Raw genomic sequence first — 264,117 nt, forward strand, 5'->3', positions numbered from 1 at the left:
TAAGATACTCGACTTAGATTTTATGAACCAGTATTTCAGAAACATTTTGGATATGTTTGAGTATCAGGGGTGGAGATCCTTTATCTCCTACCAGCCTGGGGGACATTACCCGACCTTTGTTAGGATGTTCTATGCCAACCTGGGCAATGACAAAAACGGGTACTTCTCCCGTGTTTTGAGGACAGATGTGCTTTTTGACGAACAATATATCTCTGACATCCTCGACATTGGCCGTGGTGACTTTGAGTGCCCCGATGTGGTTAACTCTTGGATTTTTGAGTAAGAATTTACTGTAGCCACATTCGCCAACCTGACCTTGGCTGACCTTGGGACTGCTGGCCAGAACCACCCGCCACATTATAGGCAGTTCACCCTAGAGGCTAAGATAGTGCACCATTTGATCACTTACAATGTCATGCCTAAGGTGGAATTTAGGGTGCACATATCATTTTTAGACTGCTTCATTATGTGGTGCCTTTTTGTTCGGAAGAAGTTGGACCTGCCTAGTTTGATTATCCGTTAGATGATGGCCAAGACGATTGGCCACCGAGTGATAATGCCATATGGGGGCATCCTGAACAAGTTGTTTAGGAACATTGGAGTCACGAGAATGAATGTGGCTTCACTAAAGAGGAGACGACCGGTAGAATCCTTCTCTGGTGTGACCCTACGACTGATGGGGTACGAGCTTTTGGGAACATTTGGGCGCCCTCTAGAGCAGCAGCAGCACAAGTAGAGGCCCCACAGGAGCTACCATAGCCTCCACAGCCATTGAACGTGGATCTCATGGCTGCTATCGCCAGCTTGTCTAACATGTTCACACAGTTTCACAAATCAGTCCAGTCAAACTTGCAGGACTTGGCATCGTCATCTACTGCACTTTGGGAGGAGTTCCAATAGCACTCCATCTCTACTACCAGCCGCCTTATAGACTTGGAGCAGTCTATGACAACTGGCTTCAGTGAGCTGAGTGACCACATTCAAGAGATCCAGGATGAGAGAGATCGGATGACTATGGACTTCGATTTTGATGCCGCCGACAGTGGTGATGGAGGAGATGACGGAGGAGATGATGGAAGGGAGTTCTAGACTCCGGAGTTGTCTGCAGATTAGATAGCGTGGCTTTGATTCTTTTTGTTTTATCTTATATCATCTGGTCTGCACTAAATAAAAACAACTCTTTCCTTTTATTTTGTACTCTCATGATACTTCGACATACTGCTTTGTCTATTTATGATATATATATATATCTGTAGTTTCTTGACTTGCATGTTCTAGCGGTTAAATGTGTATTGTATTGAAATGCTTGAGTAGTATAGAATGCCTACTGCATGGCGGATGCAGTTGTTGAGAATTGCCTGCTGGTAGATGATAGGTTCTCGCATGCCTTACTTCTATGATACTGTCTATTTGAGAACGGTTTTTGTGCAGGTAAAATTTGGGAAATGTCCTGTTTACAGCCGGCATGCTGCCGAATTTTCTGTAGACATTTTCCTAAACAATTGAAACATTACTTGTGCATGCCAAATGTATATATACATGTAAAGTAATTGTTTCATAATTTGCATACATTTAGGGGGAGCATCTAAAAATAAATGTCTATCTTGTCTTGCTCACAAAATATGCTTGGATTAGATCTGCTATTAAATCAAGTGTGACTTGTGCTTAAATGGAATGCTTTAATCATAAATTTGAAATATGCTCTTGTTGCCACAGTTACTTGATTTGCCATATGATCTTGCATGTGAATCTTAAATTCTTTTTGGGATCATTATGGTTTTGATTTTTCTAGTTATAATTTAGTATGTGCATAATTGACAATCCAGAAAAATGTTGCTTAATTGTCTTAAAATTAAAGTTCTCTTTTTCATCAAGCAACTCCCCCAGTACCTTCTACACATATCAAAAGGGAATATATATATTTATTATATACATATGTATATCGATATCTGTATACTTATATATATATATATATATATATATATATATATATATATATATCTTTTTATGAAAGCAAGAACTAAACTCATATAGAATATATTGTATGTCTTGCTAGTGTGCTTACATGCCTTCATGACTTGTGCTTTCCTTGTATTAAAATTTTATGTCATGAAATCTCTTAAGGGTGTTGCATTACATAACTGGTTCATTGATAATATGTGAAAATGCATGTGAACTAGTTAGACTATATGTATGCTCAAACCTTCTTTTTAGTATCATATGACGTGTGTCCTTAACTTAAATCTTCCATGGGTCTTATGATATGTTTCAACTTCAAATGGTTTGTGTATATTTTTTATCTAATCATGTTTGATATGTCATTTGAACCTCGTAATAACCAGTTATATCATTTTTGTGCTTAATTGTTGAGGTTATCTTTGTCAGTCTTTGTGCATAAGTATGACTATTATATTTTTGAATGATTGATAGATTATACCTCTAATCTATGCGTTCACCATATTGAACTGTTTGAGTAGTCGTGGATAAATTGTTAGGAAATATAAACTCAAACATGTTACATATTATACAAGATTTATTTTTGGAAAGTTCAATTTACAAACGGCACTCTGCCGAAATTTTTTTAAATCTTTCCAAAACTTCTCTTGTATAACTGTACTATTTACCCATGGCCTAGGATTTTATTTCAAATGACCCTTTTTACTGTGGCCAAAAAGGGGAGATGGAAAGGGGGGGAAATAATAATGGGTTTATTTAAAAATACATTGGATACATATTGTGAGGGGGAACCTTCTTAGGCTTAACCCTACATTTTGCCAATCGTATTTGTCATCATCAAAAAGGGGGAGATTGTTGACCTTATTGGTCACGCCCAGTTTTGATTATGACAAATACTCAATTGTATCTAATGAGTGTTTGAGGTTTTGTGCAAGAACTAAGAGTGTTAAGATCAAGATGTGCACAAAACAAGCAAAGCTTGAAGACCAACTTATAATTCAGCATTATATTTAATTGGTCTGTAATAGTAAGTAGGTATTTGGTTTGTAACAAGCTTACACACATCACATGTATGATTTACTACATAAACTCAAACAAATCATGAATGAGAAAGGACCTTAGAAAGACCTTAGGGTGTACCCTTCGGTCGACCGAAACTGGACTTTTTCGGTGTCTTCAAATTGGACCTCAAGTGACCGTAGGACACACACATTTACACATATATTTGTTAGGCACTTCATTAGGGTTTGTATGCTTCAAGATTTGACCGAAATGCACACATGGTGCACTTTCGGTCGACCAGCACAGTCAGTTCATTTTGGCTTGGTCGACCGAAACCAGGCCCGAGTCAATAGTTGACCAAGGTCTTGGTTGAGCGAACCAGGTAGTTCAAAAGGCCTTGGTTGATCGAAACCCTCTGGGGTCAAAAATTTGACCACCTGGTCGATCGAGCACTTTTGTTCTCCAACTACCTGGTCGACTGGAGGGTCCTTGGAAGAATTCCCAGCGATCTGGTCGACCAAACCAACCAGTTCAAAATGGTCTGGTCAACCGAAACTCAAAAAATTAGGAAATCGCCCTCTCCTAGTCGACCGTGTCCTTAGTTCAAAATTCCCCTGGTCAACCGAACCATATGAGACTTGGTCGACCGAAACTTTTTTGGTCAACTGGACCTCTCAAGTTTCCTTGATTTTTACCGCAGTTAAATATTTTTTAAACAGGGTTAAAATGCTTTAAACATTATTAAACTTTCTTAATAATACCCAATAGGTCCCCAACAGCCATATTTTCTCCCATGCCTATATATATGAGATCATTTGAGAAAATTAGCATGGATTAACAACTTTGATTAGGGCAGAATTCTCCGAAAACCTAAAATCCTATACTACTCATTTTCTTACTCAAATCACTCATACTTGCCTTCTATTATTGCCTACCTCATTTGTAAGTTGATTGAGTGTTTTGCTTAAGTAGGTTTGCTCTCCTTGCGCTACTTGTTTGACACGATTTTCTTGAGAGCCAAACCTAAGGATTCTTAGGGGGCTTTTGCTAATAAGCCTATCCTAAGAAGACTTTGTTTGATCTTCTAAGCTTGCACCTTTATTGCAAGATCTTGAGAAGATTGTACTTATTTTTGGTTGCAAAAACTTTTCAAACACTTCCAAATATCTATTGCATTTTTATCTTGTAAAATATTTGAAGAGATATTTGTTTGTGTGATAGTGATCTTTGTTGCAATATTCTTTCACTCATATATTATTTGCTGAATACAAAGATTACACATCTTTTACAAATCAAGCATATATATCATTTAATACTTACATGCTTGAGATATCTTGTCGATTGAAATACTGGAGACTTGGCATCTTTGTATGAACTTATTTGCTGAATATCTTGTGATACAAAGATTGCTTATTTGTCACTCTCACGTACACATTACACAAATAGAAAATACCTTTGAGAGTTAAACCATCTAGACCACATTGAGCTTACATATTGAATCATATTGTGGTGTATGTTACTGCGCGCATTTGGGTACATATCTACTTTACATGAAAACACAATCACTGTACCATCTGATTATATACACATTTGTTATATATCCAGGCACGAGCCTGAAGAGGGAGACTAGCCCTGGAATAGTCCCAGATTGGCTTAGACTCGGTTAGGAAAGTTAGGTGCGTCGTCCTGTTAAGGCGTGTAGGTCGAGGTCAGCCTTGCTAATTGACCTGGTTAAGGTTGAGGTCATCCCTGTGTTAATTTGACCTAGTTGTAAACAGTACCGCTTCACCCTTAAGTGAGCTATTAGTGGAATCCTCCGGCTTGCGAGTTAGAGGCGGGGACGTAGGCACAGTTGGCCGAACCCCGATAACATATCGTGTGTTTGTTTCTATTTCTGCAGTTTATTTTTACCGCACGTGTATGTTGTTATGTGAATGATGCGCTTAATTTAGATTTCCGCATATCATATTAATCAGCGCATTTGGAAATTGTATAGACGGACCCTAGGTTGTGTATATACTGTTGTTGGATAAAATAACCTAGGCGAAAAAGTTTTAAATTCCAATTCACCCCCCCTCTTGGGAATACACCAATTCTAACAAATTCCAAAAGAAATTTAGAAAAGAAAAATTTACTGAACACAATTTAGATTCAAGTCCTGAGATTTTTGGGATTTTTGCAATGAAACTTAAAATAACATAAATCCTAACTGAAAGTTTATCATGCATAAAAATAAGTAAATAATTGTCAGATTCAATGCCAGAATACTAAAAGAAACAAACCCTGCAATCATTCTATTAAATAAAAATACTAACTTTAAACATAAACCCAAACAAAAATAATCTCTATCTAAATAAAAACACTAACTTTAATAGTAAAAATACCCAAAGAAAATATTTAAATGCTAACAAAGACTCCAAATAAGAAAAACAAACTGAATAATGGCCTAAACAAATATTAAAAATTCAACGCAAGACTTACAAAAAAAAAACAATCTAAACTAAATAATTTAAATTGCAATAAAATTCCAACCACAACTTTTTATTAAGCAAATAAATTAAAGAAAGGGAGTAGAAGAGAGAGAAAGATTCAATTTAAAAACTAATTAACAATATTTAAATAACAAGAAAATCAAACTAACTTTCAATAATAAAAAATAGATCCACCAATTGTTTAAGATTCAAATAAAAAATAAGAAGAGAGAGAGAGAGAGAGAGAGAGAGAGAGAGAGAGAGAGAGAGAGAGAGAGAGAGAATGGAGAAGAGGAGACTAGGAACAAAAACAAAGACATAAAAATTATCCCTAAACCCTAGCCTACTCTCCAAAGAAATAATAAACTAAAGAGCCCCCTTTGTTGACTTTTCAAAAGCCATCAAAAGCTCTTTTTTTTTATTCTTGAAATTTCTGCTGCCCCAAGGAGCTCCAGCTCATGGATTTTGCATGGGCTTCAAGCCCACTCATGTGGTCACATCAAAGTAGGCCTTTATTCAATTTTTTTTTTTCCTTTTGTTAAACATGGTCAGTTATGCACTTTCAAGCTCAATGTTGACCTAGTATATGTATGTATCTCTCAAAGTTCAAAACGTGAAAGTTGTAGAATTCTTTCTCAGATTTTCTTAAAATTTTGAATCATCTCAATCAGAGTTCTAATGAGAAAGTTACACCCAAATTACAAAGTAATGTCGAAATAGTCCAAAAAACAGCGTATGGTAACTTCACGTCTGATTTTGACCTTGATGCAGCCAGTATTTCTCAAAAAGAAAAACATGAAAATTGTAAAGTGTTTTCTTATCTTTCTACAGTATCCTAAATCATCTGAATTGGAGGTCGAATGAGAGAGTTATGCACAAATTACGAAGTACCATCGATTTTTAGCTTCCAATGGTCACACTGCGATAAAAAATATTAAAAATTCATAAATTACTTAATAAAATCCAAATACTATAAATAGAACACAATGTTAAAGTATTGAGAGTAATTAGACATTTAATTAAAAATATAATTCGTAATGCATGAATTAAAGCACCTAATTGCGTAATTTAAGCACGTAATCATGCATATTTTGGACTATAATTGTTGTACACATCTGCTTGTATTGGAAGCATTTATTTGTACATAAATTTTCATATTTTTTGTATTCTCGACGTATGATCGGAATAGGGAGACTAGCCTTATGAATAGTCCCGAATTGGCTTTGATCTGGTTAGGATAGTTAGGTACACCATCTTGTAAGATGTTGTATTAGGTGCCGCTCCACCCGCTAAGCGAGCCATAGTGGAATCCTCTTGCTTGTGACTGAACCCTGATAGCATTTCTTGTGTGTGATCTTAATTTTTGTAGTTTGAATTCCAGCACTTGAATGATTATATTTTATTGTGTATGATCGTGAATTACTCAGCCTGCTATACATGTTTTGAATTTTTTGTAGTTATTTGTTTGGTGAATTGAGTCTTCTTTTAGAATGACCTCAGGTTGAAAAATACTGCCAATGTTTGGTTTAACCTAGGAAAAAGTTTTAAAATTCCAATTCACCCCCTTACTAGGAATACACCAATTCCAACAATATGTCTATTTTTTTGTTCAGTAACCCCATTTTGTTGAGGGGTGTCCACACAAGAACTCTAATGAACAATCCCATTTTATTGAAGATAAGTTCCAAGAATATCATTAAAATATTTCGTACCATTATCAGTACTTAAAATTTGAATATGAGTCTGGAATTGTGTTTGAATCATGGAATGAAAATTTACAAAAATGGAACGGACTTCAGTTTTGTCTTTCAACAAGTAAACCCAACAAAGACGAGTATAGTTATCAATAAAAGTAACAAACCATTTCGTATAGGTGTGATTGAGGTATCTTGAGGGTCCCCACAAATCACTGTGAATCATAGTAAATGGACGGGATGGTTTGCATATGGATGTTAGGAAAGAAGCACGCCAGTGTTTTGCAAGCTCACACATTTCACATTGAAACTCATAAGACATTTTATTTGAACAGAGAGATGGAAACAAACATTTTAAATATTGAAAATTTGAGTGACCCGTCCTAGAATTCCATAACAAAAGTTCACTATCTCTAGAAATAGATGCAGAATCACAAATTGTAGTATTGCATTGTTCACTCAAGCTTGCCTCCTCAAAGTAGTAGAGCTCCTCATACGCCTTAGCAGTGCCAATTGTCTTCCCTGATGATAAGTCCTAAAAAACACAATGAGATGAAATAAATTTAGCAAAGCAATTGAAGTCTTTTGCTAATTGGCTGATGGATAACAAGTTGCAAGATAACTTGGGAATATGAAGGACAAATTTTAAAGTTACAGAGTCAGATATGCAAATACTTCCTTTACCAGCAACTGGTGAGAGAGAACCATCTGCAATTTTGACTCTCAGATTTCCAGAATATCGCCCAAGTCAATTATCTATGGTGATTTGTAACAGGATATAGTATTTAAGGTTGATAAATAATTATCTCGGTGAGCTAGAGAACCAGTGGAAGACTAGCCCGATGATTGAATTGAGGTAATCATTTTATATAGCTGATCCAATTGCTTATGGCTAAATGCACTACTTGGAGTGGGATTATTGGTTTTTTTTCCTTGTGATTTTTTAGTTGAACTGTCAGTGGTTGCTTGATACCCATGATTTTTTTTTATATTGTCTCGGTTTCCAATCTGTAGGCTTTCCATGAATCTCCCAGCAGGTATCTTTTGAATGGCTTGGATTTCAATAGTGCTGACACCATAATTTATCTTTTTTTTTTCTTTTTTAATCTCTCATAAGGCTTTTTGAAGTTAGGGCCAAGACGTTAGGCCCATTCGGATTTAGGGCTAGTATTTCAGGCCCAAAACAATTTGCCTGTGGCCTTAGAATCACGTGTCGTTAGCTCTCCTCCCTCCTTACTTCAGCGAACACCTCTCAGGTTGATGGCAAAGGTCGTCGGCCAAGAATTCTTCCCTGTATGTCGTCCAGATCTCTGTTGATGCCGGCTAAGAACTCAAAGACCCGTTCATTTTTTAGTCGTTTTTTGTATCGTGCACTATCACCAGAGCACTTCGATTCTTCTTCGATGCTTAGATCGAACTCTTGAAAGAGATGAGTCAACTCCATGAAATACTTAGTAACGCCTCTCTCACCTCGCCTCATCTGCCACAATCGAGTCTCGATCTTAAAGATCTGTAAGTAACTCTCGACGTCGGAATATGTCTCACGAACGGCATCCTAAACGTCCTTCACCATTGGCAAGAAGAAGTAGATTTTCCCGATTGACGAAGTCAAGTGGTGACCATGGAGTTTTTGGACCTCCATTTTTGCAAGGCTACAATGTTGGTAGAATCTGGTTTCATCCGTTTGCTAGTAAGATAACCTAGCCTGCTTTTTTCTTCAATTACCAATTTTATGGATTGAGCCCACTTACAGAAATTTTTTCCGTTTAATTTCTCCATTGAGAGTGGAAAGGTTGTGTTGTCTAGCCCATTTGAACCCCCAACGGATGTGGCCTCTAAGTCGCCATCGATATTTTCAGAAGAGGTCGACCCTCTGCTGTTGACGGTGTCGTTGGCCATAGTTAGCTAAGGTTTTGAAACCCTAGCTTTGATACCATATGAGCGAAATTCAATTCAATATTTCTTGTTATTATGTACATCCCAATCTTACATTATATAATACAATCAACTATTCTAGACAAGGAAATATACCCCCTACAGAATAATATAAAATTTTATATATTTACCCACTTTCCTAATTTACTCATTATTCACAAAGATTGTTGACCTTATTGGTCACGCCCGGTTTTGATTATGACAAATACTCATTGTATCTAATGAGTAGTTGAGTTTTTGTGTAGGAATCAAGAATGATAAAATCAAGATGTGCACAAAGCAAGAAAGGCTTGAAGACAATTTCATAAACTCTTAATTATAATATTTTCCAGTGAAATTGTCTGTAATAGTAATTAGGGTTTTTCGGTTTGTAATAAGCTCACACACATCACATGAATGATTTACTTTGTAAGCTCAAACCGAACCATAGAAAGACCTTAGAATGTACCTTTGGGCGACCGAAGGTCGACCGACACCGGACTTTTTCGGTGTCTTCAAAATTGGACCCCAAGTGGCCTTAGGACACACACATATGCACATATGTTTATTAGGCACTTAAAATTGATTGAGTTGGGTCAATTCGGGACCGAAATGCACACTTGGTGCACTTTCGGTCGACCGAGCCAAACAGTTCAAATTGGCCCGGTCGACCGAAACCGGTCTGGGTCAACTATTTGACCCGGTCCCGGTCGACCGACCCCTTACAGGTCATTTGACCTCGGTCGACCGAACCACCTGGGAGTCAACTATTTGACTCCCCGGTCGACCGACCACTTTTGTTCGTCAACAACTTGGTCGACCGAAGGGCCTCGGGAAAATTTCCAGCGGTCCGGTCGACCGAGCCATGTAGTTCAAAAAGTGTCCGGTCGACCGAACCTCGGAATATTGAAAAATCGCCCTACCCGGTCGACCGATCCCTTAGTTCAAAATTCCCCCGGTCGACCGAGCTACTTGAGTCCCGGTCGACCGAGCTACTTTTGGTCGACCGGACCTCTCGGGTTGTTCCCATTTTTACCGTGGTTAATATTTTTCTAAACAGGGTTAAAATGCATTAAACTCCATTAAACTTTTCTAACAATACCCTATAGGTCCCCAACGGTCATATTTTCTCCCTTGCCTATATATATGCCTTCATTTGCAAAGATTAAAAAGGATTAGCCACTTTGATCAGGGAAAATTCTTTGAAAATCCAAAACCCTATAATACTCATTCTTAAGCCTCCTACACTCATACTTACCTTCTCATACAAATTAAACCCTTTGTAAGTTGATTGAGTGCTAGTCTAAGTAGGTTTGCTCTCCCATTCATATTTGATTGTTTTATTATCCTTGAGAGCTAAACCTTGAGTATTCTTAGGGGACTTTATTAATAAGTCTATCCTAAGAAAACTTTGATAGATCTTCTAAGATTTGCACCTCCATTGCAACATCTTAAGAAGATAGTATTTGTATTGTGGTTGCAAAACATTTTCAAATATCTACTGTGTTATTAATCTTGAAAATATTTGATGAGATATTTGATAGTGTGATAAAATCTTTGTTGCAATACTCGTTAACTCATATATCTTTTGCTGAATACAAAGATTGAATATCCTTTTGCAAACCAAACTTATACGTTGCTAGATCTTCATATACATATGTGTATTGAGAAAACTTGTTGATTGAAATATATGAAGTCTGAATGATATCTTTGTTTGAGCACTTAGATTAAATATCTTGTGATACAAAGATCATTTAGGTTTGCACTCTCACGCACTCATTACAACGATAGTAAATCTATTTGAGAGTTGACATCTTAGACCACACTGAGCTTACAAATTATTTCATATTTGTGGTGTATATTATTGCGCGAATTTGGGTACATATCTGCTTTACTTGAAAGCATAATCACTGTACCATCTCATTGTAATACACTTTGGTTGTATTTCCAGGCACGGGCCTGAAGAGGGAGACTAGCCCTGGAATAGTCCCGGATTGGCTTAGACCCGGTTAGGAAAGCTAGGTGCGTCGTCCTGTTAAGGCGTGTAGGTTGAGGTCAGCCCCGCTAATTGACCTGGTTAAGGTTGAGGTCAGCCCTGTGTTAATTTGACCTGGTTGTAAACGGTGCCGCTCCACCCTTAAGTGAGCTATTAGTGGAATCCTCTAGCTTGCGAGCTTGAGGCGGGGACGTAGGCACGGTTGGCCGAACCCCGATAACATATCGTGTGTTCATTTTTATTTCCGCACTTTATATTTACCGCACATGTATGTTATGGGTGAATGATGCGTATGACTTAATTTTCACATTATATTTATCTACGCATTTGGAAATTGAATAGGCATACCCTAGGTTGTGTATATATTGCTATTTATCCAGTTCAACCTAGGTGATAAATTTTAAAATTCCAATTCACCCCCCCTCTTGGGAATACACCAATTCTAACAAAGATACTTGGGATTTTAACAGGTGAAATTGAAGGTTCTTACTATGGGAAACTCTAACACTGCAGAGTTTGATAGAACTGAGGTACTGGAGTCTAAAATATTTGGGGGTCACTATGATACCAAAAAGCTAAAAAATTGCATATTTGATATGGAGCAGTACTTTTGCACCATAAGGGTGAACTCATAACAAGTGAAAGTGAATACTGCAACTGTATACTTGGTTGGTGATGCTAAACTCTGGTGATATACCAAGCATGATGAGAATTCACGACAAAAAAATTGGTTTTTAGTGATAAAAGTATTAGAGACAATTTTAATTTCGTCACTAAAAGTGCCTTATTAGTAATGAAATTAAAATCGTCACTAAAACCCAATTTTACCGCTCAAACCATGTAGAAACTATCCTAAGAAAATATTAGCGACATTTTTTGGGGTATTAATTTAGGAAGGACACTGCGTCATTGATTGTTAGGCAGCCTCAAAGAGAGAACTCAAGGCCCAATTATTTCATAAACATGTTGAATATAATGCAAAAGGAAAGTCGAGACCTTAAGAACAATGAGTTAATCATGGAACACGTGAAATAGTTTTTTACTTTGATGCTAGATATTTGGGACAAGTCTAAGAAGGAATATTTGTTCTATTTCATAGAGGGGTTGAAACTGTAGGCAAGAAATGAGCTTCACAGACAAAAAGTTCAATACTTCACTACAAAAAACAAGGTTATTAGTGACGGTTTCAAACCGCCACTAATAATAAAAAACATCACTAATATTTATTAGTGACAATTCGATTAGTATTAGTGATGGTTTGAAATTAGTCGCTAGATTTACGATGACTAATACTTATTAGTGACGAATCCATCAACCATCACTAAAAGTGCAGTCTTAGTGATGGTTTTATGCTATCACTAAAAGTGTAAGACCGTCACTATAAAATCTACATGTTCTCGACTCAAAATCTTCACTAAAGCTCAAGTATTAGTGACGATTTAATAACCATCACTAATAGGCCACTATTAGTGACACTCATTAAACCGCCACCAATACTCTCATTTAGTGATGGCATAAAATTGTCACTAATACTTGCTCTTGCTATTATTAGTAACAATTTTTTAAACCATCACTAATACTTTGAAACTAGCCGTTATGTAGCCGTTGGGAATGAATCTCAAAAGAAGCTAACCATTTTCTAGCCGTTGGTGTTCAGGTCCCAATACGAATCGTCGACGAGTGCCATTGATTCGTCAACGAGTGACCCTGAGTTGTCGATGAGTTGCCCCTTTTTGTCGATGAGTCACCTAGGCTGAAAACTCGTTTTGGCTATTGGAAAAATTCGTCGACAAGTCAATACTCAATCGTTGATGAGTCATGCCCATTCATCGATGAGTCTATGCCATTCGTCGACGAGTGGCCAAGGCAGAAACTCAATTTAGGCTATTGGTTTTATTAGTCGATGAATGCACTGCATTAGTTGACGATTGCTCTGTTTTCCATGCCAATCTAACTTTTTATGACTTAGAACATTCTTGGACAAAAGTATATGAAAGGTATTAAGTTTAATGAAGATTAATACTTGTCCAAATGAGTTTCCCCTTGAATAAAAAACATATTGCTTAGTATGTCCTTTTATAAAAATATACTTAACTTTCTTGAGGTTTTAGGACATAAAACATCTTTTGTTAAAATCGGGACCAAGTATATAATAGTCTATAATACTAAGATGTTAAACACGTCCCTTATGAAAACATATTTTGAGTTTAGGATTCTTTTGACAAACTCTTTGATTTAACTTTGAAAACTATGAAAGTTGAGTTTGTGACTTAGGTGAAATTGTAATGACCCAAAGAATAATGATATTTAAATAATAAGAGAGAAGAAAATGGAAACAGTAACAGAAGGAGGTAGCCGACTTCGCGTTCATCAACGACGTTGCACTTTGGGGTGTAATCCAAGAAATTTTTCCAAGCCTCGTTGACGAACATAGGGGTTTCATCGACAAGGGTTCTTCAAGATTTCGTCGACGAGAAGATACTGAGAGAGAATTTTTGGAAAGTCTGAAATTCATCGACGAGGGTGCAAGTTCATTGACGAACTTTCTACTGGACTCATCGACGAGGTGACGTGGCTCATCGATGAATCCCGTAGTATAAATAGCCTAAAACTTAGTTTATACGCACAAAAATTAAAAAAATCGCACTCTCTCTCTCTCCCTACGATTTCTCTCTCCTCTCTCTTCGATTTCGACTTCGTCGTTCGTCGGATCGACGATTTGAGACCACCACAATGCTCTTGGGGAAGTTTTCTCCAAATCTATCAGAACGGATCGTTGGTGGAAGCGAGTTGAAATTCATCCTTGAGTTGAGGTAAGGCATTTTATTTAGAATTTGGGTTTTCCATAGTTATAGGAAATGTTATTCATTAGAAAATACTGAAGTTTAGTTTTGCGAGTTATCGTTTTCAAGGTATTGAACAAGGAACCCTGCGGGTGCAGGACGAACGTTTTTAGGGAGGGCTTTCTCAGTGTCAGGTAAGGGAATAAATTAAAGCAATTATTTTCCATGCAATTTATTATTATTTATCAGCAAATTAATTTTCAAGAAAACATGTATTATACTGGTGTATTATGGTAAAAATGCATATTTGGGAAATACTGTTATTATATAGAAAATGGGATTTTAGAATGAAATGAACAAATTTACTCAGCTTTGTGTGGCATGAATATTATTTTCATGAAAAGTATTATGATATAGCAATTTTATGAATAAGCATGTTTTCAGGAATTATGAAATAATGTAGTATATGATAATTTTGATGTACATGATAAATGATTTATTTACTCAGAATGATATGTATATGATTTTCGGTGCAAGGCCGTGTATGTTATATGTTTTCAACGCAAGGTCGTGTTTATGAAATGTTTGACGCAAGATCGTATTTATGAGATGTTCGGCGCAAGACCGTATTTACGAAATATTTGGCGTGAGGCCATATTTATGAAAGTATAGAAATGCTATCAATCCATTTATGTTAAATGCTATAATATGATGTACTATATGTTATCAAAACCCGGATGTTAGTTTAGTTCAGTTTAGGAGCACACTACTATAGCTATATAGATAAGATATCTATGTTTAGATGGGTGCTAACCACCCCATGAGGGGACGGGAGATGGATAGTTGAAGTGACTTTTAGTGTAGGGTTGTGGACGTCCACCTAACAATCTGGACCAGGGTGTGGCAGGCCCATCGTACTTACAAACATTTTTGACTCGGTAGTGGTCAGCCAGCCATTGTCGGGTCCTGCCTTCAAGCTGCACAACCCGTCATGGGGGGTAATACATGACACAAGCTAACTATTCATCCTGGGTATGTTTTCAGTATTATCAGCTATAACATACATTTCATGATCAGTATGAATTATTAGAAAATATTAAAGTATATGATAATTCACTACGTTATGATGTATGTTTTCAGGTACATGAAATGTGCTAAATATGTATAACTGCATTAAATATTTATGTTACCACACAACCGTATTTAGTTTATTTTCCCTTACTGAGAAGTGTCTCACCCCTGAACATTAAATGATTTTCAGGAAATCCAGAGAGACCGGCAGGTCAGGGCTGCCGCTGAGTGAGTTGAGCTTTCCTGCTAGAAGGGTAAGTTTTGATTTAGGATCAGGAGATTTTTTTGTAAGATCCTAGGTTTATTTTAATGTTTTGGAGATTGTATATAAACATAATATTTTGGAGATGTAGTAGACTCTGGTACTATGTAATTTATGGTTGATGAATGTGGTTTATATTTACTATTGCCTAGGTTCCACTGTGTATGATAGATGTCCCTACTATCCACGGGTTTGGGTTGACTGTTTTATTTATTTTGCTTTTATTATATGAGTAGAGGAGTAGGTCATTCCAGAAATCCTATAAACTCATGTTTCCTAATATGCATGTGCAAATTGCTCAACTCTTGCTAAAAAATCATGCATGAAACGAAACTACAATAGTTACAAAATATACTACCTCAAATACGTCCCATTACATATAATTATAAAATAATCTTCCTTTGGTTGTGCTTGGGTCCTTTCCGAGTGAGTGTCCATCTGATTTTTTCCTACTTGACATCTACTCGGTAAAATCATTGTCTTTCGATCCAGTACTTCAAGTATTCATCCCTTGAACCTGTACTAAACATGATCTATAAAGATGGAATGCACTAAGAACAACAAATAGGTTAATATCATCAAAACACATTAAATATGATAGTGTGGCCACCTAAGCTAACAAATTTCATGAAAACCTTTTCAAATAGGGAAAGGGATGCAAGAGTTCAAAGTTATACAAAAATGAAAGGAAAAAAATTCAACACAGGCCAATCGATGGCCCTCTAAATACAATCGATTGCCTTATGGTTCAAGTTCAATTTTGGGCTATTTTTGCCTTTTTCTCTAAGAATCTTTTTTTTTTTTTAGGGAATAAACGCACACACATAGGGCAAGTTTTGCAACAATTATTAAAATGGGTGTTTTGAGATATTAAGACTTCCAAATCTCAAATTAAAGAGATTTGAAAACATACCTTTCCTATTTGCAATGGTACGCCCGAACTGAACTTTGGAAAGAATTTTTTTTTTATTTATTTAAATCTTTTTCAAAAAATAAAATAAAGTGATGACTCCATATCTAATAAAATGAGTAAGATAGCTAAGACGAGTTATTTTACATTGATTTTGTACTAGTCATCAATTATTGGCAACCCAAAATGGTTCTCCAAAACTAGATGTTAATAGCTTCTAGGAGAATAAACTTCAAAAAAAAATTGGAAAGAACTAGCTTAGACACCCCCCCCCCCCCCGGGCGGCGGCCGCGCTTTTATTTTTTATTTTTTTATACAAAGTTTGTAGCTTTTAAGGACTTGAAAATAAAACAAATTTGAAAAATGCATGATCAACTTTGCTATATATGCCCTGAGCAAAATAGAATGTATACAATCCCTATAATACAAATCTTAATACTAGTGGTTCAATTCAGAATTATTTGTCCCTGTACAAAATTTATTCCATCTTATTTTATTCTATTTTTAGGAATAAATAGTTCATAAACAAAACCTTATGCTCTCTTTGAAACTTCAAAATTATTAGAGAAAGGAAATAAAACATGGAGGGAGTTTGCATTCTATATTTCGCCCTGAAAAAAAAAATTGATATATATATATATATATATATATGTATATTAATTTAATTTTATTCATGAATATTCATTCCAAAACAATATCTTTATCTTCTAATTAGACAAAGGGGGGACATAGGTACACTGATTTTTGAAATTGGGTTCCTAAACTATTTAAGGAGCCAAATGCTATCTTATAAAAATTTTGATTAAAAATTAAAAAAAATTAAAAAATGATAGGTACCAATAATTAACTTAAAAATTGCTTCCAAAAAAGTTAACTCTAAAATTAAATATTTTTATTAAATTACTTTAAATCATAGTTTGTAAACATTAATGATATATTTGAAATTTGAAAAAAAAAAAAAGGAAAAAGAAAGAAAAACATAAAGAAATCAGCTTTTTCATAATTCGTTATCAAGTAAAGTGAAAGGACTATGAAAGATATGGTAAATTATTGAATAAAATTTTTAAAAAAAAAACCAATAAAAAAGAGAACTCTAGGGATTTCATGTACATCCACACACGGCACCATAATATATGGTGTAATTTTACACACTCATGAGTAAATATATATTAAAAAAAAATAAATTATTAAGAATAACTAAGGAAGCAAAAGTTGTGTGCACACCCATGAGTAAATATATTAGAAAAAAACAAATTAAGTACATGCCTAAAACAACTCATCTCATTATGTAAATTATTTATCCCGACCCATTGTAAAACTAATATTACATTCGGGAGTATAGATTTCAAATTTTGAATTTAGATTTGAATGGATTTAAATAAATTTAAATATAATTTTATATTATATTTTATTCAAATCTAACATCTCTCCAAATATAGGATAAATAAATATGTAAATAAATAATTAAAATAATGGACAGCAATGTGAAGATGTCAGAGAGCCCCAACTCTAGGACACCTCTGTCCATAGCCTTTAATGGCCCACCAAAAGTATCCGTTGGAAACTTGACCGTTAAGCCTCCCGTTGGGAGCCATTTTAAAACCAAAGCCTCTTCGCCTCAGAATCCCAAAATCTCTCCTTCCTCTCCATCGATCTCTCTGCCGGCGTGCATTTTTTTCTGAAGAGAAGAGCAGAGAAGAGAAAAGAAAATAAATTTACATAGATGGGTTTGGTCGTGGTGATCTCTCTGCCTCTGATTCTGTTCTGCCTCATGCTTGGCTTCGGCTGCTACTTTCTGGGCAAGGCCAGAGGAAGGCAAGATCTGCGCACCAATGCTCAGGTCTACGGCATGCCGACACCACCAGCCGGCTGCCCTGCGGCTGCTGCTGCTGCGCCCGCAGCATACCCTTTCAAACCAGACTACTCTGTCAATGTTTGATTTTCAGGGTAGCTTTTATTTACTTAACAAATTCATTGATTCTTTCTGCCATATGTATAATCAAATCAGTGTCTTGTGTGTCGAGGGGTTGTTAGAATATTAGTGGAGGATGTATATTTTTGGGTTTGTAATGTGTGATGAATTGATGATAAGGTTGATGATGATATATAATTGGATTTTTAATTGATCTATTTGGGCAGTTTGTAATTTCCTTCCGTTTTCTACTTTATTTTCTGCTGTTTCATCAAAGCATAAGCTGCGTGTGCACTTAGAAGACATGGTGGGAACTCTACCCCGCCTCAAGACAAAGAAATGGCTTTAAAACTACTACGGGTCCTAGTAATGGGAATCAAAACAATTGAACAAAGAGAAAAAGTAATAAAGGATTATAATATTTCTGAATCTCTTCTCTCACTATAGATCTGCCGAATTGAGTGCAGCTGGCCTTCAACGCGGCAGATCTTGTAATTTTTGGTTTAGGTCCCTTCCCCACAAATCAAGCAGAAAATAAACCAGAAGATGCAGTATATTTAACAGCTCCCCGGCACCAGCTAAAACAAATCATCATCTACCCATCTCCAGCTTTCCGGCCTTAATTTACTTCTGCTCGCGAAGAGATACCAATACATTGTGAGTACGTGATTAATTCTAGCAATCTTTTTTAGCTATACTGTTGAGTTCTGTCCATGTTATATATTCTAATTTCCAGTTCTATAATTTTAGCAATCTTCTTCTTTTTCTAGGCTCTATATTGTTCGATATTCTAATTTCAATTTTTTGGTCTAAATTTACTGTTTGCGCACATTGATTATTTGCAATTTATTAGTCCCATGTTAATTATTTAGGAGGGCACAGGCTTGCTGCGTGCATGGGGATGATGATTCTAGTTATCATATGTTTCACAGTCTTACTGGACTGATTTATTTAAGTAGTTGGAATATTCAATTCAACTCTTTTAACTTCTTTTTTTTTTTTTTTCCTCACCCATGCTGCTTGCTTGGTTTCCGCCATTGTTGTAGAGACCTCCAAGCATTTTCTTCCCCTAAAGATCTGACACCAGTGTTTCAAGCCTGAACTTTTCTGGACTCAAAAGGGTTCCTAAAAACTTTTAGATTAGCAATGTCGACAGCCATCTGTTGAGAGATCTGAAAAGAGAGAAATGGGAGAATTTTCAAGGATAAGTGCTCTACCTCATCAACGGTGTCATATATTGCATGTCTAATTTGTTCCAATGGAACCGGATCTATAAAAATTTGTGTTCATTAGACTAGGAGGAGTTCTTGATTATTCTTTAGGATTTTGGGGTTGATTACTGTAATTTTCTTATTTCTAGTTGTTGAATTTTGTAGGTATGGAGTCGCAGACAGCCGCAACAACCAGCCACCATCTTTGATACTGGAGATGGATGGCCACCTGCTCTTCAGGCTTTGTTGAATTTGCTAGCCACCATATTTGATTTTTACTCCCTCTCATGTATATATATATATGGGCTGTGTAAAGAGTTGTGCGTAGGGGTGTTGAGTTGTGTGTGCAGCAGTATAGCTGTGTGTGAGTAAATGTAAGCAGAGTGTGTGAATTTTGTGAGCTGCATGAAGAGAGGTGTGCAGTGTACTGAGATTGCAGAGAGCAGAGAGGTGTGAGAGAGAGAGAGAGAGTTGAGAAGTGGCTCCTCCGTGTATTATTTCTCCCAGATTATAGTGCAGTGGTGTGCTCCCGTGGACGTAGGTCAGTTTGGACCGAACCACGTAAATCCGGTGTTCCTTGTGGATGTGTATGATTTTTTCTTTGTGCGTGATTATTACTCCAGGTCGGTTTATTCCCCAACAATTGGTATCAGAGCTTTGGTCGGAGTAAAATCGCCAGATCGAGAAAAATTCCGGATTTTGAGCCTCTGTCCAGTAGCTCAAAATTTAATTTTGAGGCTACCATCGAACTTCTCTCGCCGAGACGAAGCCAACGGCAGTAACCAGAGCTCAAACGAAGTCGCACGCGCCGCCAACGTCCAAAGGACGTTCCCACGCGCCCTCACGTGCCCCCACGCGCCGGCAGCACGCCGGGAGTGGTCCTCACGCTCCCCCACGCGCCGGCGAACGTCCGGCGACCAGCGTAAGGTTGAAGACGCTGACGTCAGCGTCCACGTCAGCTCCGCGTCAGCCAAGTACCGTCCACGTCAGCGCCTTGACAGCCGTCCACGTCAGCGCCACGTGGCGCCAAGCGAGCTGCCACGTTAGCGTCCATGTCATCGCCACGTCCCACACCACGTCAGCAATGGGCCCACAGTGCCACGTCAGCAGTGGGTCCTACGTGCCACGTCAGCAGGGTTGACCAGTTTTGACCAGGTTTGACCGAAAGTTTGACCGGGTTTTTTGAAGCCATTTCGGGTCTGTTTTTCGAGCAGTTTAAGTCATTTCTAGGGTTTTCGACCGTTTCGGATCCAACCGTGCTGTCCGATTGAGCTAATTCCATCTCTAGATTAGCGAATCGAGATGTCGAACCAGAAGAGCTCTCACATCGAGATGTTTGACGGCACGAACTTCGGTTTCTGGAAAATGCAGATCGAGGATTTCTTATTTGGTGAGGAGTTGCACTTACCACTGATGGAGAAGCCAGATTCCATGAAGGAGAGCGAGTGGGAGTTGCTTGACCGAAAAGCCCTCGGAGTTGTGAGGATGACGTTGGCAAAGTCTGTTGCCTTCAACATCAAGCACTTGACGACCACCAAGTCCCTTATGGATGCGCTATCAAACATGTATGAGCAGCCATTAGCCGCAAACAAGGTACATCTCATGAAACGACTGTTTACAATGAGCATGTCTGCAGGTGAGAATTTCAGCAGGCATCTGAATAATTTCAACGAGTTGTCGGATCAACTCGCCTCGGTCGGGATTACCTTTGACAGTGAGATCCGTGCTCTATTAATTCTCAGCCAGCTGCCTGAGAGTTGGAAAGGTATTGTAACTGCGATCAGTAGCTCTGCAGGAAAATCGAAGCTAAAATACGACGAGGTTATCAGCATGATTTTGACAGAGGAAATCAAAATGCAATCGAACAATGCCTCCACTTCAAGTTCAGCTTTGAATGTGGAAAGCCGAGGAAAGGGAAGCGGGCATGGACGATCTAACAATCGTGGCAGATCCAGGACTAGGAGGTCCAAATCCAGAGATCCCAGAGGCACTCAGGACACAGGTTCCCAGAGCACCAAAGTTATTGAGTGCTGGAACTGTAGAAAGATCGGACATTTCAGAAACCAGTGTAAAGGTTCGAGAAAGGAATCTAAGGCGAAGACAGAAGCAAATATTGCTTCCGAGAATGATGACATGTTGATCTGCTCTTTGGAGAGCAAACAGGAGTCTTGGGTCTTAGACTCCGTAGCCTCATATCATGCCACATGCTGCAGAGATTGCCTAGAGGAGTACACACCAGATGATTTCGGTAAAGTGTACCTTGGCAACGATCAACCTTGCGACGTAATCGGCAAGGGAGTTGTGAAGATCAAAATGAACGGGTCAGTATGGAAGCTGAAGGATGTCGGACATATTCCAGACCTGAGGAAGAATTTGATCTCAGTTGGTCAGCTAGCAGATGAGGGATACACAACGAAATTCATTGGCGATGAATGGAAAGTCTCAAAGGGTGTACTAACGATTGCACGAGGTAAGAAAAGCGGGACACTTTTTCTAACCTCAAATGCCTCCATGTCTATTTCAGTTGCTGCAGGAAATGACGACAGCAACATTTGCACCAACGACTGGGTCACATGAGTGAGAAGGAACTCAAGGTGATGCACTCAAAGGGAAAATTGAGTGGTCTACAGTCAGTGCAGATTGACATGTGTGAGGATTACATAGTCAGGAAACAGAGGAGAGTCAGTTTCCAGATAAACACCCGTGCCCCAAAGAAGTGTGTCGGGACACAACAGCAGAATACCGAGAATCCTCAGGCGGAGGAACTAGTGGAGCAGATCGTCGCACCACCATCTCCTACTCCAGTACCAGAGCTTAGGAGATCTACTCGGCCTTATGTACCAGACGAGAGGTATATAGATTGCTTACTTCCTACAGATGGAGGAGAGCCTGAATGCTGTCAGGCAGAAGATGCAAGCAAGTGGGAGCTTGCAATGAAGGACGAGATGAAGTCTCTCACCTCCAACAGAACGTGGAAGTTGCCCAAAGGCCTTCACAACAAGTGGGTGTATAGAATCAAAGAGGAGCATGACGGCTCCAGAAAGTACAAGCCTCAGTTGGTAGTCAAAGGCTTTGAGCAGAAGAAAGGGATTGACTACACCAGCATTTTTACACCACTTGTGAAGATGCCAGCCATCAGATTAGTCCGCAGAAATCTAGCAGACAGGAAGGTGGCAACGAGAGAGAAACTGAAGTTATGCTCAACTTCAGTTGGTCTTCATGATTGAAGACATACATGAGCACAACATTTGCATATACACTGGTTGAGATGCTGTCTCCGCCTCCAAGTGGGAGATTGTTGAATTCTGTAGGTATGGAGCCGCAGACAACCGCAACAACCAGCCACCATCTTTGACACTGGAGATGGATGGCCACCTGCTCTTCAAGCTTTGTTGAATTTGCTAGCCACCATATTTGATTTTTACTCCCTCTCATGTATATATATATATGGGCTGTGTAAAGAGTTGTGCGTAGGGGTGTTGAGTTGTGTGTGCAGCAGTATAGCTGTGTGTGAGTAAATGTAAGCAGAGTGTGTGAATTTTGTGAGCTGCGTGAAGAGAGGTGTGCAGTGTACTGAGATTGCAGAGAGCAGAGAGGTGTGTGAGAGAGAGAGAGAGTTGAGCAGTGGCTCCTCCGTGTATTATTTCTCCCAGATTATAGTGCAGTGGTGTGCTCCCGTGGACGTAGGTCAGTTTAGACCGAACCACGTAAATTCGGTGTTCCTTGTGGATGTGTATGATTTTTTCTTTGTGCGTGATTATTACTCCAGGTCGGTTTATTCCCCAACACTAGTCAGTTCGTAGGCTAGCTTCTTACTTCATCTTCTTAAAAGTTTCAAACTTAAATAGAAAAACTCTATTAACTCATAAATTAGTCTGAATATTTTAGTCTAAAGAAAATTCCTAGGGTAAAAGGTTAGGCTCCAGGCCCAAGACCAGGACCAGATTCACTCTTTCTTCTTCTTTAGAATACTTATTTAGAAACCAAAAGTTGCGGGTCAACTGAAAAAGATGACAGCCCTCTCCTTTTATAATAATGTTATGTTATTTATTAGTTTTTTTTTTTAATCATGCATGTTTCATTTATAGAATTAAATATGCATGTTTCATTTGATTCTAATGTATCAAACATATAATTAGGATGCTTATAACAAGATATGTAAAAGAAAAACTAGAAACTAAACATATGTGTAAAACTGAAGCTTGTGTTGCGACATCCCGAAGCGGAACGAGGCGAATGAAAAATGTAAGGTTTAATTTTTGGAAAAATGGTATAATGAAATCACTACTAACCTTTTGGATTGTGGTTAGAAAACTTGATTACAATCGAAAATTAAGGGTAGAATTGGTTTGCGTTGCCAAGGTCGGGATCAGGAGTACGATTACACGAGAAGAAGGTATTAGTATACCCCCTACACGTCCGTTCTTATGAACGGTACCTAACTAACCAAAAATTATCCCAAAATAGATTTCACCTTGTTTTGCTCCTTCCATGAATCTCTTGGCTTTGCTACACTATCAAGTTCTAATTTATATAAGGACTAACTATTCACAATTTTCTTCCATCATATGCAAAATCATTGTGGATGTCTTTTGAATAGGCTCGTCATTTTATAGTTTTAGAAAACCTTAACGTGCAACATTTGAAAATTTTCCATAATCGATCTTGTTGAAAGTACTTATTTTTTTTACTTGCATTTGCATTCATCAATTAAGTATCTCAATTTGGAAGCCAACGGTAGCTCGATTATTGACTTAATATTTTTAAGAGATAGAAGAGAATTATATTCAAGCGGCAAGCCATCCAAGCTAGAAGCTTGAAAGTACCGAGAGAAAACTAGAATATAGAATTACAGACAAAACTAGATATCTAAAGGCAAAACAGGTAACAAAACAAATGTCTGAAACTGAAGCTTGGACATTAATGGCCCACAGAAAACATCTTTGAAGAAATTCCTCCCAATTTGCAAGGAAATCTAGATGCCATCTGCTCCACATAAAAATGTTGCTTAGCACCTTCCAAAACTTTGCTTTAAAAAATTTTGGTGTTCTTCTCCTTCCAAACTATAAAAGCAGACAAAATCAAAACGAAAAATTAATCGGTTAATCATTTTTTTTTTGGGTTCAGTTTTAGTTAAGATTTTTTATTTTTTAAATTATCAATTTGATTTTGGTTCAGTAGGTTCAATAACCATAATTAATCAAACCAAGCCAAACTGATATACATATTGAATTAAATATTTTATATAATGTTTATAAATTTTTTTATTATTTAAATATTTTTTAAAAAGTTTTATTGATCTAAAATTCATGCTTAAATTTTTACTTTGAGTATTCTAAGTATACATGTTTATTATTAAGAAAAAATTAGTATTTGTAGTGACTTTGAAATTTTAAATTATATTTAATAGTTAACGGTTTCGGGATATTATCATACCCACCACTTCCTGTGAATAGGTGGTAAGGATCTAATATAGGTACATGATTAGGCATGGAAGCCTAATAAGGGATATTTGTATACTTCACAATGACAAAAATGATTGATGGTACTGTAACTAGAAATCCCAATTGGGATGTAAGTCCTTTTAAAAGAATATATTTTTTTTAGAAATTTTGGTAAAATTTTGAAAATATTTTGTCATATATGTCATGAATCATCTCCTATCATTAAAAGAAATTATTATTGTATCATTAAATCTCATATACGACGATTTTAAAGAAAACATGTATGCACATTGTAGTACTTGAGGATTGACTCTAGGATTAGGGGTGTATTCTCAATTTTCAACTAGGACAGCTCTAAATTATATTACCCTAAACTACTTCCAAGGTGGTGTACAATGGAGAAATAAGTACCAATTAGTATTTGTGCAAGCAAATAATTATATCATTGATCCAAGCAAGGAATAAGAATATTTTTAAAATAATGAAAAAATTAGTTTGAAAATTATTTCATCTTTCCTAACAAATAGTAGAAATAGCTATATAATTTTAAATAAGCTCTAATAATTATTTATGAAAAAAAAAAAACCAATAAAAAAAGAGCTCTAAGGATTTCATGTGTATCCACATACGACACCATAATATATGGGGTAATTTTACGCACTCATGAGCAAGTATATTAGAAAAAAACAGATTATTAAGAAGTGACACTAACAAAAAGTAATTCTATAGTTCTTCAATTAAGACAACTAAAGAAGCAAAAGTTGTGTGCAGTCATATTTCATGCCATCAAGCACATGGCCTGCACTTAGAAAGCTGCAATCTAAAGATAAAGAGATGATTTTAAAGCTACTATGGGTCCTAGTAATAATCAATGCAATCCAGTCCATGTAGAGTTCATTGGACAAAGAATCAAAACGATCAAACAAAGGGAAAAATTAAGAAGGGGTTAAAATATTTTTGAATCTCTCATCTCACATTGGATCTACCAGCTGCATGATTTGTGGGGAAGCTATCCGCCAGCTGCATGTGTCCACTGTCACCTTTGTTATCACCACGACAACAATAATGGAGGAATAAGAAGGTCGTTCAATGTTACCATCTCTTTTATATCAAATGATCCACGACTCTCATTTTTCTCTATTAATCGTGTTTTCCCTTTATTATGACCAAAAATGGGATTGTGCTTCCAAACCTGCAATTTCCCAGACCAATAAACGATCTCCATTCGGTCGAGGTACCCAGAACGTGCAAGACCTTCTCAAACCAACCCCAAGCGACTGATCATTTACTTCCGGAAACAACTCTATAACTTTCGCTTAAAAGCAAACCAAATCACCAGCAGAAATGTACGAGTTAGAGTACCCCATCCAGCACGGTTTCTCCAGCAACCTTAATGAGCCCAGAACGTGCAAGACCTTCTCAAACCAACCCCAAGCGACTGATCATTTACTTCCGGAAACAACTCAATAACTTTCGCTTAAAAGCAAACCAAATCACCAGCAGAAATGTACGAGTTACTTACTTCCCCATCCAGTACGGTTTCTCCAGCAACCTTTTACTTCCGGAAACAACTCAATAACTTTCGCTCAAAAGCAAACCAAATCACCAGCAAAAATGTACGAGTTACTTAATAAGACTCAGGTCTCCAAGCAAAAGCCCAAATTTGAATAATATTTTGAGCAAGTAAAAAGAGGACAACATAGCATTACAATACAAATCTTAGTTGCAAGAGTGATAAATTTGAACATACTTAAATTTGGACATTAGACTCATTAACAGGGCCAAAAACAAAAATTAATAATAAAACAGAAACAAACCAAAACAAAAGGAAAGCAATAAATAGTCCTCGCTAAAGGGATTCCCCCGCCTTACCATTCACAGCTAACCAATGGAAGACAAAACCTGTTTAAAGGAGATCAGCAACATTAGAGGGCAGCTCTGATACCATATAGAAATTGTTTATGAACCTTCATTGACACGAAAATGTCTTATATATAAGAACTGTATAGAGTATTGCCATTATAAATTCAAAAATATTCAAATAACGTAACAAGAAAATCCTGTGCCGGATATCAAAAATATTCAAATAACGTTACAAGAAGATCCTGTGCCAGATATCAAAAATATTCAAATAACTAAAACCGCACCAAACGAAACCATCAAAGGTTTCCTTCTAAATTAGCTTATATCTGAAACCGTAGATATAATCGTCGAGGGTTTTTAAATAATATGATCAAGAAAATCAAGATGGTTACAATTACATGATTTCCTTTATAGTTCTTGCGTAATGATTGTCCTAGGTCTCACAAGTACCGGTTCATCTTCGGCTCTTCGATGCCATTTGGCTGATTTCTGATTTTCGAAGATACAAAAAGATTGTACAAACAATTGGTAGAAAGGAAATGTGACCCATGAAAAGTATGTGAATATTTTTTTTTCTTTTTTAAGTATTTATTATTTAGATTGATTAGGTGGGATGCATGTGCAGCTACTGTCTCCGAAGTAAATGTTGAGTCGATATATATATACATATATATATATATATATATATATATGTACATACACACACACATACATAGCAGGGGGACATGCAGCTGGCGGACAACAACAGCTGCTCGTTCAATGTTACCAGAAATGGGATTGTGCTTCCAAACCTACAATTTCCCCATTCCCATGCCATCCAGCTTGCTTCCCTCTGCTTGAAATTTACCTCTCCATCCTCCAATCCTAGTACCTTCAACAAGAGTTTGGCCAGCCACAACTGCAGTGCAGGTTACTTCTTACTACTACTACAATATTGTTATCCCTATAAATAGTGCAAGTGCTTGTTTCTATTAGATTCTCTGGTTTTAGTTTCAAATTAATATTATCATTGTTGTTTGAAGCTGGAATTTATATTTGCTAACTCAAAGTTGTATAGCCGACACTAACATGCCTATATATATGTGAAACTTTTGTAAAGCAGATCATGAGCACTATTGCCTGTTCAACATATTCATTGACAAGCAGCTAATTAAAAAGGAAATTCATTGAATGGAAGAGGAAAGGATCATGGATAGTGCTGATGATGCTGGACCACGATTAATAGAGAAAAATGAGAGTCGTGGGTCATTTGATATAAAAGAGATGGTATCAAAAGAATTGCCTCCCTTGCCAGCTAACTCTTGTATTTACAGAGTCCCCAAAAGGCTTCGTCGTGTGAATGAAGAAGCTTACACACCTCAAATGGTCTCCATCGGCCCTCTTCACCACGGAAAAGAAAATTTTTTGGCTATGGAGGAGGTCAAATTGAGGTATTTGAACAAGCTTCTTTCTCGTACCAATATGATTTTAGATGATTGTATTGAAAAAATAAAGAAGTTGGAAGCAGATGCCCGCGACTGTTATGCAGAAAACATCAAGCTTACTAGTGATGAATTCGTTAAAATGTTGCTTGTTGATGGCAGTTTCATCATTGAGGCCATGCTTGTTTTAACTAGAACTTGCGCATCGGAAGATACAAAAAATCACACATATTTTAAGAGATGGACGGTGTTTGACATGCGGTCTGACATGATACTACTTGAAAACCAACTTCCATTTTTTATTCTCCAAACAATATTCGATCTGGCCTTCCCTACAGGCAATTGCTCGAATCACTCCTTGCTTGAGATTTCCCTTTCATTTTTTGGTGACATATTGATGGCAAAGAATTGCCCAAAGATAACCTTAACATTAGAAGTAAAACATTTTCTTGATTTGCTAAGACTTTGCCATCTACCATTATCCCTAAGACGATCTCCATATGATTTTGACAAATTCTATGTTTCAATACCAAAAGCAGTAGATCTCTGTGAGGCAGGTGTAGTATTCATGAAGGGTTCATTGGAACCCTTGTTGGACATACACTATACTTCAGGAGTACTCAAAATTCCACAACTAGTGATTCAACAACGCTCGGAAATTTTACTCAGAAATCTCATGGCCCTAGAGCAGTGTCACTATCAATATGATAGTTACATTACTGATTACATCTACTTGATGGATAATCTTATAGACACTAACAAAGATGTTGAGTTGCTTGTTCAAAATGGGATTATTATGACCTTTTATGGAGACAACTCTAGACTTGCAAATCTATTCAATAATCTTGTAATAGAAACTACATTAGCAGGTGGCAACTATTATTATTATGGTTGTGCGAAAGAAATCAAAGAATTTTGTGAAGTTCCATGGCACAAATGGAAGGCTACCTTCAAACGAGATTATCTCAGCACTCCTTGGAAAGTTTCTTCTACCATTGCTGCTATAGTTCTCATACTTCTCACCTTCATTCAGACCATATGTTCTGTCATTGGAAGGTAGGAAATACCACCAAGGGTTTCAAGAACAAGACATTGAATGTTTTAAGTTCAAATATTGAGATGTGATGGAAAGAACATGAAATGAACAAAGGATGCTTTATGTTCCTCGAAAGAATGTTTCATAAATTAGTTGATTGGTTTGGTTGTATATTATTAATTTAAATGAACTTGTGCTACTTTCATAACCATAGTAGTGCTTTTATGATTTTTTCATTATATATATATATATATATATAGAAGTTGATTATGGCTATAGGCAATGCAAGTTCTTAAAAGAATTACGATTTAATAGTCAACTTTATCCAACTAGGCAAGAACATATATTAAATATAATTAACTTTGTTGAAATGAGCTTTAGAACTTGGAATCAGATTTTTACAAGCAATGGGTTCAATGGTAATCAAAGAAATAATAGGATGACAAAGTATATACACAAATAATGAAAAGTTCAAAATTAAAGTAACAAACTTTATTTGAACGAGGTAAAAAAGACAAAAGAAGTATACAATATTTGCATGCAAGTGTCTTGTTTAAGACTTGGAAAATATTTTTAATATATATATATATGTCTTCCAAAATCTCAAATATCAACTGTCAAGAAAGCAACACAAAGAATAAGGACCCATCCAGCATTCTCCCAATGCATCAAAATGTCAGTTAAAACTAATAAAGATGATATGTCGAAACTAATCGATAAAAAAACATGTGAAAATGCGAACATTTAGGATTTAACAAAGGTTTTTGCTTCCTTGACAAATGTCTTGGTTATCAATAATTTATTTTTCTAATTTTTTATAATGATACCAAACGACCCCTAACAAATTCAAATTAAGAAAAGCCCTCTTTAAGCCCTCCTCTTTCGAGTTAACTGGTTTCCCGTTGATCTCATTCAATCAAATTTCATCCCTCATGAATATACTGATGTAAACTTGGCTGTGAATAATGAGCATAGATTGGATCTTATGTACTCTTGTGGGTGCAGTTTTTAGTTGTTCCACATAGAAAAGTGAACTGGAATATCAACCCACCACCTAAGAATTAAAGGATTTGTTTGATATAAGTTTTGTTTTCCGTTTTTTTATTTTTGTGTGTTTATTTTCATGCAGTGAAAAAAAAAAAAAAAGCACGTTTATTTTTGTTTTATATCTATTTTGACGTTTTCAAAAAAATGAAAATTTGATTTCCAAAATTTTCGAAATACTTTAATATTTAATTTAATTATTATAAATTATATTATTCTCCTCAAAAAAATATAATTAAATTTAAATAAAATGACCATGTAAATTTAAAATATAATTAAAATAAAAATATTTATAAATTTTTTAAAGGATAATAAAATACATTGAAAAACATATTTATCTTATTTTCAATTATAATGTACAAAAAGATTGTACTTGCAAAGTAAATTATGAAAAGTAATAATTAAATAAGATAGTGAATACATTTTTTATTATAATTATTAGTTTTGGTGTATTCCCAAGAGGGAGGTGAATTGGGTATTTAAAAATTAATCCCCTAGGTTCAACCAATTTAGCAAGTAGTATTTCACAAACTTAGTGTCTTTCTATGTATTCACAATCTCAATCAAATATTTAAATGATAAATGTAAACATATAGGTACAGTGGTACAATGCCTACATCCCCGCGTTTAACTCGCAAGTCCGAAAATTCCACTAATGCTCACTTAACGAGTGGAGCAACACCTAATACCATCAGGTCAATTAGCACAGGGCTGACCTCAACCTTTACAAATTCTACTTGCGGGGCGGAGAATGTCCTAGATCAAATTCATAGGGCTAACCCCAACCTGATCCTTCTGGACTAGATCAAACCCTCTTAGGCCACACCTGGAAATACAACAGTATTCTTCACAAAATAACCAATACAATGATTATACTTTCATATAAAGCAAATATGTACCCAATACGCACTATCACATACACATCAACAATGTAGGTAAATGTAAGCTCAATGATGTGTATTTTTGTGCAAGCCACACTCAACAAGTTATAATCGCTAATATGCCCAAGAGTGTTCTAAACAAGTTGTATCTTTCAAACAAGTTAAATGAAATCTCAATAGCAAATCAGGGTTTCAAAGATATAAATCAAGTATTCAAACTAGTTCAAAAAATTTTCCTTCAATGTAGTGAGCACAAGATTAGTTTGAAAATATTTTAACTTGTAGAAAAATATTTTGCACACCAAAATCAAAGCTATGGGACACTTGCAATGACAATGCAAATATCCTAAGCTTGTTAATTTATCCCAACACAAGATTTATAATATTGAAATATGTAGAATAAAATTAAGTCAAACTCCCCAAAAAAATAATCACAATCAACCAATCAAATGGGAGTATTAGCACTATCTAATAAATACAAGACCACTCAATAAACTCTCACAATATCAAAATATATCGAGGGAATAAATATTTGATAGTATTTTGGGTGAAATGGGATTTTGAGATAAAGAGGATTCTTACTAAATATTTTGGCTAATCTCACACTAATCCTCACAAATGAACTCATATTTATAGATAGGATAAAATATATAACCGTTTGGGACCTATTGTGTATTATTATAAAAGTTTCAAATTGTTTAAACATAATTAACCCAAAATAACCCGATTTTACCATAGTTAAAATAATTTTAACCCGGCGAGGTTTGGGTAGCTAAACCATAATTTGATCGCCCAAATAGACACAGAAATAAAGGTTATTTAAATCAATTCGATCACCCGAATTTAAGGTCGATGGCCCAAATCAAAGTCAATAGCATTGCTTCGTAACTTTGGGTGTCCGGTCATATGTTCGGTGGCCCGAACTCCTGTGTTCGGTCGTCTAGGGTCCAATTTATATTAAATAGTTCGGTCGCCCGAGTTGGTGGAATGTCCCTTTTGAAGGGTTCGGATGCCCAAGGACAGTGTGCACAATATGATTCGGTCGCCCGAGAGCCTAAGTCAACTGTTAACTTCTCAGCAGTTCGTGCGCCCGAGGAGTTTTGAACACCAGGTTTAGTCACCCGAGCGCTCTCAAACTCCCTAATAATATTCAATTAAATGCATTTTTAATACTTCTGTATTTTATATGATGTGTGCATAAGTGTTGGGACCTAGAGTCATACTATGGTCTTATTGAGGCCATATTTATACGTGTTCAATATATATTAGGGTGGGTTGGGTATGTTTCAATATGTGAATCAATATCGACAGTTTAGACTTCCAAAAGTTCCCTTGGAAGATACAACACTAGTAAAAAACAAATCAAAAATTTTTTCACCTGCACTTTTAAGATTGACATCCCAGCAACCCTTCTAATTGTAACCTCAGTGTTAAGTTCAGTACTGTCATAAAAGCTTGCCTTTGAAGCTATCATATGTGGTAAATGACAGAAAATAAGGACCACAAATTTCATCAATTGAGATTACTTCTGAGTGTGACAAGTCATCTACAGATTTCATCAATTGGGCTATTTTCTAGTGTGGCAAGTCGTCGTCCTTATTATTATTATTATTATAAATGAAAAAAAAAAAAGGAGAACACAAAAAACTGAAACAACTCATGTTACAAATTGTAGTTAGAAAGACAAGAGGAAATGGAATACTTAGGGTTTCTTAATTAATAAAAAAATTGAATACACAGTAAATATTGTTGTTTGGTTTAGCGAGATTTAAACAAATCTCGTTGGATTAAGCAGTGAGATTTAAATTGTAACCAATCGATTAAGTGACTCGTAACATGTTAGAGATGGAGACAGAAGACAGTCAGGAGACAGCTGGAGACATGTTGCTGAGTCAGAAAACGCGTGGTGCTTTTATTCTCCATTAATCTCTCAGTTTTAACTTCCAATTTGATTGATTTGTATTGATTATGATGTAAATTCCAAGCCTATAAAAGGAGGGCTGTGGAAGAAGTAATGCACAGCACAGAGAGAGTGCAGAAGCGTGAGAAGCTCAGAGAGAGCTGAGAGGAAGAAGAGAGAGAGAGAGAGAGAAATAGAATTGTAATATTTTCCGATGAGATAGTGAATTCTTGGTGTGTGCTCCGTGGACGTAGGTTGTTATTGACCGAACCACGTTAAATCTTTGGTGTCACCTTGATCTGGATGTTCACAAGTTCCTAACAAGTGGTATCAGAGCTCGGTTGGAGCAGAAAAGCCAGATTAGAAGTGATCCCGAAATTCAAAGCTCTGTCCAGTAGAACAAAACTGTATTTTGAGGCCACCATCGCACTCAGCTCGTCGAGACGAAGAGAAGGGTGCAATCCGGAGCTCGAACAAAGTTCTGTAGAAGCCACACGCGCCCTAATACGCCTTGCCGGAGCAAGACGCCTCTCCACGTGCCATCAATGCACCAACAAATAGTCCCTCACGCGCTGCATGCATCTTCTTCTATCGATCTGCCTCGACCCAACTCGGTCCTCTACTCGACCCGAACCGGCAAGACACTCAGACTCGGGTGAACCCGAGATCTGATCCCCGACCCGAATCCTACCCACTGCTCATAACCGGCCATGTCAGCTGGCTGCCACATCATTAGACTGCCACGTCGCCAATGGGCCACACACGGCCACATCACCAATGGGCCCACCTTTGCCACATTAGCGACACGTTAGCTGCCATGTCATCGTGCCATGTCAGTACTGCCACTTCAGCGCCACGTCAGCAGGGGGCACATGTTAGCACGCCACATCAGCCTGCCACGTCAGTAAGTTTGATCAGGTTTGACTAAAACTTTGACTGAACTTTTTAGAGTCGTTTTGGGTTCGTTTTTGGAGCAACGTGAACCATTTCTAGGATTTTCGATCATTCCGGATCCAATCGAGCTATCCATTTGAGTTAATTCCATCTCTAGATTAGTGAATCGAGATGTCGAATAAAAAGAGTTCAAAAATCGAAATGTTCAATGGAAACAATTTCGGTTTCTGGAAGATGCAGATAGAATATTATTTGTTTGGGAAGGAATTACACTTACCGTTGAAGGGTAAGCCAACATCCATGAATGAGGACAAGTGGGAGTTTCTTGATCAAAAAGCCCTCGGAGCCATCAGAATGACGTTGTTGAAATCTGTGGCATTCAATATCAAGCATATAACATCTACCAAGTCTCTGATGGATGTGCTCTTTAATATGTACGAGCAGCCTTCAATCGCAAACAAAGTACATCTCATGAAAAGACTATTTACGATGAACATGTCTGCAGGTGAGTGTTTCAGCAAGAATTTGAATAACTTCAATGAGTTGTATGATCAACTCGCCTCAGTCGGGATAACGTTTGATAATGAGATTTGGGCCCTACTTGTTCTCAGTCATTTGCCTGAAAATTGGAATGGTGTCGTTACTGCCATTAGTAGCTCCACAAGTAAATCGAAGCTTGTATACGATGAAGTCGTCAGCATGATTTTGACGGAGGAAATAAGAATGCAGCCGAACCATAGCTCCCATTCGAGTTTAGACTTAAACATGGAGAGTCGAGCCAGAGGAAACAGGCATGGACGATCAAACAACCGCGGCAGATCTAGGCCCAGATGGTCTAAATTCGGAAATCCCAGAGGTACTCAGGACACAGGTTCTCAGAGCACTAAAGTTATTAAGTACTGGAACTTGGAAAGACTGGTCATTACAAGAACCAGTGCAGGAGTTAGAAGAAAGAATTCGAGACGAGGGCAAAGACAGAAGGAAATATTGCTTCCAAGAATGATGAGATGTTGATCTGCTCTTTGGAGAGCAAGCAGGAGTCTTAGGTCTTAGACTCCGGAGCCTCATTTCATGCCACATGCTGCAGAGATTGCTTAGAGGAGTACACACCAGGTAATTTTGGTAAGGTGTACCTTGGCATCGATCAACCTTGCGACGTAACCAGCAAGGGAGTTGTAAAGATCAATATAAATGAGTCAGTATAGACGCTGAAGGATGTCAGGTATATTCCAGACCTGAGAAAGAATTTGATCTCAGTTGGTCAGCTGGTAGATGAGGGATATACGACGAAATTCATTGGTGATGAATGAAAAGTTTCAAAGGGTGTACTAGCAATTACACGAGGTAAGAAAAGTGGAACACTTTTTTGAACCTCTAATGCCTCCATGTCTATTTCAGTTGCTGCAGGAAATGACGACAGCAACATTTGGCACCAACGACTTGGTCACATGAGCGAGAATGGACTCAGGGTGATACACTCAAAGGAAAAATTGAGTGGCCTATAGTCAGTGCAGGTTGACATGTGTGAGGATTGTATAGTCAGGAAACAGAAGAGGGTTAGTTTCCAAATAAACACCCATGCCTCAAAGAAGAAGGGACTAGAACTGGTCCACTCAAAATGTGTTGAGACACATTAGCAGAATACCGAGAATCCTTAAGCGGAGGAACCAGTGGAGCAGATCGACGCACGATCATCTCCTACTCCAGCTCTGGAGCTTAGGAGTTCTCCTCGGTCTCATATACCAGACAGAAGGTATATTGATTACTTACTTCCTACAGATGGAGGAGAGCTCGAATGCTATGATGAAGCATGTCAGGTCGTAGATACGAGTAAGTGGGAGCTTGCGATGAAGGATGAGATGAAGTCCCTCACCTCTAACAAAAAGTGGAAGTTGCCCAAAGGTCTTTATAACAAGTGGGTGTACAGAATTGAAGAGGAGCATGACGGCTCCAGAAGGTACAAGTCTCAGTTGGTAGTCAAATGCTTTAAGCAGAAGGAAGGGATTGACTACATTGACATTTTTACACCAGTTGTAAAAATGACAACCATGAGATTAGTTTGCAGGAATCAAGCAGACAGGAAGATGGTGACTACGGAAAAGTTGAAGTTGTGTTCAATTTCAGTTGATCTTCATATCTGGAGACATATTTTGAGCACATCATTTATTCATGATATTGGTTGAGGAGGTGTCTTTGTCTCCAAGTGGGAGATTGTTAGAGATGGAGATAGAAGACAGCTAGGAGACAGCTGGAGACGCGTTGTTGAGTTAGAAAACGCGTGGTGCTTTCATTCTCCATTAATCTCTCAGTTTTAATTTCCAATTTGATTGATTTGTATTGATTATGATGTAAATTCCAAGCCTATAAAAGGAGGGCTGTGGAAAATGTAATGTACAGCACACAGAGAGTGCAGAAGCTTGAGAAGCTCAGAGAGAGCTGAGAGGAAGAAGAGAGAAAGAGAGAGAATTGTAATATTTTCCGATGAGATAGTGAATTCTTGGTGTGTCCTCCGTGAACGTAGGTCGTTATTGACCGAACCACGTTAAATCTTTGGTGCCACCTTGATCTAGATGCTCACAGGTTCCTAACATAACAAGTAAATCTCTCTTGATGGTCTAGCAATATTTGTCTGAGAGTCGCTAAATCAAGTAACGAGATTACGTGAGCATCAAACTAAAAATTTTTTTCTAAAGAAAATATTATTTTATATTTTATTATAAAATAATAACAAAATGGAAAAAAAAAAACTCCCTGCCCCTTAATTGTCATCATCCAAGATGACCTCACAAGCCAGTGCCAATAGTGCTGCTTGGCCCTCCACCACACATAAATGTTTTCCAAACTCGCCAGGGTTATGCATGCGGACCAGGCAGTGGGTTTCACTCATTTTAGTTTATTTTGTTATAATTTATAGCCATACCATTCAATAGATATATTATTAGTTTATTTTGCCCTGTGCGGACCATATTGATTGCTGCTACATCTACGAAATACACTTCTTTTATTTACATATGGCATCCCATAAGTCTTGGAAATTTCGTTTGGGGGTGCAGTTCTTAGCGAACTGGAATATCAACCCACCACCTAAGAGTTTAAGGATTTGTTTGATATAAGTTTTATTTTTCGTTTTTTATTTTTTATTTTTTGTGTGTTTATTTTCACACAGTGAGAAAAGAAAAGCACGTTTGTTTATATAGTCATATTTTTGTTTTATATCTATTGTCTATTTTTTGACGTTTTCAAAAAACTGAAATTTTTATGTCCAAAATTTTCAGAATACTTTAATATTTAAATTAATTATTATAATTTATATTATTCTTCTTAAAAAAATATTTTTAATTAAATTTAAATAAAATGACCATGTAAATTTAAAATATAATTATTTTAAAATTATCTATAAAATTTTTTGAAGGATAATAAAATCTATTAAAAAACATATTTATCTTATTTTCAATTGTAAAGTACAAAAAGATTGTACTTGTAAAGCAAATTATAAAACATATTAATTAAGATTTAAAAGATTTAATTAGGAAAAGGGCTAAAGGTAAATCCTTATGGGTGTATTTCATAGGTTGGGATTTATATATCGTTTGATATATTAATAGAGGTTAAAATGATAGAAATACCTTAAAACTTCATCAATCCTCCAATCATCCATGTTCTAGCAATGAACTCTTGTCTTAGTCTTTGTCCATAAACTCTTAGTTGGTAACAACTATGATGTAAATATGCTTATTTATTTTATTCTGTACCTCCGTATATCATACATGGAGTACATTAGTGTCGACCAACCCAAGCTTAGTCAACCTACTTTTGGCTTGACTTTATGGTAAGAGAAAAACTAGGTGTTCCAACTATACATGTTTCCACCTAATAAAATAGTAAGCTTGTTTAGAATAGATGTCCTGTTCTTTGGTAAAGAAAAATGATGCAAATCATTTGTGTGGTACAATAAAACCTTTAGAATTGCAAGTAGTAGACATAAATATTTCTCTATAGAAACTTATTTGAAAATGGTACTATGAAAGAGACAACAAAGGGAAAGAAAATGAATTTTTGATTTGATATTTGATGTTAATAGTGCCATTAACCTATGAAATACGCCAATAGGGATTTACCTTTAGCCCTTTTCCAAAAAGTAAAAGTATACTCCTTAAACTTTAGATGAACAAAATAGACACTTCATTTATTAGCTATTGCTAAATGTTCTATAAATTTAAAGAAATAAGGGGCTCATAAGAAAAGAAAAGAAAATCTATCTGATCTCAAAGTCCTCATAGAGCACTTCTTTGAATCCCGAATGGGGGATCACTTGTAACTCCACTTATTATGATGTGGATGACTCACATACCTATATTTCTTGACTTCAATAAGAAATTTTGAATGTTAATAATTTGTCTTTTTAAAAACAAAATGATATAAAATTAGTTAGGCAACATATGAAAGAGTTTGAAATAACACAAGCCTTAAAAAAAAAAAAAAACAACCAAATTATGTAAAAGTGAATCAAGCAAACTCACTATATCTTCTACTTGCTGTGTTAGAATTGAGTCAAACTCAAGTTAATCAAGTAAAATATTACTCAAAATTCAAGCTTTTGTTATTAGTGTAAATCAAATCTAATCAAGTTGAACTTAGAATGGAAAAAGCTTATGCAAAGGGGATATGCAAGAGGCCATGTGGACAATCAACTGAATCAGTACACAAATCTTTGGATTTTTTTCTGTTTTATTATTAAAAATAAATAAAATTGTAACCTCCGTGTTAAATTCAGTATTGTCATAAAAGCTTGCCTTTTAAGCTATCATTCATCAATTGAAATTACTTTCTAGTGTGACAAGTCATCTGCAAATTCCATTAATTGGGCTATTTTCTAATGTGACAAGTCGTCCTCCGTATTATTATTATTATAAATGAAAAAAAAAAAGGAGAACACAAAAAATTGAAACAACTCATGTTATAAATTGCAATTAGAAAGATAAGAGGAAATGGAATACTTAGGGTTTCTTAATTAATAAAAAAATTAAATACACAGTAAATATTGTTGTTTTGTTTAGCGAGATTTAAACAAATCTCGTTGGATTAAGGAGCGAAATTTAAATTGTAACCCAATCGATTGAGTGACGCGTAACAAGTAAATCTCGCTGGATGGTCTAACAATATTTGCTTGAGAGTCGTTGAATCAAGTAACGAGATTACGTGAGCATCAAACTGAAAAAAATTTTCCTAACAGAATATTATTTTATATTTAATTATAAAATAATAACAAATTGAAAAAAAAAAAAAAAAACTCCATGGGCCCCAAGCCATTGCCTGCTTGGCCCTCCGCCACACATAAATGTTTTCCAAACGCGCCAGGGTTATGCATGTGGGCCCTGCAGTGGCGTTCACTCATTTTAGTTTATTTTGTTTTAAATTTATAAGATTAAAAAAGAGAGCCACACCTTTCAATAGATATATTATTGGTATCCTGCAAAAGTGTACTCTTGTCATCTGCCCGTCCGTGCAGACCATATTGATTGCTGTACATCTACCTAATACACTTCTTTTATTTGCATATGGCACCCATAAGTCTTGGAAATTTCGTTATCTATAAAATTTTTTGAAGGATAATAAAATCTATTGAAAAGCATATTTATCTTATTTTCAGTTGCAATGTACAAAAAGATTGTACTTGTAAAGCAAATTATGAAACATATTAATTAAGATAGTTAATATGTTTTTTATTATAATACTTTTAATTTGCAATCTTTTGTATTTTTATTATTTTAGTCATATTTTTAATAGTTATTTGACTCAAAAGCAAGAATGATTATTTGTTTAATCAAGTTTTTAACTTGTTCTAGTTTTTGAAATATTAACAAAATTGGATAGATTTTTTATTTTTAATTTTCATTTTCTAGTTTTTGTTGTCATAATTTTTTATAGTGTACGAAATGACCCCTAAAGCTTTTGGGTCAAACTAATACTTATATACGTATCAAGTTCATGTGAAGAATGCACGATGCTACTAAGAAAATCATAATTTTTAGGCATCACACTCTAATTTTTTATTTTTTTAGAAGATTACACATACAAAAATCATTAAAAAAAAAAAAGACATAGGGACTGGAAGAATTATTGGCAGCACTACAAGTTCATGCACAAAGTGAGTTAACCTATAAGGCGAGAAGAATGAGTTTCAACGACAACTAGAATCATTTTTAAAAAATCAAAGATTTATCAATGGAGGAAGGAAAATTACATATCAGTCTCTAGAAGATAATACAATGACAATTGTCGCAACGTCTTGGAGAAGGGTCTCGAGATGGCGAGTGATAATAATATTAAAATTTTATGGAGTTGTCGCTAACCTTATTTACCGAATTATGGTTAGAACACATAATTACTATTCATTTGATTGGTCACTAGACTAAGCCTAAGCTAAGGAATCAGTAGTCTTAGTTTGTTTTTATCAAAATTGGGATGAGGAATTCAGTTATGCGAGGAGAAAGTATTCACACCTCTTACACACCTGTTCGACGAACGGTACCTAATTAATTATTAATTATCCTTAAATTAAATTTAATAAGTTTTAATTAACTCTTTTTAAAATCAACAAACAAATAAATATATAAAAAACTGAACAATATTAACAGAAAATTAAAAACCTTAATGTGATTGGGAATGTGTAATAAGCCCTCGAAACGAGAGAAACTTGTTAGATAAACCCCCCCTTAGAGCCAAGACATGTGAAGTTTAAAAGACCTCATTGCACTTTATAAAATCATAGAGACACATAAAGGCAAAACAGGGAAAAATATCAAATTACAAGAACCATTAAAAACACCCCAGATTTTTTTCAAAATTTTTGTAGAAAATTTTTGAAAATTTTCAACATTTTTTAAATATTTTATGGGATTTGTAAAGAATTTTTCTCATGTTTCGGCTTGAAACAACCCAAAAAAATAAATTTTTTTCTATTTTTCTAACCTTCAACATTTTTTTCGTAAATTTTCCACAAATTTTCTTGATTTTTCCAAAAATTTTCCTATTTTTTAGAATTTTTAGAAAACAAATTAAAATTTTAATTCATAAAATAAAATAAAGAATTAAATAAATAAAACGGTTTGTATGAAACAGACCAATTCAGCATACGACTCAACCTACTGCTAATAAAACTTTCTGACGAACAAGCTTCACATAAATGGCGAGTGACTCAATTGAGAACTTGGACTTTAAATAAGGAATCCAACCTTACTCTGATACCAAGAAGAAAGTAAAAGAGAGAGAATTATATAAAAGGAAGTAAATATCACTTGGTATACTTAACTTACAACTTTGAGATGTATACCTATACAAGTGAGTGAGGTTATCCAAATATTTTGATCTGAGACTAAAAACTATACACTATGTTCAATATACATATATGTTCAATATACATATATATATATATATATATATACACACACACATTTGGGAGCATAGAATTCAGATATTGGATTTGGATTCTTCTAAATTTGGATAAAATATAGTATAAAGTTGTGCTAAATTTTTTATTTTTTATTTTCAAATCCACACATTCAAATTCAAAATCTGAAACCCATACTCTAAAACATTATCTCAATATACCCTTATCCTATCCCATTTTTTTAATACGACACTCATTTCAAAACAATAAAGTAACTTATTGAGATCCTACTATGCATATGATATTAGTTCTTTGCTTACATTTTACTATTTTCTTAGTATATTATTATTAGATATAAATATAATTATTATTTTTTATCTTTTATTCTATCAAAAAATCTATTTATTAAAAATAAAGTGCTAACAAGTAATCAATTTACAAAAAAGGCATTGCCCATTTATCTTTTTCAATTATTGAATTAAGATTCACTTTGAATTAATAAAGTCTAAATATTCAAAGTTATTTGACAATTGATGTGTCTGTAGTTTAAAAAAATGAGGCAATAAAAACAATAGATAAGAATTATATTTAAAAAATGCATCTTACAAACAACATAATTGATGTGAGAATTATAGGTTTGGATTAATTAATATACAATAAAAAGCTAATTTTGGTTAAATCAAAATTGATTTAAAAATATTCTTGTAATTTTTTAAAAAATTTCTTTCTTGGTAGCTCGATGTACTAAACTTAAACTGCAAAATCTTTTAGCTCCCATTCATCGGCCCGAAAATAGGGACATTTTGAAAAGGGGCATTAGATGTCTCATTCATTCTAAGCTCATAACAAAATCACGGGCTAATACGCCCAGCTAGGCCGACTTAAGTGATAAAGGTGACTTGTGATTTTGGTGACCCCAATGTCACGAGTTTGATTCTCTTTTAAGATATTATGTCGGTGAATTACCACGGGTGCATTAATGGGTCAGCGACTTTCACTCTCGCGGGTTTGGTGTCACATCAAAATATCTAAAGTGGCATGATGGTGGCTAAAGTTTCTGGGTTATCAATATATATATATATATATATAAACTTGAACACAAAAACAACATTAAATGCAAACACATATCCAAATGGACCAAACACATGAGTTTTAAGGTAAGAGTGATTTATTCTTATATTTTGGGTGAGCATTGAATATGCTTGTATGCAATTAGTCAATTATTTAATTAAAAGTGTTTTTTTTTTTTTTTACAAAAAATAAATATACAAATAAAGTGAGATAAATAAAATTAAGGCATGCCATTCAATATCCAATAGTACCCTTCCCATGATGGATATCAACCAACCACCAGTCATAAAGCGCAGATGCAGTATATGGAGCAGCTCCCCCGGCATCCGCTAAACCAAATCATCATCTACCCGTCTCCAGCTTCCCGGCCTTAAATTTTTGGGTACGTGATTAATTCTAGCAATCTTTTTTAGCTATACTGTTGAGTTTCGTATTTGCCATATATTCTAATTTCCAGTTCTATAATTCTAGCTATCTTTTTTTTTTTTTGTTTCTTTGCTGTATATTTTTCAGTATATTTTAATTCAATTTTTTGGTCTGGGTTTACTGTTTGCTTGCACATTGCTTTTTGCAATTAATTAGTCCATGTGAAGTATTCAGGAGGGCACCAACCTCGTGCATGGAATATTGATGATTCGAGTTATCATATGTTTCACAATCTTAATTGGTTGACTTATTTAAGTAGTTGAAATAATCAATTCAACTCTTTTAACTTTTCTTTTTTCCTCTGCGATTCTGCTTGCTCAACTTCCACCATCGTTGCAGACTGCATTTTCTTCTCCTAAAGATCTGATGTCAGTGTTTCAAGTCTGAAACTTTTCCAGACTAAAAGGTTCTAAGAACTTTTAGATTAGCCGTTCTGATGGCCATTTTCTTGAGAGAATTTTTAAGGATAAGTGCTCACATAGTTGCATGTTTAATTTGTTCCATTGCAGCCAAACCGATAGAAATTTGTTTTCATTGGACTAGGAGGAGTTCTTAATTGTTAAAATCTTTTTGATTTCGGGGGTTGATTACTGTAATTTTTCTTATTTCTAGCTGGTTCTTCTTGTGTTGTTCTCTTCTTTTAAGTTTCAAGCTTTTTGTTTCCTTCTTCTTTTCTAATATATTTACCTTTTTTTCTAAAGATTGTGCTATTTTCTAAAAAAAAATTTACCTTTTCTCATTAAAAAAGAAAACTCTTTTAACTCATGAATTAATCTGAATATTTTATTCTTCTTCTTCCATAAGTCATAGGTTACAAGTTCAATTCAATTTTGTTAAAAAAATAATATATCAAATTAAAATTAGTTCTTAGAATAAAAATATATAAATTAATTTAAATTATTCAATAATTAAATATTAAGAAATATTTCACTTACCTCCTCAATAATACACTTTAATATACCCACTGCAATATGATATCATTTGTATGATACAATTAATGAAAAAAATAGGTAAATTTTTTGATGATTGATTGATGGTTGTTGTGAAGGTCATATATTAGGAGCAAGAATTATAATTTGGTTGGTCCTAAGTAAACATTACATGTATAAACCGGTACTTTAAAGATCAATATCCAATTCTCACCTTATCCTACGCTTTAAGTCCATGGGAATTCCATTCTCACATAAATCGTACTTTTGATCAAGTTTCCTTGGCCATTTTGGGTGAAGCAACGTCAACATGGGCCTCATCTGTACGGTCTCTGCTCTTGCCACTACGTCTGATGTTTGTGAGCTATAAAAAGGGAATTACTCTTCAAACTTGAATCATTATGTCCTTGCAAAATAATCATAGTCAAAGTCATTTCTTGACCATGTACACTCACATCACTACCCTAATGAGTCCTAGGCGACAAACCCAATCTCTATCATATCACATAATGTCAAATAAGACTTTTAGTTATGCCCTAGTTTAAGACTCTGCAACTAGCTACTTGAAGATTTTATTTTTTCTGTTTCTACTTATTTTTTTTATCCTTATTATCAGATAAAAAATCGTTTTTAGGTATAATGTTGGTCTTTTAGATTTTTAGTTTATCCCTCATTTTATCACCTATAGCATCTTTGGATGAAGGGGGATGACTTAATGGTAGAGTTGTCTTTTTTTGTAAGTTGAATGATGCGTGGGAAAGGTAGTTGATTTAACTTTCCTTCCTATGCCCCATCAGTTTCACTAGTGGTTCCCATTGCACTTTGTTTAGGTCATACTCATCATATAATTAACATTGACTTTTTATCACCTTGTTTTGCTCCTTCCATAAAGCTCTTGGCTTTGCTATAGTATCATGGTCTAATTTATATAAGGACTAACTATTCACAATTTTCTTCCTTCATATGCAAAATCATTGTGGATGTCTTTGGAATAGGCTCGTCATTTTATATTTTTAGAAAACCTTAACGTGCAACATTTGAAAATTTTCCATAACCGATCTTGTTGAAGGTACTTATTTATTTACTTGCATTTGCATTCATCAATTAAGTATCTCAATTTGGAAGCCAACAATAGCTTTATTATTGAATTAATTTTTTTAAGAGATAGAAGATAATTATTTATATTCAAGCGGCAAGCCATCCAAGCTAGAAGCTCGAAAGCACCGAGAGAAAACTAGAATGTAGAATTACAGACAAAGCAATAGCTTGGACACTAATGGCCTACAGAAAACATCTTTGGAGAAATTCCTCCCAATTTGCAAGGAAATTTGGATGCCATATGCTCCACATAAAAATGTTGCTTAGAACCATCAAGAAAATTGCCTTCGCTCTCGAAACTTTGCTTTAAAAAATTTTGGAGTTCCTCTCCTTCCAAACTGTAGACACCCCATTTTTACCCAGGCCCAATATTATTATTATTATTATTATTTTATTATTATTATTATTTTGCTATCATTATTATTATTATTATTATTATTATTATTATTATTATTATTATTATTTTAATATTATTATTATTTTGCTATCATTATTATTTTTATTATTATTATTAGTTTTAATTATATTTATTACTTTATTATTATTATTATTATTACTTTACCATTATCATTTTTTATTCTTATTTATTTATCTATTATTATTATTATTATTAGTATTTTTATTTTTTTATTATTATTATTATTATTCTTATTCTCATCATTATTTATTTATTTTTGTTATTACTATTATTATTATTTTGTTATCATTATTATTTTTAATATATTTTTATTATCATTATTTTATTATTATTAGCATTAGTATCTTATTTTGACTATTATTATTTTTATTATCTTTATCTTTATTAGTAATGTTATCATTATTATTATTATTATTAATTGTTAATTTTAATCTTTGTATTATTACCTTATTAGTATCGTTATTTTACTGATAATATCTTTATTATTTTTATTTTAATTATCTATTTTACTATTAGTATTATTATTATTATTATTATTTCTTTATTGATCTTTATATTATTATTATAATTATTATTATTAGTATTACTATTTTCATTATTACCATAATAGTTAAAGTAGAAAGAGAAAAAGAAAAAGAAAAAGAAAATCGAAAAAGGAAGTTTTTTTAGGGTTTCTAAAATTTTTTATATAAGGACCTCTTTCCTCTCTTCAAAGGGGGCCGGGGGGGCGCTGCACAGCGCGCACAGCCAAAGCCGAATACAAAAAAAAACCCTGCAACCGACACTATCGTCTTCTCTTCCTTCCAAACCAGCAGCCTCCCATTCTCCAGCTCCCTACTCTCCCTATTTTTCTCACTGCCAACCAACCTTCCCTGCTCCAGCCCTCACGGCTCTCCCGCACCCACGAACAGACATCACCGCCGAGCACGACCCTCTGCAACTCCCGGAGATCCTTCCGCTCCCAGCGAACCAACCCAGCTCCGGCAATAGCAGCGGCCATCCACTCCGCCTTCAGTTCCCCTACAACGGCTGTAATCTCCCACAGCTCTGGCCACTCCTTGCTCCGGCAAGCCTCTCCAGCAACAGCCGTCCGCACCAGCATCTGCCAGCAGTCACGCCGGATCACCCGCCATCGCCGCCGAGAAGTACAGCAGACAGCAAACCAGCCCACGACCCGACGGACAGCAACCCAGCCACCATCCATCCTCTGCAGCGAATCACACCATCAACTCCGGCGTTCCACCCCGCGAAGCAGCTCTCCGCCAAGACAGCAATGCCAGCGGAATTCTCGGCAATCACTCCGGCAAGACTCACCACCCCGAGCCCAATCTCTCCCGCATCCGGCCACGCACGGCAACCCAGCAGCCGCCGCCGTCGCCGTCAGTCCCACCACTCAGCTCTGCAGCCCCTCTGCATAGCTCCGGCCACGCGGAACAACCGTTAACCACCACCGACGCCGGAAGAGTTCTCTTCGTCATCGCTGCTCAGACACCGTCGCCTCTCACCACTAGCCATTACTTCGCCCATTGCCGTCGTCGTCTCCTTCTGCTGCTGCAACTCCTATGACCCATACTCAGTTCCTGCAACCCCCTGGATTTTTGTTGGGAGTTGTTTCGGTGTCTAAAGGTCGAATCTTTGTTACATTATCTTGACATATTAAATATTTTTATTGTTGTGGTTGGTATTTTATACTAATTAACTTATTATTATTGATGCAAATTCTTGTTGGGAGTTTCAGTGTTTAAAGGTCAAATCTTGGTTACATTAGATGGACATATTAAATATTTTTATTGTAAATTTATTGTTATCGATAGTATTTTAATGGTGGATCTTTATGTTTAGGTTGTTGGTTGTTATATTGTATCATCATGGAATTTATAATATTTGTTCTTAAAAATTTTAATCTCCAAGTTCATATTTTTGGTGTTAGTATTCATGTGTGTTCATAGCTTAAAACTTTCCTATCGCTTGTATATCATTATTAGTAAGATTATTATTACGCTGATTGTATATCACTATTAGTAACATTACTGTATTCATTAGATATTATTATCAATATTATTACTACATCGATTACATCAGTACTATTATCGCATCGATCTTACTAGTATGAGCAATCTGTTGCTTGTATATTATTATTAGTATTATAGGTGTTGGGTTAGCAGTAAAATTATACCCTTTTGTACATGATTATTGGTAATATTATTATATTGTTCGTGTATTAATATTAGAAACATAAGTATACTACTTGTACATTATTATTAATATTATTGTAATTATCATCATCGTTAGCATTATTATTATTTTTACTATATTCTATTTTAAAGTATACGTATATTCGATTGTGTTATTTTTAGTATTTGTATTAGCTTGTTGTTATTTTAGTATTACTATATTTTAGTTATTAAGTACTTTCGATTTTAATCCCTATGATTTTATTGCGGGAGTATGAGCCTGCGGGCATCACGTACCCTAAGCTCTGAGGGAATATATACATGTATATATTTATTTATTTTTTACATGTATTTATAAATTCATAAAAAGGAGTAATTTAAATAATTATTAGATTAACTTAGGGATAATTTCAAATTAATTAGGTACCGTTCGTAAGAATGGGCGCGTAGGGGGTGCTCGTACCTTCCCCTTGCGTAACCGAACTCCCGGCCCCAACTCTGGTAATGTAGACCGATTTTACCCCTAACGGGGTAGTAATCATGTGTTCTAACCGCACTAAAGGTTAGTGGCGACTCCGATATCCTTGTTTTTTCATGAAAATATTAAATTGAATTTTAATTCCGCCGCCCGGGGCACACGCGCCCCCGGGACGTCGCGACACAAACTATAAAAGCAGACAAAATCAAAACGAATAATTAATCGGTTAACCATTTTTTTTTAGTTCAGTTTTAGTTAAGTCTTTTTAATTTTTTAAATTATCAATTTGATTTCGGTTCAGTAGATTCAATAACCATAATTAATCAAACTGAACCAAACCAATATACATATTAAATTAAATATTATATATAATGTTTATAAAATTTTTGATTATTTAAATAATTTAAAAAAAGTTGTATTAATCTAAAATTCATGCTTAAGTTTTTATTTTGAGTATTCTAAATATACATGTTTATTATTATGAAAAAATTAGTATTTGTAGTGACTTTGAAATTTTAAATTATATTTAATAGTTCGATTCAGTTAACGGTTTCGGGATACTGGTACGGTAAACTGAATCATACCCACCCCTACCTGGGAATAAGTGGTAAGGATCTAATATAGTTACATGATTAGGCATGGGTGCCTAATAAGGGATATTTGTCATACTTCACAATGACAAAAATGATTGATGTTACTGTAACTAGAAATCCCAATTGGGAAATAAGTCCTTTAAAAAGAATAAATTTCTTTAGAAATTTAGGTAAAATTTTGAAAATATTTTTTCGTATATGTTATGAATCATCTCATATCATTAAAATAAATTATTATTGTATTTTTCCAAGCCAATTTAGGATTCAAATTTGAAAATTAAAATTTGGGCTTTGAACTTTATCCTTGTGCATAACCCCCCAAATCTCATGCATAAGGATTTTTAAGGGGAAAAAAGAACTTATGCATATTGTAGGACTCAACGTTTGACTCTAGGATTAGAGGTATATTCTCAATTTTCAACTTGGACCACCCCAAATTATATTACCCTAAAGTACTTCCAAGCGCTAATATTATTTTTAATTATTGACATAATTATGTCATTTTCATGCATAATTACCAATCGGATCCTTGTTGAGGTTTTGACGCATCCAAAATGAACTCATGCATGCTTATTAATGGAAATAATTTTGGTTAATATAGGACTTACGAACAAGTAAGAACGTACGCATAGTAAAATGGAAGAATATTTTGTGTATATGGAAAGAAGGATGAGAGAAAAGGCGTTAAGCGTGGCTCCCTTGTACTCAGATCGTTGCATATACAGAGTCCCGAAGATCCTTCGCAGAATAAATACAAAAGCCTACACACCAGACGTGGTCTCTATTGGGCCTTTTCATTATGGCTCATTTGGCTTAGAAGGAATGCAACAGCAAAAATGGAGATACTTGAAATGTTTCTTTCAGCGGGTCATCAGCTATATTAATCCAAAGATGAGCTTGAGGGAGTGTCTATGGTTTGCAAAGCAGTGCGAAGAAAAGGCCCGCCATTGTTATGCCAAACCCACTGATCATCTTAGCAGCGAAGATTTCACAGAAATGCTTGTGCTTGATGCAGTCTTCATCATTGAATTCCTCGTCTTGTTTCACAATGCTGTGTGGAGATCTGAGAACGACGACCCTATATTTAAAAGGCCATGGCTTAACGGTCACGTGGTCCGTGACTTGACATTATTGGAAAATCAGCTCCCCTTTTTCGTTATTCAAGGTTTATTCAACTTGGCTTTTGGTCCTTGTCCACTGATCGTGCCTCCTTTGATTGACCTAATATGTGAACGACTTGTCGACAGAAATCCTCTAGCCAACTATTCTGAATCACCTCTGCATATCCTAGATGTGGTGCGATGTTGCTATTTTCCTTCTGTAAGAAGGGGTGACGCACAATACCAGAATACAAAGCCGCCCAAACATGATGCGAGAAAAAAATATTCGGCTTAGTGCAACAGAGCTCGACCAGGCTTGAGTCACATTTGAGTTTCACAAAAATGCCAATGGAACCTTGCTTGACATACAGTTCGAGTACGGAGTGCTGAAAATCCCACACTGGGCATTATATGATAGCACAGAATCTACATTCAGAAATGTTATAGCATGGGAGCAATGCCACTATAGAATCAACTCTTACATGGTGGATTATGCAGTGTTCGTGTATAGGCTCATCAACACGCCCGAGGATGTCGAGCTTCTCGTCCGTAAAGGTATCATTATCAATTGTCTTGGCGACAGCGGAGCGGCAGCCACATTCTTCAACGATTTAACCAAAGAGATTCGGATAACATGTGATCAATATTATTTCTCTGCTATTTGTGAAAATCTGATTGAGCACTGCAAAACTCGTCGCAATAGGTGGAGGGCAACCTTGAGACGTGATTACTTCAGCAATCCATGGACAGTTACTTCAGTCATCGCTGCAGGGTTTCTCCTCATACTCACACTCATACAAGTCATCTGTTCTGTACTTGCTCTACGACATTAATTTGTGAATTCGTCTACTTGACTAATTTGTACAAATATTGGATATGAGCATGTATGGACGTCTCAAGTTGATTACTTTAAACCCTCTCTCTGCCCATCTCTTAATTATGTTGTATAATAAGACTCAGCCCATTCCTTCTGTAACATCCCGAAGTCGAAACTAGGGTTCACAATGTTATTTGAATTATATCTCTATTATCATCTGGTGACGCCCCGAACCCGTTTAGTGGAGCCTAAGTGCCACGTATTCATTTACCTGTACTGAGCTCTAAATCAGTTATGCAGCAGAAATAATAATAATTCTTCCATAACATTCCAGAGTTTCTACATTTATATACATCTCAAAAATATAACCCAACATCCCGTATTAACAAACATCCATAAACATCTCTAAAAACATTAAAAAAAAAAAACCCCCAAATATTATGACCAAAGTTTATACCCCCTATCTCAAAAATGCTACAATAGCCCAAACTCTCTAAGCTCGATCCCGCAGAGGTCATGAAAAGATGAAATTCAACTATCGAGTGAGACACATCTCAGTAAGGATGAAATACATTAAATCAACGTGTGACAAATATGAGGTTTAAGTTCAACATATATGTATATTCATTATTTTCAAATGAAACCATAACTAAGAAATCATTCTCTGTTCCTACTCAAGCACATGTAGGTATTTTACTAATGAGAGTTTCCAAGGATAAGGGTGCTTACCCGCCCATACAAGTGGTACCCCTCTACTCCGATACCTTAAGCAACTTACAGTCACAACTGAAGGATATTAGGACACTTACCTTACTCAGTAAGCCCACAAGTGGTTAGTTTATCTTGTACTCACGCATTCACACAAAGGTTTATTGGTAGAAGTTCTCGAAAATAGGGGAAGATTATCCACCCATACAAGTAACTTTCCTCTACCCTACACGTTATGCAGCTCACAGCTATATCTGATACCTATCAGGGCACTCGCCTTTCTCAGCAAGCCCTTGGGCGAAGAGTATACCCCACCCCAAATATATGTAATACTACTATATTTAATACTGATAATACTTTAATAAAATACTCATTATGTTGTTATCTCTATATCATTCATTACATTCACATTCATATTCTATATTCAAGTGTCACATATTCATTATCTCTTCATGTATTCATGTTTGTTTTTACATATTATGTTTTCATGTTATTTCTGTCTGCTGCTTTTATATCTGTTGCTTCCATAACTGTTATTTTTATATCCTTTGTTCTCATATTATCCATGGTTAAACTTACAATTATGCGTTTAGAACCCTTTATACCGGTGATAAATCTTAGCCATGCTTCCGCCCTGATGATGGGTTGTGCAGCCCGAAGGCTGGACTTAATCTTGGTTGGCTCTCCAAAGTAAAATCAACCACATTCTATAGTATGCAGGTACGATTGGCTATTCCCACACTGGCCTAAACTCCAGGGAGACAATACCCTTCCCTAGCACAATCAACCATCTCGTCTCCACACTCTATCTAAGACGTGTGGGTGCACTAGCACTCCATACATATCTGCAACAATACTATGCCCTTTTCCTATTCCACCAGAGTTCTTAAACCATACATTGTAATTTAACATTACCAAACACATGCAAAATAATTCATATCACCTTTTAATTCTCAATAAATTTCCATTATTTCCTGCATCTCGCACATATATCATAGTTTAATACAGAAACTTCATTTTACTCATGCCACACAATTTAACAACATATATATTACGTTCACTAAAATAAGTCAACCCATAATCATCATTGATATACTGAAAATATACATTTAATTTATTACACAATTAACTAGAAAATCAGCCATTTTAACCTTCCATTTTCATAAATAATATCTAATACCACAGTCCTAGGTTCAGAAATTTACAATTCAAACGGTTGGCATTTAAGAACCAACATGAAAATCATATACATATATACATAATATTTCCATTTTCACCAGTTATTTCCAAAAAAAATCTTGATTTAATATATTTCCCTTACCTGATTTCTTGAACTACGTCAATAGGAACCCCAAAATGATGCCTGTGATGCTCACCCAAACTCTAAATTAAAAACCCTAGTTTAAGCAAACAAACCCCGAATAACCTACTATTAATTTCAACATTTTCTCAACCTATAAACCTAGAATAAACATTTAAAACCCCAAAAACTGGGAATCTTAACCCTTACCTCAACTTTAGAGCGATTCCTGAAAAGTCCAGTTTAGAAATCTATTCCACTAGATGTGAAGAGTATCTCCCCTAGAACACCGTAGAGGTTTTCGTTTGTCGATTCGGGTTGAATCTAGGTCAAAAACTTAGAAAGAAGGCAGAGGAAACCATTTTGAGAGAGAGAGAGAGAGAGAGAGATCGAAGAAGAAATGAATTTCTTCGTAGAGAAGCAACCTCAATTCATTTTATACATGTTGTTGCGACGTGGCTTCGTTAACGAGAAGACATGATTCGTCGACGAACCACAAATGGGATTTCGTCGATGAGAGGATACATTTGTCGATGAAACTTAAAATTTGAAATTCACTCACTCTGGATCTCTTCATCGATGAGGGACTGAATTTTGTCGACGATCCCTAGAAGATCACTAGTTGACGAAGACAGGAGATTCATCGACAAGGTTTGCTATTCTTTCATTCAAAATTTTCCCTTTTTTCCTTATTATTTATTTATCTATTTTATTTATTATCTTTCCTAATTTTTAAAAAATTATAATATTTCAGGTCTCTACACATTCGACCTCCCACTTCTCACATGGTTTTTGCATCTAAGTGTACGTAAGGCCATGTGTTGGAGTATAGCCTCGCATATTGACAAAATGGATTTAAAATCAAAGGAGGAAAAACTAAAAGTAGATAAGGCAGCTAAGAAGAGAAATTATAATATGTTATTTTTCAGTTTTTTTGTTATTACTTTAAGTGCATATAAATACTAGCTTACTTATTGTAAATGTTTGCCTAACATGGCTCACTAACACTACAAAAAATTAGGGTATTAGTGAAGGATCAAATCTATCACTAATACTTATAAATTCGTCACTAATAGTATCAGTGATGAATTTATAAATATTAGTGTCGGTTTAAAAATAGTTCTTATATCTACTGTTACTACTAACTATTAGTGACGAATTTAAAATTCGTCACTAATAATGGAGTATTAGTGACGGATTATAACTGTTACTAAAAATCTAATATCGTCACTATAAATTCTACATCGGCTCAGCTCAAATTCGTCACTAATAGTAGGGTATTAATAACGAATTATAAATTTATCACTAATAGTACAGTATCAGTGAATGATTCAAATTCCTTATTAATAGTATGATATTAGTGACGAATTATAAATTTGTCACTAATAGTGCAGTATCAGTGAATGATACAAATTCATCACTAATAGTACGGTATTAGTAACGAATTACAAATTCGTTACTAATAATAAAGTATTAGTGGATGATTCAAATTCGTCACTAATAATATGGTATTAGTAACGAATTTCAAAACCGTCATTAATACCATACTATTAGTGATGAATTTTAAAACCTTCACTAATACTCTACTATTAGTGACGATTTTGAATCATTCACTAATCCTATACTATTAGTGATGATTTTGAAATTTGTTACTAATGCCCTACTATTGGTGACTATTTCGAATCCTTCACTAATACCTAAAATATGGACAATTATTAGTGATGGTTTTAAAGCCGTTACTAATAATTTTAAAATTAATAATTTTTTTAATCATTATATTCTATAAAAATCTGTAATTAAATTTTCACATACATAACATTAAATCATAATTACTACAAAATTCATAAATTATTCAAAATTCTAATTCAAATATAGATATATTATACAAATTCAATTAAAATACAGAAATTTCATCTGCTCAGATAACAAAAAAATATTGAAAAAATTAAATTCAAATTCAAATACAAATACATTATACAAATTCAAATTAAAATATAGAAATTCCATTTGTTTTGATAACAAAAAAAAATTACAAAAAAATAATCAATAGTTACATTCAGCTGTAGTGCATGACATTGTGCTGATGTTATGACAGTTGCAAATCCTATAAATTAAGAATTATAAATAAAAAAAAAATTAGTATACGATTTTTTAACGTATATGTATATGTACCATAAGTATCAATGATTTGATAGTAAAATAATCGGACATTCGAACACTAATGCAAAAAAAAAAAAAAAAAACTAGGAAGAAAAATTGATAGAAGTATAAAAATTTAAGTGCAGTTATGGGAAACATACATTGGAGGAATTACTGATGAGTTCGCAAAAAGATTTAATCATTCGGTGAATTATGGATAGTAATCTGCAATGTTGTTCACATAAAGGATGAAGTTTTAATATTCGTTTAATTTTCACTCATCATTTTAAAAATATTTTAACATTCATTTTATCATAATTATCTTTGTACATGATTTTATTTTGAAAAAATTTTAACGAAATTTCGGCAGCATGCCGTCTGTAAATTAGACATTTTCTCATAAAACATGTACTTGAAACCTAATTGTTTTCAGCAAATAAATCATTTAAAACATGCAACAACCTAAATCAACTAATAGCATGCAATTCACAATATATTGCATCAGCCATGCAGTTGGCGTTCAGTACAAGTACGTATTCTAGTAATTCAATCTACAATTCATATAACATAATAACATCCATCAAAAAGATATTAAAATATTTATTTATGATATATATTATTTATATTATACATTTCTATACAATAGTTTATATTTTATAGTTGAAAATTAGTATGCACTAAATATTTTTTGGATGATTAAGTTTATATAAATAAAGTGTAAATGCTCAAACTAAATCAAAATCCAAGTAAAATATTTAATTTTTCTTTTAAAAATTATAATGATTTAAAAATTGGTTCAGATTGAATTATCAAACTAAATTGTTGGTTAATGAAACCATAGTGAACCAAAAGGTTTAAATTGATTTCGATTTACAAAAATACTGAACCTAAACTTTTGGTTCATTTCAATTTTGGAAGTTTTGATTCGGGTAACAGAATCATGAACAACCCCATTAGAGACTAGTATCATAAGGTCAACAATAAAAAATGTAAGGATGTTTTGTAGCTAGTGAAGCTAGAGGCTAAGGTTAATACCACTCATGACAAAATTTAGAATTCTTCTATACTTATCCCCAATTACTATGATACAACAAAGGAGAAAAACACAAAGCGATTAGCGGTATAGATTCACATCGTTGATGTGCACCACAATCATTATAGAGCGTAGATGACATAAGCCAATGAAGAGGACTCGCTTCAATGGCTATGAAATCTATCTACCCTTGTCAAGATACTAGGAAAATTAGACTAAGGCTCTTTTTATGTTGTGTTTCTCTAACTAAAGTCCCAAGCACTTGAGAAATTAAAATGAACCTAAACAAAACCTAATTTTTGCTTCAAATCGTTTTCCATATTAGCCTCGATGATGCTGGTCGTGCATTTTATTTCAGCATTTTTCTGAGAATAATTTGTTTTACCTCAAAATAATCAGTTTCATGCCAGGTGAGGTTAGTTTAAATGATACTCATAATGCACTTCACTTGGCAATCTTCTTGTAAGCTTACAAGAAAATCCTGAAATTAGGCTATTATGACCATTAAGTGGCACTCAATAAAATCAAGGCTATTATGACCATTTTGCACCATTTTGAGACAAAGATTTATGAATATCATTATAAAGAAAAATATACTAGCATAATGCCTATTCATGGACCTTTTTTTTTTGTGGTTAACTTTTAAAATTCTGGGCAATTTCAAAGCCTTAGTTTATGGCAACAATTTTCTTGTGTTAATTTATACATTAAATCTGTGTTTTTTTATAAAATAAAAAAAAATCAATGACAAAAATTTCCTTTTATGGTTGCATTTTAGTCATAGGCCATAATTTAAGCCATTGAGTAGGCTAGAGAATATCCCACTATGCAACTTATAAAGGCTTGCTCCAATAATTTCATTTGATCCCCAATATCTCATCTTCTCTTCAACACTATATAGACTTGTTGAACATTAAGGGAGACAGAATATAAACATAGGTGCTCCTAATCAGCTGTAATAAAACTTAGATTACCATGTCCTAGGATCCTAGCTTTAATCTTCAAATATATAGCATCTTAGCTCCCAACACACCTCTATACCGTTGACATGATAGGTCACACCCAGTTTTGATTATAACAAATGCTCTTGGTACTGATAGTTGTACTGAGAATTGTATGCAAATTCACCTTGTGCACGCTTTAGGACTAAAATTCATATCATGATGGCGTGCTGTGTTCGTATCAAAGAATGAAGATCTTTGTGTTGTATTTTGTATTCATTAGTCTAGTTCTTCATTCTGGGGTGTAAATTTTATTATGAACTGTACACTCTTATGGCTTGTAATAATTTGCATCATGTATGGAAGGTAGGTATGCTCAAATTGACCATAGTTAGACTTTAGGTACCTACACTAAGAACACAAGTCCACAACATCACTTATCATAATCAGGGAAATTCAATTAAGGATGAAATGAACTTCAATGCAAAAGTTGAGAGGGTTCGGGAGACCGAACCTTGTTAAACAACTCGGGCGACCGAACTGGTCAACATGTTGACTTAAGTGTTTGGGCACCCAAACAAAATTTGAACGTATCTTCCCCGGGCACTCGAGCTTTTGTCAAAGCACTTTTCAACTACCCGGGTGACCGAATAACTGTGTTCAAATTGGGCTCGGGCAACCAAATTGCCTAGTTCGATTAACCAAATTGTGAGCCGAGCACCTAAGCTATTGAACAAATGCTACTGACTTTGCTTCGGCTGACCGTCTCATCCCTCGGGCACCCGAACCTCTATAAGTTGAATTTTTTATTGTGTCTGTTCAGGCACCCGAACCTCTGGCTGGGCACCCGAACCTTGCGAGTTAAAATAATTTTTGCCGAATTTCTAAATGGGGTAAAATGGGTTAATATTTTTAATGGTATTTTAAATAAATTTAATTATGCCCATTGAGTCCCCAACAGTCAAAAAATCCTCCTTGCCTATATATACTTGTTCATTTGTCATAATTAGGATGGATTAGCAATTCAGATTAGGCAAAAGTTCTCTCAACATCCAAAATCCTTTATTAGCCAAATAATACTTCCAAACACTCACATACTCCTCATTCTTGGTTTCTCTAAGCATTGTGAGTATTTTCCAAGGCTATTGTGCTTAATATTTGTAGCTAGAACTCTTATTTGCATTATTGTTTGATTGATTTTATTTAAGAGTTTAGCATTAAAGTTCTTCCATCGATTTCATTTTAAAAATCTTGTGTGGGAAGTGTGACGACCTACTATTTATTCAACATTTTTTTTCTAAATATAATAAATGTCAGTTGTTTGAATACTGATAATAACATCTCATGCCCAAAGAGCGTTGAGGAAACTCTGTCTGTCATATATAACTATGCAGCAGTACATAAAATTAGGAACTTCTAAATACAATACAATATACCAGAAAACTATACTGCTCTGCAATATATTTACAATACAAAATACCCAGTGTCGTCACCAAAATTTGATAACTATCCCATAGCACAGATATCTCAAAAATACCTACCCTTCCCACAAAAGCAGCTCAAGCCAATCTCTACTCGCAAGCCTGATCTGCTCGCCTAACTGGATCTCCTGAAAAATGGTAAGTCACTAGGATGAGATAACACTCAGTAAGTGGAAATATGCTATTACTAGTGTGTGGCGGCTGAGTTAAATAATTAAAATATTGAAATAATACTGTAATATGAGAAAACTGATAAATTGTACCGAATATATCTATCTACAATGTAATCTTTAAAATAGGATTGAGTATTCGAGTTTACTATCTGAAGGTATTGCTAGTATTATAATAATACAAATTGCTGTTATGTGATATATCTGTACATAAGAACTTCTGCTATACCCTAAGATCTATATATCATGATATGTCCCCTCATGATAGGGTTGTGCGGCAAGTAGGGTGGACTAACTCTGGTCGGCTGTCCAGGTAAGTCAATCTCTATCATCCACCACTCTGTAATGATCTATGTAGATCCTGGCCCACTGCAATCACTCTGGGCTATCTCAAAGCTCTGTCATCGTCTAACCGGCTACCTCAAAACAGCATGCTGGGGAGACTGCAAATCTCTCATAGCACGGTTAGACAGAATCCACATGCTATCTGAGTCATGTGGTTGCACGTATCTGAAACTAGCAATGGTATTGTGCTCTACTGTAATTATATCTATCTATAATTTCCACGGGGATCTGATATCGTGTAATACTGTATACATATATATAATGTATACTCATCTTGTTGCTTTTAACATGATTTCAAAAACAACCATGACACTATATTTCTGAGCTATATTATCTCTATGCTCTATATATATTATCTGTGTGCTCTGTATATAATATATGTATGCTTTGTATATAATATTTGTGTGCTCTGTATATAGTATCTATATGCTTTGTAAATAATATCTGTGTGCTCTGTATATAATATCTGTATGCTCTGTATATAATATTTGTATATCTGAAATATTGTAAAATCTATATATGTAGAGTACTGTAATAACTTAAGCCACACATTTGAATAAACGTAGTCTCCTGCTCAATTTCTGTATTTTCTGCTATAAAAATAATATTCATAATTCTCTGGAAAATAATTTGATATACATGTTTGAAATACTCATTCATAATCTTTTGTATACATAATAAAAATTGCTAGCATAGCATATTTCTTTTACCTCAACTCTGAAAAGCCACTACTAAATTCTAACCCTATACCCGCAAGGTTCCTAACTCAACATCTTAAAAACAATATCCCCTAGAACAAAATATTAGTATTTCCTTACCTACAACATTTCTCATAACTACAAGGAAGACATAATCTAAATAAAATACCTTACCCTGGATTTGATATGAATTTCAAATCAACTTTCCCCACAATCTGCTCTGACAGACTTGTAGAGAACTTTGCCAAGAGCGTCGTAATGGTCTCGGATCTTCAATCTGGGGAGAAGGATCGAAGAGAGAAGGGGAGGGGGTCATGAGAGAGAGAGAGAGAGAGAGAGAGAGAGAGAGAGAGAGAGAGAGAGAGAGAGAGGATTCTGCGTTGAAATTTTGGTTAAAAATCCAAGTTTCAACTATTTATAGGACTAGATTCGTCGACGAGACACGTCACCTTGTCGATGAGTCTTGTCGAAATTTCGTCGACGAACCTGCACCCTCGTTGATGAGTTTCAGTCAGCTTAAAACTCTCTCTTGGTATCTTCTCGTCGAAGAAACTTGTGTTTGTCGACGAGGTCCCCTTATATGCTGATCGACGAATTCCCTATGTTCGTCGACGAGGCCCTATGTAAGAATCCCGGGTTATAATCCTCAAAATGCAATGTTGCATTCGTCGACGAAGCCTACTGTCTTGTTCTATTCCTGTTTCCATTTTCCTCTCTCTTTATTATTCAAATACCAATATTTTTTGAGTCATTACAGGAAGACTTTGAGGGTTGTGGTTCTTGCATTGTCATTGCAAGATACCTAAACCTAGTTTTTGGTGTGGAAAAATCCTTTTCAAAAGCTACTCTTTCAAACAACTCCATTGTGCTTTGTATATTGAAATATCCTATTGAGTTTGTTTAATTCAACTTGCTTAGCATATTTGATACCCCGATTTGATTTTGTGTTATTCACATGTTGTGTTTTGAATCTTGCTTGGATATGCACTTTAGATCTGGACTGACTATAAGACTTGATTGAGTGTTTAGCACACATTAGAGCATTGAGCATATTTACATATCATTCGTGCTTGTAATATTGACTAAATTGTATTGGTGCACACATCTGCTTGTCTAGAAGCGTATTTCTGTGTACACATTTTATACACATTGGTTGTATTCTAGGCGCGGGCCTGAAGATGGAGACTATCCTTGTGGAATAGTCCCAGATTGGCTTAGACTCAGTTAGGAAAGCTAGGTATGTCATCCTGTTAAGGCGTGTTGGTTGAGGTCAGCCTTTTGAATTGACCTGGTTTGTGTAGGTGCCGCTTCACTCATTTAAGTGAGCATAATAGTGGTAATCCTTGTGCTGGTGTGGCCAAGGCGGGGACATAGGCACTGTTGGCCAAACCCCGATAACATATCGTGCATGTTCTTTACATTTCTGCACTTTACTTTTACTGCACGTGTATGTTTATTTGTTGATTGTGTGGACTGACCTTAGGCTCTATCTCACTATTGATAAAACCAGTTAACCTAGGCGATAAATTTTTAAATACCCAATTCAGCCCTCCTCTTTGGGTTGCACCAAAGTTAACAATTGGTATCAGAGCCAGGTTACTTAGACTTAGATGTCATTTGGTAAACGATCATGATGGCTCGTGTTAGTGCATCCCCTTCATGTGAGGGAAGATTTGTCACACACCCACCTGTATTCTGTGGTGATAATTATGCTATATGGAAATTCAGAATGACTGTATATGCGAAAGCCTTAAATTGGAAATTTTGAAAAGTCATTGATCAAGGTGATTGTGTGCCTATGAAATCTATTGGGTGTACCAATGTTCCTAAATCTATGTGTGAACTGGATAATCATGATAGGGACTTAGTAGTAAATTTTGATGCCATGAATACCTTACTACATGCTTTAGATTCTAATGTTTTATGTGAGGATATGGCTTGTGGTAGTGGTAAGCATATTTGGGATGAACTTGAGAGGAGATATGGTGCATCCACGCAAAAGGAAGTCATCTCTCCATGTGACTTAAGCTCCACTGATCTTGAGGGAGGTAACCAGTGTTTTGTTCCCCTAATTGATGTCGAGTTTATCTCGGTTCCTTCTGCTTTAGTAGATAAATATGACAATGATTCATGCGCTGATTTGAATGATATGTCTGATTGTGAATCATATGATAGTAGTGATAGTGAAAGCCTGTCATCTTATGAGCAACTACAAGTTGAATACATTAGGACTCACAAGTTACTTGTAAAATCAAATGAGAAATACTTTATGTTGAAAAACAAGTATAATGCATGCATTAAAGAATGTGACTCAAAAGTTTTTGCTAAAAGAAAAAATAATTTGAAAATTAAAAGACTGGAAAGCAAGAATGAATTATTAGAAAAGGAATTGACTGTTTTGAAATCTAAAGTTTCTAATGATGATAAAAAGAACCACTTGATTGTAGATCTTGAAAGTAAAGAAAACAATATATCAAAAGAACTTGTGAAACTTTAGAATGTTTGCAAAGATTTGAAAAACTCAAAATTCAAGATCTAGAGAAGAAAATAGAAGACTAATCTAAGATCATCTACATGTTCACTAAAGGTAAGGAAAGCTTTGATAAACTGCAAGATGCACAAAAGAACACCTTAGATAAGGAAGGTATAGGTTATAATGGGATTGAAAATAGGAAGATGAAGAACCTATACATGGAGTACTTTGTAAAAGAATTGAAACATTATACTAGTACCTCCTCCAGTCCATACACCCACAACACATGCATCCTATGTAAAAAGAAGGGGCACATAAAATTTGATTGCCCATTTAAAAGAAAAGGTGTGAAACCCAAACAAATATGGAAAATCAAAGAATCACCAACTCCTAACCCATCGAGAATAAAAAAGTAGAAAAATGATATGGGTTGTTAAGAAAGACAACCCCTTGAAATTTAAGGAAGAATTTGCTCAAACAGGAATTACATGATTATAAAATTCTTCCTTAGTAGTTAGGATTAGCTATAGGGGGTAGTATCTTAAAAAAAGCTTGGGAAGTGATTTGGAGCTGAAAAATGTAAAATCTTAGTATATGATCTTATACATCAAGTACTTTGAAAAAAAACCAAGCCAATCTGCAAATGCAAGTACATGAACAATCTGGACTAAATGCACATATTCATTGGTTAAAATAGAAAATCACTGGCTGTTTGCATAAAAATCCACTTCTAAATGGACATAGCTCGTTTTCCTTATATTTAAATTTGAATTTTCTTAACTCAATCTTAAGAATATCTAAAGTTAAGCATACTATGTCCGTTACACAAGTCTGAGTTTTAGGAAATAACTAAAAATATTGAACTCATTTTGAAGTCCTATCAATGCCCTAAGTTTTGTAGATAAACCATAGGGATCCTTGGTTTGTAAAACTGGTCAAAACAGAACAAGTTGACCAAGCTTGGGAGACCGAACCATATAATACATTTGCACTTCGGGCGACCAAACTTGAAGTCTGACCAGGCCGTTGACCATACTTTAGGTAGCTGAACATTCATGTTCAAACCTGTTCGAGCTGCTAAACTTGTATCGAGTCCCATAACTTATATTCAGGCTATCGAACGCGATTTTTGGGTGACCGGTTAAAATAGTTCATTTTCAATTCAGGTAGCCGACCCTCGATTTTACAAAACGGCGCCTAAGATTTAGCCCACCAAACCAGTGCTCAGTCTACCAAAAAGACTCAGTGGGGGTTCATATTTAAAGCTGTTTGAGCGACCGAACTTAATGCCCAAGTGCCCAAACCGTGCTGATATATATGATTCTTTGCGAAAATTAGTTCATTTCTGCCCATAACCTTAAGAGCTTCCTTAGTTTTTCCCACATTTTAGCCCAGTTTTCCTTGAGATTTTTTATGGCTAGAGATCAGAGACGTGCTGCTGCGGGTATTCCACTTGAATAGTAGTTTCCCACACCCTACCGGCGTATCAAATATGAGAGGGTCTTTCACCTTAAAAATCCCATTTTAGGAAAGATCCTAGACATTGAATTCATACAAGCCCATTTCAACAATGTCCTGTTCATGTTTCACTATCAAGGGTGGTATGACTTCATCACTTTCCAGCCCAGAGGGTTGTACCCCCTGCTCATCCGACTATTCTATGCCAATCTTGCACAAGATGGCCAGGGCTACTACTCAAGGGTACTTGAGACTGATCTCCATTTTGACGATGCTTATCTAGCAGAGACATTTGAGATCCAGCATGGCGACTTCATTTGCCCTGATTCTTCCTCCACCTGGATTACCGAGCAAGATTTCAGGGTAAGCACCTTTGTCAATTTAGTTATGAAGAATCCAGTAGCTGATTTGACACATACTCCCAGCTATAGATCCTTAACCTTAGAGGCAAAGGTGGTACACCACCTTATCTCACATAACATTTTGCCTAAGTTAGGATCGAGGGACCATGTATCATACCTAGATTGTTTTGTAATATGGTGCCTATTTACTAGAAAGAAGCTAGATCTCCCCAGACTGATCCTATGGTTGATGTTTGTGAAAACCGTTGGAAAGAGGATCATTATACCATACGGTGGCATCTTGTCTAGGCTATTCGTTAGAGAATGGATTGACAAGTCACCTCTTGCCACAATCAAGAAAGTTAGACCCTCCGAAATCTTTAACTCCACCACACTAAAGTTGATGGGATACGAGCTCACAAGCAACATGTGGTTGCCCACTGCACACGAGAGAAGCCCATGAGCTCAGGAGATCTCACAGGAGCTGCCCCATCTGCCATCTAACACAAAGATCATGGCGGCCATCACCGACCTCTTTACAGCTGTCGCGGCGTCCCGGGAGCGCGTGTGCCTCGGGCGGCGAAATTAAAATCAATTTTTTTTTCAATTAAAAATAAGATTATCGGAGTCGCCACTAACCTTTAGTGCGGTTAGAACACATGATTACTACCCCGTTAGGGGTAGAATCGGTCTACATTACCAGAGTTGGGGCCGGGAGTTCGGTTACGCGAGGGGAAGGTACGAACACCCCCTACGCGCCCGTTCTTACGAACGTTACCTAATTAATTTGAAATTATCCCTAAGTTAATCTAATGATTCTTTAAATTACTCCTTTTTATGAATTTATAAATACATGTAAAAAATAAATAAATAAAATAATAAATAAATAAAGATAATATATACATATATATTCCCTCAGAGCTTAGGGTACGTGATGCCCGAAGGCTCATACCACCGCAATAAAATCATAGGGATGAAAATCAAGAAAATACTTTATAAAAATAGCTCCCAGATTTATTTTCAAAATTTAGATTTTTCATAAATAATTTAAAATACTTTCCAAAATTCTCTAGGAGATTTCAATACATGATAATAGGATAATAAATTAACATATTAAGCTAACATATAATAAGCAATAAAATACCATATGCTATACATCCTAAGATACTAAAAATACTAAAGCAAATAATATCAACTAATAATAATAATGCAGAATGTAGAATAAAATACTAAAAATAACGTAATACTGAAATATACTAATATTCTTAATATAAACGTATAATCTAAGAACACTAAATATAACAACATACTTGATATAGCAGTATACTCATATAAATCATATAACAATATAATAATATAAATAAATATGTACAATAATGGTAATAATAATTTACTTCTAATAATGATAATGATAACAAGGATATGATGTATAACATAATAATTACCTTAATATTAACATACAATTAAAGATATGCACACTACACATATAGGTAAATCGCTAACTAAGGCAGCAAATCAAACTAGGGTTAATAATATGGAAACCAATGAGAAGCCAAGGAAGTAATGAAATTATGGAAACAAGTTATTGCTAAAAATAATATATACCAATGCAGCACGGTCGCCAAACTTATTATACACCCCAAATATACAAATGTTAAACATTTAAACATATGTCATAATCACAAAAACCATAAATATATACCCTAAAAATACTGTATCCTAACCTATATTCATCATTAAATATGCATAGTCAATGCCCTAAAATAAAAAATGAAAACAAACCCGAATAAACATTATCACGGAAAGAAATAAAAAAAACAATAATAATAACGTTAGATATGTATATGTAAAACCTAAATAAAAATTCTTACACAAGGGAAGAAAATTCTAAATACAAATTGATGTCAGATATACCCAAATAAATATTATCATAAAAGAAGAAAAACCCTGCAATAAAAAGAATAAAATCAATTAGCGTTTTCCATGCATAAACAAAAATAATTAAAGTTTAAATATGAACAAAAATCCTGCAACAAGAAGAATAAAATTAATTAGTATTTACCATTTAAAAATTAAAAATAATATTTCTATATTGATTCTCTAACAAGTATAGTACTAACAAATAAAATAAAATAAACACCTAATGAGGAAACTTAAATAAGTAAAAGTATACACAGCATGTAAGAAAAACTTAAAAAAAAAAAAAATGAAAAGATGAAAAGACTTAAACTTTATCTCATAGAATGCAAACCTAAACCCATATATATATATATATACATATCCTTGTGTGTGTGTGTGTGCAAGTACAGCAGAGGGAAGCACTTACAGTGGGGACTCAACGGGGAGATCTTGGCATGTCTAGTGTGTGGCCGAAGGGAGGGGCGTGGCTCTGCTGGGTTGTTGCAGTGACAGACGCCGGTGATGACGACGGGGTGGTCTTGTGGTGGCGAGGACAACGGCGGTGGTAGACAGCGATGAGGCTCTTGTGCGACGACGACGATGTTTTCTGGAGATGATGATGGTGATGATGAGAGCTGGAGCTACTAATTCACCTTGACGGTGTGGCTTTGGCGATTCGTCGACCTGGGCTTTGCTGTTGCTGGTGCATGAAAGTGAGGAGGCGAAGTGGGATCTGTGGCTGTGTGAGTGTCGGGGTTGCCGCGTGGATGATGATGTTGCCGTGGAGAGGAGGAGCTGCTACTTGGATGATGATGCAGCCGTGAGGATGGGAGATCCTTGTCGTGGAGTCGCTTGAGATGGTGACTGGGTTGTGGGAGATTGGGTGATTGCTGCGTGTGGGTGTCGTGGTCGTGAGATGGAATGCCGGAGCTGCTGGGTTCGGCTTTGCTATGTAGGGGTTTGTGCTGCGGGAAGATGATTGTTGCAATGGCTATGGGTGCTAGAGGGTTGTGGTTGCGGCTACGAGAAGAAGATATGGAGAGAGAGCGGGTGGCGGCCGGGTGCGTGAAAGAGAGCGAGAGTGGATATGGCTTAGGGTTTCTTTTTTTTTAGAATGGCCTGTTGTGCGCTGCCTGCCACCCCCCCCCCCCCCCCTGCTGTGTGTGCAAGCCTTTTTAAAGGCTAAGGATCACCCAAAACCGTAATAGTCCAAATAATAATAATAATAATAATAATAATAATAATAATAATAATAATAATAATAATAGTAATATAAAAAGAAATAAAAATAAAAATAAAAGTAATAATAATAATAGTAATCAATAGTAATAATAATAATAATAATAATAATAATAATAATAACAAAAATAAGATAATAATAATAGCAAAATAATAATGATAATAATAATAATAATAATAATAATAATAATAATAATAATAATCATAGAAATCAATAAAATAAAGATAAAAAATGCTAATAATAATAATAATAATAATAATAATAACAATAATAATAGTAATAAAAATGATAATAATAATAATAGCAAAATAATAATAATAATAATAATAATAATAATAATAATAATAATAATAATAATAATCATATCGGGTCTGGGTAAAAATGGGGTGTCTACAGCAACATTTCAGGAGTTCAGGATCTCCATGACTGAGCAAGCATCTTTCTCTCATGCTAGGATTGATTCACTTTATAGCGAGTTCACCGGGTTCTAGTCCGAGGTACGGGCTAACTTTCATACCCTCAGTGAGCGGTTAAGAGAGATGAATGACGAGGACATTGGGGAGGATGACCAAATGGAATTGAGCGGTGAGGAGAAGGATGATGATCATGATGACGAGGAGACCTAGGAGTGCTTCGTGAGGATCCATTTCATCATACTCCAGCTTTTTATCTGATTCACTCTTGTGCTTCATTTAGATACTCTTTTATTGGTTTGTAATCTATTTAAAACAAATTTTATCCTTGATGATCACACTCACCACACACACACGAAGACACTATGATGTGGTGATTGTGCTTTTGCTTATGATTATATATATCTGATAGTATTTGGACTTGCATGTTTTTTGCACTTGGATGAATATACTGTTATAATGCATGCTTAGTGTAAAAAGCCTCCTGCATGGCGGATGCAGTTGATGAGAATTGCCTGCTGGTAGATTTAGGTTCTCGCATGCCTTAAAACTCTTGAGATACTGTTTGTTTGAGAATCATTTCTGTGTAGGTTAATTTTGGGAAATATCCTGTTTACAGATGGCATGCTGCCGAATTTTTTTTAGACATTTGCCCAAACGGTTGAAACGATTTTTTTTAATACCTTGTGTGCAAATGCAGTTTGATCTTGAATTCTAAATATTTACGCTTGGCTCATTTACTTTGAAATTTTAAATTCCAATGAGCTGGTTGTGCGTATATATCTGAAATAAAATGCTGTCGGATTTGTCTTTAATCATTGCACACAACTCTATATCATTTTCTAAATGCTAAACTTCTTAAAACTTGAGTTGTGTTTCTAAAATAATATTTGATTCTTACTCAAGTTGTGTTATAAATAAAATGCATATTCTTAGGGGGAGTCACTTAACTTTAAAATCATTAGGCCTTAAGAAACAAAAATAAAATAAAAATTGTATTGTGCCTTCATTTGTATATCTTTTGGAAAATACATTAATTAGGCGATATCAATGTGCATGTTTTGGAAAAATCTTTATTTGATATAATGCTCATCTCAAAACAACATATCATTATATAAATTAGCATTCTTATCAATTGGTATGTTAACAACTGGTAGCCTCGCTATCACGTAAGTGTAACACTTGGTATCAGGCCGACATGTTTTTATTATACTATGCCTTGTGGAAATCTAGGTTTGTTTTGGCAACCAAAGATGATTATGATAAAATGTTCATGAAAATATTTTTAAAAGGATCAGTGAAAGCCAAATGAAAATTTAATCTTCATCCTTACACAATCATTCATTGGGGGAGTATAGAACATTAAGATTATTGCTGAATACTACTTCTACTTCCTTGATGTACACTCTGTTTGGGTTCCTTAATTGAAATCTGTTATATATTGTCTATGGAAATTCAAAACAGGTCACTTAGGTACGAGGCTATGATTGGGAATGATCTATTTTCAAATGACATGCTGCCGAATTTTTTAAAAATCCTCCCAGTATAGCTTTTGTATCTAAATGACCTCCTTTGCCTTCCCGCATTATTGCTTAACCTTTTTGCTATTGCCAAAAGGGAGAAAAGAGGCAAAAGTGGGTAAAACAATGCTTAATCTATAATTACTCATTATATTAATTATTTTTATGCATAAACTTAGGGAGAATGTCTCTTAGTTGTACCCACTTTTGCATAAAGCATTTGTCATCGTCAAAAAGGGGGAGATTGTTGACCTGATAGGTCACACCCAGTTTTGATTATGACAAATACTCTTGGTAGTGATAGTTGTACTGAGAATTGCATGCAGGTTCACTTTGCGTGCGCTTTAAAACTAAAAGTCCTATCATGATGGCGTGCGGTGTTCGTACCAAAGACTGAAAATCTGTTTGTTGTATTTTGTATTCATTAGTGTAGTTCTTCATTCTGGGATGTAAATTTTGTTATGAACTATGCACTCCTATGGCTTATAATAATTTGCATCATGCATGGTAGGTAGGTATGCTCAAACTGACCATAGTTGGACTTTAGGTACCTACACTAAGAACACAAGTCCCCAACATCACTTATCATAATCAGGGAAATTCAATTAAGGATGAAATGAACTTAAATGCAAAAGTTGAGAGGGTTCGAGCGACCGAACCTATGCCGTGTAAAACGTCTCGGGTGACCAAACTAGTCAACATGTTGACTTAAGTGTTTAGGCACCCAAACCAAATTTGAACGTATCTTCCCCGAGCACTCGAGCTTTTGTCAGAGCACTTTTCAACTACCTGGGCGACTAAATAACTACATTCAAATTGGGCTCGGGCAACCAAATTGCCTAGTTCAATTAACCGATTTGTGAGTCAGAGACCTAAACTATCGAACAAATGCTACAGATTTTGTTTCAACCGACGACTGTCTCATCCTTTGGGCACCCGAACCTTTAAAAGTTGAATTTTTGACTGTGTTCGGTCACCTGAACCTATGGCCGGGCACCCGAATCTTGTAGGTTAAAATAATTTTTAGTAAATTTCTAAATGGGGTAAAATGGGTTAATATTTTTAATGGTCTTTTAAACAAATTTAATTATGCCCATTGAGTCCCAACGGTCAAAAAATCCTCATTGCCTATATATACTTGTTCATTTGTCATAATTAGGAGAGATTAGCAATTATGATTAGGCAAAAGTTCTCTCAACATCCAAAATCCTTTATTAGCCAAATAATACTTCCAAACACTTAAATACTCCTTATTCTTGATTTCTCTAAGCATTGTGAGTATTTTCCAAGGCTATTATGCTTAATCTCTGTAACTAGAACTCTCATTTGCATTATTGTTTGATTGATTTTATTTGAGAGTTTAGCATTAAAGTTCTTGCATCGATTTCATTTGATAAATCTTGTGTGGGAAGACATTGAGGGTTGTGGTTTTTGCATTATTATTGCAAGATACCTAAACCTACTTTTTGGTGTGCAAAAATCCTTTTCAAAAGCTAGTTTTTCAAACAACTCCAATGTGCTTTGCATATTGAAATATCCTATTGAGTTTGTTTGATTCAACTTGTTTAGCATATTTGATACCCCAATCTGACTTTTTGTTATTCACATATTGTGTTTTGAATCTTGCTTGGATATACACTCTAGATCTAGACTAACTATAAGACTTGATTGAGTGTTTAGCACACATTAGAGCACTCAACATATTTACATATCATTCGTGCTTGTAATATTGATTGAACTATATTGGTGCACACATCTGCTAGTTCAGAAATGTATTTCCGTGTACACATTTTATACACATTGGTTGTATTCTAGGCGTGGGCCTGAAGAGGGAGACTAGCTTTGTGAAATAGTCCTAGATTGGCTTAGATCCGGTTAGGAAAGCTAGGTGCACCATCCTGTTAAGGCGTGTTGGTTGAGGTCAGCCCCTTGAATTGACTAGGTTTGTATAGATGCTGTTTCACCCATTTAAGTGAGCATTATAGTGGTAATCCTTGTGCTGATGTGGCCAAGGCAGGGATGTAGGCACTATTGGTCGAATCCTGATAACATATCGTGCATATTCTTTACATTTTAGCACTTTACTTTTACTGCACGTGTATGTTTATCTATTGATTGTGTAGACTAACCTTAGGCTCTATCTCACTATTGATAAAACCAATTAACCTAGGCGAAAAATTTTTAAATACCCAATTCACCCCCCCCCCCTCTTGGGGTTGCACCAAAGTTAACATGTACACATAACATTTCAAAAGATTTCAGGGAATACCACAACAGACCTTAAGAAAACCTCAATGAAATGGATATTAAAGCAATATAAAAAAAAAAAAAAAAAGGAAAAGAAATGAAGAGCATATTCAATGATCATTGTTTAAGGAACTTTTTGGCATGCTGGACATGCAAACATTAATGTAATTTTAGAAAAAAAAATGAAGAGAATGGCTTTACCAGCATGCTAATACTATTCTCAAAGGGTACACCTAATTCCGTGAAGACCGAAGTCTAAATGATTTTAACGATGCCTCCTCAAAATGAAGAAAAAGAGTTTTACAAATGCATGATCTTTAAAGTGAATATGATTATTCCTCATGAAAAATAACAAATAAAAACACCATTTTCTCAAATGCTTTATAGTCATTACAAACAATTTGCAGCACAGGTGTTGACCATTGTCCTTTGTCATGCTGCCGAGCCAGGGCATATTTCCAGAGCTGCTATTTACTTGGATGATTCTTTTGCACTGCAACGTGGCATGCTTCTTGAATAGGCTTCTTTAAGAAAAAAAATGATAAAATGTACCACCACGTTAATCAAGAAGAAATAGCTATACATGTCTACACAACATTGAAGATTTTTAGAATTCTATAATGGCATCATTTTGTATGGGAAAGCAGGGCTGAAGGTTTTTCAGAAAGCATGGATATGGTAACAGCTAGTAACATGACAAACAATAGTTGAAATCCATTAGTTACCGAGATATGAAAACTAGATGAAAATTTGTAGAATACAATAATTTAAGGGAAAAAAAAATTATTAACTCTACTTTTTGTTGGGGAGAAGGAAAGAAGCTCATTAGAAGGTGCATAATTCCAAAGTAAGCCATAAAGCTACAAGATATACAAGGAAGTCGGTGTAAAAAGCAAAAATATTTCATAGGAAGGAATACATGAGGAGAGAAGATCGCAAGAGAAACAACCATGAATAGATACCCCTAGATATATAGAAGTTTATAGTCAGAGAAATGTTGAAACTCCCGAGATAAGTCTGATTTTTGCCTTAGGAATATTCTGTTGATCAATTAGAGTTGTAATTGAACTAATCAACTCTGGGGAGCATGATATGGATGTTGAAGGGAGGGAGTCTCCTAAATTTGGTAATGCTTCTTTGATTCTTCCAACTGGCCATGAAAATTCTATGCCATGCCCTTGAGCTAGAGTTTTAGTGTATCATCATTCTCTATAAAAGAAAAGAAAAAGGGAAATTTTTAAAAAGTTCAATAAAAGATCTAAAAAAAATAACAAGCTAGCACTATATAAATATAGATTGTTTGAAATATGACAAGAAAAGCAAATAGAACAAACGCTGGTGAACAGTACTCTTTCAAACTTTTACTCATAATATATGAAGTTGCAATTGCTACTTCAATATATATATGTGATGTTTTGAAAATTCTTAGTTGTACATAAAGGGCTTTGAAATTCTAGCAGAAGCTGAAATGGATCAATTGAGAGAAATTATAACTAAATCCAAATGTTAGATCTATAGTTTGGATAAGTAAAATCCATTTAAAGGACATAGAAATTGGAAAAGATTGAAATCGCAATTTAATCCAAACCCTAGGAATAATATCAGTATAATGGAAATTTTTGTACTATAATTCAAGAAATATCTGTAAAATTGCATTTGATGGATTTTGCTTCCCTTATTGGCGAAAAAGGATTCATGCAACCGACCCTCCTAGTGGGGCTTAAGGTTTGGTTTGTTTTGTTCCCCATCTTACTTTCTAACTTAGAAAGAATGTTTATGATAATGGTTTGATTGGTTCGTTTCAGATTTGATTCAATTATTTTAGGTGGGTATGTTTCTTGGATTCTTCAGGGCTCTATTAGGATTAAGGATTTTCTTTGAGAAAAAGGAAAGGAAAAAAGGAAGAAGAAGGAAATCATTTTTTGATTGTATTTTCTTCTCTATCAAATACTATTAACTATTACGAATGAAATTTTATTCAAATATAATTAAAAATTAAGAAAAAAGAGAGGCTAATGACATTTTTTTTCATTGATTAAATAAATACTTTGTTTCTTTTTCTAACTTTATTTTGTTTGTTTCTTTCATGTTTTCCTTTCCTTTCAACATTATCGAATTTCCAACATGATTTAGGTGTTTGTTGTTCATGGAAGTGGCTTTCTCCCTTCTATACTAAAATAATTTCCCTTGAGCTGAACCAGAAAGGGAAATTTTTTTAATAACTTCAAATCCTCTTTCAAAGAAAACCCAAGAAAAAATTGCTGGCAATTGAGCTACCACCATATATGAGTTAATCTCAAACATTGTAGAAAATGAAAAAATTTGGAAATGCTACTCCCCAAACATCATGTCAATGAATTAAAAGACATCCTATGTTCAATTTCAACTTGCAAAGAACCTATTCACACATTGAAATGTTGCAACAAAAAATCACTAAATCACAAAGAATTAAAATGATTTGAAGCAAACCAGAACAACCCAATTGACCATTGATAACAAAAATCAATCCTAGCAAAAGAGCCAGAGCACCAATACCAGTAAAAAATAATGTAGAAAGGGAAACGATACCCAAAAACTCACAATGGCAACTTCAAAACATTATTCCAAAAAAAAACCTACATGCAAATTCAAATTGTAGACACCAATTGAAACAAAAATGCCCCACATAACTAGTCAAATAAGAAAAAGGAGTAGATACGAATCGATTATCAGAATAATCAAATACCAGAAAAGCAATGTGAAACATAGGTGTAGAGATCTATGGCGGCTGCCACGGCAGTGAATCCATGCACGACGACGAGCTTGCCTGCGAGGATGATCTTCCTGGGAACTCTAGCTCTCACTTCCATTGTCCCTTTCTTTTTGCCGGCGAGCGCGCACGAACACACGCACACACACTCTCTCTCTCTCTCTCTCTCTCTCTATGAAACACAGAAACACACACATAAAAGTGCAGGGGATTTGAGACCTCCTCGTGCTTCCCCTGTGATGTAGACGAAGTTATACTAACTGCAGTGCAGGGGAGGGTTGTGAGGATGGAGATGGCGACGGTGGGCAGAAGGACGAAGAGTGTGGTTGTGATGCAAAGCTACCGCAACGAAGATTGGGGAAAGAAGGGAAAGGAGGAGGATAGGAGGGAAAGGAGCGAGGGAGATTGGGGGAACGTGCAAGTATGACTATTAGTGACGGTTTGGAGAACCGTCACTAATAAGGGATTAATAGTGACGAAAATTTAAATTCATCACTAATACTCTGAACTTAAAGTGTTTTATTTATTTATTTTTTTTAAAAGGAAAGTATTAGTGATGGTTCTCAAATCTGTCACTAATAAGAGACCAATAGAGACGAATTTACAAATTCGTCACTAATACTCTGAACTTAAATTTTTTTATTTTTTATTTAAAAATAAAGTATTAGTGACGGTTCTCAAATCCGTCACTAATAAGGGAGTAATAGTAACTGTTAAATTAGGTGTAATCCCAAAAGGGGGGTGAATTGAGTATTTTAAAATTCTTTGAATCTATTTACCACTTAATCCTAACTTGTATATTTAGCAAATCAATCGTAGGGATTTAAAACAAAAACAAATTCAATTTACCAATGAGTTCTTATTACCCAATTGATTAAGTGCAACATGATTCAACCTATACATGCAATATGAACAATTTAAGTGTAGTGCTGAAAGTAAATAGCAAAGGGAAGAGAGAAGACAAACACGGTTTTTACGAGGTTCAGCCAACTCGGTCTATGTCCTCATCTTGAGTAACCACTCAAGGATTTAACCTAAAAAATCCCTGCTCCTTAAATTGAGACGGAGCTTCCCTTACAATCTGTTGCTTACAAGAGGCACAGCTTCCTCCTCACTTGCTGCTTACAAGAAATACAACTCTCTCCTCAACTCCGGTTCACACAATGAACTATGAATAAAATAGAATCTTTAAAATCACTAAAAAATGTTTCCAAACAAAAACTTGCGAGTACAATTCAAATTCCTAATACATTAACATATGATATAATCTGAAGTTCAGAATGTATGAAACGATATAATCGTTTATGTATGATATGCTTTAACACACAAATCCCTTTCTATCAATTCTCCCAAAAATGTTTGTATAAAACAATGCTTTGGAGATCTTAGGTTAGATCTTTGAATATAAAAATAACTTTGTAGATTGCAAAGATGTTATACCCACTTTGTAAAAATAATTTCACGAAATATGTTAACCTCAATAATATTTCAATCTTAATGTGATCTAGGTAATATTTGACTTGATGTATATGTATATGTATCTCTAAGATTATGATACCTGTAGACACCCTATTTTTGCCCTAACCAAATAGAACAAGGGGTCCCCTCTTATTATTATTATTATTATTATTATTATTTTTATTTTATTATTATTATTATTATTATTATTATTATTATTAGTGTTTTTATTATCTTTATTTTATTATTACTTTACTATAATTATTTTTATTATTATTATTCATTATTTATTATTAGTAGTATTATTACTATTACTTTACTATTATTATTTTAGTATTTTTATCATTTATTATTATTATTATTATTATTATTATTATTATTATTATTATTATTATTACTATCATTATTCTTATTGTCTTACTATTATTATTATTATTATTATTATTATTATTATTATTATTATTATAAAAGAAAAAGAAAACAAAAAAGGAAAGGATTTGTAGGGTTTTGGGAGTTTTATTTATAAAAGCAGGGGAGCCTTCACGGCAAACATGGGGCGCAGCGGAAACACAGAGAAAAAAAAAAAAACCTCCTTCACTGTTTGCTTCTTCTTCTTCTTCTTCTTCCCAATTGCTGCAACAGTAGTGGCCTCACTCCTTGCTGCCTCCTTCATCCTCACAGCACAGCCAAACTCCGGCTAGCACTCAACCGACCTCCCATCCAACAACCCCTGTCGAGACCATCCTCAGCTCTCTGCCGCTGCAACTCCAGCGACCACGAACAGCCCCTCCTGCCCACGCCGAGAACATCCACAGCCACCGGTGGCCTCCCCTTGTTGCCTCTTCCTGCTGCAACTCCGGCGAACCACCAACAGCACCACGAACCAGCGAGCCCCCGCCAGCACGAACCATCTGTAGCACCACCCAGCCACAGCTCCACTACCCCGCGGCCAAGTTACCCGACGAGACTCTGCAACCTCCTCTGGCCGTGAACCTCTGCTCTAGGACCAGTCTCTCTGCCCTCACCCACGGCATCACACCAAGCCCCCACCTTTTGGCATCCTCCCATCCGTCCCTCACGGCCAGCCTCTCCCTGCAGAGATCCCCAACTGAAGCCGAAGCACACCTCCAGATCCACCTGCTGCCAGCACGAGCTACTCCAAACAGTCTAAGATCTCCGGCCATCCCCAGCCGTCATCCCGGTGAGACCCCACAGTGCCCTCACGCCCAGCTCCGGCAACCACCGTTCGCACCAGTCACAAACAACCCTCCTGCAACCCAATGCCTAGTAACCCCACTATAAGCCTGCCTTACCCACTGCAGCCACTCTGCACACGCATGCACATATATTTCCATTTATTTATTTACTCCTTGTAACTAACATTGTTTTAGTATTTTAATTATAATAATATTTTATTTTATTTTTATTGTAGCTAACATTCATGTTCATTACAGACTTAATATACAGGTTTATTTCAGCACCATCTCCGACGTGCACACAGCACACATATATCTTTTGTTTTATACATGTTTAAAGAATTTTTTTTATTATTTTATTCATGCTTATATTATATGTTAACTTTGTATTACATTATTAGTATTTTAGAATTTTGGTCATGTTCTATATCATGTTAGAATTTTAGTAGGTTAGTTGTAGCATATGTGGTATTTTAGAACTATAATTGTATGTGTATTTAGTATTCTAGAATGTTAGTTATATTAGGTATTTAACAACTTAGGATTTATAAGTAACATCATACATCTAATTTAGTATTTTAGGTAACTTTTAATATAGCGTCTTAAGTAATACTATATATTTATTATTATTATGATACTTTTAGTATGTTAATATATAAGGTATTATTTATTATGGTAAGTTTAATTTTTTAGGTAATATAATATATTTGGTGTTTTGGTATCATGCTATTATATTATATATTTAGTATATATAGTGTTATAGTAATTTGTTACGTATTATAGTATTTGTGGATATGTATTATTATTATCATGATTATATGTATTATGGTATGTTTGAGTATTTTTGTTTATAACGTACATGTAGTATTTTAATATTATGGTATGTTCATTATCTTAGTCTATATTATATATTTTATATTCTACTATTATTGGTATGCTGAATATTTAACTCATGTTATATATTTAGTCTTATAGTATGGTGGTATGTTTAGAATCTTAGCAAATATCATATATTTATATCTAGTATTTTGTATTGTGCTAGTTTTATCTTTATTATTATGTTTAAATTATTATATCTATTATCCAAAACGTCCCAAATTAGTATTTTTATACTTAGGAAAACCCCATAAGATTTCTAAAATTAGGAGTGTATTTTATAAAGTATTTTTTATTTTTAATCCCAATGATTTTAATGTTAGGGTATGAGCTTTCGGGCTTTAAGAACCTTCAGTTCTGAGGGAATATGTATAGGACATATATTTTCGTATTATTTATTTATTTATTTATTTATTTATACTGCATGTATATTTGTTAATCCACTAATAGAGGGGTAATTTGAAAAACTTATTAGATTAACTTAAAGATAATTTCGAATTAATTAGGTACTGTTCGTAAGAACGGGCGCGTAGGTGGTGTTCGTACCTTCCCCTCGCGTAACCGAACTCCTGACCCCAGTTCTGATAATGTAGTCCCATTCTACTCCTAACGAGGTAGTAATCATGTGTTCTAAACACACTAAAAGGTTAATGATGACTATGATATTCCTCTCTTTCCTTGAAAATGAAAATTGATTTTATTTCACCACCCCAAGGCACACGTGCTCCAGGACGTCACGACAATACCAAGGATCAACACTCTTACTATATGATTTTTTGAAAATATCCTTCAATACACACACACACACACACACACACACATACATATATATATATATATATATATATATATATATATATATATATATAGTTACAAACATAAATGATCTTCAAATAAGTAGGTTTGTTATATTGAAAATATCAACTCTTTGAATGGAATCTCACTTGAATCAAAAGTGTTTAATTAATACCAAAAGCGCTTCTTAAGTGGTAAAATTCTTAATGAAATGATTTGCTATATGCATACACAAGATTTAATTCTAACAAGAATTCAAAGATAGATTTTGCAATGATATACTCTGTGAAAAATGGACATCAACAAGTAGAGCAGCTTATATAAGAAAAACTTTATCCAACTAACTCTTATAAAAAATATGATTTATCAAACCTCAATACTAGAATGAAAAAACCAAATGAGTAGCAAAGTTCCACTTAGATATTCGGAGCAGATTTTCCCAAAGATGATGTGTAGAAGCTAGAGCGTAGGCAAACGTACAGCAATCAGCTCAAGAATCTCAGTTTTCTTTTCAACAAGATGTCTTCTTCACTTTATGTTGATCTTCTTGTGCTTTGCTTACTTACTAGGGTTTAGATAATCAGTATTTATAGTGTCTTACCCTTAGAATTGATCTCAACCATTGGATCAAAAGATAGCTCGCGTGTTTACTTAATAAAAGTCATATTTTTAAGTTTTCCAACAAGTTCAAACAATCGAGGCCAAGGGCCCAGATGACCAAAGTCATTGTTAACCTTTGAAAAAATAGCCTGGACATAGGGTCAGATGATCGAGGTGAAGGTTCAGATGACTGAAGTGTCGAGTTTAGATGAGCGAGGTCAAGGTTCAGTCTTGAAGTGCTTCTGCCAGATTCTGTTTGTCACCCATAAATCTTTAGATGTCTGAACTTATTCTTCAGATGTTTGAGGAAATTATTTAGCCAACTGAACTTGAAGTTCAATCAATCAAAGTTCCCAAATTTTGCATATTTCTTTTCTAAGTCAAAATTCTGCTTTGCTCTCCTTCTTGGGTCTTTTATAAACCATATTTTCCATGATTTTAAGAGTGTTTTTTTAAGTCCATGAAATTCTCCTACTGATATACATGAAATGCATGAATCCTAAAGTCTTTCTATGTTATGTTGAGCCTCAAATTAAATCATACAAAAATATAAATACATGAGGTCTACATACCCATTTCGAAGATGTGCTTGAACTTTACTACTTGCATCTTGATTCTTGTACTCTTTGAGTTCCATGGATCTTGCCAAGATATATATATGCTTTACTTTAAGGCTTCCATGACTCGTTATCCTTCTGTGCATGCTTAATATAGTTTCTGTTCACAAACTCAATGCACAGATCAAATACCAAGTGATTTTTCATTATCCAAACTGGTTGGACTTGTAGAGTCAACAATCTCTCCCTTTTTGATGATGACAAACACACGAGCAAAAAGAATATCTAACGGGTTATGCCTAACAAGGCTCCCCCTCAATTAATGCATCATATATTCAATGAATGACAATATACTCATGATGTTTCAACAATTTTTGTTATTATACTTCTCCCCCTTTTGCACAAATAGTTTTGCCAACAGTTTTTGCTCCCGATATTTCTCCCTAACACAAAGTTTAACTTTTGCTTTTTAAAAAAAAAAATTTAAAATTTTTGCTTCTTTGTTTTTTTATTTCTATTATTTGTACTCCCAATTTTCCCCCCCTTTTGACATCAACAAAAAGGTGTAAAATAATAAAACATGAGTAGACGTACCCTTATGTTCTTCTTACCTTAGAAATCTTAAGGTTTTAAACGTGTTCAACCATTAGGTGAAAAAAAAAAAAAAAACAATTCCTTCTCATGCTTTTTGACATCAATTATCCTACTTTGCTAACGCATAAATTTCAAACATTACATGAGGATACCAAGTGTTAATTAAAGGTTATATCGAATTTTTGATACCAATTGTTGATTCATGCAATACCGAGAATTTGATTAATATGATACCAAGTGATTACATCGTAAGTGACATTGCTCCCCCTAAATTATATTATCTAACATAATTCTAGGCAACCTCTTGACCATGCATGATACCTAATTCACTCCTAATTTGGATAAACCTATCATCTGCAAGTGGTTTCGTGAATATATCTGCCCATTGTTCATCCATGCACACAAACTCGAGTGTCACATCCCCTTTTTGTACATGATCACGAAGAAAGTGATGTCGCATTTCTATGTGCTTAGTTCGTGAATGTAATATGGGATTCTTTGAAATATTTATCGCACTCGTATTATCGCATCTAATAGGGATTGTTTCATAACTTAATCCAAAATCCTTCAGTTATTGCTTCATGTATAGTGTTTGAGCACAACAATTGCATGCCGCTATGTATTCAGCCTCAACCGTGGAAAAAGCTACTGAGTTTTGTTTCTTGGAAAACCAAGAGACTAAGGAATGTCCTAAGAAATGACAAGTGCTACTAGTACTCTTCCTATCCACTTTACTACTTGCAAAATTAGCATATAAATAGCTGATAATCTCAAAAGATGTGGACTTAGGATACCATAACCCAATTTCCACGGTTCCTATTAGGTATCTAAGTATTCGTTTAACGGCTAACAGATGTGACTCTTTTGATGCCGCATGAAATCTTGTGCACATACATACGCTAAACATTAGTATTTTTGGGGTGAGGTGATAAATACCGTGTGCTATGTATTAAATAGAGTATCCATAAGATCAAGCCTAAACAAGACTTCCTATGAACTATGGAAAGGTAGAAGGCCTAACATAACTTACTTTCATGTACTCGGATGCAAGTGTTTTGTATTAAACGATAAAGATGATTTAGGTAAATTTGATGCAAAAACTGATGAAGGAATACTCTTAGGATATGCATTAAAAAGTAAAGCATTTAGAATCTATAATAAAAGAATTCTCGCCATAGTAGAATCAATTCATGTAACTTTTGATGAGAAAAATCCATTTAATAAAAAAATAAATGTTGAAGAGTTCAAACCACTCAAAAACCAGAAGACTTAGAAATTATAGAAGTGAAAGAAAAGAAAAATGAATTAACTTCAAATGATGAAGCTACAGAAAATTCTGAGTTACCTAAAGAATGGAAATTTGTAAGAAGTCATCCTAGAGATCAAATCATAGGAGAACCACGAGGTGTATATGCTAGATCTTCATTGAAAAATCTATGTAATCATTATGCTTTCTTATCTCAAGATGAACCTAAGAATGTTGAAGAAGCTCTAAGTGATGATTCATGGATAGTGGCTGTGCAAGAAGAATTGAATCAATTTGAAAGAAATAAAGCGTGAAAATTAGTTCCTAGACCAAATGATCATTCAATTATTGGAACAAAGTGGGTTTTTAAGAATAAAAATGTCATGCCCCGAACACGGAAATGGAACCCAGGGGTGAATTTAAGTAACCTAACCTGTCTCTGTATCAATTAAAACATTCATGATACAACGTACAAAGAGGATCCGACTCCGTGGGGTGAACGGATGCCCTATATACATACATACACATATCCATACTTATCAATATACGCATCGGAATACTATTTTTCTTTACATCAAACTGTACCATACCAGAGTCTATACCATACAAGATTATACATCCCTACACATACCATACATACTACGGGCATCTACAAAATCCATCACGACAACCCGGTTACAAAATTCAAACCTATCAGGTACTAATAGTAGCTAAACACACCCCTGCTTCCGAATGCTAGGATGCTAGTTTTGGCTACCCGAAGGACCTGAAAAACATTTGTATATATTCGGGGTGAGACACCTCTCAGTAAGGGAGAAAACAGGTTATATTAGTGTGTGGCATACCAGTGTCATTTTCATACTTCATAACACATACATACGATACAGTTTGAAACAATACGTATAGTTTCAAAACAATCTCCATACATTTCCATACAGTTCTAGTATTTTCACAAACCCATTCCTGTTCATCCATACCATACTCAAATACATACGTACATACATACATACGGTTAGTGTCGTCACACTATTCGCAACTACACCAGGTCACCTTATCTCACAATGATTACATTGCCACATACGCAACTACGCTATGACGATCAAGGCCTAATGGTGAATCCATTACTATATACGCAACTACACACATTCACCCAATCTTACAGCGGTTACGTTTCTACACATGTAACTATGAAGATCTCCGACTCAGGCCCAATAGTGAATCCAATGCTACATACGCAACTACACAAGGTCACCTGGTCTAACCTTGATTACATTACCATGTGACAACTACACTGCGTCGACCTAGGCCCACTGTGAATCCATTGCAACATACGGTGTAGATCACACCTTCCGTGACCAGCTGAACCATACTGGTGATATTTCACACCCTGGATATAGAGCCAGCCACTCTCAGCGTACGGTAATTAGCCGCCACTAGCCGATTTCACAAAACTTGGAATCACTTTGGAACTCACATCCCTATACATTTCATCGTACGATAATAAGCTGCCACATAGCTGTTTACACAAATACCTGGAACATTTACATACATACACACATAACACACTTATTTGGTTTACAACAAATCCTATCGTTTACAATTTCAAGTATACAGTTTATACAAATATGGATTACGGACATCTCAATAATACAGTTTAAAGCAAACAAACAATTTTCCAAACAAACAAGAAATGATACCCGAAATCCCCAATTTTCCCAAAAACTATAACCCGAAAATCCCGTGTTTTTACCTGATAGATTTTCCCAAATAAGTAGTCAAAACGTACATACGATCGTAGCCTACAGGCTTATCGATCCCGATTTCAAAAATGAACTAATATAAACAGAATCCCCTTACCTCAACCCGAAACCAAACCACGAACTCTATGGCCCTCAAAACTACAAGCCGAGACTCCGAAATCTACAAACCACAATACTAAACATGCTTACGATCCATACTACTATACATATACCTAATCAGAAATGAGAACCGAGCCTTACCTCGATTTTGGCTCGAAACCCGAAAAAGCTCGAACCGAGATTCTGATCCACAGAAGTTGTAGAGAATCCTTCCACGATCCTCGTGGTAACCTCAGATTTTCTATCCAATCAATGACCAGCGAGGAAATCTAGAGAAAGAGAGAGAGAGTTTAGAGAGAGAGAGAGAGTAGAGAAACTTAATGAAGAAGAAAAGAAATTTTCCTTTTATACCCCCTTTGACCTGCCCAGTTTTCGTCGAAGAAAAGTGCCTTCGTTGACGAAAAGTCAAGGATTTCGTCGTGGATGTCGGCAGCCTCGTCGACAAAGTCTGATATTAAAAATTTTCTAGACCTCTCAACTTCTATTCGTCGACGAACCTCTGAATTTCGTCGATGAAAATTCTACCGCCTTCGTCGACGAAATGTGTCTTCGTCGACGAAATCTGCAGAAATCCATTTATATTTTTCCGGGTTCTTACAAAAAAGGATAAAAATGGAATTGTGGTAAGAAGTAAAGTTAGACTTGTGACTCAAGGATATAACCAAGAAGAAGAAATAGCCTACAATGAAACATTTGCTCCCGTAGCTAGAATGGAAGCCATAAGAATGCTATTAGCATATGCATCTCACAAAGAATTCAAAATTGAAAGTTAAGGTATAGTCCCAAGAGGGTGGAGTGAATTGGGTTATTAAAATTTTCTTTATAAATCTTTTATGAATTCACAACCTTTTGTTAATTTAGCAAACACACAATGATGCTTAGAGATTTAACCAATCCACAATCCACACACAATCTCAACACAAGAAAACAATAACCAAATAATCCAACCAATCACAAGAAACAAACTACAGCACTTTGTTGATTCCAAATACTCAAAGAAGAATTTGGCTTTAGCCCTGCGTGAATGAATTTCATTTAAGCCCTATTATGAATGAAATTTGTTTGCTTTCTTTCAACTAAGATATCCACAAATGATTAATCAACACACTTCCTTTCAAGTTTCCGAAAAGGATTAATCAACGTACTTTCTTAAGTTAAAAGTCTTCTTAATCTTTGTTTTAGCTTCCGACACTTTAAATACACACCAAAAAATTTATATATGCACAAAGTAAAGAGAAAGGGTAGAGAGTGAGACCAAGATTTTTACGAGGTTTGACTTATACCCAGCCTACTTCCTCAACTTAGGCTAATACCACCTAAGGAGTTCACTATAACGTTCCTTTCTGGGCGAAACAAACCTTTTACAAACCCTCGTTTTGGGTGGAGCCCCCTTTCCAAGCAATGCCCCACACTTGGTCCAACGATCAATTCAACCTTGAACCATCAAAAACTACAAGTACAAGAACAAGAAATTGTGTACAAAAGATGCTCTCAGATAAAGCTGATTAGTACAATTTAAATCACTAATATACTTCAAAGTAAATATCAATATGCAATGAAATTGAACCTCAAAGTAAATTTATCACTACGTTGTTCTTTCTATGATTGAAAGATTCGAAATTTATGCTCAATTTTGATGAATAAATCTCAGCAATACTCTGTGGAGAATGTCAGCAAGATGTGAATAAGAGAGCCTTTAAGAGTTGAGAGCAATTGAGAGTATTTGATTGCTGAAAGTATTTGTTAGTAGTTAAATCTTGTGCCTTGGGGGTTATATATAGAGTTTAAAAAGTGTATTCCTTGTTCCCCAAGTTTACTTGGAGTATTTCATAAATTTACACGAAATTTAGAGCCCAAGAAACTAATTTTAAAAACTTTCCCGCACTAAATTTTTTAAAATTATACGATTGTTAGTCGCCTATCAAAAAGGGGTCAGGTGCCTATCGAATTAAAATCAGTTTAAATTTGAAAGTTAGTGCACTATAGGCCACCTAAGAAAACACAGCCACGTGCCTCAGATTGCACAGTTTGGCACCTGTCAGGACCAGTTCAGGTGCCTAGCAACATTCTATTTGCCCATCTTAAAAAACATATAAAGGTCAGTCGCCTGAGGTATTTTGGTCAAGCGCCTAAGCTTTTTGAATTTTTATTTTTTTAAAGACTTTTATTTCAAAAACTCTTTTTGCTCCTTGGACTGTTTAATTTGTAACTTTGAAAATTATTTTTCAAGGTCTTAAGAATGGGTCTCTTGGTCTTTGATTATTCCTAAAGAGTTTCAATGCATTCATCTTGACTTTAAATTTGAAGTACTTACATAAAATTTCCTTAAGACTCTAAAACTTCTAACTCTTGAAGACTTTATGTATATCCTTGCTTTGAGTCCATCTTGTCTTGAGTTTCAACATTCTTTGTGCTTTCATAGAATTTGACAAACTTTTATTTGTTGAGCTTTCTTTAGATCACTTGTTTCGGATGTAAGCTTTCAATGCATTCTTGTGATCGATGTAGGATTTTTAACATACTCTTGAGATTACTTGATCTTGAGCTTCTAAGATTTGTTTATTGAAACATCACCACTTGAACCAAAGCATGTTAAATTCTCTTGATTTGTTATCATCAAAATAAGAGTCGTAAGCTTTGTTAGGCTAACAATCTCCCCTTTTTTTATGATGACAAATAAGGAGCAAAAAAGAGTGAACCTTAAATAGACTCCCCTTTACAATAAGCACGCTTGTAACAATAATCATGAAAAGTTTTAGTATTCAAGGTTAGATTTCAAGTAATTTCAAGATTCATGAATCAGTCAAAAATAAAATAAAAAATAAAAATAGTACACTCAAGCTCATTATATGTTCAAACAATATAGCATGTTATCAAACTAGCATGAATTTACAATTTTTATTTAATCTTCTTTTGCTCACAATGTTTATCCCTCTTTTGACATCAATCAAAAATAGAAACAAAAGAAAGCAACAACGACTATAGGCATTGAATAACACACACAAAAGAAGATATTGATATTCATCCAGAGTGATACAAAGTGTAAACAAAAATATGGAGAAATGAACCAAAACACAAAAGTAATATACTAAAAGTCAAAACAAAGATATATCTAAAAAAATAGAAATCAATCATCATCATCTTTTGCTTCGGCATCATCATCTACAGCTTCTTCAAAGTTTTCCTTGGAGGCATCATCATCTTCTTCATTTTCCTCAGATTCATCAACAGATTTTTCCTTGGAGGCATTATCACTTTCTTCATTTTCCTCAGATTCATCATCAAATGTAGCATTCCTAGGAGGTGCAGAACTGATGTCCATAGGAGTTGCACCCTGGGAGGAACTACTTAGATTTTGTTCCATATGACCAAGTCGCTGATCAAGTGAGGAGCATTGAGGCTGAACAACTGTGACCTTCTCCTGTAGAGAATTAAGACTAGATCGCATCTCACTACTAAAGAGGGTGTAATGATGATAAAAAGGGAGGAACCATGAAGGCATGTCCTCTTCTTGTGGAGTATGCATGGGATGCTCAGGAGCTTACTGGGGTTGCCTACTTCCTCTATAAAACTAGCCTTGCATATATTTCTTGCATCCCATTAGCTTAAAAGTAGTTGTAAAGAATATGCCATAATGAGTCCTTTTAACAAACTTGGAAGACGGTGTGACTACTTGATAGTGTGCAAACAATAGAGACAAAATCCCACCATATGGAAGAACAACACACGGAGCCTCATCCTTCATAATCATCCATTTAATAATGAGGCTCGGCAAATCCAACTTTTTCCCTTTGAGAAGACATCACATGACAAAACAATCTAAGAATGAGACGTGGTCATGTGATCTAGCTCTTGGTAGGATGTTATAGGTGATGAGTTTATGTAAGATCAAAGCTTGAAGATTTAGTTGTTTGTAAAGTGGGGGATTTCCAAAATAAACGGGTTCTTCCTTCATAACTAGTGGCAAAAACTCCTATGGAGTGAAGTCGTGTTCCATTATCCACTGTTTTTCAAGTGGGTTGCATTCAAAATCACCTTGTTTTATATGAAGTTGCTAGCCTAATGATAGAGGAGTGAGATTAATTGGATGCCCCATAAGATCAGTTGAAAAACCCACATCCTTTTTCACCATATTAGCATAGAAAATTTTGATTAAATTTGAATAGTATCTAGTGGCCTGATTCTTGATGAATTTGTCTCAACCAATATCTTTAAACAAAGATAGGATTTCAAGAAAATCAGAGTTGAAAAAGGCCATGTCAAGAACTTTACCAAAGATAGGATTTGTGTTCCGAATGTGATTCTGATACATTGTTTTGGCCTGAGTAGTGGTCAGCCATTTTTCTACTTCATCATCGTTGGCATGTCAAGAGAAGGAAGCCTTGTTCTTGGTTTTCTTCATTCATGGCATGGTGCTTTGTGATGAAAACCCTAGATTTGGATAAGAAGAGGTTGCTGGAGTAGTGTGAGGGAAGTAAGGATGGATGGAATTTCGGAGGAGAGAGAGGATGGTATGGGAAGGAGAAGGAGTTTTGGAGTGAGATGGAATAGAGTTAGGCGGCTGAGTAGATACAAAATAAGGAATTTTCGTGTTTAAATAAGTGAATCGCCGCGAGTCAGGCGTTAGGCATTCGAGGAGTCAGGCGCCTGATGACTTTATATTCATTAGGCATAAACATGTCAGACGCCTAACCCCAATATGGTCAGTCACCTGTCCCTTAGACTTCTTCTACACTTAAACTATTTCTCTAGTATGAGGTAATCCTAGGTCAACTGCATCAATTGGCTGTCTTTAGATTACCCTCTTGAGACTCAACAACCAATGCATCAATTGCTTCCTTAGGTCAACTGCCACAGTTTCAAAGTATATCAATCTGTGCATGGGGGCCAGCTGCCCCAGTTTTAAAACATGTCTAGACAAGAATGGCTCAATCAAGGATGCAAAAGAATTATTCAGAAGTTTATTCAACCAGGCAAGTATGAATGAATGGTGCTTTATTGCTAGATGTATGCATGTTGCTACCTAAGATGCTAGAATGCAGTGATATGTTGCTATGTGTGCATAATGATGTGTGAATGCAAAGATGTATGCATATTGAATGAGATGCCCTTTATATTTTCTTTCTTATGCAATGCATGAAATGTATGGTAATGAATGAAATGCATGGTAATGCATGAATCTTTTCTCCTTCCAACATGCTTGTAATCAACAACCCAATCTCTGATCTTGGGTGTGCCTGCTGATTTTGGCCACGTTTCAAATTCCAAAAGGCACTCAAAATCTGCCATAGTGTTTACATGCCATTAGTCATGACCCTGTTTTTGACTTTGATTCTGTCATGAAAGCTCTTGAATTTGCTCCAATGAACTCAAAAATTGCCTAGTTTCGATCCTCATCCACTGATCTTGGTTATGTTTTCATCATGCACTCTGATATGACGGCATTGGAATTAGTCCAAACAAAACTCAACCCAAAATCTGCCCCAGTTACCATCGTTTGTTACTAATATTGGCTTCAAATTTGACTTTGTCACGAAGGCACCCCAAATCAGCCTCAGTAGAACTCAACACGGATTTTGCATCATTTTGGTGCATCTGTAGCTATTCTTGACCATTTTAAGGATCCTCTTTTGGCGAATGTGTTAGTGATTAAGCCCTTTTGACCATCCGTCCTCCTTTTGGAGCTTTTGAAGAATGGAAATTTTTTTTTTTTTTGGATGGAGGAATGAATGATGAATGATTATGCATTTAGGACATCCACTTGCTAAATCAAAAGGTCATATGCACTGTCGCGACGTCCCGGGAGCGCGTGTACCCCGGGCGGCGAAATTAAAAATTAATTTAATATTTTCAAGAAAAACATGGTGTAGGAGTCGCCACTAACCTTTAGTGCGGTTAGAACACATGATTACTACCCCGTTAGGGGTAGAATCGGTCTACATTACCAGAATTGGGGTCGGGAGTTCGGTTACGCGAGGGGAAGGTACGAGCACCCCCTACGCGCCCGTTCTTAAGAACGGCACCTAATTAATTTAAAATATCCCTAAGTTAATCTAATAAATCTTTCACATTACTCCTTTTTATGAATTTATAAATACATAGGAAAATAAATAAATATATACATATATTCCCTCAGAGCTTAGGGTACGTGATGCCCGAAGGCTCATACCCCCGCAATAAAATCATAGGGAATTATAATTAAGAAAATACACTCCCAAAATTTTTGAAATTATATATAAAATTTTTATAGAAAAATACTAACATGGGAGGTTTTTAATATATGGTAATAGAATAATAAGCCTCACATACCTACTAACATATTATGAATGTCAAAATAAGTAACTAAATACTATATATTATATATATTAGGGACACTTAATGCTAAACATAGTAAGGTTCTAATAATGATTAATACTAAACATATTTACATACTAAAAATAGCTGATACTAAAAATACTAGGATACTAATAATTAATACTAATATATTAATATATTAAAATACAAAAAAAATAAATTAAATAAAATAATGATGCTACACATGTGATTAAATACTAAGGTACCAATTGTAATAATAGCCAATTAACCCTAAAATCAATAAAACATAAATATTAGAAAGAACACAAAATGCTAAAAGATGTAATATTTACCAATACGCTAATATGCGCTATACCTATAACTAACTTATAATTTACATATATATTATTATTATTAGTTTATAATTATATTATTAATATTATTCAATTTCCTATATTTTAGGACTTTAACATATTTGCTAGTACTTTCTTATCATTATTATATTAATTTTCATTTTTTTATTATTACTGACTGTTATTATATTTATTTATTTTTACTTTACTATAATTATTTTTGTTTTCCATTTATTTTATTGTTATTATTTTTGATATATTATTATTACCTTATTATTATTATTATTATTATTATTATTATTTTATTCGAAATTGATACTTTATTATTATTATTATTATTATTATTATTATTATTATTATTATTATTATTATTTTCCTATGTTATTAGTACTTTACTATTATTTTGCTATTATCCTTATTATTATTATTATTATTATTATTATTATTATTATTATTATTTTATTATTATCATTATTATTATTTTTCTTATTTTTGCAATCATTATTATTTTTGTTTTATTATTATTATTATTATTATTATTATTATTATTATTATTATTATTGGTATTTATTAGTATTAGTATTATTATGATTATTATTATTATTGTCTTACCATTATTATTATTATTATTATTATAAAAATAAAAACAAAAAAACAAAAAAAAGGAAACTGTGCATTAGGGTTTTGGGGAGATGCCTATTTAAAGGCACGTTCATGGAACCAAAGGGGGGGGGGGGGGCAGCGCATAGCAAAAAAAAAAAAAAAAACCCTTGCCTTTCTCTTCCCTCTCATTCTCACACAGCACCGATAGCTGCTTCCCATCTCCCTCAGCCTTCACCATCTCCATCCCCACTCTGCAATCGCCGGAGCTCCCCACCTTCCAGCCATTCCCTCCGGCAACACCTGGGGGGGGGGGGCAGCGCATAGCAAAAAAAAAAAAAAAAACCCTTGCCTTTCTCTTCCCTCTCATTCTCACACAGCACCGATAGCTGCTTCCCATCTCCCTCAGCCTTCACCATCTCCATCCCCACTCTGCAATCGCCGGAGCTCCCCACCTTCCAGCCATTCCCTCCGGCAACACCTGCTCTGCTCCTCTTCTCCAGCCCTCTGTTTAGCCGAAGTCCACAGCAGATCCTTTGCAGAAATCCACACAGCTCCAGCCGTGGCAACCTCCTGCTGCTAGCGCCAGCGCAAACCCGACCACAGCTTCACCATCGACGCCTCTGCTTCCATACCAGCCAACATGAGCGCCTCCTCTGCAACTCCTCGTCTGCTTCCCAGAACCAAAGACCTGAGCACCTCTGCCCCAACCTTCACCGCCTCCGACGAACCAGCAAGGCCGAACCCAGCAACTCCAGCCCCAACTCCGACTGTCTCCTTTGCTCCATGACCCAAACTCCGGCCCCCTCTGTAAGCCCCACTGCACACACACACACAGCACACACACACAACACACACACACTGCACACACACTCTGCACACACAGAAACGCACACACACAGCACACACACACTGCACACACACACTGCACACACAAAGCATACACACTGCCAATACACACACCCACCTGCAAACACCGACATCACCCCCCTGTTGGGAGTTTCCTACACACCCCAACGCACACACAGAGAACCCACACACACACACATATACAAAGAACACACACACACAGAACCCACACACACACACACATACAAAGAACACACACACACATACACAGAACACGCACACACTAACACACTTGCTACATATACCAATTACTCATGCTTTATTATTATCAAGATTCAGTTTTTGTTTGCAGGTGTTGTATTCAAGTATATATATATATATATATATATATATATATATATATATATATATATATATTGAGAGAGTTCTTATTTATTATCAATATGTATTGGTGGAATAATATTGTCAAAGTTTCTTATTATTGTTAAGTATTTGTTATATTTATTATACAGAGTTTTTCATTATTGTTATATGCTCTTTTTATTATTGTGTTTATATATTGAGGTGATTATAATTTTTTTTTTTTCCGTTTTTATTATGCTTATACACATTATTATGTTTAGGCTTATATAGTTGATTTATATATTTTATATTTTGGTCACGGTTAATATTTTGATACACTTAGTAACATGGTGTTTAGTATTTTAGTATATTTAGTATGTTAGTAGTAAGGTATCTTCAGTATTTTAGTTTAGTGTTCAGTTTTAAGGTATGTTCAATATTTTAGTTTATATTACATATATATTTTTTATTATTATTATTATCATATATACGGTATTATTTATTATGGTAAGTTTAGCCTTTTAGTATTATGCTAGTATATTACATGTTTAGTGTTATAACATTACATTATGTATATGGTATTACCTTTTTTAGTGCCTTTAGTATCCTAATATATATTGTATTACGGTATCATATTACTTATTTTGACATTTGTCATATTTTAGTAGATATGTGTTGCTTCTTATCCTATTATCATATATTTAAACCTTCCATACAAGTATTTTCCTATAAAAATTCTATACAATTTCAAAATTTGGGAGTGTACTTTCTAAAATATTTTCTTGATTTTTATCCCTATGATTTTATTGCGAGGGTATAAGCCTTCTGGCATCACGTACCCTAAGCTCTGAGGGAATATATGTATATATTTATTTATTTATTTATTTATTTATTTTTCATAGGTATTTATAAGTTCACAAAAGGAGTAATTTAAAGACTTATTAGATTAACTTAGGGATAATTTCAAATTAATTAGGTACCGTTCGTAAGAACGGGCGCGTAGGGGGTGCTCATACCTTCCCCTCGCATAACCGAACTCCCGAGCCTAACTCTGGTAATGTAGACCTATTTTACCCCTAACGGGGTAGTAATCACGTGTTCTAACCACACTAAAAGGTTAGTGGCGACTCCGATATTCCAATATTTTTCCTTGAAAATTAAAAATGATTTTTAATTTCGCCGCCCGGGGCACACGCGCTCCCGGGAAGTCGCGACAGCTTGGTGACTCCGCTGGGGACATTAGAGAGTCAAGCCTTTAATTAATTAGAAATTATCCCAGGTTCAAATTTAATAAATCTTCTAATTACTCCTTATTTTGTGAATATTATAATTTGTAAATAACTTTGATTAATTGTAAATATTTTACTTCCATAATTTGTAAATATCCTTAATTAATTAAAAAATATTTTGTTTCCTAATTTTTTGAATATTAATTGTAGATATTTTGTTTCCAAATATTCTGAATAAGAATATTAATTGTAGATATTTTGAATAAGTATATTAATTACCGATATTTTGTATACTAATCGTAAATATTTTGTTTCCTTATTTTTTGTTTCCAAATTGTTTGTGAGTAAACATATTAATTGCATGTATTGTGTTTCCTTATCTTTTGAATATATATATTAATTGTTGATATCTTGTTTCCATATTGTTTATAGCATGTGAATAAATGTGGGGATAGCGGGATTAGGTTAAATTTAAATCACACACTTTCACGCCCTATACCCGAGCTTTACTTGTTAGGGTTAGATAGGGGTGTAATAGCGTTTGTCCCCACGTGGCAGGGCTTGTGGGGACCCACGAACCACTCCGCTCAGTTTAAACTTTGTCCAAACCCCCCTAGGGTGAGGATGGAGGTTAGATTGGGAACCTTTGTATATAGGGGTTAGAGCTTACCCACACATACTTGTCTATAGTCTTTCCTAACTAGGATAGAGCCATGAAGAACCTTGTATATACATACCTACCCTGGGTTGGGACAGGAGTCACATCCTTCTCCATGTATAGCATGTTGTATATATGTTGTGAGATACCTTGTATTATACCATGCATTCTGCATTCATTTTAGACTTACATACTACTTAGCCAGTATTTTGAAAAAGCCCAATAATGAGACCATGACTCATCCTTTCAAAAATGAAGCACTTGGCCCAAGCATTTTAAAATATGGGTCAGTCCAACCCTTTTCAAATAACTCGAGCCCAATTCTTTAAAAACAAACTTGGACCCGACCTTTTCCTAAGCAAAAACTCGACCCAGGCCTGATTTTCAAAAAGGCAAACCCAAATTCCGAAAATAAGCTTCAGCCCTATCACCTAAAAAATTGGGCCAACATTTTTTCAAGTAATCCAAGCCCAATTCCTTTTCAACTAGGGCCTTAGCCCATCATGAAATAGGTCGAAACCCATATTTTAAAATACTTGAGGCCCAGGTGCACACTAAAGTTCACAAGTCCACATTGAATGAATCCAACGGGTTGACTAGCCTGGGTCAACCCCAACCTCAGAACATAATGTGACCCTTTATAGAACCTGAGGTTCATGGACCGTTAATTAGGAAAGGAATGGTTAAGGGAAGATTTGAATTGAAATCGTGGCCCATCAGTGGTCATGTTAATCTTGAAATCTTTCATTAGTGGAATTTTTCTAGAACCCTGGCTAAGTTGTCATTTAGGTTACATTCATGCACTTCATTTCATACATAGTCATGCATGATAGGCTGCATGCACGCTCATGTCTTTGTTTATGTGAATAAGTACATTAATTGCATCCGTACATAAACACCTATTACATACCCTAATCATGCATCAAAACACATTCGCTCATGTAGTACATAATTGTGCATTCATGATTCTAAAAGGAAGTTTGTTGGTTTTCAGTTCCTAATCAAAGAGGTGGTTTGAGTAATATAAAGCAATAATTGAGACCACCACGCATCAGTACAATACCAGGCGAAGAGCAAGAGAAATGAGTGAACAATTGGAAAATAGAGTCTTGGGTCTAGAACAAGGACAAGAAGAGATAAATGACAAGATAAGTAAGGTTCTGGAGTTACTGGTGAACAAGGGAAAGGCATTGCATGTTGATCCCGAAGTAGATGTGGACCCCGCTCATCCCCTAGGGTTCACCCCAGATCATAGACAAACATCAATTCCGCCACCTGGTGTCATGGGGGGTCCACCGCCAAATATGCCTCCTTTCATCCCTGCTATGCCAGCACAGGGGTTCCCAGTAGTAGGAACTCCTCCGTTAGTACCTTCTGATATGGGGATCAGTAAATCTGAGGCTAGGCGTCGTTGTGACGTATTGGAAGAGCGCTTAAAAGCAATGGAAGGTTCTAATACTTTTGATTCAGCCAATCCAAATGACCTTTGCTTGGTGCCGAAAGTCACCTTGCCACCAAAGTTCAAAATTCCAGACTTTGAAAAGTTTGACGGGACCCGGTGCCCTCGAACTCATTTAGTGATGTACTTCCAAGCAATGCCCTCTTACTCAGACGATGAAAAACTAATGATGCATTGCTTTCAAAGCAGTTTGATCGAATCCGCTATCCGTTGGTACATTCAGTAAGATAAGGCTCGGATCTGCACCTGGAAGGACTTGGCCAGTGCCTTTATCACTCATTACCGCCATGTGATGGAAATGGCACCTGATCGAATGATGCTGCAAGAAATGGAGAAAAAATCCACTGAAACATTTAGAGAATATGCTTATAGGTGGAGAGATATGTTGATCCAGGTGGACCCCCCGGTGAGTGACCGAGAGGCCATCTCCTTGTTCGTGAGCACATTAAAAGACCCCTACCGCACGCACCTTTGGGGAGCAACTCCCCATGATTTTATGGATATTGTGGCTGCAGGAGGAAGAATTGAAGGCGATATCAAGGCAGGCCTAGTCAAGGATAGTGGCTCGGAAACTGGTGTAGGCAAAAGGTGGACTAATAGGAAGAAAGAGGAAGAGGCACAAATGATACAGGGGCAGTTTAATTGGAAGAATCAGTACACTAGAGGTGGAAACCAATGGCCCAAGAGAAACTTTGGTTTTAAGCCCATGGTAAATCAAACGACGCATACAAGCACAAGGCCCCAGATTGTTCACTCTGGTCCACCGAATCAGCAAACACAAGACAGGTTCGGGACCAGAAACTTCCGCAGGGTGGACCCCATTCCCATGACATATTTCGAATTATTTCCTCAGCTGTGGGAAAAGGGGATGGTATCTGTAATCCCTAGAATGCCCGTTGCGAACCCTCCACCACAGTGTTATGACCCTAGGGTTCGTTGTGAGTACCATGCTAACTCTCCCGGCCATACTATTGACCGTTGTTGGGCTTTCAAACATAAGGTGCAATCGTTAAGAGACGCAGGATGGTTAGCTTTTGATGACAAGCAACCAGGAGTCCAGGGGAATCCTTTGCCCAAACACGAGGAAGGAAGTGGTTAACATATCAGGGAGGTTCCCAAATCAATGGTTTCAGTCGTTATCCACTAAGGCTAAAGTGATGGAGTACCGAACTTTTGACTATCTAATCCTTTTCAGTTGATGTTCTTTTGTTTTCCATTGTTTTTTGCTTTTTGCAATCCGTGGACGCCTATGTCTCGGAATAGTTTCTATATTCAATAAAATGAATTATGCATTTCGTTATCTCACTTGCATCATGAGTCCAATTGACAAATTCTGTTTGCTTATGTTTCATGCCGCAATAGGGAAAGTAATATTGCCAGTGTTCATGAGCTAGAAAGAGATGTTAAAGGATGAAACAATCATTGAATTCAGACGTTATGAAGAAGTTTTTTTTTACTTTCCAAAGAATTCAACGAGGTAGCTGCACTGTTTTGATAAATTAATCACTCATGTTTTGATCAAATGATGGATGGCCCTCTTTGGTCGGCCAGTTATCCCTAAAAAGAACCCAAACAATGATTTACCATTTGTTAACCGAATTGAGCCTCAATGTTAAACCAGCTTTTTCTTAAAAGTCAGATCACCAAAATTCCAACCTGGGTTTGGGTCCTTTAGCGTTTGGCAAATCATTTGAGACAATAGTCATTACCAAAAGGATGGCAGGCCATTATTCTACTACCCAAAAGAAAGTCAAAGAAGAAAGCCCTTGCAAACCCCCTTTTAGCCTGAAAGATTCATTTCTTGATTAACCCGTCAAAGGATCACACGCTACACTGGGACAGTTTTTAAAAAATTGGTCCCAATTGAAGTTCAAATGAAAAAGAAGTCAAGATTCCTTTATAAAAGAAAAAGTGAAAGTTGCAGTAAAAGAAAGAAAAGAAGATTAAAAAGGAGAGAAAAAGGAAAAGCAGGAGGAAGAAGAAAGAGAATAAGGGACTTACTACATATGTGATCTTTGACCAAATTACCCTTGATGAAATTGATGATTTTGAGCCTTATGTAATTCTTTTCTTCTTTAACCCATATCCTTAGCCTACATTACGGTCCAAATGAAAGTCCTGACCAGATTGGTATACATTATTGTCTTAAATAATTTGTCAGACTCAATGTTGGGTCTGAACTACGTAATGACCTGATCCTGAAAAGGTACGTAGGTAGCTTGTTTAAATAACAAGTTCGGTCAACATCTTGCAAAAGCGCCTCAACTCGAACTGGGGGCATAAAACATTATGTGGGGTGGTATTTTTGAGCCTTAGTTTTCCTTTTATTCTGAAAGCCAACATCCCTAAGCCTACGTTTCATCCCAAATCTTAAAGACCATCTTGAGATCAAAGCATGGGTTGATGGAACTGGGGCAGTTGAAGAGAATGATAGTCGTCTAGGTTAGGAAATCAACGTTATACGACTCTCGAATACTGGTATGAATTTTCCCCTATGATAGCATTGAAACATGGTAAAACATTTATTTTGTGCGGATGGCCTTTTGATTTAGCAAGTTGATGTCATAGTTGCATAATCATTCCTCGCTCCTTAAAAAAAAAAAAAGGAACCTTTCTTACTCTTTAGAGAGTTAAAAGAGGATGGATAGTCAAAAAGTTCACCAGTACTTTCTATGAAAAAGATACCTGTGGAGAAAGAGCAGCCTAACTAGGGTAAATGTTATGTCAAAATCTGCTTATTCAAACGAATCCAACAATAGAGTCAAGATCGGTGGCAGATGAATTTAACTGGGGCAAATTTTGAGTTGGGTCTCAGTAGGTCCCATTCAAGTGCCTTCTTATCAAATTGGAATATGAAAGCAGGGCCAAAATCAGCTATAGGTCCATTCAACTGGGGCAGATTTTGGGATGTTCATTTGAGCTGAGTCAATCACTTTCATGACTGGATGAATAAAGAAGATTAAGCCAAAATTAGTTACTGACCAAAGAGGAGGTCATTGATCACAAGTGCATTGAGGAGAAAAGATTCATGCATTGTCAAGCATTATCCCAAATTTCACGCATTGTCATACATTTCATGCATTACCCATACATCTCATGTATTGCCATGTATTTCATGCATCACCTAAATTTCATGCATTGCCATGTATTCCATGCATTACCATACCTCTCATGCATTGCCATGCAATTCATGCATTGCCTGCATTTCATGCATTGTCATTCATTGCATGCATTACCTACATTTCATGTATTACCATACATCTTATGCATTGCCCTGCATTTCCCTCATTACCATACATCTTATGCATCGCCCTGCATTACATGTATTGCCATGCATTTCATGTATTACCATGCATCTCATGCATTATCATGCATTTCACGCATTACCATACATCTCATGCATTGCCATTGTGCGTTTCATACATTACACAAAAAATAAAAATGCATACATATAATCACAAGTTAGTAACATGCATATTAATAGCAACATATCACTGCATTATAAGTTAGCAACATGCATACATATAGCAGCATATCATTGCATTCTAGTATCACAAGCAGCAATAGAGCACCCTTCACACTTTTCTTGAGCTTTCGAATGATTATTTGATATCCTCTATGGAGAGATTCCTATTGTGTTTAATTCTGAGCTGGGGTAGCTGACCTCAAGTGCACATTGATTTACTTGGAAAACTAGGGCAAGTTGATCCCAGATATACATTGATTTATTTTGAAACTGGGGCAACAGATCCCAAAGACAAGGGGATTCATTCATTGATATTCAGACTTTACCCCAAGTACATTTTCCAAATAGAGTAATAACTTTTCAAACTTTGCCTTCACATCTTGTTACTGGATTAAGGTGGCTGGATCATCATGTTCCTACGGCTCGGATTCTTACATTCGAAGCAAGCCATTATTGTGTCCCATGGCTGGATCATCGTGTCCCTACGAATTGGATTCTTACATTCGAAGCAAGCCATCATTGTGTCCCATGACTGGATCATCGTGTCCCTACGGCTCGGATTCTTACATTCGAAGCAAGCTATCATTATGTCCCATGGCTGGATCATCGTGTCCCTACGGCTCGGATTCTTACATTCGAAGCAAGCCATCATTGTGTCCCATAGCTGGATCATCGTGTCCCTACGGCTCAGATTCTTACATTCGTAGCAAGCCATCATTGTGTCCCATGGCTGGATCATCGTGTCCCTACCGCTCGGATTCTTACATTCGAAGCAAGCCATCATTGTGTCCCATGGCTGGATCATCGTGTCCCTACAGCTCGAATTCTCACATTCGAAGCAAGCCATCATTGTGTCCCATGGCTAGATCATCGTGTCCCTACGGCTCGGATTCTTACATTCGAAGCAAGCCATCATTGTGTCCCATGGCTGTATCATCATGTCCCTACGGCTCGGATTCTTACATTCGAAACAAGCCATCATTGTGTCCCATGGCTGGATCATCGTGTCCCTACGGCTCGGATTCTTACATTCGAAGCAAACCATCATTGTGTCCCATGGCTGGATCATCGTGTCCCTACGGCTCGGATTCTTACATTCGAAGCAAGTCATCATTGTGTCTCATGGCTGGATCATCGTGTCCCTACCGCTCGAATTCTTACATTCGAAGCAAGCCATCATTGTGTCCCATGGCTGGATCATCGTGTCCCTACGGCTCGGATTCTTACATTCGAAGCAAGCCATCATTGTGCCCCATGGCTGGATCGTTGTATCCCTACGGCTCGAATTCTTACATTCGCAGCAAGCCATCCCTGTGTACCTCAACCTGGATTCTTACATTCAGTGCAAATCGTCTCTGGTTGGCAGAAATAAACAACTCTTGATTAACCTGAAAAGTCATAGAGAGTTGAATGGCTTGGCTAAAATAGGTGTCTTTTATTTTTGCAGGCTTGTTACTAGAAAAAACGTAGGAGAGTTCCTACCGTTACATTGAAGCAACTAAGCCTACAAAGAGGGGCAGCTATAGACACCTTATTTTTACCCTAGCCAAATAAAACACGGGGTCCCCTCTTATTATTTTTACTATTATTATTATTATTATTATTATTATTATTATTATTATTATTATTATTATTATTATTATAATATTATTATTATTTTCCTATATTATTAGTACTTTACTATTATTTTGCTAGTATTTTTATTATTATTATTATTATTATTATTTTTCATTTTTATTATTATTACTCGTACTTTTATTATCTTTATTTTATTTTTACTTTACTATAATTATTTTTGTTTTCCATTTATTTTATTGTTATTATTTTTGATATATTATTATTATTATTATTATTATTATTATTATTATTATCATTATTATTATTTTTTGTAATTTTTGCAATCATTATTATTTTTGTTTTATTATATTATTATTATTATTATTATTATTATTATTATTATTATTATTATTATTATTGTCTTACCATTCTTATTATTATTATTATAACTATTATTATTATTATAAAAAATAAAAACAAAAAAACAAAAAAAAGGAAAGTGTGCATTAGGGTTTTGGGGAGATGCTTATTTAAAGGCACGTTCATGGAACCAGGGGGGGGGGGGCAGTGCACAGCCACAGCGCACAGCAAAAAAAAAAAAAGGCAGCGCACAGCCACAGAGCACAGCAAAAAAAAAAACCCTTGCCTTTCTCTTCCCTTTCATTCTCACACAGCACCGACGGCTGCTTCCCATCTCCCTCAGCCTTCACCATCTCCATCCTCATCCATCCCCACTCTGCAATCGCCGGAGCTCCCCACCTTCCAGCCATTCCCTCCAGCAACACCTGCTCTGCTCCTCTTCTCCAGCCCTCTGTTTAGCCGAAGTCCACAGCAGATCCTTTGTAGAAATCCACATAGCTCCAGCCGTGGCAGCCTCCTGCTGCCAGCGCCAGCGCAGACCCAACCATAGCTCCACCATCGATGCCTCTGCTTCCATACCAGCCAACGTGAGCGCCTCCTTTGCAACTCCTCATCTGCTTCCCAGAACCAGAGACCTGAGCACCTCTGCACCAGCCTTCATCGCCTCCGACGAACCAGCAAAGCCGAACCCAGCAACTCTAGCCCCAACTCCCGCTATCTCCTTTGCTCCATGACCCAAACTCCGGCCCCCTCTGTAAGCCCCACTGCACACACACACTGCACACACACTGCACACACAGAAACGCACACACACACACTGCACACACACTACACACACACTGCACACACAAAGCATATACACTGCCAATACACACACCCACCTACAAACACCGGCATCACCCCCCTGCTGGGAGTTTCCTACACACCCCAACGCACACACACACATATACAAAGAACACACACACACAGAACCCACACACACACACACATACAAAGAACACACACACATACACAGAACACGCACACACTAACACACTTGCTACATATACCAATTACTCATGCTTTATTATTATCAAGATTCAGTTTTTGTTTGCAGGTGTTGTATTCAAGTATATATATATATATATTGAGAGAGTTTTTATTTATTATCAATATGTATTGGTGGAATAATATTGTCAAAGTTTCTTATTATTGTTAAGTATTTGTTATATTTATTATACAGAGTTTTTCATTATTGTTATATGCTCTTTTTATTATTGTGTTTATATATTGAGGTGATTATAATTTTTTTTTCCTTTTTTATTATGCTTATACACATTATTATGTTTAGGTTTATATAGTTGATTTATATATTTTATATTTTGGTCACGGTTAATATTTTGATACACTTAGTAACATGGTGTTTAGTATTTTAGTATATTTAGTATGTTAGTAGTAAGGTATCTTCAGTATTTTAGTTTAACGTTCAATTTTAAGGTATGTTCAATATTTTAGTTTATATTACATATATATTATTTATTATTGTTATGATATATACGGTATTATTTATTATGGTAAGTTTAGCCTTTTAGTATTATGCTAGTATATTACATGTTTAGTGTTATAACATTACATTATGTATATGGTATTACCTTTTTTAGTGTCTTTAGTATCCTAATATATATTGTATTACGGTATCATATTACTTATTTTGACATTTGTCATATTTTAGTAGATATGTGTTGCTTCTTATCCTATTATCCTATATTTAAACCTTCCATACAAGTATTTTCCTATAAAAATTCTATACAATTTCAAAATTTGGGAGCATACTTTCTAAAATATTTTCTTGATTTTTATCCCTATGATTTTATTGCGAGGGTATAAGCCTTCTGGCATCACGTACCCTAAGCTCTGAGGGAATATATGTATGTATTTATTTATTTATTTATTTATTTTTCATAGGTATTTATAAGTTCACAAAAGGAGTAATTTAAAGACTTATTAGATTAACTTAGGGATAATTTCAAATTAATTAGGTACCGTTCGTAAGAACGGGCGCGTAGGGGGTGCTCGTACCTTCCCCTCGCGTAACCGAGCTCTTGAGCCTAACTCTGGTAATGTAGACCTATTTTACCCCTAACGGGGTAGTCATCACGTGTTCTAACCACACTAAAAGGTTAGTGGCGACTCCGATATTCCAATATTTTTCCTTGAAAATTAAAAATAATTTTTAATTTTGCCGCCCGGGGCACACGCGCTCCTGGGACGTCGCGACAGACTTAACTGTACTTTTCAATCCTATTTTGATGATAACAAAATGAAGGATACTTTAACATATAATGTTAAGTGATGCATTTTAGGTAAAAGAACTCTCGAGGTTGATAAGTTGAAGCTCAATGTTAATCTAGTAAAAACGCCTCAGAATATTGAAGGCAATGAATAACAAATGAAGAAGATTAAGGGCAAGCAAACTCAAAGTCAAAAGTAAACCTCAAAAGGCTGAAGGAGGCTGAAGGATTTAAGAAGACCATAATTAGAAGAACTGTTGTAAGTACTTCAAAACCAAATGTCATTTAGATATGTGAAGCTCTTATAAAAACAAAAGAAACTAAGAAACACTTTGTTTTAAAAGGCTTAAAACATGTTTTTGAAATTAAAGTAACAAAGGTCTTAAGGGAAGGAAAATATCGAAATAAAAAGTGAGTTTCTGATAAGCAGTGCACCTGACAGATGACTGTCTGTCTATGGACAGACAACTGGCAAGTTAAAGAGTTTAATAAAATTATTCTGGGTTTAAATTTTAACTATGACAAATGACTGTCATGTCATGGCAGACGACTGCCACGTGGAGCAAATTTTAGATCTCAAAGGGAAGCTTCTTTTAAAATTTTGAATTTCAAAATTTAATCAACAATTTAATGTTTTTTCAAAGTTTACCTAATTTGATATGGACAACATCTTTCAAAATTTTGAATTTCAAAATTTAATCAACAATTTTAATGTTTTTTCAAAGTTTACCTAATTTGATGTGAATCTTGATCTTTCAAAATTTTGAAATTAAAAATTTAGTCAACAAATTAAATATTTTTTCAAAGTTTACCTAATTTGATGTGGAAGTTTATCTTTTAAATTGCCTATAAATACCTCTTTGGGTAATGAAAAAACACAATACTAGAAAACACAAGAAAATAGAGAAATCAGACAAAATTTGAAATTCAACTTGTGCTGAAATTCTTCTGAAGTTCTTCTTTGCTCACATCTTTTGCTGGAGAGGAATTCTACAATTCTGGTAGATTGAAAATATCAAAGTTCGGTTCCGGGTTGCAATTCCATTTCTCTTTTAAACGAACCATTGGCGACTTCTAAAAACTTTAGAGCTTTATATATTCTATTTTACTTTGGTTTTTGAAGTACAATTTACATTTCAATATGTACAACCTGCTCTAAATTTTGGGAGTATTTTTTGTACACAGAATTTATATTATATTCTTGTAGATTGTGACGATTCTAGGTTTGCTGGATCGTTGGTTAGGCGAGGGATTATCGCTTAGAGAGGTGCTGCTCTAGCCTTCTGAAGGAGTGTATAAAGGTATTGTTCCACCCGGTAAAGGAACAGGTTTAGTGAATCCTTTGGTGGTTTTGCCAAAGGTGAGGACGTAGGCTGTGTTGAAGCCGAACTTCGTAAAATCCTGTGTCTCACTCTCTCTTTCCCTTACTCTTTATTTTCAGCATATTTATACTGCGTGGATGGTTTAAATTTGAAATCATATACACTACGTTTATTTGGAAATCAAACAAACTTAAAGTTTAATTTTGATTTGGGTTGCGGAAATCGAAAGGGAGTACGTTGGTTAAACCATACTTTGCGAAAACCATACGGGAGTACGTTACTTGGTTAAAACACCTAAAAAAAATTAACTAAGAGTTTATTTGAATTCTGAATTTTGGGAAGAGTGTGGATGTGTGGTTGTAAATCATATAAAAGAAGCAAATTTATTTTAACAAGCATATCATTCAACTACAAGGCTTGATTCATATTTATAAGGCATACATAAACAAACAACCATCCTAATTTCTTACTACTGCATATCTTAATTTTGGTTTGGTTGTTTGCCTTCAAATTGTGTTTGGTTAGTTTGGATAGTGTGGTTAACTAAAAGGTTGATTGGTGATTTAGTTGTTTAAGTGCTTGTGTTGTTGATTGTATAAAAGAAACCAAAGTATTGTTTGACAAATTAAACAAACAAGTAAAAGAATTAGATAAACAATAAAAGAAGTTAAGTATTCTTAAAATGAATTAAAAAGAAAGTTTTTAAATTCCCAATTCACCCTCCTCTTGGGAAGCTATCCTAATTTCAGTTATTATTTTAAAAAGATTATAAAAGAAATCATTAAGAATATTAGTGACGGTTTGGAACAACCGTCACTAATACCCCAAACCTAGTCAGCCCAGTGAACCCACTGCCCAATTGCCCACACAGCCCATACGCCCTACTCAGCCCTCCCACTCCCAGGCAAACCCTAAATCCCTAATCCCTATTTAATTCTTCATTTGTAGTGTCTGTTCAGAGAGCCAGCACGAGAGGAGAGAGTGAGAGACCCTTCAGTTCTGGCCTTCTTCTTTGACCCTTCAAAGTCCTCTGGCCTTCTTCTGACCTTCGTGAGTTCATTGCCAACCCTTTGACCCAGCAGGAGCTTCGTGAGTTAGTCTTCCACATTGCGAACCAGCAGGAGCCCTTCGCGAGTTTGTCAAAAGCTTCATGACTTCTTCGTGGATATTTCAAACCAGAAGGAGCTCGTCGCAAGCTCGTCTTTGAGCCTTTGTGAGTTCATCTACCTCGAAGTTCAAATTTGTAAGTATTCTTCTTCTTCTTCTTCTACAGATCTACTTTTGCTTTTTCAATGTTGGAATTTTTTTTCCCAATGCTGTAAGCTAACTTAATATGTTTTGAGACATAATGTGCAAATGGTTTATACAAGTTGTATGCAATATTTTGCTGGGAACTGCATCTTGTGCTACGCTGTGCTGTGCCTTCAGATTGAGTTAACCTCAGATATCCAAACATACTGTAATTGAGATTAAATTATATTGACCATTACGCATAATTTACAAAAAACTAATTCGCTTCAATATTTTAACATATAATGAATAACTTCTATGTCTATTTTTAAACTTATACACTTTTTCATCGAATTTCGAGGAATAATTGTTCTGTAAATCAAATATAACTTAGATGTTGAAGTTCTGAAATGAGAAAAATTGACCACCTTTCATTGTGTTGCTCAAATTTGGTGTGGACTTTTAATTAGTTCACTTAAACAATGCAATTAGAGTACTCTTTTTCATCACTTGCTTCTTTGGAAATCCCATTGGCATCTTCTGGCTCAAGGAATGAATCCATTTCTTTGGCAGCTTCTTCAACCTGCATTTTCATTTGCTTAATGAACAACTAACAATTGTTAAGTACTAAAAAATAGTGAGATGATGTTGACACTTACCCTATGCTTAAAGAGACTTTAAATTTGAAGTTGCGTTAAATTTTTATTAGATGCATTATAAATTGAATTAAAAATTTGTAATCTATCCAAATCCATATCTAAGGTCTGAAATTCATATTTTCAAATGTAACATTAAAATATTACTTAAACGCCAATGTTACTTTCGGTTTGCGAAATGAAATAGAATGCAAATTTAAACACAAAGAATAAGAAAATCAAGTGATGCATTTGATTCCATTTCAACATACTTCATTTCATTTTATCTACTAAACAAGCTATAAAATTACGTTTAATTTGTTTGTGGTGGTGGTTTATAAAAAGAAATCAGCAAACAAAAAACTAATTCACTTAAAAGTTTAAACTCATTAGGCATGCGTTTCGATTGATTATGTGTTCTCAAGGTTGCTAAAGGGTTGTTAGTCAAGCCGTGGTAATTTCAGTGATTCGCTTCTCCAATTGTTCCAGTGCTGTGAGTTGATTTCTTGGGGTTGTGTTTGAGTTTTTGGGTGCTACGGCAGTCTTCTACTGATTTATTTGTGACTTGTTCATGGTTCTAATTGTTCTAGCAATTAATTTCATGATTTATTTGTGAAGCCACTTTGCAGCAGCTTTAATCGTGGTCATAACTCTTTTGATACCCAACCAACATCTGATATTATTCCGCACAGCTGGTGTGAATATCTTAATAATATGAGTCAATTTTAGGCTATTTTGGACATTTTAGTTTTGCTGAGTTTCTTTTGATATTTTATTAGTTTGAGGTTGTTAATGGTTATTTTGGTCATTTAGCACTACTAGTATGTGCTAGAGTTATGTAAGAGTATTTACTCAGTCATTGGTATATAGTAGACACGTATTATGAATAGAGGGAGAGACCTACCATTGAGATAAGGTCTTCGATTTTACCCAATTATGAACATGGTACTAGAGCAAGATCCAACCTAAACCCTTAGTTAATACCAAAACCAAATCCTAAACCCTAAACCTCATTCCTGCTGCTGTATATAAGGATAATCTGCACTACCAAAGACCAGAAACAAAGTCAAGGAGCTGCTGGAAAAATACCATAGTTTCTAAAAAATCCTACATACGTATATATGGAGGACCATAAGAAGCTGCTGTGCAAATATCCCCCAAAACACCCAGCATAGAAAAATAGAAGCAAACCAGAAACACAATGACTGTGCAGAATGGCCTCATTTTCTCTCCTTAGTTTGCATCCTTGTAGAGCCCCCCATTACATTTTATAGAAAGAAAATATTATTATTATTATTATTATTATTATTATTATAGTACAGCACAGTACTTGACTCACAGCCTATGCTCACGGGTGTAATTGGTCCCAGCATGTGCTGGTCCAGACCCATCCATGTGCCTTATTTTTGCACTGCCCCTGAATTTTACGCCCGCTGTATTACCCCTAATAATTCCAAAGTCCTATGCCGATATTTGTTAATGAATGTTTGACAGCTGATGTTATAGCGCAAATTAAGTGCGCTTAACTTAGGGGCTCAATCAGTTTCCTATTAGGTTCTTGGGTTTATTCAATTGTTTTATTTGTCTGCATATTGTATCATTCTATTTTAAGTACCTTCTCACGTTACGTAACAAAGTATCGGATAGCTTAAAGTCTTACAAATTTAAAATTATGGGGATCAAATCATTATTAATTTTTTTAAAAAAATAGACCTTTATTAAAATCGAAATGCTACACTTATCTTATTAATATTATACTTTTATTTATCCACTATTGTACTATGTATAATATGGTACAACTATATAAAGTAATGGGAAAGTAAAAAATGTGATTTTGGTAAGTATAATAATACTGCAATTATTCTCTTATTAAAATTTTTATGTCATGTAGAGGATTAAATATTTAACACATTATCAACTCAAAAATAGGTTAGAAAAGAAAGTCCCCATTAATCGGATACGCATGGGTTCGTTTGTGGTGGGTCACCATGTTCGTAGTTGTTCTCTTTGTTTGGTACTGTTAGGGTTTTGTGTTGGTTTCTTGGGGCTGCATATAAGCTTCTTGGTGCTGTGGCAGCCTTATGCTGGTTTATTTGTGACTTGATCGTGATGTGTCACCTTGTTCATGGTTGTTTTGGCTAGTAATTTTGTTCTCATTGGTATAAATTTTTGAGGTTGGGATGGAGTCCCCAAATTCTAAAAGTATGTTTTCCTCGTCAATCAGTTGTATGAGTCAACGACATACTGTAATTGTTTTAGAGTAGGAGTATTTGAGGTTTCTATAGTATCAAGCATCCTAACAAGCATCTCATCTTTCTGAACACTGCATACAAATTAGAAAATGGAATTCAAGGAAACACGGATCAGGGTAGGGAATTCAATGCATTATGATTTTATTAGCCAAAGATGAGGATTGCAAGTGATGTGAATAGTCATAATCATTACTTTCATAATATTTTTCAAACTTTTTTGAGATTATAATATTTGTAATAATTTTCATAGTTTGATATTGATGAGATAACAATATCAAATTTTCATGAGCGGGAAACTTCTCGGGATACTTTCCACACCCAAATTTGAGAATCTGACCAAATTAGAGGTTAAAATCAAATCCAAGATAGAATCCGCCGCAAACAAACCCAAGATCAGCCTCAAATCACACCAAGAAAACATCAATCCGCAAGATTCAAGGAAGAACACCACACTCCACTCACGGCTTGCCCTTCCTAGAGAGAAGGGAGAGAGTCTCTCTCTAACAAGCGAAGTGTCTACAGTTATTTGTTGTGGACTATGTGGTCAAAGTGAACCTTGGAGAGGCTATTTATATCTGTGATTCCTTCTAGAATACTGAATTCTGTAGTCGTGACTGCTTTTTGAACTTAACCTTTCAAGTTCTATAGTGTTGCTTTGTGCTAGTGTATGCTGCCTAATTTGCATTGTTGCTCTATTTTTCATTCTTTGTATTGATGTGTACTGTCTATATTGAGGGGTGGATTTTTTCGTCCTATACAAAGAAAGTTTTTTTGATATTGTTTACATTCAAACGCTGCAATCAAATTGATTGTTTACTCTTACAATGATGTGATTTATTTTTTATGCTAGTATATGTGCTAGGTAGTGATTTATTTTCAAAAACCGTATACTAATTTTTTAAACTTTCTTACTTTGTAGGGTTTGCAACTGTGACAACGTCAAGACGATGTCATGCAGCTCGGATGCGGCTTTTCACTTGTTTTTTATCTAAACAAATGAAATGTATTTAAATTTGAATTTGTATATTATATTTGTATTCGAATTTGAATTTGTATAATATATTTCTATTTGAATTTGTATAATATATTTGTATTTAGATTTCAATTAGAATTTTTAATAATTTATGAATTTTATTGCTAATTACATATTTTTAAAGGAATTAATCATTTGGAAAAAAAAATTAAATTTACTATTAACTGTGCAATTTAAATATTAGTGACGATTTCAAAATCGTCACTAACACTAGTCTTTAGTGACAGTTTAAAATCGTCACTAAATCCATCAATGATCTGTAGAGCAATAGTGACGGTTTTAGAACCGTCCCTAAAGCCTAGTAATAGTAACGGTTTTAAAACAGTCACTAATAATAGACCAATAGTGACGGTTTTAAAAATGTCACTAGTAATGAGTATTAGTGACGGATTTAGAACCGTCACGAATAATGGAGCAATAGTGACGAATAGAAAACCATCACTAATAATGGAGAATTAGCGACGGTTTTAAAACCGTCACTAATAATTTAGAAATAGTGACGATTTTGACATTGTCACTAATACTATGGTTTTAGTGACGATTTTTGGTCGTTCTGGTGTAGAATTTATAGTGACGGGCTTAGGTCTTCAGTGACGGTTTTATTCCATCACTAATACTCCATTATTAGTGACAGTTTTAATCCGTCACTAATACTCTTTTATTAGTGTTTGAAAAATTCGTCATTAGTAAGTATTAGTAATGGCAGGTATAGCGACAAATTGAAAACTGTCACTAATAATCTTATTTTTTGTAGTGTTTTGGGTCAAACTAACACTTATACATATCAAGTTCATGTGAAGATTGCACGATGCTACTAAGAACAATACCTAATTTGTAAGAACTTGACCTGAGATAGGTGTATTAAATAAATAAGAAAAGGGAAGGAAACTTAAAGAGGTAAAAATCAGCAAGGCTCATCGACGAGGCTTCTTTTCTCGTCGACGAAGTCTCTTATGCAGCTCGGCCACGAAATTCAGTAGCTCGTCGACAAGGTGATGCCGAGGGATTTTGGGAAATTATGAAATCTCAGGCTTGTCAACGGGTCCACCTTGACGTCGACGAACTTTCTTCCGCGGCTCGTCGACGAGGACGTCGTCTCATTGACGAGGCTGGCCGGGTCAACTTGGTTATAATATCTTTTGGTTTTACTTAAGAGTTAAGAAACCAAAATTCTCTTTGTCTTTCTCCAGAAATGGAACACACACACACACACTCTCTCTCTCTCTCTCTCACTCTCTCTCTCTCTCTCTCTCTCTCTCTCTCTCTCTCTCTCTAAGATTTGGGGTCGTTCATTACCCAAATCAACATTCGAACGTTGCTACGTGGATCAAGAGGAGAATCTCTTTGAGAATAGCGGATCAGATCTTCGTTTTTAGGATTTTTGGGTTTTGACCAAAATCGAGGTAAGGGTCGGATTTCATCTTCATTTCGATATATATGTAGTGGTGAGAATTATAGCGAAGTATAGTTCTTTAATGTTTAGGTTTTGGAAACTCGATTCGTAGTTTTGGAGTCGTGGAGTTCATGTTTTGGTATTCAGGGAAAGGTAAGGGGATTCTGTTTATATCAATTATTTTTGAAATATGAATCGGTAAAACTGTAGTATACGAGTCTACGTATGTTTTGGCTACTTATTTGGAAAAATCTATCGGATGAAGATACAGAATTTTCGAGTTACAGCTCTAGGAAAATTGGGGGTTTCGGGTATCAACTCCGTTTCTGTTTAAAAATGTATGTTTGTATAAACTGTGGTGTCGATATGATTGTACCTGTATTTGTATCAAACTATATTCTCGAATTGAAAACGATATGATTCGTTGTATACCCAAATAAATGTGGAATGAACTGTTGTATGTAAAATGTTCCAAGTTATGTGAAATAACGTGATGATTAATTATTGGAAACTGAGAGGTATAGGAACATGAGTTCCAAAATGTTTCAGGTTTTGTGAAATTGCCATGTCTCAGCCAAATACAGTGGGAAAATGTCATGTCTCGGCTAAATACCGTGGGCAAGAGTGTCTGACTTTATATCTGAGGGTGTGAAATACCACCTGTATAACGGTTGGTCACCGATGGGTGTTTTGATACCATATTAGCAACAATATCGCTGTGGAGCTTCAGCTAATGCCATGTTATCAGGTGCTCCATGTAATGCAGCCCGACATAGGCCGAAGAGTGTGACGACACTGACCATATGTTTGGTGATATGTATATTGGAACTACATTGTGAAAATACTAGAACTGTATTATGTTATATTTTATGTCAAAATAACACTTATGTGCCACACACTAATGTAACCTATTTCTTTCTTACTGAGAGATGTCTCACCCCGATTATACAAATGTGTTTTAGGTCCTTCAAGTAGCCAAAACTAGCGTCCTAGCATTCGGGAGTATGGTTATCGATTTGCCTTTGTATAGTACATGTGTAATACTGATTTTGTAACTGGGTTGTTGTTGTTAGGTTTTGTAGACACTCGGGGTATGTATTGTATTTTGAAGCATAGACTCTGGTATGGTACATTGTATGTATTAGAAAGAACATTTCCGCTGCATATGTGATGTGTATGTATGTGTATATGAATGTGTATAAGATATACGTGTACCCCATGGGGACGGACCCTCATTCAGTGTAGTATCATGTATGTTTTAAATGATACAAAGTCAGGTTAGATTACTAAATCACACCCTAGGGCCCATCTGCAAGTTCGGGGCATTACAACTTGGTATCAGAGCAAACTAGGTTGTTAAGTCTTATAGATTTGGTTGGGCATGAATATGTGTACATACCAGAGTATAGGAATATAGTGAATGGGTAGAGTAGGTTGAGGATTTTCTTGTAGTTAGATGGGATTTGTTGACGGTATTCTGTGTTATTCCTAGAATGACGATTTCAGTAAAACCACGACAAACCATTGATGGTTTCGTGTCGGTGTGGTAGGACAAACCTGGACCTGTGAGAGTTGTAGTTAACATGATTATCTTTCAATGATGGTGTTAACTGTGTATGATATAGGAATTCTAACTGATTGCTATCCTACTTGCAGAATGGAGCCCAAGGATAAAAACTTATATAGTGGTTCCGTGGGCATTGTGAGTGATGGGTCTCTTTCTGTGCCTTAGGGTTTGATGAGGTAGATCATGCGAGAGATCGGGCAAAGTGTTAGGAGACGTGAACATTCTCCTACTGCTATGGGTTGTACCATAGAGAGGTTCACCCGCATGCACCCTCCGATGTTTACTTGAGGACCCGATCCAATAGTAGGAGAGAACTAGGTATAGAAAACCAAGAAGATATTGGAAGTTCTGCACTACACAGACCAGCAAAAGATTCTCTATTCTACTTTTTAGCTGGTAGGAGAAGCTAAAAGATGGTGGACTGTTTTGAGTCTTCTTGAGAAGCAGAGAGCCGGTCCATCTGGTATGACTTGGAGCTGCTTCAAGGAGGTATTTTTCGAGAGATACTTCCCGGCTTCCACTCGTGATGCGAAGGCCAATGAGTTCTCGATCCTGACTCAAGGAACCCTGACGGTGCAGAGATATGATACCAAATATATTGATCTATCTCGTTTCGTGTTGTGTTTGATCTCGAATGAGTATGAGAAGACTTGAAAGTTCAAGAAGGGTCTGATGACGTAGCAAAGACTGCTTTTCGAACCAAATATGGTCACTATGAGTTCTTAGTTATGCCTTTCGGGTTGACTAATGCTCCTTCAATGTTTATGGATCTAATGAACAAAGTTTTCCATGAATATCTAGACCAGTTCATAGTGGTATTCATTGACGATATTCTAGTATACTCTAGGAGTTCGGAAGAACATGAGAATCATCTAAGGTTGGTGCTTTAGGTACTGCAAGAAAAGAAGTTGTATGCCAAGTTGAAGAAATGTGAGTTCTGGCTGAAGCAGGTCGCATTTCTTGGCCATATCATGTTAGGAGGTAGTATCTTAGTTGATCTAGGTAAGATAGAAGAAGTGGTTGACTAGGTGAAACCGAAGAGCGTCCATGATGTTCAAAGTTTTCTAGGATTGACTGGGTATTACCGGTGGTTTGTGGAGGGATTCTCTAAGTTATCTGGCCCTCTGACACAGTTGACGAGGAAGGGTGTGAGATTTGATTGGACTGACAAGTGTGAGCAGAGTTTCCAAGAGTTGAAACACCGACTGGTCACTACCCTGGCTTTAACCATCCCATTTGGGGACGGTGGTTATGTGATATACAACGACGCATCTCTAAAGGATTTGGGATGTGTGTTGATGCAACGGGGTAAGGTAATTGCCTATGCCTCTTGGCAACTCAAGGAGTACGAGAAGAATTACCCCGTGCACGATTTGGAGTTGGCGGCATTAGTATATGCATTGAAGATTTGGAGACACTACTTATATGGTGAACAACGTGAGATCTTCATGGACCACAAGAGCCTCAAGTATTTTTTTATGCAGAAGGAGTTGAACATGAGGAAGAGAAGGTGGCTTGAACTGATCAAGGACTACAATTGCACCATTATGTAATAACCCAAAAAAAAATAAAAATAAAATAAAATTATTAATTAATTAAGTGGTTAAACACTATTAAATTAATGTATTAAATAAACAAATAAAAAGAAATAGTATGAAAAAAAAAAGTAATTATTAATTAATTAATGAATTAATTAAACATTATTAAATTAAATAAATAAATAAATAGTAAAAAAAAATGGAATAAAGATATATATATATATATATATATATATATATATTAAGTAAAGTTAAGTTAAGGTAAGTTAAAGAAAGAAAAAAAAAAAAGAAAAAGGATGAAGTAGCTTACTGAAGCTTCTGTAGGGAATTGCAGAGAGCTTCTGCTCTCGTTGTCTCGCCTCTCCACTCCGCCTCTCTTTCTTCCTTTATTTCTTGACGAGTTTATGGTGGATCAGAAAACGGAAGATGTTGTTAGGTTCCTAACTCCGCCACCGACATTTCTACTAGAGCAGATTTGTCGTGGGAACGGCTTAGGCACTGCTCCTGGGGAAAGGTAATTTTTCCCAAATTTCTCAATTTCTGATTAAATCTGCTGTTGAATCGACGATCAGGCACCACCACGAAGTCTTAATCGTCATTGTCGTCCTTTTGGCGTAGGTAATTTTTCAATTGGGGTTTTCTAGACCCTACTCCAAAGCGAGAGTAGGATTTAGAAAATTTGGCAATTTGGCTAAATTTAAGGGTATATTTATTTATTTAAGAATTATAACCCTAGAAAATATTTAAATAATATTTTATTTAGGAATAATTTATTAAAATTAGGAATTTAATTTCAGAGTCCGAGTGAGCACCGCAGGTATTTTTCGGAGTCCCTGTTGGCGTAGTTCAAGAAATCAGGTAAGGGGAAAAATATATATTAAATCAGAATTTTTATGAATTTAATGGAAAAATAAATTGTGTTATATGTATGTGTAATTTTTCGATATGGGTAAAATGCTAGCTATTTAAATTATATATTTTTTTAAGTTTAGGGCTGTTTATTAGATATGTATATGCAAAAATGAACTGATGAAAGTGGGAAATATTTTTAGGATAATTAAGTAAGAAAGGAAAGGTATTTTTAATATATAAACATTAAATATTGGTTGGCTTATTTTACAGGTAGTGTATGAATTTTACTGTTTAATTGTGTGGCATGAGAATTTGTACAAATATATGTTAAATTTATGAGATGCAGGTTAAGTAAGTAAAACCATGAAAATAAAATATGATATGGACAATGTTGCCTGTGTGTGTTAATGCAATCATGTAAACAGTTGAAAGATGCTGGGTAAACAGTTTAAATATGCTGGGTAAAATAGCTAAAAGTGGCTGGGTAAATGTGCCACAGTTAAAAGTGGCTGGGTAAATGTGTCGCAACTGAAAGTGGCTGGCTAAATGTGTCGCAGCTGAAAGTGGCTGAGTAAATGTGAAACAGCTGAAAGTGGCTGGGTAAATGTATAACAGCTGAAAGATGCTGGGTAAATGTATAACAGTTGAAAGATGCCGGGTATGAAATGAAATGAAAAGGGAAATGAATGAAATGGAAATAAAATGTGAAATGTGAACAATGTAAAATGGAAAAAAGTCACTTAAAGTGAAATACAATGTAATGTTAAGTCATGAATATGAATAGATGTGGATAATTAAATAATGATAGAAAGAATGATGTATTATGATATTAGAAGTATGTATGTACATAGAACATGTTACGATTGGGCAAGGCGTACCTTTCTCCTGAGGGCTTCTTGAGTAAGGCGAGTGCACTAATAGCTACAGATGTGACAGTAGCCACATAACGTACTAGGGCAGAGGGAACCTATTTGTATAGGCGGGTAGAATTCCCTATCCTTAGGGTCTTTGCCGGTAAACTATTGTTGAAATGTGTGAGTACGAGATTAATTTATCACTTGAGGACTTACTGAGTAAGGTGAGTGCCCTAGTATGCTTAAATCATGACCTTCGGGTTACTAAATGTATCAGAGCAGAGGGGTGCTACTTGTATGGGCGGGTAATCACCCCTATTCTCAGGTAATCTCGTGGGTTAAACATTTGCATGTTTTTGTTTATGATCAGAAAATGACTTTCAGTATTATGTTAATGATTTGCAAATATTATAGAATGATATGTATAATCTCATGATGGTCACACGCTGAGTTTAATATATTGTTTCTTCCCTTACTAAGATGTGTTTCACCTGAATATGAATTCATTTTTTTTTTTCAGGATTTCTTAAGATCGAGCTTTGAGAGCTCGAGATTTTATAACATTTTTGGAAGATATAAGAAAAAAGGGTATATTTTTTTTGTTAACTTTGATATATATATATATATATATATATATGTATATGTATATTATGTTTTATAATTTATGTTTTAAGTTTTATAAGATGTGGATGGTTGTGAAACATACTGGTATTAGTGAATAATGTTTTGGAGACATGTATATATTTGAATACTGGTGGATGATTAATTTATTATGGTTGGTAGTTAGAATTAGTAAACTCTGGTATTATGTAATATGGAGATTATGGTTATGTTTTCCGCTGCGTATATTATGGATTATGGATTATTAGGGATTTTATCAGGTATAACGCACCGGACTCAGGTTTAAGGGTTTGGGGCGTTTCACATTAGCTATCACCTGGGGAAGGCTAACGTGGTAACTGATGCATTGAGTCGGAAGTCAGAGCATGCAGCAGTATCTACAGTTATAGATCAACATCATATCAGACGGGATTTGGAAAGTCTTGGCGTGGATTTGTTGGATGGCAATCACGAGGCTTTCATTGCTGGTCATTAAATCCGTGCTGGCTAGTGATGTGGAGTTAGTTGAGACTGTGGAGAAAGAGCAGCAAGGGTTGGCTGCAGATTTTAACATTTCCGAGGGAAGTGTGCTGAGGTTTGGGACCAGGCTGTGCATTCCAAATGACAAGGGTATAAAGAGGACGATCTTGGAAGAGGCGCATCGTTTTTTGTATACAGTACATCTATGTGGTACAAAGATGTATAGGGATTTGCGTGAATCCTTCTAGTGGAGTGGCATGAAACGGGATATTACCCAATTTGTGGAGTAATGTGTGATGTGTCAGCAGGTGAAAGATGAACATTAGAGGTCGGCAAGGCTGTTGCAGCCATTGAGTATTCCAAAGTGGAAATGAGAGTATATTTCTACCAGATTGCCACCAACACTTCACGGGCAAAATGCAATTTGGGTGATCATGGATAGGTTGACAAAATCTGCTCACTTTATACGGATGAAGGTTAGCTACCCTTTGAGTAGGCTAGTAGACCTATTCATACAAGAGATAGTCAAAATGCACGGGGTACCGGTGTTCATTGTTTCGGATTGAGACCCAAGGTTCACTTCTCAATTTCGAAAGAGCTTACAGGAAGCACTGGGAACGAAACATACTTTTAGTACAACATTCCACCCCCAGACTAATGGATAGTCAGAGAGGATGATATAGATCTTGGAGGATATGTTACGAGCTTGTGTATTAGACTTTGGTGGTAGTTGGATTCAATTTCTACAATTGGTGGAGTTTGCCTATAACAATAACTTCCAAGCTAGTATCGGGAGGGCACCGTTCAAGACATTGTATGGTCAGAGGAGTCGGTCTCCTTTGTATTGGGATGAGGTCGGTGAACGACAAGTATTGGGGCCCGAACTCGTGCAGTAGGCTTCTGAGAAGACTGGTTTGATCAGGGATAGGATTAAATCAACTCAAATTTGGCAGAAGAGTTACGTAGATATTTGTCGCCTTGAGTTGGGATTCGAGGTGGGGGGGTAAGATATTCCTGAGGTTCACTTCAATGAAAGGAGTGATGAGTTTCGGGAAGAAGGGCAAGTTGAGCCCGAGGTATATAAGACCATTCGAGGTAGTGGAACGAGTGGGTCCGGTGGCCTACAGGATGGCACTATCCCCCAGCGCTCTCGAGAATCCATGATGCGTTTCACGTATCCATGTTGAGGAGGTATGTGTTGGATTCGTCACATGTGATTAGTTACGAATCCTTAGAGATTGGGAATGCTTTGGCGTATATGGAGATACCCGTTCAGATTCTGGACCAGAAAGTTCAGAAGTTGCATACTAAGGAGATACTGTTAGTGAAGGTACTGTGGCAGAATCACACAATTGAGGAAGCCTCTTGGGAGTTAGAGACGAAAATACGTCAGAAATATCCACAGTTGTTTTGAGTAGTAGCTTTGGTAGCAGGATCGATAGGGGTATATATGTAATATTTTGTTATCGTAGTAATGATGTGTGGATAGTCTCTGGAAGAGTTTTGTAATATTGTGAGCTCCTGAGATGGTATGTATGTAACCACGATATTCCTCCGTCATAAGTGAGAGTATGTATGTATTTGGGACGGGGCTGCTATGTGGGTGGCCGTCGACTCTTTCTAGAATCGGGTATGTGTTTGGGTATGTTGTTGAGTTGGTAAATGAGAGATTACAAATTTCGAGAACAAATTTTATAAAGAGGGGAGGTTGTAAGAACCCGACTCAAGATAGGTGTATTAAATAAATAAGAAAAGAGAAGGAAAATTAAAAAGGAAAAAATCAGCAGCGCTCGTCGACGAAGTCTCTTGTATAGCTCGACAACAAAATTTAGTAGCTCATCGATGAGGTGATACCGAGGAATTTTGGGAAATTTTGAAATCTCAGGCTCGTTGACGAGTCCACCTTGACGACGATGAACTTCGTTTTGCAGCTCGTCGACAAGGATGCTGTCTCATTGATGAGGCTGGTCGGGTCAACTTGGTTATAAATATTGTAGACACCCTATTTTTGCCCTAACCAAATATTATTATTTCATTATTATTATTATTATTATTATTATTATTATTATTATTATTATTATTATTATTTGTATTTTTTATTTATTTTATTATTACTTTCTTATAAGTATTTGTATTATTATTTATTACTAGTAGTATTATTAGTATTACTTTACTATTATTATTTTGGATATATTTATTATTATTATTATTATTATTATTATTATTATTATTATCACTATTTATTACTCTTTCATTATTATTATTATTATTATCATTATTGTTATTATTATTATCTTTGACTATAAATATAATTATTATTATTACTATTTTACTATTATTGCTTTCATTATTATTCTTATTATTACCACCATTATTATTATTATTATTATTATTATTATTATTATTTTAGTATTTTCATTATCGTTATTTTTATTATTATTATTTTATTATTGTTACTTTATTATTACTATTTTCATTATTTTTATCATTCTCATTATTACCTTACTATAATTATTTTTGCTATTTCCATCTTTATTATTATTATTAAATTATTATTATTATTATTATTATTATTATTATTATTATTAATATATTATTATTATTACCATATTAGTATTATTATTATTCTCATATATTTTATTACCATAAAAGTATAAAAAGAATAAAAAAGAAAAAGGAAATGAAAAAAGGATTTTAAGGGTTGAAATTTTTATAAATAAGGGGCGCAGCGCACGACTAGGGAACCAAAGCAAAAAATAAAAATAAAAAAACCTCCTTTGGCTGTGGCTTTTTCTTCTTCTGCTTCTTCTTCGTCTTCACCATCTTCTTCCTTCTCCATCTAACTCGTGGCCTTCAACCCAACCCTCTTGCGGCAACAACTTCCAGACTCCATCCCTGCACTCACCTACAGCAGTCAACCACCACAATCATCCGCTCTGACCAACGCTCCTTTCTCTCAGCCACGAACCAACCTCCGCAACTCTCCACAGACCACCGTCATCTCCGACGAAGCCTGCACAGCCACGTCAGCCACGACTCCAGCCACCGGTGGCCTCCCCTACTGCACCGACCACCCCCACAGCAGCCAATCACCAGAAACCCGAGCAGCTCCATCATAGCCACCCCTTGCTGCCAACCTGCTGCCATCCGTGAGCCATCTCCAGACCACGGCAGCCAAGCACCCAAAGCCAGAAGTTCCACCATCCCAATGGAACACCAGCACAGCCGAAGAGACCCAACTACCTGCTACCGCCACAGCAACCCGAGACTCGCAGCAGTTGAAGCACCAACTCTCCAGTCATCTTCTCTAGCCTCGGTGACACCCACTGTAAGTACCACCCCTGCACAGCACATAGCACACACATGCATTTTTATTTATTTAGCATTTTTATTTATTTATTTATTTATTTTACAGCTTTGTTTATTTTGGTATATTCTGAGACACTAAAATGATTGTTTATTTTTGCAAGCATATATACATATAGATATACATATTTTTTGATTTTGTTTAGAAGCTAATATTTAAGGGTAGGAGTCTATGATATTTTTGTATATGGTTATTATTATTGCTATTATGCATATTTATCAATATTATGTTCATGTTGTCCTTCATATAGAATTTCTATTTTTATTATATATATTTATCTTGTATTATTATTAAAATGTTTATATGTGGGTTCTAATATTTAAAGTTTGAGTTTTTCTGATATATGTGTGAGTGGTATTTGATATTGTATGCTGTTGTTAAAGTTTGTTTTTTTTTTTGTTTTCCTCATTGTCATGTATTTATTTTTATTATTGTAATACTTATTGATTATATTTTCTTTTTTCTTTTTTCTTTTTTTTTTCTCTTTCACCGTGTTTGTTATTTACATAGCATTTAAGGTTTTTGATTATCATTATTTATGATTGTAATTATATTATGATATTATTTAAGCGTGTTTAAGATTTTTATTAGTTTCCATGTTTAGGGCTTAATTGTTTCCATATGGCTTGTATACTAATTTTAGAATTGATTTGTCTCCATATTGTATAGCTTGCACATTAATTGTAGGATTGGATTGCTTCCTAATTTCATTAGTTGTTTTCCATATTTATTATTGTGTATTTATTTGTTAATTTTCAGGTCGATTTGTCTCCATAATTTCAATTATTTCCATATCTATCATTTTGCACTTTGCATGTTAGTTTTAGGGTTGATTTGTCTCCATAATTGCATTAATTGCTCTCATACTTATTATTGTATTTGGTATATTAATTTTAGGATTGATTTGTTTCCATATATAATATTGTATATTTACATATTAATTTTAGGGCTTTATGTGTTTCTTTGTTATATATTTAGAGTTATTTTTATTGGTATTACGATATTATTGTGATGTGTTGTTATTATTTTAGTATCTGTTGTTATTAATATGATATATTATCATTACTATTATCATTATTACTTTTTTATTATTACTATTATTACATATTCTTAATATTTTTGCTTATTTGGTGTATTTATATTTTATATTATGTTTTGCGGTATTTATTTTCATTATTTATTTTCGATTTTATCCCTATGATTTTAATGCAAGGGTACGAGCTTTTGGGTTTCACGTACCTTTTGTTCTGAGGGAATATGTATATATTTATATATTACTTATATTTTTGTATTTATTTTATTTTACATGTATATTTGTAAATCCACTAATAGAAAGGTAATTTGAAAGACTTATTAGATTAACTTATAGATAATTCCGAATTAATTAGGTATCGTTCGTAAGAACGGGCGCGTAGGGGGTGCTCGTACCTTCCCCTCGCGTAACTAAACTCCCGGCCCCAGCTTTGGTAATATAGACTCATTCTACCCCTAACGGGGTAGTAATCATGTGTTCTAACCACATTAAAAGCTTAGTGGCAACTATGATATTCCTATTTTTCTTGAAAAATTAAACTCCTCTTTTTATTTCGCCGCCCGGGGCACGCACGCTTTGAGACGTCGCAACAAAGATCTTTTGGCTTTACTTAAGAGTTAAGAAACCAAAATTCTCTCTCTCTCTCTCTCTCGCTCTCTCTCTCTCTCAAAAAGATTCGGGTCATTCGTTACCCAAATCAACGATCTGATGTTGCTACGTGGATCAGGAGGAGAATCTCTTCAAGGATAACAAATTGGATCTTCGTTTTTAGGATTTTTGGGTTTTGACCAACATCGAGGTAAGAGTTCGATTTCGTTTTCATTTTGGTATATATGTGGCAGTGAGAATTATAGTGAAGTATAGTTCTTTAATATTTAGGTTTTGGAAACTCAGTTCGTAGTTTTAGACTCGTAGAGTTTGTGTTTTGGTATTCGGGGAAAGGTAAGGGGATTCTGTTTATATCAGTTATTTTTTAAATCTGAATCGGTAAAACTTTAGTCTATGATTCTACGTATGTTTCGGCTACTTATTTTGGAAAATCTATCGGGTGAAAATATGAGATTTTCGAGTTACAGTTCTGAGAAAATTGGGGGTTTTCAGTATCATCTCCTTTTCTTTTTGAAAACGTATGTTGGTATAAATTGTGGTATCGAGATGACCGTACCTGTATTTGTATCAAACAATATGCTTGAATTGAAAACGATATGATTTGTTGTATACCCAAATAAGTGTGGAATAAATTGTTATGTGAAAAATGTTCTAGGTTTTGTGAAATAGTCGTGACGACTAATTACCATAAACTAAGAGGTATAGGAACATGAGTTCCAAAATGTTCCAGGTTTTGTGAAAATTCCATGTCTCGGCTAAAAATAAATAAGGCTATCACTAAAATTTTTAAAAATTCCCTTGGACAATTTTGAGAAAAATTGCATAAGGGTGGACTAATAAGAACAATTATCCTACATTTGGGAGCATAGAATTCAGATATTGGATTTGAATTCGTCTAAATTTGGATAAAATAGAGTATTAAATTGTACCTTTTTTTTTTTTTTTTTTTTCAAATCCACACATTCAAATTCAAAACCTGAAACCCATACTCTAAAACATTGTCTCAATATATCATGAAAATATACATTATTTAGGTAGTGAATTGAATTACCCATATCCTATCCCATTTTTTTTTTTTTTAAACGATACTCATTTCAAAACAATAAAGTAACTAATTAAAATCCTACTATGCATATGATATTAGTTCTTTGCTTACATTTTACTATTTTCTCAGTATATTATTATTAGATATAAATGTTGGGATTGGTGTATTCCCAGGAGGGGGGTGAATTGGGTATTTAAAAATTTCTACTCTTAGGTTTATCCAAATCAGCAGTATTATGCAACTTAAGATCTGTCTATGCAATTATAAACCCAATTATTCACAATAATAAATCACAAACATTCAAGTGTTGAAATTTAAATTGTAAAAATTAAAAGCAGATACAAGAAATGTTGTCAGGGTTCGGTCAATATTGCCTACGTCCCCGTCTTGGCTCGCAAGCCCAAAGATTCCACTAATACTCACTTAACGGGTGGAGTGATACCGTATATAACTAGGTCAAATTAAAGAAGGGCTAATCTCAACCTTTACACACTCTTCTTGCACGGTAGAGAAGGCCTTAGGTCAAATTCACATGGCTAATCCCAACCTTTACAACCATTCCTTCTTGGTTGGATCAACGCCCCCTTAGGCCACGCTTGGAATACAACTAATTTAAGATACAAAGTGTGTACAAAATGAGTGCTTCTCCAACAAACAGATTTGTACTAATATCAATCAATGCACATCAATAAGATAAGAACTATAAACTTTGTGCAACATGTGTGGTGACAATCAATCTAATGTCAATATGCAAACAAGTTCAAGAGTGTATAATCAATCTATCTTTGAAACTATGTATCAATATTAATCAACCACAACTAGGGTTTCAAAGAATTCCAACAAGAGTATTCAAAATATCTCAAAAATGATTATCTCAAAAATATTTGCTCAAGAGATATTTGAAGTATAAGCTTGTTAAAAGTAATTTTAGCACAATCAAAATACAAGCCTCAATATTGGATTTGGACAATTTTAAGAAAAATTGCATAGGGGTGGACTAATAAGAACAATTATCCAACATTTGGGAACATAGATTTCAGATATTGGATTTGGATTCGTCTAAATTTGGATAAAATTTAGTAAACAGTTGTACTAATTTTTTTTTTTTTTTTTGTTTCAAATCCTCACATTCAAATTCAAAATTTGAAACCCATACTCTAAAACATTGTCTCAATATATCATGAAATTATACATTATTTAGGCAATGAATTGAACTATCCCATTTTTTTTTAATGCGACACTCATTTCAAAACAATAAAGTAACTTATTGAGATCCTATTATGCATATGATATTAGTTCTTTGCTTACATTTTACTATTTTCTCAGTATATTATTATTAGATATAAATATAATTCTTTTTTTTATCTCTTATTCTATCACAAAATCCATTTATTAAAATTAAAGTGCTAATAAGTAATCAATTTACAAAAAAGGCACTGCCTATTTATCTTTTTCAATTATTGAATTTAGATTCACTTTGAATTAATAAAGTCTAAATATTCTAAGTTATTTGACAATTGATGTGTTTGAAGTTTTAAAAAATGAGGCAATACAAACAACATATAAGAATTATATTTAAAAAATGCATCTTACAAAGAACATAATTGGTGTGAGAATTATAGGTTTGGGTTAATTAATATACAATAAAAAGCTAATCACAGTTAAATCAAAATTGATTTAAAAGTATTCTTGTAATTTTTTTAAAAAATTTCTTTCTTGATAGCTCGGTGTACTCAACTTAAACTGCAAAATCTTTTAGCTCCTATTCATCGGCCTGAAAATAGGGACATTTTGAAAAGGGGCATTAGATGTCTCATTCAGTCTAAGCTCAAAACAAAATCATGGGCTAACACGCCCAGCTAGGCCGACTCAAGTAATAAAGGCGATTTGTGACTTTGGTGATCCCAAAGTCACGGGTTTGATTTCCCTTTATAACATTACGCAGGTGAGTTACCATGAATGCATTAATGGGTGGGCGGCTTTCACCCTCGTGGGTTTAGTGTCGCATCATGGTATCCAAAATGGCACGATGGTGGCTAAAGTCTCTCGGTTATCAATATATATATATATATATATATATATATATGAAGACTTAACACAAAAACAACATTAAATGCGTACACATATCCGAAAGGATCAAACACATGAGTTTTAAGGTAAGAGTGATTTATTCTTATTTTTTGGGTGAGTAATGAATATGTTTGTTTGCAATTAGTCAATTATTTAACTAAACTTTTTTTTTTTGTTTTGCAAAAAATAAATATACAAATAAAGTGAGATTAATAAAATTAAGGCATCGGTAAAAATGATTACCAAAAGTACCCTTCACAAAGGAAAGTATCCCATGATTGATATCAACCAACCACCAGTAATAAAGTGCATTTGTAGTATATAAAGCAGCTCCCCTGTCATCCGCTAAACCAAATCATCATTTACCCATCTCCAGCTTCCCGGCCTTAAATTACTTCTGCTCGCGGAGAGACACCAATATATTATACATAAATTTTTGGGTGTGTGATTAATTCTAGCAATCTTTTTTAGCTATACTGTTGAGTTCAGTATTTGCCATATATTCTGATTTCCAGTTCTATAATTCTAGCAATCTATTTTTTTTTTTTTTGGCTGTATATTTTTCAGTATATATTAGTTCAATTCTTTGGTCTGGGTTTACTATTTGTTTGTTTTTTTTTTTTTTTTTAAAGAAGGGCAGCACCTCCATATATTTATTGATAACCTCTCACTTTTTGCGGAGGAATACCGTGATTACAAGACAATTAATGGAAGATAAAAAAAACAACACATTAAAGACCTCCCAAAAGACAACACTAACATCCAGCCAAAAACTGTGTTTATTGTTTGCTTGCACATTGCTTTTTGCAATTAATTAGTCCATGTGAAGTATTCAGGAGGGCACCAAGCTTGCTGCGTGCATGGGATATTGATGATTTGAATTATCATATGTTTCACAATCTTAATCGGTTGACTTATTTAAGTAGTTGAAATAAACAATTCAACTCTTTTAACTTTTCCATTTTTCCTCTGCGATTTTGCTTGCTCGGCTTCCACCATTGTTATAGACTGCATTTTCCTCCCCTAAAGATCTGACGTCGGTGTTTCAAGTCTGGAACTTTTCCAGACTCAATGGTTTTAAGAACTTTTAGATTAGCCATTTTGATGGCCATTTGTTGGGAGAATTTTTTAGGATAAGTGCTCACATAGTTGCATGTTTAATTTGTTCCAATGGAACTGAACTGATAGAAATTTGTGTTCATTGGACTAGGAGGAGTTCTTGATTGTTAAAATCTTTTCGATTTTAGGGGTTGATTATTGTAATTTTTCTTATTTCTAACTGGTTTCTAGACTAGTTTCTTGTTTTGTTCTCTTATTTTAAGTTTCAAATTTTTTGTTTCCTTCTTATTTTCTAATAAATTTACCTTTTCTCTAAAGATTGTGCGATTTTCTAAAAGATAAATTTACCTTTTCTCATTAAAAAAAAAACTCTTTTAACTCATAAATTAATATGAATATTTTATTCATCTTCTTCCATAAGTCATAAGTTCAATTCAATTTTGTCTTAATTAAATCATTTGATTCTAATGTATCACACAAATAATTAATTACTAAATTTTTATTGTTAAAAAATAATATATCAAATTAAAATTAGTTCCTAGAATAGAAATATATAAATTAATTTAAATTATTAAATAATTAAATATTAAGAAATATTTCACTTACCTCCTCAATAATACACTTTAATATACCCACTGCAATATGGATATCATTTGTATGATACAATTAATGAAAAAAATATGTAAGTAAACATGTGATGATTGAGTGGTAAGTGTATGATTGCTATTCTTTTGAGTAGGTTGATATCATCTGTATGATTGATTGATGGTTGTTGTGAAGGTCATATATTAGGAGAAAGAATTATAATTTAGTTGGTCCTAAGTAAACATTACATGTATAAACCAGTACTTTAAAGGATGGATGAATTTTTTTCTTTGCAAGCCTTTTTTGTGATGGTCTTATAACCAAACTATTGGAAATAATATAAGTTTTAGTCTATGAAATCTTTTAATAATTTCAAAACCATGATATCTATAACATCTTATTTTTACGTTCATTTTTCAGAATCTAACATGAAGAGAATTTTAACACTAATCAAAATGAAAGATTCTCACAAAGATCAACATCCAATTCTCACCTTACCCTATTCTTTAAGTGCATGGGAATTCCATTCTCACACAAATCGTACTTTTGACCAAGTTACCTTGGCCATTTTGGGTGAAGCAACATCAACATGGGCCTCATACGCTCTCCGCTCTTGCCACTAGGTCTTGTTGGGTTATTTCCTTCCATGTGGAGGAAAGCCCAAGTGGGCTATATTAAAAGCCCAAAACCAAGCCCTTTAGTAGAAAAAACCTAAAAGAAGTTATAAAAAGAGAGGGGAGAAGGGAGGAGCTGTCACTTCCCAAAAAGAATGAGAGAAAAACACGATTTTTCTCATGCTGCCCAGATTTCATCAAGACTCCGATACCGCTTCGTCTGTGGTCCGATCAAGTTGAAATTTGGAGGAGAGGTTCATGACTCAAGGAGCGACAATCTGAATGGTGGAGATCAGATTTGGAGCTCAAGAGTTGGGATTTTTGCCCATGAACAATAATCCCGAATTTGGTATATTCTCTCCAATTCTTTTTGTATTTGCCAAGATTGTTGATATCTTGATGAGATATATTTGTAGCCTCTAATTCAGATTGAAGAAGACTTGGTGTACCAATTATTTGATTGATAGTGGAGGTTTTTAACTAGACTAGGTCCCATGGTTTTTCTTCCTCACATTGGGGAAGTTTTCCACGTAAAAAATTGCTTGTGTTCTTGTGGCTTGGTGTGATTGATTATTTTTCTTATTATTTTCAGCACATATAAAAGTAAAGATATACTATATTTTCTTGCATATAGGGAGAAGAATTATTCCGTTGTGGTTGTTTATTAATATCTCTCCCAACAAAGTGGTATCAGAGCGAATTATTCCGTTGTGGTTGTTTATTAATATCTCTCCCAACAAAGTGGTATCAGAGCCCCATTGACAGATTGTCAGGTTGGCAGTTTGAGTTATGAAAGCAAATACTAATAGAATGATTAATCTCAATGGTTTAAATTATCACATATGGAAAGGATAAATGGAGGATCTTATTTATGTAAAAGATTATTACCTATCGGTATTTAGTGCTGAAAAACTAGGAAAAAAGTATATATGATGTAGAATGGACTTTGTTACATCGACAAGTGTGTGGGTATATCAGGCAATGGCTTGATGATAATGTTTTGAACCATATTAGTGGAGAGACAAATGCACGTTCTCTATGGAGTAAGCTTGAACAGTTATATGCTAGAAAGACTAGAAATAATAAGTTGTTTCTGATTAAACAAATGATGGTTTTGAGGTACCAGGATGGGACTCCTTTATCTGATCACCTGATATTCCATGGAATTATTAATCATTTGGTTGGAATTGGTATTAAGTTTGATGATGAGATGCAAGGGTTATGGTTGCTTGGTTCATTACCGGACTCGTAGGAGATGCTCAGAACTTCATTGTCTAACTCCGCTCCAGAAGGTGTAATCACGATTGATATGGCCAAGAGTTGTTTGATAAATGAAGAGATGAGAAGCAAAACACAGGGATCCTCTTCACAGTCAGAGATCTTGGTTACAGAAAATAAGGGGAGAAGTAAGAGCAGAGGTCCGAAGAACAGAGATAACAGTAGAAGCAAGTCCAATAAGTTTGCAAATGTTAAGTGTTATCATTGTGGGAAAAAAGGACACATCAAGAAATATTGTAGGCAATTGAATAAAAAAAACAAGAATGAGAAAGGGAAGGGAATGAAGAATGGAGATAACAAATATGGTGATGATAGAGTTTCTACTACCACTCCTGCAAAATTCCTCATTGTTTATGATGATGAGATGATAAATGTTGCATGTCATGAGACCAATTGGGTGATTGACAGTGGTGCCTCCATTCATGCTACATCTTGGAAGGATTTCTTTACATCCTATAGATTTGGTGACTTTGGAACAGTAAAGATGGGAAATGATGGCTAGGTTAAAGTCATTGGAATTAGGGATGTGTATCCAAAGACAAATAATGGCACGAGTTTAGTTCTTAGAGATGTGAAGCATATCCCTGACATTCATTTGAATTTGATTTCTGCAGGTAAACTTGATGACGAAGAGTATTGCAGCACTTTCAGTGATGGTCAGTGGAAGCTCACCAGAGGTGCTATGGTTGTGGCTTGAGGTGTGAAGCACTCTACATTGTACATTCTTCAAGCAAAGATTTCCAAGGACATTATTAATGCGATGCAGGATAATGGTATAACAGAGTTGTGGCATAAGAGACTGGCTCACATGAGTGAGAAAAGATTAGCTCTATTGGGGAAGAAAAGTCCACTATGTGGATTCAAAAATACACTTCTTAAAAGGTATACTCATTGTTTGTCAGGGAAGCAGAGTAGAGTTTCCTTCAAGAATTCCCCTCATTTAAGAAACTCAGAGATATTAGATTTGATACATTTGGATGTGTGTGGCCCTATGAAGACGAGAACACTTGGTGGCTCCAAATACTTTGTAACCTTTATAGATGATCATTCAAGGAAGTTGTAGGTATATATCTTGAAGTAAAAAGACCAAGTGTTGGCTGAGTTCAAGAAATTTCAAGCCCTAGTTGAGAGATAGACTGGGAAGAAATTGAGGTGCATCCGAACTGATAACGGTGGAGAGTATTCTGGTCCATTTGATGAGTATTGCAGATAGCAAGGTTTTCGACATCAAAAGACTCCTCTGAAAACTCCTTAATTGATTGGCATAGCAGAAAGGAAGAACAACACACTGCTTGAGAGAGTGAGATGTTTGCTTTCACAAGCCCGGTTACCAAAATCCTTTTGGGGGGAGGCATTGAGCACTGTTGTTCATGTGTTGAATCTTACACCCTCTGTTCCTCTATAGTTTGATGTGTCAGAACGAGTTTGGACAGGTAAGGATGTTTCCTATAATCATCTATGTGTTTTTGGGTGCAAAGTATTTGTGCATATTCCAAAAGATGAAAGGTCCAAACTAATGAGAAAACACGACAGTGTCTATTCCTTGGCTACGGTCAAGATAAATTTGGATACAAGATTTAAGATCCAGTTGAGAAGAAAATTGAGAGAAGCAGAGATGTTGTTTTTGTAGAAGATCAAACGATTCAAGATATTGATAAGGCAGAGAAATCTATGTCTCAGCAGGGTGACAGTTTAACTGATGTGGATCTAGTTCCTTTGAAGAAGTTTTCATCTCAGGTTGAGAATGATGTTCAGGATGACCACGTGGGTAGAGATGATGTGGATGTTCCCTTACAAGGTGAGGGAGATGTTAAGACTGATGAGCAGTTGACAGTGCCAGAGATTCCATGAGGAGGTCAGCTAGAGACCGACATCCTTTCACTCGATATTCAATAGAACAATATGTGTTATTGACTGATGGGGGAGAGCCCCAGTGTTTTACAGAAGCCATGGAAGATGAACACAACACAGAGTGGGTTGAGGCCATGCAAGATGAGATGCAGTCATTGCATGATAACCACACCTTTGAGTTAGTGAAGCTACCTAAAGGAAAAAGAGCTTTGGAGAACAAGTGGATTTACAAGAAGAAGCCAAATGAGTTCTCTTCACGACCACGATACAAACCTAGATTGGTAGTAAAAGGGTTTGGTCAGAAAAAAATGTATTGATTTTGATGAGATCTTCTCTCCAATTGTAAAGATGTCATTTATTCGTACTGTACTCGGCTTACCAGCTAGTCTTGACTTGGAAGTTGAGCAGATGGATGTGAAAATTGCCTTCCTTCATGGTGATTTAGAGGAAGAGATTTATATGAAGCACCCAGAGGGTTTCAAAGTGAAAGGGAAAGAGGATTATGTGTGCAAGTTAAAGAAAAGCTTATATGGTTTGAAACAAACACCAAGACAGTGGTATAAGAAGTTTGAGTCTGTTACGTAAGAGTAAGGCTACAAGAAGACAACTTCATATCCCTATGTATTTGTTCAAAAATTCTTTGATGATGATTTTATTTTCTTACTTCTTTATGTGGATGACATGCTGATTGTTGGCAGGATTGCTTCAAGGATTGACTAGTTGAAGAAGTAATTAAGTAAGTCATTTGCTATGAAGGATTTGGGACCAACAAAGAAAATTCTTTGCATAAGAATCAGTTGTGACAGGAGTGCCAAGAAATTATATTTGTCACAGGAGGAGTATATTAAGAAAGTGTTTCATAGGTTCAATATGGACAAAGCTAAAGTGGTTAGCTTTCCTCTTGCTACCCACTTCAGACTAAGTACAAAGGAATGTTCTTCTATATATAAGGAAAAGGAAGACATGGAAAGAGTTCCTTATGCCTCAGCAGTAGAAAGTTTGATGTATGCAATGGTTTGCATAGGACCAGATATAGCCTATGCAGTTGGTGTAGTTAGCCGATTCTTGTCAAATCCAGGAAGAGAGCACCGGAATGCAGTGAAGTAGATCATGAGGTATCTTTGAGACATTTCTAGTTTGAGACTTGGTTTGGGAAACGGACAACCATTGTTAGTTGGCTACACAGATCTAGATATGGCTAGGGATGTGAATACTCGTAAGTCTACTTTGGGCTATTTGATAACTTTTGCAAGTGGAGCTATAGCTTGGCAATCAAGACTTCAGAAGTGCATTGCTCTTTCTACAACGGAGGTAGAGTTCATTGCAGCAACGGAAGTGACTAAAGAGTTGCTGTGAGTAAAGAAGTTCTTGAGAAAATTTTGTGTTAAGGAGCAGAGGTATGTGTTGTTTTGTGATAGCCAAAGTACTATTCATCTTGCTAAGAATTGCAGTTTCCATGCAAGATTGAAGCACATTGATGTACGATACCATTGGATCAGAGATGTGTTGAACGATAAGTTATTGAAACTTGAGAAGGTTCACACTGATGATAATGGTTCTGATATGTTGACAAAGACACTACCAAGGGAGAAGCTTGAAGTTTGTTGTTCGATCGCCGGGATAACGATTCCCTCCATATAGTCAGAAAGGGGGAAATTTGTTGGGCTATTTCCTTCCATGTGGAGGAAAGCCCAAGAGGGCTTTATTAAAAGCCCAAAGCCCAGCCATTTAGTGGGAAAAACCTAAAGGAAGTTATAAAAGGAGAGGGGAGAAAGGAGGAGCCGTCACTTCCCAAAAAGAAAGAGAGAATAACATGATTTTTCTCATACTGCCCAGATTTCATCAAAACTCTGATCCCGCTTCATCTGTGGCTTATTCGAGCTAAAATTTGGAGAGGTTCAAAACTCAAGGAACTACAATCTGAACGGTGGAAATCGGATTTGGAACTCGGGAGTTGGGATTTTCGCCCATGAACAATAACCACAAATTTGGTATATTCTCTCCAATTATTTTTGTATTTGCCAAGATTATTGATATTTTGATGAGATATATTTGTAGCCTCTAATTGAGATTAGAGAATACTTGGTGTACCTATTATTTGATTGATAGTGGAGGTTTTTATTTGGACTAGGTCCCATGGTTTTTCTTCCTCACACTGGGGAAGTTTTCCACGTAAAAAATTGTTTGTGTTCTTGTGGCTTGGTGTGATTGATTATTATTCTTATTATTTTCAGCACATATAAAAATAGAGATATACTATATTTGCTTGCATACAGAGAGAAGAATTATTCAGTTGTGATTGTTTATTGATATCTCTCCCAACAGGTTTGATGTTCGTGAGCTATAAAAAATGCATTACTCTTCACACTTGAATAATTATGCTCTTGCAAAATAATCATAGTCAAAGTCATTTCTTTACCATGTACACTCAAATCACTACCCTAATGAGTCCCAGGTGACAAACCCAATCTCTATTATATCACATAATGTCAAATAATACTTTTGGTTATGCCCTAACATGAGACTTTACAACTAGCTACTAGAAGATTTTATTTTTTTTTGTTTCATTTTCATCCCTTCACAGGTCTTTTAAAATTGATCATTTCACAGTTCCACTCATATTGACCCTTTCGCGATCACACTCATATTGATCCTTTCGCGGTCCTACTCTTATTAATTATTTTGTAGTCCCACTTTTATTGACTCTTCACTCTCTCACTCTCATTGACCCTTCGAGGACCCACTCGTATTGGCTAGTTCGCAATCCCATTGAAACTTACCCTTTTGTGGTTCCATTCAAAATAACATTAACTCTACTCCACCTTAAGACAAAGAAATGACTTTAAAACTACTGCGGGTCCTAATAATGGTGGCCAAAACAATTAAACAAAGAGGAAAAGTAAGAAAGGGTTATAATATTTCTGAATCTCCTCTCTCACTTTGGATATGCCGGGGTGGGTTCAACGCGGCAGATCTTGTAATATCTTCTTTGTATATGAGCATGTATATTATCTTCATGTTGCCTCCTCCCCACGCCCCCCACCCCCAAAAATAAATAAATAAATAATATATGGAGTAATTTTACGCACTCATGAGTAAATATATTAGAAAAAAAATAGATTATTAAGAATAACTAATGAAGCAAAAGTTGTGTGTATGACAACATGTGCAAGACATAAATTATTTATCCCGAGTCATTGGAAAATTAATATTACGTTTGAAAGTATGAATTTCGAATCTTAAATTTGGATTTAAGTGGATTTAAACAAATTTTAATATAATTTTATATTATATTTTATTTAAATATAATACAAATTCAAATATAACATCCCTCTAAATATAAGATAAATAAATATGTAAATAAATAATTAAAATAAATTATTAATTATTTATCTATCGGACAGCCATGTGAAGATGACCCTCATCAAAGAGCCCCAACTCTAGGACACCTCTGTCCATAGCCTTTAATGGCCCACCAAAGGTATCCATTGGAAATTTGACCGTTGGGAGCCATTTAAAAACCAAAGCCTCTTTGCCTGAGAATCCCAAAATCTCTCCTTCCTCTCCATCGATCTCTCTGCATTTGTGCACTTTTTTCTGAAGAGAAGAGCAGAGAAGAGAAAAGAAAATAAATTTACATAGATGGGTTTGGTCGTGGTGATCTCTCTGCCTTTGATTCTGTTCTGCCTCATGCTTGGCTTCGGCTGCTACTTTCTGGGAAAGGCCAGAGGAAGGCAAGATCTGCGCACCAATGCTCAGGTCTACGGCATGCCGACACCACCAACCGGCTGCCCTGCGGCTGCTGCTGCTGCGCCCGCAGCATTCCCTTCCAAACCAGACTACTCTGCCAATGTTTGATTTGCAGGGTAGCTTTTATTTACTTAACAGATTCATTGATTCTTTCTGCCATATGTTTAATCAAATCAGTGTCTTGTGTGTCAAGGGGTTGTTGAAATTTTAGTGGAGAATGTATATATTTGGGTTTGTAATGTGTGATGAATTGATGATAAGGTTGATGATGATATATAATTGGATTTTTAATTGATCCTTTTGGGCAATTTTAGAATATGGGTCGATGTAATTGTCATTGAGGATTTATGATTTTTAATTATTCTGTTTCTCTGTTATATATGTGGTTGCTGTAATTGCACTGTGCAGAAAATTGAATAACATTTCCTTCATTTCATTTACTTCCATTTTCTACTTTATTTTTTGCTGTTTCATCGAAGCATAAGCTGCGTGTGCATTCAGACTTCACGCCATCAAGCACGCGACCTGCACTTAGAAGACATGGTGGGAACTCTACCCCGCCCCAAGACAAAGAAATGGGTCGGTGCTGCTGGCCTTCAACGCGGCAGATCTTGTAATATCTTCTTGGTATATGAGATAAATAAAGTGGATATCTACGAACCAACATCAATAAAGCGCAGATGCAGTATATTTAACAGCTCCCCCGGCAACCGCTAAAACAAATAATCATCTACCCATCTCCAGCTTTCCGGCCCTAATTTACTTCTGCTCGCGACGAGACACCAATACATTGTGAGTACGTGATTAATTCTAGCAATCTTTTTTAGCTGTATTGTTGAGTTATGTACTTGTTATATATTCTAATTTCCAGTTCTATAATTTTAGCAATCTTCTTCTTTTTCTAGGCTCTATATTGTTCTGTCTGCGTTAGTTCAATTTTTTGGTCTAAATTTATTGTTTGCTTGCACATTGATTATTTGCAATTTATAATTAGTCCATGTTAATTATTTAGGAGGGCACCAAGTCTGCTGCGTGCTTGGGATATTGATGATTCGAGTTATCATATGTTTCACAATCTTACTGGGTTGATTTATTTAAGTAGTCGAAATATTCAATTCAACTCTTTTAACTTCTTTTTTTTTTTCTCCTCTGCCATGTTGTTTGCTTGGCTCCCGGCATTGTTGTAGACCCTCCAAGCATTTTGTTCCCCTAAAGATCTGACATCAGTGTTTCAAGCCTGGAACTTTTCTAGACTCAAAGGGTTCCTAAAAACTTTTAAATTAGCTATTTCAATAGCCATTTGTTGAGAGATCTGAAAAGAGAGGAATGGGAGAATTTTCAAGGGTAAGTGCTCTACCTCATCAATGGTGTCATGTAGTTGCATGTCTAATTTGTTCCAATGGAACCAACCTATAAAAATTTGTGTTCATTGGACTAGGAGTAGTTCTTGATTATTCTTTAGGATGTGGGGGGTTGATTACGGTAATTTTCTTATTTCTAGTTAGCTCCTAGCTTCTTACTTCATTATCTTCTTGAAAGTTTCAAACTTAAAAAAAAAAAAAAAAAAAAAAAACTCTTTTAACTCATAAATTAGTCTGAAAATTTTAGTCTAAAGAAAATTCCTAGGGTAAAGGTTAGGCTCCAAGCCCGTGACCAGATTCACTCTTTCTTCTTCTTTAGAATACTTCCTAAATAATAGAAACCATAAGTTGTGGGTAAAGTGAAAAAGATGACAGCCCTGTCCTTTTATAATAATGTTACGTTAGTTATTAATTTATTTTTTTATCATGCATGTTTCATTTATAGAATTAAATATGGTAAGAATGGAATAAATTAAGTCATAAGTTCAATTCCATTTTGTCTTAATTATATCATTTGATTCTAATGTATCAAACATATAATTAGGATGCTTATAACTAGATATCTAAAGGAAAAACAGAAACTAAACTTATGTCTAAAACTAAAGCTTATGTCGCGACGTCCCGAAGTGGAGCGGGGCGAATGAAAAATGTAAGGTTTAATTTTTGGAAAAATGGTATGAAGAAGTCGCTACTAACCTTTTGGAGCGTGGTTAGAAAACTTGATTACTATCCAATTAATAGTAGAATTGGTCTACATTGTTAAAGTCGGGATCAGGAGTACAATTACGCAAGGGGAAGGTATTCGTACCCCCTACACATACGTTCTTACAAACGGTACCTAATTAATAAAAAATTATCCCAAAATAAATTTCACCTTGTTTTGCTCCTTCCATGAATCTCTTAGCTTTGCTACACTATCATGTTCTAATTTATATAAGGACTAACTATTCACAATTTTCTTCCTTCATATGCAATATCATTGTAGATGTCTTTTGAATAGGCTCGTCATTTTATATTTTTAGAAAACCATAACGTGCAACATCTGAAGATTTTCCATAACCGATCTTGTTGAAAGTACTTATTTATTCACTTGCATTTGCACTCGTCAATTAAGTATCTCAATTTGGAAGCCAACAGTAGCTCGATTTATTGACTTAATTTTTTTAAGATATAGAAGATAATTATATACAAGTGGCAAGCCATCCAAGCTAGAAGCTTGAAAGCACCAAGAGAAAACTAGAATGTAGAATTACAGACAAAACAGTAGCTAGATATCTAAAGGCAAAACAGGAAACAAAACAAATGTCTAAAACTGAAGCTTGGACACTGACCATAATTAATCAAACTGAACTAAACTGATATACATATTAAATTAAATATTATATATAAAATTTATAAATTTTTTTTATATTTAAATATTTTTTAAAAAGTTGTATTGATCTAAAATTCATGCTTAAATTTTTATTTTGAGTATTCTAAGTGTACATGTTTATTATTATCAAAAAATTAGTATTTGTAGTGACTTTAAAATTTTAAATTATATTTAATAGTTCGATTCAGTTAACAGTTTCGGGATATTATCATACCCACCTCTACCCATGAATAGGTGATAAGGATCTAATATAGGTACATGATTATGCATGGGAGCCTAATAAGGGATATTTGTATAGTTCGCAATGACAAAAATGATTGATGGTACTATAACTAGAAATCCCAATTGGGATATAAGTCCTTTTAAAATAATAAGTTTCTTTAGAAATTATTATTGTATTTTTCGAAGCCAATTTAGGATTCAAATTTAAAAATTAAAATCTGGGCTTTTGAAATTAAACCTTGTGCATGACCCCCTAAATCTCATAGACAATGATTTTAAGGAAAAAAAAAAAAAACTTTCAACAGGAGTTTTAGCCAGCCACAACTGCAGTGTAGGTTACTTCTTACTACTACTACAATAATGTTATCCCTATAAATAGTGCAAGTGCTTGTTTGTATTAGATTCTTTGGTTTTAGTTTCGAATTGTTATTATCGTTGTTGTTTGAAGCTGGAATTTATATTTAACTCAAAGTTGTATAGCATGCCTATATATATGTGAAACTTTTGTAAAGCAGATCTTGAGCACTATTGCCTGTTCAACATATTCATTGACAAGCAATTAATTAAAAAGGAAATTAATTAAATGGAAGAGGAAAGGATCATGGATAGTGCTGATGAGCCCGGACCACAATTAATAGTGAAAAATGAGAGTCGTGGATCATTTGATATAAAAGAGATGGTGTTAAAAAAATTGCCTCCCTTGCCAGCTAACTCTTGCATTTACAGAGTCCCCAAAAGGCTTCGTCGTGTGAATGAAGAAGCTTACACACCTCAAATGGTCTCCATCGGCCCTCTTCACCATGGAAAAGAAATTTTTTTGGCTATGGAGGAGGTCAAATTGAGGTATTTGAACAAGCTTCTTGATCGTACCAATATGATTTTAGATGATTGTATTGAAGAAATAAAGAGGTTGGAATCAAGTGCCCGCAACTGCTATGCAGAAAACATCAAGCTTACTAGTGATGAATTCGTTAAAATGATGCTTGTTGATGGCAGTTTCATCATTGAGGCCATGCTAGTTTTAATTGGAACTTCCGCATCAGAAGATACAAAAAATCACGCGTGTTTTAAGAGATGGACAGTGGTTGACATGCGGCCTGACATGATACTACTTGAAAACCAACTTCCATTCTTTATTCTCCAAACAATATTCAATCTAGCCTTCCCTACAGGCAAATGCTGGAATCACTCCTTACTTGAGATTTCCCTTTTATTTTTTGGTGACATAATGATGGCAGAGAAATGCCCAAAGACAACCTTAACATTAGAAGTAAAACATTTTCTTGATTTGCTAAGACTTTGCCATCTACCATCATCCCTCAGACCATCTCCATGCGAGATTGACAAATTCTACGTTTCTATTCCAAAAGCAATAGAGCTCTGTGAGGCGGGTGTAGTATTCATGAAGGGTTCATTGGAACACTTGTTGGACATACACTATACTCCAGGAGTACTCAAAATTCCGTCACTAGTGATTCAACAATGCTCGGAAATTTTACTCAGAAATCTCATGGCCCTAGAGCAATGTCACTATCAATATGATAGTTTCATTACTGATTACATCTACTTCATGGATAATCTCATAGACTCGGACAAAGATGTTGAGTTGCTTGTTCAAAATGGGATTATTATGACCTTTTATGGAGATAACTCTAGACTTACAAATCTATTCAATAATCTTGTAATAGAAACTACAGTAGCAACTGACAACTATTATTATTATCGTTGTGCAAAAGAAATCAAAGAATTTTGTGAAGTTCCATGGCACAAATGGAAGGCTACCTTGAAACGAGATTATCTCAGCACTCCTTGGAAAGTTTCTTCCACCATTGCTGCTATAGTTCTCATACTTCTCACCTTCATTCAGACCATATGTTCTGTCATTGGAAAATAGGAAATACCCCTAAGGGTTTTGAGAACAAGACTTTGAATGTTTTAAGTTCAAATATTGAGATGTGATGGAAAGAACATGAAATGAACAACTTACTCTTGTTTTACTGAACCCTTTCAAAGGGGACTTTATGTTCCTCGAAAGAATATTTCATAAATTAGGTGATTGGTTTGATTGTATATTATTAATTTAGATGAAGTTGTGCTACTTTCATAACCATAGTAGTGCTTTTATGATTTTTTCATATATAGATACTACTAGTTCTTAATAGAATTACATTTTAATAGTCAACTTTATCCAACTAGGACAAGCAAGAACATATAGTTAAGTATAATTAACTTTGTTGAAAGGAGCTTTAGAACTTGGAATCAGATTTTTACAATCAATGGGTCCAATGGTAATCAAAGAAATAATAGGATGACAAAGAACATACACAAATAATGAAAAGTTCAAAATTAAAGTAACAAACTTTATTTGAACGAGGTGAAAAAGACAAAAAAAGTATGTAATATTTGCATGCAAGTGTCCTATTTGATACTTGGAAAATATTTGTGTGTCATATATATATATATATATATATTGTAATTCTTTTTTTCTCTTCAATGATGTCTTGTCATCTTGTAGGTTGTAATTCTCTTTTTCTCTTCCTTAATATATTTTGCGATAAAAAAAAAAATTTATTGATAACCAAGATATTTGTCAAAGAAGTAAAAACCTTTGTTAGATCCAAATATACTCTCTGCATTTTCACATGTTTTTTTATCGATTAGTTTCAACATCTCATCTCTATTAGTTTTAACTGACATTTTGATGCATTGGGAGAATGCTGGATGGGTCCTTATTCTTGAAAGTTGATATTGGAGATTTTGGAAGACAAGTGAAGAAACAGATTATAGAAACACATTTGTTTATCTTGTCAGTTTTTAGTTTTCATTGCCAGTTTTCAACTATATGCAAAAAAACTAAAAAATAAATTCTGTGTCTTTTAGTTGTATTGACAACTTGTTGCCAGAAATTTCAATATACAGAAATAAATTTTAAAATTAAATTATTCATTTTATACACTTTTAAATTAAAATTAAAGGATTATATGAAATTTTAGAAAATAGCAATAAAGTCAATCACAAAATACTTTTACTATTTTTGAATTGTCATGTCCAATAAAGTGTTTATTGTAAAATTAAATTTCAAAGTAGAACAATTAAAGTAGTAAAATAATAATAATAAATTTTATTTTTGTTATAGTAATTTTTTTATATGTATTATATGTAATTTTATTACTTTGGTCATATTTTTATAATATTATTTGATTTAAAGATGAAAGTGAGCATTTTTTCTAATTTTTATTTTCTGTTTCTAATTTTTTATTCTAGTTTCTAATTTTTATTTTTCTAATTTTTGATACTGATGCCAAACGACCCCTAACAAATCCAAATTAAGAAAAGCCCTCCTTAATCCCTCCTCTTCCGAGTTAACTGTTTCCTGCTGATCTCATTCAATCAAATTTCATCCCTCATGGATGTACTAATGTAGACTTGGCTGTGAATAATAACCATAGGGATTGGATCTTATGTACTCTTGTGGGTGCATTTCTTAGTTGTTCCACATGGAAAATTGAACTGGAAGAACGACCCACCACCTAAGAATTTAAGGATTTGTTTGATATAAGTTTTGTTTTTGGTTTTTATTTTTTATTATTGTGTGTTTATTTTCAGGCAATGAAAAAAGAAAAGCACATTTATTTATACAGTCATATTTTTGTTTTATATCTATTTTGATGTTTTCAAAAAAAAGGAAAATTTGATTTCCAAAATTTTCAGAATACTTTAATATTTAAATTAATTATTATAAATTATATTATTCTTCTTAAAAAATATTTTAATTAAATTTAAATAAAATTACCATGTAAATTTAAAATATAATTAAAATAAAAATATTTTTAAATTTTTTAAAGGATAATACAATGCATTAAAAAACATATTTATCTTATTTTCAATTGCAATGTACAAAAGGATGGTACTTGTAAAGTAAATTATGAAAATTAATAATTAAATAAGACAATTAATACGTTTTTTATTATAATATTTGGTATTTTTATTATTTTAGTCATATTTTTAATTGTTATTTGACCCAAAAAAAATTGATTATTTGTTTAATCAAGTTTTTAACTTGTTCTAGTTTTCGAAATATTAACCAAACAGGGTAGTTTTTTATTTTCAGTTTTGTCTTTGATTTTTAATTTTTTTTTCTTTTTTTTTGTTTTCATAATTTTTTATAGTGTACGAAGCGACCCCTAAAACTTTTGGGTTAAACTAATACTAATACATTTCATGTTCGGGTGAAGATTGCACGATGCTACTAAGAAAATCATAAATTTTTTAGGTGACACACTCCATCAATTTTTATTTGAGAAGATTACTCATACAAAAATCATAAAAAATAAAAAATAAAAATACATAGGGTGTTGCTAGAAAAATTATTGGCATCACTACAAGTTCATGCACAAAGTGAGTTTAGTTTATAAGGTGAGAAGGATTGAGTTTCAACAACAACTAGAATCATTCCAAAAAAAATAAGAAATTTGACAATGGAGGAAGGAAAATTACATATCAATCTCTAGAAGATAATAAAGTGACAATTGTCGCAACGTCCCGGAGAAGGGTCTCAATATCTAAACCCTCTGGCATCTTGAGACCTTATAGTTTCTACTTAAGATAGAGCTTCTTCGTCAACGACTTAAACATATACAGATTTTCTAGTTTCAACCAAACTGTCACTAATGATTCCTCATCCATGACATGATACATCATGTCATTAGTCAAGCAAAGTTTGATAGTTGCCACAGCCTTCGCTTCTAGTTCCTTTCAAGCTAGTTATGTCGTCTATGCCTTCCGGTTGATTTCCGTGTAGTGCCTTTACCATATCCTGCGGCACTAACAAATCCTTGACCCTCATCTGCTATAATCCAAAATGTCCATATCCATTGCACTTGACCATGTCGAACTTCGCAGGAGAAATCTCAGTCATCGTAACCTATGGCTCTGATACCAATTGTTGTGCAATAAACGCGGAACGATCTTGTAGCAATTACGATGAATAATACGGAAACACACACACAGATAATGAAAACAAGGAAACACGCACACGAATTTATCGTGGTTCGATAGAATGCCTACCTCCACGGAAGCAAACGATGGTTGAATTTCACTATCTATAAAAAATATTGGATTACTTCATTGTATTTATGCTAACTCTAGACGTATAGAGGGATTAGAAAATTTTAAAAATACCCGTGTATCAATCCACAGAGGACTTGTACCCGCATCCTCAACCTATTGATCTTCTCAGTTTAAATTTCAAAAACAATGCCAAATAAATCATTGACGATTTCATCAAACCATCGACGATTTCTTCCTAATTAGCTTCTGCTCGAAACCATCGATGTACTATGCAAATTGTCAATAGTTTTTTTTTAAAATCAATTTCCTTACTTTCTTCAATCTGCTTTTTCTGTATATGTGGTACACATGAGTCACATACTACAACAAAAGATTTTAGAGATTTATGGTTTGAAACTATAATACCTGACTTTACGGACTTTTGTGCAATAAGTGGATGAGTTGAAGACTTTTTATGGGAGGACACTATGGGTGACATGTTGTCTGAGACAATCCAAAAGAAAATTATAGGATTTTGGTTGGTCTTCCCTGCATGATCTCCGAGTTTTTTCCTAATTTATTATTATTTTATAATAAAATATAAAATAATACTTTGTTTGGGAAAATTATTTCCAGTTTGATGTTCACGTAATCTCGCTGCTTGGTCTAGTGAGATTTTCTTGGGAGAGTGATGTACTATTGGACGCATGGCAAATCTTGCTGGTCAATCCAGTGAGATTTGCTTCGGAATTGGGTTTCGTTGGTCCATCAGTCGTTGGACGCGTGGCAAAACTTAATGTACCATTCAGCTAGTTTTGCTTGAATTTTGACTGTCCTCCTTCCTTTGCTTGCGAATGAATTGTAGAGAGACTAGAGAGGGGCTTTGTAGAGTAGAGGGCAAAGAAAAGGGCAAAGCTTGCCGAACGATTAGACAGGAGAGCAAGTGACAGTTGGAGAGGACTCACCGACCATTGCTTGTCAAACATTGGGGAGAAGGTATAAAAGGGGGAGATGAGGTATGCAACTTCCTCTACTCTTGCTCACGTTATTTATTTTGTGAACAATCTATTACTTTGATTTAGGTGTTTAATATATTCGTTGTTGATTGCAAGCATTTAAGGGAAACCCCCAAGATTGAGGTTACAGTTATTATGATTTTATTGTTGATTTACTTGAATTTGATATTGTATTTTCTGCCATTTATTTCTAGCTTATTTAGACTGTTTGTGTAATTGGTATTAAAAAAAATTTATTTTCTACTGTATTGTGTATGTGTAATTGGTATTGAAAGAAAAAATTGATACAAAGAAATTAAAATTTGTTTTAATAAATTACAAAGAAAAAATTGTAGAGACCCTCGAACTTAGCTCCTTACCATGTGTTTTATGATTTTTACTCCAAAGAAATACACCTCATTATCCACAAACCTCATTTGAAGATTTAATAATTGATGTATAAATTTTAATTTGATTAAATGAAATTAAACCATTTGATCAATAGATTAAATTTTTGTATAAAATTATTTGAGTATTTTTTGTTGTTGCTATAATTTAACCAATATCAATTTATTTCACAATCAAATTAAATGAATCTTTAAAAAAAGGCACATAAGTTGGTACATTCTAGTTCATGGTTTATGATATGTAGGATAGGAAAATCATCTGTTTATAGACAGCATGCTGCCAAATTTTTTATAAAATTTTTCCCACCCAAAATAATCAAAGTGTATAAACCATGTACTAAATGATTAATAATTGATGCATGCTGGACTTTATTTTAAAGGATTACTGCATTTAATGGAGTCATGATAATAGTTGATTAGCTTACCATGAATGAAAAGAGTTGTTATGTAATGAGCTTATATATACAATTTTGTTTTTCGTAGGTCTTTTCTATTTCCTGAGGGTCGATCTAAATGGTAGGAAGCTAAAGCAATATTCTAGTGATGGTGTTGTTATATATAAGGGGCAAATAATCACTAGAGTAGAAGGTGTTAGGTATAGTATTAAGCCGATTCAACCAGTTCAAATTATCCAAATGAGTAAATTAGATAAATTGTATTCGAAGATATACAAATATATGCAATATTGATCCAGATCAACATGCATTGCGGGTGACCGCAAGATACCCTATGTAAGGGTTCAATGATACAATCTTCTATGAGGCTGTTCCCGTAACTAATAAATACGATCTGTGTATTGTGTTGAACGCACATTGCGTAGATCCGACATATTTAACTGTGTAGTTATATGTCGAAATCATTCCTCACATGGGTTTCGTCGCGAATAGGCAGACGAGGACGTCTGTCGAGCATGTGATTAAAGTGGAGCATGTGATATGACTACGAAAGAAGGTAGTGAACCAAACACAAGTGCGGAGGTTGGTGGGATGCCTGTTGTGGATTTCAACGAATGTACAAAATTGTCGTTTGAGCCGTCGACGTATGAAAGACTTGTTTTTCACACGAATGATCAGGGAGGTTGCGAAGAAGTTCTGGCAGAAGGTCCATGATCGTTGTTCAACATTGCAAACAATGTGTTAGACGAGGAGATGAATATTACGAATGATGTTAATTTACAAGATGAAGACATGTACGAGTAGGAAATGGGTGAAGGGTTAAATGAGTTCACCGATGATGTGAACCCACCCCTCCATGAAACAAATGATGCTATGTACAACACCCAATACATGGACGAACCTCCAACGTACGGTCAAATTGACGTAGATGCTGCAGATTTGTCACATGAAGAGGAGCTTCCTATACAAGCGACTCGTTGGAATGAATCGTCTGAGCTGGGTAGGGCGATGCTATTTGGGTCAAAGAATCAATTGATAGCGGCAATGCGCATATATCACACTCGAACCGACCATGCCTTCCACATTGTGCAGTCCACCTCAGTGTTATGGGTTGCTAGGTGTAAGGAGTTTGATTGCGTATGGAGAGTGAATGCAATGTATTGGATGAAACACCGATTATTCGAAATCACCCAATATGGTGGTTTGGTGTATAAACGAACTTATCTCGCAGGACCATAACCAAATCTGTTAATTTAGGTGTAATCCCAAGAGAGGGTGAATTGGGTATTTTAAAAATCTTTCAGATTATTTACCACTTAATCCCTATTTCTATATTTAACAAATTACTTATCAAGTTCATGTGAGGTTATTCAACATACACACATGCAATATAAGTAATGAAATGTGTTGTGGAAATTAAAGGAGTAAAGGAAAAAGAGAAAACAAATACAGTTTTTACAAGGTTCAGCCAACTCGGCCTACGTCTTCGCCTTGAGCAACCCACTCAAGAATTTCACTAAATCTCTACTCCTTTAACCGGGATGAGGCTTCCCTTACATCCACAGCTTACAACTTCCTCCTTACCCGATTCACAACCTAAACCGTGATTACAATTACAAATTCAAATATGCAAAACAACTCAACATTGCTTCTAACAAAACTAGTGAATACAATTGAAAACCTAACACATATCCATATGATGAGACTTAAAGCTCAGTATGTATGTAACGATATAATCGTGATATGAATGATATGATTCACAAATTTTGTTGTTTATCAAATCTCCCAAAATAATTATTTAAGTAAATACTTTAGAGAACTTAGGGTTCTAGTTCAACTTACTAGATGCACGAATACCAAATATGATCTTATTAAAAAGTTTGACTTGAAGATTATAAAGATCTAAATCAATAAGCTTTATTCCAAATATCCAAAACACAATATGTTCTTTGTATATGAATATGTATATATATATATGATATGAGTTCCAAAGATAAAAAACCTAATATGATATTTTTCAGCAAATATCTCACAATAATATATATATATATATATATATATATATATATATATGAACTATGTGGATATTTAATCAAGTGGTTTTGTAATATCGAAAATATCGAATCTTTAAATTAATTCACACTTGAATCAAAGAATATTCAACCAATGGCAAAACTTTTCTCAAGTAATGATCTTGTCAAAATAATCTATATATGCATATAAACACTCAAGATCAATCTCTCTAATAATATTCAATAATATATGATGAGATGAAAAACTCTTTGAAAATAACAAATTGATTTTCCAAACCTCAATATCAAGTTGAATGCACAATAGTTGCTAGAGTGTCTTTTGAAAATCACGATAGCCTTGGCTTAGATTTAATGTATAAACTTTGAAATCCCAAGCAAAAGTTTCAGCTGTGTCTTTCTCAAAGTTGTGCTAATCGTATGATCACCCAATCATATGCCAAATGTTATTTCTCTCTTTTCTCTTTTTAGGGGCACAAGGGTTTTAGATGTTGATTATATAGGTAACTTTGCCCTTAGAATGAATTCTAACCATTGGATCAAAAATCAACTCGCGTGTTCTCTTATTAAAAATCAAATTTTTAATTTTCCTGCAGGTTCAGACGACGAAGGTTTAGAGCTCATACGACTGAAATTCATTAGAGTTTCGAAAAATTAACCCGGACACAGGGTCAGATGACTGAAGTTGGAGTTTAGTATTCTGAAGTGTCAAGTTCAGACGACTGAAGTTTGAGTTCAATCTTCTGATGTGTTTCTACCAGGTTCTGTGTTTCACCAATAAGTTTTCAGACAACTGAACTTAATCTTCAGTCTTCTGAAGAAATTCTTTAGACGACTGAGCTTAACTTCGATCTTTTGAAGTTGAATTTTCATACAACTGAATGTGGAGTTCGGTCTTCTGAACTAATCATTTTCTGAATTTTTCCTTTTTAGTTTCAAAAATCTGCTTTTCTTTCTTTCTTTACTCTTTTATGAAATATTTTCCGGGGTTTTAAAAATATCTCCAAATCTATAAATATCCCGTAAAGATGTTCATGAGATGCATGAATCCTAAGGTCAATCTAGGGTATATTTTAAGCTTCGAGTTAAATCAATTGATAAATTTCTTCTTATGTCCTTCGTCAACATCCCGTTAATTTTGGGTCAAGAGTTTAGCTTTATGTTTGCTATATGCAACAGTAGTACATGTTAATGTCAAGTAAGTATATAATTATGCATATGCAAATACAATGCAAAGTAAAGAGTTTGGAACCACGCACATACTTGATATATGGAATAGTTTCATCACAATTGTTGAGGACGTAAAAATGAGCATTTTCTAGGTCGTCCATATCAATGAAATCGTAAATTTGTGCATCGAGAGGCCAAACATTTTCTCGAAATATAGAGCTCCTGGGTTCTTCATCTTCGACATTAAGAGCATGAACGTCTGCATTTCACTCATCACGAGTGAACATTGTGTCAATATCATGTATATACGTTGAGCAAAATGCAAGACATTCACTGTCAATGTACGCCTCAATGATTGAACCTTACGGCCGTGCCTTATTGCGCACGTACCCCTTCAAAGTGGACAAGAACATGTGCATTTTACGTAGCATTATAGACTTGTAGACACAATAAAGAAAAAAAAATTCAAATAGGGAAATCACGTGACTATTATTCAAGGACTTTATACTTTACCTCTCAATAGGATACATCAAACGATATTGAACCGGTCCTCCAATTATGACTTCCCTTGGTAAATAGACAGCTAGGTAACCATCACATCGAAGAATGCTGGCGGAAAAATTTTCTCCAGCTTGCATAGTATGATCACAATGTCATCCTCTAACCGTTCAAGTACGTTTATGCTCAATTTTTTTAACCACAACTGCCGAAAAAAGAATCCCAACTCAATCAACACCAAGCAAACATCTTCAGTCAAGTGTCCACAAAGGAAAACGGGTAGAACCCGTTGTAGAAGGACGTGACAGTCATGAATTTTCATTCCTAACATCTTTCCTTCCTTCATGTTTATGCATCGAGCTATGTTCAATGCATATCTATCGGGGAACTTCACTGATTTCAACCATTCAAAGAATTCATTCTTCTCATCCTTTGAAAATGTGTAACAAGCTGATGGCATGAGAATTTTGTTCCCATCACAAAACAGGTGCAGCTCAGGTCGTATTCCCATGTCTTCCATATCTCGGCGAGCATTTTCGGCGTCCTTTTTCTTCCCATTTATATCAAGCAATGTGCCAATGACATTCTCGCAAATGTTCTTTTCGATGTGCATGACATCCAAGTTGTGGCATAATAGAAGATCTTTTCAGTATGACAACTCGAAGAAGATGCTTCTCTTTGTCTAATTCAACTCCCATTCAGCGCGTTTTCTTTTCCTACTAGTCGGTGGTTTCCCAAATTTCACATCTCCTATCAACTTTAACTGGTTTAATATCTCTTCCCCACTTAGCCGCTTTGGCGGCGACCTTCGTTCAGGTTTTCCATTGAAGCTTTTGACGCCACGAGTCCTCCAAGGATGTCCAGTTCGTAGAAAATGACGATGACACATAAAGCATAACTTGCGTTCATACTTCAAGGATAAGGACCCAACTTTCTTATTACATACTGGACATGCTAAGTAACATTTTGTGCTCCAACTTGACAGGTTGCCGTATGTGGGGAAATCATTAATTGTCCACAAGACTATAGTATGCATTTGAAATGTTGTCCTGGTTTCCACATCGAATGTCTTCACTCTTTTTTCCCATAATTCTTTTAACTCGTCAATTAACGGACGCAGATAAACATCAATATCATTACCAGGTGCTCTCAGTCCGGGAATCAGTAGAGACATATAAATGAAAGGTTCTTTCATACATCGTCATGGTGGCATATTGTATGACATCATCATAACTGGTCACATGTTATATGGGTTAGTCATGTTATCGAAAGGATTGAACCCATCTAAAACAAGGTCAAGTCTGATGTTGCAAGGATCACTAGCAAAGCATGGATGCATTTTTTTAAATTCGGCCCAAGCTTCGGAGTCCGTTGGATGGCTAAGGGTGTTTCCATCTTGAAGACGTTTCTCTTGTTATCATCTCATATTTGTAACAGTCTTTTTGCACATATACAATCGTTGCAGTAGCGGAATTAATGGACAATATCGCAAAAATTTTTTGAGGATCTTTTTACCCTTCTTCTGATTAGTTGTATACCTCAATTCACCACATTCTGGGCACTTGTTCGCATTTTCATGTTCACCATAAAAGAGTGCACAATCATACCTACACACATGTATTGGAGTGTAACTGAGACCCAATTCACGCATGTATGTCTTCGCGTCATAAAAAACTTTGGAAGTATTTCACCCTCCTGCACGCCTTAATGAGGCTTAAATGCATTATGAATGCGCTCCGAGATAACCCATACATTGTCTTTGCATGAAGCAAATTTATCAGAAACTCTAATTTTGAGAACTTTTTACAGTTTGGATATAGGGGCACCTGTGCATCCCTCATGAGATTAGCATATGGTTTACCGAATCGATTCAACGTACTAGGATCACAAGGTATGGTACCCGCTGAAGTAGTTTCATCACCAGTATGCGACACATTGACATCACCCGTGTCCACTGTAATCCCCCTTTGCAATTCACCTAACATTTCGATTAACCCTTCCGAACGTGTATCACCACCTACTATATTTGCCCCCTCATCTTCATCATTATAATTATTGCTCTGAATTGCGTAATCTTCACCGTGGAACACCCATCTTGTGTACCTTTTCTCCATTCCAAAATCTAACAAATGTGAATGGACCAGATTAATGTGTTTGAATGTTATGTTTTGACATTTCTTGCAAGGACACCTTATTCTACTGGCTCTGTCTGCACGAAGACGCGTGCACTCTGTGAAATCATGTACCACTTTCATGTATTCTGGAAAAAACCTACCCCGAGCGTTCATCCAACTCTTATCCATGTTCATTAATTACCCTATAATATGTTCAAGTAAATGGTGTTCATTATATTCTCATAATGTTTATCATGCATGCATCGTGAATCCTATAATCAACCATCATACTCTAAAAGGTACAGATCTTATCCCATTCAGGAATGTTGCGTTTACATTGCGATCAATCACTTAAATTCCTTCATCGTAGTCGTTATAAATTTCGGCAACATCTCCCCATGGCTTTCCAAGTACACGAGATGGGAGAAATGAAAATTTTTCTAGTTTTCCATCACTAACAAATTGTCACAACACTCCACAAGTAGAGACGCGCTTGAAATATATAATGACAATTGACGAAGCGTGAACATGTAAATACAACTTCTTGAACTGTCCACATTGGACAATCCAAGAATGGTTGAAATACAAACATTACTAATCGTAAGTGAAACAAATAATTAACATGTTCAAGTGATTATTAATCAATATAGTATGACTAATAATCAATTAAAATATAACAATTGATTTGTCTGACATGTATGATTAGAAATGAATGTATAGCAACCGTTCTTGGACGGGTCTAAGCTTCAATGAATACATGAAATAGCAGTAATTAATTTCGCATTTTACTTCATATTCCATTTAACAAAATTTCGGCAACACGCCGTCTGTAAACTCGACATTTCCTAAAAAATTCCTGCACTAAAACTTGATAGATTCAAACAAACAAATCACAATAATACGCACCAAGCAAATACTAGTGAGTTTGAGCATGCGAGAACTTAATTCCACTACCAGCATGCCCTTCACAATGTTGAAAAACCTTAAAATTACAAATTCAAAAAATTCCACTCTCCCCACCTGACCTAGCCAGCTGATGTAACCAAACTAGGTCTACTGTTCAAATTGCTACTCATTTGGATTAGCACTTAGCAATCCTGCTTAACTTTGTGCACATAGATGTACCCCATCTGAAAATTGTTCGCAAGATACACTATTTTGGACAACAAATCATCAGAATTATTCATAATGTGCATTGAGTTTGATACTTTAAAATTGATATAAATTTGAAAGTTCATCGTTCAATTGCGAGCATTGAACCTGAATTCAAGAAATATCCTCTTAAGCAATTTTTAAACCTCGCGAGGTTGTTTTCAAGGTCTATGAACCTATTTGTTTTACTATGTGAGACATAACCTATTAATGCATACCTTCTAACTTAAATTCACAGATTAGGTCTTTAAAAGATTAGATCGCCTTCAATATGCTAGAAAATTATTCAATAGTTTTTATTTTTCATTTTTAGTTTCTTAAAAGAATTAAAAAAAATGCTAACTCTTTTATTTCTAGGTTTCCAAATTATTAGAATATAGAAAATTATAATTTTTTTAAAATTTAAAATCATATATAAAAAATTAGAAATCAAGAAAATAAGAAAAAGATATTTTCCAACTTTGCTACACAAATTTAGAAAATTGAAAAACAATATGGTACTTTTGTAATTATTTAAAATTTTTAAAAATGAAAAATAAAAGTATTCTCCATGAGGGAATAGTGCCAAAACTTATTGTTTTTCAATTTTTTTTAATAAATGTTAGAAAATAAAAAGTCATAATATGGATTTCTTTTAATTACTTGAAAAAAAAATGAAAAATAAAAATAAAAATTGTCTCTCACAACTAAACAGGCCCTAAGACTTTCTATTCTACCATTATAACAGGGTTAAAAATTTTCACCCTTTAAATAATTCAAACCTGAGACCAGCATGGAAGTTCCAACTCCCAACCTTTTAACCTAAAAACACTCAAATTATTGTATTTACCAAATGAAGAAAAACTGGATTTTCCACTACCATAATGAATTCATGATATAAATTACGATTGAGAATGCAAGTATTTAAGTTCCATGATTGCACTTCACATTTTAAAGCTTAGGAAGTAGAGGCAATGGCATACCGAAAGATCTATAGTGGGATCAATAAAAATTTTGTTGAATAAACAGTAGCATCCCTAGCAAAAGGGTTTGGACCAACAACTTAAGGAAAACTTTGTAAACAAACAAGAAAGATAGAGAGCACAAAGTCAAGAATCCTAAAGGGCTCAACTAGTAATATTTGCTGTAAAAGGGATAACCTAATTAAAGAAGCTTTGAGTTATACTTGAAAATTTTCAAATGAGTTCCCATTACTTTAGAATATTGGGAATAGTAAAATTTTCACCATATATCACCCTAGAGGCCTGGAGAAAAATGATTTAGAGTGCATGGTAAATTTACCACAATAGAATCAAGCCCTGGCAAAAAAAAAATTATAAATATTAGTTCCTCTAAGGGAAAAATGGTGATTTATGGCTATGGCATTTGTTCCATTGATAAAGAATGACCAATGTACAAAAGAGAAATTATTGCAACAAGATGTTGGGAGAGAATGGTGTAGATCTAAAACAAAATGACAAGTTATAGCTAGATGTTATCTTCCTACATTTTATTTCAGACACTAATGCTTCCTCTGCATTATATGTAATGCGATCTATGGCTCCAAAGAGGCATTCCATTTGTTAAATTTTGACAATGTTATATTGGAGGTCTCGAATTAGAATCTTGTAGATAGATGTGAGTGTAGGATGGAAGATGGACTACTGCTTGTTGTGTAGTCCATGTCCAATGGCCTCAACTTAAAATTAAACCTTAATATTTAAATGGAAAAGGAGTTGGTCCGTTATACTAACGCATAAAACATATAGAGATAATTGCAATTTTTGCCTAATAGCATACTAGTTTAGATCTTTTTTCCTTTATGTTACATATAAATGCTATGCAAATTAGGAAACATTGGCTTACCTGATATCAAGTGGACAAGTGCCTTAAAAAGATTTTATGTTGCAGACCATATATAACTAATAATAATAATAAAGTGACCTACGCAACCATAACAATTAATTAAGACATTTGAATCAAAATAATTGAGTAGAATTTGTGAAACAAATAAACATACCAACCGAGAAAAAATAAATACCCAATAATAGGATGATCATAGAAATTGAAAACTAAAATTTGCTTTAAAAGAAGTATGAATTGATTTAGTACAAAGGAAATAGAAACATAATGTTGTGAATTGGTTGCAGATTAGCAGCAATTCAATTCAACGATATATACAGCTATGCTTGTAAAAATTTGTTCATGAGGGTGTTTGTGTGTGTGCACCCAACCCATATAGGCTGCATCCCACATAAAGCCATTGAATTTGAGACTTTGTCCACACTAAATTTAGATTATGAGCAGACTATAAAAAAGAAAAAAGAAAGTTGAGGTAACCCTCAATTTCAAATGTCCCATTGAATTTTTCATGAATCACACAAAATTTATCAAACTTTGAATTTTAAACTTGTTAAAAATTTCAAAATTTTCATTAATTTCATGGAAAGCAAAGAATCAGAAAACAGTTTCAAGATCATCCTCAGAAGCTGAGTACAAGTCCATGGCAGCGGCAACCTATAAGCTAACTTGACTCAGATTTTTGCTCAATGATATGCAAGTTTCTACAGGACCTGAAAGGTTGCTATGTGATAATCAAGTTGCTCTCCACATAGTAGCAAACTCAGTATATCATGGTGTACCAAACACATAAAACTTGATTGTATGTTGTAAGAGAAAAGATACAAGATGGTCAGATCATCACCGAATTTGTTCCATCTCATTTGCAATCGACAAAATGTTTTTATGAAAGCTCTTGGAGGAAATGTGTTTAAAGGATTAAGAACCAAGTTGAACATGCTAGATATACATGCTCCAACTTGAGGGGGAGAGTTAAGACTATATTAGCTTAATTTTAAAAATTGAGAGATATTATTTCATGTATATATTTAGGTGATTTGTAATCCCTTCAATTAAGGGAATTAGTTGAGATCTTTATTTTATTTTCCTGCAATTTAGGATGTTGATTTTCTCTTGTAAACTTATATGTAGCAATGAATTGTAAGACACAATTTTTTTTTTTTTTTTTTGAAAACTTATTTTTATCAAGCAATGCCGTGAAAACACATTTCTTCTTCTTCTTCTTCATTTTTTTTAACTGTTAGGAAACTTTAAGAAAAAGTATTTAATCACATCTACTTTGGATGCTCTTCACAAGTAAAAGTCAACTTGGATAAGCTCCTAACCCCTTACCCCTTCTGTGGCTGGGAATGAATTAAGATGATAACTAGCAAGCTATATATGGCAATCCAATTTTTGGCTAATATTCTCAAGTCAAACCAAACTAGATTTCCCATAGTTCAGGCCTCCACACATTATTAGAATTCAGACATGAGAGACCATTCTTTATTACAATCACAAAACCACAACAAGACATATAGGATCATAGTTGAATCAAATAGACATGTACCTCTATTTGCAGGTACCTCTGTTTGCAAGCTTTCCAAGATCCTTTCAAATCTCCGCTGAAACGCTTGGTTTACAGTGGCGACTTCGTCGGTGCCGAGATTTTTAAGAGAAGGCCGTCAGTCGGCTGGGAAGCAGGAGACTGGGAAAGGGGTTCGACGGGGGTCGCGACTCTGCTAGGGCTCCGACCAAGCCTGGGACGTCCGGCGAAAAGCACGTACCAGGCCAAGAGTAGTGGGAGATTGGGAGAGAGGTTCGCGGGAGTAGGAGCCAGTTGAAGCAGGAGGCAAAAGCGAGGAGCAGGGGAAGTGTGGAAAAATATCCCGCACGGGAGACTAGGAAAGGGGTTCGACGGGGGTTGCAACTCCACTAGAGCTCCGACCAAGCCTGGGACATCCGACGAACAGCACGTATTAGGCCGAGAGCAGTGGGAGATTGGGAGAAAGGTTTGCGAGAGTAGGAGCCAGCTGAAGCAGGAGGCAAAAGCGAGGAGTAGGGGAAGTGTGCAAAAATATCCCGCGCGAAGGGATAAAGGTTGTAGACACCCCATTTTTACCCAGGCCCAATATATGTATTACTATTATTATTACTATTTTATTATTATTATTATTATTATTATTATTTATTCTTATTATCGTTATTATTATTAATCTTCACTAATCTTGTTATTTTTATTATTATTATTATTATTATTATTATTATTATTATTATTTTCTATATTATTATTATTTTTCATTTATTATTAATAGTACTTTATTATTATTATTATTTATTATTTTCATTATTATTTTTATTATTTTTATTATCATTAGTATTTTTATTACTATTACTATTATCTTATTTATTATTATTATTTTTCATTAGTATTATTATTATTACTTTTATTTTTATTTCTATTTATATTGTTTATTATTATTATTTATTATTTTCATTATTATTGACATTATTTTTAATTATTATTATTATTAGTATGTTTACCTTTATTATTACTATTATTATTATTATTTTATTTATTTATTTATCTTTGTTATTACTATTATTATTGTTATTATTTATTTCGGTTATTATTATTATTATTATTATTATTATTGTTATTATTTTGTTGTCACTATTATTTTTAGTATCTTTATTATCATTATTATTATTACTATTATTTATTATTATTATTATTATTATTATTATTATTATTATTTTCTATATTATTATTATTATTATTAGTTATTTTTGTCATTACTATTATATATATTATTACCATAAAATATGAAGGGAATAAAAATGAAAAAGGAAAGGAGAAGAAGGAATTTTTAGGGTTGAGATTTTATAAAAGGGGGGAGCTAGAGTGCACAGGGACAGCGACAGCCGGAGCCAGAAATAAAATCCCCTGCTTCTTCTTCTTCTTCTTTTCCGAGCCCCGTTCCAGCCCTCGAGCCACCACTGCTCATCCGCTTTGCCATAGACTACGGCAGCCCCTCATCCCCGGTCACCTTACTTCTAGCAACCACCACCGTACCCAGCCACCATCTCCGATGAACCTGCAAGCAAAACCACCTCCTTCCGGCCGCCCCTGCAACCACTCTCGCGCCAGCACGGACAGATCAGTGCCATCCCTCACGCAGCAGCCGATCCATCCTCCACGGCCAGACCCGAGCCCTCTTCTTCGGCCTCCTCTGCCCTTGTCATTGCCGGCACGTCTGACAGCTCTGCAGATCTCGGGCTAGCCACCGTCTTCAGCAAAGCACCACCCTGGGGAGACTCACAACCACCTTGCTGTCACACAACCAGCAAGCCAGCATTCCAGCTGCCGCGAGCACAGTCAACAACTCCGACCGCCCTCCATCCTCCGGTGACCTGCTTCTCAAGTGGCCGACTAGGTATATATTGGCTTGTATATATGTATATTGGTACAAAGGTGGTATCTTTAGGTATTGTATATGTAGATATACATACACACACACACACACACACACACACATATATATATATATATATATACACACGCACACACAAATATATATATATATATATATATATATACTGGTTTGTTCTGTTTTCAGTATATAAGGTTTAGGTTTTTATGTTATTTTATTTTTCTGTATGTATTGTTGTTTATTATTACTTTGTTAAGTTTTTTTTTTTTTTTATCATGATTCTAGGCTATTATTTTGTACATATGCAGTGGCTTGGTTTTCTATTTTCATTATGCTATATTGATATATTCTATGTGTTTCCTTTATTAGGTACATATTTTATCATCGATATATGTTTGTTATTGTCTTGTGGTATTAATTTTTGTAGGTTTACAGTATGTTTATCATCTATGTGTTTTGCAGGTGGTATATTTAAGGGTTTCATTTACGTGTAAATTTATTGTACATATTAAATAATATTATTATTGTTGGATTATTATTATCATTATTATTATTATTTTTATTATGTATTAGTTTTGTATTATTATTAAAGTGTTTATATAACTATCGTAATAAAGCTTTTATTATTATTGTGTATTGACATTGTTGGCATATTTATTGTATTAAATTTTTGCATATTTATGTGGTTCTTATTAGTGCCTTATATATTTATATTAATGTTATTATTGATTGCATATTTTAATTGTATACTTAATTTGCATGCACACTTATTATTGTTATTGCCATATATGTTTATTTGCATATTTATATTATCATCGAACGTACATTTTATTGTATAGCTAGCATATTTCTACTATTATTAGTGTGATTGCCTCATATAGTTATTTGCATATTCATTGCGCATTCTATTGTATATTTGATTACACATTTATTTTCATATTTCATGTTAGGTTTTGGTATATTTCCTAATTATCACATGTTTCCATATGGTACCCATGTATATTGGCATAATAGATTATAATTTGAATTGTTGCCATAATTTGTCTTATTTGTTTCTATGTTGTTTATATTTAATTTCTAGGGTTTGAATTATTGTCACGTTTCCTTTATTGTTAATACTAGGGTTTTGTTAGTATTATGTCAAAGTTTTGATTATTTATAGTTAAGATTTATGCATGTATTTGTTAAGATATATTATTATCATATTGTATAGCCTACATCTTAATTGTAGGGTTGATTTGTTTCTTTAATTATTTCCATATTGTATATATTTATATATATTGTTATATTGTTATATTCTTGTCGTGTTGTTTTATTGTTATTGTTGTAGCGAATATTCCTATAGTGTATATTGTTATATTGTTATATGGTATACATATATGAGTATAATGTTATATTAAGTATATTGTTATATTTAGTATTCTTAGGTCACACGTTCATATTAAGAATATTGGCATATTTTAGTATTATATTAAGTTTAGTATTTTATTATTATTATTATTATTATTATTATTATTATTATTATGTTTTGTATTATTTATTAGTGTATTTTTTCTTAGTATTCTAATATATATGGTATCATTTTAGTAACTTTAGTATCTTCATATATATAGTATATGGTGTTTTATTGATAAGTATATGTAGTTTAATTTCTTAGTGTATTATCTCATTAATATATATTAAAACCTCCCATACTAGTATTTCCCTATAAAAATTTTATATATCATTTCAAAATTTTGGGAGTGTATTTTCTTAATTATAATCCCTATGATTTTATTGCGAGGATATGAGCCTTCGGGCATCACGTACCCTAAGCTCTGAGGGAATATCTATATATATATATATTATCTTTATTTACTTATTATTTTATTTATTTATTTATTTATTTATTTATTTATTTATTTATTTTTTACATGTACTTATAAATTCATAAAAAAATGAGTAATTTAAAGAATTATTAGATTAACTTAGGGATAATTTTAAATTAATTAGGTACCGTTCGTAAGAACGGGCGCGTAGGGGGTGCTCGTACCTTCCCCTCGCATAACCGAACTCTCGAGTCTAACTCTGGTAATGCAGACCGATTCTACCCATAACGGGGTAGTAATCATGTGTTCGAACCGCACTAAAGGTTAGTGGCGACTCCAACATTCCAATCAGAAATCATTTTAATATTTCAAGGAAAAATTAGAATGTTGGAGTCGCCACTAACCTTTAGTGCAGTTAGAACACATGATTACTACCCCGTTAGAGGTAGAATCGGTCTACATTACCAGAGTTAGGCTCGGGAGTTCGGTTACGCGAGGGGAAGGTACGAGCACCCCCTACGCGCCCGTTCTTACGAACGGTACCTAATTAATTTAAAATTATCCCTAAGTTAATCTAATAATTCTTTAAATTACTCATTTTTTATGAATTTATAAGTACATGTAAAAAATAAATAAATAAATAAATAAAATAATAAATAAATAAAGATAATATATATATATAGATATTCCCTCAGAGCTTAGGGTACGTGATGCCCGAAGGCTCATATCCTCGCAATAAAATCATAGGGATTATAATTAAGAAAATACACTCCCAAAATTTTGAAATGATATATAAAATTTTTATAGGAAAATACTAGTATGGAGGTTTTAATATATATTAATGAGATAATACACTACATATACTTATCAATAAAACACCATATACTATATATATGAAGATACTAAAGTTACTAAAATGATACCATATATATTAGAATACTAAAAAAAATACACTAATAAATAATACAAAACATAATAATAATTATAATAATAATAATAATAATAATAATAATAATAAAATACTAAACTTAATATAATACTAAAATATGCCAATATTCTTAATATGAACGTGTGACCTAAGAATACTAAATATAACAATATACTTAATATAACATTATACTCATATATGCATACCATATAACAATATAACAATACACAATATAGGAATATTCGCTACAACAATAACAATAAAACAACACGACAATAATATAACAATATAATAATATATATAAATATATACAATATGGAAATAATTAAAGAAACAAATCAACCCTACAATTAAGATGTAGGCTATACAATATGATAATAATATATCTTAACAAATACATGCATAAATCTTAACTATAAATAATCAAAACTTTGACATAATACTAACAAAACCCTAGTATTAACAATAAAGGAAACGTGACAATAATTCAAACCCTAGAAATTAAATATAAACAACATAGAAACAAATAAGACAAAATTATGGCAACAATTCAAATTATAATCTATTATGCCAATATACATGGGTACGATATGGAAACATGTGATAATTAGGAAATATATCAAAACCTAACATGGAAATATGAAAATAAATGTGTAATCAAATATACAATAGAATGCGCAATGAATATGCAAATAACTATATGAGGCAATCACACTAATAATAGTAGAAATATGCTAGCTATACAATAAAATGTACGTTCGATGATAATATAAATATGCAAATAAACATATATGGCAATAACAATAATAAGTGTGCATGCAAATTAAGTATACAATTAAAATATGCAATCAATAATAACATGAATATAAATATATAAGGCACTAATAAGAACCACATAAATATGCAGAAATTTAATACAATAAATATGCCAACAATGTCAATACACAATAATAATAAAAGCTTTATTACGATAGTTATATAAACACTTTAATAATAATACAAAACTAATACATAATAAAAATAATAATAATAATAATAATAATAATAATAATGATAATAATAATCCAACAATAATAATATTATTTAATATGTACAATAAATTTACACGTAAATGAAACCCTTAAATATACCACCTGCAAAACACATAGATGATAAACATACTGTAAACCTACAAAAATTAATACCACAAGACAATAACAAACATATATCGATGATAAAATATGTACCTAATAAAGGAAACACATAGAATATATCAATATAACATAATGAAAATAGAAAACCAAGCCACTGCATATGTACAAAATAATAGCCTAGAATCATGATAAAAAAATAAATAAAAAAAAAGCTTAACAAAGTAATAATAAACAACAATACATACAGAAAAATAAAATAACATAAAAACCTAAACCTTATATACTGAAAACTAAACAAACCCGTATATATATATATATATATATATATATATATATATATATATATGTGTGTGTGTGTGTGTGTGTGTGTGTGTGTGTGTGTATATGTATATCTACATATACAATACCTAAAGATACCACCTTTGTACCAATATACATATATACAAGCCAATATATACCTAGTCGGCCACTTGAGAAGCAGGTCACCGGAGGACGGAGGGCGGCCGGAGTTGTTGACTGTGCTCGCGGCAGCTGGAATGCTGGCTTGCTGGTTGTGTGACAGCAAGGTGGTTGTAAGTCTCCCCAGGGTGGTGCTTTGCTGAAGACGGTGGCTAGCCCGAGATCTGCAGAGTTGTCAGACGTGCCGGCGATGACAAGGGCAGAGGAGGCCGGAGAAGAGGGCTCGGGTCTGGCCGTGGAGGATGGATCGGCTGCTGCGTGAGGGATGGCACTGATCTGTCCGTGCTGGCGCGAGAGTGGTTGCAGGGGCGGCCGGAAGGAGGTGGTTTTGCTTGCAAGTTCATCGGAGATGGTGGCTGGGTGCGGTGGTGGTTGCTAGAAGTAAGGTGACCGGGGATGAGGGGCTGCCGTAGTCTATGGCAAAGCGGATAAGCAGTGGTGGCTCGAGGGCTGGAACGGGGCTCGGAAAAGAAGAAGAAGAAGAAGCAGGGGATTTTATTTCTGGCTCCGGCTGTCGCTGTCCCTGTGCACTCTGGCTCCCCCCTTTTATAAAATCTCAACCCTAAAAATTCCTTCTTCTCCTTTCCTTTTTCATTTTTATTCCCTTCATATTTTATGGTAATAATATATATAATAGTAATGACAAAAATAACTAATAATAATAATAATAATACAGAAAATAATAATAATAATAATAATAATAATAATAATAAATAATAGTAATAATAATAATGATAATAAAGATACTAAAAATAATAGTGACAACAAAATAATAATAATAATAATAATAATAATAATAATAATAACCGAAATAAATAATAACAATAATAATAGTAATAACAAAGATAAATAAATAAATAAAATAATAATAATAATAGTAATAATAAAGGTAAACATACTAATAATAATAATAATGTCAATAATAATGAAAATAATAAATAATAATAATAATAAACCATATAAATAGAAATAAAAATAAAAGTAATAATAATAATACTAATGAAAAATAATAATAATAATAAATAAGATAATAGTAATAATAGTAAAAAAAATACTAATGATAATAAAAATAATAAAAATAATAATGAAAACAATAAATAATAATAATAATAATAAAGTACTATTAATAATACTAATGAAAAATAATAATAATACAGAAAATAATAATAATAATAATAATAATAATAATAATAATAATAATAATAACAAGATTAGTGAAGATTAATAATAATAATAATAATAATAATAATACATATATTGGGCCTGGGTAAAAATGGGGTGTCTACAGCTGCCCCTCTTGGTAGGATTCGTTGCTTCAAAGTAAAAGTAAGATCTCTCCTACGTTATTTGTGGCAACAAACCTGCAAAGATAAAAGACGCTGATTTTGGACCAGGCCCATTGTAACGGAAGAGACCAAAATGATTTGTGAAAACCGATTTGCATGTATGCTTGAGAGCACATGAGAATGACTTGCGTCGAGTGTAGGAACCCGAGCTATAGTTCATGAGAGGTGACTTACACCAGGTGTAGGAACCCGAGCTATAGTTCACAGAGGGGTGACTTGCACCGGGTGTAGGAACCCGAGCTATAGTTCATGAGAGGTGACTTGCACCGGGTGTAGGAACCCGAACTATAGTTCATGGAAAGGTGACTTGCACCGGGTGTAGGAACCCGAGCTATAGTGCACGGAAGGGTGACTTGCACCGAGTGTAGGAACCCAAGCTATAGTTCACGGAGGATGACTCGCACCGAGTGTAGGAACCCGAGCTATAGTTCATGGAAGGGTGACTTGCATCGAGTGTAGGAACCCGAGCTATAGTTCACGATGGGTGACTTGCACCGAGTGTAGGAACCCGAGCTATAGTTCATGGAAGGTGACTTGCACCGGGTGTAGGAACCCGAGCTATAGTTCACGGAGGATGACTCGCACCGGGTGTAAGAACCCGAGCTACAGTTCATGGAAGGGTGACTTGCACCGAGTGTAGGAACCCGAGCTATAGTTCACGGAAGGGTGACTTGCACCGGGTGTAGGAACCCGAGCTATAGTTCACGATGGGTGACTTGCACCGGGTGTAGGAACCCGAGCTATAGTTCACAGAAGGGTGACTTGCACCGGGTGTAGGAACCCGAGCTATAGTTCACGATGGGTGACTTGCACCGGGTGTAGGAACCCGAGCTATAGTTCATGGAAGGGTGACTTGCACCGAGTGTAGGAACCCGAGCTATAGTTCACGGAATGGTGACTTGCACCGGGTGTAGGAACCCGAGCTATAGTTCACGAAGGATGACTTGCACCGGGTGTAGGAACCCGAGCTATAGTTTATGGAAAGAGACTCGCATCGGGTGTAGGAACCCGTGCTATAGTATGAGGATGATGTGCATCAAGCGTAGGATCTTGAGAACTTCTCAGATGTAGGATTCTGAGAGTATAATGATTGCTCAAGTGTAGGATCTTGAGGCCTTCTTAGAAATAGGACTTTAAGAGTCTATTGATTGCTCGAGTGTAGGATCTCGAGGACTTCTTAGATGTAGGATTCTAAGAGTGTATTGATTGCTCGAGTGTAGGATCTCGAGGACTTCTTAGATGTGGGATTCTAAGAGTGTGTTGATTACTCGAGTGTAGGATCTCGAGGACTTCTCAAATGTAGGATTCTGAGGGTTTTCTGATTGCAAGAGTGTAGGATCTCGAGGACTTCTCAGATGTAAGATTTTGAGAGTTTTCTGATTGCTCGAGCGTAGGATCTCGAGGACATCTCAGATGTAGGATTCTGAGAGTTCGTTGATCGCTCGAGTGTAGGATCTTGAGGACTTCTCAAATGTAGGATTCTGAGAGTTTTTTGGTTCCTCGAGTGTAGGATCTCGAGGACTTCTCAGATGTAGGATTCTGAGAGTTTTCTGGTTGCTAGAGTGTAGGATCTTGAGGACTTCTCAGATGTAGGATTCTAAGAGTTTTCTGATTGCTCAAGTGTAGGATTTCGAGGACTTCTCAGATGTAGGATTCTGAGAGTTTGTTGATTGCTCGAGTGTAGGATCTCGAGGACTTCTCAGATATAGAATTCTGAGAGTTTGCTGATTGCTCGACTATAGGATCTCGAAGATTTCTCAGATGTAGGATTCTAAGAGTCTGCTAACTATTCGATGGGAATTTTGAACCGATGGTTAATGATGACTCGGGTGTAGAATCCCAGTTCGCAAGATGAATTTTTGAATTGATGATGAATACTTGGGTATAGGATACCGAGAGCCAGATGAATTGTCAATTTGATGATGAATGCTCAGGTATTGGATCCCGAGAGCAAGACGAAATTTTGAATTGATGATAAATGCTCAGGTATAGGATCCCAAGAGTCATGCGACCTAATTTGGTCCTGAAGGCAGATGCCCCAGCTTCAAAATGAACGCTAAAATTTGGACTAGGGTCGTTTGCCCCAGTTTGGAAACGAAAGACTTGAATAAGACCTGGGCCAGTTGCCCCAGTCTCAGGGTAGATGGATCGATTGGTACCTAGGCCAGTTGCCCCAACCCCTTTTTCTTCTTCTTCCTTTTCTTTTTGTTGTTGTTGTTGTTTTTTTTTTTTTTTTTTTTTGTTTTTTTTGTTTTTTTAAGATGGAACATGGATTGCTTAGACAAGGATGACAAGACAGGTGTGAATGATTGATGCTATGTGGGGGTACATGCATGCAAGGTGTTTGATATGACAATGGAACATGGGGATATGCAAGCGTGTTGTATAATATGTATGCACTTTTCTGTGTACTACATGAAATGCATGACGATGCATGAACTTTTATTTGTCCAATGTGCCTCTAATCTTGACTATGTTGCCTCTAACCTGGTTCCCTCGAAACTTGCCCCAGCTGAATGGATCCATGACTGATCTTGGCCCAATTTTCTTAATAGAGGTGGTCAACTTGGCTCAAATGAAACTCCAACACAGAATCTACCCAGTTGAATGGATTTATAACTGCTCTTGGCCCTGTTTTCCTATTCATCCAATCTGATAAGAAGATGCTTGAATAAGTCCCACTGAAACTGAAACTTGCCCCAGATGAGTTTATCTGCCAAGGATCTTGGCCTGGTTGTTAGATTCTTCTTAAATAAGCAGATCTCTAAAGCCTGACATGACATTTGCCCCAGTTAAATTGACTAATTCTATGTGCATCGTATTTCCTCAATGGGGACCTTCTCTATAAGAAGAACACTAGTGGTTCCGAAACTCTTTGACATTGAAGAATGATTATGCAATTATGACATCAACTTGTGAAACCGAGGTCAACCACCCAAAAAGATGTTTTACCATGTCCTAATGCTATTACAAGAAAAATTAATACCAGTATTCAGAAGCCATATGATTTTGATGTTAATTTACCAAACTAAATGGCTGGTCTTTTCTTCGACTGTCCCAGCTTTATCGACGGCCACCTCTCTTCTTTTGTTTCATCATACTGTGAAACCATTCGAAATTTCACATATATAAACATTGCCTTTAGTTTAGTCAAGTTCAACTCATGTTTTGATCTCAAGATGATCTTTAAGACTTGGGACGAAACGTAGACTGAGGGATACAAGTTTTCAGAATAAAAGAGAAACTAAGGCTCAAAAATACCACCCCAAAAATGTTTTATGCCCCCAGTTCGAGTTGAGACGTTTTGCAAGATGTTGACCGAACTTGTTATTTAACCAAGCTGCCTACGTACCTCTTCAGGATCAGGTCATAACGTAGTTCAGACTCAGCATTGAGTCTGACAAATCATTTGAGACAACAATGTATATCAATCTGGTCAGGACTTTCATTTGGATTGTAATATAGGCTAGGGGTATGGGTTAAAGAAAGAAAGAGTTAAATAGGGCTCAAAATCATCATTTTCATCAAGGGTAATTTGGTCAAGGATCACATACATAGTATGTCCCTTATTTTCTTTCTCTTTTCTTCTTTCTCTTTCCATTTGCTTTTACTGCTCCCTTTTATTTTCCTCTTTCATGAAGGGATTTTGTCATTTTTGTTTGGACTTCATTTGGGACTAATCCTTTAAAATTGCCCCAGTGTGGGGTGTGATCCTTTGACGGGTTAATCAATAAATGAATTTTTCAGGCTCAAAAGGGCTTGCAAGAGATTTCTTCTTTGAATTTCTTTTGGATAGCAAAAAAAATGGCCTGCCATCATTTCGATAGCTCATTGTTGTCTCATATGACTTGCCAAACGCTAGGAAACCCAACCCAGGTTAACTTTTTGGTGAACTGGCTTTCAAGAAAAGACTAGTTTAACATTCAAGCTCAACTTGGTTAACAATTGGTAAATCAATATATGGTTCTTTTTAGGGATAACTGGTAGGCCAAAGAGGGCCATCTATCATTTGATCAAAACATGAATAGTGAATTGACTTGAAATTCGTGGCACAGCACATATATTTTACTGAATTCCTTCAAGATTCTTTATTTCTTCACAACATTCGTCTTCATAGGGTGAGGAAAATTGTTTTATCTTCTTCTGATTCCATCTCCCGTGTTTGGTTTTCAAAGTTAACATCACTTTCTGACTTATGAATATTGGTATTATTATTTTCCTTATCTTTACACGAAACATTAGCAAACAAATTTTTGGTCAACTGAACTCAGGACACAAGTGATATGAGAAAATGCATAATTCAATTTATTGATGAAAGAGAAATTGTCCGAGACAATAGTGTCGACAGACTGCTAGAAGACAGGGAATTAAAATGACATCATCCACATTAAACAAAACTAATAACCAAAACTTGCCCCTTGTGACTTTTGCTCCCTTTGGGCCTCCTTACGAGAATTCCAATGAGCCATAACTTGACATATTCTTTTGCCTGACCATCGGCTCCCAAAAAATTCCCCTTCGTATAACATATTACCATTTCTTTTCCCTAATTGGGTAAGGTATCACTCTGTACTCCTGCGCTTATCATCGAAGACCCACCAACGTCATCTCTCACGCTGTACCTTGTGTTTAATGGCCAACAAGCGATCAACGTGTGACCGGGAGAATTTGGAGTGATACGCCCCTTTAGCATCCGGGTCATACCATTGTGGTAGAGGGTGTCGTACGGCTACTCCAAGGGATTGTTGAATGAGCCTCTTCAGCAATGGGGGAGCCATTCCGATAGGACATGGGAATTGGTTTCACCCTATTAAGCCATATCTCGTGTTTTGAACATTTTCTGTGTGAGCCGTAGGCTCATAGGGCACAGACTGGAACCCTGTGCCTGTATGCGCTATCTGATTCACCATATTTCTTCTAACCCTTGTTTATGCCTCTTGGTATTGTCGCCCTTGAATCACATATGATTTCATCATCCCTTCTTCTATTTGCCCTTTCTGGTCTGAACTAAGTTTCGTTCTTTCTCGCCACTACTTCTGGCTTTTTCCGACGTTGATGGCTGTTTTTCAATTCTCTCTCTCTCTCTCCGTAGAAAATCAGGTCCATGAAGTCATGAGGGGTTTTGCCCTAAGAGATGCTTAAAGTAGGGATTTTCAATGTTTCACAAGAATGGGAGATAGCCAGCCTTCCCCTATCTTCCCACCGAAGGGCTCACTTGATTGACATGTCCCTCCATCTATATCATAGTCTCGGAATGTTCATTAGTTTTCATTTGCATGTCTTTTCAGGTCATACGATCAGGTGCCACTCTATCACATGGCGGTACTGCGCTTAAATGAATTTGTCAATCTTTCCATACTGATTTCGGCTCAACTTGCTAAATTACCCATCTAAAGCTGCGCACTGTCAAACTAGCTTGAAAGCAATGCATCATCAACCTCTCACACCATCGTGTTTGCAGCCATTTTCCCCCTGGCCATAAAGGCGTGCAAATGGGTTCGAGGACAAGTGGGTTCTATCAAATTTTTCGAAATCATCCCGGCACTTGAGATTTTGGCAGCGAGGCGACCTTTGGCACCAGGCAAAGATATTAGTATCAACTTGAGTCCAAATGTATTATAACCCTTCAATTGCTTTTCAAACGCTCCTCTAATACGTCACAACGACACTCAGACTCAAATCTATTTATCCATCCCATATCAGGAGTTGCTAACGGGGAAAAGTCCCTGCCACTGGAAATCCCTGTGCTGGCACGTTGGGATGAAATGTGGATGTCATTTGCTTTGATCCCCCATGATGCTGTGGTTGGAATTGATGTTTTTGGTCCATGACTTGTGCCACCCTGATGATGAGTAGGGTCTATATCTGTTCACACAGCATCATTTTGTAAACCCGCTTTTCCTTCGTTCATCACATTCCATATTTTGCTCACTTTTCAATCAATTCTTCTTGTCCTTCTTGTTCTATGCCCAGGACCCTGTTTTCTAGCTGTTAGCTCATTCTCTGGCTTTTCTCGGGTATTGTACTAAGTGTAGTGGTCTCAATTATTGCTTTTTGCTACTCAAACGCCTTCTTTTTTTGATAGCGCTGTGGACCAAAACTTCCTTTTAGAGAACTGAATGTCATGATTATGTAAGGCATTAATTGTGAGTATTGAATGTATGACTCATGGATGCTATAAATGGTTTGGACATGAAAATGTAAACTAGTGCAATTACTCATACCAATAATATGACCATGCCTGTGACCTATCGGGGCAGATTATGTGTGAAATTATGCAATGAATGATGAATGCAATGAATGTTGGTGCATGGAATGCAACTAGTGCATTACCCATACAAAAGAGTATGACCATCGCATGTGACATATCGTGCATGTTATGTGTGAAATTATGCTGATGCATGGATGCAATGAATTTTTGTGCATGGATGTAATCATTGCACATTACACATACCGAATAGAGATATGATCATGCAATGTGACTACATGCATGATTATGTGTGAATTATGCATGAATGCATGGATTCAATTGACCTAACTAACTACTTTTGTAGCATTCTCTGAAAAGTCCCACTATGAGAGACTTTAATATTAAGACAATCACAATTTCAATTCAAGTTCTCCCTCAATCATTCTTCTCCTTGATGACGGTCCATGTTCCTCATATTCTATGAAGGGTCAAATTAATGATTCTGAGGCTGGGGTTGACCCAGGGTTGGTCAATCCACCTGGATTTGTTCAATAACGGGCTTGTGGACTTTAAGTGCACTTAGACCCTCATTATATTCAATATGGGCTTCAATATATTCAATGTGGGATCACCTTAATTTAAAAGGATTTGGGCTTGGATTGTTTAGAAAATATTGCCCGGATTTTTAGGTAATAGGAGGACAAGAGAAAGTGGGAGGGAGGGACAAAGGATGAAATGGAGATTTGTACATAACGAGAACAGGGTGCCAAAGACCATTTTTGAAAACTGGGTTTGACCCCTTTTGAAAAATTAGGTCTTGGCCGAATTTTTACTTAGGAAAAGGTTGGGCCTATACTTTGTATTTCTTAAAAAATTGAGCCCGAATTATTTGAAAAGGGTTGGGCCGACCCATATTTTGAAATGCTTGGGCCAAGTGCTTCATGTTTTGAAGGGATGGGCCATGGTCTCATTATCAGGCTTTTCCAGAATACTGGCTAAGTAGTATGTATGTTTAAAATGGATGTATAATACAAAGTATCTCATAGCTTATATACAACACACTATACATGGAGAAGGATGTGGCTCCTGTCCCAACCCAGGGTAGGTATACTATTTTATAGGGTTTCTTCATGGCTCTATCCTAATTAAGGGAAAACTATGGACAATTACGTGTGGGTAGGCTCTAATCCCTATTGACAAAAAGGTCCCCAATTTGAAATTTCATCCTCCCCCATAGGGGTCCGGACAAAACTCGCATTGAGCAGGGTGGTTCGCGGGTCCCATCAAGCTTAAGCTACAAAAGGACAAACGCTATTACACCCCTATCTAATCTTAGCAGGTAAAGCTCGGGTATAGAGCGTGAGATTGTGTGAATTCAAACTTTAACCTAATCCCGCTATCCCCACATTTATTCACATGCTATAAACAATATGGAAACAAGATATCTACCATTAATATATATATTCAATAGATAAGGAAACACAATATTTGCAATCAATATGTTGATTCAAAAAAATTTGGAAACAAAAAAAATAAGTAAACAAAATATTTACGATTAGTATACAGAATATCTATAATTAATATGCTTATTCAAAATATCTACCATTAATATGATTTATTCAGAATATCTACAATTAATGCTCAACAAATTAGGAAACAAAATATTTTTAATTAATTGAGGTTATTTACAAATTATGAAACTAAAATATTTACAATTAAACAAAATTATTTACAAATTACAATATTCACAAAATAAGGAGTAATTAAAAGTTTTATTAAATTTGTACTTGGGATAATTTTCAATTAATTAATGGCTCGACTCTCTAGGTCCCCAGCGGAGTCGCCAACCTCACGTGCTCCCGGGACGTCGCGACAAAGGTTTTAAGCATTAGTGACCGTTTCAAAACCGTCACTACTACTTTCCGTCTAATATTTTTTTTAAAATAACATAACATTAGTAACTGTCCATAATTCGTCACTAATAATGACCTATTAGTGACGAATCTAGAAATTCGTCACTAAAAAGAGACCAATGGTGACGGATTTGTAAATTCGTCACTAATACTATGAACATAAATTTTTTTTTTTTTAACAAAAGAAGTATTAGTGACAAATTTATAAATTCTTCACTATTGATCCCTTATTTACTCTGAACTCGGATTTTTTTATTTTATTTTTAAAAAGTGAAGTATTAGTGATGGTTGTCAAATCCATCACTAATAATGACCAATAGTGACGAATTACGAAATTCGTCGCTAAATCTTTGTACTTAAATCCTTAACTAAATTTTTTATATATTCATAAATATTTGTAGTGATGGTTGGCTAATCGTCACTAATAAGTGACTTTTAGTGACGAATTTAATTCGTCACTAATACCATAAAATCGTTGCTAATATTTTCCTGACAAAAATTTCGCGCGAAAATTGTTTATCGCGCAGTTTTTAGTGATAAAAATACTAGTGACGATTTTGAAAAACCGTGACTAATACGACATTATTAGTGATGGTTTTAAAACCGTCACTAATACTTTCATCACTAAAAATCTATTTTTTTTGTAGTGAGCAAAATGATGTGAGCAAAGGAACTTGAGGAGAATTTCAGTGCAAGAAGAATTTCAGCGTGTTGTCTTGGTTGATCTCTTAGGCTTATCTTTCTTGTATATCCTCTCCTTTTCATTGCCCAAAAGAGGTATTTTTAAATTTTTCCAAAGAACAATTTCTTCATTTAATTAGGTAACATTAAATTATTGAATTAATTTTGAAATTCAAAATTTTTCCAAAGAACAATTTTCTCATTTAATTAAATTATTGAATTAATTTTGATCAAAATTTTTTCAAGGAACAATTTCCTCATTTAATTAAATTATTGAATTAATTTTGAAATTCAAATACTTTTCCAAAGAACAATTTTGAATACTCAGAAGGTTGGCAGTCGTCTGACTTGACCACCCAGGCCCCTGTCAGTACTCAGGCAATCACCTGAAACCCTACTACCTCCTAAATTATTTCTTTTAAATTGTGGCAGTCGCCTGCCTATATAGGGCAGTCGCTTGGCTTTCAGTATTTTCCTTTTTTCTTTGAAAAACTTTCTTCCTTTGAGACCTTTTATCAAAAACATATTTTAAGGTCTTTCAAAACATGTGTTTCTTAATTTCTTTTGATTTATAAGAGTTTCACATATCCAGATAGTTTTTGGCTTGAAAGTACTTACAAAAATCCTTCTAATCATGGTTTTCTTAATTACTAAGTCCTTCAGCCTCCTTCAGACTCTCGAGGTTCACTTTTGACTTTAAGATTTACTTTGTCTTTAACCTTTTCATTTGTCCTTCATTGACTTCAATATTTTAAGGAGCTTCCACTAGATTGACATTGAACTTCAGCTTATCAACCGTGCATGTCCTTTTACCTAAATCAAATCACTCAACATCACATCTTAAAGCATCCTTCACTTTGTTATCATCAAAACAAGACTGAAAAGCCCAGTTATGCCAACAACATATAAATGAAAGGTTCCTTCATACATCATCATGGCGTCATATTATATGACATCATCATAATTGGCCACATGCTATATGGGTTGTTTATGTTACAGAAATGATTGAACCCATCCGAAGCAAGGTCAAGTCTGATATTGTGTGGATCACTAGCAAACCACATATGCATTTTATCAAAATCGACCCAAGTTTCGAAGTCCGCTGGATGGTTAAGGGTGTTTCCATGTTGAAGACATTTCTCTTAATGTCATCTCATATCTGTAGCAGTCTTTTTGCACATATACAATCGTTGCAGTCGTTGGATTAATGGATAATATCACAAAACTTTTTTTGGGATTTTTTACCCTGCTTCTGATTAGTTATATACCTCGGTTCACTACATTCTAGGCACTCGTTCACATTTTCATGTTCACCCTAAAAGAATGTACAATCATACCTACACGCATGTATTAAAATGTAACCAAGACCCAATTCACGCATGTATGTCTTCGTCTCATAAAAAGACTTCAGAAGTGTTTCACAATCAGGCAATGCCGCCTTAATGGAGCTTAAATGCATGTTGAATGCGCTCTAAGATAGGTTGAACATTGTCCTTGTATGAAGAAACTTTATCAGAAACTCTAATCTTGAAAACTTTCTACAGTTTGAATATAGGGGCACTCATGCATCCCTAATGAGATTAGCAAATGATTTACTGAGTCGATTTAACGTAGTAGGATCGTAAGGTATGGTACCTGCTGAAGTAGATTCATCACTAGTGCACGACACACCAACATCGCCTGTGTCCACTGCAATCCCCCTTTACAAGTCACCTAACATTTCAATTAACCCTTCTGAACATGTATCACCACCTACTATATTTGCCCCCTCATCTTCATCATTATCATCATCGCTCTGAACTACGTAGTTTTCACCGTGGAACACCCATGTTGTGTACATTTTCTCTATTCCAAAGTATAATAAATGTGAATGGACCAAATCAATGTATTTAAATGTTATGTTTTGACATTTCTTGCAAGGACACCTTATTCTACTGGCTTTATCTGCACGAGGACGCGTGAACTATACGAAATCATGTACCCCTTTCACATATTCTGGCAAAAACCTACCCCGAACTTTCATCCAACTCTTACCCATGTTCATTAATTACCCTATAACATGTTCAAGTAAATGATGTTCATTATATTCTCATAATGTTTATAATGCATGCATCGTAAATCCTATAATCAACCATCATACTCTAAAGGGTACGGATCATATCTCATTCAAGAATGTTGCATTTACATTGCGATCAATCACTCAAATTCCTTCGTCGTAGTCATTATAAATTTCAGCAACATATCCTCATGACTCTCCAAGTATACAAGATAGGGGAAGTAAACATATTGCTAGTTTTCTACTACTACAAAATTGTCATGACGCCCTACTATGCACCTAGAGAACACAAGTAGAGACGCGCTCGAAATACATAATGACAATTGACAAAGCGTGAACGATGACAACAATGTAAATACAACTTCCTATACTGTCCACATTGGACAATCCAATAATGATTGAAATACAAACATTACTAATTGTAAGTGAAACGAATAATTAACATGTTCAATTGATTATTAATCAACTTAGTATGACTAATAATCATTTGAATTATAACAATTGATTTCTCTCACATGTACGATTAGGTATGAATGTATAGTAACCGTTTTTGGACGGGCCTAAACTTCAATGAATACATGGAATGTCTAATTAATTTGGCATTTTACTTCATATGACATTTAGTTCTTAACCTTTCACTATATTCTATACATTGTTATTTTTAACCAAGTGTTTTATATTTTTAATGATAAGCCTAAGATCGTATCTTTTCTTACAAATTTCAACACATGAGAGGCACGAGTTAGAATGACTTTAAGTTTTAACTGATCATGCATACGTTTCTTTATACATAGTTTTATTATGAAAAAACTTTAACGAAATTTCGGCAACATGCCATATAAGATGCACATATGAACTAACACCAATCAGAGAAACAAGCAGAGAATACCTTATCAATCAATCACACAATCGATGATTTTTCCAATCAACCACACAATCAATCAAACGGTCTAACAACACAATCAACCAAAATAATCTAAGGTTGTTGCACTGCCAACCTCATTCAACTTCAAAAATTTAGTTGATTCCAGCATATAAACATCAATAGAACAGGAAAAGAACACAAAGAATGAGGCACATCTTGAAAGAAAAAGGTCTCCAATGAACCATTACGACTCAATAAAAACCTATCAAATCAACAGTTGCACAAGAAAGTACGCTGCACTCCCACAGGCAAATAGACCAGAATTTCACAATATATATTTGCTGAAATTACATGTACTGCATCCTAGCACAATATAAAATAAGAAAGTCTCACAAATCGAAAAATTACCTCTGCCCTAATTATAAATAAACCCTGTCAAAGAAATAGTAATACGGATCTCAATAAAACCCTCCTTGCTTCCCAGGAAAAAAAGTGATCCAAACTTGGTCTGAACAAGTTGATCCAACCACCTATAATCTGCTCCTACACAAGCAGGAGCTAGAGTCGTAGCAATTTGTCAACCCCTGGAAAAATGCAGGGGTTCAGCAATGTGGATAATTAATTATTTGAACAAAATTTTAAACAATGATGAGATGATCTCATTATCATCTATACAAATGTCAGTATTTAACTTTTTATTGTAGAAAACTGGGCTAATTAAATAAGATCTAAGGGACTAAGAAAGTATCTTGCTTTTAGGGATTTTCAACAGCACAATGATACTTTAGTTACCCCTTTGTTACATACCATGTCTGTGCTAACCTCCTTTCTATTTCCATGTTCCCATTCTCATCCCATGTACCATAATGATGGTAAGCTTGGCAGAAGCAAATTATAGTTACATAAAATGACATCATTTGTGAAATACTAGATGCTTTTAATAATCCTATACTGATATGAAATTGTTAGTCTCAAAAGGTAAGAATTATTATCTGTATGTTTCAGACATCAAACAAAGTGAGATGGGAAAAATTCATTTATATATGACATTCTGTGAGCAAGTGGTACTGTATTTTGGACCAGCCATCTGAAAATTTTAGCCAAGAGAACTACCAAATTAGAAGAATAAAAAAAATATGCAGTTGTCATACATGCAAGCATGTGTGTCTCTTTGCCTGTGTATGTTTATTTTGGGTCATTGGGTAGTCAAACTATCGGATGCAGACCAATTCAGGGGATTCAGAATATATATACTCAGCCAGCATACAGTGCAGTTCAGGAGATCCACTCATAGGAGCTCCAAACTCTGCAGATCACCTATGGAACAGAACCAAAAATAGTTACATGCTGCCTAAATTGACAAAAAGGCACATGTTTAAATAAATAAACAAAAAATTTTAAGCAATGTCAATAATCTTCAATAATTTATCAGAGAAAAAGAAACGACCCTTGATGAAGCAAAATGGCTAAAAAGGATCCATGAAGCCAATCCTAAGTATCTGGGACTAAAATCCTAGTCAAGTTGAATCATATTAAAGTGGGATAGAGAGAGAATTTTTTATGAAAGAAACAACTTTATAAAAGAAGAAGGTGAAATGTAAAAATATATACATAGTACATACATGTATACATGTATATATATGTATACTCCTTGTCGCGACGTCCTGGAGCGCTTGTGCCCTGAGTGGCAAAATAAAAAATTGTGGTTTGAATTTTCGGGAATAAACAGGAATGAAGTCGCCACTAACCTTTTAGTGTGGTTAGAACACTTAATTGCTATCCGGTTAATGGAAGAATGGGTCTACGTTACCAGAACTGGGGTCGAGAGTTTGGTTACGCGAGGAGAAGGTACGAGCACCCCCTACGCGCCCGTTCGTACGAACGGTACCTAATTAATTTGAAATCACCTCTAAGTTAATTTAAAAAGTCTTTAAAAATACTCCTTTAGTAAATTTACAAATACACATACAAAATAAATAAATACCAAAATAAATAATACCAAAATACACACACACACACACACACACACACACACACACACACACACACATATATATATATATATATATATGTTCCCTCAAAAACAGGGTACGTGAAGCCTGAAAGCTTATACCCTCATTAAAATCATAGGGATGAAAATCAAGAAAATATTTTATAAAAATATATACCATAGTACGTATAAGGTCAAATAAAGAAAATACTAAAAATAGTGATAATATTATTAATAATGATAAGAATGATAATATTAATAAATAATAATAATACTAATAATAATACTAATATTAATAGTAATAATAATAAATACAATAATGATAATAATAATAATAATAATAATAATAATAATAATAATAATAATAAACGACAATAATGGTGATAATAATAATATTAACAGTAACAATAATAAATATCATTAACTAATAATATACATATTTTAATAATATGATATTTATCTTAATATTAACATGCTGTCAAAGATATGTACAAGACACACATATGCCAACAATTAATTAAGGAAAACAAATCGAACTTAAGATTAAAATATGTAAACTAATGAAAAGGGCAAGAAAATAATTGAATTTATGGAAACAAGTTATTTCTAAAATTAATGCGTACCTATTCAATATGGCAACCAAAATTAATACACAACCCTATATATACAATTATTAAACATAAAATAAATGCAATAACAACCAAAAATCCTAAATACTCACAACAATGAACACGGCCTATTTAGATAAACACAATCATAACACTAAATATTAATCACATGCTTAAATATGACCTATAAAAAAAAAACCTCACATATTAAACGAATAACATGAATATGGCACACTCGATAATATTCGACGATCAAAACTTATTACATTTAGAACTCTTACCTTCGCAGTAAAACAAAATCCTACAATAATGAGAATGAACCAATTAGTATTTAAAATAATTAGCACAAAAAACCCAAACAAATATCACTGCAATAAAATGAAACCGTAAACACAATATTACAATTTTAAAGTATATACAATAAAAAGTCTAGATGCGAATATTAACTAAATACCCCGACAAATAATACATCAATATACATACTCATACCATGAAGTCTTAAGCTTTAAACATTAAAACAAATCAAAATAAGCAGAGAAACAGAAAAATAAATAAGTAAACAAATAAATAAATAAATGAGAAACAAAAAGAATAAAAAATAAAATAAACTACAATACACGTGCACCTGTGTCTGTGTGTGTATGGTGTGAATGGCCGGAGATGAAAACCTCACCCGGTGGTCATGGTCGTGCGAAAAAGCAGGCGGCCGGAGCTGGGTCGTCACCGGAGTTGATGGTCGGAGAGTTGGGACTAGAGGTGGCCGGTTGTTGCAGAAGCTCGTGGAGGACTGTTGTTGTGAGGCTAACGGAAGGGAGCTCGCCGGGGCTGGCGTCTGCTGGTGCACGGACTGTGTGGCGGAGTGGTTGGAATGGGGGTTGCTTGGCCGTAGTGGTGCCGGAGAGGATGAACTTCCAGGGAAGAAGGTGCTGTGGTGTGGTGACGGAGGATCTTGGTGGCGGCTGGTTCTATGGACCGGCAGAGCAAGGTGGCTTGGCTACTGGTGAAGATGGAGACTTCGGGTGGTGTAGCCGCCGTCCAGCAGGAGGTGTGGCTGAGGCTGTGGAGCAGAGGTGGCGGCCGGAGCTGGAACAGGATGGAGAGAAACGAGAATGAAGGAGGAAGAAGGAAGAGAGGTTCGCGAGCGTTGGAAGAGGAGAGAGAGGAAATTAGAGAAGAGAGAATAAGACAGTCAAAGTGCCTCCAAGGTTAGGTTTTTTTTAATCTGCCTTCGCCCCTGTGGTGTCCCCCCCACAGCTGTGTGTGGATTGGCATCAATTTAAAGAAAAAGAACCCTGTTGCCCTAGCTACTGCCGCACCCTTTTTTTAAAAAATTTTGTTTTATTAATTTTTTTATAATAATAATAATAATAATAATAATAATAATAAGGGTAATTATGATAATAATAATAGTAGTGGTAAAACAACAATTAATCAAGTAATATTTAAAAATAATAATAATGATAATAGAAGTAATGATAGTGATAGTTACAATTAAAATAATAATAGTAGTAATAATAATAATAATAATAATAATAGTAAAATAATAAAATAATAACAAAATAATAACAATAATATTTAAAAAATTATAATAATAATAATAAAGTAATAATATTTAAAATAACAATAAAAAAATACTAATAATAATAATAATAAATAATCTTATTAGGCCCGGGCAAAAATAGAGTGTCTACACTCCTTATAGATCTTGATAGGATTCAAACCATAAGAAACCAAGAAAAGGAGGTTTTGATATGGCAAGGGTTTTCTTTCTTTATGAAAGAGGTATTTTACTAAAGAGGAAATTAAAATCAAAAGAATACAAGAAAAGGAGGATAAACATCCTCCTACACACCAATAACACTAACAGGAAGCATAGAAAAAGAAAAAAAAAAAAGAATCATCAGTAATTAAAAGCTTTCCAATCATGGTGGAAATCGAAGAGATTCACTCTCTTAAAGGTTCCAGAAGCATAAGCCAACAAGGAAGCAGTACAAGTCCACAACATTTTTGCGTCCTTATCCCTCCCAAAAGCACTAAAGGAAGCAGTAAGGGTCAGCAGAGACTTCACTATGAATGGTCCCATTTGCAACACTTAACAATCTTAGTCATTTGCTGCATATCACTTTGAGTGTTAACTATTTGCTGATGGGTGGAAAGGAACACTCAGTCACTGGTTGTGACTGAAACTCAATGAGGATAAATTCAAGAACAATTTATTTCAATCAAAAACAATACACAGAGGAAGCAACTCTCCTTTCTTTCTCTCTCACTGGCTTTACACTCTCAACACACCACACATTTACAATGCACACACACTCACCTATTTATAGCAATTACAGAAAATAGATAATCAACAATGGTGGCTAGTTTGGTAAGGTTGGTGGCCAAATTTTGCTTAACTTCAATGGAGGTGGGCTGCCGGTTGATGAAGCTTCTGCAGTCAAATCTTGCCGCCACCGTCCCACTGTTCTCAAGTTTAATCTTCAACATCCCCCCTTAAACTTGATTCTCCTAACTTTGTCATTTTGAGCATTGTCTTCAGTCTTGCAAAAATATCATGCCTGAGTGGTTTTGTGAAAATATTAGTCATCCGATCATACGTTCTGCAAGATATCAATTTCACTTCTTTCTTCCTGTAACCCTTGACGACATGTTTTGCTTTGTATCTCTGGATTTCTCTTTGAGTGTTCTTCTTGGTCTTGTAGACCCATTTTACACTAATAGTTTTGCGGTTCTTCGGGAGATTTGTCAACTCCCAAGTCTTGTTCTTCTTGATGGATTGAATCTTCTCATCCATCATTTTTCTCCATTTGTTTTCTTCGTTAGCTTTCTCAAAGCTAATTGGGTCACTAGTTAGCAACAGGCAGTTTAGAGCAATATATTCTTCCATTGGTTCTGTATTTTCATACAGATCGGCTAGATTTCGAGCTCCTCTAGGTCTCATGTCTGAGATTTCACGCTCAATTGGTGATGGAGCTTCATTTGTCTGTGGTGAACCATGTGGAGGTGTCTGCAGCTCAGGAATTTGTGGCTCGATAGCCACTTCTCTTGTCTGTGTAGGTTCTTCTCCTTCAAGTGTCAATTCCGCATCTTTGGAACATTCAGCCTGGTCCCATTTCCAGGATTCATTTTCTTCAAAGATGACATCCCGGCTATGAAAGACTTTCTTGTTGATGGGATTGTAGAGTCGATATCCCATGGTGCTGTCACCGTATCCTACAAGGATACACTTCTCTCCTTTATCATCCATCTTTGTCCTTCTTGCTTCTGGGATCTTGGCGTAGGCTATGGAGCCAAACACCCTAAGATGACTCACACTGGGCTTGTGAGTACTCCAGGCTTCATATGGTGTCTTTGTATCAAGACTCTTCGTCGGACACCTATTGAGCAGATAGACTGCACATAACACTGCTTCTGCCCAAAAACTCTTGGGCACATTTTTATCCTTTAACATGCTTCTAGCCATGTTAAGGATTGTGCGGTTCTTCCTTTCGGCTACACCATTCAACTGGGGAGTGTATGATGGTGTGAACTGTTTCTGAATCCCTTATTGTCTAAGGAATTCCAGGAAAGCTTCGTCTTTGTACTCTCCTCCTTGATCTAATCGGAGTGACTTGATGCGGAAGCCACTCTGTTTCTCCACAAGAGTTTTGAACTCTTTGAACTTATCGAATACCTCTGACTTCCTTTTCAAGAAGTAGACCCAGGTCTTCCTACTGTAGTCGTCGATGAAGGTGAGGAAGTATCGATTCTATCCATTCGAAAATGGTCTTAATGGACCACACATATCTGTGTGTATTAGCTGGAGCAGCATGGTTGATCTCCAGTCGGTTTGCTTTCCAAAGCTGTTTCTGTGTTGCTTGCTCAAAATACAGCTTTCACATATCACATTTGGATGATGAATATTGGGTAAGCCCTTCACCATCTTCTTGCTTCCCAATTGTTTCAAACTTTCAAAGTTTATATGCCCATACCTTAGATGCCATAGCCAGTCTTTGTCTTTGATGATAGCGCTCAAAAACCTTGGCGTATCATGTTGAATGGTAAGCGGAAACATTCGATTCTTTGCCATTTGAACTCGAGTAACAAGCTTTCCTCAAGCATCTATTATCACCATCTGCTTATCACTGAGGCTAATTCGATAGCCTCTCTCCACGAGCTGTCCGAGACTAAGTATATTAGTCTTCATGGCTGGCACATAGTAGACGTTGGAGATGTAAGCATGATCACCAGACTTCTGTTTGATCAAAACATCTCCTCTCCCTTGGACTGGGATTTTAGAATTATCGCTAAAAGATATCTCCCCCTGAACTTTCTCATCAAGTTCAAAGAATAGGTTCTTTCTGCCAGTCATATGGTTGCTGGCTCCAGAATCAAGGTACCAAACACTCTGGTCCTGAGGAGTTGCATTGTGTGTCATCAGCATCAACGACTCTCAATCTGCATGATCAGTTTCGGCAAGGTTGACCTCCTCGCTAACCTTTTCTTGTTGTCACCCCCAACATTCATTGCTATAGTGTCCATACTTGTGACAATTGTAGCATTGAATGTTTCTTCTGTCTACATTCGAGCGATTATTATATCCTCCTCTTCTTCCTTGTCCTCTGCCTTGTGGGACATAGCTCTATTGATTTCGTCCTCCTCTAGTGGGACCTCTTCTGCCTCTGCCACCTTCTCTGGAGTTAAAATTTCCAGAATTTCTTCCACGAGATCCTCGGTCTCGTCCTCTTCCTTGTTGTGACGTCCCCCCTTTGTCGTATCTATTTGTAGTGAGGGACAACTTCGTTTGGAGAGCTTGCTCCAGTGCTTTATCATCACTTCTTCTATTGACTTTTTGCTCATGGGTTTGGAGTGAGCCCACAAGTTCTTCTACAGACATTGTTTCCAAGTCTTTTGTTTTTTCTAGGGTCACAGCTATATAATCATATTTTGGATCTAAAGATCGCAAAATTTTTTCACAAATTCTCTCGTCATTGAGAATTTCTCCATTTCTTCTTAATTGATTTGATACTACCATTACTCGTTTATAGTAGTCTGTAATGGATTCAGTAGACTTCATTTTGAGAGATTCGAACTCACCTCGCAATGTCTGAAGACGAATCTTTTTTACTTTATCTGCACCTTTGTGTGTTCGATGGAGAGAGTCCCAAACTTCTTTAGATGTCTTTGCGGAGGCGATGATTTCGAACGTGGCCTCATCAAGGCCTTGGTAGATTATGGATTTTGCCTTGCAATCTTTCTTTCGATCGGCTCGCAAGGTCGTTCTTTGAGCTTCGGGCATAGCTGCTTCGACTTCTTTTGATGGGCTTTCTCTATACCCATCTTCAACGATGTCCATGACATCCTGAGAACCTAAAAGGGCTCTCATTTGAATCGACCAGTTTTCATAATTCTCTCGGGTCAATTTTGGAATGACCGATTGGATAGTACCGTTAGCCATCGAATTTAATATATAAAAAACAAAGAGATGGGTACTGATTTTGGTAAATCTAATGCCACCAATAAATTCAAAAGATTGAAAAACCTTAGGAACCGGTTTTGGTTTGCAAAGAACCGGTCTAAAAATCACTGAACCGGCTATAGGCAATTCTGGTGAATTTCTAACTAACCGGTTTAACTTAACGGCCGTTTAACGGCGTTAATGATCCCGTTACACCACGTGGCGTTCTCTGCGCGTGCCGCGTGTCGCTTCTGGAAGCGGGTTGGATGCGGGTCAAGTCTCGGGCACGGATCCGGGTTTCTGGTCGCTGGGCCGGGTTGCGGGTCGCTGTCCGGGTCGGATCTCTCCAATCGGGCGAAGAAGACGCGTGCGGGAGCGTGAGGCGCGTGTGGCCTTCTGCCGGAGTCTTCGTCGGCGGGTGCGGCGCGTGGGAACAACGCTGTCTTCGTGGGAGGCGCGTGGGAGCGCGTGTAGACTCTCCGGGTGTCCTTTTGAGACGTAGTTTCCACCGTTGGAATCGTCTCGAGTCTAATTGCACAATGGCAGGCTCAATTTGGGATTTGGAGCAACTTCAAAACTGAGAAGAAAATTGAATTTCTCCTCTGTTTGGCGAATTTCGCCGTACCTGGACGCTCTGATACCACTGATGGGTGGAGAGGAACACTCAGTCACTGGTTGTGACTGAAACTCAATGAGGATAAATTCAAGAACAATTTATTTCAATCAGAAACAATACACAGAGGAAGCAACTCTCCTTTCTTTCTCTCTCACTGGCTTTACACTCTCAACACACCACACATTTACAATGCACACACACTTACCTATTTATAGCAATTACAGAAAATAGATAATCAACAATGGTGGCTAGTTTGGTAAGGTTGGTGGCCAAATTTTGCTTAACTTCAATGGAGGTGGGCTGCCGGTTGATGAAGCTTCTGCAGTCAAATCTTGCCGCCACCGTCCCACTGTTCTCAAGTTTAATCTTCAACATTTGCAATACACATGCACAAAAATCATAAGCATGCTCAAATATGTTATGATCAAATCGAACCACGAAAACCTACAAATTTGAATCTTAGTCCACATTTTCTAACTTAGCTTTCTAAACCTGCCAAATAAATTGCTCAAAAAGACATTTTATGGCACTAATCTACACAAACTTATTTTATGCACACATATTTCCCAAGCAAATCCTAAAAAGCCTTCTAAATAATTATCAACTTACTCCAATTTTTTTTTTCATATTCAGCTAATATGGTAGCACTACCAAATATTTTCTCTATGTGTGCGCAGTTTTTAAAAATTGTTAGGAGGAAGTTTCTTTTGTTTGATTGAATGTTAAGTCAAAAAAATTGTTTTTTTTTTTTTTAATTAAGTTTTGTTACTTATTTCAAAGGATGAGAGCCTTGGGCCATTGGTAGGGGTTCTACACAGCCAAACCACAAGGCCACAAATTCAAGTCATGAAAACAACCTCAATCTAAATGTGGAGATAAAGCTCCATACATCATTCCGCTCCCCAGACCCCCTAATGCTGTGTGCAAGCATCGTGCATTGAGTGTTCTTTCTTTCTTTCCTGGAAACAGTTATTCGCAACATTACAAATTATGCTAACTCATATTTCCCTTAGATACTGCTCCCCACATTGCAGTTTTGGATTTCAAAGAATCCAACATCTATACATAGGCACCCAACTTTTTGGGTGAAAATTTAACTCGTAGGAATTTTATATACAAGATAACCCGAGACAAATGTGTCCCATAAATAACTATCGATTATAATATTGTTTTCTTTATTGTACGAACTAAAAATTACTCCACGTACAAATCATGCATTATACACACACACAACATATGTGCAAATATCCAACTGAAACCTTTGCCATCAAACAAGAAACGAAGAACCAAGAACTCAACCCAACTAAGGCCTCCAAGTAAAACTATAAAATTGTAAAATCCCGCCATTCAAATGCTGGAACAGGCAAAACAATTTTCAAGCAATTCAATGCCGGCTGAAAATTCAAGAACATATTCATCACTTGAATCTTCTCTGTTCTGTATTCAAACTTCCATTTCATTTTATTTCCATCCTATTAATTTTCTAACCAAACAATGGCTTGTGATATGTGGGTGTTGATGCAAATTATAGTAGTGCAGAGAAATCGAGTTACTGTAATCGCCAAATATTGCCCAATTAAACCCAGAAAAATAAAAAACTGTTTTTAACCCAGAAAAAAGAGAATAAATTAAAAACCCTAATTGAAGATTAAACCATCAGGGAAGGAAGAAGGGAGAAGATAAGTAGAGGGCAAGCAAGGTGGGTACCTCAAAATCAATCTCGATTCAAAATGACGGCGACCTCGCCGATTTTCTGCAAAGAATCATGTGCATCGGACTGAAGATTCCACACTCGCCACCTCTGGTGAGAAAATCAACAATCTTAACAAATGAACAAAAAAAAAAAAAAAGAGTTCCATGTTTAGAAGCGGCGAAACAACACCTGCGGAAGTAGAAATTCCTGCTGGGGAGGCGGTATTCAAGGGTTCGGGGTTAGGGTTTAGAAGCGGAAAAGGATTGTTGCAGTGAGAGACAGAGGAGATTAACAGAGGTTGAAGATATTACCTAAAGAAAGAATGAGGGGTTGTGAGACGAATAAAGGGAAAGGGAAGGACGAATGGAGGGAAAGGAGGATGGGGGGAAAGGAGTGAAGGATGTGTTTATATTTTTTTAATAAAACTTAGTGACGAATCAAACAAATCGTCTATAATACCGTCACTACAAATAAAAAAATAAATTATTTATTAATTTTTTCAACTTAAACACTATTAGTGACGAATCAATCGAATCGTCACTAATAAGTGGCTAAAAGTGACGCATTTTGAAATTCATTACTAATATTCTGAAATAAATTTTTTTAATTTTTTATAAATAAAAAAAATATTAGTGATGGTTCCCAAATCCATCACTAATAAGTGGTTAATAGTGACGAATCTTGAAATTCGTCACTAATATTCTGAATAAATTTTAAATTTTTTTTAAATAAAAGAAATATTAGTGATGGTTCTCAAATCCTTCACTAATAAGTGACTAATAGTAACGAATCTTGAAATTTGTCTCTAATACTCAAAAATAATTTTTTAAATTTTTTTAAATAAAAGAAATATTACTGACGGTTCCCAAATCCGCTATTAATAAGTGGCTAATAGTAACGAATCTAGAAATTCGTTACTAATACTCTGAAATAAATTTTTTTAAATTTTCTAAATAAAAGAAATATTAGTGACGATTCCCAAATCCATCACTAATAAGTGGCTATTAGTGACGAATATTTAAATTTGTCACTAATACTTTGAAATAAATTTTTTAATTTTTTTTAAATAAAAGAAATATTTGTGACGGTTCACAAATTTGTTATTAATAAGAAACTAATAGTTACGAATCTTAAAATTCGTCACTAATACTCTGAAATAATTTTTTTTTCATTTTTAAAAAAATAATAGTAGTAACGGTTATTTAATTGTCACTAATAAGAGTTCTTTAGTGACAAATTATTTCGTCACTAATACTGTAAAAATCGTCGCTAATATTTTTTCGCGATAATTTTTGAGCAAAAAATGTTTTCCCATGATTTTTTTTTTGGGTTTTAGTGACGGATTTGAATCCGTCACTAATAGTATTGTATTAGTAACGGTTGAAAAGACCATCACTAATACCCACTTTTAGTGACAAGATTGAATTTGTCACTAATAGTTTCGTTACTAAAAAATAGTTTTTTTGTAGTGTGATCTATTTAAATTTATATATACACATACATACATACATACATGCATACATACATACAAAAAGATCTTTATTTTGACTAGATTTGATGCATGCTTTTGATCTTTGTTTCCCTAGTTGGGCCTTAAGTTGGGAGTTTAGTGTTGTTAGATTAAGGAGTTGGGAGGCTCCTATATTACTTGTGGGCTATAGTGTTTGGAAGATTTATTTGGGAGGAGGTTAAGAAAGCGTTGGAATTTAACAAATTTTCGGCAGCATACCATTTGTAAATAGAAAATTTCCCAAACCTGCAAGTTACAAAAATTCTTCCTAAATTTAACTAAGCCAGCAGCAGTAGTACACAACCTAGGGTCTGTTTACGCATATATAAAATTGCATAAAAGATAAATCAAATCCTAATAACACAAGCAATACAGTTCCAGTATCTCCAACAATTAACAATTCAGCATATGAATATACCTAAACAAGCAAACGAACTACCAGCATGTAGTTCAAACTACGTTTTACATACCTTCTAATGAGAGGAGTCACCTGCATCATCTGGTCGAGATTGGCGCATCATTTGTTCGAACTACACTTAATTGCCTATTCAAAATTGCTGCGAGCATTGCTTCAACGTCGAACACCTTGTCTTTCAAAATTTGGTTTTCCATTGTGACGTTAAATACCATGTCTTTCAATTGCTAGTTTTTCATTTCCATCGTATGCATCCGCTGAACCATCTCTTCCGCCTGAGACTAAGCGTCTTCACATTTGATTAGATCTCTCACAAGACCACGGATATCACATCAAGCTGAGAAGTTCACAACACCTCAATGTTCAATCTTTACTAGCTCCACTAGTTTCTAAAACAAAACACAAAGCATTTTGTCAGATCAGTTGAACTTAGATCCTAAAATCACAATGTACAAGAAGAAGCACCTTATTGTTGCGAGGAGGAGCCACCATCTGTAAATTGGACATTTTCCCATAAAACCTGTATCTGAAACCTGGTTGTTTTCAGCAAATAAATCATTGCAATCATGCAACAACCTAAATCTACTACTAGTATGCAATTCATAACATACTACATCATTCATGCAATTGGCGTTTGTCGCAACGTATCGGAGCGCGAGTGCCCCGGGATGGTGAAATAAAATTTGATTTTGGATTTTCAAGAAAAACAAGGAATGTTGGAATCACCACTAACCTTTTAGTATGGTTAAAACATATGATTACTACCTCGTTAAGGGTAGAATTGGTCTACATTACCAGAACTGGGGTCGAAAGTTCGATTACGCGAAGGGAAGGTACGAGCACCCCCTACTTGCCCTTTCTTATGAACGGTACCTAATTAATTTGGAATTATCCCTAAGTTAATTTAAAATGTCTTTAAACTACTCCTCTAGCAAATTTACCAATACACATGCAAAATAAATAAATAAATAATACAAAAATATATGTGATATATAAATATTTACATATTCCCTTAGAACTAAAGGTATGTGAAGTCCGAAAGCTCATACCCTCACATTAAAATCATAGGGATAAAAATTAAGAAAATACTTTAAAAAATACACTCCAAAATTTTGAAATTGTATTGAAATTTTTCATAGGAAAATACTAGTATGAGAGGTTTTAATGTATAATAATGGGATAATAAGTGACAAATTATCATAATACAATATATGTATCAAGATACTAAAGACACTAGAAAAGGTAATACCATATATATTAGAAGTAAATATATATATATATATATATATATATATACGTATATCTTAATAGATAATACCTAATATAATAATAATACCGTAATATTCTATATATTATCATACTAATTATAATAGCAACCTACCTATTGCAAACCAAAATGTCAAACTTAACCTAATAATTGATACTTTTATATATAAATATGACAAAGTACTAGAATACTGATACTAAGTATGTTAAAATACTAATATGAGTAGGCATACATTAAATATAACCATAATAATGAAGAAAATCCTACGCAATAAAAAATAGACACACATCAACGATGAAAACCCTAGCACAATACAAATAAGTTAACAAAAACTTACACTTAAATATCAAGACAACTTTACTTAAATATTAAGACAACTTCTAGCCATAAAAAAAAAAAAACAAAAACAAAAAAAACAAAAGAAAGAACTCTAAAGTAATAATAATGATCCTTCAAACATGAATATCCACTATATATATACAAGAATCCTACGACAATATTAGATATCAAGATTTAAACTTTAAACATTAATACAAATTCCTACAATAAAAATTCTACAATAATAATAAGGAGGATGAACATGAATATTAATTATAAGAACAAATATAATTAAAAAAAATCTTTATTATTTAATATACATAAACAAAAACAATAAAAATTTAAATATGAACAAAAATCTTACACCCAAGAAGAATAAATCAATTAGCATTTAATATGCATAAACAAAAACAATAAAATTTTAAATATGAACAAAAATCCTGCACCCAAGAAGAATAAATCAATTAGTATTTAATATGCATAAACAAAAACAATAAAAGTTTAAATATGAACAAAAATCCTGCACCCAAGAAGAATAAATCAATTAATATTTAATATGCATAAACAAAAACAATAAAAATTTAAATATGAACAAAAATCCTGCACCCAAGAAAAATAAATCAATTAGTATTTACACCAAATAAAAAGTTAAGCAACAATAAAATCTTCTTTTTTTTTTAACATGAATATTAATAAAAAGGAAACCTGCAACTCACAATTTTAATATAATAAACAAAGAAAAATTCAAGCTTTACATAGGGTGTGTGTGTGTATATAAACAGTATGCAGAGGGACTTTACCAGGGACTTACATGGGTGTGTGTGAGGCTGTGGGCGTGACAGAGGGATGCTGACGCCAGGTTGTGCTGTGTGTGGCTTGCGGTGGTGTGGCAATGGGAGATGACGGAGCTGACGGGTTGGCAATGGTGCTAGAGTAGGATCGCGAGGCCTTCTACTTCCCGCCAGAGTTGGTGAGGGAGTAGGCGTCCGTGGTGCTGGTGATTGTGTGGTCCGAGTGAGGCTGCAGAGAGGAGGTCCGTAGAGGAGGCGGACTAGGAGTTGGGTGATGAGATTGCCGGGAAACTGGTGACTCGCGGCTGTTGGTAGGAGGTCTGCGAAGGAAGCGAAGCAGGGGGTGGCTGTGTACGCTTGCTGCTGCTTGGTAGCGTGGAGAAAGTATGGAGGCTTGAGCGGAAGAAGAAGAAGAAGAAGAAGAGGAAGCAAAAGGAGTTCTTTTATTCTATACTTTTTTTTTTTTTGCTGTGGCTCTCTTGGCCTGCGCTGTGCGCCCCCCTCCGTTCTGTATGCGAGCATGCCTTTTTAAAGGCAAAACTAAACCCTAATCCTAATTCCCCAAATAATAATAATAATAATAATAATGAGAATAATAATAATAATAACAATAAAAAAATAATAATAGCATTAATAATACTAATAATGATACTAAAATAATAATAATAATAATAATACCAATAATAAAATAATAATAATAATAATAATAATAATAAAAATAATAATAATGATAGAAAAAAAAATAACAACAACAATAATAATAATAATAATAATAAAAGTAACAAAAAATAATAATAATAATAATAATAATAATGATAATAGCAAAATAATAGTAAAGTACTAACAATACAGGAAAATAATAATAATAATAATAGTAGTAATAATAATAATAATAATAATATAATTAAAAATAATAATAATAATAAAGTATCAATACTGATAATAATAATAATAATAATAATAATAATAATAATAATAATAATAATAATAATAATAATAATAAAAATGAAAATAATAAGAAGGAACCTCTTGTTCTATTTGGCTAGGAAAAAATAGAGTGTCTATAGCTGCCCCTTTTTATAGGCTTGGTTGCTTCAATGTAATGGTAGGAACTCTCCTACGATTTTTGTAGCAATAAGCCTGCAAAGATAAAAGACATCTATTTTAGCCAAGCCATTCAACTCCCTACGGCTTTTCGAGTTAATCAAAAGTTGTTTATTTCTGCCAACTAGGGACGATTTATACTGAATGTAAGAATCCATGTTAAGGTACATAGGGATGGCTTGCTACGAATGTAAGAATTCAAGCCGTAGGGATACAATGATCTAAGCCATGGAACACAATGATGGCTTGCTTTGAATGTAAAAATTTGAGTCGTAAGGATACGATGATCCGAGCCATGGGACACAATGATGGCTTGCTTCGAATGTAAGAATCTGAGCCGTAAGGATACGGTGATCCGAGCCATGGGACACAATGATGGCTTGCTTCTAATGTAAGAACCCGAGCTGTAGGGATTCGACGATTCGAGTCATGTGACACAATAATGGCTTGCTTCGAATGTAAGAATCCGAGTCATAGAGATATGATGATCTGAGCCATGGGACATAATGATGGCTTGCTTCAAATGTAAGAATCTAAGCCGTAGGGATACGTTGATCCGAGCTATAGGACACAATGATGGCTTACTTCGAATGTAAGAATTCGAGCCGTACAGATACGATAATCCGAGTCATGGGACACAATGATGGCTTGTTTCGAATGTAAGAATCTGAGCCGTAGGGATACGGTGATCCGAGCCATGGGACACAATGATGACCTTCTTTGAAATGTAAGAATCTAAGCCGTAGGGATACAATGATCCGAGCCATGGGACACAATGATGACTTGTTTTGAATGTAAGAATCCAAGCCGTGGGGATACGATGATCTGAGTCATGGGACACAATGATGGCTTGCTTTGAATGTAAGAATTCAAGCCCCCAGACCCTTTAATGATGGCTTGCTTTGAATGTAAGAATCCGAACAGTAGGGATACGATGATCCAAGCCGTGGGACACAATGATGGCTTGCTTCGAATGTAAGAATCCGAGCCCCCAGACCCCCTAAGAAAAATTCAAGCTTTACATAAGGTGTGTGTGTGTGTATATAGACAGTATGCAAAGGGACTTTATTAGGGACTTACATGGGTGTGTGTGAGGCTGTGGGCGTGACGGAGGGACGCTAAGGCCAAGCTATGCTGTGTGTGGCTTGCGGTGGTGTGGCAATGGGAGACGACGAAGCTAACGGGTTGGCAACGGTGCTGGAGCTGGATCGCGATGGCTGTGGCCTTCTACTGCCCGCCGGAACTAGTGAGGGAGCTGGCGTCCGTGGTGCTGGTGACTGTGTGGCCGGAGTGAGGCTGTAGAGAGGAGGTTTGCGAAGGAGGGAGAGCATGGGGTGGCTATGTACGCTTGCTACTGCTTGGTAGTGTGGAGAAAGTATGGAGGCTTGAGAAGAAGAAGAAGAAGAAGAAGAATAAGAAGAAGAGGAAGCGAAAGGAGTGTTTTTATTTTTTTCTTTTTTTTTTTGGCTGTGGCTCTCTTGGCCTGCGCTATGCGCCCCCCTCCGTTCTATATGCGAGCATGGCTTTTTAAAGGCGAAACTAAACCCTAATCCTAATTCCCCAAATAATAATAATAATAATAATAGTAATAATAATAGCATTAATAATACTAATAATGATTCTAAATAATAATAATAATAACACTAATACTAATAATACCAATAATAAAATAATAATAATAATAATAATAATAATAACAATAGAATAAAATAAAAATAATAATGATAGCAAAAATAACAACAACAACAACAACAATAACAACAACAACAACAACAACAACAACAACAATAATAATAATAATAATAATAATAATAATAATAATAATAATAATAAAAGTAACAAAAAATAATAATAATAACGATAATAATGATAATAGCAAAATAGTAGTAAAGTACTAATAATAGAGGAAAATAATAATAGTAATAATAATAATATGAATAACAATAATAATAAATAATATAAATAACAATAATAATAATAATAATAATAATAATAATAATAATAATGAAAATAATAAGAGGAAACCTCTTGTTCTATTTGGCTAGGGAAAAAATAGGGTATCTACAGCTGCCCTTCTTTCTAGGCTTGGTTGCTTCAATGTAATGGTAGGAACTCTCTTACGTTTTTTGTAGCAACAAGCCTGCAAAGATAAAAGACACCTATTTTAGCAAAACCATTCAACTCTCTATGGCTTTTCAGGTTAATCAAGAGTTGTTTATTTCTGCCAACTAGGGACAATTTGTATTGAATGTAGGAATCCATGTTGAGGTACACAGGGATGGCTTGCTGTGAAAGTAAGAATCCGAGCTGCAGGGATACGATGATCTGAGCCATGGGACACAATGATGGTTTTCTTTGAATGTAAGAATTCGAGCCATAGGGATACGATGATCCGAGTCATAGGACACAATGATGGCTTGCTTCGAATGTAAGAATCCGAGCCATAGGGATACGGTGATCTGAGCCATGGGACAAAATGATGGCTTGCTTGGAATGTAAGAATTCGAGCCGTAAGGATACGATGATCCGAGCCATGGGACACAATGATGACTTACTTCGAATGTAAGAATACGAGTCGTAGGAATACGGTGATTCGAGCCAAGGGACACAATGATGGTTTTCTTTGAATGTAAGAATCCGAGCCGTAAGGATACGATGATCCAAGCCATGAGACACAATGATGGCTTGCTTCGAATGTAAAAATCCGAGCCGTACGGATACGATGATCCGAGCCATGGGACACAATGATGGCTTACTTCGAATGTAAGAATCCGAGCCATAGGGATACGGTGATCCGAGCCATGGGACACATTGATGGCTTGCTTCGAATGTAAGACTACGAGCCATAAGGATATGATGATCCGAGCCATGGGACATAATGATGACTTGTTTCGAATGTAAGAATCCGAGTTATAGGGGTACAATGATCCGAGCCATGGGACACAATGATGGCTTGCCTCGAATGTAAGAGTCCGAGCCCCGAGACCCCCTAATGATGGCTTGCTTCGAATGTAAGAATCGGAGCCGTAGGGATACGATGATCCGAGTCATGGGACACAATTATGGCTTGCTTCGAATATAAGAATCTAAGCCCCCAGACCCCTAAGAAAAATTCAAGCTTTACATAAGGTGTGTGTGCGTATATAGACAATATGTAGAAGGACTTTACCAAGGACTTACATGGGTGTGTGTGAGGCTGTGGGCATGACGGAGGGACGCTGAGGCCAGGCTATGCTGTGTGTGGCTTGCGATGGTGTGGCAATGGGAGACGATGGAGCTAACGGGTTGGCAACGGTGCTGGAGCAGGATCGCGATGGTTGTGGCCTTCTATTGCCCGCCGGAGCTGGTGAGGGAGCAGGCGTCCGTGGTGCTGGTGACTGTGTGGCCGGAGTGAGGTTGTAGAGAGGAGGTCTGCGAAAGAGGCGGAGCAGGGGGTGGCTGTGTACGCTTGCTGTTGCTTGGTAGCGTGGAGAAAGTATGGAGGCTTGAGCAGAAGAAGAAGAAGAGGAAGCAAAAGGAGTTTTTTTGTTCTTTTATTTTTTTTTTGGTTGTGGCTCTTTTGGCCTGCGCTATGCGCCCCCCTCCGTTCTATATGCGAGCATGGCTTTTTAAAGGCAAAACTAAACCCTAATCCTCATTCCCCAAATAATAATAATAATAATAATAATAGCATTAATAATACTAATAATGATTCTAAAAATAATAATAATAATAATAATAATAATAATAATACTAATACTAATAATACCAATAATAAAATAATAATAATATGATAAAACAATAATGATAGAAAAAATAACAATAATAATAATAATAATAATAATAATAATAATAATAATAATAATAATAATAATAACGATAATAATGATAGTAGCAAAATAATAGTAAAGAACTAATAATATAGGAAAATAATAATAGTAATAATAATAATAATAATAATAATAATAATGTAAATAACAATAATAATAAATAATATAAATAACAACAACAACAACAACAACAACAATAATAATAATAATAATAATAATAATAATAATAATAATAATAATAATAACAATAGTAATAATAATAATAATAAAGTATCAATACTGATAATAAAAGTGATAATAATAATAATAATAATAATAATAATAATAATAATAATAATAATAATAATAATAATAATAATAATAATAATAATAATAATACGAGGGAACCTCTTGTTCTATTTGGCTAGGGAAAAAATAGGGTGTTTACAGCTGCCCCTCTTTGTAGGCTTGGTTGCTTCAGTGTAATGGTAGGAACTCTCCTACGTTTTTTGTAGCAACAAGCCTACAAAGATAAAAAACACCTATTTTAGCGAAACCATTCAACTCCCTATGGCTTTTCAGGTTAATCAAAAATTGTTTATTTCTGCCAACTAAGGACGATTTGTACTGAATGTAGGAATCCATGTTGAGGTACACAGGGATGGCTTGCTGCGAAAGTAAGAATCCAAGCCGTACAGATACAATGATCCAAGCTATGGGACACAATGATGGCTTGCTTCGAATGTAAGAATTTGATCCATAGGGATACGATGATCTGAGCCATGGGACACAATGATGGCTTGCTTTGAATGTAAGAATTCGAGCCATAGGGATACGGTGATCCGAGCTATGGGACAAAATGATGGCTTGCTTCGAATGTAAGAATTTAAGTCGTAGGGATACGATGATCCGAGCCATGGGACACAATGATGGCTTGCTTTGAATGTAAGAATCCGAGCCGTACGGATACAATGATCTGAGCCATGGGATACAATAATGGCTTGCTTTGAATGTAAGAATCCGAGCTGTAGGGATACGATGATTTGAGCCATGAGACACAATGATGGCTTGCTTCGAATGTAAGAATCCAAGTTGTATGAATATGATGATCCGAGCCATAAGACACAATGATGGTTTACTTCGAATGTAAGAATCCGAGCCGTAGGGATACGGTGATCCGAGCCATGGGGCACAAGGATGGCTTGCTCCGAATGTAAGAATCCGAGCCGTAGGGATACGATTATCCTAACCATGAGACAGAATGATGGCTTGGTTCGAATGTAAGAATTCGAGCTTTGGGGATACGATGATCCGAGCCATGGGACATAATAATGGCTTGCTTTGAATGTAAGAATCCGAGCCATAGGGATACGGTGATCCGAGCCATAGGACACAATGATGGCTTGCTCCGAATGTAAGAATTCTAGCCATTGAGATACGATGATCCTAGCAATGGGACACAATGATGGCTTGCTTCGAATGTTAGAATCCTAGCCGTAGGGATACGATGATCTGAGTCATGGGACACAACGATGGCTTGCTTTGAATGTAAGATTCTGAGTCGTAGCAGATACGATGATCCGAGCCACCTCAACTAATAATAAGGTGTGATAGCAAAGTTTGGAAAGTGGTTACTCTATTTAAAAATGCACTTGAGGTAAGGTCCGAATGTCAATGAATGACTCCCTTTGTCTTTGGAATCTGTTGCTGTTGCTCCAGTTTCAAAATAAATCAATGCATGTCTGGGGTCAGCTGCCCCAGTTTCGAAGTAAATCAACGTGCACTTGGGGTCAGCTACCCCAGCTCAGATATTAGCACAATAGGAATCTCTCAATCAAAGATGTCAAATGATCATTTGAAAGCTTATTCAACAAGACAAATATGAAGGGTGCTCTATTGCTGCTTGTGATGCTAGAATGCAATGATATACTATTATATGTATGCATGTTGATAACTTATGATGTTAAAATGCAGTGGTATGTTGCTATTGGTATGCATGCTGCTAACTTATGATACTAGAGTGAAAGGATATGTCGCTATGTGTATGCATCTCTTCATTTTTTATTTTTTTATTTTTTATTTGTGTGCAATGCATGAAATGCATAATGATGCATGAAATGTATGGTAATGTGTGAAATGTAAGGTGACGCATGAAATACACGACAATGCATGATATGTAGGGTAATGCATGAAATGCATGACAATGCATGAAATGTATGGTAATCCGTGAAATGCATGAAATGCATGATGATGCATGAATAGCATGGCAATGCATGAAACATGCAAAAATGTATGAAAAGTATGGTCATGCGTGAAATGTAGGGTAATGCATAAAATGCATGACAACGCATGAAATACATGACAATGCATGAAATGTAGGGTAATGCATGAGATGCATGGTAATGCATGAAATTTAGGTTAATGCATGAAATGCATGGCAATGCGTGAATCTTTTCTCCTAACGCGCTTGTGACCTCATCTTTGATCTCTACATAAAGCTTGCCGAATTTGAATGAATTTGTAACTGATCTTGGCTCAATATCCTTGATTCATCCGGTCATGGAAGTGATTGACTTGGTTCAAATGAAAATCACAAAATCTGCCCCACTTGAAGGGACCTAAAACTGATCTTGACCTTGATTTCATATTCCCATCTGATAAGAAGACGCTTGAATGGGACCCACTGAAACTCAACTCGAAATTTGCCCCAATTAAATTCATCTGCCATCGATCTTGACTCTATTGTTGGATTCTTTTTGAATAAGCAGATCTTTGAAACCTGAGATAACGTTTGCCCCAGTTAGGCTGCTCTTTCTCCACTGGTATCTTTTTGTAGAAACTACTAGGAATTTTGAAACTCTTTGACTATGCATCCTCTTTTAACACTCTGAAGAGTAAGAAGGGTATTTTTTTTTTTTTTGAACAAAAAATGATTATGTAGCTATGACATCAACTTGCTAAAAAAAAAACCACCCACACCAAATAGATTGTTTTGCCATGTTTCAATGCTATCACAGGGGAAAATTCATACCAGTATTGAAAAGTCGTATAACGTTGATTTCCTAGCCTAGACGACTGTCTTTCTCTTCAATTGCCCCTATTCCATCAAGGATCATTCATCCTCTTTGTCTTATCATGTTATGAAACTACTAGAAATCACTTGTTTAATTATCTCCTTTAGTTTAGTCAAGTTCAATCCATGTTTTGATCTCGAGATGGTCTTTAAGACTCAGGACGAAATGTAGGCTTAGGGATGTAGGCTTTTAGAATAAAAGGGAAACTAAGGCTCGAAAATCCCACCCCATATGATATTTTATGCCTCCAGTTCAAGTTGAGGCGCTTTGCAAGATATTGACCGAACTTGTTATTTAAATAAGCTGCCTACGTACCTTTTCAGGATCAGGTCATTACGTAGTTTAGACTTAGTATTGAGTCTGAAAAATCATTAGAGACAACAATGTATACCAATCAGGTCAGGACTTTTATTTGGATCGTAATGTAGGCTAAGGGTATAAATTAAAGAAGAAAGGAGTTACATAAGGCTCAAAATCATCAATTTCATCATGGGTAATTTGGTCAAAGATCACGTATGTAGTAAGTCCCTTATTTTATTTCTTCTTCCTCTTCTTCTTCTTTCTCTATCCTTTTAGTTCTTTCATTTTTTATCTCCTTTTTCTTTTTTTACTACAACTTTCGCTTTTCCTTTTATGAAGGAATCTTAACTTCCTTTTCATTTGAACTTCAATTGGGACCAATCTTTTTTAAAACTGCTCCAGTGTGGGGTGTGATCCTTTGAGAGGTTAATCAAGAAATGAATTTGTCAGGTGCAAAAAGGGTTTGCAAAGGATTTCTTCTTTGACTTTCTTTTGGGTAGCAAAAAAATGGCCTGCCATCCTTTTGGTAATGATTATTATCTCAAATGATTCGCCAAACGCTAAGGTACCCATGCCCAAGTTAGATTTCTGGTAATCTAACTTTTAAGAAAAAGCTGGTTTAACATTCAGGCTCAACTTGGTTAACAAATGGTAAATCACTGTTTGGGTTCTTTTTAGGGATAACTGGTCGGCTAAAGAGGGTCATCCATCATTTGATCAAAACATGAGTGATAAATTGACAGGAAATTATCATAACAGCACAGTCGCTTCGTTAAATCCCTTGGAGAGTAAAATACTTCTTCATGACATCTGGATTCAATAGGTGAGGATGATTGTGTCATCCTTCTCTGTTTCCGCCTCTTGAATCAAATTTTCAAAATTAACAGCTCTTTGTAGCTCGTGAATACTAGCAATATTACTTTCCCTATTCCCACATGAAACACGAGCAAACAAAATTTGGCAACTAGACTCATGATGCAAGTGAGATAACGAAATGCATAATTCATTTTATTAAAATAGAAAATCTTCCAAGACACAGGTGTCTATGGATTACAAAAGGCAAATAACAATGGAGAAAACAAAAGAACATCAAATGAAAAGGATTAGATAGTCAAAAGCTCGCTACTCCAATACTTTAGCCTCTGTGGACAATGACTGCAACCATTGATTTGGGCACCTCCCTGATATGTTAACCACTTTTTTCCTCGTGTTTGGGCAAAGGATTCCCCTGGACTCCTGGTTGCTCGTCATCAAATGCTAACCATCCCACATCTTTTAACAATTGCACCTTATGCTTGAAGACCCAACATCAATCAATAATAAAGTCGGGAGAGTTAGCATAGTACTCACAACGAACCCCAGGATCATACCACTATGGAGGAGGGTTTGTAATGGGCATCTCAGGGATTGTAGATACCATCCCCCTTTCCCGTAGCTGAGGAAGTAATTCGGCATATGTCATTGGAATGGGGTCCACCCTTTGGAAGTTTCTGGTCACATTCCTGTCTCGTGCGTGCTGATTCGGCGGGATTGGCGTGAGCCTAGGAGTCATGAATTGGGACCTCATGCCCGTATACACTGTTTGATTTACTGCAGGCTCAAAAGCAAAGTTTCTCTTAGACCATTGGTTCCCACTTCTTGGGTACTGATTCTTCTAGTTAAAATGCTCCTGTATCATTTGTGCTTCTTCCTCCTTCTTCCTATTAGTCCACCTTTTGCTCGAACCAGTTTCTACACCACTATCCTTGACTAGGGCTGCCTTGATATCGCTTTCAATTCTTCCTCCCGTAGTCATAATATCCATAAAATCGTGGGAAGTTGCACCCCAAAGATTTGTGCGGTAGGGGTCTTTTAATGTGCTCACGAACAAGGAGATGACCTCTCGGTCACTCACCGAGGGGTCCACCTAGACCGACATATCTCTCCACCTATAAGCATATTCTCTGAATGTTTCGATGGATTTCATCTCCATTTCTTATAGAGTCATTCGATCAGGCGCCATTTCCGTCACATGGCGATAGTGAGTGACAAAGGCATTGGCCAAGTCCTTCCAAGTGTGGATCCGGGCCTTATCTTGCTGAATGTACCAACGGATAGCGGACTCGATCAAACTACTTTGAAAACAGTGCATCATTAGTTTTTCATTATCTAAGTAAGCGGCCATTGCTTGGCAGTTCACTAAATGCGTTCGAGGGCACCGGGTCCCGTTGAACTTTTCAAAGTCTGGCATCTTGAACTTTTGCGATAGGGTGACTTTTGGAACCAAACAAAGTTCATTTGGATTAATAGAATTGAAAGTATTAGATCCTTCCATTGCTTTCAAGCGCTTTTCCAATACGCGACAGCGACGCTTAACCTCAGATTTTCTTATCCCCATATCAGAAGGTACTAACGGATGAGTTCCTGCCACTAGGAACCCCTGTGCTGGCACAGTAGGGATGAAAGGAGGCATATTTGGCAATGGACCCCCCATGACACCAGGTGGTGGAATTGATGTTTGTCCATGATATGGGGCGAACCCTGGGGATGAGTGGGGTCCACATCTACTTCGGGATCAACCTGCACCACCTTTCCTTTGTTCATCAGTAACTCCAGAACCTTATTTATCTTATCATTTATCTCTTCTTGTCCTTGTTCTAGACCCAGGACTCTATTTTCCAATTGTTCACTCATTTCTCTCACTCTTCGCCTAATATTGTACTGATACGTGGTCTCAATTATTGCTTTATGTTACTTAAACTACCTCTTTGATTAGGTACTGAAAACCAAAAATTTCCTTTTTAGAATCATGAATGCGCAATTATGTACTGTATGAGTGAATGTGTTTTGATGCATGATCAGGGTATGCAATAGGTGTTTATACATGGATGCACCTAGTGCATGGATATATACCAATAGGGATATGAACATGTATGCAACTTATCGTGTATGGCTATGCACGAAATTATGCATGAAGTCCATGAATGCGATGTAACCTAATGACCACTTTGCCAAAATTCTAGAAAAATTCCACTAATGAAACATTTCAAGATGAAAACAACCATTGATGGGCCACAATTTCAATTCAATTTCTCTCTCAACCATTCCTTTCCTTGATGATGGTTCATGTACCTCAGTTTCTATTAAGGGTTAGATTATGATATGAGGTTAGGGTTGACCCAGGGTAGTCAACCCATTGGATTTGTTCAATGCTGACTTGTGAACTTTAGTGTGCACTTATGCCTCGAGTATTTTAAAATATGGGCTTCAATGTATTTCATGATGAGATCAGTCCCTAGTTTTAAAAAAAACTTGGGCTTGGATCGTTTAGAAAATGTTGGCCTGGATTTTTAGGTAATAGGGCCGAAGCCCATTTTTGAAATTTGGGTTTGACCCTTTTTGAAAATTAGACCTGGGCCGAGTTTTTGCTTAGGAAAAGGTCAGGCTTATGCTTATTTTTTTTTAAAAAAAAAAATTGGGCCCAAGTTATTTGAAAAGGGTTGGGCCGACCCGTATTTTAAAATGTTTGGGCCAAGTGCTTCATTTTTGAAAGGATGGGCCATAATCTCATTATTGGACTTTTTCAGAATACTGGCTAAGTAGTATTTATGTTTAAAATGGATGTAAAATGCATGATATAACACAAGGTATCTCACAACATATATACAATAGACAGTATGTGGAGAAGGATGCCCCTACCCAGGGTAGGTGCATATATACAAGGTTCTACATGGCACTATCCTAGTTAAGGAAAACTATATACAAGTATGTGTGGGTAGGCTCAAATCCCTATAGACAACGGGTTCCCAGCTCGAAACCTATCTTCACCCAATGGACTTGGACAAAGTTCAAACTGAGCGGAATGGTTCACGCGCCCCCAAGGACCTTGTCCTATGAGGGCTAACGGTACTGTGCTCCTTTCTAATCCTAAAGGGTGAAGCCCAGGTAGACGGCTAGTGAACGTGTGTGAATCCAGATTTAACCTAATCCCGCTACCCCACATGCATGTACATGCTATTTCACAATTAATCACATGCTTATTCAAATACCCATGGAAACAAATATTTTCATTAAAGTAAGGATATTTTCAAACATGGAAACTAAATGTTTACATTAAATCTAGAATATTTACAAATATAGTAACAAACTCTCGCATTAAGTCAAGTATATTCACATATATTGGGACTAAATACATTAATTAAAGATATCTACACACATGTTAACTAAATATTCACAATAATCAAGAACATCTGCCTATATAAGAACTAAATATTCATATTAATTAAGGTATCTACCTATATGAAAACCAAATATTAACATTAATTAAGGGTATCTACTCATATGGAAACCAAATATTCACATTATTAAAGATATCTACCTATATGAGAAGTAAATATTCACGTTAATTAAGAATGTCTACCTATATGGAAACTAGGTATTCACATAATCAAAGATACATACCTATATGGAAACTAAATATTCACATAATTAAGGATAAATATCAATATGGAAACTAAATATTCACATAATTAAGGATACATAGCTATATGGAAACTAAATATTCACATTAGCTAAGGTATCTACCTATATAACTACTTTCATTAATTCGTGATATCTACATATATGGGAATATTACTCAAGGATATTTACGACTATTAACTCTAAGATATCTACAATTATGGAACCATATATATTAACTAAGTCAAACAGACCATGATTTTAACAAATTACTTTATTTAAATATAGGGGTATTTTATTTACAAAATAAAGTGGAGTAATTAAAAGACTTAATAAATTAAAATTGGGATAATTCCTAATTAATTATTGGCTTGACTCTCAAAGGTCCCCAGCGGAGTCGCCAAGCTGTCGCTATGTCTCGGAGCGCGGGTGCCTCGGAGTGGCGAAATAAAATTTTATTTTGGATTTTTAAGAAAAATAAGGAATGTCGGAGTATTTATAGGTATTACTATGATCATACATTATTATGTTTGTCTTTAGGCGTAGTTTATTAGGTTTATCTTTGTCATTATGTTTTCATTACTCTTATGGTAGTATTTATATTGTGGTTTATAATTATTAGTTTATTATTATGGTATTTTAGTATTATTATTAGTTTATATGGTATTTTTAAGTATTTAAGTTCGTATTATATGTTTATGAATTATATGGTATTACTACTATATTTAGTATCATTCATTGGGGTATTTTTTTTTTTTTAGTATTTTAATATATAGGGTACTAGTTCATATAGTATCTTTAGGATATTTGGTATTACTTATTAGGGTGTTTTTAGTACTTTCAATATATTATGTATTATTTTTATTTTTATTTTTAGTATCTTTAGTATTGTAGTATATATGGTATTTTATTACCTATTTTGACATTTGTAATATTTTAGTAGTCGCTGATTATCCTATTATCATATATTAAAACCTCCCATACTAATATTTTCATATGAAAAATTCTATACAAGTTCAAAATTTGGGAGCGTATTTTCTAAATATTTTCTTGATTTTTATCCCTATGATTTTATTGCGGGGGTATGAGCCTTCGGACATCATGTACCTTAAGCTCTGAGGGAATATATATGTATATATTATATTTATTTATTTATTTATTTATTTATTTTTCATGTGTATTTATAAATTCATAAAAAGGAGTAATTTAAAGACTTATTAGATTAACTTAGGGATAATTCCGAATTAATTAGGTACCGTTCGTAAGAACGGGCGCGTAGGGGGTGCTCGTACCTTCTCCTCGTGTAACCGAACTCCCGAGCCCAACTCTGGGAACATAGACCCATTCTACCCCTAACGAGGTAGTAATCATGTGTTCTAACGACACTAAAAGGTTAGTGGCGACTCCGACATTCCTATTTTTCCTTGAAAATCCAAAATTTGATTTTTATTTCACCGCCCAGGGCACACGCACTCCGGGACGTCTCGACAATATGTATGATTATCAAGCATGTATATTTGTGTTTTATTATTTTTATCATATCATGTTAGTTTGTTATTGTTATTGTGTATTCATGATATATAATTTTGTCATCGTTACATATTTGTGGTATATTGTATATTAGGGCAGTTATATTGTTATAGGGTTTTCGATTATTGTTATATATATTATTTAGGGTTTATTTGTTGCCATAATTTCATTAATTGTTTTCAATATTTATTATTTTTTATTTACCCGTTAATTTTCAGGTCGATTTGTCTCCATAATTTCAATTATTTCCATATTTATTATTTTTCCTTTTGCATATTACTTTTAGGGTTGATTTGTCTCCATAATTACATTAGTTGCTTCCATATTTATTATTGCATTTTGTTCATTAATTTTAGGGTTGATTTGTTTCCATATATATTATTGTATGTTTACATATATATTTCAGGGCTTTATGTGTTTCCATGTTGTAGATTTAGGGTTGGTTTTATCGGTATTATTGTTACGATATTATTGTGGTGTGTTATTATTATTAGTATCTGCTATACAATTACTATGAGATTATTATTTGTGTAGTGTTATTAGGATATTGTTACTATGTATTACTATTATAATATTGCATTATATTATTAATATGACATTATTATTATAGGGTTATTATTATAGTAATATGTTTTATATGCATGTTGTCATTAATGTGATATATTATTGTTAGTACTATTATTATTACTTTTTTATTATTACTATTATTACATATTCTTAGTATTTTTGCTTATTTGGTGTATTTATATTTTGTATTATGTATTGCGGTATTTATTTTCATTATTTATTTTCGTGTGAGTATTCCTATGATTTTAATGCTAGGGTATGAGCTTTCGGGCTTCACGTACTTTTAGTTCTGAGGGAATATATATAGTACATATATTTTTGTATAATTCACTTATTTATTTATTTATATTGCATGTATATTTGTAAATCCACTAATAGAGGAGTAATGTGAAAGACTTATTAAATTAACTTATGGATAATTCCAAATTAGTTAGGTACCGTTAGAAAGAACGGGCGCGTAGGGGGTGCTTGTACCTTCCCCTCGCATAACCGAACTCCCGACCCCAGCTCTGGTAATGTAGGCTCATCCTTCCCATAACCGAGTAGTGATCATGTGTTCTAACCACACTAAAAGGTTAGTGGCGACTTGAACATTTCTTATTTTTTCCTAAAAATATTTAAAACATATTTTTAATTTCGCCGCGAGGGGCACACGTGCGTCGGGACATCTTGACAACTTGGCGACTCCGCTAGGGACTTTTGAGAGTCAAGCCAATAATTAATTAGGAATTATCTCAATTTAAATTTATTAAGTCTTTAATTACTTCACTTTATTTTGTAAATAAAATACCCTTACATTTGAATAAAGTAATTTGTTAAAATTATAACCTGTTTGACTTAGTAAATATATATGTTTCAATAGTTGTAGATATCATGGAGTTAATATGAATATTTTGTTTCCATACAGATAAATACCCTTAATTAATCTACATATTTGGTTTCCATATAGGTAGACATCCTTAATCAATGTATATATTTAGTTTTCATATAGGTATGTATCCTTAATTATGTGAATATATATTTAGTTTCCATATAGGTAGATATCTTCAATTGTGTGGATACTTAGTTTCCATATAGGTAGATATCCTTAATAAATTTGAATATTTACTTCCCATATAGGTAGATATCTTTAATTATGTGAATATTTAGTTTCCATATAGGTAGACATCCTTTATTAATGTGAATATTTACTTCCCATACAGATAGATACCCTTAATTAATATATATATTTGGTTTCCATATAGGTTGATATCCTTAATCAATGTATATATTTAATTTCCATATAGTTATGTATCCTTAATTATGTGAATATTTAGTTTTCATATAGGTAGATATCTTTAATTGTGTGAATATCTATATAGGTAGATATCCTTAATAAATGTGAATATTTACTTCCCATATGGGTAGATATCTTTAATTATGTGAATATTTAGTTTCCATATAGGTATATACTCTTAATTAATGTGCATATTTAGTTTCCATATAGGTAGATTGTGAACATTTAGTCCCCATGCATGTGAATATCCTTGCTTTAATGTGAATGTTTGTTACTATATATTTAACCATCCTGGATTTAAAGTGAACATTTAATATCCCTGGTGTAATGTGAATATTTGTTTCCATGATGGTTCAAGCATGTGATTACCTGTAAATACTCTATTGTTATGGTTATTAAATAAGCATGTGATTAATTTGAAATAGCATGTACATGTATGTAGGGTAGCGGGATTAGGTTAAAACTGAATTCACACACTTTCACGCTCTATACCCGAGCTTTACCTGCTAAGATTAGATAGGGGTGTAATAGCGTTTGTCCCTTCGTAGCTTAAGCTTGATGGGACCCGCGAACCACCCCGCTCAGTGCGAGTTTTGTCCGAACCCTTATGGGGGAGGATTAAATTTCAAACTGGGGCTCTTTTTGTCAATAGGGATTAGAGCCTACCCACACATACTTGTCCATAGTTTTCCCTTAACTAGGATAGAGCCGTGAAGAACCCTGTATATACGTACCTACCTTGGGTCGGGACAGGAGCCACATCCTTCTCCACGTATAGTATGTTGTATATATGTTGTGAGATACTTTGTATTATATCATGCATTTGACATCCATTTTAGACATACATACTACTTAGTCAGTATTATGAAAAAACCCAATAATGAGACCATGGCCCACCCTTTCAAAAACAAAAAAAATAAAGCACTTGGCCCAAGCATTTTAAAATATAGGTCGGCCCAACCCTTTTCAAATAATTCGGGCCCAATTCTTTAAAAACAAACTTAGGCCCAACCTTTTCCTAAGCAAAAACTTGCCCCAAGCCTAATTTTCAAAAAGGGTCAGACCTAGATTTCAAAAGTGGGCCTCGGCCCTATCACCTACAAATTCAGGCCAACATTTTTTAAGCAATCCAAGCCCAATTTATTTTCAACTAGGGTCTGATCCAATCATAAAATAGCTTGAAGCTCTTATTTTAAAATACTCGAGGTCCAAGTGCACAAGTCCACAAGCCTGCATTGAGCAAATCTAATGGGTTGACTAGCCTGGGTCAACCCCAACCTCAGATCATAATCTGACCCTTCATAGAATTTGAAAGTACATAGACCGTCATCAAGGAAAGGAATGGTTAAGGGAAGAATTGAATTGAAATTGTGGCCTATCAATGGTCGTCTTAATCTTGAAATCTTTCATTAGCGGGATGTTTTTAGAATTCTAGCAAAATAGTTATTTAGGTTACATCGCATTCATACACTTCATTTCATGCACTTTATTTCAGGCATAGCCATGCACGATAGGTTGCATACATGTTCATATCCCTATTGTTATGTATTTGTGCACTAGGTACACCCATGCATAAACACCCATTGCATAACATAATCATTCCATGTTCAATTTCATAACCATGCATGTATAGTCATCTCCAATGGGTCAATAATCATATTCCAATTGTCTATAAAATCATGGGCTATGTTGACAAAGTTAAAGATCCGGGATTCTAGTATTGAGTAGAGCAAGATGATCTATCTACAGAGAAAGGTTAGGATCATGGGGACTCGTTGCGTGATCATAGTAGGAATGTAATAAATGCCATTGGGTGGGAAGATTGATTGGTATTCAACTTTAGAAGTAAGCTCACATGAAACAAAAATGATATGCTTAATCACCTAAGGGTGATAAAAAGAGGAATGCATCCATGCTTTTCATTTAAATCATTTTGAAATTGAATGAAATAAGAATGTCTTTCGGTCTCATCTCATTTCATCCTCCTTGAACCATTACCTTGTGCCAAATTTTATCCACTTTTGCTTGTATTTTGTGTAAAGTGACATAGGAAATAATTTTATCAGTACAAAGGACTTGGAGCCATAAGCTGATTTCAGGGGTCTATTCAATGGGGCAAAAAAAAAAAAAAAAAGTAATGAAGGAAAAACCTCCAAGATAAAGTTTAGTAAAGGACCCCACTTCAAGATGTTGTCAAGGAGCTTTGTGGGATGTGGATTTCAAAATGATGAAGAGTCGTAGGAGAAATATACAGAGATGACTTATCAAGCTTTGTCCTCTATTTGTTTGATGAAATTGATGAAAAAGTCTTTTTTTTTTTGTTATCTAAGTTATGATTGGTGTCTTAAAGGTATGATGATTATATTCTGATCAAATGAGGGGTAACCATCTTTGGTCGACCAGTATCCCAACCAAATATTAATTTACCATTTGTTGACCAAATTGAATCTGAATGTTAAACCAATCTTTTCTTAAAAGAAAGTTCATCAAAAATTCAATCTGGGTTTGGGTCTCCTAGTGTTTGACAAGTCATTTGAGGCAATAATTATTACCCAAAGGATGTTAGGCCATTTTTCTACTACGCAAAAGAAAGTTAAAGAAGAAATCATTTGCGAACCCTTTTGAGCCTGAAAAATTCAATTCTTGATTAACCCATCAAAGGATCACACCCCACAGTGGGCAGTTTTAAAAGATCAGTCCTAAATGAAGTTCAAATGAAAATGAAGTTAAGAATTCCTTCATAAAATGAAAAGAAAAAGTCGTGGTTAAAGAAGAAGAAGATGATAAAAAAATGAGAAAAAAGAAAGAGCAAAAAGAAGAAAAGGAAGAAAAAATAAAAATAAGAGACATGATTCATATGTGATCTTTTACTAGCAAATACATGTGATACAATTGATAAATTTTGAGCCTTATTTAAACCTTTCTTTCTTTAACCCATATCCTTAGCCTACATTACGGTCCAAATGAAAGTCTTGACAAGATTGGAATACATTGTTGTCTTAAATGATTTGTTAGACTTAATGTTGAGTTTGAACTACGTAATGACCTGATCCTGCAAAGGTACGTAGGCAACTTGTTCAAATGACAAGTTCGGTTAATACTTTGCGAATACTGCACCACTGGGACAGAAATCTTTATTAGGGGATGAGATTTTTTAGCCTTAGTTTCTTTGTTCTTGGTGAAACCTAAATCCTAAGCCTACATTTCGTCTTGTGTCTTAAAGTCCACCCTGAGATTGGAATATTGATTAGACTACTTAATGAGACACTAGTTATATTTCAAGACAGGGAGTTTGAAATAAGTAAGAATGAATCTCTAAGTGGTGATACAGTGGAGGAGTTATGGTTATGAGACTAAAAAAAAAAAATGAAAAAGAAAATTATGAAAAACAGAAAAAAGGTTTTGCCCATTGATATGATTCTCTAAGCTAGCAAAGTTACATTAGTGTCAAAGTACTGGTAAAATTTGTCTCCCATTTAACAAGCACAGAAAATCAAGTAAAGACAAGCAAGTTTGTGTATTTCATCCATATTCCCATTGAGATTGAGTTATCGGATTGCATGCTTATTCATTTAAATTTCAAAGAGATTTTTTCCAAAGAACGTCCTTGTGGAGAAAATGTAAGATGGACAGGATCAGCGACAAATGCATCTACTAGGGTAAGTGTCATGCCGAGTTTCAGAGGAACACATTCAGGGACATCTATGTCAGTTGGGAATTCAAAAATATGGCCAAGATCAGAATTGGATTTGTTACGAGCTCGTTGGTAAATTGGCACATCATCATGTATTATATCAAAAAAACAAAATATATATATATATATATATATATATATATATATATATATATATCCTTGCCCTTCAAAGTTTTAAAAGAGGATGGATAGTTAAAGGGTTTCAGAATCACCAACAGTTTATATAAAGAAGATCCCTGTAGAGAAAGAGCAGTCTAACTGGGGCAAATGTCATGTCAGGTTTCAAAATTTGCTTATTCAAGAAGAATTGAGTTTCAGTGGGACCCATTCAAGCACCTTCTTACCATATTGAAATATGAAAATAGGGCCAAGATCAGCTATAGATCCATTCAACTGAGGCAGATTTTGTGATCGAGTTTCATTTGAGCCAAGCCAATCACCTCCATGGTCGGATGTCGGATGAGTAAAGAAAATTGAAGCCAAGATCAGCAACAAACGATGGTAATTGGGGCAAAGTTTGGTTTGAGTTTTGTCTGGACTAATTCAGATGCCTTCATATCAGAGTGCACAATGATAACATAGCCAAGATCAGTGGACGAGGATCGAAGCTGGGGTAGTTTTTAAGCTCTATTGGAGCGAATTCAGGAGCTTTCAAGACAAAATAAAAGTCCAAAACAGGGTCATGACCAGCGGCATGTAAACACAGGGGCAGATTTTGAGTGCCTTTTTGGAATTCGAAACATGGCCAGAATTAGCGGCAATGTGGATTTCGAAAGCACACCCAAGATTAGAGATTTGGTTGTCGATTACAAACACATTGGAAGGAGAAAAGATTCATGCATTACCATGCATTTCATGCATTACCATACATTCCATGCATTGCATAAGAAAGAAAATACAAAGGGCATCTCATGCAACATGCATACATTTTGCATTCACACATCATTATGCATACATAACAACATATCACTACTTTCTAGCATCTTAGGTAGCAACATGCATACATGTAGCAATAGAGCACCATTCATTCATACTTGCCTGGTTGAATAAACTTCTGAATAATCCTTTTGCATCCTTGACTAAGCCATTATTGTCTAGATATATTTTGACACTAGGGCAGCTGGCCCCCATGCACAGACTGCCATACTTTGAAACTGTGGTAGTTGACCCCAAGAAGCAATTGATGTATTGGTTGTTGAGTCTCAAATAGGGTAATCTAAAGACAACCAAAGAAACTCGGGATTTTGTTCTCGATCGATAATCCCCAGTGGAATAATTCTGAACCCCACACCTGAGGATATTTTCCAGAAGAATCTCGTGGTCTCGCACCTAATTGACCACCCTCAGCAGGGTAACCATTTTCGAAAATACTGACCTTCCAAAAGATCTCGGAACCTGGCACCCGATTGATCATCCCTAGTGAAGCAATTTTTCAGGACTTAAAATCCTACATATGAGCTTATTCTTCAAAGAGTATCGGGATCTTGCACCCGATTGATCATCCTCAGCGGAGCAATTCTTCAGGACTTAGAACCTTATACTTGAGGACACTTTCCAAAAGATCTCAAGACCTTGTACCTAATTCATCATCCCCCATACATAGTAACCATCTCCTTGGTCCAAATTGAGTCATATGCATTGAAATTAGGGCATAGGCCCTCGCATCCAAAAATGGTGTTGTTCATGACGAAACTGAGGTATTGGATCACCTTAAAGCGTTCTTAATTATCTCATTCATGCGACAAGTTTCATCCAAATTGTTTTGATTATCTTATTCACTCTTATTGACCCATTGTGGTCCCACTCTCATTGACCCACCACGGTCCCACTCTTATTGACCCTTTGCGGTTCCCACTCTTATTGACCCTTCATGGTCCCATCTTATTGACCCTTCATAGTCCCATCTTATTGACCCTTCGCGGTCCCACCTTATTGACCCTTCGTGGTCCTACCTTATTGACCCTTTGCGGAACTACCCTATTAACCCTTTGTGGTCCCACCTTATTGACCCATTGCGGTCCCACCTTATTGACCCGTCGCGGTCCCATTCTTATTGGCCTATTACGGTCCCACTTTTATTAACCCATTGCGGTCCCACTCTTATTGACCCATCGCAGTCCCACCTTATTGATCCTTTGCGGTCCCACTTTTATTGACCATTCGCGGTTCCAGCTTATTGACCATTCGCGGTCCCACCTTATTGACCATTTGCGATCCCACCTTATTGACCTTTCGCGGTCCCACTTTTATTGACACTTCATGGTCCCACCTTATTGACCCTTCGCGGACCCACCTTGTTGACCCATCGTGGTCCCACCTTATTGACAATTCCCGGTCCCACCTTATTGACCCTTCGCAGTCCCACCTTGTTGACCCATTGCAGTCCCACCTTATTGACCAATTACAGTCCCATTCTTATTGACCCTTCGTGGTCCCACCTCATTGACCCTTTATGGTCGCACTCTTATTGACACTTCATGGTCCCACCTTATTGACCCTTCGCGGTCCCACCTTATTGACCATTCGTGGTCCCACCTTATTTACCCATCGCGGTCCAATTCTTATTGACCCTTCACAGTCCCACCTTATTGACACTTTGCGGTCCCACTCTTATTGACACATCACGGTCCCACCTTATTGACCCTTCGCGGTCCCACCTTATTTACCCTTCGTGGTCCTACCTTATTGACCCTTCGTGGTCCCACTTTATTGACCATTCGCGGTCCTACCTTATTGACCCTTTGCGGTCTCACCTTATTGACCCATCGCGGTCCCACCTTATTGACCTATCGTGGTCCCATTCTTATTGACCATTCATGGTCCCACCTTATTGACTCTTCGCGGTCGCACTCTTATTGACCATTCGCGGTCCTACCTTATTGACCCTTTGCGGTCTCACCTTATTGACCCATCGCGGTCCCACTTTATTGACCTATCGTGGTCCCATTCTTATTGACCATTCATGGTCCCACCTTATTGACCCTTCGCGGTCGCACTCTTATTGACCATTCGCGGTCCCACCTTATTGACCCTTTGCGGTCCCACCTTATTGATCCTTTGTGAACTATAGCTCGGGTTCCTACACTTGATGCGAGTCACCCTCTGTGAACTATAGCTCGGATTCCTACACCTGGTGCGAGTCGCCTTTCGTGAACTATAGCTCGGGTTTCTACACCTGGTGCGAGTCACCCTCTGTGAACTATAGCTCGGGTTCCTACACCCGGTGCGAGTCAGCCTTCATGAACTATAACTTGGATTCCTACACCCCGTGCGAGTCACCTTCCATGAACTATAGCTCAGGTTCCTACACCCGGTGTGAGTCACTTTCCGTGAACTATAGCTCGGGTTCCTACACCCAGTGCCAGTCACCTTCTATGAACCATATCTTGGGTTCCTACACTTGGTGCGAGTCAGCCTCCGTGAACTATAGCTCAGGTTCCTACACCCGGTGCGAGTCACCATCCGTGAACTATAGCTCGGGTTCCTACACCCGGTGTGAGTCACCCTCCATGAACTATAGCCCGGGTTCCTACACCCGGTGCGAGTCACCCTCCGTGAACTCTAGCTCGGGTTCCTACACCCGATACTAGTCACCCTTTGTGAACTATAGCTCGACTTCCTACATTCGGTGCGAGTCACCCTTTGTGAACTATAGCTCTGGTTCCTACACCTAGTGCGAGTCACCCTTTGTGAACTATAGCTCGGGTTCCTACACCCGGTGCTAGTCACCCTCCGTGAACTATAGCTCGGGTTCCTACACCCGGTGCGAGTCACCCTCCGTGAAATATAGCTTAGGTTCCTACATCAGGTGCGAGTCACCCTCCATGAACTATAGCTCGGGTTCCTACCCTCGGTGCGAGTCACCCTTCGTGAACTATAGCTCGGGTTCCTACACCCGGTGCCAGTCACCCTCCGTGCACTATAGCTCGAGGTCCTACACCTGGTGCCAGTCACCCTCCATGAACTATTGCTCAGGGTCCTACACCCAGTGCAAGTCACCCTCCGTGAATTATGGCTCAGGTTCCTGCACCTAGCACAAGTCCTTCTCAAAAGCCTTGCTAACCGGGATTCTACACCTGAGCCATCATTAACCATTAGTCCAAAATTCCTATTGAAAAGTCATCAGACTCTTAGAATCCTACATTTGAGAAGTCCTCGAGACCCTACACTCAATTGAGCATCCCTAGCAAAGTAACCATTTTCCAAAGACTTAGGATCCTACACTTGAATACTCAGAATCTTACACTTGAGTGATCATCCCTGATTGGCAGAAATAAATAATTCTTGATTAACCTGAAAGCCATAGGGAGTCATTTGGTTAGGCTAAAATAGGTGTATTTTATCTTTACAGGCTTGTTATTACAAAAAACATAGGAGAGTTCCTACCATTACATTAAAGCAACAAAGCCTACAAAGAGGGGTAGCTGTAGACATCCTATTTTTGCCCTAGCCAAATAGAACAAGGGGTCCTTTCTCATTTTATTATTATTATTATTATTATTATTATTATTATTATTATTAGTATTTTTTTTATCTTTATTTTATTATTACTTTCTTATAATTATTTGTATTATTTATTACTATTTATTACTAGTAGTATTAGTAGCATTACTTTACTATTATTATTTTGGATATTATTATTATTATTATTATTATTTTCATATATTATTATTACTGTATTATTATTATTATTATTATTATTATTATTATTATTATTATTATTATTATATGGTTTAGGGTTTTTTTTTGGGGGAAAAGCCTATATATAGGCTTATTCTCACAGCTTCGAAAGGGGAAGGGGGGGGGGGGGCGCGGAGGTAGATTAAACAAAAAAAAAAAAAACTAAGCTTGGTTTGTATCCCGTTGATTTTTTGTCCAAGAGAGAGCAGCTGCAGCACATCATCTCCGGCTATCGAAGCATTACTCCAGCCACCCTCCCGTGCCCAAACTCTGCACTCACGATCACCATCAGCCCCCTTGTCGTCTTCACGCCCCTCAAACCAGACCGCAGCAACTGTGCCCTGTTGCTCTTCTCGTCACTCCAGAGATCCTCTGCAGCCATCCGGGACCCCTATTCCCTGCCACAGCCATTTGCACCAGCCGTCGGAGACCGACTCCTTAGCAAGCAACAACCTCCACCCTTCTCGGCCACACAGCAGCCGAGCACTACCACTGCGCACCGCCTGCGGCTGCTTGCTGTCAGCGCCGGCCACACAACCCAGCCACCACCGTGAGCTACCTTCGACTAGATCCAGTTGCAGGGGAGCCTTTACTGCCATACACACTCTCTTCTCCCCCTCATCACTCCATTCTTTTACTCTTTCCTTTGCACGCAGGGCAGTAGCTGTTCGAAATCGCAGCCGCAACCACCGCGGCGTCACAGAAAATTTTGTTGTCATCCCCAGCAACTCCGGCAACCCCTGCTTCTCACGGCACCCAAACATAGCACAACAGCCTTCCTCTCTCTCTCTCTCATAACCAGCCGTGAGCCCCTCTCAGCACACACATGCTTTTACACACACAAACACACGCAGAGGAACACAGAAGCACACACGCACACTATGCATAGACAGAAAACACCCAGCATATATATATATATATATATATATATATATATATATATATATTGTTTTATGTTATTGTATACATATATGTATGATTATCAGGCATGTATATTTTTGTTTTATTATTTTTATCATATCATGTATATAGTTTATCATGTTAGTTTGTTATTGTTATTATGTATTCATGATATATAGTTATGCCATCGTTACATATTTGTGGTATATTGTATATTAGGGCATTTATATTGTTATAGGGTTTTCGATTATTGTTATATATATTATTTAGGGTTGATTTGTTGCCATAATTTCATTAATTGTTTTCAATATTTATTATTGTTTATTTACATGTTAATTTTCAGGTCGACTTGTCTCCATAATTTCAATTATTTCCATATTTATTATTTTACCTTTTGCATATTACTTTTAGGGTTGATTTGTCTCCATAATTACATTAGTTTCTTCCATATTTATTATAGCCTTTTGTACATTAATTTTAGGGTTGATTTGTTTTCATATATATTATTGTATGTTTACATATATATTTTAGGGCTTTATGTGTTTCCATGTTGTATATTTAGGGTTGGTTTTATTGGTATTATTGTTACGATATTATTGTGGTGTGTTATTATTATTAGTATCTGCTATACAGCTACTATGAGATTATTATTTGTGTAGTGTTATTAGGATATTGTTACTATGTGTTACTATTATAATATTGCATTATATTATTAATATGACAGTATTATTATAGGGTTATTATTAGAGTAATATGTTTTATATACATGTTGTCATTAATGTGATATATTATTATTACTATTATTATTATTACTTTTTTATTATTACTATTATTACATATTCTTAGTATTTTTTCTTATTTGGTGTATTTATATTTTGTATTATGTATTGCGGTATTTATTTTCATTATTTATTTTCATGTGAGTATCCCTATGATTTTAATGCTAGGGTATGAGCTTTCGGGCTTCACGTGCCTTTAGTTCTGAGGGAATATATATAGTACATATATTTTTGTATGATTCATTTATTTATTTATATTGCATGTATATTTGTAAATCCACTAATAGAGGAGTAATGTAAAAGACTTATTAAATTAACTTATGGATAATTCCAAATTAATTATGTACCATTCGTAAGAACGAGCGCGTAGGGGGTGCTCGTAACTTACCCTCGCGTAATCGAACTCTCGACCCTAGCTCTCGTAACGTAGACACATCTTACCCCTAACCGGGTAGTAATCATGTGTCCTAACCACACTAAAATGTTAGTGGTGACTTGAACATTCCTTATTTTTTCCTAAAAATATTTAAAACATATTTTTAATTTCGCTGCCCGGGGCATGCGCTCGCCGGGACGTCGTGACACCCGGCACCTACTGAACCCCTCCCTGTAAGCTTTGGAGGTGTCCATAACGAACTGTGTGGAGTCCTTTTACTCCTTTACTGCAGTTCGGGAGGCATTAGCAGCAGCGGTAGCCTCTTTGGCAGGTACCTCCTCCCTACAAATACACTCAATCTCAGCTTGTAGGGCGTGCCCACGGATCTCGGCATCACGAAGTTCGTTTTGAGCAACAACATACTTTGCCCTGGCATCCAAGGTTTTCCGGTACATCTCGGCAACCTTCTCTTCTTGGGTTAAGGCCATTGTCGCTAGTTAAAGAGAAGTACAAAGGGCAGAACATATAATAAAGCAATGTCTAAGGAGAAAAATAACCCAACTGAAAAGTATATCTGGTAAAAGGTGTGGCGGATCTTCGCTGAAAGAGCATCAGGAAGAGAGCACTGAGCCTGCACATAGTCTTCCACGTGTACCGCTCGGTGTAGAGCAGAAGCAGAACGGGTTGGCTCATGAAAGATTGCCTCAGTATAAGCTGGGGGGATCGAAGGAGGAGCAGCGATGTTCTCAGCAGCGTGGGCTTTAGTGTCACCTAAAACAGGTGCGTCCCTCTGAGATGATTCTCCCTCGAGGTCCCTTCTCTTCTTCCTACTCCTACTCGCTCTCTGCTTCTTAGTTTCCCCTATGAGAGATTCATATCTGTTGAAGTCCATATCTACAAAGACAGAGAGAAAAGATAAAAATGCCAACAATAGAGGGAATATCCGAACACATATATAGAAATCAAAGGCGAGGTAAGACTTGAGGAAATAGGGCTGATCCCCCACTACACGAGGACATGCTCCTAGAGCAGCTCCTCATGAGGGATAATCCCCTGTTCGCCAAGGACTTGCAGCTCTTTCAGGATGGCTTGCTCTTCAGAGGAAAGCCTTGGAAGAAGGTGACACACTCGAACTACAAAAAATAAATGGGATGAAAGGAAAACAAGTGAGTCAGTGGATAACCTACTCACAACCCTGCATAAAAAGGTAGACAGGGATAGATAACGTTACCATCCATAGGAGCAGACTAGACAAGAGAACCCATATAGTTTAACTCCCCCGAGGCAAAGAAGTACCGAGACTTCCAATTATGTATGGAAGAACTTCCCGGCGTAAAAAGCTTATAACCTGGTAAAGAATTGAAATAATACAGCTCCTTCTCTGCAGAATGCGTTTGCATCTAGAAGCAACTCCTAAAGAGAGGAACTGTAGGCTGATGGCCCAGATGAAGCAGAAAGACGAAGAAACAGGTAAGCGAGAGGTAGGAGTTTGGAACCAATTGGGAAGGCACTATTCGGTAAAATCGTAATACATTAGAGATAAGGGGGGGGGGGGGAAGGGAGTCTAAGACCCAAGTTCAAGTAATTCGTATACAGGCAAAGCTCCTTGGAGCCCAGATCAAGGGCTGACTCTAAAACAGAGGATAACCTAACAGTAATACTCTGGGGGATGGCAAAAAAATAACGAACATTCTGTAGATCGGAGGGGGTGAGGTCACAACGAACACTCCTCAGTGTAGTAGGAGCTCGAAAAGGCTGTGAGGAAAACTCCATCAGGAAAACAAAGAGTGAACGAAACAAAACCTTTAAAAACGGATCAAACGAGCGAGCCCTTAGAAAAAACAAGGAAAAAAAGATGCCAAAACATAACAAACAAGTAAAATTTTGCATGAAAACAACAAAGCTACCATACAAGAAAAGATCAAACAGACAAAGTGAATGCAAGAACAGTGAAGAACATGAAGAACAACAAAACAAACATGCAATTGAAAGGGAGAGCGTACCTAATGACAAGTAGGGGACCCTTTGGACTGAAGATGAGAAAAGAATGAGGGGGTCTGGCCTTTATAAAGAGAAGGCAGCACGAATCCCCAAGGAAGCAGGAATCTCAAAAACTCTCCTCTATAGAAAAAGGATCGCGTATCGCGAGAGAGAGACAAAGGACACAGAGAATCCATGTATGTACAGATAATCACTGACACTTGCACGACCATCGCGCCAATAACGAGTATATGCAACTTCCCGAGGACAGATGGTGCCTCAAAAGGATAACGTCACCTTGAAAACAACGTCAGACTAGCAACTCATAAATGAGAATGTTTCATTTAAGCCACTTCCCAAGTTACGACACATTTAAACATGCATTTATCACATTTCTGCATTTTAGACAGGATGGTGATGACGCCTCGAAAAAAGGTTAGATTGAAACCCCTAATAGATAAGGAAATCTTAAAGGCCTGAAAGACGAGCACGACTCGGAAGGCCAAAAACAACCCAGCAGATGAGCACGACTCATTAAGCATCAAAGGCCCGAATGACGAGCACGACTCGTAAGACCAAAAGCAGCCCAGCGGATAAGCACGACTCATTAAGCATGAAAGGCCCGAGTGACAAGCACGACTCGTAAGACCAAAAATATCCCACCAGGTGAGCACTAGGCATAGAGGCCAAATTGACGAGCACCACTCGTAAGGCCAAAAATAGCCCAGTAGGTGAGCACGATTCACAAGGCATAGAGGCCAAATTGATGAGCACGACTTCGAAGGCCAAAAACAGCCCAGCAGATGAGCACGACTCATTAAGCAACAAAGGCCCAAATGACGAGCATGACTCACTAGGCCAAAAATAGCCCAGAAGATGAGCACGACTCATCAGGCACAGTGGCCAAATTGACGAGCACGACTCAGAAAGCCAAAAACAGCCCAACCTGGCTCAATAGGCATAAAAGGCCACAAAGCTACTCGGTAAAATCAGTTCGGCAAAATTTGCTCCATGAAGCAGCTCGGTAAACTTTCTTGGTAAGTCCCGCTCCAATAAATTGCTCCATGAAGCTGCTCGGTAAAATCCGTTCAGCAAAATTCGCTCCATGAAGTAGCTCGACACAAACTACTTGGAAAACTTGACCGGCAAGTCCCACTCTGAGAAAACTGCTCCATGAAGCTGCTTGGTAAAATTAGTTCGACAAAATTCGCTCCATGAAGCAACTTAGCATGAACTGCTCGGCAAGCCCTGCCCCTAAAAATTGCTCCACGAAGCTGCTCGGTAAAATCAGTTCGGCAAAATTCGCTCCATGAAGCAGCTCGGCACGATCTGCTCGGCAAACTTGACCGGCAAGTCCTGCTTCGAGAAAATTGCTCCATGAAGCTGTTCGGTAAAATCAATTCGGAAAAATTCACTCCATGAAGCAGCTCGGCACGAACTGCTCAACAAACTTGCTCGGCAAGCCCTACCCCGAAAAATTGCTCCATGAAGCTGCTCGGTAAAATTAGTTCGGAACGTTAGCTTGAAACATCAGCTTAGATAATGAGCTTGAAAAATGTTCTCCACCACTTAGCTCGGAACATGAGCTTGAAAAATGTCCTCCACCACTCAGCTCGGAACATGAGCTTGAAAAATGTTCTCCACCACTCAGCTCGGAACATGAGCTCGGAAAATGTCTTCCACCACTCAGCTCGGAACATGAGCTCGGAAAATGTCCTCCACCACTCAGCTCGGAATATGAGCTCAGAAAATGCCCTCCACCACTCAGCTCGGAAAATGTTCTCCACCACTCAGCTCGGAACATAAGCTTGGAAAATGTTCTCCACCTCAGCTCTAAAAATCAATTCGGAACTTCAAAAAAAAAAAGAAAAAAGAAAAGGTGGAGGAGCATTATATATATACATCTGGGGACTAGGAGTGCAGGCACAATAAATTTTCAAAATTTTGTCTAGAAATTTGAAACTGAGGGGGGGAAATTTGAATCAGCTCCAGCCCAATAAAGAGGAGGAGAGATCCACGCCAACGGCTTAAATAGTTGAATGATGGGCGCAAGCACTTTATGACCTGGGAGCGATTCGCCCCTGCACAATAAAAGCGAATCAACCAAGAGTCAACTCGAGCCCCTATAAGAAGGGATCTGGGGAAGAGGTCAAGGTAAGTCATTCAACTCATTCTACTATTGCATTCAGCCTCTTTAAAAGCATTCACCTTACTTAGGCATCGTAGTGATCCCCCGGAGTCCACCCCGAGTCCTCCAAGCCTTTCTTCTCTTCCCTTTCAGGTCAGCGGAAGTCGAAGAAGCAACCCTACTAATTTTACTCTGCAACAACCACCTCTCCATTGCGGCTCCACAGCAACCTCCGGCCACCCTCACCAGCTCCAGCAGCACTCCGGCGGTGAGTGTCTTCCATGCAAACACTCACACACTCTCAAACACACACACTAAATGCGCAGTGTACTTGTATATATATTTATTTATTTATTTATGTATCATTTATTGTTTATTATTTCTTTGTTTTTTTATTATTTTTGTTTTTATACAAAGTCATTTTTATTAGTTCTTGTATATTATTTTTAGAAGTTTTGGTTTGAGTTAACATTTAAAAGTGTGAATTTTTATTGTATTTGGTAAACATATTAATATGTATGGTATTATTTATGTTAGTATAGATATTTACTACTACTACTATTATTATTATTATTATTATTATTATTATTATTATTATTATTATTATTAACATTGGTGTATTTGCTATTATTATTATTAAATATGTAGTGCTCACATGATATATTTAATATGCAGGGTTTGGTTGATTGCGTTTGAATATGTAAGGTTCATGTGATGGGGTTAATATTTAGGGTTTTAGTTGCATTTATTTAAATAGGCCATATTCATTGTTGTGTGTATGTAGGATTTTTGATTATTATTGCACTCATTTTATGTTTAATATTTGTATATTTAGGGTTGTGTATTAATTTTGGTTGCCATATTGAATAAGTACATATTAATTTTAGAAATAAATCTCTTCCATAATCTCATTACTTTCTTGGCTTCTCATTTGTTTCCATATTATTAACCCTAAATTTGATTTGTTTCCTTAGTTAATGATTTACCAATATGTGTAGTGTGCATATCCTTAATTGGATGTTAGTATTAAAGGTAACTTTAATATTGTTAAGACATGTATATATTATTATTAATAATATTTTCTATTATTACTATTAACATTATTACTATCATTATTGTTTATTATCATAATTTATCATTACTATTGTTGCGTTTATCAATGTTTCCATTATCATTACTATTATTATTATTATCACATTTATCATTATCATTAATACTATTGTTACCAATAGTATTATCAACACTATTATCATTATTATTATTACTATTATTAGTTATTATTATTAGTCCCTTTTGAGGCATATGCATACTCAATTGTGTTATTTTTTAGTATTTGTATTAATTTGTTATTACTCTAGTATCATAATATTTTTGTTAAATATTTTCGATTTTTTGTCCCTCTGATTTTAATGAGAGGGTTGGAGCTTTAGGGCTTCACATATCCCGGTTCTGAGGGAATATATGTATATATATTTATATATTACGTATATTTTTTGTATTATTTATTTATTTATTCATTTTGCATGTGTATTGGTAAAGTCACTAGAGGAGTAATTTTAAAGATTTTTTTAAAATTAACTTAGAGATAATTCCAAATTAATTAGGTACTGTTCGTAAGAACGGGCGCGTAGGGGGTGCTCGTACCTTCCCTTCGCGTAACCGAACTCCCGACGCAAACTCTGGTAACGTATACCCATTATACCCTTGACGAGGTAGTAATCATGTGTTTTAACGACACTAAAAGGTCAGTGGCGACTCCGACATTCCTATTTTTTTCTTGAAAATATTAAAACACATTTTTATTTCGCCCCCCGAGGCACAGGTGAGCCGAGACGTCGTGACAGCTTAGCGATTTAGCTGGGGAGTTTTGAGAGTCGAGCCAATAATTAATTAGGAATTATCTCAATTTAAATTTATTAAGTCTTTTAATTACTTCACTTTATTTTATAAATAAAATACCCCTATATTTGAATAAAGTAATTTGTTAAAATTATAACCTGTTTGACTTAGTAAATATATATGTTTCCATAGTTGTAGATATCTTGAAATTAATAGTCGTAAATATCCTTGAGTTATATTCTCATATATGTAGATATCACGGATTAATGAGCGCAGTTAGTTCCCATATAGGTAGATATCTTAATTAATGGGAATATTTAGTTCTCATATAGGTAGACATCCTTAATTAATGTAAATATTTGGTTTCCATATAGGTAGATACCCTTAATTTATGTGAATATTTAGTTTCCCTATAGGTATATATCCTTAATTAATATGAATATTTAGTTTCCATATAGGTATATATCCTTAATTAATGTGAATATTTAGTTTCCATATAGGTAGATATCCTTAATTAATGTGAATATTTAATTTCCACATAGGTATATATCCTTAATTAATGTGAGTATTCAGTTCCCATATAGGTAGATGTCCTTGATTATTGTGAATATTTAGTTATCATATATGTAGATATCCTTGATTAATGTATTTAGTTCCCATATATTTGAATATACTTAACTTAATGTGAATGCTTGTTACTATATTTGTAAATTTTCTATATTTAATGTAAACATTTAATTTTCATATTTGAGAATATCCTTGGTTTAATGAAAATATTTGTTTCCATGGGTGTTAGAATAAGCATGTGATTAATTGTGAATAAGCGTGTGACATGCACGTGGGGTAATGGGTTTAGGTTAAGCTTTGATTTACACACTTTCACTAGCTTTCCACCCGAGCTTCACTCTTTAGGAATAGAAAGGAGCACCGTACCGTTAGCCCTCATAGGACAAGGTCTTTAGGGGCGCGTGAACCACTCCACTCAGTTTGAACTTTGTCCAAGCCCATTGGGTGAAGATAGGGTTTAGGCTGGGACCCTGTTGTTTATAGGGATTAGACCTTACCCACACATACTTGTATATAGTTTTCCTTAACTAGGATAAAGCCATGAAGAACCCTGTATATACGTACCTACCCTAGGTCGGGACAAGAGCCATATCCTTCTCCACATATACTATGTTGTATATATGTTGTGAGATACTTTGTATTATATCATGCATTTTGCATTCATTTTAGACATACATATTGCTTAGCCAGTACTTTGAAAAAGCCTAATAATGATACCATGACCCATCCTTTCAAAAAATGAAGCATTTAGCCCAAGCATTTTAAAATACGGGTCGGCCCAACCTTTTTCAAGTAACTCGGACCCAATTTTTTTTTTTAAAAAAACAAGTATAGGCCCGACCTTTTCCTAAGCAAAAACTCGGCCTAGGTCTGATTTTCAAGAAGGATCAAACCCAGATTTCAAAAGTGGGCCGCGACCCTATTACCTACAAATCTAGGCCAACATTTTTTAAACAATCCAAGCTCAATTCCTTTTCAACTAGGGCTTGATCCCATCATAAAATAGCTTGAAGCCCATATTTTAAAATACTCCAGGTCCAAGTGCACATTAAAGTCCACAAGTCTGCATTAAACAAATCCAATGGATTGTCTAGTATGGGTTAACCCCAAACTTAGATCACGATCTGACCCTTCATAGGATCTAAGGTACATGGACCATCAACAAGGAAAGGAATGGTTGAGGGAAGATTTGAACTGAAATTGTGGCCCATCCATGGTTGTGTTAATCTTAAAATCTTTCATTCGTGGAATTTTTCTAGAATTTTGGTAAAGTAGTCATTTAGGTTACATCGCATTCATGCACTTCATTTCATGCATAACCATGCACGATAGGCTGCATGTATGTTCATATCTTTGTTTATATGTATAAGTGCACTAGTTGCATCCATGCATAAACACCCATTGCATAACCTAATCATGCATTCCATGCTCAATTCCATTACAATGCATGCATAGTCATCTCCAATGAGTCAGTAATCATATCCCAATTTTCTATAAAACCAGTGTGCCAAGGTGGTGAAATCAAGATCTGGTATTCTAAAAGCAGGTGAAATAGAATCCTTTTAAGTTCTTGACGAAGGGTTAGACTCATGTGGAAGGATCTAGAAGGTCAGATGAGCTCTCTCGCACCAAATCATGAAGATGTTCATCAAGATGCAAAACATTAAGGATCAGATGGAGGAGGTAGCCCCCTCGTGGAGCCAAACTACACAACATCCAAAGCAGGCAGTTGAAAACAAACCTTTATTCCAACCATGGTTGATGAAGTTGTTAGCTGGTCTTGGCTTAAGCCTACACACATTTTTCGTATCAACTCAGGACCTGAAACCTCAACCGGAAAAAGATGTCCAAGTTCCACCCTTCATCAATCATAATATTCAAGAAGAGAGGATAGCTGAAGAAATGGGCAAAGAGCAGATACCTAGTGAAGAAATGAATCATAAGAATGAAGTCTAGGAAGAACAGCTGCAAGCTATGCAAAAAACAAACATGTCCGTTTCATCAGATGCTTTCGATCCTTGTCTAATGTCGAATTTGATCTTACCCCCAAAGCTCAAAGTCCCAAATTTTGAGTAGTTTAGTGGGTCTGAGTGTCCACTAGCTCACTTGGGGATGTATTTACAGAAGATGACTACATATTGTAACGATGATGATATGCTCATTCATTGTTTCCAAAGTAGTTTAACAAGGGAAGCTCTAGAATGGTGTCGCCGAGTAAAAATTCACACATGGAGGGATTTAGATCGCGCTTTTATGGCTCAATATCGCCAAGATGCAATTCTAATCTCAAAGAGTAGGGAGGAGAAGACGAGCGATTACTCTAATCAAAGGAGGGGAATGACAGCCCAGAGTCACCCTATGACAGGAAAAGGGAAAGTAGCTTATCCATATCCACGTGTTGTTCATTTCCCTAAAAGCACCCCCCAAAATAGTCCCAATCGGGCAGTAATGGAAGATGCAATCAATATGGGGAAAGCAAAGTACATGGAGTTAGAACGAAGCCTTGCTAAATGGGTTGGTAGAAAGAAAAGTAAGAAAGCCCAAATGACACAAGAGCAATGTTGTTAGACTGTACCATACATCGAATCTAGAAATAACATTGTTTTTAAATACCACGATGAGCAGACAGTACATACAGGAACAAGGCCTTTGATCATACCCACCTATATTCAAGCACAAGATAGAGGTGTCCAGAGGAAATTTAGAAAACGTAGAATTATTTTTACAGTTGGTTGAAAGGAATTTAGTTGCGCCTACACTAGAAGCGTTGATACAACCCCCTTACCCAAGGTGGTACAACCCAAATGCTCGCTGTGAGTATCACACTAAGGCAATAGGCCATTTAATTGAAAAATGCTGGGCCTTTAAGCATAAAGTACAATCATTGAGAAAAGCCTGATGGTTGGCCTTCGATGACAAGCAACGGGGAGTCTAGGGGAATCCTTTGCCTAATCATGAGGAAGGAAGTAGTTAACATATCTAGGAGACTGCCAAATCAATGGTTTCACTCGTCGACCGCAGAGGTTAAAATGTTGGAGTAGCAAGCTTCTGATTATCCATTCCTTTTCATATGATGTTCTTTTGCTTTCCTTATTGTTATTTTCCTTTTGTAATCCGTTGATGCCTTTGTCTTGAAAGATTTTCTCTCATCAATAAAATGAATTATGCATTTCATTATATCACTTGCATCATAAGTTCATTTGCCAAATTTTGTTTGCTTGTATTTCATGCAGGAACAGGGAAAGTAATATTGCCAGTATTCACGAGCCGGAAAGAGCTGTTAATTTTGAAAATTTAATCCAAGTAGAGAAGGGCGAATCAATCATCCTCACCCTATTGAATTCAAATGTTATGAAAAAGTATTTTACTCTCCAAGGAATTCAACGAAGTGGCTGTGTTGTTCCGACAATTTCATGTCAGTTCATCACTCATGTTTTGATCAAATGATGGATGGCCCTCTTTGGCCAACCAGTTATCCCTAAAACGAACCCAAACAATGATTTACCATTTGGTAATCAAGTTGAGCCCGAATGTTAAACTAGCTATTTCTTAAAAGTCAGATCACCATAAACCTAACCTGGGTTTAGGCACCTTAGCGTTTGGCGAGTCATTTGAAACAATAACTATTACCAAAAGGATGGTAGGCCATTTTTCTACTGCCTAAAAGAAAGTCAAAGAAGAAATCCCTTGCAAACCCTTTTTGAACCTGAAAAATTCATTTCTTGATTAACCTGTCAAAGGATCACACCCCACATTTGGGTAGTTTTAAAAAATCGGTCCCAAATGAAGTTCAAATGAAAATAAAGTTAAGATTCCTTCATAAAAGGAAAAGTGAAAGTTACGGTAAAAGAAGAAAAAGAAGATACAAAAAAAAATAAAAAATGAAAGAAATAAAAGGAAAAAGAAAGAAGAAGAAAAGGAAGAAGAATGAAAATAAGGGACATACCACATATGTGATCTTTGACCAAATTACCCTTGATGAAATCGATGATTTTGAGTCTTATTTAACTCCTTTTTTCTTTAACCCATACCCCTAGCCTACATTACAATCCGAATAAAAGTCCTGATGAGATTGGTATATGTTATTGTCTCAAGTGATTTGTCAGACTTAATGATGAGTCTGAACTACGTAATGACCTGATCCTAAAAAGGTACGTAGGCAGCTTGTTTAAATAACAAGTTCGATCAATATCTTACAAAACATCTCAACTCTAACTGGGGGCATAAAACATCATTATGGAGTGGGATTTTTTAGCCTTAGTTTCCCTTTTATTCTGAAAGCCTATACCCCTAAGCCTACGTTTTGTCTCGAGTCTTAAAGACCATATTGAGATCAAAACATGGGTTGAACTCGATTAAGCTAAAGGCAACAATTAAACAAGAGATTCTCAGTAGTTTCACAACAGAATAAGACAAAAAGGATGAGTGACCCTCGATGAAATTGGGGCAGTTGAAGAGAAAGACAGTCATCTAGGCTGGGAAATCAACGTTAAACGACTTTTGAATACTGGTATGAATTTTCCCTTTGATAGCATTGAAACTTGATAAAACAGTTTATTTTGTTTGGGTGCCCTTTTGATTTAGCAAGTTGATGTCATGGTTGCATAATCATTCTTTGTTCTAAAAAAAACAAATAAAAAACAAAAAAACAAAAAAGAAAAAAAAAAAACAAAAAAAAACCCTTCTTACTCTTTAGAGCGTTAAAAGAGGATGGATAGTCAAAGAGTTTTAAAATCACTAGTAGTTTCTTTAAAGAAGATACTTGTGGATAAAGAGCAGCCTAATTGGAGCAAATGTTATGTCAGGTTTCGGAGATCTGCTTATTCAAGAAGAATCCAACAATAGATTCAAGATCAGTGGCAGATAAATTTAATTGGGGCAAATTTTGAGTTGAGTTTCAGTGGGACTCATTCAAGCGCCTTCTTATCAGATTGGAATATGAAATCAGGGTCAAGATCAGCTATAGATCCATTCAACTGGGACAGATTTTGTGATTTTCATTTGAGCCAAGTCAATCACTTCCATGGCTGGATGAATCAAGAAAATTGAGCCAAGATAAGTTACAAATGCAGCAAGTTTCATGCAGAAATTCGAAAACATGGCCAAGATAAGAGACGAGATTGTTGGTCACAAGCACGTTGGGAGAAAAGATTTATGCATAGTCATACATTACCTAAATTTCATGCATTGCCATGCATTTCATGCATTACCTACATGTCATGCATTGCCATGTATTTCATGCATTACCTATATTTCATGCATTACCCTACATTTCATGCATTACCCTACATACCATGCATTGTCATGCATTTCATGCATTACCCTACATGTCATGCGTTATTTAAATTTGATGAATTGCCATGTATTACCTACATTTCATGCAACGTCATGCATTTCATGCATTACCCTACATATCATGCATTGCCTTGTATTTCATGCATCACCCTACATTTCACGCATTACCATAGATTTCACGCATTACCAAATATTTCACGCATTACTATACATTTCATGCATTACCATACATTTCATGCATCATTATACATTTCATGTATTGCACAAAAAATAAAAAATAAAAAAATAAAAAATAAAAAAAATAAAAAATGAAAAATGCATACATATAGTAACATATCCTTGCAGTCTAGTATCATAAGTTAGTAACATGCATACACATAACAACACATCATCATATTCTAGCATCACAAGCAGCAATAGAGCACCCTTCACACTTGTCTTAAGTTTTCGAATGTTCATTTGACATCCTTGATTGAGAGATTCCTGCAGTGTTAATATCTTAACTAGGGCGGCTGTCCCCATGCGCACATTGATTTACCTAGAAACTGGGGCAACTGACCCCAGACACATATTGATTTATTTTGAAACTGGGGTAACAGATCCCAAAAACAAGGGGATTCATTCATTGGCATTAAGACCTTACCCCAAGTGCTTTCTCCAAATAGAGTAACCATTTCCCAAACTTTGCTTTCACACCTTATTATTGGTTGAGGTGGCTCGAATCATTGTATCCGCTACGGCTCGGATTCTTATATTCGAAGCAAGTCATCATTGTGTCCCATGGCTTGGATCCTCGTAACCGCTATGGCTCGGGTTCTTATAGTCAAAGCAAGCCATAATTGTGTCCCATGACTCGGACCATCATGTCCACTACGACTCAGATTCTTACATTCGAAGCAAGCCATCATTGTGTCCCATGGTTCAGATCATCGTATCTGCTACGGCTCGGATTCTTACATTCAAAGCAAGCCATCATTGTGTCCCATGGCTCGGATCATCGTATCCACTATGGCTCGAATTCTTACATTCGAAGTAAGTCATCATTGTGTCCCATGGCTAGGATAATCATATCCGCTACGGTTTGGATTCTTACATTCGCAGCAAGCCATCATTGTGTCCCATGGCTCGGATCATCGTATCCACTACAACTTGGATTCTTACATTCGCGGTAAGCCATCACTGTGTCCTATGGCTCGGATCATCGTATTCGCTATGGCTCGGATTCTTACATTCGTAGCAAGCCATCATTGTGTCCCATGGCTCAGATCATCCTATCCGCTACGACTCGGATTCTTATATTCGCAGCAAGCCATCGTTGTGTCCTATGGCTCAGATCATCGTATCCACTACGGCTCGAATTCTTACATTCACAAAAAGCCATCACTTGTCCCATGGCTCGAATCATCGCATCCACTGTGATTCAGATTCTTACATTCACAACAAGCCATCATTGAGTCCCATGGCTCGGATCGTCGTATCCGCTATGACTCGGATTCTTACATTCATAGCAAGCCATCATTGTATCCTATGGCTCGAATCTTCGTATCCGCTACGGCTAGGATTCTTACATTTGTAACAAGCCATCATTGTGTCCCATGGCTTGGATCATCGTATCCGCTACGGCTCAGATTCTTATATTCGCAGCAAGTCATCATTGTGTCCCATGGTTCGGATCATCGTATTCACTATGACTCGGATTCTTACATTCGCAGCAAGCCATCCCTGTGAACCTCAACCTGGATTCTTACATCCAGTTCAAGACAATGCTGGATACTCTAGCCTGGATTCTTACATTCAGTACAAATCATCCCTGATTGGGAGAAATAAACAACTCTTGATTGACCTGAAAGCCATAGGGAGTTGTGTGGTGTGACAAAAGTTGGTGTCTTTTATCTTTGAAGGCTTGTTGCTACAAAAAATATAGGAGAGTTCCTACCGTTACATTGAAGCAACAAGACCTACAAAGAGGGGTAGTTATAGACACTCTATTTTTACCCGGACAAAAAATTATCATTGCTATACTATTATTATTATTATTATTATTATTACCATTACCTTATTATTATTAATATTACTATTATTATGATTATTATTATTATTATTATTATTATTATTATTATTATTATTATTTTTAGTATTTTTATTATTATCATTAGAATTAGTATTTTTGTTATTATTGTTATTTTATTATTATTATTATTATTATTATTATTATTATTATTATTATTTTCATATATTATTACTTCTTTATTATTATTATTATTATTATTATTATTATTATTATTATTATTATTTTTATAACTCTTATTATTATTATTATTATTATTATTATTATTATCATTTATTATTATTATTTCTATATTCATCATTATTAATATTATTACTATTAGTTTATTATTATTATTATTATTATTATTATTATTATTATTATTATCTTATTTTGGCTATTATTATTATTACTATTATTATTATATTTGTTTTTTATTAGTAATGTTACCATTATTATCATTATCAACCATTATTTTTAATATTTACCTAATTTACTAATTATTGTTATTATTATTATTATTATTATTATTATTATTATTATTATTATTATTATTATGTGGTATTGGCTATTAGGGTTTTGGGAAAAGGGATTATAAATGAAGCCAAAACCGAAAGAGCATTCTTCTTCTTCTTCTTCTTCTTCGTCTGCTCCAGCCTCTGCCATCACCAATCCAGTTTCAGACCCGAGCACCACCTTCAGCCGTGCACTCCGGCTACGGCTAGCCGCTATCCGGCCACCACAGCAGACAACAAACCGGCCCAATCATCTCCCACGCCAGCCACGAGCCTCCATACCCGACGAACCAGCGTGTGATCTCCAACCTCCAACAGCAGAGCCCCAGCCGAAAACTCTGCTACGGCCAGCCACCACCCGAGGAGCAGAACAGAAGCCCCCATCCTCCACGCTCCGGCCTCTCTTCTCCGACAGCCATCTACCTCACGCCCCCCCTCTCCATGCCATAGCTCCGGTCATCCTTCTAGTAGCAACAACTCCATGACACCAGAAAACCAGCTACGACTGGCCATACAGCTTCTGTTCTGAAGACATCTCCATCACAGCCTCCCTGCAACTCCGGCCGGCCACCACAGCCGAGAGATTCCTCCGAGCAGACACCAGAACTCCACCCTCTGCTCCAACTGCCGTCCGGCCTCCACAGCAACCATTACCACTCCATTGCGGCTCCACAGCAACCTCCGGCCACCCTCACCAGCTCCAGCAGCACCCCGGCAGTGAGTATCCTCCATGCAAACACACACACTAAACGCGCAGTGTACTTGTATATATATATATATATATACATATATTTATTTATGTATCATTTATTGTTTATTATTTCTTTGTTTTTTTTTTTATTTTTATTTTTTATACAAAGTCATTTTTATTAGTTCTTGTATATTATTTTTAGAAGTTTTAGTTTGAGTTAACATTTAAAAGTGTGAATTTTTATTTTATTTGGTAAACATATTAATATGTACGGTATTATTTATGTTAGTATAGATATTTACTATTATTATTATTATTATTATTATTATTATTATTATTAACATTGGTGTATTTGCTGTTATTATTATTAAATATGTAGTGCTCATGTGATATATTTAATATGCAGGGTTTGGTTGATTGCGTTTGAATATGTAATGTTCATATGATGGGGTTAATATTTAGGGTTTTAGTTGCGTTTATTTAAATAGGTCATATTCATTGTTGTGTGTATGTAGGATTTTTGGTTATTATTGCACTCATTTTATGTTTAATATTTGTATATTTAGGGTTGTGTATTAATTTTGGTGGACATATTGAATAAGTACGTATTAATTTTAGAAATAAATCTCTTCCATAATCTCATTTAATTTCTTGACTTCTCATTGGTTTCCATATTATTAATTCTAAATTTGATATGTTTCCTTAGTGATTTACCAATATGTGTAGTGTGCATATCCTTAATTGCATATTAGTATTAAAGGTAACTTTAATATTGTTAAGACATGTATATTATTATTAATAATATTTGCTATTACTACTATTAACATTATTACTATCATTATTGTTTATTATCATAATTTATCATTACTATTGTTGCGTTTATCAATGTTACCATTATTATTATTATTATTATTATTATTATTATTATTATTTATTGTTATTATCACATTTATCATTATCATTAATATTATTGTTACCAATATTATTATCAACACTATTACCATCATTATTATTACTATTATTAGTCATTATTATTATTCCCTTTTGAGGCATATGTATATTCAGTTGCATTATTTTTTAGTACTTGTATTAATTTGTTATTACTCTAGTATCATAATATTTTTGTTAAATATTTTCAATTTTTTGTCCCTATAATTTTAATGAGAGGGTTGGAGTTTTAGGGCTTCACATATCCCGGTTCTGAGGGAATATATGTATATATAATTATATATTACGTATATTTTTGAATTATTTATTTATTTATTCATTTTGCATATGTATTGGTAAAGTCACTAGAGGAGTAATTTTAAAGATTTTTTAAAATTAACCTAGGGTTAATTCCAAATTAATTAGGTACTGTTTCGTAAGAACGAGCGCGTAGGGGGTGCTTGTATCTTCCCCTCGCGTAACCGAACTCCCGACGCCAGCTCTGGTAACGTAGACTCATTCTATCCTTAACGGGGTAGTAATCATGTGTTCTAACTACACTAAAAGGTTAGTAGCGACTCCGACATTCTTATTTTTTTCTTGAAAATATTAAAACACATTTTTATTTCGCCACCGTGGGGCACGCGTGCGTCGGGACGTTGCGACGCCTGAATCTTCAAAACAGGACCTTCCTCTTCAACTATCATATTCTCTTTTCTACCCACTTCTTTCCAAACCATCTCATCTCCCTCCTTCCTCATACCTACCTTCCTTTTATCCTTAGGCTTAACTCCAAGCCAGCATACTACTTCAATGTGACCTTGCCTACAACATTTATTACAATAGAAACCCCTCTTTTCGTATATTACCCTTATCAATTCTGCTTTTGTCCTACCACCAATGGAAAACCCTCCACAGGATCCTTCTGCAAGTCCACTTCAACACATAATCTCGCACCAGTGGCTCGTGTTCTATATAATGTGGCATTATCTGTCCCCCATAATCTACCAAATCTAGTGGCCAAACTCTGCAAACAGTCCATTCTATATAAATGTAAAGGCAGACTTGGTAGGAAAATCCACTGAGGTGAGTTCGATGGCTCCTTGTTTACATCAAAATTCATGGATCAGTTAAAAAGCCGAAATTGACACCCTGCTACCCATTTTCCTTCTCGTGCCCATGCATGAATGTAATCCTTTTCGTTTACCAAATGCAACAAAACATGATAGTTGTCCATAAAACTTATCATTGGGACTTCATAGAGACTCTAGGATTGGATAATATGCCTCTAAAGGACATCAATAGACGGCCTTACAGAAAGAAATTTAAGGACTAATGCAAACTTCAGATCCTCACCAGCCTTTTCCATCACCACATCCGAGAAAACAAAACCTAATTCCCCATTAATTAGTTCTGGTTTCCTCAATGAGATTTTGAATTTTGAAGATGGAATTGGCTTCTTCAAGGCTTCTACAAACGATTTTCCCCTAGCGAAACCTTCCCCCTTTTCGACCTTGTTATCCTCCAAACCACTCCCCGCAACCTGTAAACAAGTGTCGACACCTCCCTTTGACCCTCTGATAACAGTTACCGTAGAAGGCGCGTCATATCTATCAGCTACCTATTTTCCATATTGAATACCAAAAAGCAAAATAAAAAAAAAAAATAAACCAAACTTGCTGTAGACCTACGTCTATCGTATGTCACCGACGCAAGTTTTCCGTCACCACTTCGTTGTTGTCACTGTCTCAGATTCTCACATCCCAACGTCTTCTGTCTATGTCGCTGACGTAGGTTCACCGTCACCACTTCGTCGGTCTCCGCCTTAGATTCTCGCATCCCACTTCGTTGTTGTCCCCGTCATTGTTCCCGCTGCTGCTCTCCGATGAGAACTGCTGCCACTGCAACACCCTGCGGCAGAGATGGCGACATGCTGAGGCAGATGAGAACTTCAAAGCGGTGGAGATGGTGGCGCTCTCCTTTCCCTTGGAACTGCACAAGAGTTAGTCCCAACTCCACCACTGGCCTCCAACAGCACTGACGGAGGGCGCCTTGCCAAGCCCAAAGGCAAAGCTGCAGAAAGAGAGTTGGAGAAAGACCCCAAATGCTGTATGGGATGACAGAACACCAGGGCGCTCCAACGCGTGCAAGAGACGGGGAAGTCAATCCTCGCAACGACTAGGCTTTCACAGAAACTCTATCGTCATCTTCCCTCGTCGCGATGGCAGCTAGGGTTCATAGAAAACGCTCCACTCCATCGTCATCTTCCCTCGTCTCGACGACGGCTAGGGTTAATAGGGCAACACTAAGCGATGAGGCGATTGCAATTATCCAACAAAGTTTAAGTCAACCTACGACTACATTGCTTTTGACATAACTTACTTTACTCAAACTGAGTGTGCCAATATAGCATTAAGAAGTAAAGCTAAAAGAATTTGAAAGTAGAAGTTGTTAAGGATTTTTTTTTTTTTTTAAAAAAAAACAAAGAAAATGCTAATGATAAAATTTTAGTTTTTCCACAACAAACAATGTAGAAGCCGCTAGAAGGCATCAAAATGAGAAAAAAATCCAAAAATAAAGCACATTAGCAGTTTAGAAAGGATAAAATAAATAACACAATTGCAATGTACCCCGCCCCAGAGGCAATGGCTGAAATCCAACACAAATACGCCTGCAGATACACCAAAATGTCCATAGATAGGCTCATTAATTTTTTTTAGGGAAAAAAAAATCTTGAACCAACACAAACACATAATAAACATCAAAATTGAAAAAAAAAAAAAAAAAAAAACACAAAATCAAATTCTTGAAATCCCAGTTCAAGGATACCTTAAAGGCTTCCAATTGTGTTTGATCTCCTCGGTGAAGGCGACAGGCACGGATCCGAAGTGTCAAAGGCAACGAGGAAGAGAGATGGAGAGACTGAGAGAGAGAGACTAGAGAGATTGAGAGATGGAGAGACTGATCGAGAGACCGGAGAGACGAAGAGAGATGGAGAGATGGAGACATGGAAAGACAAAGAGAGAGAGACCGAAGAGATGAAGAGAGATGGAGGGAAAAAAATGAGGAGGCTTGGAGGGAAAGCAATAACATTGGGGAATTCGCGTGCGGCTCGTCAGTGTTAGAATATTAGTGACGAATTCTTTGTCACTAATAGTGTTTAATAATTTTTTTTTATTTTTTAAAATAAAAGAAGTATTAGTGACGGATTTGGGAACCGTCACTAATAAAGGGATAATAGTGACGAAAACCAAAATTTGTCACTAAAACTATTAACTAAATTTTTTTATTTTTATTTTTAAATAAAAGAAGTATTAGTGACGGTTCCGAAATCTGTCACTAATAAGGAGATAATAGTGACGGATCATTAAATCCGTCACTAATACTTTGGAGTAAATTTTTTTTTTCTTAAAATAAAAGTAGTATTAGTGACGGTTCCCCAATCTGTCACTAATAAAGGTCTAATAGTGATGAATCTTCAAATTCGTCACTAGTATTCTGAAATAAATTTTTTTATTTTTTATTTTAAATAATAGTGGTGACAGTTATTTAATCGTCATTAATAAGTGTTTTTTGGTGACAGATTGAATCCATCACTAGTACCACAAAAAACATCACTAATATTTTTCTGGGATAATTTTTATGTGAAAAATGTTTTTCTACAATATTTTTTAGGTTTTACTGACAAAACTATTAGTGACGGTTTCAAATCCGTCACTAATAACCCACTTTTAGTGACGAAATTGAATCCGTCACAAATAGTTTCATCACTAAAAATCAGTTTTTTTTTTTTTGTAGTCTCACTCTTATTGACCCTTCATTCTCCCACTTTCATTGACCCTTCGAGGTCCCACTCCTATTGGCCATTTCGCAATCCCATTGAAACTTACCCTTTTGTGGTCCCGTCCAAAAATATTAGTTGGATTATTAATTCATTCAAATAATCATCTTCCAGAGGCTCTTGGGAGCCTACACCTGAGTAGCCATCTTCAATTCAACAATGCATCTAGCTCTCGGGATCCTTCGCCCGATAAGAGTCATACCCCTTCTCGTGCGCTAGTTCGGATTCTTGCATCCGGTGCAAGTTACCCTTATGTTACTTTGGCTCGGATTCTTAGCTAGACCCGGTGCAATTGTCTTCAACCCTTCGCGGGTCCATCCAAGTCAACCCTTCGTGAGTCATTTTTTGTTTTGAGGTTTTAATAAGGCAAGAATTAATAGAACTCCCGTGAGGTTTTCACCTCGATCTAGATGAATTCCATGAAAGACTTTTCAAATAGGGAAAGGGATGAAAGAGTTCAAAGTTTTATGTTTCTTTTTAAAGAATAAAATAAAGTGATGACTCTATATTTAATAAAATGAGTAAATAAGATAGCCAATAAGAATTATGTTTCTTTGATTTTTTACTAATCATCAAGTATTGGCAATCCAAAATGCGAGATGTTAATCGAAGACATCTGGTGCTTTTTTTTTTTTTTTTTCACGAAGTTTATAGCTTTTAAGGACTTGAAAATCAAAATAAATTTGAAAACTGATAAAATTTGCTATATATATATATATATATATATATATATATATATATATAGATATATGATGCCCAGGCAAAATTGAATGTCTACAATCACTGTGTTGTTCCATTTAGAATTATTTATCTTTTAAGAAATTTAATAACGAAAGTAAGAGAAGGTTAAAACATTTCTATGTATCTCCTCTCACTCTGGATCTGCAGCGTTGGCTAGCAACTGGAGGTTTGTCGTTTTCGAACCCCACCCTCTTATATTCATTTTTTAAAGCAATTTAATAACACAAAAGTAAGATTTTCTTTTTTTAAAAAAAAGTCAATGCTTTTATGAAACGCAAAGAATTAATAACGAGCATGTAAGTCTTAAAAAATTTGGTTTTTTAATCAATTTAAGAACAAACCAGCATTGAAAAGTCAAACCCAAGCACCTGACTTCTGGCTTCCCCACGTGATTTTTTTTTTTTAGTAAAAGAGAGTGACACTTCCATTTATTTATTAATATACCATCACTTTTAACGAAAGAATACCATGGTTATAAGATAAAATAAAAAGGAGAGTACAGAAAAATCTTCCCAAAAAAAATCAACACCAACAAACCAAAACTAAAATATAACTAACAAAGAAGATAAAAATATAAACACAACCAAAATCAACACCAAGCGAAACTCTAGAGATGAACTAATGACGAACGGAAACGAGATCTCACCTATTCATCTGAAAAATACTTTTCAAATAATGTGATACAAGGTATTATTTTTCGTAGATAATTTTTCCCCCCGTGAAAAGTTAAACGCAAGAACATGGGATCATGCGTCCACATAGTTCTTCAATTAAAAATAACTAATGAAGCATATTAACAGCTAATTTTAGTTATTCACGTGGAAAGCTTTCATTTGCTACAGCTGAAATCTGCTGCAGTAATTATTCTTTTTCTCTGTTATATATATGGTTGCTGTAATTGCACTGTGCAGAGAATTGAATAACATTTCCTTCATCTCATTTCCTTCCGTTTTCTACTTTATTTTCTGCTGTTTCATCGAAAGCATAAGCTGCGTGTGCATTCAGACTTTCACGCCATCAAGCACGCGACCTGCACTTAGAAGACATTGTGGGAACTCTGCACAAAGAAATGGCTTTAAACTACTACGGGTCCTAGTAATGGGAATCAAAACAATTAAACAAAGAGAAAAAGTAAGAGAGGGTTATAATATTTCTGAATCTCTTCTCTCACTTTGGATCTGCCGGGGTGCCTTCAACGCGGCAGATCTTGTAATATCTGCTCGGTATATTATTTTCATGCTGCTTCCTCCCACACCTCCCTCCCCACTCCCCCCACCCCCAAAAATAAATAAAAAAATAAATAGGGCTGTCAATAAAATCCTAAAAAATTCCCTTGAACAATTTCCTATACTATGCATGTGATATTAGTCTTTGCTTACATTTTACTATTTTCTCAGTATATTATTATTAGATATAAATAAAATTATTATTTTTTATCTCTTATTCGATCACAAAATTCATTTATTAAAAATAAAGTGCGATAAGTAATCAATTTACAAAGAAGGCACTGCCTCTTTATCTTTTTCAATTATTGAATTTAGACTTACTTTAAATTAATATAGTCTAACTATTCTAAATTATTTGACAATTGAAAAGGGGCATTAAACTGCAAGATCTTTTAGCTCCTATTCATCTGTCTGAAAATAGGGGCATTTTGAAAAGGGACATTAGATGTCTCATGCGGTTTAAACTCATAACAAAATCATGGGCTCATACTAATATATTGATTTGTTGAGTTGTGTATATATATATATATATAAAATATCTTGTAATATCTTCTTGGTATATTATTTTCATGTTGCCCCCTCCCACACCTCCCTCCCCACTCCCCCCACCCCCAAAAATAAATAAATAAGGCTGTCAATAAAATCCTAAAAAGTTCCCTTGAACAATTTTAAGCTTAACTGGTCAACATCCCATTCAATATCCAAAAGTGCCCTTCACAGAGGAAAATATTCACAAGTAACGACAAAAATAAGATGACTTAATTTGTGCTCCCTATTAATTAACCAGAAGGGAGCTGCTGGTAGAGAGAAGAGTGGAGTTGACATGGTGGATATCTACCAACCAACATTAATAGAGCGCAGATGCAGTATATTTAACAGCTCCCCCGGCACCCGCTAAAACAAATAATCATCTACCCATCTCCAGCTTTCCGGCCTTAATTTACTTCTGCTCGCGAAGAGACACCAATACATCGTGAGTACGTGATTAATTCTAGCAATCTTTTTTAGCTATATTGTTGAGTTATGTACTTGTTATATATTCTAATTTCCAGTTCTATAACTTTAGCAATCTTCTTCTTTTTCTAGGCTCTATATTGTTCTGTATGTGTTAGTTCAATTTTTTGGTCTAAATTTATCGTTTGCTTGCACATTGATTATTTGCAATTTATAATTAGCCCATGTTAATTATTTAGGAGGGCACCAAGCTTGTTGCATGCATGGGATATTGATGATTTGAGTTATCATATGTTTCACAATCTTACTGGGTTGATTTATTTAAGTAGTCGAAATGTTCAATTCAACTCTTTTAATTTCTTTTTTTTTTTTTTCCTCTGCAATGTTGCTTGCTTGGCTCCCGGCATTGTTGTAGACCCTCCAAGCATTTTCTTCCCCTAAAGATCTGACATCAGTGTTTCAAGCTTGGAACTTTTCCAGACTCAAAGGGTTCCTAAAAACTTTTAGATTAGCTATTTCAACAGCCATCTGTTGAAAGATTTGAAAAGAGAGGAGTGGGAGAATTTTCAAGGATAAGTGTTCTACCTCATCAACGTTGTCATATAGTTGCATGTCTAATTTGTTCCAATGGAACCAGACCTATAAAAATTTGTGTTCATTGGACTAGGAGTAGTTCTTGATTGTTCTTTACGATCCGCGCGCCCCAGCGGGGGGGGGGGTGGTTGATTACTGTAGTTTTCTTATTTCTAGTCAGTTCCTATGCTAGCTTCTTACTTCATTATCTTCTTGAAAGTTTCAAACTTAAAAAAGAAAAAAGAAACTCTTTTAACTCATAAATTAGTCTGAATATTTTAGTCTAGAGAAAATTCCTAGGGGTAAAGGTTAGGCTCCAAGCCCAATACCAGATTCACTCTTTCTTCTTCTTTAGAATACTTCCTAAATAATAGAAACCATAAATTGCGGTTCAAGTGAAAAAGATGATAGCCCTCTCCTTTTATAATAATGTTATGTTATTTATTAATTTTTTTTAATCATGCATGTTTCATTTATAGAATTAAATATGGTGTAATGGAGTCACTACTAACCTTTTTGAGTGTGGTTAGAAAACTTGATTACTACCCAATTAAAGGTAGAATTGGTTTACGTTGTTAAAGTTGGGATCAAGAATACAGTTACGCGAAGGGAAGGTATTAGTACCCCCTACGCATCCGTTCTTACGAACGGTACCTAATTAATAAAAAATTATTCCAAAATAAATTTCACCTTGTTTTGCTCCTTCCATGAATCTCTTGGCTTTGTTACACTATCATGTTCTAATTTATATAAGGACTAACTATTCACAATTTTCTTCCTTCACATGCAAAATCATTGTGGATGTCTTTTGAATAGGCTCGTCATTTTATATTTTTGGAAGACCTTAATGTGCAACACCTGAAGATTTTCCATAACCGATCTTGTTGAAAGTACTTCTTTATTTACTTCCATTTGCACTCGTCAATTAAGTATCTCAATTTGGAAGCCAACAGTAGCTCAATTATTGACTTAATTTTTTTTAAGAGATAGAAGAGAATTATATTCAAGCGGCAAGCCATCCAAGCTAGAAGCTTGAAAGCACTGAGAGATAACTTGAATGTAGAATTACAGACAAAACAGTAGCTAGATATCTAAAGGCAAACCAGGAAACAAAACAAATGTCTGAAACTAAAGCTTGGACACTAACCATAATTAATCAAACTGAACCAAACTGATATACATATTAAATTAAATATTATATATAATGTTTATAAAATTTTTTATTATTTTATATATTTGAAAAAAGTTGTATTGATCTAAAATTCATGCTTAAATTTTTATTTTGAGTATTCTAAGTATACAAGTTTATTATTATGAAAAAATTAGTATTTGTAGTGACTTTGAAATTTTAAATTATAGTTAATAGTTCGATTTAGTTAATGGTTTTGGGATATTATAATACCCACCTCTACCTATCAATAGGTGATAAGGATCTACTATAAGTACATGATTAGGTATGGGAGCCTAATAAGGGATATTTGTATACTTCACAATGACAAAAATGATTGATGGTACTGTAACTAAAAATCCCAATTGAGATATAACTCCTTTTAAAAGAATAAATTTCTTTGGAAATTTGGGTAAAATTTTGAAAATATGTTGTCATATATGTCATGAATCATCTCCTATCATTAAAAGAAATTATTATTGTATTTTCCAAGCCAATTTAGGATTCAAATTTAAAAATTAAAATCTGGCCTTTGAAATTAAACCTTGTGCATAACCCCCTAAATCTCATATTCGAGGATTTTAAGGAAAAAAAAACTTACGCATATTGTAGTACTTGAGATTTACTCTCTCCATCCTCCAATCCTAGTACCTTCAACAGGAGTTTGGCTAGCCACAACTGCAGTGCAGGTTACTTCTTACTACTACTACAATATTGTTATCCCTATAAATAGTGCAAGTGCTAGCTTGTATTAGATTCTCTGGTTGTAGTTTTGAATTGTTATTATCGTTGTTGTTTGAAGCTGAATTTATATTTGCTAACTCAAAGTTGTATAGCCGACACTAACATGCCTGTATATATGTGAAAATTTTGTAAAGCAGATCTTGAGCACTATTGCTTGTTCAACATATCATTGACAAGCAACTAATTAAAAAGGAAATTCATTAAATGGGAGAGGAAAGTATCATGGATATTGCTGATGAGGCCGAACCACGATTAATAGAGAAAAATGAGAGTCGTGGATCATTTGATATAAAAGAGATGGTGTCAAAAGAATTGCCTCCCTTGCCAGCTAAGTCTTGTATTTACAGAGTCCCCAAAAGGCTTCGTCATGTGAATGAAGAATCTTACACACCTCAAATGGTCTCCATCGGCCCTCTTCACCATGGAAAAGAAAATTTTTTGGCTATGGAGGAGGTCAAATTGAGGTATCTGAACAAGCTTCTTGATCGTACCAATATGATTTTAGATGATTGTATTGAAGAAATAAAGAAGTTGGAAGCAGATGCCCGCGACTGCTATGCAGAAAACATCAAGCTTACTAGTGATGAATTCGTTAAAATGATGCTTGTTGATGGTAGTTTCATCATTGAGGCCATGCTAATTTTAACTGGAACTTACGCATCGGAAGATACAAAAAATCACACGTATTTTAAGAGATGGACAGTGGTTGACATGCGGCCTGACATGATACTACTTGAAAACCAACTTCCATTCTTTATTCTCCAAACAATATTCAATCTTGCCTTCCCTGCAGGCAAATGCTGGAATCACTCCTTGCTTGAGATTTCCCTTTCATTTTTTGGTGACATAATGATGGCAGAGAAATGCCCAAAGACAACCTTAACATTAGAAGTAAAACATTTTCTTGATTTGCTAAGACTTTGCCATCTACCATCATCCCTCAGACCATCTCCATATGAGTTTGACAAATTCTATGTTTCAATTCCAAAAGCAGTAGAGCTCTGTGAGGCAGGTGTAGTATTCATGAAGGGTTCATTAGAACGCTTGTTGGACATACACTATACTCCAGGAGTACTCAAAATACCGCCACTAGTGATTCAACAACGCTCAGAAATTTTACTTAGAAATCTCATGGCCCTAGAGCAGTGTCACTATCAATATGATAGTTACATTACTGATTACATCTACTTGATGGATAATCTTATAGACACTGACAAAGATGTTGAGTTGCTTGTTCAAAATGGGATTATTATGACCTTTTATGGAGACAACTCTAGACTTGCAAATCTATTCAATAATCTTGTGATAGAAACTACATTAGCAACTGACAACTATTATTATTATGGTTGTGCGAAAGAAATCAAAGAATTTTGTGAAGTTCCATGGCACAAATGGAAGGCTACCTTGAAACGAGATTATCTCAGCACTCCTTGGAAAGTTTCTTCCACCATTGCTGCTATAGTTCTCATACTTCTTACCTTCATTCAGACCATATGTTCTATCATTGGAAAATAGGAAATACCCCTAAAGGTTTATAGAATAAGACATTGAATGTTTTAAGTTCAAATATTGAGATGTGATGGAAAGAACATGAAATGAACAACTTACTTTTGTTTTACTGAACCCTTTCAAAGGGGACCTTATGTTCCTCGAAATAATGTTTCATAAATTAGTTGATTGGTTTGGTTGTATATTATTAATTTAGATGAAGTTGTGCTACTTTCATAGCCATAGTAGTGCTTTTATGATTTTTTTCATTTTATATATATATAAGGTGATTATGGCTATAGATAATGCTAGTTCTTAAAAGAATTATATTTTAATAGTCAATTTTATCCAACTAGGACGAGCAAGAACATATAGTTAAATATAATTAACTTTGTTGAAAGGAGCTTTAAAACTTAGAATTGGATTTTTACAAGCAATGGATTCAATGGTAATCAAAGAAATAATAGGATGACAAAGTACATACACAAATAATGAAAAGTTCAAAATTAAAGTAACAAAGTTTATTTGAACGAGGTGAAAAAGACAAAAGAAGTATACAATATTTGTGTGCAAGTGTCCTATTTGAGACTTGGAAAATATTATATATATATATATATATATATATGTACGTATATGTCTTCCAAAATCTCCAATATCATTTGTTAGGAAAAAGGACCCATCTAGTATTCTCCCAATGCATCAAAATGTCAGTTAAAACTAATAAAAATGAGATGTTGAAACTAATCGATAAAAAAACATGTCAAAATGCGAATAGCTAGAATCTAACAAAGGTTTTTGCTTCCTTGATAAATATCTTGGTTATCAATAATTTTTTTTTTATTGCAAAATATATTAAGGAAGAGAAAAAGAGAATTACGGCCTACAAGAGGACAAGACACCATTGAAGCAGTATAAAAACAAAAGAAATCAAAATAAAAAACAAAAAGAAAAAAGAAAGAAAAACATTGCAAAAACTAAGGGTTTGTTTGGTATCGTTATTATTTTTTGTTTTCTATTTCTTCACAATAAAGAAACAGATTATAAAAACACATTTGTTTACCTTGTCAGTTTTTAGTTTTTATTGCCGGTTTTCAGCTATATGCCAAAAAACTGAAAAAATAAATTCTATGGTTTTCAGTTGTATTGACAACTTGTTGCTAGAAATTTCAATGTGCATAAATAATTTTTTAAGTTAAATTATTTATTTTATACACTTTTAAATTAAAATTCAAATTAAAGGATTATATGAATTTAAATATAATTAAAAGAAAAACATAACTAAATTTTAGAAAATAACAATAAAGTCAATCACAAAATACTTTTACTATTTTGAATTGTCATGTCCAATAAGATGTTGATTGTAAAGCAAAATTTGAAAGTAGAACAATTAAATTAAAATAATAATAATAATAAATTTTATTTTTGTTATTGTAATTTTTTATATGTACTATTTGTAATTTTATTATTTTGATCACATTTTTATAATATTATTTGATTTAAAGATGAAAGTGAGCATTTTTTCTAATTTTTATTTTCTGTTTCTAATCTTTTATTCTAGTTTCTAATTTTTATTTTTCTAATTTTTGATAATAATACCAAATGAACCCTAACAAATCCAAATTAAGAAAAGCCCTCCTTAGGCCCTCCTCTTCTGAGTTAACTGGTTTCCCGTTGATCTCATTCAATCAAATTTCATCCCTCATGGATGTACTAATGTAGACTTTGTTGAAGATTAAACTTGAAGACTGGCAGCCCACCGTTGTGGACATTGGAGATTTGCAGGCAACCTACTCCACCTACCAGCCCACCTCTATTGAAGATTTGCACCCACCATTGTTGATTATTTGATTTCTATAATTACTATAAATAGCTGAGTTGTGTGTGAGCAATGTGGTGTGTTGAGAGTTGAAAGCCAGTGAGTGAGCGAGAGATTTTGTTGTTTGAATTCCTCTGTATTATTTTTCATATTGAAATATACTTGTTTGGTATTTATCCTCACTGAGTTTCAGTCACATCCAGTGACTGAGTGTTCCTTTCCACCCATCAGTGGTATCAGAGCATCTAGGTACGCCGGAATTCGCCAAACAGAGGCGAACAGAGGAGAAATCCGATTTTCTCCCAGTTTTGAAGTTGCTCTAAATCCCAAATTGAGCCTGCCATTGTGCAATTAGACTCTAGACGATTCCAACGGTGTAAATTACGTCTCAAACGGACACTGGGTGAGTCTACACGCGCTCCCACGCGCCTCCCACGAAGAGAGCATTTTTCCCACGTGCCGCACGCGCCGACGAAGACTCCGGCAGACGGCGACACGCGCCTCACGCTCCTGCACTCGTCTTCTTCGCCCGATTGGTGAGATCCGACCCGGACAGCGACCCGCAACCCGGCCCAGCGACCAGCAACCCGGATCCGTACCCGCGCCTTGACCCGCATCCGACCCGCTCCCAGCAGCGACACGCGGCACGCGCAGAGGACGCCACGTGGCGTAACGGAAAAATTAACGCCGTTAAGCGGCCGTTAAGTTAAACCGGTTAGTTTAAAAATTCACCAGAATTTTCCTATAGCCGGTTCGGTGATTTTTAGACCGGTTCTTTGCAAACCAAAACCGATTCCTAAGGTTTTTCAATCTTCTAAATTTATTGGTGGCATTAGATTTACCAAAATCAGTCCCCATTTCTCTGTTTTTTATATATTGAATTCGATGGCTAACGGTACTATTTAATCGGTCATTCCAAAATTGACCCGAGAGAATTATGACAACTGGTCGATTCAAATGAGAGCCCTTCTAGGTTCTCAGGATGTCATGGATATCGTTGAAGATGGGTACAGAGAAAGCCCATCAAAAGAAGCCGAAGCAGTTATGCCCGATGCTCAAAGAACGACCTTGCGAGCCGATCGAAAGAAAGATTGCAAGGCAAAATCCATAATCTACCAAGGCCTTGATGAGACCACGTTCGAAATCATCGCCTCCGCAAAGACATCTAAAGAAGTTTGGGACTCTCTCCATCGAACACACAAAGGTGCAGATAAAGTAAAAAAGATTCGTCTTCAGATATTGCGAGGTGAGTTCGAATCTCTCAAAATGAAGTCTACTGAATCCATTTCAGACTACTATACACGAGTAATGGTAGTATCAAATCAATTAAGAAGAAATGGAGAAATTCTCAATGACGAGAGAATTTGTGAAAAAATTTTGCGATCTTTAGATCCAAAATATGATTATATAGCTGTGACCCTAGAGGAGACAAAAGACTTGGAAACAATGTCTGTAGAAGAACTTGTGGGCTCACTCCAAGCCCATGAGCAAAAAGTCAATAGAAGAAGTGATGATAAAGCACTGGAGCAAGCTCTCCAAACGAAGTTGTCCCTCACTACAGATAGATACGACAAAGGGGGGACGTCACAACAAGGAAGAGGATGAGACCGAGGATCTCGTGGAAAAAATTCTGGGAATTTTAACTCCAGAGAAGGTGGCAGAAGCAGAAGAGGTCCCACTAGAGGAGGACGAAATCAACAGAGCTATGTCCCACAAGGCAGAGGACAAGGAAGAAGAGGAGGATATAATAATCGCTCAAATGTAGACAAAAGAAACATTCAATGCTACAATTGTCACAAGTATGGACACTATAGCAATGAATGTTGGGGGCGACAACAAGAAAAGGTTAGCGAGGAGGCCAACCTTGCCGAAACAGATCATGCAAATGGAGAGTCGTTGATGCTGATGGCACACAATTCAACTCCCCAGGACCAAAGCATTTGGTACCTTGATTCTGGAGCCAGCAACCATATGACTGGTAGAAAGAACCTATTCTTTGAACTTGATGAGAAAGTTCAGGGGGAGATCTCTTTCGGAGATAATTCTAAAATTGCAGTCCAAGGGAGAGGAGACGTTTTGATCAAACAGAAGTCTGGAGATCATGCTTACATCTCCAACGTCTACTATGTGCCAGCCATGAAGACTAATATACTTAGTCTCGGACAGCTCGTGGAGAGAGGCTATCGAATTAGCCTCAGTGATAAGCAAATGGTGATAATAGATGCTCGAGGAAAACTTGTTACTCGAGTTCAAATGGCAAAGAATTGAATGTTTCCGCTTGCCATCCAACATGATACGCTAAGGTGTTTGAGCGCTATCATCAAAGACAAAGACTGGCTATGGCATCTAAGGTATGGGCATCTAAACTTTGAAAGTTTGAAACAATTGGGAAGTAAGAAGATGGTGAAGGGCTTACCCAATATCCATCATCCAAATGTGATATGTGAAAGCTGTATTTTAAGCAAGCAACACAGAAACAGCTTTGGAAAGCAAGCCGACTAGAGATCAACCATGCCGCTCCAACTAATACACACAGATGTGTGTGGTCCATTAAGACCATTTTCGAATGGACAGAATCGATACTTCCTCACCTTCATCGACGACTACAGTAGGAAGACCTGGGTCTACTTCTTGAAAAGGAAGTCAGAGGTGTTTGACAAGTTCAAAGAGTTCAAAACTCTTGTGGAGAAACAGAGTGGCTTCCGCATCAAGTCACTCCGGTCAGATCAAGGAGGAGAGTACAAAGACGAAGCTTTCCTGAAATTCCTTAGACAACAAGGAATTCAGAAACAGTTCACACCATCATACACTCCCCAGTTGAATGGTGTAGCCGAAAGGAAGAACCGCACAATCCTTAACATGGCTAGAAGCATGTTAAAGGATAAGAATGTGCCCAAGAGTTTTTGGGCAGAAGCAGTGTTATGTGCAGTCTATCTGCTAAATAGGTGTCCGACGAAGAGTCTTGATACAAAGACACCATATGAAGCCTGGAGTACTCACAAGCCCACTGTGAGTCATCTTAGGGTGTTTGGCTCCATAGCCTACGCCAAGATCCCAGAAGCAAGAAGGACAAAGCTGGATGATAAAGGAGAGAAGTGTATCCTTGTAGGATACGGCGATAGCACCATGGGATATCGACTCTACAATCCCATCAACAAGAAAGTCTTTCATAGCCGGGATGTCATCTTTGAAGAAAATGAATCCTGGAAATGGGACCAGGTTGAATGTTCCAAAGATGCGGAATTGACACTTGAAGTAGAAGAACCTACACAGACAAGAGAAATGGCTATCGAGCCACAAATTCCTGAGTTACAGACACCTCCACATGGTTCACCACAGACAAATGAAGCTCCATCACCAATAGAGCGTGAAATCTCAGACATGAGACCTAGAGGAGCTCGAAATCTAGCCGATCTGTATGAAAATACAGAGCCAATGGAAGAATATATTGCTCTAAACTGCCTGTTGCTAACTAGCGACCCAATTAGCTTTGAGAAAGCTAACGAAGAAAACAAATGGAGAAAAATGATGGATAAGAAGATTCAATCCATCAAGAAGAACAAGACTTGGGAGTTGACAAATCTCCCGAAGAGCCACAAAACTATTGGTATAAAATGGGTCTACAAGACCAAGAAGAACACTCAAAGAGAAGTCCAGATATACAAAGCAAAACATGTCGCCAAGGGTTACAGGAAGAAAGAAATGAAATTGATATCTTGCAGAACGTATGATCGGGTGACTAATATTTTCACAAAACCACTCAGACATGATATTTTTTGTAAGACTGAAGACAATGCTCGGAATAACAAAGTTAGGAGAGTCAAGTTTAAGGGGGGATGTTGAAGATTAAACTTGAAGACCGGCAGCCCACCGTTGTGGACATTGGAGATTTGCAGGCAACCTACTCCACCTACCAGCCCACCTCTATTGAAGATTTGCACCCACCATTGTTGATTATTTGATTTCTATAATTACTATAAATAGCTGAGTTGTGTGTGAGCAATGTGGTGTGTTGAGAGTTGAAAGCCAGTGAGTGAGCGAGAGATTTTGTTGTTTGAATTCCTCTGTATTATTTTTCATATTGAAATATACTTGTTTGGTATTTATCCTCACTGAGTTTCAGTCACATCCAGTGACTGAGTGTTCCTCTCCACCCATCAGACTTGGCTGTGATTAATGAGCATAGGGATTGGATCTTATGTATTCTTGTGGGTGTAGTTCTTAGTTGTACCACATGGAAAAGTGAACTGGAAGATCGACCCACCACCTAAGAATTTAAGGATTTTTTTTTATATAAGTTTTGTTTTTGGTGCGGTAGGTATGAATGAAGCATTGTTTAGTGGGGGATTTTCTGCGACAATCAGAGGTTGTGTCGAGGTTTGCCCATGTAACGGGGTGAATCCCGGGGAATAGGCAGGGTCTGAATCCTCCTCAATATTTTGTGGTTGCACTGTCTTGCCCTTGTTCATCATTAGGTCCAAAATTTTATTCATTTTGTTATTCAGCTCCTCTTGCCACTGTTCCATTTCCAAGACTCTGCTTTCCAGTTGTTCTGCTATGGTCTTTGCTCTACTTTTGGTGTTGTAGTGGTGAGTAGTGGTGGGCTTAATGTTGGAATTTGCATTTTAATTTTGTCTGACAGGAAGTCGAAAAGTGATTACTGGCCCATTGGAGAAGCACATGCATGCATGTATGCATGTAATGTAACCTAAACAATCATTCAGCCAAGGTTCCGGGAAAAACCTTAATGATCTCATGAATGATACATTTTCCCCTATGTAGGGTACTCTAAGAGATAAAATTTGACTTTTAAATAAATTAGACTTTTCTCGAAACATTGGCAAAGTGATATGGATGTCTGCCTTGATGCAGGATGTACAGAGCATATAGATAATAGTCATGGATTACAACATGTGGAGCAGGATATGGCTTCTGTCCCCACCCAAGGGAGGGTATACATAGGGTTATCTAAGGCTTTACCCTAGGCGAGAGATTATGGACAATCATGTGTGGTTGGACTCCAATCCCTATTGACAACAGGTTCCTAGATTGAAACTTTATTCTCCCTCACAGAGGTCTGAATAAAGCTCGCACTGAGCAGAGTGGTTCTCGGGTCTCCATAGGCCATGCCATATGAAAACTGACACTATTATACTCCTTTCTAATCCTAACAAGGGAAAATCCAGGGTATATAGCTATGAAAGTGTGTGAAATCATATTCATCGCTGTGCTTATTTGAACACAATATTCACTAAACATGCAGAACTAATCATATGCTTATCCAAGTACAAAAACAAGCAAAGCATTTACAAACAATCTTATACACAATTATTCACATATATGCAATCAAGTTATCAATTTGTACAAAAATGAAAGAGAGTTATCAAGAAGGCTTGTTTAGATTTGAGATCGGGATAATTCTCAATTAGTCGCTGGCTCGACTCTCAAGCGTCCCCAGTGGAGTTGCCAAGTTGTTGCGACGTCGCGAACTCGGCTAGAGAACCACTCTGGAAAAAATGGCACGGCTGCGAACTGGGAAAAAAGGAATATGTATTTTGAAAAAGATATTTTCATGGAAAATAATGTGTGATAGAGTTGCCACTAACCTTTTGAAGTACGGTTAGAACACTTGATTGCTACCTCGTCAGGAGGTAGAATTGGTCTGTGTAACCAGAGTTGGGTTCGAGAGTACGATTACGCGAGGGGAAGGTATTAGCACCCCCTATGGGCCCATTCTTACGAACGGTACCAGATTAATAAAAAAATTATCCCAAAATAAATCCAATAAGCCTTTGAAAATTATTCCCTTCCAAAAATCAAAGAATGAAAATACTATATAAGTATTCCCTCAGAACTAGGGCAATCCAAAACTCCGAAGAGTCCATGCCCTTTGTTGCAATCATCGGGAAGAAAATCAAGAAAATAAGATAGAAAATACACTCCCAGGGGTTTTGAAATCTATAGGTTTTTCTAAGTAGGAAAATACAATTCCGGGAGGTTTTTTGAATTTGTTCGGGATGAAAATAATTTTCTAGGTCTAAAAATATTTTTGTGATTTTTCTAAAGTGTGAACATTTTTTTGTGATTTTCCCAAACTTCAAAATAACACAAATAAAATCAATGGAAATCAAAGTATTAAAATATTTTTTGAGTTTTCTAAGAATTTTGTTTTGTTTTGTTTTTTTTTTTGGTGAATTTTGTAGATATCTAGATAGCAATAAACAAGTGAAATTGAGAAAATTGACGTGAACTGCTTTGGGGGAGGAGCTGATTGAGCACTGATCGGTCCGGGGGGAAAACCAGTTTAAGGTCTTGGTCGAGACTATTGATTTTTCAAGATTTTTCAACATTCTTCCAAAGTAACTAAATAACAAAAAAGAAATTAAAGCAAAATCCGTAAAAATTAAAAAAACAGTTGAAAAATAAAATGGAAGACTAAACCGGTTTCATACCGGTTTAGAAGACCCAACTAGTTTGGGAAAGAACCAATCCACGGAGGGTCGACCCGTTTTAGGCACGGTCAAGGCCATATCATCCCGTGGCGCCCATGGGACACAAGTGTGAATGCGCATTTCAGTGTGTGTATGAGTGTGTGTTTTGATATGTATTGTGAACGTGTATGAGTGTGTTGCGCATGCATGTAGGTTGTGCACGTCCGTAAGGGTCTGTGCATGTGCATGGGTGGGTAGGTTGGCGTCTGTTGTACGCGCGCGTTGAGTTATGTGTGAATTGGTGGGGTGTGAGTTGGTGTGTGTGCAGGTTGTGCAGTGTTGGTGCATATTTGTGTGTGTGTGTGTGCGTGTGTGTGAAGGTGTGTGTTTTATTATGTATAGGGAGTGAAACCAGTGTGTGAGCCTGTGTATATTTGAGTGTGTGAAATAGTATGTGTGTGTGTCTGCGTGTACTTTAGTGTGTGAAACGGTATGTGTTCTCTGTGTTTGTGGTTTGGTGTGGTCTGGCTGTGTGTGTGTTCTACTGTGTGTAGTGCAGGCCGTGAGGTGAGTGTTGTGTGTGTGCATGAGAGTGTGTTAAGTGTGTGAAAGTGTGTGTAACAGCAGGTGTGAGCTTTTGGGTGTGTAACAGTAGGTGTGTGGGTTAGTGCATGAAACGGTGGGTGTGAAGGTGTGTGTTAGGGTGCGTGGAACAGTGAGTGTAGCGGGTGTATGCAGGATTTGTACACATGCGTCAAACTAACTAAAGATCAACGCACGCGATTTGTAGCACCCAAGCGCCACAAAACTGAGGAAATCACCACCGAGAGAATGCTGTTTGAACAGAGCCCCAACACTTCCCGAGTTCTAGAACTTGTGCCTAAGATGCACAGCTTCCAACCAGGCTTCCGAGAAGTTTGTCTCTACAAAGAGAAACTGAAAAGAGAGAAGAAGGGGATGGGGGGAAGTGAAAAGAAAACGAGATGTTCTGGTGTTTTTTTTTCCCTTCACTGGTTTTGTAGTACGTTTGGTTGTAGTTGTGGGAGCAGGGAGGCCCTACCTTAGGAATTGAGGCTCCCACCCCCCCCCCCGAGGGACTCACAAAATTTGGGAGTCCCACAATTTTTTTTTAATATATAATATAGTTTTGAGCCCCAAATATTTTTTTAATGCAAATAATTAAATTATTTATATGCTCTATTACTTAATTGACTTCCCAACCTAACAAATAAATGAAATTATATTTTAAAATATAAAATAAAACCAATTTAATTTCTTTTTTTTTTTTTCAAGGCTTATACTCCCAACTAATAATTTTATCATATTTCAAATTTTCTATTACTATCATTCTCTCTCTTAGTCTCTCTAAAATTATGTTTTAATCTCTCAACTCTCTCACTTCATCTATTGGTCTCTTCTATGATTTTGCTCCGACTATTGTCTCCTCATCTTGGGCCTCTGATTCTCTTAATTTTCATCCAACTCTTCTAATTTTAATTTCAATGTTTGTATATTATTTTTATTTTTTCACTCTAAATTTTTTTTTTCTATTTTCTCAGATTTGGAAGTTGAGGGTTAGAGAGTTGGTATCTGGCAAGAAACCAATATCTCGTAAAGTCTTGCTCGTTGATCGCTTGTAATAATAATAATAATAGGTTAACTGTCTTCAACTACTATTTTATAGGATTTTATTAAATTTATTTTTATTTGTTTACATAATTTGTCAATTTATAGTTAGTGTTAATTTTTAAATTTAATTATTTCAACAAGAAAATATGAATCCGGATATGAAAAATGAAGAAAAAAAAAAATAGAAAAATTATTGTCATCTCAAAAGGGAGCTCTTGATAAATTTATTTTTAATTCTAAGTAAAATATAAATGAGAAAGATGAAAATCCTCCAAGAAATGTGCAATCATTCAGAGCTGGAATTGATATGATAATAATAATAATAATAATAATAATAATAATAATAAAATAATAATAATATAGTATAAAGCTAACATTGATATACAGGAAATTGTTCACTATGATATTTCTTTTGGAAAGACATTTTAAACAATATATAGAAGAAAAAAAAATAAAAATGATGATAATATTATGATCCAAAAAATGGGAAAAATAAATACCAAATTACGACATTTACTCGTCGAAAAAGGTCCTAATAGGGATAATGATTTTAATTTTCCAAAAGATGAAAAATTCAAAAGACATTTCAAATATATATATTATATAAAAAATTATTCCAAATGAAGAGAAAACATGATAAAAATGCTTATAATTCTAAAGATTTAGATAGAGTATTTGGTTTTGTTATATGTTAAGTGGTCAAAAATAAAAATAAACCACAACTAGCAATGAAATGTGTAAAGATTGAAAAAAATCTGAGTACTAAGCTCAAAAGTCACGAAATTAGTGAAGAACTATTTTTTAATATGAGTAAAATGGGCTGATGTAGAGGTAAAATTGTTAAAAAAAGACAAAATTGATAAAAATATAGAAGAACAAATTAATAAAGAAAAAGAACACTAGAAAAAAGTATTATTGAGAATTATTTCTATTGTGAAAACTCTTGCTAAAAATAATTTGACATTTCGTGGGAAAAATGAACGAATTTATCAAGAGAATAATGAAATTTTTTTAAGTTTAATTGAAATGATAGCAAAATTTGATCCAATAATGAAAGAACATATTCTGTAGTGACCCGAAGAATTATAGCATTTTAGTAATAATAAGTGGGAGAGAAATAGAACCAGAAATAGAAGGAGGTCGTAGATTAAATAATCATAAATTCAGGAAATTGCCCAGCTTCGTTGACGAACACAAGGTCTCGTCGATGAAAGTCTTCAAAATTTCGTCGATGAACACAGGGCTTCGTCGATGAGAAAATGCTGAGAGACGGTTCGGGCTGCTTTGAATTTCGTCGATGAACATAGGGTCTCGTCGATAAATTTTGTGAAGGGCTCGTCGACGAAGTGACGTGTCTCGTCGACGAACTTGGCCTATAAATAGAGGAAACCCAGGATTTTTACCATTTTTCACCAAGCTCTCTCTCTCTCCTCTCCTCTCTCTCTCTCTACGTCTCCCTCTCCCTTCTCTCTTCGATTCAGGCCCCACCAGTCACCGGATCGACGATTCGAAGCTATCACAACACTCCTGGCGGAGTTCTCTGCGAATCCGCCGGAGCGGATCATCAGGAAAGCGAAGTTGAATATCATCACAAATTTAGAATAAGAACTTTTATCCAGCTTTTGACTTTCTGGCAGTTATAGGAGATGATGTAAGTAGAAAAATACTGATGTTTAGTTCTGACAAATATCATTTTCAGGGTATTGTATAGGAGGCCCTGCGGGTATCAGGCTAGAGTACAGTAAAGACTTTTCAGAGTTAAGGTAAGGAAAATATGCTATGCTAGGAAAATTCTAAATATTATACACTGTATTTATTTACGAAAATTATGTATTGAATATGGTGTGGCTTATGAATATGTATGTAGTACGAGGTATATTTGACGGAGTGTAGTTCATGATTTTATGAATTTCAGAGTACCATGATTTTACGGATTTAAGTACTATGACTATGTTGAACTTCAGTACATGATTATATGAATTTGTATTAGAATATTGCAGTTCCATGTTATGATTATTCAGATCTCATACGTTATACAGCATCATGGTTTATGATTACTCAGAATCATGGTTAAAACAGATAGAATGTATAGAAATATCTTAGAGATATCGACCGGAGGGGAATTGAACGAATAGAGCACACCGCTCCCACGGTCACCGTTGCTACAGATATTATGTTACTTATGAGTGCAACCACCTATTCAGATAATAAGTGGTACGGTCGACCACTAGGCCCTTGAAGAGGTTAGGTTCCCATCTAGATATGGGTTGAGGTGGGCAGGTCTACTGCCGGGTTCAGGGATTATTACTAGTGGCCAGCGAGGGTAAATCAGCCTATGGCTGCACAACCACGTCATTGGAGGGCATGTCATGACCACAGATAGCCACAGGAACAGTTTCAGTTAATATTACTTACGTATTGATTTACGTAACGGGGATCCTACTTATATAATTAGACATATTTAACATTATAACCATAATACTGATATGTCAAGTAATAGGAAAAAGGGTGGGGGGGGGTGGGTGAGGGGGTGGGGTGGTGGTGGGTGGGGTGGATGTACTTTTGTCCTCAGTTATTATGTTTATATGAAACAGATTTATGATTATATATATATATAACAGTAGATCATTTGCCACCACACTAGTAATAGCATATTTCTTCTTACTGAGGTTGGCTCATCCAGTATGTGAAATATTTTAGGGCAATCCAGGTTAGGCGAGCGACAGGCTCGCAAATAGAGGGGCATTTGTCGTGCCCTGTCAGAGAGTGAGTATCATTTGGGAACGTTTTTAAAACCCTAACTAGCTGAGGGTATTTTGGGAAACCAAATAACATGTACATATTTTGGAAAACATGTAGTACTCTGTATTAGTGTACTGTATATAATGGCTTATGGTTGTGGTCGTATGATTTCTGCTTCCTGCTGCTTAGGTTAATACTATGGTATCAGAGTATGTTATTTGCTATTATAAAAAAAAAAAATCAATTTAATAAGCAGATCGTTACATATTCAACGTTTTCAACATGGTAAAATTCATAATCATTATCTTGGTTGTAATATGCAAAATGAATTGATAAATTAATTAACTCTTAATATTAAAAAAAAAATTATGAAGCAAATCAATGAAACAAAATATTATTCAATCGTACTCGATTACACTCCGGATGTAAGTCATCAAGAACAAATATCTTTAATAATATGATATTTGAATCTTTCTACAAGTCCAATTAAAATATAAGAACATTTTATAGAATTTCTAAAAGTAAATGATACCTCAGGAGATGGACTCTTTAATAAATTAATACATGTCATACAAAAATTTGAACTTGGTATTGAGAATATAAGAGGGCAAGGATATGATAATGGATCTAATATGAACGAAAACAAACATGTGTACAAAGAAACTATTAGAGATAAATCCTAGAGCATTTTTATCAGTGTGGTTGGCATAGTCTTAATCTAGTACTTTATGATCTGACTAATTGTTGTTCTAAAGCTATAACTTTTTTGGAGTAGTACAACGAATACATACATTATGTTCTTCTTCTACGAACCATGGAAAATCTTTAACCGAATATGTACCAAATTAACTGTTAAAATCATTATCACAAACACGTTGGGAAAGTTGATAGAAGTGTTAAGGCAATAAGGTTTCAAACTTCTTCAAAATAGAAATGTTTACTTCAATAAAAAAACTATAATGATCCAAAAAACAAAGATGAATCTTATTGTATAGCAACTTATGAAATGGAAATTTTGAATTCTTAATAGGAATGATTATGGATTGACATTATTTTGCTGTTAATTGGTTAGTAAAAATTTTACAATCAAAAGATATATGTATTGATGTTGTCATTAATCAATTAAAAGTACTTATTGTTTTCTAAAAAATATTAGAATAATGGAATTTATATCTTCTAGGATTTCAATAAAAGAGATTGCACTTGAAATGAATATGGAACTATATTTCGTAAAAAAACATGTAATTAATAGAAAAAAAACAATTTGATGAGAATGCTAATGATGATGATACAAACACACCAGTTTGAAGAACTTTTAAGATTAATTTTTTTATTACATAATAGATCAAGCTATTATTTCATTTGAGAGTAGATTTAGCAATTTCAAAAATTATGAGAATATTTTTGCTTTTTTTATATGAGTTAAAAATATTAAAATCATTAGATGAGAAATATTTTTAAAACAAAAAATATTTGACAATTGGAATATTAAAAATATGGAACACATTTAGATATAATGGTTTTGATTTATTTTCAGAATTGGAAGAATTTTTAAAAGAAAGTTTGGAAGAACGAGCTATACCAATTGAAACATTGAACTTTATAAAAAAGGTAGATTGCTTTGCAAATGCAATTTATTGCTTATAGAATTTATTATGATATCTGTGAACAGTAACTTCTGCAAGAAAGAAGTTTCAAAAAGTTAAATTTATAAAAAAATTATTTGCGATCAACTAGTCACAAGAAGATTAAAGGATGACTATGTTATCAATAGAAAAAGAAATACTTGATAATCTTGAAAATAAAACTTTAATTAGTGATTTTGCATCTCAAAAAGTTAGAAAAATTAATTTTAAATAAAACAATAAAATATTATGAGTTTTTGATTAAATCATTCGACTAGAACCCCATATTGTAAAAGCCGCCTAGGCATTCATCTTAGAGATCATGTGGCTAACACATCACTTTGGGATTTGTTGATAGAGTTTTCTCATGGCATTGTTATTGTTGAAATATGGCTTATTCTAGAAGCCTACCATTGCCATTGAAGTCTTCAATGGTGGGCTATTTTTTCAAAGGTAGGTGATTAGTGGTTTGTATAGTGCTTCCTAGCATATATAAACCCATCACTCAATTTGTATTATATCCCCAAAAATGCCTTATTCTCTCTTAGGCACATTCTCTCTTCTATCTCTAATTTGTAATATTATCTAAAATAGGAAAATTGATGATAGTACCCGGAGGACATAGGCACACAATTAGCCGAACTAGTTAATTCTCGTGTTCTTTAGTTTATCTATTAAGGAGTTAAATTGTGTAGGGTATAGTTGTAGTCATATATTTTGTTAATTACATTTAAGGGGAAAAATTCTGTCTAGGAAAGAGGATTTAAGCGTTCATTGTGACCCCCCACTTCCCTGAGAATTTACCTGGGTAATTTTGCACAATTATTCACTCTCATTACTTATACAATTGATACTGTGAAAGTGAGGTGGAACAATCTTCAGTTTCACAACAAATTTGTATCAGAGCCAAGGTTATTCAGTATGCTCTGTGGTTGCAGATTAGTCTGATCTTCCACATCAGAAGTTTCCTTGGGCTATTGGCATTCCGCATTCGGAAGCTATTGAATAGCATATGGCAGAGATGGCAGATAGTGCAAAAAGCATCCACATCAAAACTCGTCTATTTGGCAAGAACTACTGTGACAAATGCCAGATTTGTAGTGGAGATTTTTGACGCACCGGTTATTTTGGTATGTGGCAGTGAGGTTCTAGACGCTCTCTTTAGCAAGGTTAGACATTGCTATTGAGAAGAGAAACAGAGAGATTGAGAAGGAAAGAATGGGCGGGACCATCAATCGGTTAGCCTTGTGGTACAATTCGATCGTGTATTAAGAGACAAGAAGTATGCATTCTGTAAGGAAACTCTGCAACAAGTGTGTGGAGGCACGGCACTGGGGAGAAGTTTTTGAAGAAAAGCTCTCAGAACAAACCCATATGAAAGAGGACTATTCGCTTCACTTATGGGCTCGGTACCAATATGAATGATCATATCACCAACTTTAATAGGTGGTTACTGACTAGTTAATTGGGATGAGCACTTTAAGATGAAGACCTTGGCTTTGTGTTGTTGGGTACCTTCCCGAGGAGTTTGAGTTTCTTTGAAAACTGTCTATACATGGAAAGAATAAAGTATGCTCTTGGCGAGGTTTGTGATGCTTGTACAGCTATGAATTGAGGAGAGGAAGGGAAGAAGAAGGACAAGCTTGAAAGACAATGGAGCCAACGAGGCTCTAGTAGTTCGAGGCCGTTCAACAAAGTAGAATAGTAGAAAGAAGAGAGATCCAAGTCAAGCGTCCAGACCCAAACAAAAGATAATGTGCATTTTGTCGGGAAAAGGGGCATGGAAGAAAGATGTCGAAGCTACAGAAATAAAGGCCAAACCATGATATAAAGGAAAAGGCCATCTCAAATGTGCTGAGTCGAAGATGGAGCTCAGTCTTCGCTTGGTGCTACGCCATCAAACTCTAGTTCTTTGAGTATATGGCTACTCGGATTCTGGGTGTAGCCATCATATGTGTCCCATCGGGATTGGTTCTTTGATTTTAAAGAACTGAAGGTGGAGTCAGTCGTCTACACAGCAAATGATGTCCCTTTACCCAAACATGGGGATTGGTTCAGTCCGCTTAGAATCAAGATGGATCAATCAAAAAATATTGACGGACGTAGGATAGGTACCAAGTTTGATGAAGAATCTTATTTCTGTGGGAACCACTTGAATCATAGGGATTCAAAGTAAACAGCAGAAAACGGAGTCATGAGATCATCTCTAGTGCATGTGGTAATCAAGGGAATTCGGCAAAAAAGAACAATAACTTGTATCCACTATCAAGGTCGTACAGTTATTGGCGAAACAGAGCAATAGTTTCTTCTGATGAATAAAGCCATAGAAGAAAACTAGGTTAGGCATAACGCTGGGGCATGCAGGGGAGGTGAAAAATCCTTGGGACTGCTTACAAATCAAGGATTATTAAAGGGAGCAAAGACCTGCAAGCATAGATTTCTGTGAACATTGCAATCAAAGGGAAGCAAACAAGAGTGAAATTTGGTTATACTGCAATCCATAATACCACGGGTTATTTTGGATTATGTTCACCTGATGTGTGGGACCTTCCAGACAACGTCCTGGGAGGAAGGAAAAAACACTACTATGTGACTTTGTTGATGATTTTTTCTCGAAGAGATGGGGTTGTTTATACTAAAAAAAAATATGAAAACTAAGGATGAAGGGTTAGGAGTCTTCTTCACAATGGAAAAATATGGTGGCAAACTCAAACAAACAGAAGGATCAAGTGCCTCCGATACAGATAATGGTGGAGAATATAGAAGTGATCCATTATCTTAAAAGTCTGCGAAGATGTGAAGGTATTATACGACTCACAGTGAGAAATACACCACGACAGAATGGGAGTGGACAAGAACGTAGAACATGAATCGAAACATTGTTGGGAGAAGGTATGTTCGGTGTATGTTATCCAATGCTGGGTTGGGTTAGAGAATTTTGAGGTGAGGTTGTGAACAATTGCCTGCCACATCATAACCGCCTACCATCTACTGCTAGTGTGGAAAACACCATTGGAGAAATGGTTTCGAAAGGCGGCTAAGATATGATTCCCTAACATGTGTAGACACACCATTTTAACCAGACCTACTATATGTATTACTATTTTATAGTATTGTCATTTTATGCTATAGTATATATTATTTTAATTCATTTCTAGAGGACGAGGAGGAGGAAGGGGCACAAGCGGAGGCGGATGAGGAGGAGGAGGAGGAGGAGGAGAGGAGGGGCGGGAGGAGGAGGAGGATGGGGCAGGAGGAGGAGGAAGAGGACGGGGAGGGGGAGGGGGGACGGCGGGGGAGAGGAGGGAGGAGGTGGGAGGGGCAGTAGGAGGTGGAGGAGGGGGAGAGAATGAGGAGGAGGAGGGGTGAGGACGAGGAGGACGAGTAGCGGAGGGAGGAGGGAGAGGATGCGGATGAGTATGTTATTAGTATTAGGGGCATGAGGAGGAGGAGGAGGCGTGGGAGGGGGAGTGCGATGGAGAGGGGGAGGAGGAGAGGAGGATGAGTAGTAGGTATTATTTATCGTGGTGAGTTACGAGTAGTATATTAGTGTTCCTTATCATAGTGGGAGCGGAGGAGGATTAGTTATTAGTATTAATAGACCATATTAATAATTATTTTCATAATATAGTTTCCAAAAGAAACAAAAAATACAATCAAACTAAAAAGGAAAGGGGAGATTAGTGTTTCTAATTTTTGCTCATATAAAAAACCCTGTCTTCTCTCTCAAACAGACAGGCAGCGCAACAGCGGGGCAACAGCCAAAAACACAAACAAAAAAAAACAAAACCTCTTCGTATTTCTTCCGGCCACCCCTCACCCGCCGATCCATCCCAGCCTCGCCCACAACGACCCCTCTCCATTCTCCATCTTCATCTCGCAGGCAGCCCAAGCACTTTTCCAGCCACACCCGCACTGCTGTGAGAGAGCACAACCACTCCTCAGACTTCCAGGCCGAAGCCCAACCTCGCATCATCTCAGCCACGAGAACAGCAGACGACAACCCTCTGCAGCAGCCCAGCCCCAACAAACATCCTTGCACGGCTGCTGCAACATCAGGCAGCGGCCACACCTCCTCTGTTCCAGAATGAGACGCCAGGCTCAGGCAACCGCGATTCCCATCAATTCGCACCGTCGCGGGACCTCCCCTGTTCCAGTCATGCACCCTACGGGCACGCGACGTCTCGCCACCGCCAGGACACGCATCGCCGCCTCCTCCGGGAGGCCCCACTCATACAGAAGCTCCGCAAACAAACCACCAAGACAGCAGCTACTGCCAAAAACCCAGTACCACACCGTCGTAATCCCAAGGCCGCGTCCTCAGACTCTATCATTCGCCTCTCGTCACTCGCTCCCGCGCCGTAGCAGTTCATCGTTGTCGGTCTCCGGGCATCCTCCCTGTCCCCAAACCACCCGAAGCCAACTTCTTCACCGGCGGTGAGACCCTCTGTAAATCCCCTGCCTCCAGGCCAGCATCTCACGAAAATACCACACACACACACCCACACACACACACACAAATATATATATATATATATATATATGGTTTGTGTCTGTTTTCAGATATAAGTTTTTAGGTTTTTAGTTATTTATTTTTTTGTATGATTGTTGTTTATTATTACTTTGATTATTTAAGTTTTTTTTTTTATCATGATTAGGCTATTATTTTGTATATATGCAGTGGCTGTTTACTATTTCATTATGTTTTTATTATTATGAATATACATTTGTTTGTGTCCTTTATTTATTAGGTGCATATTTTATCCTCAATATATGTTGTTGTGTCTATGGTATTAATTTTTGGTAGTTATGTACGTTTATGATTATGGTTTTTTGCAGGTGGTATATTTTAAGGGTTTTATTTACGTATTAAATTATGAAGATATTAAATAATATTATTATTGTGGATTTTATATTATGTAACTATTGTGTATTCACATTATTGTTGTTATATTGTGGCTGTCTGTGTTAGTTCAAGTTGGCGAGAATTTAGCTATTGCGGTAAGTGATTTGTATTATTTAGCAGTATTTTAATTGATTGTTGTATATTTAACGTTTGTAATGTTTTAGTATTATTTTACATTTTGTTTAAAATTTCTTTGTTTTTATGTTAGGATTTATGTTTTTAAAGGTAGGTTATCATGTTAATATTGGTTTAATTTTATGTATAGTTTATTCGTGGTATTAAATTCGTTCACGATTTTGGTTATGATTGTTTATTATTTAAATTCATTTCAATTTTAATCTAGGTTGTTAGGTTTTGGTAGTTTCATGTTTTAGAAGGTTGAAATTTTGTTTAGGTATGTTTAGGGTTTGAGTTATTTTCCTATTACTATTGGTCTTATTATTGTACATTGATTTCTGACCACCTCATTGCAGATCAATTTATAGATTTCTATATATTGAACACTCTTTGATAAAATTAAGTTAATTTCCATATTTTATTTTTAGGGTTCCCATCTTGTGGCTATGAGTTCTCTAAGAGGTTTGTGTATATTTTCCTATTAGATTCTGACTTGAATTGTTTCCCTAATCTATTTCTTTCTCTTTACGTGTTTATATATGGGATATGATTTCTGGGTTTAATTATTGGGCTATATTATTAGGGATGTATTGTGAATACTTGAGCGTTTATCATGGACGATGTTGATGTTATGATATTTACCAGTTTATAATAATATAGTATTAGTCATTATATCATATTCGTTATTTAATTATTGAAATTTCGGTTTAGTTATAAAAATACAGAACAATCATGAAAAAAATAGAAAATTAGAGAAAATTCAAAAATATTTTTGGACTTGACTTTACTATTTTCTTTAATATATATATATATATATTATTCAAAAGCCTCCCAAGCTAGTATTTCATTACTTAAAAAAAAAACCCTATAAAATTTCCAAACTTTGGGAGGTATTTTGAAAGTATTTTCGATTTTATCCCTATGATTTATGCGGGGGTCTGGAGCCTTCGGGTTTCACGTACTAAGTTCTAAGGAATATATGATATATAGTTATTTATTTATTCATTTGTCAGTGGTATTAATTTCATAAAAGGCGTAGTTTATAAGACCTTATTAGATAAATAGGGATAATTTAAAATTCATAGGTACCGTTCGTAGAACGGGCGGCGCGTAGGGGGTGCTGTACATCCTCGTGAACCGAACTCCCGACCCCAAAACTATGGTAATGTAGGACGTTCTACCCCCTAACGGGGGTCGTAATCATGTGTTCTAACCGCACTAAAGGTTAGTGGCGAGCTACGAACATTCTGTTTTATATGAAATATAAATTGGATTTAATTCGCCACGCGGGGCACCGCGCTCACGGGAGTCGCGACAGCTTGGCGAATCCGCTGCCCCTTTATTTGTAGGATTCGTTGCTTCAAAGTAAAAGTAAGCTTCTCGTTGTATGGTGGCAACAACCGCAAAGATAAAAGACGCTGATTTTGGGACCAGGCCCATTAAAGGAAGAGCCAGAATGATTTGTGAAACCGAATTTGCCCAAAATTTGTTATGCTGATGAGCAATGAGAATGACTTGCGTCGAGTGTAGGAACCGAACTATAGTTCATGAGAGGTAACTGCACCGGGTTGTTAGGAACCGAGCTATAGTTACGGAGGATGACTTGCACCGGGAAGTAGGAACCCGAGCTTAGTTCACGGACGGGGTGGACTTGCACGGGTTGTAGGAAACCCGAGCTAAAGTTCACATGGGTGGACTCGCACCGGGTGTAGGAAACCTGACCTATAGTTCACGAAGGTGACTTGCACCGGGTGTTTGTAGGAACCCGAGCTATTTAGTTCACGGAAGGGCTTGACGGGTGTAGAAACTAGAGTATAGTGCACGAAGTGGACTTGCACCGGGGTAGGAACCCGAGCTATAGTTCACGAAAGGGGTGACTTGCACCGGGTTGTAGGGAACCGAGCTATAGTGCACGAAGGTGACTTGCAACCGGGTGTAGGAACCCGAGCTATAGTTCACGGAGGATGAATTGCACGGGTGTAGGAACCCGAGCTATTAGTTTATGGATAGGGTGATTTTACCGGGTGTAGGAACCCGAGCTATGAGTTCACGAAAGGGTGGACTTGCACCGGGTTGTAGGAACCCGAGCTATAGTTCACGGAAGGGCGACTTGCACTGGGTGTAGGAACCCGAGCTATAGTTCATGGAAAGGTGACTCGCACCGGATGTAGGAACCCGAGCTATAGTTCACGAAGGGTGACTCGCACCGGGTGGAGGAACCCGAGACTATAGTTCATGAAGGGTAATAAGGTGGACGTGGAATGGTCAATAAGATGGGACCTCGATGGGTCATAAGGTGGGACGCAAAGGGTCAAGAAAGTGGGACGTGATAGCTCAATAAGGTTGGGACCCGAAGGGTCAATAAGGTGGGACCGCGATGGATCATAAGAATGGGAACGCCAAGGGTCAATAAAGTGGGAAGTGACGGGTCAAATAAGAGTTGGACCGCGAATGGTCAATAAGATGGGACAGCGATTGGGTCATAAGGTGGAGACCGCAATGGGTCAATAAGATGGGACCTGTGATGGGTCAATAAGAATGGGACGTGATAGGTCAATAAGGTGGGACGCAATGGGTCATAGAGGACGTGATAGGTCAATAAGGTGGAACCGCAATGGGTCAATAAGAATGGGACCGTGATAGGTCAAAAAGGTGGGACTGCGAATGGTCAATAAGAGTGGGACTGCGAATGGTTAATAAGATGGGACCGCGAAGGGTCAATATGACTGAGACCGCGATGGGTCAATAAGGTGGGACTGCGATGGATCAATAAGGTGGGACCGCGATGGGTTAATAAGATGGGACAGCAATGGGTTAATAAGAATGGGACCATAATAGGTCAATAAGGTGGGACCACAAAGGGTCAATAAGAGCGGGACTGCAATTGGTCAATAGAGTGGGACCGCGAAGGATCAAAATGAGTGAGACCGCGATGGGTCAATAAGGTGGGACCGCGATGGGTCAATAAGATGGGACAACGATGGGTCAATAAGGTGGGTGGGACCGCAATGGCGGCAATAAGATGGGGACAGCGAAGGCGTCATAAGGTGGGACCGCGATGGTCAATAAGGGGACCGCAATGGGTAATAAGAAGGGGCCGTGATGGGTCAAAAGGTGGGACAGCGATGGTCAATCAAGAGGGGACAGTGATGGGTGCAATAAGAAATGAGACAGTTTGTAGGTCAATAAGGGGGACCGCGACGGGCCAATAAGATGGGACCGCGATGGGTTAATAAGAATGGAACCATGATAGGTTAATAAGGTGAGACCGCGATTGGGCTAAGGTGGGACAAAATGGGTCATAACATTGGGGGACCGCAAGTGGCGTCAATAAGGTAGAGACCGCGATGGTGTCAATAAGGGGGGACCGCATGGGTCAATAAGATTGGGACGCGATTGGGTCAATAAGAATGGACCGCAAATGGTCAATGGAGTGGACAGCGAAGGGTCAATAAGCGTGGTAAGATGATCAAAACCAATTTGGATGAAACTACTCGCTATGAACGAGATAATCAAGAAAGCTGAGGTGAATCCAACACCTCAGTGTGATCGATGAAAACACCATTGTTGGATTTATGAGGATCGAGCCCAATTTTGAAGGTAGATAACTCAATTGGACAGAAAAATGATACTGTATGGGGGATGATGAAATCGGGTATGAAGTCTTGGATTTTTTGGAAAATGTCCTCAAGCATAGGCTTAGGAATTATTCCATTGGGGATTATCAATTTTTTTTCGGGAATGAAAATGAGTTCTTTGGCTGGCGTAGATTACCTCTTGAGAACCTCAACAACCAAGGGGTAACTGCCACAGTTTCAAAGTATATTTAATCTGGCTTGGGGCAGCTGACCCAATTCAAAAATAGTCTAGACCAGATGGTCAGTCAATGAGGCAAAAAAAGAATTATCAAAAGTTTATTCAACCGGCACAAGTGGATTGAATATGATCTATTGCTATATGTATGCATGTTGCTACCTAAGATGCAGAAGGCAGTGGAAATGTGTTCTAGTGCATTAGTGATGCGTTGAATGCAAGATGTATGCATATTGAATGAATGGGCCCTTTATATTTTCTTTCTTATGCCAATGCATAAATGTATGGTAATGAATGAACTGCATGGTAATGAATGAAATGCATGGTACTGCATTGATCTTTCTCTTCCAACATGCTTGTACTCAACAACCCAACTCTGATAGTGGTGTGCCGAATGATTGGCCATGTTTCAAATTTCCAAAAGGCACTCAAAACCTGCCTAGTGTTTAAATGCCACTGGTCATGACCCTGTTTTGGACTTGATTCTGTCCTGAAAGCTCTTAAATTTGCTCCAATGAACTCAAAAAATGCCCTAGTGTTTCGATCCTATCCACTGATATTGGCTATGGTTTTCATATGCACTCTGATATGACGACATCGGGAATTAGTCCAAACAAAACTCAACCCAAAATCTGCCCCTTACCATCGTTGTTATGATATTGGCTTCAAATTTGACTTTGACCCACGAAGGCACCCCAAATCAGCGTAACTAGAACTCCACACGGAGTTTGGATATTTGAGTTGCATTTGCATATTCTTGACCATTTACCTGTCTTTCACAAGGATCCTCTTTTAGCAAATGTGTGTCAGTGATTA

General features: G+C 35.6%; 2 protein-coding genes across 2 annotated transcripts; both read left to right on the forward strand.

The window, feature by feature from the left end:
- The first annotated feature begins 27,255 nt into the window (after positions 1-27,255).
- On the forward strand, positions 27,256-240,460 carry LOC131152297 (putative UPF0481 protein At3g02645). Its single transcript, XM_058104113.1, has 3 exons — positions 27,256-27,398; positions 27,592-27,919; positions 239,199-240,460. Exons 2-3 carry the CDS (start codon positions 27,660-27,662, stop codon positions 240,247-240,249), a joined length of 1,311 nt encoding a protein of 436 aa, XP_057960096.1. The 5' UTR covers positions 27,256-27,398; positions 27,592-27,659; the 3' UTR covers positions 240,250-240,460.
- Positions 132,769-133,237, forward strand: LOC131152298 (uncharacterized). The gene has a single exon (XM_058104115.1). The coding sequence runs from the start codon at positions 132,842-132,844 to the stop codon at positions 133,055-133,057; it is 216 nt and encodes a 71-aa protein (XP_057960098.1). The 5' UTR covers positions 132,769-132,841; the 3' UTR covers positions 133,058-133,237.
- Positions 240,461-264,117: the final 23,657 nt, after the last annotated feature.

The sequence above is a fragment of the Malania oleifera genome, chromosome 3 (assembly GCF_029873635.1).
Source record: "Malania oleifera isolate guangnan ecotype guangnan chromosome 3, ASM2987363v1, whole genome shotgun sequence".
Taxonomy (NCBI): domain Eukaryota; kingdom Viridiplantae; phylum Streptophyta; class Magnoliopsida; order Santalales; family Ximeniaceae; genus Malania; species Malania oleifera.

What these genes read in the sequence shown, in the direction of transcription:
- LOC131152298 (XM_058104115.1), top strand. Translation starts at nt 132,842, where the DNA reads ATGGGTTTGGTCGTGGTGATCTCTCTGCCTTTGATTCTGTTCTGCCTC.
- LOC131152297 (XM_058104113.1), top strand. Translation starts at nt 27,660, where the DNA reads ATGGAAGAGGAAAGGATCATGGATAGTGCTGATGATGCTGGACCACGA. An exon ending in ATGGAGGAGGTCAAATTGAG is followed by an intron (nt 27,920 to 239,198) that starts GTATTTGAACAA and finishes GGTCAAATTGAG; the next exon opens with GTATCTGAACAAGCTTCTTG.